At 50.3% G+C, this 275,258-nt stretch overlaps 18 protein-coding genes across 32 annotated transcripts; 8 read left to right on the top strand and 10 right to left on the bottom strand.

Annotated features, from left to right (window-relative positions):
* Nucleotides 1-4,590: 4,590 nt before the first annotated feature.
* On the bottom strand, nt 4,591-12,428 carry MMP9 (matrix metallopeptidase 9). Its single transcript, XM_081256853.1, has 13 exons — nt 12,262-12,428; nt 11,523-11,755; nt 11,011-11,159; nt 10,585-10,713; nt 10,322-10,495; nt 9,944-10,117; nt 8,991-9,167; nt 8,714-8,869; nt 7,413-7,698; nt 7,153-7,292; nt 6,652-6,802; nt 6,457-6,560; nt 4,591-5,131 (listed from the first exon to the last, which is right to left on the bottom strand). The coding sequence occupies exons 1-13, from the start codon at nt 12,397-12,399 to the stop codon at nt 5,013-5,015; spliced, it is 2,130 nt and encodes a 709-aa protein (XP_081112979.1). The 5' UTR covers nt 12,400-12,428; the 3' UTR covers nt 4,591-5,012.
* A 24,796-nt stretch (nt 12,429-37,224) lies between these two features.
* ZNF335 (zinc finger protein 335) lies at nt 37,225-56,457 on the top strand. Of its 3 annotated transcripts, none has more exons than XR_014017582.1 (28): nt 37,225-38,065; nt 38,737-38,987; nt 40,319-40,559; nt 41,264-41,341; nt 41,590-41,895; nt 41,983-42,114; nt 42,990-43,136; nt 44,428-44,680; nt 44,774-44,951; nt 45,606-45,718; nt 46,020-46,038; nt 46,175-46,291; nt 46,366-46,442; nt 46,525-46,685; nt 47,381-47,613; nt 48,510-48,603; nt 48,728-48,822; nt 51,298-51,557; nt 52,496-52,607; nt 52,710-53,084; nt 53,870-54,012; nt 54,093-54,256; nt 54,395-54,498; nt 54,592-54,669; nt 54,880-54,963; nt 55,019-55,112; nt 55,196-55,277; nt 55,370-55,422. XR_014017582.1 is itself a non-coding variant. In XM_081256060.1 (28 exons), exons 2-28 carry the CDS (start codon nt 38,787-38,789, stop codon nt 55,495-55,497), a joined length of 4,041 nt encoding a protein of 1,346 aa, XP_081112186.1. In that variant the 5' UTR covers nt 37,229-38,065; nt 38,737-38,786; the 3' UTR covers nt 55,498-56,457. The 3 variants fall into 3 exon arrangements, 2 of the variants coding, with proteins under 2 accessions (XP_081112186.1, XP_081112187.1); XM_081256060.1 differs by having other exon boundaries at nt 37,229-38,065; nt 55,047-55,112; nt 55,370-56,457; XM_081256061.1 differs by having other exon boundaries at nt 37,230-38,065; nt 41,986-42,114; nt 55,047-55,112; nt 55,370-56,457.
* An 81-nt stretch (nt 56,458-56,538) lies between these two features.
* PCIF1 (phosphorylated CTD interacting factor 1) lies at nt 56,539-68,476 on the bottom strand. 2 transcript variants are annotated; one of them, XM_081256062.1, is made up of 17 exons: nt 67,751-68,476; nt 65,736-66,004; nt 64,337-64,479; nt 64,122-64,246; nt 62,718-62,855; nt 62,410-62,540; nt 62,141-62,295; nt 61,315-61,462; nt 61,137-61,220; nt 60,780-60,879; nt 59,534-59,696; nt 58,650-58,822; nt 58,420-58,506; nt 58,150-58,334; nt 57,430-57,523; nt 57,162-57,337; nt 56,539-57,083 (listed from the first exon to the last, which is right to left on the bottom strand). In XM_081256062.1, the coding sequence occupies exons 3-17, from the start codon at nt 64,458-64,460 to the stop codon at nt 56,852-56,854; spliced, it is 2,115 nt and encodes a 704-aa protein (XP_081112188.1). In that variant the 5' UTR covers nt 64,461-64,479; nt 65,736-66,004; nt 67,751-68,476; the 3' UTR covers nt 56,539-56,851. The 2 variants fall into 2 exon arrangements, with proteins under 2 accessions (XP_081112188.1, XP_081112189.1); XM_081256063.1 differs by lacking the exon at nt 67,751-68,476 and having other exon boundaries at nt 65,837-65,997.
* Nucleotides 68,477-83,543: 15,067 nt separating this feature from the next.
* On the top strand, nt 83,544-93,029 carry PLTP (phospholipid transfer protein). Its single transcript, XM_081256947.1, has 15 exons — nt 83,544-83,673; nt 83,761-83,860; nt 84,535-84,663; nt 85,239-85,394; nt 86,403-86,466; nt 86,567-86,630; nt 87,527-87,618; nt 88,979-89,155; nt 89,237-89,296; nt 90,607-90,771; nt 90,868-90,935; nt 92,080-92,122; nt 92,230-92,293; nt 92,379-92,455; nt 92,889-93,029. The coding sequence occupies exons 1-15, from the start codon at nt 83,574-83,576 to the stop codon at nt 93,018-93,020; spliced, it is 1,491 nt and encodes a 496-aa protein (XP_081113073.1). The 5' UTR covers nt 83,544-83,573; the 3' UTR covers nt 93,021-93,029.
* A 107-nt stretch (nt 93,030-93,136) lies between these two features.
* Nucleotides 93,137-100,027, bottom strand: CTSA (cathepsin A). Its single transcript, XM_081256948.1, has 15 exons — nt 99,929-100,027; nt 99,521-99,708; nt 98,866-98,977; nt 98,552-98,602; nt 98,375-98,461; nt 97,990-98,145; nt 97,556-97,647; nt 97,101-97,185; nt 96,441-96,532; nt 96,281-96,359; nt 96,054-96,193; nt 94,920-94,995; nt 94,129-94,218; nt 93,850-93,954; nt 93,137-93,591 (listed from the first exon to the last, which is right to left on the bottom strand). Exons 1-15 carry the CDS (start codon nt 99,980-99,982, stop codon nt 93,508-93,510), a joined length of 1,491 nt encoding a protein of 496 aa, XP_081113074.1. The 5' UTR covers nt 99,983-100,027; the 3' UTR covers nt 93,137-93,507.
* Nucleotides 100,028-100,042: 15 nt separating this feature from the next.
* Nucleotides 100,043-102,158, top strand: NEURL2 (neuralized E3 ubiquitin protein ligase 2). 2 transcript variants are annotated; one of them, XM_081256950.1, is made up of 2 exons: nt 100,043-101,095; nt 101,917-102,158. In XM_081256950.1, the coding sequence occupies exons 1-2, from the start codon at nt 100,367-100,369 to the stop codon at nt 101,944-101,946; spliced, it is 759 nt and encodes a 252-aa protein (XP_081113076.1). In that variant the 5' UTR covers nt 100,043-100,366; the 3' UTR covers nt 101,947-102,158. The 2 variants fall into 2 exon arrangements, with proteins under 2 accessions (XP_081113076.1, XP_081113075.1); XM_081256949.1 differs by having other exon boundaries at nt 100,044-101,108.
* A 121-nt stretch (nt 102,159-102,279) lies between these two features.
* Nucleotides 102,280-104,192, top strand: SPATA25 (spermatogenesis associated 25). Its single transcript, XM_081256951.1, has 2 exons — nt 102,280-103,159; nt 103,550-104,192. Exons 1-2 carry the CDS (start codon nt 103,105-103,107, stop codon nt 104,065-104,067), a joined length of 573 nt encoding a protein of 190 aa, XP_081113077.1. The 5' UTR covers nt 102,280-103,104; the 3' UTR covers nt 104,068-104,192.
* A 573-nt stretch (nt 104,193-104,765) lies between these two features.
* ZSWIM1 (zinc finger SWIM-type containing 1) lies at nt 104,766-125,420 on the bottom strand. Of its 5 annotated transcripts, none has more exons than XM_081257503.1 (2): nt 125,333-125,420; nt 104,766-106,873 (listed from the first exon to the last, which is right to left on the bottom strand). In XM_081257503.1, the coding sequence occupies exon 2, from the start codon at nt 106,723-106,725 to the stop codon at nt 105,355-105,357; it is 1,371 nt and encodes a 456-aa protein (XP_081113629.1). In that variant the 5' UTR covers nt 106,726-106,873; nt 125,333-125,420; the 3' UTR covers nt 104,766-105,354. The 5 variants fall into 5 exon arrangements, with proteins under 5 accessions (XP_081113629.1, XP_081113630.1, XP_081113631.1 ...); XM_081257504.1 differs by lacking the exon at nt 125,333-125,420 and adding an exon at nt 107,850-107,927; XM_081257505.1 differs by lacking the exon at nt 125,333-125,420 and adding an exon at nt 107,693-107,740.
* ZSWIM3 (zinc finger SWIM-type containing 3) lies at nt 109,085-125,677 on the bottom strand. 2 transcript variants are annotated; one of them, XM_081257499.1, is made up of 2 exons: nt 125,333-125,677; nt 109,085-111,479 (listed from the first exon to the last, which is right to left on the bottom strand). In XM_081257499.1, exons 1-2 carry the CDS (start codon nt 125,485-125,487, stop codon nt 109,556-109,558), a joined length of 2,079 nt encoding a protein of 692 aa, XP_081113625.1. In that variant the 5' UTR covers nt 125,488-125,677; the 3' UTR covers nt 109,085-109,555. The 2 variants fall into 2 exon arrangements, with proteins under 2 accessions (XP_081113625.1, XP_081113626.1); XM_081257500.1 differs by lacking the exon at nt 125,333-125,677 and adding an exon at nt 117,596-117,649.
* A 211-nt stretch (nt 125,678-125,888) lies between these two features.
* Nucleotides 125,889-139,400, top strand: ACOT8 (acyl-CoA thioesterase 8). 2 transcript variants are annotated; one of them, XR_014017546.1, is made up of 7 exons: nt 125,889-126,106; nt 127,381-127,517; nt 133,341-133,566; nt 136,475-136,632; nt 137,157-137,351; nt 137,488-138,783; nt 139,163-139,204. XR_014017546.1 is itself a non-coding variant. In XM_081255599.1 (6 exons), the coding sequence occupies exons 1-6, from the start codon at nt 125,988-125,990 to the stop codon at nt 139,279-139,281; spliced, it is 954 nt and encodes a 317-aa protein (XP_081111725.1). In that variant the 5' UTR covers nt 125,889-125,987; the 3' UTR covers nt 139,282-139,400. The 2 variants fall into 2 exon arrangements, 1 of the variants encoding a protein (XP_081111725.1); XM_081255599.1 differs by lacking the exon at nt 137,488-138,783 and having other exon boundaries at nt 139,163-139,400.
* Nucleotides 139,401-139,492: 92 nt separating this feature from the next.
* SNX21 (sorting nexin family member 21) lies at nt 139,493-144,686 on the bottom strand. Of its 2 annotated transcripts, XM_081255597.1 has the most exons (3): nt 144,131-144,686; nt 143,519-143,697; nt 139,493-140,484 (listed from the first exon to the last, which is right to left on the bottom strand). In XM_081255597.1, exons 1-3 carry the CDS (start codon nt 144,390-144,392, stop codon nt 139,810-139,812), a joined length of 1,116 nt encoding a protein of 371 aa, XP_081111723.1. In that variant the 5' UTR covers nt 144,393-144,686; the 3' UTR covers nt 139,493-139,809. The 2 variants fall into 2 exon arrangements, with proteins under 2 accessions (XP_081111723.1, XP_081111724.1); XM_081255598.1 differs by lacking the exon at nt 144,131-144,686 and having other exon boundaries at nt 143,526-143,641.
* A 4,145-nt stretch (nt 144,687-148,831) lies between these two features.
* Nucleotides 148,832-151,333, top strand: TNNC2 (troponin C2, fast skeletal type; the record flags this gene model as incomplete). The annotated part of the gene is made up of 6 exons (XM_081255119.1): nt 148,832-148,837; nt 150,191-150,242; nt 150,383-150,526; nt 150,616-150,730; nt 150,893-151,029; nt 151,302-151,333. The coding sequence occupies 6 exons, from the start codon at nt 148,832-148,834 to the stop codon at nt 151,331-151,333; spliced, it is 486 nt and encodes a 161-aa protein (XP_081111245.1).
* A 4,777-nt stretch (nt 151,334-156,110) lies between these two features.
* Nucleotides 156,111-159,301, bottom strand: UBE2C (ubiquitin conjugating enzyme E2 C). Of its 2 annotated transcripts, XM_081256545.1 has the most exons (6): nt 159,101-159,299; nt 158,510-158,537; nt 157,647-157,733; nt 156,985-157,189; nt 156,818-156,877; nt 156,111-156,369 (listed from the first exon to the last, which is right to left on the bottom strand). In XM_081256545.1, the coding sequence occupies exons 1-6, from the start codon at nt 159,199-159,201 to the stop codon at nt 156,311-156,313; spliced, it is 540 nt and encodes a 179-aa protein (XP_081112671.1). In that variant the 5' UTR covers nt 159,202-159,299; the 3' UTR covers nt 156,111-156,310. The 2 variants fall into 2 exon arrangements, with proteins under 2 accessions (XP_081112671.1, XP_081112670.1); XM_081256544.1 differs by having other exon boundaries at nt 156,818-157,189; nt 159,101-159,301.
* Nucleotides 159,302-160,198: 897 nt separating this feature from the next.
* DNTTIP1 (deoxynucleotidyltransferase terminal interacting protein 1) lies at nt 160,199-185,346 on the bottom strand. Its single transcript, XM_081257183.1, has 13 exons — nt 185,184-185,346; nt 184,544-184,614; nt 183,795-183,891; nt 177,505-177,603; nt 170,914-170,982; nt 170,595-170,651; nt 170,287-170,345; nt 169,188-169,233; nt 167,125-167,183; nt 166,962-167,022; nt 162,579-162,650; nt 160,643-160,698; nt 160,199-160,557 (listed from the first exon to the last, which is right to left on the bottom strand). Exons 1-13 carry the CDS (start codon nt 185,277-185,279, stop codon nt 160,419-160,421), a joined length of 981 nt encoding a protein of 326 aa, XP_081113309.1. The 5' UTR covers nt 185,280-185,346; the 3' UTR covers nt 160,199-160,418.
* An 8-nt stretch (nt 185,347-185,354) lies between these two features.
* Nucleotides 185,355-197,944, top strand: WFDC3 (WAP four-disulfide core domain 3). 2 transcript variants are annotated; one of them, XM_081257185.1, is made up of 5 exons: nt 185,355-185,462; nt 187,323-187,411; nt 196,214-196,345; nt 196,905-197,090; nt 197,709-197,944. In XM_081257185.1, exons 2-5 carry the CDS (start codon nt 187,333-187,335, stop codon nt 197,723-197,725), a joined length of 414 nt encoding a protein of 137 aa, XP_081113311.1. In that variant the 5' UTR covers nt 185,355-185,462; nt 187,323-187,332; the 3' UTR covers nt 197,726-197,944. The 2 variants fall into 2 exon arrangements, with proteins under 2 accessions (XP_081113311.1, XP_081113310.1); XM_081257184.1 differs by having other exon boundaries at nt 185,372-185,458.
* An 11,800-nt stretch (nt 197,945-209,744) lies between these two features.
* On the top strand, nt 209,745-223,630 carry LOC308628287 (eppin-like; the record flags this gene model as incomplete). The annotated part of the gene is made up of 4 exons (XM_081255120.1): nt 209,745-209,760; nt 217,614-217,817; nt 221,995-222,163; nt 223,549-223,630. The coding sequence occupies 4 exons, from the start codon at nt 209,745-209,747 to the stop codon at nt 223,628-223,630; spliced, it is 471 nt and encodes a 156-aa protein (XP_081111246.1).
* Nucleotides 223,631-241,107: 17,477 nt separating this feature from the next.
* WFDC2 (WAP four-disulfide core domain 2) lies at nt 241,108-247,470 on the bottom strand. Of its 2 annotated transcripts, none has more exons than XM_081256451.1 (4): nt 247,157-247,470; nt 246,393-246,622; nt 243,627-243,779; nt 241,108-241,261 (listed from the first exon to the last, which is right to left on the bottom strand). In XM_081256451.1, the coding sequence occupies exons 1-3, from the start codon at nt 247,234-247,236 to the stop codon at nt 243,628-243,630; spliced, it is 462 nt and encodes a 153-aa protein (XP_081112577.1). In that variant the 5' UTR covers nt 247,237-247,470; the 3' UTR covers nt 241,108-241,261; nt 243,627. The 2 variants fall into 2 exon arrangements, with proteins under 2 accessions (XP_081112577.1, XP_081112578.1); XM_081256452.1 differs by having other exon boundaries at nt 246,393-246,596; nt 247,161-247,465.
* A 14,501-nt stretch (nt 247,471-261,971) lies between these two features.
* LOC308628288 (pancreatic trypsin inhibitor-like) lies at nt 261,972-269,616 on the bottom strand (the record flags this gene model as incomplete). Its single annotated transcript, XM_081255121.1, has 3 exons — nt 261,972-262,082; nt 262,662-262,846; nt 269,493-269,616. 3 exons carry the CDS (start codon nt 269,614-269,616, stop codon nt 261,972-261,974), a joined length of 420 nt encoding a protein of 139 aa, XP_081111247.1.
* Between the last annotated feature and the right edge of the window lie 5,642 nt (nt 269,617-275,258).

Consider the following 275,258-nt stretch of genomic DNA (forward strand, 5'->3'; position numbering starts at 1 on the left):
GATTACAAGTGAGCAAACGCATAGACAAGATAATTTGAGACTGTGGTATATGTTAAGAAGAAAAAGTGGGGCCAAGGGGTAATGACTAGGGGGAAGGTCTAAGAAGACCTCTCCGAAGATGTGATATTTGACCTGAGCCCTCACTGATGAGAAGGAGCCAGCTAAGCAAAGATCTGGGGGAAGAGCTCTCTAGCAGAGAAAATAGCAAGTGCAAAGGCCCTGGGGTAAAAAGAAGCCTGGACTGTTCAGGGAGCAGCAAGAAGGCCAGTGTGTCTGGAGCAGAGTGAACGGGGAGTAGAGTGATGGAGATGAGGGAGGAGAGGAGGGCAGATCGTGTGGTCTCTTGAAGGCTTCAGGGAGGAGTCTGGATTCTTTTCTGATCTACAAGGGAAGTCATGGGAAGTTTTTGAGCAGGGGAACGATGGCTGCTGGGTGAAGACTCAACTAAGGGCAGGAGTGGAAGCTGGGAGTCAATTAGGAGGCTCCTGCAACCCCCAGGTAAGTGGTGATGATAGCCGGGCTAGGGTGGTGGCAGTTGTCCAATTCCAGATACATTTTGGAAGTAGAGCCTACAGGACCTGCTGCTGGATTGGACATTGCATGTAAAGGAAAGAGGAGTCAAGGAGGACTCCTAGACTCTCATGCACTGCTGGCGGGAGTATAGATGGGCAACACCACTTGGGAAAATTGTTCCGTCAGCTAAAGCTGAACTTATACATACCTGTCTACTCAGCAATTCCACTCCAAGATATATGCTCCAAAGAAATGGCTGCCCACGTTCACCAGAAGACATTTACAAGAATGTTCATAGCAGCATTATTTGTAATAGGCTCTAATCAGAAACTACCCAAGTAACCATAAACAGTAAAATGGGCAAATAAGTAATGGTATGTGAATACAGTGAAAACAGTAGTGGGAATGAACAGTCTATAATTCACAAACAATATGGATATATCTCACAAATATAACACGGAATAAAAGCCAGACGCAGGGACTTCCCTGGTGGCACAGTGGTTAAGAATCCACCTGCCAATGCAGGGGACACGGGTGTGAGCCCTGTGAGCGGGAAGATCCCAAATGACGCGGAGCAGCTAAACCCGTGTGCCACAACTACTGAACCTGTGCTCTAGAGTCCACGAACCACAACTACTGAGCCCATGTGCCACTACTGCAGCCCGCGGGCCTAGAGCCCGTGCTCCGCAACAAGAGAAGCCACAGCAATGAGAAGCCCGCGCACCACAACAAGCGAGCCCCGCCCACCGCAACTAGAGAAAGCCCGCGCGCAGCAACAGACCCAACACAGCCAAAAATAAATTTAAAAAAAAATTATTTTTTAAAAAAAGCCAGACACAAAAGAGTATATACTGTAAAATACTCTTTAAATAAAGTAAAAAATAGTCAAAATCTATCTTTAAGCTGTTAGAAGTAATGGTGGTAACTCTCGGGGTGAAGGGGTAGTGATTAAAAAGGCACATGAGGGGGCTTTTAGGGTGCTAAGAATGTTTTGTTTCTTGATCTGGTTGCTGGTTAGACAGTCGTGTTCAGTTTGTTGAAATGTACACTTATGACGGGTCAAGCTGTCTGAATGTTTGTTACATTAGAGCAATGGTTCTTGGGGCAGTTTTGCCCACCAGGGAACGTTTGGCAATATTCAGAGACGTTTTTGTCACAACTGGAGGAGGGTGGCACTGCATCTAGTTGGTAGAGGCCACCCGTGCCATCTAGTCCTACACCAAGACTGCCAGCCATGAGCCACAGATTGGCCATCGCCTCCCTGCACCCTGTCCCCATGTTAGGGCCCGTGATAGAGGGAGGGAGACTGACCCTGAATGGGTCTAGCCTCTGTCCATGGATCCCACTACCTCCTGGAGGAAGACATCAAACATCCTACAATGTATGGACAGTCCCCCACAACAAAGAACAATTTGATCCAAATTGTCAGTAGTGCCGAGGTTGAGATACCCTGTGCCAGAATAAGGAGTTTAACAGATTTTTTAGATTTTAAGACTGATTTTAAGACTGATCAGGTTTTAAGCTCGATTGAGGGCAGATGACGTCTTTTATTAAGGTGGTGACAACCGATGGAGGAGTACGCTTGGAAGGTGGAGCCTGAGAGCTCAGGTGGACCCCGAGAGCTCAGATGGACCTGGTATATTGAGATATCTCTTCGGCACCTAAGGATCATGCGGAGGTGGCAGTCGAACATCTGATTCTGGAGCTCAGGGGAGAGGATAAGGAGGGGATATAAATTTCGGAGTCTTTAGCAGAGAGATGCTGTGTAAAGCTGCGGGGCTAGACGAGATCACAGGGAATGCGTGTACACAGCGAAGACGTCCAAGGATAGAGCACAAGGGCACACCATCATTTATTTATTTATTTATTTATTTATTTATTTATTTATTTATTTATACATCTTTATTGGAGTGTAATTGCTTGACAATGGTGTGTTAGTTTCTGCTTTATAACAAAGTGAATCAGTTATACATATACATACATCCCCATATCTCTTCCCTCTTGCGTCTCCCTCCCTCCCACCCTCCCTATCCCACCCCTCCAGGCGTCCACAAAGCACCGAGCTGATCTCCCTGTGCTATGCGGCTGCTTCCCACTAGCTATCTACCTTACGTTTGGTAGTGTATATATGTCCATGCCTCTCTCGTGCTTTGTCCCAGCTTACCCTTCCCCCTCCCCATATCCTCAAGTCTATTCTCTAGTAGGTCTGTGTCTTTATTCCTGTCTTCACACCATCATTTAAAGGTTGGAAAGAGAGAGATCCAGCTAGCGAGAGGGGAGGAGAACCAGGAGGAAGGGGTGACCCAGAGACCAAGTGAAGAAACATTTCAGGAAGAGGGGCATTATCCACTGGGTCAAAAAAGCCGAGAGATGGTATGGAATGAGCCCAGAGAAGTACCCACTGTATCGGGCTACGGGAAGATCACAGGTGGCTTTGAAGAGAGTCATTTCAGTGGAGGAGTGGAGTGGGTGCCAGGTTGCAAATGACTGAGAAGAGAATGGGAGACAGTGAGTAGAAACCGTACTTTGGGGAAGTTTTCCTGTGGATGGGGGTGGGCAATAGAGAAATGGAACAGAACTGAGAGACAGGGGTCTAGAGGGATTTTAAACAAGCCATATTAAGGAACATTTGTATGCCAGTGGGAGTGGGTCATTCCTGAGTGAGGGGTGAGTTAAGAGAGAGGGGCCCCACCCACAGGAAGCTTAGGAGGAAGTTCCCTGAACCTCTCCTTACACTCCCGCCGGGGCCCTGGGTGTGGAAGATGATCAAAGCTGACCAAGCCCATCACGTCCACTCACCTGCCCTGACCCTTCAGTCAAGTCCCTCTGCCATCCTGGAGGGTCAAATCCATCCTCCTCAGCCTGCCACTTCGACCTTCTCTCATCTAGCCCACACCACCATTCCTATCTCAACCATTCCAGAATCCTCTCTGCTCAAGCCACATACTAGAGTTCTGAGCCATTTCTAGTTCCCCCAAATGCCCCCTTGCTTTTTCTCTCCTCCCAGCATTTACCCCAAGAGCTCACATTCCAATCCCAAGGTCACCACTCACCAGCTAGGAGACTGCAGGTCAGCTGTGTAATTCTGCGCTACAGTTACCTCATTTATAAAGCGGGGAGGGAGTGTTAGCAATAGTAATAGTACCTCTAAGGTAAGAGTAGTACCTGTCTCATAGGGTTGTTTTAAGGATTGGCTGTGTTAACGCACATCAAGCACGTGCAACAGTGCCCGGCACATAGTCAGTGCTGTGCTAGGGCTAGTTCCTATCATCATGTATATAATCCATATTTTATTTATCCACTGCCTTGCTTCTGCGCACTTAGGTTGTTGCCAATTTCTCATTCTATGAACAATGCTGCAATTCACATCCTTCTAGGTGTTGTTTTGTGCACACATGGGTGAAGGTTAGAGAGTAGGAACATTTTTAGGTTTAATGGTTCTTGGTAAATTATCCTCGAAGAAGATAGTCTTCCTTGCACAAGAAGAAACTCTTGCTCACCCTTCCAGATTCAGTTCAAGTTCACATGTCATCTTGGCTGGGAAATGTTTCCTGACTTCAACCACAACACGAAGAATCACACACACAAACACACACATGTGCGCGCGTGTGCCATTATTCTAGAAAAAGGGTCACACGCTGCACACTCTCCAAGTGTGACCCCACCCCTACCAGCCACAGAATCATCACCCTTGTAACTAAGCTGGACTCTCTGGGGTTGGAGCCCAGAGCCTGCATTTTAAGCAAGTTGTGAGGGCTCTCTCACGGACCCGAAAATTTGAGGACCACTGAGAGGTCGTTGAGGATAGAAACATAGTCTAACTCATTTCTCTATCCCCAGTGCCCGGCACAGGGCCTGGCTCCATGTAAGGGCTCAATAAATGTTTGATGAATGAATAATAGGTTGGCCATTTCCTCAGCTATAAAATAGGAGTAATTACATTATACCTTCCTAATAGGAAGGATTGAACGTTAATATTTATGAAGTGCTTAGAACATTGCCTGGCGCATAGTAAGCCCTCTGTTGGTTACACACATACATGCGTGCATGCATACAATACATACATTAATCTGCTCCTAAAGATGAAAGAATCCAAGTTTATTAAAAACATTCCAGGGCTTCCCTGGTGGCGCAGTGGTTGAGAGTCGGCCTGCCGATGCAGGGGACACAGGTTCCTGCCCCGGTCTGGGAAGATCCCACATGCCGCGGAGCGGCTGGGCCCGTGAGCCATGGCCACTGAGCCTGCACGTCCGGAGCCTGTGCTCCGCAACGGGAGATGCCACAGCAGTGAGAGGCCCATGTACCGCAAAAAACAACAACAACAACAACAACAAAACATTCCAACGGAAAAAGGTGGGAAGAGAGGGCCCAGCCCACCTCCCCTTCTCCTTGTCCTTCAGAACAGACCCACCAGTTTGGATCCGGCAGACTGGCTCATTCCCTATCGCGATGGTCCCTGTGGGGACTCCCACTGCAGTACTGAAGCAGGCTGGGGAGCCCTAGTCCTCGGGGCACTGCAGGAGGTCAAAGGTCACGTAGCCCACATAGTCCACCTGATTCACCTCATTCCGGGAACTCACGCGCCAGTAGAAGTGATCCTGGCAGAAGTAAGCTTTCTCTGCAAGGGAAAGGCAGGACCAAGAGGGGTGATTCCAACCTTCCCACATACACATACAGAAACAGGAGTGAGATCTTTACAGACATCCCTCCTGCTTTCGTGATCTTTCCAAGGTTTTCATAGGACACCTGTGTCCCCCCCTGCCCCCCACAGAGATGCTGGAGGGCACAGACCTCCTTGTCCAAAGCACTGACACAGAGCCTGGCACACAGTCGATACTCAGAACAATTCATTCAACAAATCCCATTCATTCATCCAACAATATTTATCGTGCCAAGCACTGTTAGAGGCACTGGGGATACAGCAGAGGAAAAATGCAGGCATGACCTCAGTTCTTTTGGTGCTTACACCCTACTGGGGTAACACGGACGATTAACAAGCAAATGCATAAATAAATGAGATTGGTTTTGACAATGGAGAAAGCGATGGAGGAAATATTAAAAGCGAGCGAGCAAGTGAACAGATAATGAGGGTCAGAGAAGGCCTCTCCAAAGAGGTGGCCTTAGTGCTGAGGCCTAAAGGATGAGAGGGAGGCAGCCCAGTGACAATCTGGGAAGAAAACCTTCCAGACAGAGGGGACAACTGGCACAAAAGCCGTAAGCTGGGAATGACCTTGATGTGTTCAGAGAACAGCCAGAGGCTGGTGTGAGTGGAGCAAAGGGAATGACAGGAGGAGTGGGAGGGGATGAGGAGGGGGGAGGGGGTCAGCTCAGGTCATGTTAGTTTCTTTCACCTTGGAATGGGTCTAGAGTCACCCACAAAACCATTACCCTCCACTCCTAGCCCCTCCCTACTCTCACAGAATATATTAAAGGTATTGGACAACCAGTATGGCTTGGACTAGGGTGTTTGCAGAGGAGCTTGTGAATATTTTGGCGGCTGAGTCAACAGAACTTGTCAGCTGATTGGAGGTGAGCAGTGAGAAAGAGAAAGCCAGTGTAACTCCAGCTACCACTCCCATTTTACAGATGGGGAAACTGAGGCTCTGTGAGTAGCAGTGACTTGCCCAAAGACACACAGCTAGGAACTGTCTTATTTATCACTATCCCCAGTGGCAGTATCCCTACTTGTAGGGGAAAGGGCTTTCAGCTGGGGAGACAGGAAATCTGGGTCCTAGTTCTGGTTGTGCTCCTGTGTCCCTGAATGATCTGGTAAGATCCCTGCCTCTATAGGGAACTCACCTGTGCTGGGGCATTTGCCTCAATCTCTACGGGCTTTTTCTTTCTCTCTCAGAATTTGACCAATCACTAAGGCAGGGGACCCTACCGTGGGAGGTGTCTCAGGGAGGGAGGGACCCTCCCCCGACCCTCGTCCTCATCCCTCACCTTGGTACTGAAAGATGTCGTGCGTACTCAAGGGCACCCCGGGGAACATCTGGTCCACTGGGGTGGCGCTCCGGGGATCCACCTTCTGTGTCTTCACGTCGAACCTGCAGGACGGCAGCAAGGAGACAGTTGCTGAGCCGGCGGGCAGTCGGATGGCGCCTGGGCTCCCCCTGCCGGCGGTCCCGGGACTCTCACCTCCAGAAGCTCTGCCGGCTGAAGAGCAGCACCTTACCCCCGGCGCGCGGGAGGGCCCCGGTGACTTGGGTCACTTCCGGGCCCAGGCCCAGCTTGTCCAGACGCCTTGGGCCTAGCACCGACGAGCCTGTGTACACCCACACTTGGCGCCCTGCAGGAGAGAAGGGTCACATCGGTCTGGGGGCGGGGCACATATTCTCCTTGAATATCAAGAGGGAGAACGCAGCGAGGCCTTTCCGCGCCCGGCGTGCCCGCAGTCTGTGTGCCCAAGAAGCAGAGTCTCTCGATACAGTTGTGCCAGGGTGCGGTGAGGAGGGCTGAAATTCAGCCCCTGCTAGATTTGCTAAATTGCATCCGCCAGAAGGGGGCGTCTTTTTCTAATGCACACAAGACGTTTTATGTATTGTCCTCGGTCTCTTGGTCCTTCTAGGTTGGTGTGTGTGTGTGGTTTTTTTTTTTGGGGGGGGGGCGGATAGGGAAGGAAGAAAGGAGGGAACTAACCAGAGAAGAAGAAAATCTTCTTCGTGAGCGGATCCTCAAAAGCGGAGTCCAGCTTGCGGGGCAGCGCAGGCCACGTGTTCTTGATAAGAAAGGGACCCTGCAACGGGCGTCCCCCTCTCTGAGAGAGTCGCCAGTACCTCCTGGATGAGAAAAGGGAACGGCTGGCACCGAACCTTGAACTCAAGGTCAGTGGGCGGGGAGACACAGGCAGGTCCCGCCTCCAAGCCCCTTCCCGAAACCTCACAGCCCCTGCCCCTCACCCATCCTTGAAGAGATGCAGGCGATTCCCGATCTCCGCGATGGCGTCGAAGATGTTCACGTTGCAGACATCGTCCGCTGGATCCAGGGACCTTGTAGGGATCGCAGAAGGGCCAGCAGTGGGAGGACCTGTGGGGCCAGCTGAAGGGGGGCCTGTGGAGCCAGCAGTGGGGCGTTCTGAGGGGGGGGCAGTGGGAGGCCCCGTGGCGCAGACCGTGGGAGGGGCGGTGGGCTGCGGTTCAGCTGTGGCAGTGGTTGGAGGCCGTGGTTCAGGTGCGGGGCGAGGACCTAAAAAGAGACACCGTATAAGACAGACCCTGTTCCTACGGAGCGCTGTGCCCATGGACTGTCTGCTCCCCCAAAGCCTACCAGCGAGGCCCCTGGCGCTCACTCCCCCCACTCTAGATGGTGGAGCCTGCCTTTCCCCAGCCCTGGGCAGGCCGCTTCCTTTCACATACTCACCCCCATCCCCAGGCTGCTGGGAGAGAAGTGTTTTTTGAGCTCTCAACCTGAGTGCCAAACTTAATGCTAGGAGCTTTATAAACTCACATTAGGGACTTCCCTGGTGGCGCAGTGGTAAGAATTCGCCTGCCAGTGCAGGGGACACGGGTTCGAGCCCTGGCCGGCGAAGATCCCACATGCCGCGGAGCAACTAAGCCCGTGTGACACAACTACTGAGCCCGCGTGCTACAACTACTGAAGCCCGCGCACCTAGAGCCGGTGCTCTATCACAAGAGAAGCCACCGCAGTGAGAAGCCCGTGCTCGGCAACAAAGACCCAATGCAGTCAAAAATAAATAAATTTATATTTTAAAAAATTCACGTTAGCTTGTTTGATCTTCAGGGAAAAAAAGAAAACCTATGAAATAGATTCTTTAATATCCCCATTTTTTAATGACGAAATATACTGGTGATAATAATAAAAAGGTCAAACACTTATATGGTGCTTACTATATGCCAAGTATTATTCTAGCTCACTTAAGCCTCCTAACAACCCCATGAGGCAGGTGTTAGCCCCACTTTACAGATGAGGAAGTTGAGGGATGAAGTAACATATCCAAAGTCATCTAGCCAGGAAGTGGCTGGACTGGCTTTTGAACCTATGTCTGTCTCACTCTAGAGTCTGGGCTCTTTATCACCATCTCCAAGCACTGACCTGGCAACAATTGTACCCATTGGCCAGGGTCTCCAGAAGATAGATGTTAGGGCCCTAACTTTCCCCTCCTCCGCATTCTCGGGGTACTCGCAGCTGGCAGAGCCCAGCCTTTCCCTCTCCTCCCTCCATCCCTGCCCCACACCCTCACCATACAGATGCTGGATGCCCTGCACGTCGTCCTTATGCAGGGGGTGCTCCTCAGTAAAGCTGTACATGGGGTACATGAGCGCCTCTGGCACAGACGAGTGATCTAAGCCCAGCGCGTGGCCAAACTCGTGCGCCGCCACAAGGAACAGGCTGTATCCTGGATGAAAGAGGGAGCCTGAGACGTGAGCCCTGAGCCGAGCTCCCAGCCCCGGCCATCCCTCCCGGACACCGCTGCCCTGGCTGAGGTCCCAGCCTGGGAATCTCAGAACCATGCCCACCTTGATCCGGGCAGAAGCCCCACTTCTTGTCTCTGTCGAAGTTGGAGGTGGTGGCGCACCAGAGCTGCCCATCACGGCGGCCCTCTCTGGTGCAGGCCGAGTACTCCTTGCCCAGGAAGATGAAGGGGAAGACGCACAGCTCCCCCGCCGAGTTGCCCTCGGTCACCGTCGCGTCAGCTGGAGAGACCCAGGGCCTCCGGTGAGCCAAGTGGGTGGGTCCAATAAAGACCCAGGGGCGGGCCAATCATGAGGCGAGAGACACTTGGAGGCCTATTTTAAAAGCTTGGTCGGGGGGGGGGGGCGGGGCGGGGGGAAGGGGCTTCCCTGGTGGCACAGTGGTTAAAAATCCGCCTGCCAATTCAGGGAACCGGGTTCGAGCCCTGGTCTGGGAAGATCCCACATGCCGCGGAGCAACTAAGCCCGTGCGCCACAACTACGGAACCTGCGCTCTAGAGCCGCGAGCCACAACTACTGAGCCGCGTACTGCAACTACTGAAGCCCCCCGCACCTAGAGCCCATGCTCCGCAACAAGAGAAGCCACCGCAATGAGAAGCCCGCGCACCACAAGGAAGAGTAGCCCCCGCTCGCTGCAAATAGAGAAAAGCCCGCGCACAGCAAGAAAGACCCAACGTAGCCAAAAATAAAATAAATTTTTTAAAAAAGCGTAGGGGGCGTGGTGCCGCACACAGCCGAGACCAGGCTAGACTGGTGGGCGGGGCCGAGGATCAGAGGCCCAGGGAGAGGCTGCAAGCAGGGCTAAAAGGCGAGGCCTCCGCGAATGCGGCGGCAGCAATAGGAAGGCAGGGGGAGGAGCCGTGGTGATGGCGGCCAGAGTCACGGCTGTCCTGAGGACCGACGAGGAGTAGGACAAACTGATGGGTGGAAGAGCCACGCTCGGGGACCAGCGCGGAATCAGGGGGCGAGGCTGAATCAGGTAGGTGGGGCAGAGGTACCTCGGGTCGGGCAGAAGCCATAGAGCTTGTCCTGGTCATAGCTGGCGGTGGTGGCGCACCAGCGGTAGCCGTCCGAGCGACCGTCGGTGGTACAGGCGGAGTAGGAGCGGCCCTCGAAGGTGAACGGGAAAACGCAGGGCTTGCCGTCCGCATTGCCGTCCCGGGTGTAGAGTCCTGGGAGGCCCACGCGATTACCCGAAGGCGCCACGAGTTTATTGACCCACAAGCCACCTGTGTCCTCCACCCCTCCTCGCCTCGTTTCACAACGGGGGAACGGACCCAGAGAACAGGACAGTGATTTGCAGGCCACACAGCACTAGCGGCAAGGCTGGGATAAAAACCCAGCGTTCTGGACCCTCGAGGAGGGTGGGTACTCACTCTCGCTGGGGCAGAAGCCGAACTGGCGGTCGGTGTCGTAGTCGGCCGTGGTGCTGCACCAGAGCATGTCGTCGGAGCGGCCGTCCGTGGTGCAGGCGGAGTACGAGCGGCCCTCGAAGGTGAAAGGGAAGTGGCAGGTGGCGCCGTTTGCGTTTCCGAAGTAGGTCGGAACCACTGCAGGAAAGGGAGGACGGGGTCAGGGCGGCTGGTGATGCGCGTGAGAGGAGAAGGGAATGGGGACCGGGGCGGTTCGGGAATCTCACCGACGCCTTTGCCCAGAGACCACAACTCTTCATCGTCGAAGTGGGCGTCTCCCTGAATGCCTGGGCCGGGAGGAAAGGCGTGTGCCAGGAGCCCGTTCTTTCCATCGAAGGGATACCCATCTCCGTGCTCTGAAGAAGCAGGTGGAGAAGAGAGTTAGCCGCGTACGGTTGCGCAGGTTGTGCACTGCCCAAGGGCGCTGGACTGAGTGCGGGCTGAAATCCAGCCTAGGAGCTGCTGTCCAAGATTTGCGTCCCCGCGCTATGAGGTGTCGGTCAGCAGGGGGCGCCATAAGGGCGAGCGGCAGCCAGGGCTGCGGGGACAGGCAAGAGAAATCCGGGTCCAGGGCCCCCTCTTACTCTCTCCGAGGTCCTCCCTCCTCTATCCCCTCTCCGATTCTCCTGACTTTCCCCTTCTCGCGTTCTCACCCCTAACACCAAACTGGATGACTATGTCGGCTTCACGGCCGTACACGCGAGTGAAGGTGAGCGGCGTCACCGCGCTCCAGAGCGCGAAGGCGCGGGCAAAGGCGTCGTCGATCACGTCGCGCGGCAAGTCTTCCGAGTAGTTTTGGATCCTGCAGGGGAAAGGCAGGAGGCTAGAGGTCGGAACTGAGAGGCGGGATCCGGAGCAGCAGCGACACCCCGTGTCTCAGCAACTTCAGATACACAGCGCTGAGTGCGCTCCACGCTTTCAGCTATAAAGCGCTTTCAGACGCATTTTTCTCTCTGGACACTCACAACGGCCCTGACAGGAGGACTCAGACTGCGAGGTCGTTTCCCATGGGGGAGCGAAGGCTCAGAGGTGGAGCCGCTTGCCCTGGGCTCACTAAATCCCTGGTTTAGTGAAACCCAGGGATGGGCCTAAGACGGGACGTGTTCACCACCGGGCGGCCTCTCCCCACTACGCCCCCCTCGCCCCCGGGGGCCCAGCCTCGCACCAGTAGGTGATGTTGTGATGGTGCCACTGGAGGTCGCCCTCAAAGGTCTGGAATCTGCCCAGGTCTGGGACGCCACAGCGCGGGGCACGCATGGCATTCAGGGTGGTGCTGTCCAGCTCGCCCGTCTCCGGCAGGGCCAGGCGCCGCTGGAGACGCAGCAGAGGCTGACGCAGGGACTGATCATCCTCGCTCATCTCTGCCACGTGAGTGTAGCCATAGCGGTACAGATATTCCTATGGAAGGAGGGGCAGAGACATCCCAGAGCCCTGACTTCCTTTCTCTGACCTGCTGGGTGAGGACTCCATCCCTCCAGGCTCTCAGGGACTAGCAACAAGGCGTTGTATCCAGGACTGGGTACCCTGCACCCCAGTGCCTGTGCCCACCCAAGAATCTCCCCTCCCTGTAGCCATCCTCAGCTCCTTTCCACCCCCGGATGCCCCTGGCCCATGCCTACCTCAGGGCCTCCTAGGGCTTACCCCTGTTCATCCCCAGCCCATCCCCGCTCCAGAACCCTCCAGTGCCCCTTCACCACTTCCCATTGCCCATCTAAGAAACCCTCATTAGCCCATTCCTGGCAATCACTGTCCAGAGCATCCCAGTGCCCGAGCCTGGACACCTCTGTTCTCCAGAGGTGCCCATCACCCCCCAACATGCCCCTAAATATCTCCTCTGAGAGCCCATGTCCTTCCTGGGACTCCTAGCGAACCCTTCCCAACTCTAGGCTGGAGTGTGTGCCTACCTCTGCCAGCTGCCTGTCGGTGAGACTGCGTCGTAGTTCTCCCGGGAAGACCACAAATGTGGGCTGGCGTGGTCTGGGGGCAGCAGAGCAGCAGCCCAGCACCAGGAGCGCCAGGAGCAAGGACTGCCAGGGGTTCATGGTGAGGGTAGCAGTGTCTGGCTGCAGCTGCCCTTGTGGGGGCTTTAAAGAGAAGCTGTCAAATGAATCAGTGACCCCGCCCCGCTCCCGACAGGCCAGGGAGAGAGCTGACTCAGGGAATGGGGTGTGTGTGTGTGGGGGGGGAGGGGGTTTGGGCAGTCCCAGTATGAGAAGGCAAAGAAAGGGCTTACACCACCTCCCCCTTTCCCTCCTGCCCACAGTCCCCATTGCCGAGTCAGGCAGGACCCCAGACCCACAGGAAACCACAGGCCCATGGGGGAAGGATTGGGTTTTGCAAACTGCAGAGCTTGTGAGAACCGTGTGAGAGCGAGGGAGGGAGGCACAGCTGGAGCACTCCCTGAGCCCTCCAGCTGAAGGCCCCAAGTGGTCAGCCTAAGAGAAAAGGATGGAACATTCCCTGAGGCTTCTTTCTGAACCTAATGATCTCCCTTCCTGGTCAGACCCCCTCCTGGGCCCCTCCCTACACTCCCAGGCTCTGTCCTCTTCTTCCTGGAAGCCTTCCTTGATTCAGCTTCCGCCTCTGCTCCACCTGAGAGCAGAAGTCATGGGCTCTGCTTGGCAGGAGTCGGGGAATTCCACGGGGACAACCCCCTGTCTTCAACAGGCTGGATAGTTCAGGATAGTAAAAGGGGGAGTTTGTGGCATCTGGAAGCCAGCAGACATGGCTTCATTCCTTCAGTGCCTTGGGCAAATGTCTTCACCACAGTGAGTTTGTTTCCTCAGCTGTAAAAAAAAGCCCTCCTGAGCTTTACCCCTTTCCCATGGCCGGCTGGGTCCAGCCATCCAGGGCCAGCAGCCCCCTAAGTTGTGTGCTATGTCCCAGGCCCTGGGATATTTACTGTAGCTAAAGGCAATGAGGTTGGGGTGGGAGAGGAGGGTCTGGAGAGGTGGGGGTGTGGTGGACCAGGGCGCATCCTGTGGCAGGGGTCCTATAATTATGTGCAAATATCTGGACAGCCGGCTGCTATCTACGCTCTCTGTCCACTGGGTGTGCGTTGACTTAGATTTCCCCACTTGGGGAAACTGTGTGAAATCGTCTTCCGGTTTGTGTGGAAGAAAAGAAAAACCTGTCTCCCCCCACTCCCCACTGGTGTCAATTGAATAAATGTACATGAACTCCAAAAAATAAATAAATAAACAATAAAAATAAATTTAAAAGGGCCCTTTGTCCCTAAAGTGATGTGAGGATAAAATGAGATCAAACACATAAAATACTTAGGACAGTGTATGTTGCAAGTATTCAAGAGATGGTTGTGATAGCTTTTAATTATCTGAGCCAAGACCATGATTCTGACCTGGAATCAGGAGATGGGGTCTTGGACTCTAATCTGCTGTGTGAACTAGAGTAAATGCCTTCCCCTCTCTGGGCTTTGGACTCTTCAGCTGCAAAATAGCAGGAGGGGGGTGGGGATGATCTCCAGGAGCCCTTTCACTTCTCCAGAACTGCTCAACCCAGCGCAAGCTCCAGCCCCAATTATCACCCCTTATGCCCATAAGCATCTTCCTTCCCTCCCTTCTTCCCAACCAGCCAGTGTGAGGCAGGATCTATATTTGCCTTCTTCAAAGCATTATTTGGGCAGGACTACAGCAACAATTTGACAAGCTGTATTTAAATGGCTTACTATGTGCCAGGCATTTTATATGCTTATCTAATAAATCAGTCTATGAGATGGAGACAGTTAACCTCCTTTATGGGAATATTGAAGCCCTAGAGTTCAGGAATAAACGAACATCTGTTTTGGAGTCACATAGTTCTGGTTTTCAGTCCCAGCTCTGCCATCTCCTGGCTGTGTGACCCTGGGCAAGTCAGTTCACCTCTGAACCATAATAATAATGCATTCTTTGAGATTTACTGTGTTGAGTACTGTGTTAAGTTCCCTATAAGCATCTCATTTCATCCCCACCACTCTGTGAGGTAGGTTTAAGTGCCCCTCCCATTTTTAGAAGAGGAAACGGAGATTCAGAGTGGTTAAGGAGCTTGGTTATGATCACACAGTGAGTTAATACAACAGAATCAGGACTCAAGCCTAGGGCTATCTGGTTCTGAAGCTTTTCACCTTTAGTACCGTTTACAGGAAATGAGATGACCAGGAGGTGGAGGCGGGGGAGACTTAAAACTGGGACCCTTCTCCACCAACTTCAGATCAGAGAGGAGGCTCAGGTCTTTGGGGAATCAGAGGTTAGGACAGGGGACTTGGGAACTATATTCCAGACTTGAGAGTGTGGGATCATAGAGCAATATGATTTTAGAGATGGAAGCAAAGAGACCCTCCAATCGAGGGGATCTTCATCTGGTAGCAGACATGGGCTCTAGGAGAATCCATGAACCACCCCCAAATTGCCATCAATTGTACAAAATGCCATATCTATGCACATATGTCATATTTCTCAAATTTAACGGTATTGATGTTTGGGGCCAGATAGTTCTCTTTTTTTGCTATCTTATTATTGTGGGATGTTGGGTAGAATCCCCAGCCTCTACCCCACGCCTGTGGCACCTCCCCCTGCCAGTTATGACAACCAGAAATGTTGCCAAACATTACCAAATGTCCCCTGGGTGGGTGGAAGGGTCACTATCACCCCCAGCTGAGAACCACTGATATATGTTGATTTTTCTATGTAAAGGGTCCAAAACTTTTATCATATACTCAAGCCATTGATAATGATCCTCAAACCCTTAAAGACCATTTACTCAAGAAATATTTGTTGAGTTTTTATGGGCCAGGCATTGTGCTAAGAATTGGGAATATAGTAGTGGCCAAAATAGGCTTTGTCCCCAAGCTCATGGAGCTGAAAGTCCAGCAGGGGAGAAATTGAATGAGTAATTAGTAATGGAGAGACAAACATCACAAGAAGGAGGTGAACTTATCTACTCCAATTACCGCCACCATGCAGATGAGGAAACTGAGGCCCAGATTGGAGAATTTACCTCTCTTAGGTCACAGAGCAAGCCAGAGACAGAGTGAGGGGGGCAGAAAGGAGTGGTAGCTAAGAGCCTGTGCTCTGGAAATCAGCTGAGAAGTTCAAGTCTCCACCTTGGCACCGACTTACTGTGTGATCTGAGTCATTGACATAACCTGTCCATGCCCCAGTTTTCCCATCTGTAAAATGGGGCGATAATAGTGCTTACCTCATGGGGCTGTGAGAATCAAATGAGTTCACAGATATAGAATGCCTGGCGCATGGTAATAAGTGCTTGCTGGAGTTGGAGTCCAAACCCTAATTGTGATTGCCTCTGGGCCAGCTGGCTGTTTTTACCAACTGGGGAGCAGGGAGAGGGCACCCCGCCAGCAACCCCAGAGCTTGATTCCTGGAGTCAATCCAACTCTCCTTTCCTCACCACCTCCCAACTTCCTCCTTTACCTCTGGCCTCCCCAACCCCCCGTGAAGGGGAACTTGGGGGAGCTCGGCTTTCAACACAGCAATGGCAGGAAGTGGTTCTGTCACCACCTCCCTTCCCCACTTCCCCCAGCCCCTCCTTCCAACACCACAGTAGAGTTTAGCCAAGGCACTGGGAGAGCAGGGTATACCCCCAGGTGCGCACCCCCTCACCCTGTCCAGAGTCAGAACTTGGACTCTAAGCCCCTCATCCAGGCGGAGGCCCCATCAGGATGGGGAGGGGGCTGATCCTGGAGCCCTGAGTCACCAGCTGGATGACACAGCTCTGCAGGCTGTTATTAGTAACTCCAGGCCCCCAGACAGAGGTCAGCCTCACGGGATGAGGATTCTCTCCCCCTCTCTAGACTGGGGGAACTCCAGCCTGTTTCTCCCAAACTTGCTCAAGAGGGGAGGTGCAGCCAGGCCTGAGAGGCCCTGGCAGGATGTGAGGAAGACACTGGTGTCTGGGACAAAGCAGGATGGCAGCGTGTGCGTTGCAAGACACTGCCCGAGGGGAGAGTATCACCAAGCTCCCTCCCCCCCACCCACAAGCACACCTACCATCCTAGCCCCAGGGTGTTGGCAATTCCCATGCTGACTCGCAGAGGCCCTAAAATAATAATACCATCATGCCTGCCACTATCCGTGTTGAGCTCCTTCTATAGGAAGTCATAGAATTATAGACTTTGGAATCAGACCTCCTGGGTTCAAGTTCCAGCTCCTACTGCTTCTGGCTGTGTGACCTTAAGCAAGTTACTTTGCCTCTCTCTGCCTCCATTTCCTCATCTGTAAAATGGGAATGAGAACAGTCCTTACTTCATAGTGCTGTGGAGGGATTCAATGAGATTAGACACTGCAAGTTTTTAACACATAGTAGGTACAGGGGTGGGGATGGCGCAGAATGTTAGCCATTGTGACTCTCTTACTCTAGTGCTTTCACCCGTACAAAGTAGAACTCGTGATCTCATTTAACTTTACAAACTAGGATTCATGAGCCCATTTTACAGGTGAGGAATCTGTGAGGCTCAGGGAGTTGCCCACAGTTAGCAAGGAGGAGGCCTGGGAGTGTGCATGTGCCCCCAGCCACCTCAGTCAGTGATCATTCTAATAGTCAATGCCGGGGTCGGGGGGTGGTGGGGGGCACTTGACAGCTTATCCAGTCTGTCATGTACCTCATCACCTCTGGTTTGTACCTAATGGCGGATGTTCTTAACATCCTATTTGAATCTGAGCTTTCAGAATCCCTTGGTGTTCATGGGAGGCAGAGATTGGAAGCCATTTTCAAGGTGCCGGACCCGAGGCCCAGAGAAGCGCTGCAAGTTGCTCACTGTCACACAGCTGATGAGTGACAGAGCTCCTGCCTAGGCCTTCTGACACCACATCTCGTGCTAAGATCAGGTCACTGGACCTGGCAAGAAGGAAGTCGATGGGGGAAGCAGCCTTGGGGGTGGAGGATGCCCAGGAGTCAGGCTAGAGGGGGTTAAAGCCTAGGAACCAACAGAGAGAACAGGTGTAGGGTATTTGACGGGGCTCCATAGGAAAAACAAAAATGGAGGGGGGTGAATAAAAGAGGGAAAAGGAACGATCAAGGTAGCTAGAAGAGTCAGAGGAACAGTCAGGCGGAGTTTCCTTTAAGGAAAAAGGCGATGATGCTGTGGAGCGAGAGGTGTGCGAATTGAGAGGGTAAGAGGATGTACCTGGGACCAGTTCCTCTGGCATCGGATTGCCCACTGACAGGTAAGGCTATGCTTGGGGTGCCAGCAAAGCAGGTGTAGCCCCCAAATACACATTTAAAAGTTTGTATGTTTGTATTTTTTTAATTAAGGCTTTATTTTTTTTAGAGCAGTATGAAGTTCACAGGAAAACTGAAAGGGAAGCACAGAGACTTCCCATCTACCCCTACCCCGACCTGTGCATAGCCTCCTCCATTATCAACATCCCCACCCGAGTGGTACCTTTGTTACAGTCGATGAAACCTCACTGACCCATCACCATCACGCAAAGTCCATAGTTTCCGACTCACTCGTGGTGGTACCTACTCCATGGGTTTGGTCAAGTGTGTAATGCCATGCATCCATCATTATGCTATCGTACAGAGTAGTTTCACTCCCCTAAAAATCCTCTGTGCTCCACTTATTCATCCCTTCCTGCCACAAAGATTGTTTTTGATATTTGAAAAAAATATATCCTTAAAGTAGCCAGCATGGGAAAAGTCAGATCTTTGGTGAACTTCCTTATATAGTCATTTTTGGGTTTAGCGTTGTTTTACTTTGGGTGACATAGGGGGAGGGGAGCCATATTCTCAGTGCTTGCAGCCTCTAAAGGTCTAAATCTGGTGCTGTTCACAATGAGGCGGGGACGGGGGGAGGCCCTAGCCCTCAGGAAATCCCAGGTTAAACATTCAGTGGTCACTTGGAGTGGTCACTCCAGATACATGGAGAAAGAACCCTGGGGAACAGAGCAGGAGAGAAGAATCCACACAGCACACAGGGCAACTGGCAGCTTCTTTGCCCCTTTTACACACCCGAGCTGCACCCCTGCTCTTGGCCGGGCACACTTTCTCATGAATCTTCTAGTTCTGCAGTTCTCCAAGTGTGGTCCCAGGACCACCAGCAGCAAGCACCTGGGAACTGGTTAGAAATGCAGACCCTCACCTGCCCACCCACACGCCCCCCGGCCCACAACTATCGAATCAGCACCTCTGGGTGGGGTCCAGCAACCTCTGTTTTAACAAGTCTGCCAAGTGATTCCACGGCTTCGAGTTTGAGACCTCTGCTTTAGAGAGAGAGTTTTTGACCCCATTTACAGATGAGGAAACTGAAGCTCAGAGAGGTGAAGCCACTTGCCCAAGGTCACACAGCTAGTACCAAAATTAGGTGGGAATCTAGGCCTTTTGACTGTAAAGCTGATAATATAATCCTAACCCCAGTATTATAATAAGGATTGATGTTCAAATATTTAACAACTAGGCCCCCCCTCTCCGCCAGTCAAAAGTGATTCTATCCAAAGAACTCCAGGAAGCCCCTTGGGGAGTGGGGGTGGTGGTGTATGAGACCATTATTAACCCTTTCATTCCTGGATCTGCGGTCCTAGGGGTCTGGAGGAAGGGCCTAGGGCTCTGGGGGCACTTAAAAGTTTCGAAGCAGCATCTGTTACCAATGGGTAGGGAACTATTTCAATATTTTGACTACTGATGCCTACCAGCTGAACCTCAGCCCTGACTCCAGTCCCCTTCCTAGGAGGGGCTCCTTCTTGTACCACCAGTGGAGGTCCTGGAGCTAAATTTAGCCCCAAAAGAACACAGGTAAAACAAATGTCTTATAAGAATACCGTTCAGCAGCGCTTCTCAAATTTGGCTGCACACTGGAGTCTCTTGGGATTTTCTTTTGACTAGCGATGCTTGGGTTCCACCCCCAGAGATTCTAACTTAATTGGTCTGGGCTATGGCCTGAGCATTGGGTTTTTTTTTTTTTAAAGCCCCCATGATTCTTATATGCAGCTGGGGATGAGAGCAATGCTCTACAGAGCCCCTGAAACCTGTGAGAGACTCCAGATCAAGAGCTCCTAGTTTGCACCAGTATTTCCCAAGGCTGGGGACTTAAAAAAAAAAATATATATATATATATATATATACAGGTTCTCAAGAGACTCTGATTCAGTCATCAGTGGGGCCCGGAATTGGATGTTAGCAAGCTCCCCTGGTTTCTAAATCGGTGACCCCCGCAGGCTATGGTAACTGAGAGAGGCTCAGAGATTCCACCCGCCTCTTCCCCAACCCACCCCCATCATAGCTGAAGCAATTGAGAACATTTTGCCAGGAAGTATCCAGAACCAATTTCCGCAGTTCTTCCTTCCCCTGTGCTGCGGAGACATTGCTTCAAAGAACACACTCTGAAACACAGCCCAAGACACCCTCCCAGGAGAGCCGTTTTCTGGATGCTCCACTGCAGAGCCCCAGGCCTGCGGATTGCCTTCCCTTCCCATTAATCCTGGGACACCCTCATTTAGATGTAATCTGCATACATTTGCATATTGAGCTCCAGCGCCCCCCTCCTTCTCCCACCCCACACCCCCGTGGCATGTTAAAGGAAAATAAAATTAATGTATTCAAAAAGCCCGCTGAGATGTGTTCAAACCTCACGCAGCGCTGGGACTTTGAGACACTTGAAGCCAGGGCGATGGGATAAAGGGAAGGTGGCACAGGCTTGGTGTGGATGCAGCAGGATGGCCAGCGGAGAGGACGCAAGTTAGAAGCCTCCTGAGGTCTGGAATCACAGCCTAGCACCTGATGACAGGCAATGCGGAATTCCTCCAGGGGGAAAAGACAGGGAGCACCAGTAGACAGGGTGAAGGAGCTCCCCCTTTCAGAGGGGTGGGTGAGATTCCTTCCCAGCCTAGAAGGGGCCTGGCTTGGGGACCACCGCAAAGGCCCTTCTATATCCAACCACAGGCTCCATGAAGAGCCTGCCATGTGACAGCTGGTGCCGTGGAAGGGGCTGGAATCTGATAGTCCTGGATTTGAACTGGGGTAAATGACTTTCCCTCCCTGACCCTCAGTTTCCTCATCTTTAGAATGGGAGTAATAAGCTCATTCCATGGTGATGGGAGTCATGTCCTTATTTGGTTACCCGGTGATGGACTATCTTTCCTAGGCCCCTTCTGAGGCTGGTAAGGAATCTGTTAGTGTGTGCAAGTGGCATTGCCAGCCCAGCAGCCCTGAGAATTCTCGAAGGCTGTCCCTGCCCACAGCTGACCAGCTCCCCCTACCTCCAGCTCACTTTCCTAGTCTGATCTCACATTACTGCTGGGAGGCTCCAGAAACCTTTTCTATACCTTCCTTTTTGCTTAAGTTAGCCTGAACCAGTTTTGGTTGCTTGCAGCCAAGGGTCCCCATTGACACAAGGACCATTCTCTTCCTTCTCTTCAATCTCCTGAGTGTCTTTGACTGTAAGCCCCACTAGCCTCATTTCCAAAAGCCTCTTCCAGTGCAACGTGGCCCCAATCCACTTCTCTCCAGCCTTGCTCCTCCCTTCTGGCTCCCCCCTCCTGCTTCTATTCACAGCACTCTCTCCTCTCCAAGCCTCCCAATTTCCAAACCATCTGCATGTAATCCTATAGCGCTGCCCTCCCGCTCTCATGTCATCCAGAGAGTTGACAATCTAGATAATCGTCTTAGATCCATCCCCTCTGTATCAGTCTGCTAGGGCTGCCATAACAAAGTACCACAGACTAGGGGGGCTTCAACAACAGAAATTTATTTTCTCATAGTCCTGGAGGCTGGCAGTTCAAGATCAGGAGTCGACAGGGTTGGTTTCTTCTGAGGCCTCTCTCCTTGGCTTGTAGATGGCCATCTTCTCCCTGTGTCTTCACATGGTCTTCCCTCTGTGCCTCTGTAAGTCCTCATTTCTTCTTCTTATAAGGATACCAGTTATACTGGATTGGTATCCTCCCTAATGACCTTGTTTAATGTAATCACCTCTTTTTTTTTTTTTTTTTTTTTGCGGTACACGGGCCTCTCACTGTTGTGGCCTCTCCCGTTGTGGAGCACAGCCTCCGGACACGCAGGCTCAGCGGCCATGGCTCACGGGCCCAGCTGCTCCGCAGCATGTGGGATCTTCCCGGGCCGGAGCACGAACCCGTGTCCCCTGCATCGGCAGGCGGACTCTCAACCACTGCGCCACCAGGGAAGCTCCTAATCACCTCTTTAAAGATCCTCTCTCCAAACACAGTCACACTCTGAGGTGCGGTGGGTTAGAACTTCAGCATATGAATGGGGAGGGCACAGTTCAGCCCACGACAGTCTCCATCTTCTGTACCCTCACTGCCACTGCTCCAGTTGCAGCCCTGCCACTTCTCACCTGGTAGTACAATAGCTCAGCCCCTCTTGTACCCAAGCACTGACACTCCAGATTCATCTCATTGATCAGCTGTCCCTGACCATGCTCAGAAATCTTCCATAGCTTCCTAACGTCTCCAGAATAAAGACTGAACTCCTTAGCCTGGCATCCAAAGCCCTTCGGAACCAGGCTCCAACCTGCTCTTACAATCATCATTGCAATTAAGGCCAGGACAAATGGCAATGTTGTCTAGCGCTTTGTTATTCAAAGTATAATTCATGGACCTACAGCAGCAGCATCACCTGGGAGCTTGTCAGAAATGCAGAATCTCAGGCCAGGCCCCAAACCTACTGAATCAGAATCTATATCACCTGCACAGACCCCAGGCCATCTGTATTCACACTGAGCTTGATAGCTTACAGACACCAAAGGCATCCAGACAGGGACTCATAGGAGTGGGACCTATGGTCACCTTGTTGGGTCAGAAACTTGACTTTGTCCCAACAAAACCCTCCAACTCACAGGAGTCTGGGATGCACAGCAGATGACAATTCCGAACACACAAATGAACTTGACTCTGCAAGGCTATTAACAATGCCTAACTCACAAGTATAAACAAAGGAAAAGGTTGCCGGAGATTGCTCCCTGATGGGAAAGGCAAGTTTCTCATCCCTCATTTCCATTTGGCAAACGTTTATTGAGACCCTGCTGAGTGCCAGGCTGGGCGTTGGTTGGGCAGATGGAATGAAGGGGGACTTGAGCTTTGTTCTGTAGGGGCTCACAAACCAGGAGGGAGACAGACCACAAAGACCTGCATTCAATAACCAGTGTACATGCCAAGGGCGTCCACCCACACACCCTATTCCCCTATTCCTCCAAACTCATGCTCTGGCCTCTGGGCCTTTGCACTCTCCATTCTTCCCACCCGCCCCTGCTCCATCTCAAACCCTTCCCACATCTCCCCTCTCTGCCCTCCCCCCCACCCACCCCCGTGCTGGCTAAATCTTATTCATCCTTTAGATTTCAGCTGAGATGTCATTTCTTCCAGAAAAATACTGCTGACCGCCGCCCCCAGGCTGGGAAGGGGGGCTCTTCCATACTCCCATGATTCCCCTCAACCCACCACTTCCCTTATTGTGGCATTTTTCATAATTCAGAATGAATTTCCTGTTTATTCATCTATCTCTTCCCACAGGCTGAGATCATTATGAGGGCAGGACCCTTACCTGTTGTGTTCACTGTATTCGCAGATATTTTTTAAACATAGAAAAAATAATAGTAATAGTGGTCAGCTTTTTTTTGAGCTCAGGGACTGTCCTAAATACTTCTATGGATTAATTTATTTAATCTACGACTACACAGTTCAGTGGGTGCTGTTATTTTTCCCCTTTTATAGATGAAGAAATAGAGACACAGAGAAGTTAAGTAACTTGCCTAAGGTATCACAGCTATTAAGTGGAAGAGTAGGGATTCAAAGCCCGGCAGTCTGGCTCCAGAGTGTGCATATTGGAAAAGAGGGTGATTAACTCTATGGGAGAGAGGTCAGAGGTCAGGGAAGGCTTCAGCAGGAACAACACCCCAGCTGGGTTTTGAGGAGTGAATAGGAGTTTGCCATGTGGAAAAGGAGCAGGGCTTTGCAGCTTCAACAACCTCCAATCTGGGCTCCACCTGTCAGTGCAGCAGCATTTTCCTGAAGGTCAAGTGGAAGGCAGTTAACTCTCTGGATACTGTCCAAGGAGGCTTAGACAGAGTGAGTGCCTTAGGCAGCATCCAGTTTCAGCCTGAGTCACCCACGGGTGGGCGAGGCAAGTTATACAAACACTGGGGCTCCAGTCCTTCAGTCCGTGGGTGGGTGAGAAGTACACTCTCCAACCCTCTTGCCCCCAGATTTGAGGCTCACTTCCCAAACCACATCCCCATTCCTTGCAGGGATTGGAGCATCAGCTCAGAGGGAAGTTCCCGGCAAGCACACCTTCGGGCAGGTGCAGGCCCAGAGCAGACCTGGAGAGCCAGGGTGTTTCCCCAAAACCCCATTCAGGCTGTCCTGGGTCTGATCTTACAAACTCTGGGAGCCTCCTCTGTCCCAGGAGTCCCACAACTTTTAAAGCCCCTGAACCCTTTTAAGGAACTGGATCTCAAGGGAATCACAGCATATAAGATAGTTTAAGAGGAAGTGCTGTGTGGCTCCCCATCTCTACTGACCCCGACCCTGAGAGGAGCCCTGAGCCCTGATCTTAGCCCAGCCACCTGTTTTTACTGCTGAAAAAACTGAGGCCTGGAGGAGGGAAGAGATTTGCCAAGAATACAGAGCAAGTCAGGGCCAGCACCTGGATAGGAAGTCCCATCTCCTGAGCTGAACCAGCCTCTTCTCAATAAACAGCACCATCTCTCCTGTCCTTCCTGTCCTGGCCTCTTGAATGCAATCTGGAAGATTCTACCCCCCACCTTTATTCATCCCATTCATTCATTCAGCAAACCGTTACTAGGCACCCAGCTGGGCCCCTGACCTCAGGGGGTAGCAAACGGATGTGTAAGACACATTCACAGACATTTACAATCCCTTCTGACAAAGCCACATCAGAGATCGTTCATCCCTTATTCTCAGGGCCTAGCACATAGTAGGTGCTCAATAAATACATGTGGATCACTTAGGAAGGAGTGACATGGGGATGATGCGCTGGCAAGGTGGAAGGGCCACCTTAGACCTCAGAGCCCCTCCCTCTCCCTTCTCCCATCGCTCAGCACCGTCGTGGGGATAGACAAGAGAACTCAGACCCAGGCTCTGCTTGAGCTTTGTGCTCTGGTTGGTCTACATCCTGGGCTGTCTGAACTGATAGCCATGGGGCCCAAGTCGCTGTCTTAATTAAAATGAAATAAAATTTGAAAATCCATTCCCTGGTTTCATTAGCCACATTTCTAGTGCACAAAAGCCACACGTGGCTGGTGGCAACCATGCTGAACAGCACATGTTACAGAGCATCAGCGTTATCACAAAAGTTCTTCGGGCTGTGTTGCTGGTCTAGAGCAGGGACTCTAGGACGAGTACATTTTCCAAGGTACTTGGAAACTGATGTAAGGTTGTCAACTCTTCGTTCTGCCAGAAAATTTTAAAAGCAGTAGCAATAATTTTTTAAAAAAGAACATGGACACTAAGAGTGACATGAGGGCTTCCCTGATGGTGCAGTGGTTAAGAATCCGCCTGCCAATGCAGGGGACACGGGTTCGAGCCCTGGTCTGGGAAGATCCCACATGCCACAGAGCAACTAAGCCTGTGCGCCACAACTACTGAGCCTGTGCTCTAGAGCCTGTGAGCCACAACTACTGAGACCACGTGCTGCAACTACTGAAGCCTGCGTGCCTAGGGCCTGTGCTCTGCAACAAGAGAAGCCACAGCAATGAGAAGCCCGTGTACTGCAACAAAGAGTAGCCCCTGCTCTCCACAACTAGAGAAAGCCTGCGTGCAGCAACAAAGACCCAACCCAGCCAAAAATAAGTAAAATAAATAAATTAAAAAAAAAAAAAAAAAAAAGAGTGACATGAAATTCTTGATCAGGTTCTCAGTTTTAAAAACCCACATTAAGGGATATTTGTGGACAACTGGAAAATTTTGAATATAGATTGCATATTGGATAATTGTATGTGGTTATATAGGAGACTACCCTAGTTCTTTGGAGATTAGGGGTGGAGTTTTAGGGGTGAAATATGAGGATGTCTGCAACTAACTTCCTTGTGGTTCAGAAAAAGAGGTATTATGTATATGTGTGTGTGTGTGTATATATATATATAGAGAGAGAGAGAGAGAGAGACAAAGGGAAAGCAAGTGCATCGATGTGTTAACAACTGAATGTCTAAATCTAGCTGAAGCTTAGAGGATTGTTCATTGTACTATTCCTGTAACTTTTCTGAAAGTTTGAGAATTTTTCAAAATAAAAGTTGAGAGAAAAAGAAGTCAAGATAATGGTTACCCCGCTGCCAGGCAGAGTATGATGGGTGTTGGAGGGCTGTGCTGATGCTCTAGTTCTTGATACGGGATGTTGGTTACATGATGGTATAGTGGGTTGAATTGTTCCTCACCCCCCTCCGCCCCCCACAAAAGATATATCTACCTGGAATCTGTAAATGTAACCTTATTTGGAAAAAGGGTCTTTGCAGATTAATTAAGTGAGGGATTTTGAGATGAGATCATTCTGGATTAGAGCAGGCCCTAAATCCAATGACTACTGTTCTTGTAAGAAAAAGGCAGAGGGGGGGTTTCCCTGGTGGCGCAGTGGTTGGGAGTCTGCCTGCTAATGCGGGGGACGCGGGTTCGAGCCCTGCTCTGGGAGGATCCCACATGCCGCGGAGCAACTGAGCCCGTGAGCCACAGCTACTGAGCCTGCGCGTCTGGAGCCTGTGCTCCGCAGCAAGAGAGGCCGCGATAGGGAGAGGCCAGCGCAACGCGATGAAGAGTGGCCCCCGCTTGCCACAACTAGAGAAAGCCCTCGCACAGAAACGAAGACCCAACACAGCCAAAATATATAATTTAATTAATTTAAAAAAAAAAAAAAAAAGGCAGAGGGAAATTTGGGACCCAGAGACACAGGGAAGAAGCCCGCGTGAAGATGGAGGCAGAGAGATTGGACTGATGCTACCACAAGCCAAGGAACTCCTGGAACCACCATAGGCTGGAAGAGGCAAGGAAGGATTCTCCCTTAGAGCCTTCAGAGCTAAGTGCATCCCTGCCAACACCTTGATTTCAGACTGAGAAACTCCAAAACTAAGAGAGTAAATTTCTGTTGTTTTAAGCCACTAGGTTTGTGGTTATTTGTTACAGCAGCCCTAGGGCACGAACACCGGTGTGTTCACTTAAAGAAAATTCATCAAGCTGTACATTTAAGATCTGTGCGTGTTTCTCTACATAGAGACATGTACTTAAAAATAAAGAAATCAGAATGACTCTCTACTGCCGGCATTCATTTACTTTAAAATTTTTAAAGAGGAAGTTTCATAAAGACATAATCTCAAAATAAAAGATGGGCCCATCAAACGACATTTAACTTTATGACACTTTTTTCCTTCATTTTACTAAGCATCCGAAAACATATCTCATGGTAGGTAAGCACCAGCTGCAGATGGGCTGTACCAGAATCACCTGGGGAGCTTTAAAAGATACAGAATCCCAGACAGAGAGGTCACCAGGACAGATAGAGAGTCCAGAAATAGAGCTGAAGACATGTGGGAATGTACTATCTGCTAAAGGTGGCATTTCACGTTAGTGGAGGAAGACAGATTATTCAATATGGTGTTGGTCCAACTGGCTAGCCACTCGGAAGAAAATAAAGCTGTATCTCTACATCCAATCACCAAAATAAATTCCAGATGGATGAAAAATTTAATTAAGAAAAAAGAAACACCCTAAAAGGACTACAAGAGAATGTGAGACATTTTTTTTTCATAAGCTTCAGGTAGGAATTGCCTTCAACAAACATTCACTGAATATTAATTCTCTAACTTTGTGCTTGGTGCTAGAGATGGGGACCAGTGGAGACCCTTGTTCTCTGGGAACTCACACTAATGAGGGTTGTCTAGAACAGTGGTTCCCAGGTTCTAAGATTTCACTAACCATTCATAATAATTTTAAAATTATTTGCTTTTTAATAATCTTTGAGTGGGGAAAGCATTTCTATGCAAGATACAAAATTGCAAAGCTATTATGAGAAAGATTAATAAATTTTGGGAATTCCCTGGAGGTCCAGTGGTTAGGACTCCATGCTTCCACTACAGGGGGCACGGGTTCAACCCCTGGTTGGGGAACTAAGATCCCACAAGCAGTGCGGTGCGGCCAAGAAAAGAAAAAAGAAAAAAAGATTAATAAATTTTAATACAGAAAAATAAATGGCCAAACCCAAAATGGCCCTAAGGGGAGGGGAGGATGGAGCTAGATTGCTTAATGAATATGCGGTTTTCTTTTGAGGTGATAAAAAAATGTTTTGAAACTTGATAGAGGTGGTGGTTGCACAATATTATGAATGTATGAAACACTATTGAATTGTAAACTTTAAAATGATTCATTTTGTTATGTGAATTTTACTTCAAAAAAGATAAATAAATAAGAATACAATTTTTTTAAAGTTAACTAAAAAAAACACACCCAAATGCTCCAATGGGAAAAAAAAATTGCAACACAAAGGGGAGACAGAATTCATATACAAAGAGTGCTTACAAATCAATAAGGGCATGGAGCAACAGACAACCTCATATATCATTGCTAAGAATGTAAATAGGTGCGAACTTTTGAGAATGTAATTTGGAAATATTTAAATGGACATACCTTTTGACCCAGAAATTTCACTGCTAAGATTTTTTTTCTTACAAGTATACTTACATACACATTAATTGTACTATTCTTGCAACTCAAGCAAATATAGGTTCAAAGATGTTTATTGCCACACTGTTTATGATAGCAAACAATGAACCTAAGTGCCCACTAGTAGGGATTATATATGATCATATATGGCATATATGATCATATATCATATATGTGATCATATATGGTACATCGATAAAGTGGAATCCTACCCAGTCATTAAAAAGAATGAGAAATAGGGCTTCCCTGGTGGCGCAGTGGTTAAGAATCTACCTGCCAATGCAGGGGACATGGGTTTGAGCCCTGGTCCCGGAAGATCCCACATGCCACAGAGCAACTAAGCCCGCGAGCCACAACTACTGAGCCCGCGAGCCACAACTACTGAAGCCCACACGCCTAGAGTCCGTGCTCCGCAACAAGAGAAGCCACCACAACGAGAAGACCACGCACCACAACGAAGAGTAGCCCCCACTCACCACAACTAGAGGAAGCCTGAGCACAGCAATGAAGACCCAATGTAGCCAAAAATAAATAAAATAAATAAATTTTTTTAAAAAAGAGTGAGGGCTTCCCTGGTGGCGCAGTGGTTGAGAATCCGCCTGCCGATGCAGGGGACACGGGTTCGTGCTCCGGCCCGGGAAGATCCCACATGCTGTGGAGCAGCTGGGCCCGTGAGCCATGGCCGCTGAGCCTGCGCGTCCGGAGCCTGTGCTCCGCAACGGGAGAGGCCACAACAGTGAGAGGCCCGCGTACCGCAAAAAAAAAAAAAAAAAAGAATGAGAAATATCTCTACGTGCTTATGGAAAACTATCCAAGACAAGAACTGCTGTGTGTTTGGGGGTGGGGTTGGGGGGTAATGTCTGCAACAGTGAGTATTATATATCCAGTGTGTGCAGATTCTTAAAACATTTCTGGATTGTACACAAGGATCCGAGAACAGTGGTTACCTCTAGGAAGTCACAGTGAGATTGGCGGACAGGGAGAGAGGTTTTTGCCTGAACTTCATACCTTTTGTACTTCTCAAAATTTTTTTACCATGAACATAGACTAGTTTTTGGATATATTACTTTTTTTCAAGCAGGTTTTTTTAAATTAATTTTATTTATTTTTGGTTGCATTGGGTGTTTGCTGCTGTGTGCAGGCTTTCTCTAGTTACAGCAAGCGGGGGCTACTCTTCGTTGTGGTGCGCGGGCTTCTCATTGCGGTGGCTTCTCTTGTTGTGGAACACGGGCTCTAGGCGTGCAGGCTTCAGTAGCTGCGGCACGTGGGCTCAGTAGTTGCAGCGTGCTGGCCCTAGGGCACGCGGGCTTCAGTTGTTGTGGCACACGTGCTCAGTAGTTATGGCTCGCGGGCTCTAGGCACGCGGGCTCAGTAGTTGTGGCGCAAGGGGTCAGGAGTTGTGGCTCACAGGCTCTAGGCACACAGGCTCAGTAGTTGTGGCGCACGGGCTTAGTTGCCCCACGGCATGTGGGATCTTCCCAGACCAGGGATCGAACCTGTGTCCCCTGCACTGGCAGGTGGATTCCTAACCACTGCATCACCAGGGAAGTCCCTGGATATGTTACTTTTTAAGGTTAATTTTAAAATTATGAAATAGTTGAGGCATAGGCAAAGTATAGATAGTAATGAAACAAACTCAGGTTCCCAGCACCCAGATTAAGTAATTTAACATGACAGATACAATTTGAAGACTCCTGCACACTTTTCTATGATCCCACACCCCTCCTCCCTAGAGGTAACATCGTTCTAAATTTGGTGATATCAGACATACATGTTTTTATTCCCATGTATATAAAAAATCTTTTATAACTTCCATATTTATCAATAAACAATATATTATTTTGCATGCTTTTCCTTTATACAAATAGTGTTAATTTATGTAGTATGGCTCTTAGACCCAGGCAAATCTGGCCTTGGTCCTCAAGTTTTAGAGGGGTCTCCTTCTGGACCTTCTCTGTCTGTGCCCCACTCCATGAGGCAAGGCGTCCAAAGGAATGTGCACACCTGGGGCCTGTGAGCCTCTTCGAGACCACATTCAGGGTACCCAGGACCCCAGGACTTCAAGCCCAAATGGCACCGAGCCTGCCTCCAGCTTCTGTGCAGGACTCTTTCCAGGGTCCAGCCTCCTGTGGTGGGCCGTCTACCTAAGTGTGCACCCCTAGGCCAGAGGGCTGGCCAAGAACCGACTGCTGGGGAGGGGTGGAGCGGGGGAGTAAATGGGGCTGAACCTGGGCTAGTGTCCCCTCACACGAAAGCTGGGGTGGGATGCAGATGGGGGCTTGGCCTTGGTTGGTATTCTTGCCTTGGACCCTCCCCACATTAAATTCTGTGCTTTTGGATGCACAGAAACATTACATTTTTTTAGCATTATCTATATTAATAGCTATAGCTCCTTTATTGATTTTCACTCCCACACAATATCACTTTTCTTTTTTTGTTTGTTTTTTACAATATTTCTTTAAAGTTTTAAAAGTTTCGGATCCCTGGCGCCTGACGCAGAAGATTCTGATGGAGGGGAGGGGCTCCATGGGCTAAAGCATCTGCCCCTTTTGGAAGCTCTGCGTGTTGCAGCTAGGCGGCCCGGTTTGGGAACCACGGGGAGGTAAGCCCCTCCTGTTATGTCCATGGCTTTACACAGGCTAACACTGTCACTTGCTGCTGCCCCTCCTTGCGGTCCCCAAGGTCAGCCTGGGCTGGCCGCTGCACAGGCCACCAGCCCAGCTGCCTGGTTCCGGTCTGGGAGACGTGATGGAGGCAGCGGGCGCCCCCTGCTGGAGACAAACGCAAGCTGAACGGATGGGTTCCGCCATCCCTCCACCCAACTACGCCCCACCCCACCCCCGGCCGCGCCCCCAACGCCTCCAACCTCTAGCGCTCATTTAAGGCCAACTCCGCTGGGATGCAACTGCCATCTCTTCTGCTTTCAAAAACGTTCACACATAAAATAGACATTCTAATAGCTCCCTTTCATGGAGCCTTTATTAGGGATAAAGGAGTGCCTTTGAGAATCTATGGGGCTCAAGTCCTGATCAATCTTCTGATCGCTGTGTGACCTCTGGCAAGTCACTGGACCTCTGAATAACTCTGAGGTTCCTCAAGAATAAAACAGGACAGTAATGTCACCTACCTCATAGGACTGCTTTGAGGATTAAAGTGGTGCCTGGCATGCAGCAAGGACTCATTACTATTAGATGCCAGACCCAGGGCTAATGATTTCTCACCGAGACAGAGAGATTACTTGTGCCAGCTGCTGCTCTGTTCTTTCTGTTGATTATATCATTTAACCATCACAACTTCATGCGGTGAGTGCACTTATATTCACCCCCACCTTACAGAGGAGGAAACTGAGGCACAGAGAGATCAAGCAACTTGCCCAAAGGCTCACAGCTTGTTGGTGGTGGAGTATTATTTGAACCCAGGCAATTGTACTCCAGAGCCCATATCTTATTGCTACATCCTCATGGCAATCTGGGGAGGCATGTACTATGCCCATTATACAGCTGGGGACACTGAGGCTTAGAGGGGTGAAGTGACTTGCCTCAGATCACACAACTAATTAGTACTGGAGCCCTGGCCTGGACTTGCCCCAGTTATATCTCTCTGCATTGTCTTGTGTAGTTCCATGACAACCCAGCAGGCATGGTGACCCTGTGTGACAAACGATGATGCTGAACTAAGACGGCTTGCTCAAGGTCACAGAGTCAGTTAGTAGGGAGCTTTTTCTGTTGGGGGTGGGACCAAGGACATTCTATTCAGGGGCCCAGCACCTCTGCGGCGCCCTGCTGCAGTCCCTGGACATCTCTTGTCTTTATAATCACAGCTCCTCTTCCCAGGCACCCAAGTTTAGCACTACTTGCTTCCAGGCCAGCCTCAGCACAGCTGTCAAAGTTGTGCTTTTAAGCTGTCAGCCTGAGCCTGGCCTCAGCATTGGCTCCTGGGGCTTCCTGTAGGGCTGCGGGCTCAGATTCCATCCCCCTGCCCTCTGGGAGGCAGCTGGTACCATGGAAGGAACAGGAGTTTGGTGCCAGGTAGTCCAGGCTTCTAATCCAGTCGTGCCCCTTCATTTCTGCATGACCTTGGGTGAGTTTCATCACCTCCCTGCACTCCTATTTCATCACCTCTGAGATGGGGGTAATGATCAGTGCTTTGCAGGCTCCTGTGAGGATGAAATGCAATAAAGTGTGTACAGCATCTGGTACACAGTAGGTGCCCAATAAATGTTAGATTCCTTTGCTCCAGATCTATGTCCCCTGCTATTTATGTCCCTTCCTCACAGGCCCAGAAGTCCCAACCTTCCCTTTGAAGATGGTCCCTCAACCTGTATAAGATGTCTCTGAGCCAGGCTTGGGCTGGTGTAGAAGCCACATCCTTTGTGTTTCCTGGGGCGGAGGGGACCGGCATACAGGCACTGGCTCACAGGCAGAATAACATTACCATATGTAACTCAGCCATTGTTCAGTGGCCCATCAGAGACTGATTGAGCACCTACTATGTGCCAGGAACTGTTCTTGGTAATGGGGCAACAGTGGTAAACAAGACAAGATCCCTGTTTGATGTGTATCATTGAGAACTTACCTATTCAATGTTCAGCCCTGGGACTAAGTACCATCCATGATGCTACTAGGCCCACTTCCTGAGTACTCACACTGTTTCCCATTCATGGTTTCATTTATTCCTCACAGATTCCATCTGAAGTATTAATATCATATCTAATTTATAGGTGAGGAAACAGACGTGGAGAGTTAAGTAACACAAAGAGGGGCTGGGGGCTGACTGCAGACAGTCTGATCCCAGAGCCTGAGCTTCACTGCACTGCCATAGAGTCTCCCTCTTACCCCCAAAGTTTCTGTTGTTCCCATTTTACAGATGAGGGAACTGAGACTCAGAGGGAATGAAGGCTGTCCAAGGTCACACAACATATAAATGTAGGTGCTGGGATATTTGGAGCCAAGGTTTGGCCTGACTCTAGACCCCACGTCACCCCTACCAAGAGCTGACTCATTCTACAACCATTTTCTTCCCAGCAGAGAAACAAATCAGACCCAGGTCTGGCCTTGAGAGGCTCAATCTATTGAGGAAGCCAGTGGGTAACTGGCAGCCTCGCACTGTGGTATATGTTATGACAGTGACACATATAGTATAGTAGGGGAACTCACACTAGGGAGATAGTAACTACTGGGAAGGAGTCCTGGAAGGCTTCTTGGAGGAGGTGATGCTTAAGGTAGACATGAAAAGGTGAAGAATCATACGGAGTTGTGGAGAGGGGGGTTGCCTGACAACACATACATGACATGGCCTCTTCCTAGGTATGGGCTATTGAGGCCAATTTTTCTGTTTAATCCCAAATCCATTCTCTGCCCTTCTCCTCCACTTCCTATGGCAAACCATGTTTCCTGGGCTCCCTTGCCAACTAACTTCTGGCTCCAGCCAGCCAGTGGGAAGCTTTGGTGAGAGATCAGAGAGTAAGAAGAAGGGAAAAGCTGAGGTATTTCTCCCCACCTCTCTCAGTCTTGGGGAGGGCAGGGGGAGGGAGCTGTGGTTTCAGTAGCTACAGTGTCTCCTCCGTGGTTGCCGATCCTGCTAGAAAGACCCATTGTGGTTCCCACCGCTCTCTGGGTGGCCCAGTTCCTGGTCTAGGTAGTACCATCTCCCCTCTTTGTAGTGCTAGCCCTCCGGGAGGACATGCCTTTCCTGAGTTGCTAATCTCAGGTTTGCTTGCCTCAATTTCCCTTAGTCACTCTTTCAGCTCTTCCAACAACTTTGTTTCTGATTCTCTAAATTAGATTTCCTCTTTAGAATCATCTGGCCTTCCTCTTGTTTTCCTGGCCAGACCACTGATATTGTGTCTCTGTTTCCTTGTCTACAAAATGGAGGTTCAGGACTTCCCTGGTGGTCCAGGGGCTAAGATTCCATGCTCCCAATGCAGGGGGCCTGGGTTTGATCCCTGGTCTGGGAACTAGATCCCACACGCCGCAACTAAGAGCCCACATGCTGCAACTAAGACCTGGCACAGCCGAAAAACTAAATAAATAAATTTTTTTTTTAAAAAAGGAGATTCATCCAGTCATTCAACAAATAGGTATTTGTGACTGCAAAACTGTGCTAAGTGTTGGGAATATCACAGAAAATAAAACAGATTAAAGACATGAAAGGGCTTCCCTGGTGGCGCAGTGGTTGAGAGCCCGCCTGCCGATGCAGGGGACACGGGTTCGTGCCCCGGTCCGAGAGGATCCCACATGCCGTGGAGCGGCTGGGCCCGTGAGCCATGGCCGCTGAGCCTGCGCATCCGGAGCCTGTGCTCCGCAACGGGAGAGGCCACAGCAGTGAGAGGCCCGTGTACCGCAAAAAAAAAAAAAAAAAAAAAAAAGACATGAAAATCCAGGTGTTGCCTACCCCTCATGTCTCTGTAATGATCGGATGAGATGTTTGCATAAATGTCACCTGCTGCCTGGGTCTCAGGAATTGCCAGCATTAGGCAAACACTATTTGGACTAGAGCCTGTTTTCTGAATCTAAGTGTTCTTGTCCTAGGGCCTTTACCCACTTCCCCTTTCTCCCTCCAATCCTGACAGAGACAGATTTAGGACGAATAAAACAGACTTAATTTACACCATGAGAAGTCAACTTAAGGCACTCATTATCCCGAGTGGTGGTACAGTGTTAAGCTATAAATAGGTCTTTTAAGATCAGGTTTAGCTAAACCCATAGATGGCAGTGACACAGAAAGAGAAGGTAGAGATATGCCCCAGGGCACCCACCTGAGGACTGCCTGCTCTGAGCTCTGCTGCCCTCCTGGGGCACCTAGCACAGTGGAAGGAGCACTGGACTGGGCCGGGAGTCAGGAAACGAGGGTTTCAATCCCAGCTCTACTGACCATCAAGCGCATGACCTTGTCATGCGAAATGTCCTAGTCATTTCACTGCTCCTGAGCCTCCGTTTCCTCATCTGTAACCTGGGACTATTGAGAGTACCTAGGATCTCTGGTTGTTGTGAGTACAGTTTAAAAATGCATATGAAGCACCTGGTACTTGGTAAGTGCTCAGTAAACATTTGCTAGTATGATTATTATTTGCTGCAGGAGATCTGGCCTAGAATCCCAGCCCTTTCCATTAGAACCAGGAAACTTGCTGTGTGCTTTTGAGCAAGTAATTTTCTCTCTGGGCTTCAGTTTCTTCATCTGTAAAACGGGAAAAAACAGTAACCAAACTACCTGGCTCAGGAAAAGAGAGTTAAAGGATAAACTAAGAACCAGGTAGGGAATCCCGTGGCGCTCCAGTGGTTAGGACTCCACGCTTCCACTGCAGGGGGCATGGGTTCAATCCCTGGTCGGGGATCTAAGATCTTGCAAGCTATGTGGTGAGGCCAAAACCCCCAAAAACCAAAAAAACCCACAAAAAACCACAAATATATATATATATGAACCAGGTAGTATTATTATTATAACTACACGAGAAATAGTACAGAAATAGTACAGCAATCAAAAAGTGTGTAGGTTATGGGAATTCCCTGGTGGTCCAGTAGATATGACTCAGCACTTTCACTCCTGGGCCCCAGGTTGGATCCCCTGACTGGGGAACTGAGATCCCAAAAGCTGCTCGGTGCTGAAAAAAAAAAAAAGTGCAGAGGTTAGAGCCAGATTGCCTGATTTTCAATCCCAGCTCCACCCTTACTTAGATTTGTTTACTATCCTATGCCTGTTTTCTCATATTTAAAATGGAAATAATGGTGGCAACTACCTCATAGAGTAGTTATGAGGATAAAATAACGTAGGTAAAGTGCTTAGTACAGTCAGAGGCACAGAGTATCTTTTTTTTTTAATTTTTAATTTTACTTACTTTTTATACAGCAGGTTCTTATTAGTTATCCATTTTATACATATTAGTGTATACATGTCAATCCCAATCTCCCAATTCATCCCACCACCACCCTCCCCGCCACTTTTCCCCCTTGGTGTCCATATGTTTGTTCTCTACATCTGTGTCTCTATTTCTGGCACAGAATAGCTTAAGTATTATGATTACTAGGCATACGTCACATGGTACCTAAATTGCTTGAGGCTTTAGAATCAGAGAGACCTGCCTCCATATGCCATATTCTTCAGGCTGTGTGACCTTGGACAAGTCACTTCCCCTCTGAGTTTCAGCTTCCTCCTCTCTACATTGGAAGACTCTAACAACCCCTGATTCCTTAAGCAACCCCTTTGCTTTCCCTGATGCAGCAAAGCACATGTGCAGTGCCTGGCATGTGGTACATGTGGTAGGTGCTCATGGAAAATGCCTTCCCTCTTCTTTTCCTCTTGGCTCCTCTCCTCAGCATTTTTCTCAATGGTCTACTTGAACGTCCTTCTGACCCAGAGCCCCTTCACTGCTTCTAGAAATTTCCCCATCAAAGCTGAGGCCAGAACTACACACGGCATGTTCTGGTGGGAAGAACCCTTGATTGGCAGTCAGAAAACCAGGTTGGCTTCCTTCTCTTTGTAATGGAAGAATTCTGATATATTGTTTCAAGGAGTCATGACCTTGGGCCATGAGCTTTCCCTCTCTGGTCTTGAGCTCCATGATGAGACTATTACCTTCTGTATCATGATATTTTGCAATCTTGTGATTTGGTGGCAAAGGCCAAGGTTCGGATTAAGCCTTAGTTGGGCTGGGGATGGGATTGGGTGGTGTGCAGCTACTCCTGAGTACCCTGACATCCTTGAGGGAGGTGTCTTGTTTGGAGGCAGGATACATCCTACTCCCATGGAATGGGGGTTGGAGGTGGCTCTGTAGGGCTGAGGAATCAAGTTCATGCTGGAAAACTGCCTGGTGGGTACAAAACCAACCTGCTGCCATGCCCTTGTTTACCCAGCTTTCCAGGGCTGCTCAGCGGCCTGGTCCTGCTGAATGGGGGTGAGGGGGAACGAGGGGGCATAGCCAATCCAGAGACCTCATGCTCTATTCCCCCTAAAAACCTGCTCCTAGGAAAGGAGCAGGGAAACCCCCTCATACTCAGGTACAACAAATCATAACAGCTCAAAGCACCCTATCTTTTAAAATAGGTTTTCTTTGCAGGATTTTTTTTAAGATTCTCCCCGCCCTCCCCACCCCACCCCACCCCGCCCCCCGCAAATTTGTATTTTTCAATCGACGAAAACAACTTATGCAACACAGAGACTTCAGGACAAACCGGGGCGCCAGGTTCCTGCGCAAAATGCTAAAAAGGCTTAATTAAGCAGAGGGTGTTGCCAAAAGTGGCATTTCGGGCATCAGAAGGACGATCATACCTTTCTGAAAGGCTGCAGACCTTTAAATACATCTACACTGAGCAGAGGAAGGCTTTGGAGAATGCCTTGACTTCCCAGCTCAATTATGTAACAAATACGTGTACAGAGCTCAGTAAGGGCCCTGCACTGACTCTTCTCCATTTCCCCAACTCCAGCCATCGGGGTTTGCATTCCAAGTTCCTTTACTTGATGTGACCTTGGACCAGCCACTTCCCATCTCGGGGGCTCAGTTTCCCCATCGGTAAAACAAGGATTATATGCTCCCCTCTTCCCAGGACACGTCAAACCTAATCGGGAAGGATTTGATTGGGTTCGATGAGAGCGTAAAATAATCTGTTGAAAGCCAAGCGAAAAGACCGATAACATTTACTCCCCTCCCACCAAGCCAAAACATCCCAGTTTCACGCTTTTCTGAGCTGTTCCGGGGAGGGCGTGGTCAGGCCACTGGGAGCCGCGCCCCCGGACGTGGGGCCATCTTTAGCCGCGCCCAGCCCTGCGGCCTAGGGAAGGGACCCAGCAGTGACGTCACGTAGCCACCCCTATGTATTCCTCCGCCGGAGAGAAAGTAGCTCCCAACCCGTAGAGGACTCCGTCACCCATACTAGGAGACATGTAAAATCCTATATCCTCTGAGAACTCTATTCTGGTTTTGAGACCTCGGGGCCACCTTCCGGCACCCTGGAAGCCTGTCTTTCTCCGGGCCGGCGTAGGAAGTAGTCCCGGCCTACGGAGGCCGATGGGTCCCTCCGCAGCGGGGGAAAGAGGATGGCGACTTCGTCGATGCCGGTGTCGGAGAGGAACGCGGCTACGAAAGCGTCAGGTGAGCGTCGGGTGGAGTCAGGTCGCCCCACTGCACCCTGCCGTGAAGTGGGGCCACACTGCGGGGATACCCGGTGGAGAGGTCCCGGGCCGGCGGGGCTGTCCGAATAGGGCCCCGGGGTCCCAGGCCCTTTAGTCGCTCTCGCACTTGCCTGAGCGGAAACCCGGAGCCGCCACAAGATGGCGTCGGGCCTGGAGCGCAGGCAGCGCCGGGGACAGCCCCGAGTCTCCAGGCCCCGGGACCGTCGCTGTCAGCCCCCTCCGCACGGGAACCAGGGGAGGGGGGAAGCGAGCCGCTGACCCAGGGGGCTTGCGGGCTGTACCACCGACTCTGCACCCGGGGGGGCTCGGGGGACCGAAGGGCTGAGCCACTGAGCCCGGACAAGGCCCGTAGAGTGAACCACTTTGCGGGAATCATGGAGGGGAGGAGCAAAGGGTCAAGATTACCCGCCACTGACCACCCTCCGGGGATGGGGGAAGGACCCGAGACTGGGAGGCAAGGCTTCCTGGTCCTGTTTTCCCGAAGCTCCTCTCGCAATACACTAGAAAGCCCCGCCCCGTCGGCGACTCAGTGTTTGCATCTGCGAAATGGGCATATGGGTGCAGCTGGGTGCGCCGCGGGGACCCGGGATGAAGCCCACCTGTTCCAGCCCCCGTCACCTCTTCTCGCAGAGTAAAGGCCCCGGACCCTGGGCCCCCCTGTCAGGCCGCCCCCCGAGCCGATGGAGGAGAACGAGGTGGAGAGCAGTAGCGACGCGGCCCCTGGTCCTGGCCGGCCCGAGGAGCCCTCTGAGAGCGGCTTGGGTGTGGGCACCTCGGAAGCCGTGTCGGCGGACAGCAGCGACGCCGCGGCCGCCCCGGGGCCAGCCGAGGCCGACGACTCTGGCGTGGGGCAGAGTTCGGACCGCGGCACCAGCTCTCTGGTATGGACATTGCTGGCCGGCGTGGGTGGTGGCAGGGGCCGCAGGCAGCAGTGCCTGGCGGCCAAGGGGAAGAAGCCAGCAAGGCTTGCTTATAGCTAATATTTGTTTATGGTTTAGTGTGAGCCGGGCACCATGCCAGGCCCTTAGCGTGGATTTTCTCATTTAAGTCTCATACCTTGTAAGGCACATACCACTCTTTTCCAGATCTTACAGGGGAGCAAACTGAGACACAGCGCCAGGATTCAAATCTAGGCTGTGGGCTGACCCACTGCACTACCCACTGTCCTCACTCTTTGGGATGCAGGTGACCAGGTTCAAGTCTTGGCTGTACCACTGATTCACTGGGACACCTCTTTGAACCTCGGTCGTCCATCTTTAAAACGGAGCAGAAATACCTACTCCTGAGGGTGCTCTGTTGTGAGCAACCACCAGACATTTTCTTGGAAACGCTTTGTAAAATAGTCTCCTGGCTCTGTGATCTTAGATAAGTTACCCAAACTTTTAGCTCTCAGTTTTCTCATCTATAGAGTGGGAATAATAAGTATACTTGCCTCAATAGGTTTTTCTCTTTTTTTTTTTTGAGAACTAAATGAATTAATATATGCAAAGCAATTAACACAGGGCTCAGCACATGGTAAGCAGCCAATAAGTATCAGCCATTACCGTTGTCATTGTTTGCAAGATAGTGATCATTTTCAGGACATCACATTATAGAGGTGCACAACAGTAGCCCCCACTTTGGGGTCCAGGGGTTTTATTAATTCAGCAGAGATGGACTTAGCATGTGCCCAGCTTGTGCTGGACCCAGGGGATACAGCAGAAGACGAGAGATGTGGTCCTGGCCCTTATGGAGTCTGACCTGGGAGACGTAGCATTGCAGAGTGAACCATAATGTGATGGCGGGACACAGGCGACTATAGCAGTGAGGATGGAGAGGTCCTAACTTGGCTTTGGGGGTCCGGGTCAGCTTCCCAGGAGAGGTACCAGCTGAACGGCAGTGAGGAGGCTGAGTAGGAGTTAGCCACGGTGTGATGCTAGGAAGCGTTTCAGGCAGAGGGAACAGCTTATTTGAAAGCCTGACGAGAGTAGCCTCACCTGGCTGTTGTGTGAGGTGTGGGAAACGTGGGGCCTTGTACCTGGCCAGAGCCAGGGACCCTGGCGCTTGTTCTTGGGGAAGCTCTGTGACTAGAGGGTTTCTCTCACTGGTCCTCAATAGGGGTGAGGGCGTGGGTGGCTCCACCTACCACGTCCTTGGGCCAGGGTAGGGGGCAACCTGCCCTGCCCCATCCCTGGCTCCTAAACTCCCCCTTTGCCTGTTTCCCATCCCCCAGGAGGAGGTATCCGAGAGCAGCTCCAGCACAGACCCCCTGCCCCATGGCTACCTCCCTGATTCATCTTCTGTTTCCCACGGGCCAGTGGCAGGGGTGACAGGTGGCCCCCCAGCCCTGGTGCACTCCAGCGCACTCCCAGACCCCAACATGCTGGTGTCCGACTGCACGGCTTCTTCCTCAGACCTGGGCTCGGCCATTGACAAGATCATCGAGTCCACCATCGGGCCCGACCTCATCCAGAGTGAGTCAGGCCACAGGGGGCAGGAGTTGCCCCATAATGGTTTCCCTGCAGAAGCAGCTGTGCAGACTCAGGCAGATAACCTTACCCCTCTGAGTCTGTAACATGGAAACAGTAACCCTGTCTCATAGTGGTAAACGATGTGGGGATTTAATGAGATAGTACAGTATAGTTCCTGGCATGTGATAAGCACTCAATAAATATAGGAACAGTGATACCTAACTTTGTACCGGAGTCTCTTCTGAATACTTTACCTGCAGTAGTTCATTAATCCTCTTGGTAACCCCAAAGGTAGATGCTGTTATTCTCACAGTCTGGATGAGAAAGCCAAGCCACAGAGGACGTAAACTAACGTACCCGCTGTCATCAGCAAGTGTTGGCGCATGAGCTCAGTGACTCCAGAGCGGGTGCTCATGATTTACCAAACTACTTTCCATTAATAATGATCCGTGTAAGGGTTGTAGCACCTGGAAAAGGCCTGAGATGGCCTGAAAAGCCAGTCCTCCTTTAATGGTTAAAGGTAGGCAGCTGTGGACTGGCTACTGGGCCAGCGTGTCACACACAGCAGACCTCTCAACAGCCCTGCCCTGGACGGGAAGTGGGCAATGGGGCAGCGGACTCACAGTTGCACGGGTGAGTCAGAATGAGTGTGGGCAGTGACAATTGTCATTATCAGCCGTGCATCCCCTCCTCACACCTCTGCCCAGGCTGCATCACCGTGACCAGTGCTGAGGGGAGTGGGTCCGAGACCACACGGTACCTGATCCTGCAGGGACCAGACGATGGTAAGACTCCAGGCGCCAGACCCAGGGAGCCCTGCCGTGGGCGAGGGAGTAGGACAGGGAGGCTCTGCCGTAGACTCACTGTGTGATCTTGGCAGCTTCTCCACTGCCTTGGGCCTCTCAGTTCCTCCACTGTTACTCCGGTGAGGAGTGGGGTTCTAGGATCCCTGGGCCTGCCTGGGAGGGGCAGCTGTAGCTCGTGGCCAGCCTCCCCCTCCACTTCCTCCTCTCTGATTCCCTCACCTTCCCAGGGGCCCCCATGGCATCGCCGATGTCCAGTTCCACCCTGGCCCACAGCCTGGCAGCCATCGAGGCTCTAGCCGATGGCCCCACGTCCACATCCACGTGCCTGGAGCCACCTGAGGAGGTGCAGGGTGGGCCCAGCTCCCCAGCGCAGCCACGCCTGGGTTCTGGCGCCGAGGAGCCAGACCTGCAGAGCCTGGAGGCCATGATGGAGGTGGTGGTGGTGCAGCAGTTCAAGTGCAAGATGTGCCAGTACCGGAGCAGCGCCAAGGCCACACTGTTGCGCCACATGCGGGAGCGGCACTTCTGCCCAGGTGCGTTGATGGTGGCCTGCCTGGCCGCCTGCACAGGCGGGGCTGGGGTGCCAAGAGTCAGACACGGCAAGCTTGTTGTACCGCTAGCAGCTGCTGCCGCCGGAAAAAAGGGACGTCTGCGGAAGTGGGGCGCCTCCGCCAGGACCCAGGAGGAAGAGGGCCCAGAGGAGGAAGACGATGATGACATCATCGATGCCGGCGCCATCGATGACCTGGAAGGTAGGCTACCGTGGCGCTCGGGCCTGTCACCCGCACCCACATCTGCAAATACGAGCTCCCCCTGGCCTGTAGGGAGGGCCAGGGAAGACGAACTGGTGCACACGCAGCCATGAGTCCCTTCAGCATAAGATAGAGGAGTTGGAGCTCTGGGACCAGGAGCTTTGTGTGCAGCTGTATGGGCCATGCGCTGAAAAATAGTACTGTGTCCAAGAGGGTCACATTCACATTTGTCTAGCAGAAATAGAATGCAAGCCACATGGGTTTTTTGTTGGCATATGAAAAGTAAAAAGAAAAAGATGAATTTAAGTTCAGTCATATATTTTATTTACCCATTATGTCTAAAATATTATCATTTCAATATGCAATGATTATAAAAAGTTATTAGTAAGTTTTACGTTCTTTTTTTCATACTAATTTTTGGAAATCTGTTGTGTATTTTATACTTAATTATGTCTCCATTTAGACTAGGCATATTTCAAGTGCTCAGTAGCCATATGTGGCTAGTGATGGAGCTAGTGGCTATCCATTGAGGGAGCTACTGGGTCCCTCAATGGATAGCATAGTCCTACTTTGTAGACTGGAGTGACTAGACAGCTGTTTTCTAACAATGGCCGTAAAGTGTATTGAGGAAGGAGTGCTTTTTCCTGATTCACATAAAGGTGCCATCTGAGCTAGTGGTAGGTATTAGGAAAGGTACAGAGAAAGGACTGCAGGGGCCAGAGAGTGGTGCTCACAGTTAGCCAGGGGGACATCAGGAGGGCTTCCCGGAGGAGGCATCACTGGTGGGTTTGAAGGGAGGAACAGGCAGGGATAGGGAAGTGGGCCTCTTTTCAGGGAAGCTGGCTGATGCCCCCCTTCTCTTGCTGACCCCGCAGAGGACAGCGACTATAACCCTGCTGAGGATGAGCCCCGGGGCCGGCAGCTACGGCCCCAGCGCCCCACTCCCAGTACACCGAGACCCCGCAGGAGACCTGGCCGGCCCCGGAAGCTGCCTCGCCTGGAGACGTCGGATCTCCTGGAAGGTGAGACTTACTTGTGGGAGGGGCTGTGCGGAGGGGCCCAGGGGTGGCCTCGTCCCCTGCTTGCTTCCACGGAGCCCTTGCAGACGTGCTCGCAGAGCAGCACGTCTCAGACCCACCGGGGTGACCTGCAGGCCTCCTTGTAAAGGGGAAAGCTCTCCCATACCAAGCTTGAGAGTTAGGATATAGCAGCTTTCTGAAAAGGCTTTTCGGTGGTAAGCTGTTACAGCACGAAAGTCTGAGTATTTGTAACTGAACTAATAGGATAAGTTTTAAGAATTATTACTAAATGAGAGTAAGTCTGAGGCCTGAGACTATGTTGGAGGAGCACGGACTTGGAGCATTACAAGCCGGGGACACGAAGGACCCGCCGTGGGTGTGAATGCCGGCTCTGCCGCCTACCAGCTGTGTGACCTGCAGCATGTTACTTTGCCTCTTGAGTCTCTCGCCTCTTAGGATTGTTTTTTAAGGCTTAAATGGACAGGGAAAAAATACGCGGTAGCTGTTTTTGTACATGCAGTTGTGGGTGTTGTATTTTTTAGTCTTCTTTTTCAAGTAACTTTTTACTGAGGTATATGTGTGGAATAGCACATGTATGCTAAGTGAATCAGCTTAGTGAATTCACAGCTTAATGAATTTTCATAAGGGGAACACACCTGAATAACCTGGCACCCCATTAAGAAACAAAATGTTACCCGCGTTGCCTGTAGCATATAATTTTGAATTTTTAAAACATTACATTGAAATGCTGTTAGTGTTTTTGAATAGGTAACACATTCGGACGTTCAGACGTCAGAGGCTTTGCGAGTGTGTGCGGTGATGTCTCTAACCTTCCTCCCGTCTGCCCTCCAACTACACAGCCTCCGTTGGGAAAACCAGTGTTTAAGTGTTGCTGTTGCTCCCCAGACCTTAGAACGTTCCCATGAGGTCACTAGAGCAACAATTATATCCATTTGACAGATGGGGAAAATGAGACTCAGAGAGGGGAGTGGCTTTGCCTGAGAACACACAGCAAGTCGATGACAGAGCTTAGCCTACCCTCAGGTCTCCTGGCCGTGAGGTCGCAGCTCTCCCAGTGCTGCTCCAGACTGTCCCATTTAAGTCGTGCTGTGCTAACAGCCCGTCAGCTGCAGGAGGGGGCATATGTCCACGCTGCCCTCTAACCACGGGCTTCCTGCGTCTGTCCTGTGACCTGACGGGCCCATCAGTGGTCTGTGACAGTGTGTGAGGGGGAGGATATTTTGGCGGGCCTCTGGCACAGCTGTCCACATCTGTCCTGGTGTGTCCATGGCAGGTGTGGAAGGAGAGCCTCTGGTCAGCTCCCAGACTGGACAGAGCCCTCTGGAGCCACAAGACCTCGAGGCACCCAGCTCCTCAGGCCCGGGACGCCTGGTGGCCCTGGGCAAGGCCAACCGGCCCCCTATGGAACCCGGTGTGAGCCAGTCAGATGTGGAGAACGCAGCACCGTCCTGCCAGGACGAGCCGGACGCCCCGCCCCGCCGCCGTGGGCGACCCTCCAGGCGCTTCCTCGGCAAGAAATACCGCAAGTACGGGGGGCGAGCAGAGATGAGGGCTGGGGGCAGGGGGAAGTGGCCAGGCCCCTGGCCCAGCCAGACCTCTCCCCAACACCCTCCTGGCAGGTACTATTACAAGTCGCCCAAACCCCTCCTGCGGCCCTTCTTGTGCCGCATCTGCGGTTCCCGCTTCCTGTCCCACGAGGACCTGCGCTTCCACGTCAACTCCCACGAGGCTGGCAACCCCCAGCTCTTCAAGTGCCTGCAGTGCAGCTACCGCTCCCGCCGCTGGTCCTCGCTCAAGGTGCGGCCGAGGGAAGCGGAGGCGCGGAGGGCAGGGGGAGCAGGGACGCTGGATGGGAGACGGCCCCGAGGGGGAGTGGAGGTCACGGGCACGCGCGGTCACCCTCCTGCCCCGTGTCAGGGTGCGCGTCTGGGCCGAGGGCGCACCGTGGTAGGCCTCACGCTGCATGGTGGCATCACATCGTCCTAGACTTGCTTCACTACCACCACACCTGGCAGACAGCAGTGCAACTGCTTTAATCGAATTCAGTGCGTTAGAAAGTCTCCCAGCAGGTGGCGGTAACGTGTCTCAAGAAAGGGGTTCCTTTTTATCGTCTCACGTAGCCCGAGGAGGTCATAGGTGTTGAGAGCCCCATTTTACTGACGCAGGAAACTGCAGCTTGGCTTGGCCAAAGTGAGGCGGAGCTGGCCACGGGTGGAGGTCGGGGGCGGCTCGCGCACAGGTGGCCAGAGCCCCTGTGCCTTCTGCGCACAGTGCTTCCTCCCTCAGACCCGGACCTAGAAGTTGTTCTCTGGACCCCTGCGGTAGGGGTGGGGAGTGGGGGTTGTTCCGGGGTGCAGTGGGGAGTGGGCGACTCTACGGCTGTAGGCACAGGGCGGGTGGGCAGGAAGCGAGGCTGCACCCCAGCCCCCTGTCCTTCTGCTTCTCTCCCAGGAGCACATGTTCAACCACGTGGGCAGTAAGCCGTACAAGTGTGACGAATGCAGCTACACCAGTGTTTACCGGAAGGACGTCATCCGGCACGCGGCCGTGCATAGCCGGGACCGGTCAGTGGGGGTGGGGAAGTGGAGGCCCAGGGTAACCACGGATTCCCCGTTACTGAGCCCCTGCTCAGGGCCAGCCCCCTTTGCAGCACAGTACAGATGGGGGAAAGGCAGGGTGATTCATCCTAGATCGCTTGGCTCAGAACAGGGCAGTGTCAGGGTCTAGAGGTCCCTTATTCGGTCTCTTTGCTGCTTCGAGCTTTGTAAACTGGGGACAATCACTATTGAGGGTCTGGTCAGCGGGGGAGGGTCTGGGGTGGGCTTGGGGACAAGATGGTCTGACTCCTGTGCCTTTCTCCCCCAGGAAGAAGAGGCCAGACCCGGTGAGTCTAGGGCCCCAGGCCGGGAAGGGAGCCTGCTTGAGGGCGGCTGGGGGCTTGCGGGGGGCGGGGAGGAGGCATGGCCTCACCCTCTCTCCTCCCCTTTTGTCTCCGCCCGGCCCCTTCTGTGCCTTCCCAGACCCCGAAGCTGAGCTCCTTCCCCTGCCCTGTGTGTGGCCGTGTCTACCCCATGCAGAAGAGACTCACACAGCACATGAAGACGCACAGCACCGAGAAGCCCCACATGTGTGACAAGGTGGGTGGGGCTGGGGGAAGGGGGCCCGCCTGGGGGCTCCCTCGTCTGACCCGCCTCGCCACCCCTCCCCACAGTGTGGAAAGTCCTTTAAGAAGCGCTACACCTTCAAGATGCACCTGCTCACGCACATCCAGGCCGTCGCCAACCGCAGGTACATCCCCGAGGAGGCCCCTGGGGCTGCGGTGTCCCACCGCGCCCTGTCGCTGAGCTCTCCCCGCTCCGACCACCTCCAGGTTCAAGTGTGAGTTCTGCGAGTTCGTTTGTGAGGACAAGAAGGCGCTGCTGAACCACCAGCTTTCCCACGTCAGTGACAAGCCCTTCAAGTGCAGCTTTTGCCCCTACCGCACCTTCCGAGAGGACTTCCTGCTGTCCCACGTGGCCGTCAAGCACACAGGTCAGGCCAGCCACCCCCCAACACACCGTGGCCCCCTGTCGGAGGCTCGGCTCTGTCCTCTTCCTCCCCCTCGGCAGCCCCAGCCCTTCTACTGCAGGGAATCCCCCCCGGGACTGTCACTCTAACCTCAGCCAGCTCTTCTCTGTGTGGCCCAGGGCCAGTTGCTGGCCCTCTCTGAGCCTTTCTTAGTTGTGAAAGGAGAGAATCAGAAGTACCAACCATGGGGTTGTTACAAACGTGAGTTCCATTTGTTCCCTGAGCCCTGTCTGTTCTGGGCCCTGGGGCTTGAGAGAGGTCTTACATAGGCCCTGCCCTCGACAGAGGAAGCCGCTAAAGCAGCATCGCATCTTGGCCCGCAGAAGATGGGCAACAAAAGTTGGTTCCTTCTCCTCCTCGGTGCCTAGCCCTCTGGCAGACACACTAGGGAAGAAGAGAGAAAGAGAGCTGGGGGGACACTTTGGGAGATGAGTCATAAGAGAAGTATGTGGTCACCTGACCTTGAAAATAGGCACTGGGGAACGCTGTGAGCACAGGGGGAGACCTGGCTCGATTACACCAGGATGCACAGGGCACGGGTTTCCCTGAGCTTGGGGGCACGTCACAGGGAGTGAATCAGTTGGAGACGTTCTGGGGGTCACAGAAGGCTTCCTAGAGCGGGTGGGCAAGCCCAGGCGTCCCTACACATGTGCCTGCAGGCGCCAAGCCCTTTGCCTGTGAGTACTGCCACTTCAGCACGCGACACAAGAAGAACCTCCGCCTGCACGTACGGTGCCGACACGCAAGCAGCTTTGAGGAGTGGGGGCGGCGCCACCCCGAGGAGCCCCCTTCCCGCCGTCGCCCCTTCTTCTCTCTGCAACAGATTGAGGAGCTGAAGCAGCAGCATAGTGCAGCCCCTGGACCTCCGCCCCGCTCCCCAGGACCTCCTGAGGTAAGAAGCTCAGGCAGCAGACAAGGGCGTCAGGGGCGTTGGCTGCAACGCCGGTGTGATGCTCCCTCTCCCAGCCCTGGCGTCCTCACTTGCACACTGAGCACAGTGAAATGACCCCTGCCCCTCTGGATTGTGGTGAAGAGCAGCTGAGGTCACAGATACGTCACCGCTAATCTCAGAGTAGGGGTGGCTTTCCAGTGCTAGTAACAAGAGCGTGGAAATCCCAGTGTCTTGACTATGGTGATAGTTTACTCTTCTCCTCTTCATGTAAAAGAAGTCCAAAGGTCAGCATCCCAGGGCTGACGTGGCAGCTCCTTGATCCGTCGTCAGGAACCAAGCTTTCTCAATACTTGTTCCCAGCCGTCCTAGGCATATGACTCCCATTTTTGTGACTGACTTATGGTCCCATATAGCTGCAGGAGCTCCAGCCTTCCTAGCCACATCCCAGGCAAGAAGCAGGAGGAAGGGATGGGCGAAGAGCAGAAATGATGCCCGCCATCTATCCATCTTACCTTCCTGGTGAACTTTACCAGAAACTCCTGCCACACTTTACCCAGCCGCAAGGGACGCTGAGAAATATAGTCTTGTAGCTGAGTATGTTGCCTGCCCCCTCCCCTCCCGTCCCCAAAAGATGGACCACCACAATGTGCCGGTAGAACACAGAGGCTCTGGAGTCAGATAGTCTTGTGTTCAAGTCCCAGTTCTGCTACTTACTAGCTGTGGGATCCTTAACCTCAGTCAGTTCATGTGTTGCACGGAGCTGGTAAATACCTGGAAGAGTGTGAAGATGAAACAAGCCAATAGCTGTAAAGTGTCTGGCACATAGGAGGTGCTTGGTGAATGCACTTGAATCTGAGCTGCCCCCTGTCACACCTGGCCCTATTCCCACCCCACAGATCCCCCCAGAGGCAGCACCTCTCCAGTCACCTGAGACCCCCCCGCTGCTCTGTTCTGACACCCTGGGTGGTGCCACCATCATCTACCAGCAAGGTGAGTTCTGAGGGACGGTGGGAGCAGGGGCAGGGCTCGTGCCAGTGGGGGCCAGAAGCTGGGGAGGAGGGCGTTGGGTGCCAGTTTTCCAGCCATTTCTAAGGCTCAGGTCCCACCCACCCAGGAGCTGAGGAGTCGACGGCCATGGCCACACAGACAGCCTTGGACCTGCTGCTGAACATGAGCGCTCGGCGGGAGCTGGGCAGCGCGGCCCTGCAGGTGAGCACCTCCCCGGCCCAGCTGTACCCGTGGTGCCAGGTCTGCACTGGACACTGGGAGCGGAGGCTGGTGACGGAGCAGACGTGCCCTGCCCTCAGGGAGCTCCCAGTCACTGGGAGACAGGTCCACTGAAACCCAGTGGGCAGACGCAGAGGAGGGGGACCGCTGTGCCAGGGAGGCCCCGGGAGGGCAGAGGCTCTCCACTCCGCTGTCCGGAGTCACCAGTGGTCTCCGCCATGCTGAGCGGTAAGCACCGCCCGTGCCCATGAGTCTGAACTAGCTTCCCATCTAGCCTAGCACCCTCATTCCATGCCACCTCCCACAGCCCAGAGGCTCCCAAGGCTTTCCTGAGCTCCGACCTCACATGCTCCATGCATCTTAAGCCTAGCACATCTTCCCCCAGGTTCATAGTCTTTACTTCTCCCTCCCGCTCCCCCGCGCCTCTCCAGGCTTCTCTAAGGCGGAGAGAGGTTTCTTAGCACCTCCCGTCTCCCAGCCTCTTGAAAAGGTGGAGACTGTGTTTGAGACGATGAATTCCAACAACTTGGAACAGTGACATGCTGCTGGGGGACAGAGCTCTGTGGAGGGGAGCCTGCTGTTGGACCTGGAATCTTCAGAGGGTTTACTTTGTGGCATTTGGGGGTGTATAGAAGTTTTACATTTTTAGATAGTTCAACGTATCAGGCTTTTATAGTTTTTGCCTGGGGTATCATCCTTAGAAAGGCCTCTTCCCCTCAAGATTATATAAACGTTCGTTTGTATTTTCTTCTTAGGGTTTCATTTTTTACACTTAAATTTTTACTCCACCTGGAATTCACTTTTGGTGTGTGCAGAAAGGTAGGGGACTAAGTTAATTTTTTTCCCAGAAGTTGTCCAGTGCAATAAATCGAATCCTCTCGTTTTCCCCAGTGGTTCAAAACATCCCCTTTATCGTGCACTGGATTCCCCCGGGTACAGGAGTCTGTTTCTAGACAAGTTCTGTTCTATTGCTCTGTCCGCCATTCTCATGCCAGTATCATCCATTTTGGTCGGTTGGCTTTTCTGATGACAAAAACATACGCTTGTGAAACCCAAAATGAGCGTTAAGAATTGTTCTCTTCGGAAGGTGAAAGTCCTCAAGGTGCCTCCCCGCCCCTCCGATTCCGCTGTTAACAGGTTAATAAGCGTTTCTGCCGTTCTGTCCACGTGCTCACTAACACAGAGACCTCTTGATCCTTAAAAAATGGGATCACGCCATCTGCACTCACGGGCAGCCTAGCTTTCCTCCCCTCTGCAGCGTGTGAGGCACAGCCTTGGCCACACACACGCGTCCCCTCCTTCCTGACGTCTCCACGTCATTCCGTCCTAGGGATGTTCTGAAGCTTATTTCGTCAGTCCTTTACGCGTGGGTGGCTTCCTTGTCATTAACTCAAGGCAGTGCTTCAGTGCACATACATTTTCGGGTGCTCGTAAACATGTTTTTTAGTTGGGGGAAAAAAAAGTCTCCTAGAAGTAAATAGAATCAGTGGGTCCCAAGGCGTGCCGCCTCATAAAAAGCTATGTCAGTTACATGACCACTACTAGAGTGTGCTGCCTCACAGCCTCGCCAGCGCTGGGCATCAGTCTTTATAAATCTCTTCCATGTGATGGAAGTATATGTCAGGGTCTTGGTTTATAATTTTGTGATCACAAAAGGGATCGAGTTTCTGTATGTTCATAGACCATTTTATTTCTTCTCTGACGTATGTTTGTGTCCTGTATCTATTTTTCCATTGAATTATTAGTCTCTTTCGTATAACTTTGCAAGGGCTGTTTGTATGTGTGGGAACTCCGCTTTTCATCTCTTGGGTGAATTATTAAAAATACCATCTCCCCCCACCCCGCCAGCTTCTTTGTTTTCTGATCTCATTTTATGGTTTGTTTTTCTGTAGGTTTTAACATATTCTGTCATGATTAGGAAAATCTTCCCACCCCGAGGATTATAGGAATATCCATATTTTCTTTTAATATATCTCGAGTTTTATCTGTTACGTTTCAATCTTTAAAACGTTTGAAGCAGGCTTTGGAGTAGGATGTGAGGTGGAGCTCTGACGATTGCATCTTTTTCTTAAATAGTCTGCCGCTTGTTCCTCAACCTCAGGATTTCTTATCCTTGGCACTTCGGGCCAGATAATTCCTTGCTGAGGGGGCTGTCCTGCTCGTCTGGGATGTTTGGTAGCATCTCTGGCTTCTGCCCCCTAGGTGCCAACCAGTTGTGGCAACCTGTCTCCAGACGTTGCCCAGTGCCCTTGGGGGGCGGTAACGCTCCAGCCTGTTCTTGTTAAGTCTCTTTCCAGTTGCCAGGAACACACAGTTGGGCTCATGTGAATACGTGGTGGTGGCACTGGGTCCCGCCAGACCGTGGGTGAGCTTTGAGGCCCTGAGATAGAAAAGGGCCTTGAACGCCAGCTCCTTTGCCACAGACCCCACTCGTAATGCCCGCTGGTGCCGTTGCAGGTGGCCGTGGTGAAGTCAGAGGATGTGGAAGCAGGGTTCGCATCCTCTGGTGGGCAGCCCTCCCCAGCAGGTGCCCCTCCCCAAGTGGTAGCCCTCCACATGGCAGAGCCAGGGGCCAGCGTGGCCGCCGAGAGCCAGCTAGGCGCCCCGGACCTACAGCAGATCACCCTGGCGCCTGGGCCATTTGGCGGGGCTGGCTACAGCGTCATCACGGCACCCACCATGGAGGAGGGCACATCGGCTCCTGGCACACCTTACAGGTGAGACCTGCCGCCTGTGAGACCGCCCCCCCCCAGCCATTTATAGGTGTGCTGGGGGGAGTCAGATGAGGACCCCGCCCACCCAAGCCTAGTTGGCAGGAGGTAAATCTCCTAATACACGTAAAACAATTGGGCTGTAGGGGTGTCATGTCCCTTCAGAGGTCAAGAGCCACTTAAGATGTGCCAGGCACTTGACATTCGTGAACTCACCTAAACCATTCCCATGAGATGCATGTTTCCCTCTCTTTACAAATGAGGATGGAGGCGAAGTAACTCGCCTAAGGGCAGACAGGCTGTAGATCTGACCCTGGTCTCTGTGGTTCCAAAGCCCACGTCCTCCTTGTACGGGACGGTCCCTGAGGTCGTTTTAGGAACGAGCTCAGGCTCCTTAGCGACATTGGAGGCCCCGCAGCTGCACTTGGCTTTCTCTACACTGAGCACGTTTGGGGCAGAAATGTTTATGTTTCGCATGTTCGCTGAACCCCTGGGCAGTCTGAGGAAGCCCTGAATTCAAGTACCGGATTGTTCAGCTGGGATGGGAGTCAGGATCCCTGGGCCGGCACCTGGGCAGCCCAGTCTCTCAGCATCTGCCCTTTACCCTTGGCCCGTGGGTCCTTGCAGCCCTGCCTCCCCACTCGCCCTCTCCTCCTGCCCCACCTGGTCAGACTTGGCCTTGACCCCTGGAGCCCTTCACCTCGCCACCCCCCAGCATGCCCATCGAGGGGGCAGGGATGACCGCTTCTGAGAAGGACGATCTCTGGACACTTGGTCGCCATTTACGCAAGAGGCAGCGGAGGTTCGGCTGGTAAAGGGAGCAGCCAGGGGTCAGCCTGCGGTGCAGTCACTCCTCAGTTGATGCCTTTCTTGGGGAAGGGGACTCCTGTGGCCCTCCATCCTCTCCTGGAACGCTGCCTCACCCCCCCCTCCTCTGCCCACAGCGAGGAGCCCCCCGGGGAGGCAGCCCAGGCCGTGGTTGTGAGTGACACCTTGAAAGAAGCTGGCACCCACTTCATCATGGCCGCCGACGGGACCCAGCTGCACCACATCGAGGTGAGGCTGGGGGTAGCCACCTCTAGTCTCCCCATTTCTTCCTCCTTCCCTCCCTCCCTCCCTCCCTCCCTCTGAGCCTCACACTCCCCTGCCTGTCCACAGCTGACTGCAGATGGCTCCATCTCCTTCCCGAGTCCAGACGCCCTGGCCTCTGGAGCCAAGTGGCCCTTGCTGCAGTGTGGGGGGCTGCCCAGAGATGGCCCTGAGCCCCCGTCTCCAGCCAGGACCCGCCGAGTGGGGGACCCCCAGGGCTCTGCCTCCCCACCTCCTGCTGCCAGTAAAGCCCTGGGCCTGGTAGTGCCCCCCTCGCCACCATCTGCAGCCACTGCGTCGTCAAAGAAGTTTTCCTGCAAGATCTGTGCCGAGGCCTTCCCCGGCCGAGCTGAGATGGAAAGTCACAAACGGGCCCACGCTGGGCCTAGTGCCTTCAAGTGCCCCGACTGCCCTTTCAGTGCTCGCCAGTGGCCCGAGGTCCGGGTAGGTGCCCCCGTCCCTCTGCTGGCACCCGTCTGTGTAACAAGCCTGGACTGAGCACCCCCCCAGGCCAGGTCCTCCGCTCCCCGCTGGGGCCAGAGATGACTCAGCAAGGCCCCAGCTCTCAGGGGGCTCAGTCTGGCGGGGAGGCACACCAGGTGATGACTAACATCCGACAGTGTCCCCGGTGTGAACTAAGTGCGCACGGCGGAGCACAGATGGGGAACGAGTCACGTGGACTTGGGGTGCTGGGGGGACGTCCCAGAGGTGACGGCTGAGCTGGGCCTGCAGGAGCAGAAGGGCGGTGGCGTGAGGCAGCTGGGGAGACTCGAGTCGTCCAGGACACTGAGGGCACAGGGTCCCAGGGAGGTGCGGGGGTCGGTGTGGAGCAGGCCAGGTTCCGGGGACTCCGTCTGTTCACCCGAAAATCAGCGGTTCTCAGATCCGAGCGCGTGCTGAATCCTCACAGCGGCTCAGTGAGGGGAGCGGGGCCCAGAACCCAGAGTGTCAGGGCTGGGGGCGACCTTCAGAGGCCCCTCTTTGAGCCTGTACGTTTCACAGGGTTGAACTGAGTTGTCAACAGATGCGGGGCTTTCCGAGCGGCCTCACGATGGAGCCTGTGGCTCTTCCCTTCAACACCTAGCAGTGCCAGACCTTGGTCTGGCTTGTACTTCTCACCCAGCTCCTCCCAGATCCACCGCGCCTGAGGTCGGGGTCCCTGGCTCCCCTGTCCGTGGAGAGCCATCTGTCCTGACCCACCTGGTGCCCCGACTCCGCCCCATCTGCAGGCCCACATGGCGCAGCACTCAAGCCTGCGGCCCCACCAGTGCAACCAGTGCAGCTTCGCTTCCAAGAACAAGAAGGATCTGCGGCGCCACATGCTGACCCACACCAACGAGAAGCCCTTCGAGTGCCACCTCTGCGGGCAGCGGTGAGACCGGGTGCAGGCGGGCAGGGGCTGCCGGGCACGTGTGGTGGGGCCGCCCCTGAGCTGCCTTCCTTCGCCCTCAGCTTCAACCGGAACGGGCACCTCAAGTTCCACATCCAGCGGCTGCACAGTCCCGATGGGAGGAAGGCGGTGACCCCGACCGCACAGGCCCCGGCCCAGACCCCCAAGACCCCCACCCAGACCATCATCCTGAACAGTGACGAGGAGACGCTGGCCACGCTGCACAGTGAGTGGCGCCTGGGGCCCCGGGGTGGACAAAGGACTTGAGCCGCTGCCCCAGAGGGCACCCTTGGGCCAGGGCGGGGCCGGAGTGTCTCAGGTTCCCCTGGAGCCCCTGAGCGAGCGTCCACCCCTCTCTGCCCAGCTGCACTCCAGTCCAATCACGGGGTCCTGGGCCCAGAGCGGCTACAGCAGGCACTGGGCCAGGAACACATCATTGTGGCCCAGGAACAGACAGTGACCAATCAGGTGAGAGCCTGGGCTGGGGGCTCTGCTGGCAGGTCATGGGCAGGGGTGAGGGCACACAGAAATCTGAAGCTAGAGCTGGCCTGGCCCTGACAGGAGGAAGCCACCTACATCCAAGAGATCACTACAGCAGGTGGCCAGATGGTCCAGCACCTGGTGACATCTGACAACCAGGTGAGCTGCTGCCGCCACCTCAGCCCCGAGTGCCCGCCCTCCTCCCCCCAACCCCCATTCCCAGGAGGGGGTTGGGGGAACAGTACTTCCCAAACTCCTCCTCCAGCTGCCATTGCTCACGGGGTGTCCCTGAACCCCCTGCTCTGCCTTCCTCGCTGAGCTCCCAAGGAGCGGGGCCCCAGCACCTGCCTCTTTTCCCCCCTTCCCCAGGTACAGTACATCATCTCCCAGGACGGAGTCCAGCACCTGCTCCCCCAGGAATACGTCGTGGTCCCAGAGGGCCATCACATCCAGGTAGGCCAGGCCTGGGACGCGGGCGAGGAGAGAGAATCCTCTGCCCTCCTTTGAGAATCGCTGGATTGGCTTCCTCTCTCCAGGTACAGGAGGGCCAGATCACACACATCCAGTATGAACAAGGGGCGCCGTTCCTTCAGGAGTCCCAGGTAGGGCCCTTGGGGACCAGGTGGAGCCAGGGCCGTGGGCAGGGGTCCTGGTAAGGCTACATCTCATTGCCTGTTTCCTCCAGATCCAGTATGTGCCAGTGTCCCCAGGCCAGCAGCTTGTCACACAGGCCCAGCTCGAGGCTGCAGCCCACTCGGCTGTCACAGGTCTGGGGCTGGACCCTGCGGGTCTTGGGGGCCTGGGGCCCAGGCCGAGGTCCTGGGCCTCAGGCTCACCATCCTCTCCCCTCCCCTGGCAGCGGTGGCCGATGCTGCCATGGCCCAAGCCCAAGGCCTATTCGGCACGGAGGAGGCAGTGCCTGAACACATCCAGCAGCTGCAGCATCAGGGCATCGAGTACGACGTCATCACCCTGACCGATGACTGAGCCCCAGGGGCCCAACGAAGACCATGGATATTGATTGGGGCCAGCCCTGCTCGGGGTGGGGGGCCCACTGGGACTCCCTTGCTGCTCCACCTAGGATCTCCAGATGCCGAGCAGCCAGCATCCTGTAACTCCCGGGGAGCCAGACCTGTGCCGCTGGGGCTAGGGGACAGCCGTGGGCCCCAGCCAGGACACGCTGGGGGCCCCAGCCTGCAGGCAGGCTTTGGGAGATAAATTTATTTTTGGTTGGATGGACCCACTGGTCCCTCAGTCTCAATAAAGGGACCAGAGTCCAGCCTTGGCCAGCTCACTTTGTCCATGTGCTGCTACAGCCAGAACCAGGCAAGGATTTAGGAAGGAGGAGGAGCCCACCACAGCCCACAAGGGTGGCAACAGGTGGAAGCTGCCCGGTCCCGCAGTGCATCTTGGCCTGCCTCTGTAAGTACAGCGGCCCAGTAGGGCAGACCCTCGGGGCAAAGGCCTGGTACTGGGAGAGATGGCTAAGCTGGTGAAAGCCCCACAGCATCTTCAGACCCTGCTTCCTCCCCAGCCTCGGGGGAGCACTGGCTCCTTGCCTAGAGGTCCTCAGAACATAGCCAGGTGCCTGCACAGAGGCCACACGCCCAGACCACACGCCTCTGACCTGCTCTTCCTCCTGACCCTTGACTGGAAAACGTACCTGGCTGCCCACTCACTGTGCTGGCTCCAGGGCCAGCAGGCATCTAGGTTTCTGCCTGGACACAGCTACCTGCCCTCTGCTCCCCAGAGGGGTCAGTGAAGCTGCTATCAGCTGTGGGAGTTTGGGGCTTGCAGATTATTGATGCAGGGAGGGCTCTGGACCCTTGAGACCTCCTGGGCGTAGGCACAGGCCACCAGGGACCCAGTTGTGGGGACAACAGGATGAGAAGTTAGTAAGATACCGGAGCCCTGGGTTGGGTGTGCAGGCCCAGGGCTTATGAGGTGGTGAGCCTGGACCTAGCGGGCTGTGGTCCCACAAGTTGCTCCAGGTTCCTCAGCCTTCTCTGCCCTCAAGACCCTCACACATTCTTGAGGGGGGAGGTGGTTCTGTATTTCCTTTTACAAATGAAACAAGGTGGCAACACGATGGGGGCGGGGGAAGGAAGGGAAGGCACGGGGCCTATTTACAGGGGACTTGGAGTGAGTTTGAGGTGGGAGGCTGGGGGGATGCGGGCAGGGAGGGGAAGCCCTGGCGGAGCTGTCATCTTCCTATGTCATTGGCAGTCTGGGTCCTGCCGCCACCCCAGAAGGAGGGTCCTGGGAGCCACTCAGCCCCAAGAGGCCTGAGCGCCAGCAGTCCAGACCAGCACCCTGGGGCTCCTCCTCCCCGCAGGATGTGTTAAGTGGAGTGAGGCTCCCGGCTGGGGCCCTGCTCGCGGCCTGAGTCCCGGTCCTTGGCCTCCGAGGAGGACGACGAGGAGCCCACAGAGCCGTGGCTGCGGCCCGACTGCCGGTAGGCGGCGCTCAACTCCTGCAGCCGCTCGGGTGTCGGCCCCCACTTGGCAAATCCAGGGTCGTTCTGTAGGAAGAGCACGGCCGTGCTGTGGACGGCCTTGTAGTGCATTTCCTCCCTGCGGGCAGAGGCAGCGGCTCAGGGAGGGGCCCGGCCCGGCAGCCCAGCCCCCCTGCCCCGCCCGCCCAGCACCCACTTCTTGCAGACGTGCTGGGCGCCGCTGCGGTACTCGTGCTCGAAGGCCGGCAGGACCAGCTGGTGGCGCTTGAAGCGGTTCTGCTCCATGCGGGTGAGCGCCGGTGTCGGGGGTTCCCGCCACTCGGGGATGAACACGACGAAGGACAGAGGCTCTGGCGAGCTCTCGAGCAGTTTCTGTGGGAGGGGCCCACGGTGGCCATCAGGGCCTGGCCCTCCAGCGGCCGGCCATCTTGCTCGCCGCCCCCCACCCATGGCGACACACCCACCTCGAAGTGAGAGACCATGGCGTCCATGAGCTCCTCGCAGAAGGGAGGGTTGGCCTCGAAGGAACCACTCAGCGGGGAGAAGTCCAGGCAGGGCCTGGGGACAGAGGTGAGCATTTCAGGTCCCACCAGGACCCAGTCCCTCCACCAAGAACAGGCGCTGCCCCCGTGTGTAGGCAGCCACGTTGGAGAGATGGCTCTGGGCAGGCCAGAGACCCCGAGTCACCCTTAATTTGTTCTGGGACAAGGTGTGGCCATCTCTGTTGAATGGATGAGGACACAGAGGCTCAGGCTTGGTGGCCCAAGTCCACTGAACTGGTTAGTGGAGGAGCTGGAGCCCCAGTCCAGTTCTGACCCCAGTGCCACCACAGCACGAGCCACACCCAGGAATCCCCTGCTGCTGAGCTTCCCCTCTCGCCCGCACCCCAGGCCGCCGCCACGCCTCTCACTCCTCTCAGTGCCCGGAACCAGGCGCTGCTGCTCCACACCTGGGCTAATTCTCTTGAGAGCCACAGGCTGGGTGAGGGCGTGGCACAGGCTCCCACACACTGAGCCACATGTCCAAGGTCACACAGCTGGTGAGGGGGTGGGGGCAGGGATTCCACCCAAGACTGCCCAGCTCCAAAGCCCTCAAGCCTCGGGAAGCAGCGGACCCAGGCGGGCTCTGTGCTCTGGAGGATGGCTGCCTGGGCAATAGGGAACCCACCGGGCCCGGACCCTCACCCGCGGGAGCCGAAGTAGCCGTCCGTGTCGGGGAAGGCGGAGCAGTACTGGCGAAAGTAGCAGTTGAGGGGTGAGGCAAAGCACTCGAAGCTGACGCCGAAAAGTCGGTGGAGGGCCTCGAAGACGTGCACGGGCAGCGACCCCTGCAGGCCTGTCCCCTCGTAGAGGCCCACGCCGAACATCATCTGCAGAGCAGCCGTGCTCAGCCTCTGGGGCGCAGCCTCCCCCCGCTCCAGAGAAGCCCCCACTCCAGCTGCCCCAGGCCCGTACCTGGTACCGGCGGAGAAGACACCAGACTCGGGGCAGGAACCTCTCAAAGGCAGAATCGTCGATGCAGCTGTAGCGGTAAAGGAGCCACTGTAGGACAGAAAGCAGGGGGCTTCAGCAGCAGCCCTTCCCTCCCTCGTCACTGCCTCCTGCAGAGGACTCCAGGTCCAGAAAGATCAGCCCTCACATCCCCCTCCTGGGGGCACCTGCCTCCCCCATCCCCCAGCTCTTACCAGCTTGCTGAAGTAGTTGCGGCTGACCTTGACCATCTCGCCCTTATACCGGATGCAGACCACGTTATTCTCCACGTGCATTTCCACGCTGGGCATGGGAGGCGCAGACACGGCCAGCCGTACTGGGTAGCAGTACACCAGGCGGGGCTCCACCTCAGGGGCCTCCACCTCCTCTGTGGGCAGGAGAAGAGTTAGGGGCCGCCAACTCTCACCCTGGACAGCCTCAGTGCCTACCGAGGGCCAGGCGCTTCACACGCGCATCCCAGCAACCAAGGGCGGTAAGTCTCACCCTGTGGAGGAGCAAACTGCAGCTCAGACAGTTCGGTAACTAAGGAAACAGCTAGGCGACTGGCAGGCGCAAGAACCGGTGGCCCACGTCAACACGCTCCGTACTGACTCGGGCCCCCGGGCCACCGTGCCTTGGGGCCTGGTAGGCGAGCTGTGGGTTTGCTGCCAGGCAGAAGTATGAGACCTGCACTGCCTTCATCATCATCCTAGTCACAATACCTTATTTAGGGATCTTTTGGGGCCCAGCACTTTAGTTCCCACGGAATCCTCACATGCTCCTGTGGCCAGGTGACACACCTCAGTGAGGCTTGCAGAGAACGGATGTGAAAGCGGGTCCACCTAACTACTTACCCCTGGCCTGTCTCACTCTCCCTCCTCCGGCTCTCCCGTTCTCATCCCTTCTCGTTTCCTAGAGGAGTGCTAAAACCCCCGAGCCGAAGGTCACAGCAGGTCTCGCCCCAAGCACTGCCGGGAGAAACAGGCTTCCCCAAACCAGTCGGCGGCCTTGAGGCTCAGCCTCACTTGTCCCTTCAGTCAGGGCCCGGGATACTGAGTTGATGGCGTCACAGCTGGCTCCTTGCCACCTGGCGCCTTACCTGGGATGTTGTTTTCCTTGAGAATGGCAAGGTGCTTCTCTCGGATCCGTTTGACGTACTCCAGAGAGATGTGGTAGATCTTACTGCAGATGCCCTCCACGGAGTCCTTGGCTGCGGCCGAGACGTGGGGGCCACACTGCCTCCGTAGATGCTCCAGGCGATCCTGGGGGAGACACTCCTGATCAGGGCTCTGGTGGGCTGGCTGGGGAGGGCTGTTGGATTCCAGCAGTCCTCGTCCTGAAACAGGACAGGCTCTGCTACTTACTAGCTCTGTCACTTGGCAAATCCCTCAGCATCTGTGAATCTTATTCCTCAGCTGCTAAGGGAACACAAAATACTTACCTAACAGGGCAGTTTGAATATTAAATGCGATCATTCCCATTAAGGGCTTGCCAAGCCCCTGGCATACAGTAAGTGTCCAATAAATGCCAGCACTCATTGTTGGGATTACACTGGGCCAGATCCCTTGATACTTGCTGGGGAAACAGACAAACCAGGCACAATCCCTGCTTATAAGGCATTTGCAGTCTATGGGGAGAAAGACTATTGTAAAACGGGCTCTTTGGTCACTGCAGATTTGCAATTTGAGCTTTTAGCAATTTGTAAGGTTAACTGGTAGGCATTTGCAATTATGCTGAATTGCACGTGTCAAAGTGATGGGTGAAAATGAGTCACTCTGGCTAGTGAGTACACCTACCTTTGTCACTCTCTACGTGTCAAGTACACAGTTACTATCGTGAAGTGCGAAACCTTGTCTCTTGTGAAAAATGGTCCTGAAAAGAAAGCCCATTGCTAGTGCTGGTGGAGAGTTAAAGAAGTGATGGGTTTGGGCCAGAAAACAGAATTGTTTTGGACACATTAAAGTGGGCGATTGAATCTGGTGGTAGCTCTTAACTGAAATAGGGCCACACACACCCAAGAAAAGGCAGTTTGTCGATCTGTTTCCAAAAATCTAAAGGGAGGTGTTGAACATTCACTAAGTTGAAAAGGCAGCTACTTATGGTGTGTGGCCGAGCACAGGATTCTATTAAGAACGCGGACGGAAATGTTCTTTGGGAGAAAGCCAGGAGCCTAGAGGAACATCTTCACAGACGTGAGTTTGGGGACTGATGACTTGTCAAAGGTGCGCTGTACTGCACAGAAGGCTGCCGTGGGGCCCGCCCAGCCTCAGCAGGCAGAGTGGGCTTCTCGGAGACAGTGGCCACAGAGCCTTCCCACCACTGGCCTTCCGGCTGGGGCCACTCACCATATAGTCCTCCTTGGAGGCGGAGTGGTCCTTCCGCAGCCAGCTGAAGGTATCCTCCACGTTCCACTTGACCACCTTCCTGCTGTCGGGAGATGCACTCCTGCCAGTTGAGGGTACATAAAGGGGCCGGCTGTTAAGCGTCTGCTCCACCCTCCCTCCTCCTCCCATCCTATTTCCACTGGCATTTGGGCATCAACACCCAGGCTGACATCGTGACCCTTGTTCTGCCTTTGGGAGCTGGCCCCACTCCTGCCACCAAGAGCAAGGACAGGGCCCTAAGAGTGGGCCAAATGGCCTGTGCCCTCCCCCACTCTGGTCAGAGCCCCCTTGTGCCAGGGTCACGAGACAGAGCCAAACCTGGACTCGATGAGCCGCCTGGCAGCCTCCGCGTATTTGAAGAGCAGACGCTTGGCTTCCTCCCGGAACTTGATTCGGGATAACCTGGGTTAGAGAGTAGGCAGACTTAGAGCCCTTCTCTACCGGCCTGGGCACACAAACCAAGTTGCCCGGGTCGGCCCCAGCTGCAGGGCTGTACCTGATGGGAATGTCATTCATGATTTCGCGAAACATGGAAGGTGACACGACCGGTTCGCAGTTGCTCGGCAACAGGGGATCAGAGCCTTTGTCCACGACCTTGCGCTCCAACATCCAGCGGTTGAAGGATTCCCGGGGGGGCTCGATGCCTGTGGGACGGGAGAGCTGATGAAGGTCTGGATTCAGTCAGTGGGCTCCACGCCAGCCAGCACAGGAGGCATGGCGTGGGCACTGGAGGTGCAACAGTAAACAAGACGGCCCCTGTTACGTCAGGAGCTTAGTCCTAGGCAACATTTCCCAGAGTACCCTGAGACTTGCTAGTTTTATAAAGGGTGTTACAAAGGGTAACAAAGAGGGGAGGGATGGATTCTATATTTCAGCCAAGTTAAGCAGGCTTATCTACTAATTAATAAAAGCTAGTTTACTACGCAGTTACTCCTCGTAGTAACCCTGTGAGGTACAAGTGCTCGGGTTTTTATGCCCTTTTACAGATACATAAAAAGGCTTCGAACAGTGCCTGGCAGACAGTGAGCACTGGAAGTGTTGTTAATGATTGCTTTTGTTGTTTTGGCGTTACTGATCCCAGCCACCCTTTATGTAGGCACTGTTACTGTCGCTATCTTACAGATGAGGAAACTCAAGGGCAGAGAAGTTAATCGATAAACCCGAGGTCACAGAGCCAGTGGTCAGTGGAGCCGGGACCCCTCCACGGCACACGCTCAACCACTGGGCTCCACTGTGCCATTCCCCGAGCCCCACGGGCCAAGCCTCAGCTCTTGCTAATGGTGGATGGAAGCAAAGGAGGCTGGGGCCCAGGAGGCAGTTACCCTCTCGCTGCTGGCACAGTTCCCGGTAGTGCTGGCGAAGCTTCAGGATGAGCTGGGAACGGAGCAGCTCCACCTCGGGATGTGGAGGCAGCACCTCTGACGGCCCCCGGTGCTTGATGACAGCGTTGGTCTGAATGTCGAGATCCCAGTACACCCTTGGGGCACAGACAGGAGCAATGAGGAAAGGGATGCCCTGCCTGCCACCCCACAGTCCCAGGCAGGCCGACCATCAGTGGTCGGCGCTCCCAAGCCAATCAGCAGGGACTCACTCGGTGGGTCGGAGGAGAGCTGCCTGCTGTTTATCTTCAGGGGATGTCCCCCAAATCTTCAGGGTTGGGGTTCCTGGGACGCTGGGGGAGCTGGGCACTGACGGGCCCGTGGGTGTCACGGGGATTTCAATCTGGAGCAAGAGTCAAAGGCATCAGGTCAGGAGAGCGGGCCCACGCTCCGACGCCGTGTGCACCTGGTGAGCTGCGCCCCGGGCCCCCTCCTGACCAGTCTGCCGATGCCCAGCGCTCACAGGGGACCTGACTGGGCTGCCACGGCCCAGCCAGCTCCTGAGTCCACACACACTCACCTTGGGCTTCTTCACGCCGTTGCCGCTGGGCTGTTCTTCCGAGAGCTGCCGCTTTCGGGGCTTGTTCTCAGGCGGGGGGGTTTCCACCAAGCTTGAGTCTTGGGGCAGGGGGGTCGCATTCAGCCCCAAAGGGTCCGACTGGTGGAGGGAGACCAGCAGAGATGCAACCAGGGCCAGCGGCTTAAGAGTCCTGCCGCCTCCCGCCCCCGCTCCCACCCCTTGGAGCAGAGTCGAGGGGCTGGGACGCGGGCGGGCCGCGCCCCGGGGGAGGGCCGCTCGGCTCCACTCCTGCCTGCTCCTGGCGACCGCGCGCCCCGGGGGAGGGCCTCCCCTTCCTAATTCCCTCCCCTTCGGAACAGCCAGGCTGAGCCCGACCTCGCCACTGAAAAGGTGATTAAAGGACCAGTTTAACATGACGTCTGGCATGGGATCAGTGCCCAGTACATGTTAGCTGCTTTTCCTTAAGAACCAGAATGGGGGACTCCCCTGGCAGTCCGGTGGTTAGGACTCCGAGCTTTCACTGCTGAGGGCGCAGGTTCAACCCCTGGTGGGGGAACTAAAGATCCCGCAAGCTGCTCAGAGTGGCCAGAAAAAAGAAAAAAGAACTAGAATGAAAATTAGGAATAAAGGGAAAACTCAAGAGACTCTGGGAAGTCTTTTGGAGACACTGAGGGCATGCGTGTGACGGTGGGCAGCAGGGCCTGGCCCTGAAGTCCCTCAGGCGCGAGTCCTGCCCTGCCTCTTACTGGCTTGAGGTCTTGGGCCAGTCGCTTCCCCTCTCTGAGCCTGTGTCTTCATCTGCAACATGGGGGTGGATCGTGCTAAGAAAGTCTGCCCCAACTGACGGCGATCCAAAAGCCCACATTCCCGCCAGACAGCCCACGCCCCCACCTCCCTGTCACGTGGACGTTCCAGTTCCCAGACAGCGCTCACCGCTTCCTACTTCACTCAGCCTACCTTCTCACCTTAAACGCTGGTTCACAGAGAAGCCTTCCCTGTCCCCTTCCCTTCCCCACACCCGCTAAGAATCCCGGCTGTACTCTGACACAGTTCTTCAAGCAGGTGCTACACTGTCACCCTCCTGGCCCCTCCAGGAGACTGTGTGTCCCCTGAGCGTGAGGGGGCAGGGCCAGGTCTACCTTGTTAACCACCACATCACACGCACAGTGCCCAACACGCAGTACGAGTTCAGCATCGTACACTGTAATCATCTTTCTAGGTGTCAAGACAGTCTCTCCTACTGGAGTATAGGTTCCACGAGGGCAGGATTGTGTCTGTCTTGCTTGGCATTGTGTCCCCAGGTCCTGACACAGGGCTAGGTAACATAATAGCTGCTCAGGGTACTTTTGGGGAAGGCCCAGATGCCAGAAGCTGCCGAGACCCCTGCCGGAGGCTGGCACTCACAATCACATCGTGCTGGCCCAGCACGGGCATCTCCCACAGGGACTGGTTGGTGAATCGGTTGAAGTAGTAGGGGCGGTTCTCCCTTCTGCTCCAGCACTTCTCCCAGCCGGCGTGCACCAGCTCCTCTGCAAGCAAGCACGGAGCCCAGCCAGGGTCAAGACTGCTCCCGGGCACCCTTCCTACCCCACCGCCCAACCACTGCCCCTCGCCAGTACCTGGGAGGTCCTGCACCAGGCGGACGGGCTTTGGAGAACAGGGCTGGCTCTGATTGGAGGTGCCTGGGGAGTGACTCAACAAGGATGCTTCCTCCCGGGGGCTGCCGTGATTCTCATTGGCCATCTCAGCACCCACACCGGACCTGCCACACAGAGGACCGAAGGGTGTCAGGGCCAGCAGGGCATGGAGGTCAGTCCACCCCCCGGCACTGCACCCCAATTACAATCCACAAGGGCCCCAGTGACCACCTGCACGTGTGGAGAAACCAATCCAGTCCCTTCCTGGACAGCCAGCCTTGTGCCACAAGAGCCCTCAGCTCTAAGTTGCAGTTCCCTCAACTGTAAAATGGGTGCACTCCCGTTGCTCTTTTGGCCTGGAATACTCTTTCCCCGCTTCTCTGCCTGGCTTGCCACTAGGTCCACATCCTCCAGGAACCCTTCCTTGACTCTCCCTTCCCCAGGCTAGGTGATCAGGGTCCTAGGATTGTAGGATTGTAGCACTCAAATAGTCTGGTCCATTAACTTGGCTTGTCTCCCCATTAGACTGTCAGAACTCCCAGGCCTCAGTACTGGGTACAGTTCAGCTCTCTCCAGTGCTCACCACGGTACCTGGACCCAGCAGGAGCTGTATTCATTCTGCCAATGTTTACAAAGCACCAACAGTGGCAGACAAGACAGAACAGAGTCTGCCCTTGAGAAGCTGTTCCCGTAAGAAGAAATAGCAACTGCTCCTCTTTCCTTTTCCTATCCAGTAAAATCTAACTGGAACACAGCCCAGGAAGGGGCATGGCATCTAATTAGATGTCTTGTTCTACACTACAGAGCAGGAAGAACCATGAGGACTGAGAAGGAATACCGAGTTCAGTCCTTCATAATCCCCAGGTGAAAATACACTTGAAACACCAGCAAGAAGGTCAGCTCCTTCTGATCTGTTTTCCTAACTACCCCACCCAAAGCACGCCCAGCACAAGCCTCAACGGCCAAAGTGGTTCCCCACCTGGCTGTCAGACTCCTAGGGGGCCAACTGAGATCAGCCTGGTGCTCCTAAAGTTGTTTTCAATGTCGCAACACCCAAAAGAAATCAAACGTTTACCCACAAAAAGACCACAAAGGCACATTTAAACACTGGTTATCTTTGCTGCTGAAATTTTATCAACTGACTGTGGTCACATTGATTATCTCACGACAATCAGAAGCTCTGACGGTTGTTGGCGACATCGTAGTGATCACTGGCTTGTTGATTTTATTGTACACCCAGTCACAGACATCTTTGTTAATTTGGAAAGGGGAAAATGAACGGTTACTTCGTCTGTACAGTTTGGCAGATAAAAATGCAGGGAACAAGAGAACACACATACAACAAAAGGGGGCCAGGATAAAAGGGTCTGGAACCACTGACCAAGGGGAGCCGCCTTGGTCCTCTGGGGAAGAGGAATTCCTGGTGCCTCGGGGCGGACCCACAGGTCTCAAGGCTGAACAAGGTCCCTCTCTTTCTCTCACCCTCTGGGGTCTGCAACGCTAGCATGAGAGGGCTTTCTTCTCCGGCCAGATGGACCCCCTGGTCCCACAGAGGCAGTGGGGAGGCCTGCAGGAAAGCGTGCAGTGCAGGCGTGTGGGCTGGTCAGCAGTGGAGTGGACGGGAGCCCAGGGGATTCCTTGCATCAGCAACTGCAGAGCAAAGAGAAGAAAAGAGAGTCACAGACCTGTGAAATGCTGCAGAACAGGGACAACAACAAGAGGGGCAATGACACAGAGCACGTCGGGAGCCCCCAGGACAGGGCGGGACACTCTGGGAGATCTGGGGATTCAGGGGATGAAAACGGTACTTCTCAAGCTTCCCAACCAACAGGTTCACACTCACGGACTTGCAGCCTGCACCGTCCCACGGGACCCTGAGTTGAAAAGGGCCCTGAGACTCGTTTAATGCTCTGCTGTCACGGTCTTCACATCTTTAATAAACTTTTAACAAGGGGCCTGTGTTTTCATTTCTACATTTGATGTCACAAATTACGTAGCTGGTCTGGCCAACCACAGTACCCCTAAGACGAAAGTGAACAACATACGTATCACAGATTGGGAGTGGGCACGGTCCCAAGCCACCCACAGTGAGGAAAAAACACATTTCTTTGAATCAGGTCTTTAATTTTTAAAATAATAATAATCCATGCCAATGCATTATATAACACAGCGTGTTCACCTTCACTGAAATATTTTCCCCAAGAAATACTGTGTGATACTGATGCACCAGGTAGATGAACTATGCCGGGGGGGACAAGCAGCACAGCTTAGTGAGGCCAAATGGGGACTCTGCAGTGCTTCCAAAACCAGCTGTGCATCAGACCCACCAGGGAACTTGTTTAAAAAACCCTCAGATTCCTGTCCCTCACTCCACATCGTAGAGATGGGGAGGGGAGATACACAAGAATCTGTATTTTTAAAACACAGCCCAAGAGTGGGATTGGGAGACTGGGTGACTAATCTTCTCACTTTACACCACTTCAAATCTTTACCAACTTTTTTATGATTAAAAAGTTTTTTCATTTCCCAGGTATCTGGATGCAGCAGGTCGGTGGCCAAAACACCAACCCTGGGTTTGGACAGACCCTGGTTCCAGAAGCTTCTGCCACTTTCCAACTTAGAACCAGAATTACTACCTCTACGGTCTCGATGCGTAGAGCTTAGCACACTGTACTAAGTGCATGTTACCTCTGCAAGTAAGAGATAACTGCTATTACTAAGGAAAAGTTTTTATCCTGTGGTTTCCCGGCCCCCACGCATACCGCACCTCGACAAGGGGCCAACGGCTTAAGGATAATCAAGCGTTATCTCCAGAACCAGCCAGAGGAACCCACCAGAAGGAAGAGAGTCCGACTCCAGGATTGGAGGAAGATGGGGGCGGGATCATTTCAGTAACGCACCAATCAGAATACTCCGGCCCAGTAGGGAGCAGTCGAAGGGCTTCCAAAGTGCGCAGGCGCGGGGGGCGCGCGATGGAGGGGAGGGCCCAAACCCCGCCGCGCGCGCACCTTCCCCCTACCCGCCAGCGGGGGCGGGCTGTTTGGCGCGCGCGCGCCAGCCCATCTCCCGGGCTCCGCCCCCCGCCCCGCCGCGCGCTCCCGCCCCCGGGCTGAGGCGACTCAGAGTCGGAGACCGACACAAAGGCGGTGGCGGCGGCGGCGGCGGCAGCGGCGGAGGGACTCTAAAGACTGGTCCGCCCGCGCTCCCCGGACCCAACTCCCTCATCCAGGTCACCGGCCCGGCCGCCCACCAGTGGGCCTAAGATGGCGGCGGCGGCAGAGACGGGGCAAGCGGTAGCCTCGAGCGGAAAGCGCCGGAGGGGCCACCACCGCCTGGCTTCGGACCCCGGACCCTGGCGCGGCTCGCGGCGGGACTATGGCTTCCTGGGGCTCTTACCTGCCCGCAGCGGACTCGAGGGGACGCGGCTACACGTTCTGCTCGACCGCCCGTTTTGCCGCCTCCGCCTCGCCCTCCCCAACGCCGCTGCCGCCATCTTGTGTCCCGGGCCGGGACTCCGCGCTGCGCATGCGCTGGTACCGCCTCTGAGGGACCTCGCCGCTGCCGCGCCGCCATCTTGAGTGTGGCAGGACAGGCCGACTCTTTGGACCTCGCTTGCTGTGGGCCCCCTCCCCTCCCCTCCCCGCCGTCCTTCCCTGCCGTTCCATGCGGGTCTAAGGAGCGGGAGGCAGCTTTGCGGGCCCTGGGGTGTGGACTGAGGCAGGAATGAACCCACAAGCACGCTTCCTGCCTCAGTTTCCCCCGCAAGCACACCCGCTGGGACCACAGGACCTCGGTGGGCGGTGCGCTGGCAGTCGGGCTGAGTGTGCGCACCAGGGGGCGCGGAGCGGGTTTGGAACCTGCGGGGGCTGGGCTCAGACGCCCACCTGGGGGCGGAGCCCTGGTGACGTAATCTCTGGACGTACTGAGGACCTGGGTCTTGGCTGCGGCGCGGCTCCGCCACTTCCGGGCAGTCGCTTGTCGTCTTTGGACTATTGTCCAGAATGTTTTCCAGCCATTTCCTATATGCAGGCTGCATGCACATCGAACTTTCTCCCCTAATGAGGCTGCATAAGTTCCAAGAGCCCCTGAGTAGAAGAAACTCAAAATAGCCCTGAGAGACATATAATAAAGATGGCTTTTGGCAAAGTTGGGAAATTATAAACTAAATGCATCAGAGGGCTTTCCAACACTGATATCAGTGGTTGCTAGTTGCAGTGCAAAACCTCACTGAGGCCTCAGGCCGGCCACAAAAGTTAACCCAGCAGGAGAATGGCAGTCGCCAGGTCCTTCATGCCTGGCTGCCCGCAGGATTCTTTGGTAGGGGCGAGCAGGCGACTCACTAGCTCCACCTCCCTCTGGCCTCCCCAGTAAGCCGACCTCCCAGTGATAGCTTAGGAAGACAGGCTTGCCACCTGCTGTTCGACTTGCGCTTCCCACGTGGAGCCTGAGGCTGCAGATACCCCAGCTGGGCCGCCGCTCCTGTCCGTGGTGCCTGGTCCCAGCAGCTTGGTGGGGTTGGGGGGGTGCCAGCAAACCCGAGGCAGTAGTGTGAACAGTAATTAAGAACTAGGGTTCCCATCAGTCTGACTGGGTTCAAACTCCTCCTCCACCCTAGGTGTAGATGTGTGGCCTTGAAGGAGTTGCTTAACCTCTTTAAGGTTTAGTTTCCTCTAATGGAGGATAAGGCTGCCTACCTCATCAGGGTTTGGTGAGAATTAACTGGGATGGTGCCTGTGGAAGTACTCAGCACAGCAACTGACACTAACAGACGTTAGCTCTTACCGCCTCACGGGGTTTGAGGCTTGCTCCACGTAGATCTGAGACCTCTGGAAAGAAACCAGCTCCTTGTAGGCATAGCAGGTGCCACGACCCTGCGCTCACAGTGCGTACAGTTCACCTGAGAGGCTTGACAGGCAATCAGATGCAGGGTCCCCACCTCAGACAGGGGAACCACATGTCCTGCTTTGCCTGGGACAGTCTTGATTTATGTCTGTTGTCCTGGCATAATTATTAAAATGGCTTCCTTTCTCAAAAGGGCCCTGGTTTGGACAATAAATTATATGGTCACCCTAGACTTACAGAATGCCCAGCTTTACAAGCTCACCAGCTAGTTCTTATTAACACTGGAGTGTAAAAATCATATAGTGATGGTTACATGTTCGTGCCTTCATGTTCTCAACGTATTTTTTCATTCCTTGTTCAGATTCTCTTAATTATCAAAGCATCAAACTTCCGGAGTGCCTATCCTGTTTTACCATGTAGTCCTCTGCAAGAACCCTGAGAGTAGAAAAGATTAAATCAAATCTACACATGAGGAAACTGAAGCTGGGGGAGGGGGCAGGGGTGAAGTGATTGTCCAGGTTCACAGCCGTGAAGTAAGAGAACTGGGATTTTAAGCTCAGGGTTCTTAACACCAAAACCTAAGGCTGATTCCTTAAAACCACACTGCTTCTCTCTCTCGTGGAGAAGGGAATCTGGACTCGGGGCAAGCGACTTGTCTGAGCTCACATAGTGGTCCTGGACATTTCCACTTCAACATCTTGTAGGTTCCTCTACCTCAGAGTGTTAAACACTGCTCTTCACTTTCTTTGCCTCCCCAAACTTGTTCTTCCCATTATATCCTCATCCCTTCTGTCTATCATCTCTACTACGTAGAGCAAGCCCCATTATTTTAAGAATCTTTTTCTTGTGAAGAACAGTACACATAGGGACTTCCCTGGTGGTCCAGTCGTTAAGACTGTGCATCTCTCACTGCAGGGGGCCCGGGGTTCAATCCCTGGTCAGGGAACTAGATCCCTCATGCCACAACTAAGACCTGGTACAGCCAAATAAATAAAAAATATTTTTAAAAAAATAGTATACATGCAGGAAGGCACACAAAACAGAAAGGTAGATGATCTGTCACAGAGTGAAAGTGGTAAATATCACTCAGGTCAAGATATTGCGAAGCACAGGGTAATCACTGTTCCCACTACTTTTGCGATAATCACTTCCATGCTTTTATAGTTTTACCACCTAAGCACGCATCCCTAAAGACTATCCCTTCATTTCACCTGTTCCTCAAACTTTATATGAATGGAATTATGTGCGTTTGCCTTCTTTTGCTCAACATTGCACGTGTAAGACCCATCTAAGTTGTTGTATGTAGCTATCGTTAATTTTCATTGCTGTATCCTGTCTTCCAATGTATACTTCTCTACTCCACTGTTGGGGGATATTGGAAGCCCCCACCCTGTACCTCTCTTCTGAATTACTACTGGTTTGGAGATCAGTCCCCAAACTGGTCTTCTGATCCTCCAGCCTTGCTTCTCTCGTGGTCCATAATCCACCATGCAGTCACGGGGATCTCTTTAAGTCTGGTCATACTGCAAATCTGACCAAGTCACCCTGGCCTTAAAACCCTTGAATGTCTCCCCACTGACTGCACAACAAAGTCCCAAACCCTTACCTTGGCTTCCAAGACTATAGTTATGAGAGCTACTATGGCAGGGCGTTTGCTAGGGGCTGCACCAAGCACTTTACATACATTCATGTTATTCACAGTCCAGACCTTCAAACCATCTCTCCTTCATCTGGTCCCAGTGATCCTTATAATTTCCCTAAATGTGCCGAGTTCTCACCTGACCCTGGGCCTTTGCACATGCTGTTTGCTCTCACTTTTCCTCCCCCTTTGCCTAATTCAGCCTTCATCTTAACTGAGATGTTGCCTCCACCAGGCAGCCTTCCCTGAACTCGCCTGAACCCAGGCTAGGCTAGGCTGGTCTCCTCTTCTGTATTCCCCCAATGGCCTGTGCTCAGTGTTTGTCCATTTTCTCCATCCACGAGGCTGTGGACTGCTTAAGGGCAGGGACAGGGCTTGTCACCCCTGCAGTCTCCAGACCCAGTGCTGTGCCCAAGCCTCTGTAAATATTTGTTGACCACAGACAGACCACACTGGGTTGAAGTCTTAGTGACTTTTCCAGGTATCCCCATCTCTATTCCAGGCTCTGGTTTCTGTGGTGGGAACACCAAGGCAGCACCCTTTGGGACACCAAGAAAAACATGAGTTGCACAATGTGGCAGAGCCCCTGCCAGCAGCCTGGGGTCCTGTACTCCCAAGATGGGTTTGAGCAGGTCAACCAAATATCCTGGGGCTTTCAAGCACTCCATCAACTTTTCTGTAGAAGCCTCACTAGACAGCAGATCTGGGTTGGGAGAGATGGTAAGCAGAGCTCCTCCAGAGCCAGTCCTGGACGTGAAACTGAGCAGGACCCTGTGGGGCTCCTGAGCATAGAAGCTTTTTAAACAGTTGCTAATTAGGAAAGAGAGGGGATACAGAGGCAAGGGAGGAGCAGTCAAGAAACACTAGTGATCAGGCTTCCCTGGTGGCACAGTGGTTAAGAATCTGCCTGCCAATGCAGGGGACACAGGTTCGAGCCCTGGTCCGGGAAGATCCCACATGCCGCGGAGCAACTAAGCCCGTGAGCCACAACTACTGAAGCCCACGTGCCTAGAGCCCATGCTCCACAACAAGAGAAGCCACCGCAATGAGAAGCCCGTGCACCACAACGAAGAGTAGCCCCCGTTTGCCGCGACTAGAAAAAGCCCGCACGCAGCAACAAAGACCCAATGCAGCCCAAAATAACTAAACTAAATAAATAAATTTATAAAGACATAAAAGATTTGACATGTTTTAAAAAAAACATTTTTTTAATTAAAATAGGAAAAAGAAAGAAACAATAGTGCAGCCTTGGGGCAGGGTCCTTGTTCCACCTCAAGGGATACACATAATATTTTTGAGGTCTTTACAGAACTAAAACCCCCAACAAACGGAAGATGTTAGCATTCTTCATTCCAGTTTAAAGGAACCAGAGAAGTTCATTAGGAGGAGACCACCTGAGGCCGGATTAAAGGAGTGCAGGCCCTGCAAGCACCCTAACCCTTATCAGCAACCTTGCCCTTGAACTACTGCTATAAAAAACTCCTCACCAAATCCTCCCAGGTTGGGACACACAATTTTGAGGGGCATGAGCCCGCTGTTTCCCCCTTTGCCTGGCAAAGCAATAAAGCTATTCTTTTCTACTTCACCCAAAACTCTGTCTCCAAGATTCAACTGGTGCATAGAGGCCGAGGTGCTGGCATCAGCGGGAGCCTGTTATCAGGGCCTCTGAGGACCCTGGCCTCAAATCAGGACAAAGCCATCTCCATGTTAAAGCGGAAACATAAACATACAGGCTCGGGGTGCCACATACCTTCACCTCCCTGTTCTTTCCCACTACGGCAAGAAGCTGCTGAGAGAGAACCATACATTTTAAGCCCTGAGGTCCTGGCAGTTGGGGAAGGGAGGCTCCAACATGACCCTTTTCCAGGTTGCTTTCCTCCCCACCAAGGCCAAGCCTGAGCTGCCCCGAGACCCTGTTCTGCAGTTGAAGTATCACTAAGGCAGTTTCCAAGGCGAGTGGGCCTGGCCCTAGGAAAGCTTTGGAAGCAGGCTGCCACCCAAGCTGTGGTTTCCACAGGGAGTGGCTCTCTGGCCATTCTGGGACCAGATGAGAGAAGCCAGTTAAGCCAAGAATAGATGAGGGCAGTGGGACGCCTCCTCTGGTCTCCATGGCCCAGAGAGTGTCTGATGTGGCGTGAGGCGCCCTTGCATTTCTTCACTGCCCGATATGTGTTGAGGCCTGCCCCAGAACCTTGAGACAGGCTCTTCATCTTCAGGGAGCCCACGGAGGAGTGGGGAGGCAGCCACATAAATACACCGTCTGCTACAGGGAGATAAGGACTCTACTGGGACGACCAGGGGAGTAGGTGTGCAAAGGAGAAGGCTTCAGAAGAGATAACAGTGAGGTGAATTTTGCTGGAAGAATGGGATTTTACAGGTGGGCAAGGAAGGGGGAAGGGTATGGCCAAGGCCTGGAGGTGTGAAAACGCGTGTTATGTTTGCAGAACTAGTCGGTCTGAGCGCTGCCTGCGAATGGGCCTTGGAACCCAAATCCAGTCCCTGTTCTGGGTTAGGGCCCAGCATCCCCAGGTGGTGTTTCAGTCATCTCAGGATGGGGTGGGGGGGCACCTGTGGTGGTCTCCTCCACTCTCCCACCCACTCCCTCCGATGCCCATTTTTCTACTTTGGGCAGCCTGGCCAAGAGCCAGGATGTTTACACCCATACGAGCTGAGTCTACAGAATTAAATCCCAGACTTCTCCAAAAACAAGCCAGGGTGTCAGCTGACAACTTCCTGAAAGTCTGAGATCAGAGGAAACAGTGACCTAGAGAGGGGAGGAGGAGGACACCAACGGATCCTGGGCCCCAGCTGAGGGGTTTCTAGAACACTTGGCTTCTAACCCAGAGATCTCAACCCTTTATTTGGGTATAATTTAAATATCATGAGATTTATTTGTTTCAAATAGCAATTCGGTGGTTTCTGGTAAATTTACACAGTTGTGCAACCATCACAACTCAGAACATCTCCTGCCAAAAGATCTCTTGTTCCTGTTTGCAGTCAACCCCTCTTTCCACGCCCCAGTCCCAGGTAACCACTAATCTGCTTTCTGCCTCCATAGATTTGACTTTTTCTGGACCTTTCATGTAAATGGAATCATACAGGGACTTCCCTGGTGGTCCAGTGGTCAGGACTCCGCGCTTCCGCTGCAGGCGACCCGGGTTCCCTGGTCAGGGAACTAAGATCCCGCATCCTGCATAGCTGTGCGGCATGGCAAAAAAAAAAAAAAAAAAAAAATCATACAAACTGCAGCCTTTATGTCTTGGTTCTTTCAATTTGCAGAATATTTCTGAGATTCATCCAGGTTTTAGCATCTATCAGTAGCTCATTCTTTTTTATTTCTGAACAGTATTCCCTTGTACAGATAGACCACATTTTGTTTATCTGTTCACCAGATGATGGACATTTGGATTGTTTCCACTTTTTGGCTATTACGAATTGTGCTTCTGTGAACATTCATGTACAGGTGTTGTGTGAACATATGTTTTCCTTTCTGTTGAGTGAACGCCTAGAAGTGGAATTGTTGTATATATAGTACATTTATGTTTAAATTTCTAAGAAACTGCCAAATGTTTTCCAAAGCAGCTGCACCATTTTATATCCCTAGCAGCAAAGTATGAGGGTTCTGATTTTTCCATGTCCTCGGCAATACTTATTATTGTCAGTCTTTTATATTATATCATGCTGAGGAACTATTTTTTTAATTTTATTATTACTATTATTTTTTCTTTTGACCATGCCACATGGCTTGCGGGATCTTAGTTCCCCGACCAGGGATCGAACCCGTGTCCCTTGCAGTGGAAGCGAGGAGTTCTAACCACTGACCGCCAGGGAAGTCCCTGCTGAGGAACTTTTTTATTTTTTATTATTTTTTTTTTTTTGCGGTACGCGGGCCTCTCACTGTTGTGGCCTCTCCCGTTGCGGAGCACAGGCTGTGGACACGCAGGCTTAGCGGCCATGGTTCACGGGCCCAGCCACTACATGGCATGTGGGATCTTCCCGGACCGGGGCACGAACCCGTGTCCCCTGCATCAGCAGGCGGACTCTCAACCACTGCGCCACCACGGAAGCCCTGAGGGACTTCTTGAAAACACCCACGGGGACCTCCCTGCTGGCGCTGTGGTTAAGAATCCACCTGCCAATGTAGGGGACACGGGTTCGAGCCCTGCTCCGGGAAGATCCCACATGCTGTGGAGCAACGAAGCCCGTGCGCCACAACTACTGAACCCGTGTGCCACAACTACTGAAGCCCGCACGCCTAGAGCCCATGCTCCGCAACAAGAGAAGCCACCACAATGAGAAGCCCGCGCACCGCAACGAAGGGTAGCCCCCGCTCACCGCAACTAGAGAAAGCCCGCGCAGCAACAAAGACCCAACGCAGCCATAAATAAATAAATTAATTTAAAAGAAAATCCACCTCTTTAATAAAAAACAAAAACAAAAAAACACCCATGGAGGTTGGGAGGGAGACGCAAAAGGGAGGGGATATGGGAACATATGTATATGTATAACTGATTAAATTTGTTATAAAGCCAAAAAGAACAAAACAAACAAACAAAAAAACCACCCATGGATGCCCTGGCTCCATCCCAGACCAGCTAAATCAGAATCTTGTGGGTTGCGGCCCAGGCATATGTATTCAAAACATAACAAAACAAAGCAGAAACCTCCCTACTTGAAAAGCTACTAATGTGCAAATGGGTTGAGAACCAGTGATCTCGTTTTCGGCCTGAAGTTCTGTCTGACTTCACCGAGAGGGAGCTCAAGCTGGCCAGCAGCCCCTCCCACACCAAGAAATAGAGGGGCTTGGGGATGAGAAACAAGAAACCTCTCAAGAAGGCATGTGCAGTCCCAGAGCAGATGGGTTGTTGGAATGTGAGGTGAAGGGGCCTGGGAGTGGGTTGGGTCCAGGGGTCCAGATTTCTGCGCAGCCAGATGAGATCCTAATGGGTCACCTCCCACGACTTTAGGGATTGTTCAGGCCTCTCAAGAGATTAGGAAAATATGACATTTCTGGCTGCAGACCAGCTCCAGATAACCCCGGGGAAATGCAAGGAGGTTGGTGGTGCCAGCAGGAAGCACAGGGAGCTTAGAGGCTCAGGGGGGAATTAGGCCAGGGCTACACAGTGGGTGATAAAATCTCCTCCCTTTGGAGGGTCTGCAGATGCTAATAACCGCCCACTTTCCAGGTACCAGACCCTGGGCACTAGGGATACAGCTATGAATAAGTGTCAGGCTCCTACCCCCATGGAGCTGACAGTCTCCTGGAAGAAACAGACAATAAAGAATGAAACAGGGGCTTCCCTGGTGGCGCAGTGGTTGAGAGTCCGCCTGCCAATGCAGGGGACGCGGGTTCGTGCCCCGGTCCGGGAAGATCCCACGTGCCGCGGAGCGGCTGGGCCCGTGAGCCATGGCCGCTGAGCCTGCGCGTCCGGAGCCTGTGCTCCGCAACGGGAGAGGCCACAACAGTGAGAGGCCCGCATACCGCAAAAAAAAAAAAAAAAAAAAGAATGAAACAGAAGGACAGGTAATGGTGGGGAGGGGGCCTCTCAGTGGGGGTGGCATTTGAGTAGAGATCTGAGTCAGCGAAGGAAGCTAGTCATGCAAAGGTCTGTGTACAGAGATGTTTCTGGTAGAGGGAAGAGTTTGTGGAAAGCTTGAGACTGCGTGGGTTTGGTGTGTTCCAAACAGTGGTAGAAGGTGGAGTTGGAGAGGAAGGTAGGCAAGAGCTAGATCACCTAGGGTTTTTGGGGGGTCATGGCCAGAGTCCGAGTTTTATTTTGCATGCACTGGGGAGCGAATGGAGGAGGGGTTTGAGCAGGATAGTAACATGCTACGGATTTCTACTTTTTTTTAAAATCAATCAATTAATTAATTAATTATTTGGGGGCTGCGTTGGGTCTTCGTTGCTGCGCACAGCTTTCTCTAGTTGCAGAGAGCAGGGGCTACTCTTCACTGCAGTGCATGAGCTTCTCACTGCGGTGGCTTCTCTTGTTGCAGAGCACCGGCTCTAGGCAGGCGGGCTTCAGTAGTTGTGGCTCGGGGGCTCAGTACTTGTGGCTCATGGGCTCTAGAGCGCAGACTCAGTAGTTGTGGCGCACGGGCTTAGTTGCTCCGCGGCATGTGGAAGCTTCCTGGACCAGTGCTCGAACCCGTGTCCCCTGCATTGGCAGGCGGATTCTTAACCACGAAGCCACCAGGGAAGCCCCGACTTCTACTTTTTAAAGATCACTTTGGTTGGTGCAGGGAAACTAGACCTATAGGAGAAACAGTGAGGTGGGGGGAGATGAGGCGAGTTGTCCAGAGAAAAGAGGAAAACAGCTTGGACTGGTGTTGGTGCAAATGGAGAGATGTGTGTAGACGTGGGACACCTTTTGAAGTTAGAGACACCAGCATTTGCTGACATGGGGTAGGAGGGGAAACAAAGGAGGCAAGGATGACGCCTGGGGTTTTTTTTGTTTTTTGTTTTGGCTGCGCCCTGACCAGGGATAGAACCCAGGCTCCTGGCAGTGGAAGTGTGGAATCCTAACCACTGGACCGCCAGGGAATTCCCAATGCCTACATTTCTGACTTGAGCATCTTGATGAAGGATGGTGTCATGCCCTGAGATGGAGAACACCGGGAGAGGAGCAGAATTAGGACGAGAGGTGGGGAGGCTAAAATAGAGATCTAGCTCGGTGGAAGAGGAGGGAGGCTGGGGGGTGGGGGGACTGCAATGTCCTCATGATTCAAAGCTGGGGAGTTGGCCATCCTTGTTACATCAAAGCCTGTTTATGTTGGGCCCCTGAGACTGTAGTATTAGAGCATCTCGGAAAAATTCAAGGCGCTGTAATGTTCAGGATGCTTCTTGCAACCTTTAGGAAGTCCCTGCAAAAACAGAGACAAGCTTAGGCCAAAGAGGTGGCCCATCCTTATTATCAAAAGGAAAAGTCACCACATCTTTTTGTCCCCTCCCTTCAGGTACTTTGAAATTTTATTACTGGCTTATGAACTCCAAACATCTAGATAGCACTGCTGTGGATCCTCCACCCTGTCCTCAGATCGCTGAGAGTGGGGGAAGTCCATGCCGAGTGACTAATGCGAGCAAGGGCAGGAGGCTTAGAGGACCATGGAGAGAGAGGCCCCCATGAATCAGAGTCAGTTCACAGGCTGCAAGAAGCATAGAAACTGGAAAGGAAGGTGCAGCACGAAGAAAACAAAGAAGAAATCAGAGAGAATGAGTGAGCTGCCCGAGGTCAACATCAGAGCCGAGCTGCAAAGGTACCGGGGACGGGGTGCAAAGGACCCAGGAGCTGGGGAAGCAGCACCCCACAAGAAGCGTTAGAATTCTTGAGTTTCAAACCTGGAAGGGCCTTCGAGGCCCAAATGGCCGGCTCCTTCCCCCGAAAAAGGAGGAAATGGGAAAGAAAAGGAGAAACCAAAAGACCAGGTCTCCAAGTTTTAACAGTCGCAGAAAGGCAGTCAACAGCTCCACCCTGGCTGAATCCAGAAAGCCCTGGTCCATTATTTCTCTCTGTCCATTTGGTAAATGTCTGGTTTCCATGGGGGCAGTTCTGTCCAGCTGCGTTCTGGAAACAGGTGGCTTGCAGAGACGTAATCAGGGTCTCCTGATCTGACATCTGGTCCCCCCCAATGCACCCCTCCCCTCATTCCAATTGGGCCCCCATCACGTGTTCCCAGGCACACCCACGCTGAGCAGCGCGCGCACACAGGCTGGGGGCTCGTGGGCTCAGGCAGGGTGAGAGGGAGGGGGATCGTTTCCTGAGGGGATAGCTTGGGTGGGCCTTGGGGGTGGGGAAACGGTCAGAAGGGGAGATGGGCTGACGCAGCTTCTCCAAGCCATGCAAGTGTCCAAAGAAAACACAGCTGGAGACAGGGAGAGGGAGCGGGGAGCCGGGCTACCCGAGTGTTGACTTCTTGGGTAGAAATCCAACTTGGTAACCTGTGGTCAGTAGAGCCTGTGTTTATTTACTGGGACCAGTTACTTCCTCCTGCTGTACCTCAGTATCTCAATCTGCAAAACAGGGACAATACTAGCTACCTCGAGGGATGGCTGTGAGGATTAAATGGGATTATTCAAAAAGAAAGATGATAGACTGAAGTGGTGAAGAGCGTGGGCTCTGGAGCCAGACTGACTTGAGCTAATTACTTTACCTCTCCAGACTTCAGTTTCCACATCTGTAAAGTGGGGATGATGATGAGATACCTATTTTGCAGGATGTTTTGAGGTTCCAGTGAGTTCCTATTTGCAAAGCACTTTTTGTTTGTTAAACAACTGCTTGATACTAATAACCAGAGACATTTACTGAGCCCTTTGGTGTGCCAAGGACTAGATTCAGCACTTTATACCTTATGACATTAAAATCTCACTGCCACCCAGGGAGGGAGGCAGGTATTAGATCATCCCATTACAGATGTGGAAACTGAGGCTCATAAAGAGACTTACTTTTCAATTTATTCTAGAACAGGGATAGGCAAACTATACCCTTCCTTATAGTATTGTTTATGGCTTCTTTCATGCTACAGTAGTGAAGTGGAGCTGTGACAGAAATTAAAGGGCCTGCAAAGCCTAAAATGTGTACTATCTCGCCCTTTACGGGAAAGGCTTGCTGACCTCTGCTTTAGAAAATGGCAGAAGCAGGATTTGAACCAGGTCTGCCTGGATCCAAAGTACTTAACAGCTTTGCTATTCTGGTTTTTTGCACTATCACTGTGCTGGGTGCAAAATAAAGGCTAGAAAATCATTTCTTTCCTGTCACTTTGAGGGCTGAGAAGCCTTCTCTTATCTTCTCATATCCAGGAGTGAAAGTGGAAAGGGATTTGGGGATTCTGATCGCTCCATCTTTCAGGCCAAGCGGTGAGGACTCAGGGAAGGCTGCCAAAACTCCGCGTGGGGCTGCACGTCTGACAGCGTCACTCTGAAGTGTGAGGTCGGGGGCACAAATTGTGGGAGAGAGGGGAAATCCGTGTGACAGAGAGGGGCAGGCTGAGTAGGCAAGTCCCTGAAATCAAGGTCAGGGACTGTACCTTCTCGTCTGCCAGCCCAGGTCAAGGCTATGTTTAGAGTCAGTCTGACTGAAACTCACAGAGGCAGGAGCTGCTAAAGAATCCTGGGGTGGTGTAGGTATCGCCTGCTCCCCGGGGATACTCAAGGGCTCCAAAACCAGTTCAGTTACTCAGCAAATATATACTCAGTACCTGATCTGTACCAGGCACTGTTTTAGCACTGAAATAAGTGGTGAACAAGATCCCAGCTCTGGGCTTCCCTGGTGGCGCAGTGGTTGAGAGTCCGCCTGCCGATACAGGGGACAGGGGTTCGCGCCCCGGTCTGAGAAGATCTCACATGCCGCGGAGCGGCTGGGCCCCTGAGCCATGGCCGCTGAGCCTGCGCATCTGGAGCCTGTGCTCCGCAACGGGAGAGGCCAAAACAGTGAGAGGCCCGCGTACCGCAAAAAAAAAAAAAAAAAAAAAGATCCCAGCTCTCACTGAGACAGACAATAAACCAATATTAAATAGGAATAAGATCTATAAAGAAAATAAACCAGGCTGATGTGATTGAGAGTTAACTCCTAGGTAGGCAGGGAAGGCCTCTCTGAAGAAGGGCCATTTAAGCTGAGACCAAAATGACAAGGAGCCACGCCATGAGAAGATCAGAGGGAAAAGCATTCTAGGCAGAGGGAACAGCAACTACAAAGGACCTGAGCAAAGAATTTCACTTGCATGTTCAAGGAACCAAAAAGTCAGTGTGGCTGGAGCAGAAGGAAAAAGCTGAGAGTGGTGGGAAAGGAGACGGGGAAAGGTCCTTTCATGTGTCTAGAAATCAGGGCATGGAGGCAGTTTATTTCAAGTGTGGTGGAAAGCCACTGAATGATGGCTAATAATGCTAATAATTGTAGTGACTTTTTGAGCCCTTAATAAATGCCAGGTGCTTACTAAGCCCTTTACATGCATTAACTCATTTAATCCTCACAAGCAACCCTAAGAAGGAGCTACTTTGATTGTCCTCATTTTATAGATGAGGAAACAAAGGCCCAGGAAGGTTAAACCACTGGCCCAGTGTCACACTGCTACATTTAAAGTTCACTGGGGCTGCTTTGGGGACAGTGAATTACAGGGGCCAAGACCCTGTAAGATATAACAATGATACAAAGACAGCTTGCATTCCAGTTAAGAAAACGAGAGGAAAGAAAAACTAACATTCACCAGGTTTTCTGCTTCAGCCACACTCCGGGAAGAGTGAGGGTTACTAGAGTTCAAAGGCGTATAGGCACTTCCTCTTCTGGATATCCTTAGCACTTTCTCTGTTCCCCTCCTACACCCTTTCTGCCTTGTTTGCTTGTGATCTGTGCCCCTAATCACAATAGCTAGCTAGCATTTATTGGTTAATGGTGTTAATGGTGTGCCGTTATCGTGCCCGGCACATGCACTATGCCTGTTTAATTTATTCTTGCAATAATCGAATTGTATCCATTTTAGGATGTGGAAATTGAGGCTTACAGCTGCTAAAGTAAGGGGTCCAAGGTCATACATCTAAGAATTGACAGCCTAGGATTTGAACCCTTCGAACACAGTCAAAGCACTTAACTACCGGGCTGTAAACACTCACTTCCGACCTCCCACCCTGCCATGAACAGTCTCTGGGCTCCCCAGTAGTAGCCAAGGATTGTCTTTACCTCTAGTTTCCTGCTAAAGAGGGTTCATAATAATGCCAACCTCACAGGTTGTTAAGAAGATTAAACAGGGCTTCCCTGGTGGCGCAGTGGTTAAGAATCCACCTGCCAGTGCAGGGGACACAGGTTCGAGCCCTGGCCCGCGAAGATCCCACGCGCTGCAGAGCAACTAAGCCCATGTGCCACAACTACTGAGCCCGCGTGCCACAACTACTGAAGCCCGTGCACCTAGAGCCCGTGCTCTGCAACAAGAGAAGCCATGACAATGAGGAGTCTGCGCACCACAACGAAGAGTAGCCCCCGCTCGCCGCAACTAGATAAAGCCCGCACGCAGCAACAAAGGACCCAACACAGCCAAAAACAAATACAAACAAACAAAAAATAAATAAAAGAAGATTAAACAAGTTAATCTAGATCTCAGGTGACCAACCATCCTGGTTTCCCTGGGACCGAAGGGGCTCCCTGGAAGGGAGATTTTCTGTTTCAAAATCTGGGAAAGTTCTGGGCAAATTAGGAGGAATTGGTCATCATTCCTGGATTCATGCTTTGTGCTAAATACATGTTCAACAGACATTAATCATCGTTTCTCCTTTCCACTTTCATGCATTTGATAACAAAAAGGTAGCAAGCACCCACTCTGTGCCCGTCCAAGGAGCTGGGAACACCGATAGGCAGTACACGTGCAGAGAACCTAGACCCAAAGTCTCACCAAAAATCCACAGTCCCTGGGGAAATGCCAAACCTCTCTCCAGGTGATTCCAGTAGCTTGTGTGCTGTCTTCCTGGGCTGGCAGTATTTGGATGAACCCCAGTGGGAGAGGTCCCTGGGCCCTTAAGTTCCGCAGGCAGTAACACAGAGACAGTGGGTGTGGGGTGGCCGTGGGGCTTCCCATAGTGAAACCTGGCAAAGAGAGGTACTGAGATGATTCTGGGTGGAAGGGAAGGAAAAAAACGTGCCTTGGGACTCTGTGGCTTGCCCTGGGCCTAAGAGGTAGTTCCTATTGTCACACACATTTTGCTGGATGAGGAAACTGAGGCTCAGGAACCCAAGTGAAGTGACTTGTTCAGGATCATGCAGGAGGAGGTAGGTAACAGGAATTTTAACCAAGGTCCCAGCAAAGCAGGGATTACTGGGGTTGGGCGGGCCGACTTCTGCACTTCCCTCCCTCCTGCCGGGCTTGGGTCCCCCACTTGTCTTGACAACGGCCAGGCTTGTCACGGGGCTCCGTACAGCCCTCTCCACCCTCCCGGCTGCCAGCGTCCCGCCCCATTCCCTCCCAACCCCCGAGGGAGGAGGGGAGAGTGGGAGAGAGGAGGAGGGTCGGGGAGGCCCGTCTTTATAAAGGCGGCTGGAACAGCGCTGCCCGCCAGACCCCGCCGCCTGGATCCCCTGCTTTGCCCGCCGCCCCCACGTGACCGCGCCGACCACCAGCTCCACCTTTGAGTGAGTTGGGGTGCGTCCCCATCCACCCCCAGACCCTCGCCCGGCCGCGTGGTCTACTGAACCCGGGGTGGGGAAGAGAGCCCCCGAAGGAGGGCGCTGAAACGGGGGGCACCAGGCAGAAGCCCGACGACAGGTATTTAGGACCTGGAGGAGCCGGGAGACCCGGGAACCGGAGGTCGGGCCGGCAGCTTTCTCCCTTGGCTCCTCCGGCTCGGGGCCTAGGAGACCGCAAGCCACCCCCGAGGAATGCGCGTGCAGCCGTTCCCATGGTAACGTGCAAGCCGCGCCCGCCCGCCGCAGAGGAAGAGGGAGGTTGTTGTGGGGTTGGGGCGGGATTGGTCCCCAGGAGGTCCAAACTCGTCATGCGGTGGTTGCAAAAGCGAGCCGAGGAGGTCCCCTTCCTCTCCCCCGTGCCCCAAATCCTCTGGGAGCCAGAGAGCACGTCGCATGAGCCTCAGTTTCCGCGTCTGTCAAATGGAGGCAATGTTATTGGTTCCAAGTTCCCCGAAGAGCTATCTCAAGCTTAACGATCCCGGCCAGCCCCCTCTTTTGGTTGGCCATCCGAGGAGTGGGTTTTAGAGGCCCGGATGACTCCCGCGATCCCACCCCACCCCCAGGCCCGCTCGCCATGGCCCTCTTCGGGGCCCTGTTTCTAGCGCTGCTGGCAGGCGCTCAGGCCGAGCTCCCCGGCTGCAAGATCCGCATCACCTCCAAGGCGCTTGAGCTAGGTAAGACGTGGGGGCGGGCCGGGGCGGCTGTGGGTGGAGTCGCACCGGCAGCGGGTGCAGGAGCTAAGGGTCTCACTGCTGCTTCAGTGAAGCAGGAGGGTTTGCGCTTTCTGGAGCAAGAACTGGAGACCATCACCATTCCGGACCTGCGGGGCCGAGAGGGCCACTTCTACTACAATATCTCTGAGTAAGTGGGGGCCGAGGGGGCGGGGTCTTGGTAGGGGGCGGGGCTTAGGAAATACAAACGGGGTCTCGAAGACAGGATGGCTGAGTGTAATGTGGGCGTGGCCAACTCGAGGAGGCTGGACCTAAGACACTGAATGAGGCCCGAAAAGATAAAGGCCTAGACTGCCTACAGAGGCGGGACCAAGGAGGTGGGCGTGGCCTAAAAATGTAGTGGGGACCGAGAAAAGTGAAGCCTAGCCTGTGGAACTGAGGCTGGCCAAAGAGCTCCAGAGAGGCGGAGTCAAGAAAATTGCCAGTGGATGAGAGTGGGATGTAGGGCACCCGGGTGGAGCTAATGGGAGAGGTCAGAGGAACCAGAGATAAAGGCCTGTGGTTTAGGATAGTGGGGACAGGGTCTAGCAATCCCAGGGTGGGGAAGGGAAGGAAGACTTATAAGAGAGGGGGTGAAGCTCACTTTTAACACCTGGGTCATGAGAAGTTAGTCTCTGACCCACCCAAGTCCAAGTTTTCGCCACCCAAGCACAGGTTGGGTACGTGAGGGGCAATGGAAGAATTCATTCTACACACGCCAGCTTCCCCGGGCCTGGACTGGAAGAGGAGGGAATGAATTTGCTGTGGTTGGGTGGGGTCCCCTTTTCTTGGTCCTGAATCTGACCCTGAGGTCTCCTCCCACAGGGTGAAGGTCATGGAGCTGCAGCTGACATCCTCTGAGCTCCATTTCCAGCCAGAGCAGGAGCTGATGCTACAGATCAACAATGGCTCCTTGGGGCTGCGCTTCCGGAGACAGCTCCTCTACTGGTTCTTGTGAGGACCTGGCACCCTCAGGGGAGTGGAGGGCGGATCAGGAGGACTGGGGGTGCTGTGGAGCTGTGGGCAATCCTTTAGCCTTTTTTTTTTTTTTTTTTTTTCTGGCTGCGTTGGGTCTTCGTTGCTGCGCTCGGGCTTTCTCTAATTGCGGCGAGCGGGGGTGACTCTGTTGCGGTGCGCGGGCTTCTCATTGCGGTGGCTTCTCTTGTTGCGGAGCACGGGCTCTAGAGCGCAGGCTCAATAGTTGTGGCGCACGGGCTTAGCTGCTCCGCGGCATGTGGGACCTTCCCAGACTAGGGATCAAACCCGTGTCCCCTGCATTGGCAGGCGGATTCTTGACCACTGCGCCACCAGGGAAGTGCCCCTTAGCCTTTCTGAGCCTCAGTTTCTTCATCTGTACAATAGGGACAATCTTACCCAATTCATAGAATGTCTGGTATAGTGTGCAGAAGTAAATAAAGCCTTATTAAGGGCAGTCATGATGTAGGGGGGCGAGGAGGAGGGCAGTGAAGACTTGGTTAAGCCCTAAGCCGGAGTGAACATTAACCCCCCCACCCCCGCACCCACCGCAGCTACGATGGGGGATATATCAACGCCTCCGCCGAGGGTGTGTCCATCCACACCGCTCTGCAGCTCTCCCGGGATCGCACTGGCCGGATCAAAGTGTCCAACGTCTCCTGCCAGGCCTCTGTCTCCAGAATGCATGCAGCCTTTGGGGGAACCTTCAAGTAAGCCCCGTCCCCAACCCCAGTGCACGCCATTTGAGACCCACAGCCCATCTGCCTACTGCAACACACAATGTGCAGGCTTGGGAGTCAGACTAACTGGGTCCAAATCTCAGCGCCACCACTTCCTGGCTGTGTGACCTTGGGCAAGTCGCTGAAGCTCTGTAAGATGGGGATGGTAATAGGACGTATTTTATGAGATGTGAGGACTGTTTATCTTAATCTATATAAAAATATTTAGAACAGTACCCGACATATAGTATGGGCTAGCCACTTAGATAAGAACCATTGAGAGGACCAGCGTACACAGTGGTGAACTTGGTTGGGTGTGTACTTGCTTCTCAGTAATTGGTAGCTCTTACTACTAATAACAAAAATAATAACATAGTTCCAGGTTTGGGGCTGAGAAGGGGAATTTGTGCTGGTTCTGGAAGAGGGTGGGGGAGAGAAAATGGTGGATTTATTACCTGGTGTTGGTCAATTTGGTCAATTTTTTATTTATTCAACAAAGTGTATGCCAGGCCCTGAGGATTTAAAAAGGAGCACAGAGCCTGACTGGAAGGACAAAACATTTGTCACTGGGGCCTTGAGAGAGGGACCAAGAAAGTACTCTGGAGAAGGGGGGTTCAGAGGAGGGTAATCCGGGAGGACTGCCTGGAAGAGGAAGCATCTGCACCCAGACAGGGAAATACAGGACAGGAACATTGAGGGTGTAAGGGAGGACATGAGTAAGCATATGGAGCTGAGGATGCTCAGAGGAGATTTGAGGAACTATGGGTAGATTCATTTGGCTGGTGGGGGACAGGGTGGGAGAGGAGGTCTTGAGAATCAGCCTGGAGAAGGGGATTTGAGCCTAAGTCATGGAAAACCTCCACTAAAGAGGTGATAATTTAAGTCAAAGTAGGGGTATTCCCCCCACCCCCCACCATCTCTGGATGCTGTGATTTCTCCCAGACCTGGGTTGGGGGTGGGGCAGGGTCTGGATTCACTTGGCCTCTCCTCTCCTCACAGGAAGGTGTATGAATTCCTCTCCATGTTCATCACCTCAGGGATGCGCTTCCTCCTCAACCAGCAGGTGTGGGCAGTGGCGAGTGGGGGGCAGGCGGTGTTGGGGGACAGCGGGGGTGGGCGTGCCCTCTCTTTCGAACACCTTGACTCTGGCCCCCACCTCCCAGATCTGCCCCGTGCTCTACCACGCAGGGACCGTGCTTCTCAACTCCCTGCTGGACACTGTGCCTGGTGAGTTGGGACGGGTGGGACCGAGAGCTCTGGGCCCGGCCTTGGAGCTGGAGTGGGGCTGGGGAGGAGGCTGGGTGCAGAGCTATCAGGTAGCACCTGAGTAGGCCCCTTCCAAGCCCTGTGATGGAACAGCCCTGGGTTCAAATGTGGCCTCTGCCTTCCTGCGTGACCCAAGGTAAGTACTCACTTCTCTCATTTGGTTTCCTTGCCTGGCTGAGGACCACTCCCCTGGTTTGCTGAGGGTTGACTGAGGCCGTGGCTGTCAAGATCCTTAATATGTGCTTGCTGTTGGGGCCTCATTTGTGTTCATCACCGGGCACTTAATAGGAGCTCAATTAACGTGAATTCTCTTTTCCTAAGCTATGAATGAGATCATCATGCCACATACAAGGGGCACAGGACAGGAAGGAGAAGGCAGGGGAAACCAATGAGAGAAGGGAATCCCTTGCTATCTTGTTTAGTGACTTTATGAAACCTATGTACTGATAGTAGTAGTAGTAGTAATAACAACAACAACAACAATAATAATAATAGGGGGTTCCCTGGCGGTCCAGTGGTTAGGACTCGGTGCTTTCACTGCTGTGGCCCCGGGTTTAATCCCTGGTCGGGGAACTAAGATCCCGAAAGCCGCCCAGTGTGGCCCGCCCCCCCCCAAAAAAAAACCCCAAAACAAAACAACCACAAAATCCCCACAATAATAGCAGCTAACATTGTTGAGCACTTCCTGCACACCAGGCACTAAATGCTTTCCACGTAAAGCTAATTTGATCCTCATAACAACCCTATGAGGGAAGTATTATAATCACCATTCTATGAACGAGCAGCTGAGGCCCAGAGAGCTTAAGCACCCTGCCCAGCATCACACAGCTTTGCGTGACCCAAGCCCCTCCCCGCAGTGCGCAGCGCTGTGGACGAGCTCGTTGGCATTGACTACTCCCTCCTGAAGGATCCCGTGGCCTCCGCTAGCAGTCTGGACATGGAATTCCGGGTGAGCTATCCGGCTGGTGTGTGTAACCAGACCCCCTCCTTCTCCCCTACGTTGCTGGTTTTAGTTCCCTAAAGCACAGCTCTGATGCGGCCCCTCCATTGCTGGGGATGCGGTGGCTTCCCACTGGCTACAGAATCAGGTTCAACTCCTGGGTCTGGCACTCAGCCTTGTTCATCTTGTCTGGCCCCAACTTTCTAACTTCATCCTGTTCCTCTGCAGCTACTAGTTCCAAAAAATGCCCTTCGCTTCCTACCTCAGGGCCTTTGATCATGTCCTGTCTTCCCCCATCTTCCCTGAAGGGATTGAACATTCAGCTCTAACGCACACAATCTCATTTCAACCTCTCACAACCCTGTAAATCAGGTAGTGACGTTATACTCATTTTAGGCATGTGGAGACTTGCTCAGGGAGGCGATGGCACCTGTCCAAGGCCACTCGACTAGTATGTGGCCATTACCATTGCCCCTCCCAGTGGAGTGTAGTAGAGTTTCAGAGCACAGACTCTGGAGCTAGAATGCCTGAAGGTCAGCTCCCAGCTCTGCCACTTACTAGCTGTGTGATTCTTAAGCCAGGGGCTTAACCTTTCTATGCCTGTTTCCTAATACGTACATGGAAAGAATACAGTAAGAAAAGATCATCTCGGGACTTCCCTGGCGGTCCAGTGGTTAAGACTCCATGCTTCCACTGCAGGGGGCACAGGTTCGATCCCTGGTCAGGGAATTAAGATCCCACATGCCGCGTGGCAAGCCCAAACAATTAAGAAAAAAAAAGAAAAGATAATCTCATGGGATGTTATGTGGATTAAAGGAGCTGGTCTAGGTAAGGGGCACAGAAGAATCACTGTGTATGTGTAGGCAGCAGCTGCCACCATTACTACCATCTAGTCTCCAGGCCCACTCAAGTGCTACCTCCTTGAACCCTTTGCTGAGCCTCCCTTCTCCAGTCTGATGGGATCGCTCCCTTGAAGCACTCCTGCTACCCTCCTTTCCATGCTTTTTAAGAAAAGTACCTGTTGAGGGCTTCCCTGGTGGCGCAGTGGTTGAGAGTCCGCCTGCCGATGCAGGAGACACGGGTTCGTGCCCCGGTCTGGGAAGATCCCACATGCCGCGGAGCGGCTGGGCCCGTGAGCCATGGCCGCTGAGCCTGCGCGTCCGGAGCCTGTGCTCCGCAACGGGAGAGGCTACAACAGTGAGAGGCCCTCGTACCGCAAAAAAAAAAAAAAAAAAAGAAAAGAAAAGTACCTGTTGAGTCCCCCAAGGACAGCAACCGGGTCCAACCCCCCACCATCCCCACAGGGCCTGGAGACATCTGGGTGCTGGGCTAGTCTGCCTTGGCCCTGACCCTGATCCTCCAACCCCAGGGGGCCTTCTTTCCCCTGGCCGACGGCAACTGGAGCCTGCGCAATCGGGCGGTGGAGCCCCAGCTGCCCGAGGAAGAGCGGATGGTATACGTGGCCTTCTCTGAGTTCTTCTTCGACTCTGCCATGGAGAGCTACTTCCAGGCAGGGGCCCTGAAGCTGTCGCTGGTGGGGGACAAGGTATGCCAGGCTCTGTTTGTGGGATGGGCAAGAGGGGGCCTGTGATGGAGCTTCTGCTTTATCCCCAATTCCCCGGTCCAGGTGCCCCATGATCTGGACATGCTGCTGAGGGCCACCTACTTTGGGAACATCGTCCTGCTGGTGAGTGTCAGCGGGAGGTAGGAACCTGGCCAGGGGGCTGGGCACGCCATCCACACACCCGTGATGGGACCGGTGAGGCAAGTAGAGCCCCCAGTGGCCGCTGTGGAGTAGACAAGAAGGCCTGGCCTCCTGCCTGTGGCCACATCCGCTCACTTGGCCAAGCCTGTTTCCAGGTCTGTGAAGGGGGCTTGCTGCCCCCGCTCCGTCTCCTTCACGAAGCCATGATGAGGGTGGGCTGAGAACCCAAGCTCGGCCAGTGTAGGGGCTTTCACAGCGACTGATGTATTATCCTTTTTGCTTATCTTCCCTTGTTTAATGGGGAGATAAAATTTTTAAAGAAGCAGTTCAGTGATCATTAAAGGACCCGTCCTTGGTTCTACCTTGTAAATGATGGAGCTGAGATTTGAACCCAGGTAGGAATCTGTGTGATTCCAAGTCACCCTGCCTCTCTCCTCTATACTATGCAACCTCCCAGAGTTGTCATGAGGATGAAATGAATTAATACATTTGGAGCAATTACAACAACAGAGGAAGTGCTCAGTCAACACCAGCTGCTATGAATGCTATCCTTGTCCTCATCACGACCGTGGCCAAGTGTTGTTAAGAGCATGGACTCTATTGCCAGACTGCCTGCGTCTGAGTCCCAGTTCTGCAACTAAATAACACAACTTGGACAAGTTGCTTAACCTCTCTGTGCCTCAATTTTCCCATCTCAAAAATGGGTGTAATTTAATACCTGCTTCACACAGTTATTATGAGGTTTAAATGAGCCAATACATGTGAAGTGTTTGGAGAAAAGTAAGCACTTGGTCACTACACTGCCTGTAGAAGAAATAGCTCAGGAGTTTCAAGAAAAGAGATATGGCAGGGAGCTTGAGTTTTTTTTTTTTTTTTTTTTGGCCACGCTGTGCGGCTTGCGGGATCCTAGTTCCCCAACCAGGGATTGAACCTGGGGCCACGGCAGTGAAAGCGCCGAGTCCTAACCACTGGACTACCAGGGAATTCCCTGGGATATTTAACGCAAAGAGACTGTCCCGGAGGAGTCTGGATTGGCGATGGGTCCTGAATACTGAGAACTCAGGAAAGCAGAAAGAGAAGGAAGGAGGCATTCCTAGAATGAGACATTCCCTTGTCTGAGCAAAGGCAGAGGCTGGACACAGTTCTGGAGGGTTCCAGAAGCCAGGCCAGTCTTCCCATTTGTGTCTCTGGGCTCCCAGACGGTACAGCCACCCCCTCCTCCCCGGGGACTCAACAGGGAGGAGGACTTGACTCGTCTGGAACTTGACCTGTCTTCCCTGCTCCGTCCCCAGAGCCCGGCAGTGATCGACTCTCCGCTGAAGCTGGAGCTGCGGGTCACGGCGCCACCACGCTGCACCATCAAGCCCTCGGGCACCACCATCTCTGTCACTGCCAGTGTCATCATCGCCCTGGTCCCACCCGACCAGCCCGAGGTCAAGCTGTCCAGCATGACCATGGTACGGACACCAGGGTCGGGGCTGCGAGGGATCGGGGAGGAGGACTGTGGACACCCTTTGGGGCCGTAACATCACCCTCCCTACCTTCCTACACAGGATGCCCGTCTCAGCGCCAAGATGGCACTCCGGGGGAAGGTGCTGCGCACACAGCTGGACCTGCGCAGGTGGGCGAGCCTGTAACCTCTCTGAGCCTCAGTGTCTTCAGGATAATCACACCTGCCCAAAAATACTGGGGAGCTAAAATCCAGTCATACCTATAAGCCACTGGAGAGCTGGGGTCTTGTTAACGCATAAAAAGTGTTTCATTTTAGTGTAGTTTCTCTGCATTCTCACCACCCAGAGGCAGCCAGAGCAGGTATTATGAGAGATGACCAAGCTGGCCCAGCAAGGTTAAATGACACATCTACAGTCACACGGCAAAGTGCACGAAAACATAGATTTTGCACATCTTAGCTTTGTGATCTTAAAACAAGTCACTATCTTTCTGGGCTTCATTTTCTTCATGCGTTAAATATAGAAAATAGTAGCACCTACTTTCCAAGGACGTGCCGTCCAATGTGGCAGACACCAGCCACATGTGGCTATTTACATTTAATTACAATTAACTAGTTCCTCAGTTGCCCATTTCTACAACCACATGTAGCTAATGGTTACTGTGTGGACAGTGCAGATACAGAACATTTTACAGAAAGTTCTATTGGACAGCGTTGTTCTGGGGAGTTAAATGAGATAACGCAGGGTAGAGGTTAAGAGTCTAGATTCTGGAGGCAGGTTCTGCAGTTTGCCAGCTATGTGACCTTATGCAAATTACTTAATCTCTCTGGGCCTCATTTGCCTCCTCTATAAAGTGCAAATTGTAATAGTGCCTGTTTCTTAGGGTTGTTATGAGGTGGCATTTTAAAATAGTTTAATAATATTTAACTTTTTAACATGCATAGTATCTGGCAGGGAGTAAGCACTGAAAGTTTTGCTAAATAAACGTAAACAACACATGTAAAGCCATCAGCAGAAGTCTAGCTTATAGGAGGTACTCCACAAATAAAAAGTAGCAGACTTGAAGTTAAACAAACAAACAAACAAAAAAACTGGAAAAAAAAAGTAGCAGACTTGGAGAAAAGGCGACTCAGAGGGAGAAATGACTCACCCAAGGATATACACCGGGAAATTGGTAGAACCCCCTGGAAAGGTTTGTAGGTGTAACATCTAAGACTGAAACTCAGGGGCTTTGGGTGGGTAGGCCTGAGGGGCCTGGAGAAGGTGGAGCTTCCAAGGGCTCGTGCCCACTGGACCCTTCTTTTTTTCCCACAGGTTCCGAATCTACTCAAACCAGTCTGCATTAGAGTCGCTGGCAGTGAGCTGGGCATGGGGGGCGGGGGGGCCAGGGCTGGGGTTGAGGTGGGCAGCGAAGGTGAGCCCACCCCCTACGGCTGCCCTGACTTCCTCCCTCCTCCCTCCCAGCTGATCCCACTGCAGGCCCCTCTGAAGACCATGCTGCAGATCGGGGTGATGCCCATGCTCAATGGTAGGGTTGGGGGAAGTGAGGAGGGAGGGGGAAAGGACAGGGGAGCCAGGTGGGCCCAGACTGAGCTGGCTGTTCCCACCCACAGAGCGGACCTGGCGTGGGGTACAGATCCCACTCCCTGAGGGTATTGACTTTGTGCGCGAGGTGGTGACAAACCACGCGGTGAGTAGGGGTGCGATGGGGAAGGAAGGCAGAGCCTTCCCCTCCCTCTACAGCTCTCGTGTGCCCTCCGTGACCTGATCCTAGCTTCTCCCTTATCAACTGCCTCTTCTCATTTTAATCTTACATCAGATTCCTCCAGCCCTTTGCACTGGCCGTGTCCTCACCTTGGAACACTCTTCCCTGATTCTACCCTCAGTGCCTACTAATGTTTCGGGTCTTAGCTAAGAGCTCATCTCCTCCAGGAAGCCCTCCTTGACCTCCACAGGCTGTGCTCCTGCAGCCTCCGTCTCAGCACCCTTCACAGGGAGTTACAAGAACCGCTCTGCTGCTCCACCTCTCCCACTAGATTGAGGCCAGGGACTCTTGTCTCCATCTCTAAACCCTGCTCTGGGTAATGGAATGAAGAGACTCCCCTCTCTACCTCCCTGCACAGGGTTTCCTCACCATCGGGGCTGACCTCCACTTTGCCAAAGGGCTGCGAGAGGTGATTGAGAAGAACCGGCCTGCCAACACCAGGGACCCCCGAGCACCCAGTGCCCCGCCACCCTCCATGGCAGCTGTCTGAGTCCTCAACCCCGACCCTGGCAGCTGCATTCAGGACTCCACCGTCTCTCATCCCCTCCCTCACCCCGTCACAGCCTCTAGTGTCCTCTAACCCCCAGTGCCACAGAGAAGATGGGGTTTTAAGCTGTACCCAATTTAATTCCATAATCACAGTCAATCCATCAATTACAATCCGTCCACCCTCCCCATGGGCTGTCCTGAGCTCTGTTGTGTTCCTGGGATGCGATCAGTGCATTGAGGGCATTCTTTAAGCAGGGAGGGGGCCAGGCCTCACCCCAGTGAGTTATAAAGTGCAAACTCCCCCCAGACTGTATATGTGAGGCGCTGGGGCCAGGTCTGGGATGCACAGCGCTGTGGAGGGGGGTGGGGGCAGTTCTGGAGGCAGGGATCTGCCCCACAGGGGCATTTTGCATAAAGGAGGATCTCCCTTCTGGCAGGAGAGGCTGGGAAGGGCTGGGTCAGGCAGTGGGGGGCTGCTCCCGTGGTCATCAGTATGGCTGCTTATTCAGGAAGCGGGAGAACATGGTGAGGGCAGCCTGGGGCTTGTCAGTGGGGACCATGTGTCCGGCACCCTGAAGGGCAAAGCTTTGTGAGATTCCTTCCCTGTACAACCCCTGCCCTTGGGTGCTTCTTTCATCCTACTGGACCCCTCTAGCCAGTGACCTTCCTGCTCCCCCCAATCCATCTGTTTTTCCCATCTTCCCCCCGAAAACTTGCCCTTCCTCGGGCCAGATGGTAAACCAGCATAAAAGGAGGTCAGGAGGAAAGGACAGGTGGGTCCCGCCCCATCCCCTCCAGCCCCCCTAGTCCTCACCAGGCCCAGGCCCTACCTTGATGGTCAGGAAGGCGATGTGGGAGAACTCCTTCACGAAGCCAGCGATCTGCTCTCCACCGTCCCCGTAGTCCACCAACCAGGGCCGGCGCTGTACCTCCACCTGCCCCACCAGGAAAGACTTAGCAGCCCGTAGCTGCCCCGTCATCTCTGCTCACGGCCACCAGCAAGACCTCAGGGGCCGGGAACTCCTCCAGGTTTGCCACCTCTGTCTGCCAGAGCCACGCTGCACTACCCCTGTACCGGCCCAACCCCAGGGCTGGGACCCCGGCCTCACCTTCTGGTTGAGGGAATCCACGAACCACTCATCTCCCATGAAGTTGCAGGCCATGTCCACATCTCCGTTGTACAGCAGGATCCGGTATTTCTGAAGCAGGGCAGGGGAAAAATGGGGGGGTTTGGAATAAGCCCAAACCCCAGCCCTTCCCCGGTTCAAGCCCTACCCCTCAGGGAATTCAAGAGGCCCAGCTAAATAGCATAAGCCAGGAAACGCTTGTGTTTTCTGACCACTTCCTACCTGCCCAGTGCTCTGTTAAATGCTTTCCCTATGAAGGTGGTAGATACCATCAATAACCCCATTTTATGGATGGGGAAATCAAGTCTCAAGATATATGAGAAACTTGCCCAGAGTCACCTGGCTAGCAGGCTAGTAAAGGGACTTGTACTCAAGCAGTCTGACCCCAGAGCCCACGCTCGAACCACTGTGCTGTACAGAACCTGGTCCTACCCCGGCTCTGCCAGTATCTCCTAGGTGACCTTGGACAAGGCCCTCTCCCACCTCAGACCCCAGTCTGCCTCTCTGTAACACGATCTGACTAGCTCTTCTCACCCTAACGGATCCTTGGCTGATGCAGACCTCTCTGCCCCCTCCAGCAGAGCAGCATAAGGTGGGGACAGCCAGGTTCAAATCCTGACCCTGCTGACCACAGGACCTAGGGCAAGTGACTTCACTTCTTGGAGTTTCAGCTTCCCCTGTCCCGAGTGGCGCCCTGAAGGAGCCCCCGCCTCGCCACACTCCTCCAGGGTCCTGAGGCTGCTGGTGGACCCAGCTGTGCTGCCCCCACTCACCTGTGCGGCCAGCAGCTTCAGGTACTGGGAATACATGGTTTGGTAGAGACGGCGGTACTGGATATTCACCAGGAAGCTGCAGGAGCACGTGGGCAAGAAGACCAGGTCCAGGTTGGGGGAGAAAAAGGGACAATAGATCAGACACCCTTCCCTGCCCCCTCCTATTCCCAAGCTCCAGCCTAAGAGGCAGATAGCTGGGATTCAGTCCCTCCTTGGGCATGTAACCTCCCTAGGACTTATCTAGATGGTGGGGAGGGGCTGGAATTCAGAGGTCCCCAACTCTCCTCCATTTAGAAATGTACAGGGACACTTTGTTACAATGGCTGGGGTGCAACTGGCATTAGTGCATAAGGGCTCGTGCTGACCAATCAGAATGGAACTGAGTGGCCCCTGCTGTGCCAGGCATCACCCTCTTACTTGTAGGGGTCATAGGAGATGTGGGCAGCTAGGGTGGTACTGGAGTCAGGGAGGGGCTGGGGATGGGAGTGTCTTTTTACTAAATACCATTTAAGTAATTGATATTTTAACAACCAACGTGGCTACTTAAGAATGAAGTGGCTGGGACTTCCCTGGTGGTCCAGTGGTAAAGAATCCGCCTTCCAATGCAGGGGACGTGGGTTGGATCCCTGGTCGGGGAACTAAGATCCCACATGCCTCGGGGCAACTAAGCCAGTGCCACAACTACTGAGCTCGCACGCCTCAACGAGAGAGCCTGCATGCCGCAAACTACAGAGCCCATGTGCCGCAACTAGAGAGAAGCCCGTGCGCTGCAACTAGAGAGAAGCCCATGCACCGCAACGAAGACCCGACACAGCCAAGGATAAAAAAATAAAAAATAAAAAAAAAAAAAGAATGAAGTGGCTGGGGGAATTCCCTGGAGGTCCAGTGGTTAGGCCTCCTGAGTTTTCACTGCCAAGGGCTCGGGTTCAATCCCTGGTTGGGAACTCAAAAAAAAAAAAGAATGAGGTGGCTGAATATCAATGAACTTCGGGGTCAGAGACCTTGAACATCCTATTGTACAATTCACTGTCACACCCCGAACGCCCTGTGTCCCCATTGAGAAACCCTAGCCAAAGGATCCCTGGGAACAACAGCCCGCCACCCCCCAGGCCACAAGCGGTCATAGAAACCCACTTGCACACGTCCCAGCGGGGCAGCTGCTTGGGGATGTGGAGGGCCTTCCGCACGAGAGGGTTGTTGAGGTAGGTGGAGGCGGCTGTGGTGTTGGTGCAGGGGGGGTCCAGGCGCACCTTTCCTGCAGAACGCAGCAGTACCTAGGGGGGCACAGAGGGTCAGGATCTTCGCTTCCCTGCCCTGTCCCTCCCCACCCTGCTGGGAGGTAAGCGTGGGCCCTTGCACACCTGATGCCACATCCGCTTGAGTGGCAGGCGAGTGAAGGTGTTGCCCAGATCCTGGACCACGACAGTGTCCTTCTCGTACCTGCAAGTGAGGTCGGGGGATGAGTGCCTGAGCCTCCAGATGGGACTGGGGTTGGCCCAAGAGGCACACGGCAGGGCCCACCTTAGATGGCTGGGCACCCCCCCAGCACATGGAGCGTAGAGGTTGTAGACGTTGAGGCCGGAGCTGCCCACAATGTGGGACACTTCCTGAAGCTGCAATGACACCCCAAAAGCCACCATGCTTTACAGAATCCTGGCCTCCCCATGACCTCCCCAACAGCGCCCCAAGATTTATTGCTCTCCTGCTTCGCTTGGTCACTACCCTTTCCCCCCTTTCTTCACAGGCAGGGAAACTCAGGCTCAGTGGAAGGAATCTGCTAGTCCCGGGTCCAAACCCTAATGCCTCTACTTCCCAGCACTGTGACTTCAGGCAAGTGACTTCGACGTGCTTGGCCTCAGTTTCCTTATCTGGAAAATGTGCCTAATACCATCTCCCTTGAAGGAGACTCTTGAAGATGGAACAATCCACACTGCCACAGTTGAGCACAGTCCTGGCACATTGCAGGAGATGGATGAGAGGCCCTTTCCCCTCACAGGGAAGTCACAGGAAGTGGTGTGGGAACACATCCATACTCATGTGTCCCAGAGGACGTCGAATTGCTGAAGGGTGCAGGATAGGAAACAACAGGGGGATGGGGGGGAGGAGTCCCCAAAGGGGATGTGGTCCCCTTCTCAGGATGGGGGCTGTCAGGGGTGACGGAGAGCAGGGGCAGAACCTCACGTTGGTCACGCATTCTGGGTCTTTGTTGTCGTAGAAGTTACACTTGTTTTGAGAGCAGCAGTGGGTCTGGAGGGAAGACCAGAGCCTGTAGGAGATGAGTGAGATTTGCTGAGGCCCATGGTGGACAGAGAAGGCAAACACCTCATCTTCTCAACCTCCCATCACGGCCTGGACCCAAGGGACCTAATCCCAGGGAACAATGACATTTATCACAGGGCATGGTATGTAGCTCCCAAACCTGGCTGCCCTGGGCCATGCTGCAGCCCTCCTTCGTCCCTTTACCCTCTGATGTCTATGCTTTGGCCTTTCAGCGCCAAAACCTTTCTAGCGAACCCAGCCCCCACCTTCTGCTCATCCATCAGGATAGGACCCGGGATATCATGTGCCTGGAGGACAGACTTGAGGTCCCATGACCTGCCGCGCCCCAGAGATTGCCCAACGGTCCCCTCCCATACCTGTTTCCCAGAAGGCCATGGTAGTAGGCAAAATAGACCAGGGAGTTGTCATTCTGCTCATAGCAGGAGAGTCCATTGCCCACAGCCAGCCCCTGTGAAACACCCAGGGCGTTAGCTCATCTGGACGGTGAGGAAGAAGAGCCTCCCTTGACTCGCACCCAGACCTTCAGCAGTCTGGAAACTGAAACCCAGGCTGCCTTGTGGGAGTGGTGGGGGGTGTGGGGGAAGGCCACTCAACGTAAAGAATGGAGCCGGCAGCTTGAGGAGTAGGCTCCCTGTTGTGGAAGGCACACAGGCCAGGGAGAGGCCAGGAATGGCAGGAATGTTATGAAGAAAGACTGGGTTGGAATGGAGGCGCTGACCTCTTTGACCTTTGCTAACCACAAGGCTATGACCCCAAGATGCCTCCCTTCCCTCCTGCAGCCTCCCTGCACCTGAAGGTTCATGCTGGGGTCCTGCATGACCAACACTGCCAGGGTGGGGATGTAGATGCCGGCATAGCTCTCTCCCGTCAGGAAAAGCTCGTTGTCCTTGTATTCCGGGAAGAGGCGGAAGAAATCTTTAAGGGCTTCAAAATTGCTCTGGGCCACCTGGGGGTGGCAGGATGGAGAGAATCAGGAAGTGTTGGTGTTTGAGCTAGAAAGAATCTCAGAGATAATGACACCAACGCACCCTGTTTGTACAACAGGATGTGACTTGTCCAAACCACACCACCTAGCACGCAACAGAGCCACGGATGGACTCCAAGGCCATGCTTTTCCTCTCCCCGCATCACGCCACCCAGCAAGGCTGGGGCACGTGGGCAGGCAGCGGACTCACCTCGGTGTCGTTGGTTGCATAAGACTTGTCATCGGAGTAGGAAAAGCCCACCCCAGCTGGGGACTCGAGGTATAACACATTGGCAATCTACAGGGGAAGTGAAAACGGGCTAAGGAAGGCTCCCCACCCCATCCCAGTGCCCAGACACCCCCACAGGACCCACAGCGGTGGTGGTACCAGGTTCCAGGAATAGGGGTTGTACTCCAGAGTGGCACCATCTGGCTGGATCTGCGGAGGAAAGAGATGGCTAAGTCCCGAGAACCAGCTGGGGGTAGGGAAAGGGCCACTGTGCTGAGTACTGTACAATCGGGCAAAATGCCTGAAAGGTAGTAATAGTCAAGTCAGTGGTACAGATGAAGAAACTGAGGCTCAGGAAAGGCTCATTTTCAGAAGATCACAAAGTCCTTTTCTCCTTCTTCCCCGCTTCTTTCCTTTGGGAACTGTCCCCTCCCTGCCCCTTCCCAGGGGTTACTGAGCTGCTTTCCACTCACCAGGAAGGGGCCGTGCTCGGTGAGGAGGCCGTCTAGGGAGCTACAGCCCGGCCCTCCATTGAGCCACAGCACCACAGGGCTGCTCTTGGGATCCTTCTGGGACTCCACAAACCTGGGAGGGAGTCAGGCTAGGATGGGTGCAGGTGGGGGGAGGGCTCCTTCCAGCCCTCCCTGCTCCCAGGCTCCTTCAGGGGTCTTAAGAACACCCCCCCCACACGACCAGGCTTCCCTGGTGGCGCAGTGGTTGAGAATCCGCCTGCCAATGCAGGGGACAAGGGTTCGATCCCTGGTCCGGGAAGATCCCACATGCCGCGGAGCAAGTAAGCCCGTGCCACAACCACAGAGCCTGAGACCTAGAGCCCGCGAGCCACAACTACTGAGTCCACGAGCCACAACTACTGAAGCCCGCGCGCCTAGAGCCTGTGCTCCACAACGAGGGAAGCCACTGCAATGAGAAGCCCACACACAGCAACGAAGAGTAGCCCCCGCTCGCCGCAACTAGAGAAAGACCGCGCGCAGCAATGAAGACCCAACACAGCCAAAATAAGTAAATAAATAAAATTAATTTATATTAAAAAGACCCCCCCCCATCATCTACCCCGGTGGGCATCGCAGTGTCCCTCCCAACCCCACCCTGGGAGGCAGGGCTGCAGACCAGTAGTGGAGGTGCTTGGAGCAGGAGCCTCTGAGGTAGCCAGAGTACTGGCGGAAGGACGGCTGCTTGGCCAGCCCTGGCAGATACTGGATCTCGTCCTGGTCGGGGGCTGCCTCGCTTCGGGGCGCCCAGGAGAGCAGCAGCAGCAGGAGGAGGAGGAATGGCGGCGACAGCGCGGCTCGGACCATCTGCGGCAGGAAGTGGGTGCCGGCTGTTTGTTTACTCGCTCGCTCGCTGCTCAGCCGCCCCTGGGGAAGAGCTGGCGGCTCATCAGCCAGGGAAGCCCCGGCCCAGTCCCAGCTCCCACCAGCTGAGCTTCCTCCGCCGCGCCGCGCCCCGCCCCGCCCCGGGGTCTCCCGGATCCCTTCCAGCCTCCGGGATCCCTTCCAGCCTCCGGATTCCCCTCACCTCTGCTGCCTCGCGTCCTTGCTCTCCCGGAGGTGTCCCGCGACGGGAAGTCATGTGTACTCCGAGTCACGTGCGCTCCAGCGTCACGTGACAGCCTTCCTCCTGCCCATCCCGCCCCCACGTCCCTGAGCACCCGGAAGACGGAGGGGGCGGTGGCGGCGGCGGTCAAACCAGGTGAAGGTCCGTGTGGGCCTCGTAGGTCGTATCCCGGGCGCCGGCGGTCAGATGACCCAGGTGTGGATGGCCAGGATCCCCCAGCCTCCCGGGGACTCCGTTCTAAGCGGGATGGCTGAGCAAGCGGCGCTAGGACCCCTGGGCAGAGCCTCGGGGAAGGGAGTCAGGGGGGAAGTACCTTACATGGTGCCCCCCGCAGTCACCATCTGAGCCCGCTGCCCAAAATAGCCCCCGGCGCCCGCTGGCCTGCTTCATGGCTGGGAGATGGCTGCTGCCTCCGACCCCGTGGAATTGGGTGCGCCCTGGGGACCCGCGCGCCCCGAGCCCCCTCCCACCCGCTTCCACCCGGTACACGGTGCCAACATCCGCGTGGACCCCTCCGGGACGCGGGCCACACGCGTGGAGAGCTTCGCCCACGGTGTGTGCTTCAGTCGCGAGCCGCTGGCCCCCGGCCAGGTGTTCCTGGTGGAGATCGAGGAGAAAGAGCTGGGCTGGTGCGGGCACCTGCGCCTCGGCCTGACTGCGCTGGACCCCGCCAGTCTGGCCGCCGTGCCCGAGTTTTCGCTGCCCGACCTGGTCAGCCTCGGCCACACCTGGGTCTTCGCCATCACGCGCCATCACAACCGCGTGCCCCGGGAGGGCCGCCCGGAGGTGGAGGCGCTGGCCCCCAGCTGCCCCCCAGCCCTCCTGGTGGAACCGCATCTGTGCATTGAGCAGTTTCGCATTCCCCGCGACCGCCTGGTGGGCCGCAGCCGTCCCGGGCTATACAGCCACCTCTTGGACCAGCTCTATGAGCTGAACATGCTGCCTCCGACCGCGCGCCGGAGCCGCCTGGGCGTTCTCTTCTGCCCGCGCCCCGACGGCACTGCTGACATGCATATCGTCATCAACGGCGAGGACATGGGCCCCAGCGCTCGGGGGCTGCCAGCCGCCCAGCCCCTCTACGCGGTGGTGGACGTCTTCGCCTCCACCAAGAGCGTGCGCCTGGTCCAGGTCGAGTATGGCTGTAGGTATCCCACACCCGGGGCAGCGACCCCTCCTGGCCCAGTGTCGGGACAGGAACCTGCTAGGACTCCTGAAACAGGTAGCAAGGCCTTGGTTTGTCCAGCATTATTTTAGAAGCTGGGGAATCTGGCTTCAGATTCTGCCTCTACTTGTGATCTTGGACAAGTCACTTTCCCTGGCTCTGGGCCTCAATTTACCCATCTTGGCTGTGATTGATTAGGATGCCCTCTAACTCCCTTTCTGGCTTTGCCAATATTTTTTGCATTACCCTAGGGCATGAATTCTACACCGATTTTAGATTTTGGTCCTCTTTGAGAATTATGTGCTCTTTTATTAGACAAATGCTCATCGATTTGGGCATACCAGTTTAAAGGCATCACTTCTAAACCCCGTGCGAGAGCTTCTTAATCCTGAGGTCTGGTTCATGATAGCCCTGTTAAGCCTTTTATTTATCCATCTGACGACATTTCACGAATACAGTGAACGAGAACCCTCTCTGTGTCGGGCCTGTGCTGGAAGCTGGGGGTTGCACAGCTAAATCAGATGCCACCCCTGCCCCCAGAAGCTGCTAAGCGAGGGGGAAGGGAGCAGGATGGGTGCTATAATGGAAATAGGGCTGCAGAACTGGGAAAGTGTTGCAAAACAGGTGCTTATCTCAATCCTGTGAATAGCCCCATGCCAGGCTGGGCCTGGAGAGTGAAGGGACTTGCCCAAGTTAACGACAAAGAGGGGACCAAGACCTAGATCTAGGTCTCAGCCTCGGCCCAACCCTCCCGTTCCCTTTGCCTTTGACAACCTTCTTTCCACAGTGCCGTCCCTGCAGACTCTGTGCCGCCTAGTGATCCAGAGAAGTGTGGTGCACCGGTTGGCCATTGATGGGCTCCACCTGCCCAAAGGACTTAAGGATTTCTGCAAGTATGAGTGAAGGCCTGCAGCCGCCCTGGAGCAGGGCCACGTGAATGCATCCTGGCCCCAGAGGTGTGGCTGCCCTGAAGCTGGCCATACTGATACCAGCCAGGATGGAAATAAACACAGTCCTTGCTGATGCCGATCCTTGGACGGTCTCCTTGCCCCTGAAGCCTGTGAGGGGCACTTCTTTTAGAATCACTGGGGGTCAGCAGGGTAGATGAGAGAATGAGAGAGCATTTTGACATCACCTAGACCAGTGGTTCCTAGCCTGGCTACTCATTATCTGGGATACTTAGATTGCTGGTGCCCCAGACCCCATCTCTGGAGATTCTCATTTGGTTTGTCAAAGGATGAGGGCTAGACATTGTTTTTGTCAAAGCTCCCCTAGAGATTCTGAGGTACAGCCAGGATTGAGAAGCATTTCCCTAGAACAGAGGTCTCAAGTTGGGCACATGTTATAACCACTTGAGGAACTCTGAAAAAATACTGCTAAATGGGATTATGATTTAATTGACCCTGGGATAAGTCTGGGCATCAGGATTTCTAAAAGCTTCCAAGAGCATGTAATGTGCAGCTCGGGATGAGAACCAGTGCCCTAGACCAAGTACTTCATTTCACAGATGGGAACCTGAAGCCCAGAGGTGGGAATGTATTTGTCCAAGGTCAGACAGCAAATGAATGCAGAGTATTCCTTTTCTCACCCTACAGGGCACAAAGCACCAGACTCCTTTAATTGTATCGCTGATCATTTGCTTCCATACAGATGATCTTATTTGACCCTCATAACTTCTGGCGAGGTAGTGGGCAGTCATTACCCCCATCTTACAGCTGAGGATGTCAAGGAACAAAACTGTCCAGGTGACTTGCCCAAGGTAAAGGCAAGAACCTAGAATGCCCAGTTCCTGGTCCAGTGCTCTTTTAACCCCATCCATTGTCATGTACACGTTCTAGAATGAACAGGTCAATGCCAGTGAGCTGGGTTCCAGGTGTAAAAGGGAGGGACTATGAGGTGACATTCTAGAAGGGCGGAGAGGGTAGGACAGAAGGCAGACGACTCTTCCCTCACAAACAGGGGCTTTAGAGCAGCCATGTCCTATTTCATGTCTCCACAAACTCATCCAGGTCTTCCGCCTTCCGGCCAAGGTGAGAGGGGGCTCCTGGAACTGGAGGGTGTACTACAACTTACCCTGAGAACCTGCTTCCTGGCTCTGGGGAGGTGGAGGTTCTGCTGGGCATTTTTGGGCTGGACCTGGAGTCAATTCTCTTGGAAGAAAGCTATTCCAGAAGTCCTTGCCAATCGCTACCCACTTGCTCATTCATTCATTCCGCAAACACTTCTCCATCACCTGTCTGCATTAGGGACTGACTGGGGCTGTGGCTCTAAGTAAAACCTAACTCCCAACCACAGGGCAGCCCCCTTGGGCGGGTCTTAATTGCCCCTGATCCCGGTGTTCTGCTCCTGTGCCCTGCCCCTCAGGGCCTCCTCCTCAAAGAGACCAAGAATAACATTCCATCCCATTCCTGTCTCTGCAGGTGGGGCTGCTTCTCTGGGCTCATCCCTTGGCCTCTATAGTCCTGTAGAGCCAGTGGTGGTGGCCTCTGGTGGACAAGACCCACTGAGCCAGAAAGCTGAGGTGACACCCGTTGCCCGGGGCCCGGCCCTGGCAGTGCCAGAAGCCAGGGGTTGCCCTGGGAGGGCTAGCTGGGAGCCACTGCGGCAGAAGTACAGCCGGTACTGCCACAAATTCCCCCACGTGAGGCAGCCGGAGAGCCGGGGCTGGGAGGATGGCTGCTCCAGAAGCAGAGCTCCCTACCTGGGTGGCCCCAGAAGGCCTGGGCCCCTGCTGCTGTGTGGGCTGTCCTCTGAGACAGGAGGGAAGGAGGCCGGCTCCCAGCCCATCTGCATCCTTACCTTGGCCATGATGATCGCTGGCATCCCCACCGTGCCTGTCCCAGGCCTACGGGAAGAGGACCTGATCCGGGCAGCTCAAGCTTTCATGATGGCCCATCCGGAGCCAGCAGGGACTGTGGAGGGGGCACGGTGGCCCTAGTGAGATCCCGGAGGGGCCAGCCTCCTGGCTCCTGCTTGTAGCGGGATGAAATGGCACCAGACACGTGGGGTGGCTTCTCCGTATGGTTTTTGGGCAGGCAGGGTTGGTGGTGTCTATGGCAGGGATGCGGATAGGGTGGTGCTTTGAGCCATTCTGACAAACACCAGCCCATCAGGGCCCAAACCCCAGGAAGTTTCCAGAAACCTAAGCCAGGCCATAGGTCTTGTCAGATTGGTTACAATGAAAATTACCAAGGTAGGAGGCCCTGCTTGGAGAGTGGAGGCTTCTTTTTGTACTGTTTTGGTACTCGATCAAAAGTTCTTGTACAAAGCCCTAGGCAATGTGACTTTTCCTCTTGCCTTTTGTTCCTCACCCTGCTGAGGACAGGTGATAGGACCACAGGCAAGGAAGGAAAATTAACTCTTACTTGAGCACCCACTGGGCATCAGGCCCATTACATGCCCACTTACCTTTAATCTTACCAGTGTTCTGGGCATCTCCATTTTTACAGATGAACAAATTGAGGCTTAGAGAGGTGACATGATGACTTAAGTCACATAGCTAGTAAAAGGCAGCACCAGGCCTCAAAAATCAGACAGGGAAGATACCAGGATTTGCATGCAATGTCAGACTCCAAAGTCTGTTCTTTCCATAGTATTTCCTAAACTGCTTTCTACAAGACAAAAAACTAGACATGCTAAAACAGACAACATTCAACTTTTAATGACCTCAGGATGGGGCAGGGTGAGGGGCGGTGAGGCTGAGAGCCTGGCTGAGCCGCTGCCTCTGGGGGCCTTTTCCTCTGTGGGTGAGGTGTCATCTCATGACTGGGGAAGCTGTTACCAAGTCCCGACCCTTGATCTCCACTCAGTGCCTTATCGCTTATCTTAGAGCAGGGGTTACCTGTTTTTATAAAGCCCTTGACCTAAGAACGGTTTTTACCTTTTGAAAAGGTTGTTAAAAAGGAAAAACAACAAAAAAACAAACAAAAAAAAACCCCCCACGCAACAAAAACAAAGAACCAGGAATATACAATAGAGGCTCTACGTGGCCAGCAAGTCTAGAATATTTACTAGCGGGCCCTTTATGGGAAAGGTCGGCCGCCTCCTGTCTTTGGGAACTAGACACATCGTAGGTAGCAGGCTGCAGTGGAAGAGAAAACCTTTGTCCTTCTTCCCTGGAAGGAGGGCCCGTGGAAGTACGACTGTGTGAATGTGTGTGTGGGTGTGTGTAAGGGGGGTGTGAGCAGATACTATACGGATGAGCACCTCTGGGCGTCGAGGGTAATCAGAGTTGGACCTGCTCATAAGGGCCGATCCAGCTGTCGGCCAGCTCGCGCAGGGTGCTGTACCGCCGTTCAAACTCCTCCTGACTGCAGTGCTGCAGGAGCTGACCCACCTCCTCCGTGAGGAGCGCCACGGCCAAGTGCTTATCCAGGGTCTCACTCCACTTGCTGCCCACGATGTCACCGAGGCTGGCAGCACAGCCTGCCGTCCACTCAGCTGGCAGCATGTCTGGCTGGAGCACCTGGCGGCGGGCACTGAGCATGGTGAGGATGTGGCGGCAGGGCAGACGGAAGGCCTGGTTAAAGTAGCAGCTGCAGCTGGCCGGGGTCTGGGGCTGCACCCTATGGGTGTCCTCCAGGATCTGTATGTTCACCTTTTCGGAACCAGAGCCGATGAGGTGCATGGATTTCTGGACCACGGCAAGCTCACCCAGGCAGAGCTGGGCGGCCGGCCCCGTGCAGATGGCATTAAGGGAGTATTGGATGCGGGCTTCTACCAACTGTTCCACTTTGGGGCTTTCGGGGCTGCCATCCGAAGGGGGATGATTGTTCAGGGGACTCAGGCCCAGGCTGAAACTCGCCTTGTCTCCTGAGTTCTGCTGCAGGTATCGGAACAGGGCGGTCATGCCTTTTTCCACAGATGGGGTGGTGCCGAAGAACTGGCTGAGGACGTGGGCGGTGACCTCCAGGCCCTGGAAGTAGTGGCTGCTCTCGGCTCGGCTTCTCCAGCGGTGGGCCAGCCAGATGCGGTCGTTGAGCAGCCAGTGTGAGTGGAGCTCTGGCAGCTGGGCCGGCGGGATGCAGGTGCTCAGGAGTGTATACAATTTCCTCAGGTTTCCAGCTGTGGCCGAGCACATCGTGCTCTGCAGGGAGGTCAGGAGGACCTTCTCCACGGGCTGTTCGAGGGACAGTTGATAGAACTTGCCCTGGAAGAACTTACAGATGTGGAAGGCTGAGAGCAGGACCTCAGCTGTGGGGAACTCCATAGCGAGGGTGGGCAGCAGGAGGAAGTGGGGATCCACCAGGATGGTACAGACTCTCTCCCATGCCGAGTTAAACTTCTTGAATACCTGGAGCATCTGGGCCAAGCCTTCAGCATCCTCCTTGGCAGGAATGGCGAAGTAGACTGCCCGGGCAAGATGACCCTCCAGCTGCACCCGAGGTCCATCCACCAGGAAGGTATATAACACCTTGCCCCTTGGGTTATAGGTCCGGTGGATAAATAAGATTTCAGGAAAATGGGCAAAGACCCCCTGCATAAAGCAGCTTTGATAGCTGAGGGTGTCTAACTGGGCAGTCTTGCTAAGCTGATAGAGCAGCAGAGGTGGGCTTGGGTCCTCAACCAGGAGCTCATTCAGCATTGTCAGGGCCATGGGGGAGATGGGAGATGTCTAGATGCCAAGGTCAAAATATCTGCTCTGCGAGGCTGCTGTATGGAAGGCTCTCACTCTCTCTCAAGCTCCAACTAAGTTGAGGCTTGAGGCCGGACTGTAGTTCCCAGATCTTGCTCCACAGATGGGCCTATGGAGAGGAACAGAGGTTTAAAGGAGACGGTAGGGGCGTGGCTCTTCAATTACGCATCCAGGCAACATTTTATTGCTGATACTATGTATCAGCACTGTTCTGGGGGATATGCAATAAACATGTAAACAAACAAGGATATATCAGATAATGAAGTTTACAAAGACCACAAAACAGGGTAATAGTAAGCTGGAGGAGGGAAGGATACTTTAGCCAAAGTAACCAGTGAAGTTCTCTCTGGGGGGTGGTGGGAGGATGACTTGGAGTTGAGAGCTAATTGATAAGAAGCCAGCTTGGAAAGATTTGGTTCCATGAGTTTTAAATGAGTGTGAAGGCCAGAGCTGCCTTTCCCCCCCCACCACCCCTTAAAGAGCATTTTAAGTATTCGTATTGCACTTTATATTTACAAATTACTTCTTGGCCCCCATTCTTTCATTGGTCCTGGTATATACAAGAGAACTGCAATTGCCCCAACCTTGCTGGGTGATCTTGGGCAAGTCAGTGACCTCTCTGAACCTCAATCCCTTCAACCATAAAACGGGGTTAACAAATGTTCATAGTCTCTTCTCCCTCTACGTAAATCCCTCTATTAACTGCAATACTATGTTCACATGTTTCCTCTATTTAGCCCCCAAACCGGGTTACTGTCTCCATTTTACAGATGAGAAACTGAGGCTGAAAGAGGTTAAGTGACGTGCCCACCATTACTCTATAAGTAGCTGGAAGCTGAGTCTTTGGCTCGGGATTCTGGCTGCTTTCCACGGTACCTGAGGTTCACAAACCAGAGACGGAGAGAGGATGTGGCCTCTGACCTCTCACCTCTAACCCGGGTGGGAGGATGTGGATGTCTGACGTTCCCATTCGGAGTCTGGCCGGAGCCAGAAGAGAAGTCAACCTCCCACCCCTCTGGGAGCTGTGTCATGGTGACTGCGGTCACCAGCTGCCTCACACCTCCACCCCTTCAGAAATTACTCACCCACAACTTGGCTCCGTCGCCATTTCTCCCTATTTGACCCTGCCTCTGACTCTGACTGACCTCTGGGCTCACCAAACGCGGCGCCAGCTTCGCCGTGACTCTGGCCAATGGCCTGAGGAATTCACTTCCGGTCTTTGGCGCGCCGACCAACCGTAGCCCGACGACTCGTGGGCGGGTGCCGTTACCAGAGTTACGAGGGGCCCGGCTGGCGGCAACCAATGAAAGCCTGAAGACACTAGCATCCTGGCGAGTCTGAGCACTGAGGCTGAAACTTTGGAGCCTCACGTGTGGGAAGAGCACAGGAAGGGTGCGTTACTATGGAAACTCCCTCCGAAGCCAAAAAAGGAAAAAATAAATAGCAGTGTTTCACGGATTTTTTTCTTTTCTGGTCAAATTACAAAACCCCAGGAGGGTAGGAAGGGGTGACTATGTAATGAATGGTACAGTGTCTTCTGCCTTATGGGGAAACTGAGGGCCAGGTCTCAAATTCTGCCTCTCCAACAGGGGTCAAGGGGCCCAACTCTTGGAATTAAAGAGACCCAGATCTTGAGAGAGCTGAACTCCGGTGTTGCCCAGCCCAACCCCCCTCCAGTATTTTGCAGGCGAGCTCCAGCACAGCGCTGTGACTGTTAAGGTCATCTTTTGACCTCGGTTCCCCTGAAGATGGCTCTTGGAAAGCTGGGTGGCTACCAGGCTTTAGGTGATTAAGACTGCAAACTACCACCAACAAAAGTCTGTGTTGGTGCTTAAAACTGCATTGAATCTAGAGGGTAAATTGGAATTAGAAAAGGCCAACACACTAATTTTTACAGATGAGGAAACTGGGGTCAAAGAAATTAGGGACTTGCCCACAGTCTCCCAGCAAGTTGAGGGCAGTCAAGTCTCAGACCCAGATTTCTTCCCTCCCAATCTATTTGGCTTCTTCCTGCTAGAATATGAGGCAGCCTGAAATCCAAGTTGAAGGCTTGGTTGCAGGAAGAGGGTGAAGTAAGGGGCCGACTGCTACTCATTGAATCTGAGGCGTCCGGCTCCATTTGGTTCCACAACCCCCATCCAATTCCTACTCATTGAATCTGAGGCGTCCGGCTCCATTTGGTTCCACAACCCCCATCCAATTCCTACTCATTGAATCTGAGGCGTCCGGCTCCATTTGGTTCCACAACCCCCATCCGATTCCTTCCCTGTTCAGGCAGAACGCATTTCCCCTGCTTCTCTGATTTTATTTAAAAAACAAAAACAAAACAAAAACTTTAATATGAATAAAAATAGGTACAAATAACAAATTCTTTGTAAAGAGCAGCAACAGCCAAGGATCACCCTCCTTCCTTTTGTCCCTGAAACCAGGCTCTTCTATCAGGTCCGTTTTATCTCACCCTAACCTGGGGCAGGATTTCATCTCTATGTAGTGAATAAGATCTAAATTCAGGGGTTGAGGGAAAACGAGGGACGACCCTTCAGCATGGAGATAACTTTGGCCTTGAACAATGAATGAGGCTCCCGAGGAAAATCAAAGGTAGGGCAGAAAAGGGGTAGAATCAAAGGACTGTCACACAGTGGGGTTCGTCTTCTTCCTGTTGGAACAATTTTCCTTACCCTACCTAGGAAGACATTGGTTAAAACGCTGACACCTAGCATGTCCTGCCTGCTTTGAGCTCTCAGACTTCCAGGGAGGGTGGTCTGCGGCCCATTGCGCCAGGGCAGGTGCTTCAATCGAGAATTGTGGCTCCAGGAGGAGCGAGTCCCTCCCCTTCCTCCTGCTTTCCCCAGAGGAAAGGGAGGCGGCCCACGTCCTTGAAGTCCCCCGGCTGCTGACTGGGCTCAGGAGGCTGGCAGGAGGCCGCCCAGATGTCCACAATCTTGTGCAAGGTGGAACAGCGCTCCTCCAGCTCTGGTCCCTCACTCTGCATCAGCAGGTTCGCGAGCTCCCTGCTTAGGTCCTGAATCATGTCGTTCCGTCCTTTCTCCCCTGGCTGGCCTGCGTTCGGCATCAGGACAGGGTCCCGGAGCTCCCCGCTGGGCCCGAGGAGGTGCTGGTACCTCTTCTGCCACCGGCGGCACACCATGGCTTCGCCCACGGGCCTCTGGCTGGTGTGCAGCAGGGCCAAAATGTGCCGGCATGGCAGGTGGTACCGCTGTTGAAAGGAGCAGCTGCAGCTGCAGCCGTCCTTGCTCGCCTGGTGGGAGTCCTCTAGCAGCTGCACGTCCACGGAGCAGCCAGCCACGTCCACCAGGTGCGTGGAGTTCTGCACCACCGCCCACTCATTGTGGCATAGCTTGTAGGCCAGATCGGAGCCACTCTGGAGTAAGGAGTCTAGCATGCCGCCCTGGGAGGGCTGCCCCTGGGGCTGCTGCTGCGGCGCCTGCACCTGCTGCGGCTCTGGCTGTGCCTCTTGCATGGGCAGCCTGCTGAAGCTCCCTCCGCAGATTCCAGAAGGCTTCTTGGACTTTGGTGCCTTGCTTGCTGACCGGGCTCTCTTTAACCTGGGGGGAGCAGTGGGCAAGTTCTTCAAGCCTTTGGTGTTAAAGAAGTCTATGTAATCCACAAAGCGGAGGACGCAGTCCAGCAGGGACTGCTGTTCCCGGAAGAGGCTCGACACCTTGCTGGTGACGACGTCCAGGCTGTCCATGTACGTGTTACAGGCGTGCAGGCCCTTCCTGACGTGCATGTACCACAGCAGTTCACAGGAGAACCAGTGGGCCTGAAGGAAGCTGAAGAGCTGCTCATTGAGCAGGGCTTGGGACATCTGGCAGAGATTTTGCAGGCTGGCCTCAGAAGTGACAAACACGGCCTCCCGCAGGGCTTCTCTCATGAGCCTTTTAAAGGATGGATCTGCTGAACTACGATGCAACTTCTTCTCCAAGAGTCGGGTCGTGTGATAGATGGAGAGGAGGATGCGGGCAGCAGGGAAGATCTCCTGCAGGATGGCTCGATGAGGGAAGGACGGGTCCACGAAGACCACCTTGACCTTGGGCCAATCTGAGTTGAACTCTGTAAAGATGCTCAGCATCTTGGCCACGGAGGTGGCTGTCTCGGCCTTGAGCACCGCAAAGTGTACCACTCGCCCCTCTCGTTCCTTGCTCTCCACCAAGAAAGCGTAGAGGATGTGGCCCTGGGCATTCTCCACCCGGTGCAGCAAGAGATTCTCAGGGAAGCGGATGAAGAGGTCGCTCATCTTGCTGCTCTGGAAGCTGAGCCTGTCCAGGTCTTGGCTGCTGCCCACACTGAAGGAGGCCATGGAACCCACATCCACCTTAAGAAAGTTCTTCATCACTTTGGCTATCTTGGCCAGGTCAGAAGGAGTGATGCCCTCCTGCTCTGGCTTTGAGGGTGTTTGGACCTTATCTAAGCGAAATGATGGCTCAAACAGGGACTTCTCAGCTGTGCCAAGGTCTTTGTTGATCGTGGGCTGTGCAGGCTGGAGTTTCTTCTGAGATTTGCCAGTGGCATCTCCTCTAGGACCCGTGGTTTTGGAGTCAACGTGTATATGCTGTGTGTTGAGTTCACTGATAAATAGTCTATCCAGTTTCTCATTGTACCGCAGGAGCAAGTATGCTGGGCACATAGCCGCTGCTGCTGTTCTCTTCCTGTTTGACTGGGTCCGAATACAGACAAATTTCACCTGCACATATCTAGGGAAGGCAGAGGTGAAAATGAACAAGGTGCTGACCACCCCCTTTCTCTTACAAGTCAATACCCTGCAGGGACTTATAGCGGCTGATACATTTCCGGGAGACCACAGTGCAATACAGGATGTAGGAAAGGTTTACGTTTTCTCTCCAGTCCCAAAGTATTCAGGTCTTTCTTCAAGACCCCATCCAACTAAAACACCCTTCATGTTCATCTACAGAAGTTCTAAGCCCCAACTCCTTTTATTTACTCTCATTTTCCCATCTGTAGTTGTCAACAATTCGATCTGAGGCAAAGATACAAGGGAAAATAGATAGCAGGGCAGCAGCAGAGCTGGTTACTCCCTGTTTCAAGTGGCCCCTTCATTCCTGCCTTTAGGGAGCCATTGCCTCCTCTGCCTTCTCCTCTAGGCAGCAAAAACAAGAGAGGCCTCAGGGGTTAGGGTGTATCTGGGATCTGGGTTCACCGTTGACTTAAAGAAAAATGTCCACATCCTAAGAGAGTGAGAACCCCTGGGTTAGATGATCTTTAGGATCCTGCTAGCTTTGCCATTCTAGGCTGAAAGTGCTGATTCAAAGGAGAACAGTAATTAAATTGAATATCTGCTCTTTTCCCCTTCCTATCCTCATTCAACGCATGCTTCAAGGCACAAATCAGGCCCCACCTTCTCCAGGAAACCTTTATGGAGGCCCTCAAGCCACAGTAATTGCTCCTTACTTCAGATTCATAGCATTTATTGAAAGGAAAAGGCTTAGCAGATTTTCTGGGTAGCGGTAGTGGTTAAACAGTGGATATGCTGGAAGCTGACTCTCTGGATTTGAATCCAGGCTCTACCACTCAGAAGCTGTTTGACCTTGGGCAAGTTACTTCACCTCTCTGTGTGCAGAGTAACTGCACAACTCCTCATCATAAAATGAAACTAATTAGGGTTGTTATGAGAATTAAATAAGCCACAGACATAAGATTTAGCCCAGAGCCTCGTTCAGCCTTTCATTTATTCTAAATAAAAGTCATCTACTGTTACTAACAGCTCCTAAGCCTTGTGACCTTTTCTTGGGCATTTATGCAGTGTCTTTCCAATTGGATGGGGTTGTTTTCAAGTGGCTGGAGCAAGTCAGTCCTCAGTGTATTCCAAGCACCTAACACCACTGCTGTTCCTTCAGCAGATGCTTGTCAAAGATGTGATGGATGAATGACTCAGGGACCACAGGTGGGCGGGACGGGTCACACCCTTGCCTCCTCAGAGAGTGTCCTAACCCGAAGATTGGGGAAGGGGGGGAAAAAATCTCAGCCCCTGGCATGACATGACACAGCCTGGGCATCTCACCAACCCCCTTCCAAACACTCTGGCCCAGCTGGTCCTGTTTGCTCATCCTGTGGGGCAAGCTTAGAAAAATAGGATGTCACGCCTGAAATAACAGGGCGGAGGGGCCTGAGGCTGAAAATGCCTGCACTTGTGGTGTGCAAAGTGCCAGGGCGGCAACACCGTCCCCAGCTCAGGGCGCAGCCCAGTAGTACGGCAAGGCCAGCGAGGGGTGACCGCGGTGCAGCCTCTGCCTAACTCTTCCGCCTGTCTTCCACTGCCCCAACTGTCTTGTTTTATTGTACCCTAGAAAGACAAACTGTCTACTACTTCCCATGTTCACTACACTGTGTCTCACCTCTGTGCCTTTGCTCGGGTTGTCTTTCTGTCTGGAATGGCCTACCTATCTGTCTTCATCTCAGAGCTAACTCATCCTTCAGGACTACGTGCAACTACCATCTTTCCTAGGATGCCTCCCCCAAGCCCTCAGATTGGGCCCTACCCTTCTGCTGGCTCAACATCTTAGCATAGATCTTAGCTCATCACTTTATATTGACTTTACGTGTTCATAGTATATGCTTGTTAACCTATCTTTTTTTCCAAAAAAAAGATACTGGTGAGTGCCAACCATAAAGCTCTTTCCACCCTTCCTGGTTCTATTAATGATTGCACCTCCCAGGGTGGAGACATGGGCATTCTTTTTAATTCCTCCTTCTCCATGTCTATATCCAGTGTGGTAAGTCTTTTAAATTCTTTCTTCCCACTATTACATATATTAAGGATTATTATATGCCAGGCTACATGTAAGCCCCTTACACGCATCCTTTTACACTAAGAAAAGGGTTCTATCATCCACATTTTACAGATGAGGCAACAGGCTTAAAGAGCTTCTCAAGGATGAGAATCTGGGATTTAATCCTCCAGCTAAAACTGGACGACCTGGGATTTGAACTAAGCCTGCTTGGCTACAGTCTATGTAGTTAACCATTATGCTGCCTGTCTTCTTTCAAAATACTTCTCCCTCTCTGAATTCTCATTTTTACCCTCCTCAACTTGACCCTCAACGCTTTGATTGTTCAGGTTCAATAACTTCCTTAAAGATCTCTAAACATACTGTCCTTGTTTGGTGCATGACGTGCACCATGCACGTCAAACTTAAAGGTACTAGGTTAAAGCCTCTGTTATTTTTTCCTGCTTCCCTTAATCTTTTTTAATTTTAATTTTTAAATTTTTTGGCTGCGCCATGCAGCTTGCAGGATCTTAGTTCCCTGACCAGGGATTGAACCCGGGCCTTCAGCACTGAAAGTGCCAAGTCCTAACTACCGGACCGCCAGGGAATTCCCCTGCTTCCCTTAATCTCTGGTATTGAGTATAATTTACACACAGTGAAATACACAAATCTTTTGTAAGAATTCTTTGAGCACTGTAGTAATTTTAATCTGCATTTATTTCTATCTCCCAGGTGAAAGCATAGACTCTCTTCAAGACAGGGATGGGGTTTTACACTTTTCTGAATCTCCCTTAGTGCTTACATCCAAGTGTGCTCAGCCAGGATCTGGAAGAAGGGAGTCAGCCAGTCTTGCTTCCTTTCAATGTACTCTGTACATGTTTATTTCCTCTACCTGGACTGTGCCCCCCGTGTACTCCCAGTGCCTGGCACTGCACCTGGCACAGACTAGGTGTTCTGAACACACATCCTGAATGAACATTAAATGAGTGATTGCATGACGCAGAAAATTCTCCTTTTAACATGAGTAGCACATTAGGAAGATCACTGGGAGAGTTCTGTCAGGTGACTTGGCTTCTATCCCAGCACTATTACTAACTATAACTTTGGGCAAGTCCTTTGTTTAATTTCAAACATTTACTAAGTCCCACTATGTACCAAACACTGTACTAGTGGCTGAGAAGGCTACAGAGACAAATTAGATAGTCTCTACTCTCAAAGTCTAGTGAGCAGAGAGATTATTACACAGGTGGCCAGTAAAGCCAAAACTAAGTGAATGGTTAAATAGAGGTACAAGCAATATACCTATAATTGAATAAAGAGTGATTTATCCTGACTCTAGGGATTGGAACAGATCTAAAGCTTTTGATTAATTTCACATAAGATTTGGTTCCCTGTTGCATGTAAATTGCACCTTGAGCGATGAACAGAATTCTTACAGGTGGAGTCAAGCCATTTTAGACAACATAACCTGAGTTAGGAACAAGACTCTGGAGCCAGAAGATGTGAGTTTAAATTTCAGCTTTACCACTTAGCTATGTGAACTTGGACAAGTCACTTCACTTCGTCTCAGTCTCCAATTCTTTTTTTTTTTTTCTTTTTTTTTTTTGTGGTACGCGGGCCTCTCACTGGTGTGGCCTCTCCCGTTGTGAAGCACAGGCTCCAGACGCGCAGGCTCAGTGGCCATGGCTCACGGGCCCAGCCGCTCCACGGCATGTGGGATCTTCCCGGACAGGGGCACGAACCTGGTCCCCTGCATTGGCAGGCGGACTCTTAACCACTGCGCCACCAGGGAAGCCCTCAGCCTCCAATTCTTATCTATAAATATAGAAATAACAAGAGTACTGATCTATGAATAATCAGTACCTGATCCAAGAATAATCAGTACCACTAAAAGTGAATTCATTTAAAAGGCTGTGGCAGACAGAGAAAGATAACTACTGTATGATATCACTTATATGTGGAATCTAAAAAATACAACAAACTAGTGAATATAACAAAAAAGAAGTAGACTCACAGACGTAGGGAACAGACTAGTGGTTAACAGTGGGGAGAGGGAAGCAGGGAGGGAAAATATAGGGGGTAGGGGATTAACTGGTACAAACTATTATGTATAAATAAGCTACAAGGATATATTATACAACATGGGGAATATAGCCAATATTTTATAATAAGTATAAAAGGAGTAAAACCTTTGAAAATTGTAAATCACTATATTGTACACCTGTAACTTATATAATATTGTACATCAACTATTCTTCAATTAAAAAAAAAATAGGCTGTAGCAGGATCGGTTGGTGGCCAACCCAACATCCTTTAGCCCCCTCCTTCCTTCCTTCCTAACTGAAGGCCGATTACGTTCGGGTTGCCATTCCTCTCCCACATAGCTAAGTGCTTCGGGGCTACTCTAAGCTAATTAAGGTAATCTCATTAGGAATGGCCATGGATACTGGCCCGATTCTGCACAAAGAAACATGATAGGAAATCTGCAAGAAACCAAGGCAGGCTTTTTTTTCTGGATGTGACTCCTACATTTGTGCCATGTGGCGAGCCATCCTGAGGGCAAAGCTGAGACCTGAGGATGGCAGAGTGGAAGAAGGGAAAAGCCTGGGCCGCTGAAACAATCACCTTCTCTGGGCTAAGAAATAAAGCATTTTGAGTCAGGGTTTTCGGTTAATGACAGCCAAAAAACCTTCGCCAGAAACTACATTTCACAGGAAATTAGTGGGAAAAAAAGATCTGAGCAATCTTTAAAAAAATGAGATGAAAATTATGAAAATATTATATTTAATGAAATTTAAGTTATAATGGCAGCTATCTGCCAATTCTTAGAATAATCAAAGAACCACTTAAAGCATCAACTTTTTTCTTGGTGTATCTCCCCCAAACACTCTGCAATATGTAAGGGTCAATTTTACCAAAATATTCCTGGGCTTTATCATGTTTCCCAGGGGCCTCATTTAATTTTTTGCTATGCAAATCCTTTGCTTTTCACATCTGTACATATCATTGTCCTGCTGATTTCCCTTCTCCATTTGTCAACTGGCATAAGGCTGCAGGTGATGTAAGGATTTCTCTATCATTACTTTCAGGGACTTCACCAAGTCCTACAGCTCTTGGAAGATGTGCAATTTCAGTTTGCAATCAGTTTTATTTGCATTGTATAATTCTTATGTTTACCACATCTATTCATTTGCCAGAAACTCACTACCATAGATGTTGATGGAACCGGTAGGATAAGCAGGAAGGAATGACTAAGTAGTGACTAATTTTAAAAGTGGCTAGTTTGTTAGCAAGACTTGTGCTTTCCTACAGAGCCTTGTGATTAGTGATACATGGAAAAATGAAAACTCAGATAACAAGGGCTTAGTTCAAAGAGTGTGATGAGAATTAAACAAAACAATGTCCGTAAAGCTCTCAGCAGAGTGTCTGGAACATGTTCCAAAAAAGTATTCAAGAAAGGTAGCTATTAAACTGAACAGCAATGAGAGAGACATTGGAATACTTCACGGTTTGAAGACTATCAATCCCCCAAAGACATAACGAAAAGAAAAACACAATAGCCATATGTAAAAATATGGGAAGGGAAACTGGGCATAAAATCACAGAATCTCCCAGTCGACTGGGACTTTGGGTCATTTAGTAGTACCTCCCACAACACATTTTTCTGACTCTTAAAAATACAGGGGCTTGAACTTCCCTGGTGGCGCAGCGGTTAAGAATCCGCCTGCCAGGGACTTCCCTGGTAACGCAGTGATTAAGAATCCGCCTGCCAATGCAGGGGACAGGGGTTCAATCGCTGGTCTAATCGCTGGTCCGGGAAGATCCCACATGCCGCGGAGCAACTAAGCCCGTGCGCCACAACTGCTGAGGCTGCACTCTAGAGCCCGCAAGCCACAACTACTGAAGCCCATGCGCCTAGAGCCCGTGCTCCGCAACAAGAGAAGCCAACGCAATGAGAAGCCCGCACACCGCAACCAAGAGTAGCCCCTGCTCTCCGCAACTAGAGAAAGCCCGCAGGCAGCAACGAAGACCCAATGCAGCCAAATTAATTAACTAATTAATTAATTAAAATTTTAAAAAAATACCGGGGCTTCCCTGGTGATCCAGTGGGTAAGACTGCACGCCCTATGCAGGGGGCCCGGGTTCCATCCCTGGTCGGGGAACTAGATCCTGCATGCCGCAAATAAGAAGCCCTCATGCTGCAACGAAGATCCTGCATGCCGCAACTAAGACGCAAGGCAGCCTAAATAAATAAATAAATATTTAATAAATAAATAAATATTTAATAAATAAATAAATAAATATTTATTTATTTATTTAAGAAAAAAATACCTACTACTTTCCATCATGTACTACAGTTATGACTTTGGCAAATATTTACTTAGCACTATGCTTCAGCAACTACATGTATTTTATTTAATCTTCACCACATCCTTCTCATTTTACAGAGGATGAAACTGTCACGGAGATTAAAAGTCTTGCCCAAGGTCAGGGTTAAAGCCTGTCTTTCTTTTTTTTGTTCTTTTATATATATATATATATATATATATATTATTATTATTTAATTTTTGGCTGTGTTGGGTCTTTGTTGCCGTGCACGGGCTTTCTCTAGTTGCCATGAGCAGGGGCTACCCTCCGTTGCGGTGCGCGGGCTTCTCGTTGCGGTGGCTTCTCTTGTTGCAGAGCACGGGTTCTAGACGCGCTGGCTTCAGTAGTTGTGGCTCGCAGGCTCTAGAGCGCAGGCTCAGTAGTTGTAGCGCACGGGCTTAGTTGCCCCGCGGCATGTGGGATCTTCCTGGACCAGGGCTCGAACTCATGTTCCCTGCATTGACAGGCAGATTCTTAACCACTGTGCCACCAGGGAAGCCTGTCTTTCTGACTTCAGAGTTCTCACTTTTTAAACTGATACGCCAGCTTCTCCTGAACTTCAAGGAACTGCGAACCCTCTTTACATCTCCCATAGCCACTCCTGTAACCTCTGCATTAGTATTTTCAAATGGTTTATTTTATTTTTTTGGCCCCACTGCATGGCATGTGGGACCTTAGATCTCCGACCAGGGAAGTGCGGAGTCTTAACCACTGGACTTCCAAGGAAGTCCCCTCAAATGGTTTTCTTTAACTCAGCTCACTTTATTTAATAAGGATCTTTATGTTTAGATATTAACATAAATACTTAATATTAAAATCATCTCACCTGACCACCAGTAGTTGCGGGAAACACTGTGCTCTGCTAAATTACCCCCTGAAGACTTTTCCCCCACCTCCCCTACGGTCCCACAAGAGAAGAGCTCATTCCACACATCCGTACATCACTCAAAAAGCCCAAGTCAGTGTGCTCTGCACAGAGCCGGTATCCAACACATGATCCAAGAAGATCCTTTACAACATCCCACCAAGCAGTCACCCCTCTGTGCTAAAGGCCTGAGCTGCAGACATTATCATCCTCAAGGGCAGAGCCCACACTTTACTCATCTTTTTACCCCAGCTCAACGCCTGGGGGTAAACCTGTTTACCTCTTACTAGAAGTTTGTTGAATGAATCAATACTGGAATGCTGTTACAACCCAGTGGTTAAGGACGGGGCTTAAGAGCCCTGGCAATAAACAGGCTCGGTCTGACCTTCAGTTCTAACACCTTGAAGCTTTCTTATAGTTTCTTGAAATCTTACCCCACTCCCTGCTTCTACTTGCCCACTCCTTTCTGCCCATTCTCATTTTTCTTGGCTGTAACTGTATGAAAAATTCGGACTTCCCTGGCTCCCAGCAGGTGATTTTGGGCGGGAGGGTGCTTTTTTTGTTACAGGTTCTCTTATTACTTTCCTCTTCCAAGTCTTGACTACCTCAGGCCCTGCCCCTGGCCTTGCCTTTACTGTATCCAGCCTCTCTCCTCCCTTTTGCTCAAGAATGTGGAATCGGGCTTCCCTGGTGGCGCAGTGGTTAAGAATCCGCCTGCCAATGCCGGGGATACTGGTTCGAGCCCTGGTCCGGAAGATCCCACGTGCCGCGGAGCAACTAAGCCCGTGTGCCACAACTACTGAGCCTGCCCTCTACAGCCCGCGAGCCACAACTACTGAAGCCCGCACACCTAGAGCCCATGCTCCACAACAAGAGAAGCCACTGCAATGAGAAGCCCACGCGCTGCAACGAAGAGTAGCCCTCGCTCACTGCAACTAGAGAAAGCCTGCGTGCAGCAACGAATGATCCAACACAGCCAAAAATAATAAATAAAATAAATTTATTTAAAAAAAAAAAGAATGTGGAACCAGGAGGTAACAGCCTTCAAAGAGTTACATAATGAAACTCTGAGCCTTAACATAAAGCAGAAAGGCAGAACTTTCAGTCCTCTTAACATTCTACTTCTCCTGGCTGTTTCCCCATCTGCACAAAAATATTATTGTAATGGCAATACTATTTATGGAATATTTTCTATGTACTAGGCCCTGCGGTACACATTTTACATGTATTAACTCATTTAATGGAAATAAAACCTACTTCTGACAAGGAGATTCAGAGGACCAAGTCAGATAATGAGGTGAATGTGCTTTGTAAACTATGGCTGTTTTCTCCTCATCAAGAGTCTACACTGGTATTAAATGTCAGCCAACACCCCGACTCTACCCACCAGACTACAGGTCCCTGTCATTCGCCACCTGGCACTCTAGACTTTTTCTTTGGCACTCTTACTACTATTTTATTTTAGTTATTTTTATTTTTTGGTTGCATTGCACAGCTTTCAGGATCTTAGTTCCCTGACCAGAAATTAAACCCGGGCCTTTGGCAGTGAAAGCACGGAGTTCTAACCACTGGACTGCCAGGAATTCCCTTTTACTACTATTTTAAAGAAATCATTATTTCTGTGATTAGAGTTTAATATTTGTCTCCCTGACTGGAGGGGAAGCTCCATGAGGGCAGGGACTCAATTTATCTTTTCAACACTGTGTCTCAGACACTAGCATGGAGGAAGTTTTCAGCTAACGATTGGTAAAAATCAATGAATTAAAGGGCTCATACAATGGAATAAGTGATGTGGAGTAATCTCCAAAATACACTGACAAGTGAGAAAAGCAAAGGTGCAGAATGATGTATATAAATAGTATGCAGCCACCTCTGTTAAAAAAAAAAAGGATGGGGCTTCCCTGGTGGCGCAGTGGTTGAAAGTCCGCCTGCCAATGCAGGGGACACGGGTTCGTGCCCCAGTCCGGGAAGATCCCACATGCCGCGGAGCGGCTAGGCCCGTGAGCCATGGCTGCTGAGCCTGCGCGTCTGGAGCCTGTGCTCCACAATGGGAGAGGCCACAACAGTGAGGGGTCCGCGTACCGCAAAAAAAAAAAAAAAAAAAAAAGGATGCATATGTACACACAAGATATGTTTGTTCAGCTCATGCAGCTCAATATTAAAAAAGCAAACAACCCAATCAAAAAATGAGCAGAAGACCTAAATAGACATTTCTCCAAAGAAGACATACAGATGGCCAAGAAGCACATGAAAAGCTGCTCAGCATCACTAATTATTAGAGAAATTCAAGTCAAAACTACAATGAGGTATCACCTCACACCAGTTAGAATGGGCATCATCAGATAATCTACAAACAACAAATGCTGGAGAGGGTGTGGAGAAAAGGGAACCCTCTTGCAGTGTTGGTGGGAATGTAAATTGATACAGCCACTATGGAGAACAGTATGGAGGTTCCTTAAAAAACTAAAAATAGAATTACCATATGACCCAGCAATCCCACTACTGGGCATACTACCCTGAGAAAACCATAATTCAAAAAGACACAGGCACCCCAATGTTCATTGCAGCACTATTTACAATAGCCAGGTCATGGAAGCAACCTAAATGCCCATCGATAGACGAATGGATAAAGAAGATGTGGTACATATGTACAATGGAATATTACTCAGCCATAAAAAGGAACGAAATTGGGTCATTTGTAGAGACGTGGAGGGATCTAGAGACTGTCATACAGAGTGAAGTAAGCCAGAAAAAGAAAAACAAATATCGTATATTAACGCATATATGTGGAACCTAGAAAAATGGTACAGATGAACTGGTTTGCAAGGCAGAAATTGAGACACAGATTGGTTGTAGAGAACAAATGTATGGACACCAAGGGGGAAAAGTGGCAGGGGGGGTGGTGGTGGGATGAATTGGGAGATTGGGATTGACATATATACACTAATATGTATAAAATGGATAACTAATAAGAACCTGCTGTATAAAATAATAAAATTAAGTTAAAAAAAAAAGATATGTTTGTTCAGGCTCACGGCTATCTCAGGAAGATAAGAGTGGTTGTCTCTAGATAACACAGTGGAAGGGACACTGACTTTTAGACCCTTTGATGTAATTTGAAATTTTTAAAAAATTAAATGACTATATTGACCACTCAAAAACAAATCCATTTTTTAAATTGTTCAGCCTGCAAAAACAAAAATAAAACCAATCCGAACCTCTAATCTGTTAGCTGAGTCCCTTCCATTCTCTTTTGCACTGCTCCAGCATAAATCTTCCTTCCAGCCAAGCAGGTCTCCTCACTGCCTTCCAAGTACAGCACGTTAATATCTGCACTAGCTCACACACCATTTCTCCATCCAGGATGTTAACCTTCCTGTGATAGGCAGAATGGTCCCCCAAAGACGTCCACCTCCTAATCTCTAAAACCTGTGAATATGTTAGGTTACATGGCAAAGGGGATTAAGATTGCAGATGGAATCAAGGTTGCTAATTAGCTGATTTTTTAAAGGTAAATTATCCTAGATTATCTGCACAGAGTCCTAAAAAAATGGAAGAGGGAGGCAGAAGGGGAGCCAGAGAGGGAGATGGGACGAAGCAGGGTCAGAGTGATGTGATGTGAGGACTCCACCAACCACTGTTGGCTTTGAAGATGGAGGCAGGGGACCATGAGTCAAGGAGTGTGGGCAGCTTCTAGAAGCTGGAAAAGACTCGGCAACAGATTCTCCTCTAGGGATTACAGAAAGAAATGCAGCTCTGCTGACACCTTGGTTTTAGCCCAGTCAGATCTGTGCCTGACTTCTAACCTACAGAACAGTAAGATACTAAATTTCTGTTGTTAAAACCACTGTGTTTGTGATAATTTGTTAGAGCAGCAAATACACCTCCTGACACCTCCCCATCTATGGAGCCCAGCTCAAGCCTCCCTTTCTCACTTGCTTCCCTTGATGCCCACTGTGATTTTTCTGAGTCCCTGCAGCACCAGTTTAGCTGAATTACACATTTAACACTTGATGATTCATTCATTCAACAATTACTTAAGGCCTGCTATGGGACAAGTCCTGTGTTAGACCCTGGAGACGATCCACCGGAAGGGTGTTTACATGTGATTATGAGGTGTCTGGACTAGATTCTATGCAAGCAGCATGGTGTTAATCAGTGAGAATGCAAAAAATAGTAAACCAGAGTCCCTCCCTGGAAGAGCTCAGCAAACCAGGGAAACCTCTGTAAACTGTGTTCCTTAACGATGTGCAAATAACTGTAACAGGCAGTGTCAGAACACAGAGCAGGAGCATCTAACCTAATCCTCAGGGAGTTAGGAAAGGCTTCCTGGAAATTATGCTAATAACTGAAGGAAAAGTAACAATTAGCTAAGACAGAGTTTTCCACAAGTAGCCCAAAATGACCTCAGATTATACAAGAATATTTAATAGTTATTTAGAAATATATACTATCTTTTTGCCACTATACTGTTACTTCTTATATATTATTGCTTGGATTGGTTCTAAAGTTCCTTTGAATATTAGAAGAATTTCAAGAAAACTGTTAAGTAAATTGTAGTTCAGGATATACAGTACAGAGAGGATAGTATAAAAAACAACTAATGTTTGAGGAAAAGGGAGCTAAGATAAGTGGATGGGCAAGGTTATTCTAATCAGCAGACGTGGTAAGTGCAAGGACCAGGAAGCTGTGGGCTTGGGACAGGAGCTGAATGTGGAGTAAGACCCAGTGTAGATGGAGCACATGGTGCAAGATGGGGAGGTCAGAAGGGTCAGATGGTCTGGCCAGCCAGCTTAGTAACCGTCCTGGACTTAATCATGAGGGCAACGGGAGGCTACTGCACTTTATCTGGACTGTAAGCAGTTTGAAAACAGGGCATTTTTTGGTATTCTTTGGCTGCTTAGAAGGATGCTACCGGCAGAGAACAAAGTCCAAACACCTCACAATGGTACTTACAGACCTTTTACATAAACTGCAACTGACACAGTCTCCTGTCAAGCATGGCATCCCACACTGTTTCTCCAACATGCCACCTTCTTTGACAGATCTGTACCCTCGCTCCACAGCTCCTTCTGGTCAAACCCCTCTGTGATACTTGATATTAACTATTGAACTTCTACACTAGCCCTGTGCCTTCATTCACAACGCAGCAGAAACCACTACTTCCAGTGCGAAGCCTTTCCCTTTCTTCCCAGGCATCTGTCACTTCTGCACATCTCTTTTAAAGCATTTATCACATACTAGTTGGTTTACCTAAGTCCAACTCTATGCCACCTCAAGCTCTTTGAGGGCAGGTTTAGTTACTTATTCATCTTTATGTTAGCTGTACCCAGCACAGCACTGGACTTCAGAGTACGGGAAAAAAACACAGCCTGCCTGTTTAGAGAGTGAGCTTTGGCCAAACGCCTCAACCCAGAGGTTTCAAACTCAGATATACTTTGACTCGCTGAGCTGGCCTATAGAGTGTGTGATTACATTTGAATTGCTTTTTTAAAAAAAAGTCGACACATTCGCATAAAGCCTGGATTGCTGACTCCACTTGTCCCAAGTCTGGGAACACTGGATCTTCATTTTCACATGGCAGCCATCCGCTGGAGTTAATTGGCCTGCTCGCCATTTTGCCCAGTTCACACTTCTGTTCTCCCTAGCACAAACACCTGGTGTTGGTTATTTCATCATTCCTTTCTGTATAGTTAAATTAAAAGTTAAATTTTCTTACACTGGGCTGTTTCACCTGAGTCCTTAAGGCAATTGAGTTTTCAACCCTTAGCGTAGCCTCCAAGCTTCTTTTCTCATCTGCCACATGGAAAAAATAACATTTGCCTATAATTTTCAATACAGCCCTGTGGGGTAAAGCGTACAGAATAGAGAACGCTGCCTGGGACATGGGAAGTGTTTGAAAAACGGTTGTAAATCTCAGGAGCTCAAGAACCATTTACAGAACGAACAAACGAATGAATGAATGAACAAACCTACCCAATAAATGACCAGTGTTACTGCTTTGTAAAGAGAAGACTGATGAAGAAAATTCTCGCCAAGGCGTTTTTATCTATTTGTGAAGGCCATACTTTGTGTCTGGGATACGGTAGGTGCTCCAAAAAAATGGGACAAACTGCAGCTATTATGAATTCCATAAAAGCTGTGAATGAAGGCGTGAGTGAGCGAAGGTGAAGTGGGTGGTCAAAAAGCGATGCCTGGGCTTCCCTGGTGGCGCAGTGGTTGAGAGTCCGCCTGCCGATGCAGGGGATTACGGGTTCGTGCCCCGGTCCGGGAAGATCCCACATGCCGCGGAGCGGCTGGGCCCGTGAGCCATGGCCGCTGAGCCTGCGCGTCCGGAGCCTGTGCTCCGCAACGGGAGAGGCCACAACAGTGAGGCCCGCGTACCGAAAAAAAAAAAAAAAGCGTTGCCTATGGAGCCTTTGCGCTTTTCACCAGACACACAGCAGGTGCTCAATAAGTGCCTGTGGAATCCTCAAAGAACAGGGGCCCAGCTGCACTCCCTCCTCCTCCAGGCCGCCCTCCTGGGGACCATCCAGCCTCCTCCCCACCCTCCTGCCCCGCCCCCGCCCCCGCCCCCGCCCCCCCTTACAGGATGTCCTCGCGGATGGAGGTGCCATGGTTGAGGTTGTGGAAGCGGACGGAGACGCAGTCCCTGAGAATGAAGGAGCAACTGTTCTCCTTTTTGTAGGCGCTGAAGCACTCCTTGAAGTCCTCGTAGGTCTTGAAGCAGCTGCCTAGCTCCATGGCCGCCCCCTCTGCCCACACCAGGGGCTGCACCAAGATAAACACCAGGGGTCAGAGGTCACCTCTGAGGGTCTACCGGCTGGCGTGGGCCCAGGATGCCTTAAGGGTGGGCCCCTATTGGGTGGCCTGTTAACAGAGCTCAGGAGAACCCCTCGGCCTGAGAGAGTTACCGTGAGTTGGGGGGCGTCTTTGCTCTCTGACAGAGGGGAAATGACACTCAGCCCTTATTATCGTCCCGGGGCTCCGCCCCCTCACTGTTATACCCAATCACGCACGGGCTTCCCGGACTGGCACCCATTTTCTCCAATCGCTAGAGAGCAGGTGGGCACACTCACCCGAAGACTGACAGGAGCACCGACCAATCATAGCCTGCATCCCACTTTCTCAGGGCTTGCGGGGGACTTCCGGTTACTTAGCTTTTGCTGGAGGCTGCGCGTTCTGTCCAGGTCTCCGCGTGTGCCCCCGAGCGCAGGGTCCCAGGCCGGCAGCAAGTGGGCTACATGTCGTCACCGCAAGCCCTAGAGGACGAACAGGGCGGCGGCGATCCACCCAGGGACCTCCGCAGCGTCCTGGTCACCAGCGTGCTCAACCTCGAGCTGCTGGATGAGGATCTCTTCAGGTAGCCGGCCGCATCGGGCCCGCACCCACGCATTGGGGTCAGAGGCTCCTGATCTTGCCTGCTGCCACCCCATTGCCCCTGCTCGTACCCCCCTGGACGAGGATGGGCTCTGCGCGAGATGCCTGTGCCGCGATTGGGAGGGAACTTGTGCCTGACAAGGCTGCCCCGGCTTCCTCCTCGGCGCGGGGTTCTGTGCAGTCCCACCTCTGGGAGGTCCTGGCAATCTAGGCAAAAAGTGGTGACCCAAGGTATCCTTCTCAGCAGCCTCCCCTGAGGAATCATGTCCCAGGGAGAGCCAGTCCAGAAAGGGCGGTGATTTGTCCAAGGGCACAAACTTATCCGCAGCTCCTGCATATTCACTATAATTTCCTCTTAAATTCCTCATCCCTCCCACCACTAGGTGGGGTCTAGTAGCTCTTTATTCATTCTGAGGCCTGAGCCAGTTTCCTTCCTGATGCCGCTTAAATTCTTGACTGTAACTGGGGATTTAATAGTTTGGGCTTCCAAGGCTCCTCCTGGCTTATTGGAAGCTATCTTAGGTATTAACTAAGCCCCACTTAAACCAATTACAAATAACTCCCTGGAGGGCTATTTGCAATGCATTATATGAAAAATGCTGGGCTGGGCAGTGGGAAGCTGGAGACCTAAATTCTTAATCCTCCACTGGGCTCATGCAATGGGCAAGACTTTTCACCTCTGGGGCCTCAGTTTCCTCATCTGTGCACTGAAGGGGTTAGATTTGAAGTCTGAGGGCCCTTCAAGCTCTAAATCTAGTTCTTTTAAGAACTGGGCTGTCAAGTTGAGGGTTGTAAGTGGCAGACCTTAATGCAGTCCCCCCCGCAGCTTGTGGGGTTCATCTTGGTCTACTCAAGGGCTTGAGAGGCTTATGCCTTACCCTGGTATGGGCAATGGAAGAAACACTGGACTTGGGCTCAAACGACCCGGATACTGCTCGGGATGGCAATGGTTGAGCTGTGTGTGTGTGACCTTGCTCAAGTCAGTTTCCCTCTCTGATCCCTGTTCTCATAGTATAAAATATGGGGATTGGTTCATTATCCTTAACTGAAGTCCACAGAAGTTTGGGGCATCCTTAAGGCCTTGAAGTTGTAGGTAGAGTGGTGTTAGGATATTTGCCTGGGGAAAGGCTTTCACCAGATTTCTCAAAGGATCCCAAACCCCAATCAGGTTAAGAGATCCTGCACTAGAGGCTCATTGAAAATTGTGGGATGTGGCCCAGCACCCAAGTCTTTCCTGTTTTTTCCCTCTCCCCACAGAGGAAGGCATTACTGGGTACCCTCAAACCAGCGGCTGTTTGGGGGTCAGATCGTGGGCCAGGCTTTGGTGGCTGCAGCCAAGTCTGTGAGTGAAGATGTCCACGTGCATTCCCTGCACTGTTACTTTGTTCGGAAAGGTAAACCAACCCCTCCCTTAACCCACCCCAGCACTGGTGGCCCAGCAGCCACTTCTTTCTGGCCTTGGGGAGCAGACTGAGGAGAAAGAGGGAGAGAGGTAGAGGGGTGAGGGGAGGGGAGGGGGGGTGAGGGAGAGGGTTAATTGATCGCCCTTAGGGAAGCCTAGAGAGGAAGAAGGCCTGGGGCCAGGAAGAGCCTTAGACCCCATACCTCCTGAGATACTGGGTACTTGTTTCCTGGCCCACAGTGGCACAAGATTTTGGTGCTTAACTGTTCCCAGTGGGTCTTTTGTTCTTTATTCTTCATACACCTTCTGGTGCCAGTCCTGTGCTGGATCCGCAGAGGGGTGCTGAAACCTCTGCTGGGAGTTTGAGGCAGGCAGCTTAACTTGGAGAAGAGAACAGCCTGGGAAACGAGACCTTGGGTCTAGTCGGAGCTTTGCCATTGATTCACCAGGCGACCTTGAGTGAGATATAACCACCCTCCCCCACCCCTCCTTCATCCCACCTGAAAAATGCAGAAGGGGCGGGGCCAAGCAAGATCTCTGTAGCTGCTTACAGCTCTGGGATCAAATGAAGGAGGAGAGAGTAATCTTTTAAAACCCATGCTCCCTTTTGAGAAACATAAAAATCTCACTCCTAGGCAGATGCTCCCAATTTTAAGAGTCTCTGTCTTCTGCATGGTCCCATCAGCTGAGAAGAATTTATGAAACTTTATGATATGTGATCTGTATTAAAAAAGACAATGGGTTTCCGCCTTCATTTTACAAGTATAAAATAGTTAATAGTAAATACACCTTTTCATACTACGTTCCCATGCCCCTCACTCCCCATCCTTTTACTTCCTTTACTTCCGTGACAGTCATTGCTCTAAAGCATTTGAATACTTACCTTGGGGCGAGCCCCGTTCTCAACTTTGATGCTAGCTGGGGGCAGATGTGCCCTTTGTTCCCTCAATTTGGTTGTAAACTCCAAAAGTGCTGGCCTTTTGATATTGTAATCCTTCTAGCCCAGTGAGACAGTTTTGTTTCGTTTTGGGGGGTGGGGGCATTACCTGATCTCTCTGAATCAGTTTCATCATCTGGTTTCTGAAAAGAATTCTTAGTCTTTGCAGGTAAAGTATCTAGTGCAGGGCCTGGCATGATGTGGGTTTTCCATAAATGGTAATTATCATTACTTTTTGATGATGAACTTATGGGAATAATTAAAATTTGCATGTTACAGTGCACAGCTGTGTACATTATCTTGTTTAATCCTCTTAAGTAAACAGCATTCCTGCCACTATTCTATGTATAAGGAACCTTGGACCCAAAGAGGTTATGTAAGAAGCTCCCATAATGCTCAGGTAGGCAAAGCCAGGATTTGAACCTGAGTTGCTTTGTGTGGCTCCAAGCTCTACACTTTGTTCTCCTTCTGTGATTTTCTCTTTCCTTCTTGGGAAATAATTCCAAACCATGGGACAGCCCATCTCAGGTTCTGGGGGAAACATCCACTTCCTTGGAAATTCTCCATCCAGGGGCAGCATGAAATGAACCGTGCCAACACTGATAATCACCAATTATTTGTGTCCCTATCTGCTTCTTGAAAGGCTACAAGACAGGTTAAAATAATTGGCAGCTATTCTAGAACTATTAAAATAAAAGTCAGAATTCCCTGGTGGTCCAGTGGTTAGGACTCCACGCTTTCACTGCTGAGGGCCTGGGTTCGATCCCTGGTCATGGAACTAAGATCCCGCAAGCTGTGTGGTGTGGCCAAAAGTAAATCAGTTAATTAATTTTTAGAATAAAATAAAAGTCAAGGCAGATTAGGAGTATGGGATTAACAGATACAAACTACATAAAATAGATAAGCAACAAGGATTTACTGTGTAGCACAGAGAATTATATTCAGTATCTTGTAATAACCTATAATGGAATATAGTCTGCAAAAAAATTAAGTATGGGAAAAAATAAAACATTTGGGGTAAAAAAAATTTTTTTAAGAAGGATATTGGGGCTTCCCTGGTGGCGCAGTGGTTGAGAGTCCGCCTGCCGATGCAGGGGACACGGGTTCGTGCCCCGGTCTGGGAAGATCCCACATGCCGCAGAGCGGCTAGGCCCGTGAGCCATGGCTGCTGAGCCTGCGCATCCAGAGCCTGTGCTCTGCAAGGGGAGAGGCCACAACAGTGAGAGGCCCGCCTACCGCAAAAAAAATAAAATAAATAAGAAGGATATTAAGTTTTTTATTTTTTGGTCGGGCCACACGGCTTGTGGGATCTTAGTTCCCAGACCAGGGATTGAACTCGTGCCCTCAGCAGTGAAGGCGCGGAGTCCTAACCACTGGACCACCAAGGAATTCCCTGGGACAAAATTTTCAAAAGTAATAATAAATAAAAGGCAAGGGCCAGGAGGCTAGTAGTAACGGGATTTGGGGGAAATAATTGTGTCAAAATACTAGGCTAAGGCATATCATTGCAGTTTTATACAAAAGTTAGTTCCGAGCTTCCTGGCAGCAAGGCAAAAAGGGAAGCTGTCTTATTAGTTTGTGATGTGACCCTCTACCAGGTGCATGAAGATTCATAAACAGTTATGGTGCTCCAATGATATATAGATATATTTTTTAATTTTTTTATTGGAGTATAGTTGCTTTACAATGTTGCTAATGATATTTTTAATTAAAAGATACTGGGAGGTGGAGGTGTTGGTCCTTGGCCATTTATCATATCAATCCTCTTTCTAAAAGCCCAGTATAGAATGTTAGTCAGTTTGGGTTTTTTGTTTGTTTGTTTTTTGATTAAAAAAAGTATTTCTCGGGCTTCCCTGGTGGTGCAGTGGTTGAGAGTCCGCCTGCCGATGCAGGGGACACGGGTTCGTGCTCCAGTCTGGGAAGATCCCACATGCCGCGGAGCGGCTGGGCCCGTGAGCCATGGCCGCTGAGCCTGCGCGTCCAGAGCCTGTGTTCCGCAACAGGAGAGGCCACAACAGTGAGAGACCCACGTACCGCAAAAAAAAAAAAAAAAAAAGTATTTCTCAGGGCTTCCCTGGTGGTGCAGGGGTTGAGAATCCGCCTGCCAATGCAGGAGACATGGGTTCGAGCCCTGGTCCGGGAAGATCCCACATGCTGCGGAGCAACTAAGCCCGTGTGCCACAACTACTGAGCCTGCACTCTAGAGCCCCGAGCCACAACTACTGAAGCCTGCGCGCCTAGAGCCCGTGCTCCACAACAAGAGAAGCCACAGCAGTGAGAAGCCTGCGCACCACAATGAAGAGTAGCCTCCGCTCACCACAACTAGAGAAAAGCCCGTGCGCAGCAACGAAGACCCAACGCAGCCAAAAATAAAATTAAAAAAAAAAGTATTTCTCTAGATAGGTAGAAGAATGTAATACAGGTGTTATCTGACTTGGTATAGGTTTAAAGCATGGAGAATCTTGAGCAGGAGTCAAAAAACATTATTCTGTAAAGGCAGAGTAAATATTTTAGGTTTTGTGGGCAAAAGCAATAGCAGATAGTATGTAAACAAATGGGCTTGGCCATATTCCAAAAAATGTTATTTACAGCATCAGTTTCCCTATCTATACAGTGGTGATAAGACCCACTTTGCATAGTTAACGTGAGACCAACGTGAGAAAAGATACCTTAGCAACAATTAAAAAATTCATAAACAGAACCTCCATTAAGTAGAGTTGGGAGACCAGAGGGGGGAGCGCTCATGCCCTGTAACAATAGCAGAGCCCGACAGGAAAAAGACTCCTTTCTGGCAGGGACTCAGCCAATGAAAAACCATGGGCTCTTTGTTTACTAGGGCCCTCCCAATTGCAGTATACTATAGCCCTCCCTTTTCCCCTCTATAAAAGCATTCTCCTCTTGCTGGACGGGGACTTGCATGTGGCTCACCGTGGTTGCAGACCCCGAATTGCATTTCTCTGCTGATCCTGAAGAAACTCATCTTTGCTGGAGAAGTTTCTGGCTGTCTGTTTCAGGTCCACATAACTAATGCACTCACTCCATAACTGTTATCTTGCTTCCTTCAATATACTGCAGAGCCTACCAGCTCTATTCCAAAACAAATTTTAAAGAACAGGTCTGGAACTCATTCACACTGAAAGGTAAATCACTAGTAACTGAAAATACTGAATTTCAGCTGCAGCCCAAGGATTGGATGACGGCTTTTTTTTTTTTTTTTTTTAATAGTTCGTTGATAGGGAAGGGAGGCCTCCTTCCCAGCCCCTGAAATCAGACTGCTTGTGTAGCTGTCTCGTTTCTGGACTCTTGGGAAGCCCTTCTCAAAGGCCTTTGGCCTTGAGGAGCCCCCATTCTAATTAAAAATGCCCCTTTGGCATTGCTGGCTAACAGACCTGAGCAAACCCACTGGGCTTCAGGGCTTCATAGGCGTGTTTATTGCTGTTGAATGAGCCCCCAGTGCCTGGCGGGCTCCCCATTTGGATGGGGTGGAGGAAGCAATGCTTCTCTAGACCTGCTTCTTTCATCTCAAAGTTGAAAATCATCCCCAAGACATCTTACCACCTAGATGTCAGGGTTCTCCAAGGTTGGTCTGACTCAGACTAAAGGACTTCAGGGACACCAGGAAGACTCTCTCTAAAAACCCTCCCCGACCTGTTCATTGAAGGGTTAATAGTCCTCACGCTGGGGCCAGTGTCTCATCCTGCCTTGTGAGCACAGATAGCGAAGGAGAAGGGTCAGGTGACTTCCATTTGCATTAAGGATGAAGGGACTGACAGCGGGCTTTTCCTGGGAGAATGAATTATCAGACAGTGGCCAAACCATATATAAAAATAGAACTCTGAGCCACAACTGGTAGCAACTAGCACAGGAAGCCAACCTACTATCTACAAGTCAGGCTTGGAGAAAGTCAGACCACCATTTCTAGCAGCCAGTCCAGGAAGCCAAACCATAGTCCCTGTGATGATCATCCCCTAATGGCCAGGACTTGATGAATAACTGAGAGCTTCCCTAAGTTTTGCCCCTGCTTCCAACTTAGGACTAACTGGGGAAAGCCAAACATGCATCCCTCACCAATTACACAGGCTGCCTGCTTCTAGTTAGCCTGCCTATCGCCATGCCAGCAGCCTCCAAGCAGGGCATACCTGAAACCTTTTTTTTCACTATAAAGCTTTCCCGCTCCTCTGTGTGTCTCTGAGTCTCTGCCAGGCGGAAGTGATTGTGGCTGACTCCCTTGATGCACTAAACTCTGAATAAATAACCTTTGCTTGTTCTCAAAAAAAAAAAAAAAAAAAAGGAAGAAAAGAAAAACAAAACAGGCAGCAGGCCAGATTTGCTGACCCCTGATCTAGAAGAATGGTACCGGGTTCATGACAAGATCCCAGTCACAGAGGGAACAAGACAAAAGCTGAGAGTATTTTATTGAACAAACACAGAGCACTTACTACGTGCCAGATATTATTCTGAATACTTTACGACTCTGAACTAATTTAATCCTCATTAAAATCCTGAGAGGTATGAACACTATGACGATCCCCATTTCACAGACGCGTTAACTGCTCAAAGAGGTTAAGTGACTTTCCCAAGGTCACAGAGCTGGTGAGTGTCAGAGCCGGGCTTTGAATGCAGGGAATCTGGCAGTGTCCCTTTTGTCCCGTGCTATTGACAGAGAGGATCTCCACCTGCACCGGGAGCATCCCAATGACAGGGTCTAGGGTTCTCTCCCCAGTACCTGGGCTTCATCAGGCCTCAGTCAGTAGCTACCAAGCAGAGAAGGAATGGAGAACAAGCAACAGAGGGGCCTGTCCAGCCATGGTGATGGTGAGAGGGCCTACGGGGTTCAGTTGGGCTCACCATGTGCTGTGTGCCCTTTGCCTGCCGCAGGGGACCCGAAGGTGCCGGTTCTGTACCAGGTGGAACGGACGCGAACAGGGGTGAGCTTCTCCGTGCGCTCTGTGAAGGCTGTGCAACACGGCAGGCCCATCTTCATCTGCCAGGCCTCCTTCCAGAAGACCCAGCCCAGCCCTGTGCAGCACCAGTTCTCCATGCCTACCGTGCCCCCGCCGGAAGAGCTGCTTGGCCACGAGGCCCTCATTAACCAGTATTTAAGGTGAGAGACCTCAAGGTCCCAGGACAGTGTTCAAACTGCAGTCGCCACCTGTTAGCAGGCCACGGAGTCCTTTAGTTGATCTCGGCCAGCATTTTAAAAAGCTGGACTAGGGAATTCCCTGGCAGTCCAGTGGTTAGGGCTCTGTGCTTCTACTGCAGGGGGCACGGGTTCGATCCCTGGTTGGGGAACTAAGATCCCACGAGCCATGAGGCAGGGCCGGGGTGGGGGCGGGGCGCGGGGAAGCTGGACTAGAAAAGAAGATACTAGAGTGTATTGCCTGTAGTAAGGGTAGGCATCCTTTTGTGAAACATTAGTTCAGTTGTGTGTGAGAGCATGTGTGCCCATGGGTGGGTGTTGTTGGATCATGGTGTGAAATGCAGGGCTTCCTGTTCAGCCAGTTCAGGTACTGTTACAGCTTTCCTACTGTTTAAACACTGAAATACTTCTATAACTGTTGGTAAATACCTCCCCAGTCCCTGAGTGGTCCCCCTTCACTTCCAGGGTCACCCATGACCCAGCAGCCTAGGAGTTAATGCCTGCCAGGGGTGAGGGTCCCTGCTGCAGAGCTGTGGCCCTGCTGCCTTTGCCTTAGTGCATGTTAAGTATTTTGAATGTCACCTGGTAAAATAGGTTTCTTACCTGAATCACAGCTAATAAAGTTGGAAAAATGCTGGCGCAGTGGAAAGAGCTCTGGGTCCTGACACAGGACAAGTCACGTGGATTTGTTACGGCAAGTCCACGTGCCCAACTTGCACAGTGAGGCCAAACCAACCGAAACATCGGAGTTTGGAGCAGAGAAAGGTTTATTCCAAGGCCATGCAAGGAGATGGGTGGCTCACGCTCTAAAAAACCCCAAGCTCCCTGAAGGGCTCTAGAGCGCAGGCTCAATAGTTGTGGCACATGGGCCTAGGTGCTCCGCAGCATGTGGGATCTTCCCAGATCAGGGATCAAACCCACGTCCCCTGCATTGGCAGATGGATTCTTAACCACTGCGCCACCAGGGAAGTCCCTCCTGAAGGGTTTTGGCAAAGCATTTTTAAAAGCCAGGTAAAGGAGGAGGGTCGCAGGATTATGTGATCAGCTCATGCACAATTCTCTGATTGGCTGATGGTGAGGTAAGAAGGCAGCATCACAGGGGTTAACACTGTTAGTCCTCAGGCTCCAGGAGGCCTGGGGCCACGTCCTCATGGTCATCAAGTAGTTAACATCTTTCATTTGGCTGGGGGGGTGTGGTTAGCATCTGTAAAACAGCTCAGGAAATGTGCATCACGTACTGTTATCTAGGTACTTCAGAGAATAAAGCAGAGGATATGGGGGAAGGGCCTGTCCCAGGAAGGCCCCATAGGGTCCTGCTCGGTTACAGTTCCCCTCTTCAATCTTGAGGAGAACAGGTTTTGAACAATAGAAGGAATAAAGGTTCAGATAAGGAGGTTAATCGTAAACTTGACAGAGGTATCCACAGGGTCCTGCTCGGTTATAGACTGGGGCCAGGGCTCCACCTCTATTAGAGCCCACCTGCTGTGTAGCTTTGCTCAACCCCCCAGCCTCTCAGAGCCCTGCTTCTTCATCTAAAACATGGGAATGGCTGTTTTTGCCCTGCAGACTTCACAGCTGTATCGTAAGGAGAGCCCCGCTGCCTTGTGCAGCAGTCAGGGCTGTCAGCCCGGTGATGGAACAGATGTGCATCTGCACCTAGGAAAAGCCTGGGTTCACATCTAGACTGTCCCTGCCAGCCGTGTGAGTTCGGCAAGTTGCTTTTCCACTCTGAGCCTGTGGCCTCCATTGTAAAATGGTGCCAATCAGAATTTCTACCTTATAAGGCTGCTGTGAGGATTACACGGGACAACAAGGCCCGCCGTGAGTGCTCAGTAAATTGTAGTTACATCACTCTTGACAGAGAGGAATAAGCATGGAGCCTGGTATGCGGTCAGAGCTCCACAATGTTTGAGAAATGAAAGGAGGACATTGTTCTTAAAGGTCCCTGAATCTAGAGTTGTGTGTCCCATAAGGAAGCCGCTAACCACAGGTGGCTGTGTTAAGTTAATTAACGTTAAATAGAATTAATTCAGTTCTGGTCCTCGGTCACACTGGCCACATTTCAAGCCCTCAACAGCTACATGTAGCTCGTGGCTACCACAGCGGACAGTGCAGCTACAGACCATACCATCATCACAGAAGGTTCTGTTAGACAGGGCTCGAAAGGATAGGGATGGAAACGGAAATCCCGGGGAAGAGCCTAGGGGCACAAGGGGTGGTCCTTACTGTGGCAAAGGGGCTTCCCTGGAAATGGGCTCCGCTCCCTGGAACACAGCGTCCCCGGTTGCTCAGGGTGAGGTAAGTCAGTCCAAGTAGGGCAGCCTGTCTCCTGAGTGTTAGAATAGAGAAGTGGTCAAGAGTGTGAACCAAGGAGCCAGACTGGCTGGGTCCGAACCCCGTGCCCCTCCACTTCCTGAGCAGGCTACCTGCACCCTCTGTGCTTGCTTCACGTATCAGATGGCAGTGAGAACAGCATGGATCTCACAGAGGTGTTGACGGGTGAGTTCATGTGTGTGAAATGCCTGGAACGGGGCCTGTCACAGGGTACACCGCATGACTAGATGATGTGTTGGCTTCATATGCCTTATCTTGTCTCCTCCACAGTATTTACTATGAGGTAGGTGACTGTCATTATCCACATTTTGCAGGTGGGAAAAAGGCTGAGCGATGACTAACTTGCACCAGGCCACAGGGCTCATAAGTGGCAAAGAAGGGATGCAAATCTATCCTATCTTGCCTGCCAGAGGGGAGGGGAGCTTTGGGGATAAGTCAGGAGTCCCTGTGGAGGAATGAGAGGGGTCAGAAGAGGCGGCTCAGAGGACAGGCTCCCCATCTTCCTGGGTCTCCCCGTCCCTCTCCCCTTTACTTTCAGGGACCCTAACCTTCAAGAGAAGTACCGAGTGGGGCTGAACCGAATTGCTGCCCGGGAGGTGCCCATTGAGATCAAGCTGGTAAACCTACCCACTCTGAGCCAGCCGCAGAGCATGGAGCCCAAACAGATGTTCTGGGTGCGAGCCCGGGGCTACATTGGTAAGAGGACCCCATGGCCTGAAAGGAAACGCTCTCGGGGGGCCTAGACCTGTACCTCATTTGCCCTTTGTGGCCTTGGGCATGTCACTTCCCCACTCTGGGCCTGTTTACTTATCTGCATGATGGGGAGGTTGGCTCAGCCCTTTGCATGGGGAGAACGGGCAGGTGACTGTAATCGTAATGTTGCCCCTTTCTGGGGAAGGCAAGGCACCTTGCCGAGATTCTTCCCCAGGTCCCCTGCTAAGCATCAGGTGCCTTTGTGCAAATTGGAAGAAGACCCTTCGGGGGTCCACGGTGGAGGACTTGGGGACGGAAGACTGGATTTCAATCCTCACTTGCACCTGACCCCTCCCATCCCTGTCTCCCTTATCGCCCATCACACACACACACCTTGGGCCAGGTGCCCTTGGGCAGTGAACAGTCTGTACACCTATGCACGGCAGCCCCTTTCTCCCTACCTCCCTTCAGGTCCTGAGCTGTAAAGCCCAGGAGCCCAGGGCTGATGGGGCCGGAATCTGTTGCAGGGGAGGGCGACATGAAGATGCACTGCTGCGTGGCAGCCTATATCTCGGACTATGCCTTCCTGGGCACGGCACTGCTGCCCCACCAGGGGCAGCACAAGGTGCACTTCATGGTCTCCTTGGATCACTCCATGTGGTTCCACGCCCCTTTCCGAGCTGACCACTGGATGCTCTATGAGTGTGAGAGCCCCTGGGCCGGTGAGTGTGGGACCATGGGGGATGAGGGTGCTGACCCTGGGAGGGCAGGGAGCCTGCTTTCTTGGGTGATGCCGTCCCCCACCCACTTTCTGTGGAGCACCACACAGATCACTCACTTCCTCTTCTGCTTCCCTAGGCTGTGGTATCCTTGTCTTCAAAATGACAGGGTGAGGCCTGAGGATGGGACACCTGCTCAGCTCTTCATTTCTGTAACATGCTGGGAATATGATTCAGTTTATCTCAGAGACTCAGTTCTAGTCCCAGAACCACTTCAGATTCCCTGTGTGATCTTGGGCAAGTCCCATCTCCTCTCTGAGCCTGTTTCCCCATCTAAACAAATAGGGTTGCATTAAAACAGAGGTATCCGAAGCTGGTGGCGCATCAGACCACCACCTGGGGGAGCTTTTTCAGAACACTCTCAGATTCCATCCCTAAGATTCTGACTCTGCAGATCTTGGATGAGATCCAGGAAACTATTTTTAAGAAGCTCCCGGGACTTCCCTGGCGGTCCAGTGGTTAAGACTCCGTGCTTTCACTGCAGGGGGCACAGGTTTGATCCCTGCTTGGGGAACTAAGATCCCGCATGCTGCACGGCGCAGCCAAAAAATTAAAAAAAAAAAAGCAGCTCTCTAAGTGATTCTGACAACTAACCTGGTTGAGGGTCAGGGCACTCAGCATTCTCTAAGGGCCCCACTGCTTGGATACTCCTTATAGTGTTGAGAGAAACCCAGACTCGTTCATCAGTGCCTGGTCTCAGAGCCCTGGGTTCCTTTCCAAGGAAGTGCATTTCAAACAAAGAAAAGCCTTGCTTGGTGAAACAAGGACAAAACTTGAGGGACTTCTTATACTCAGGGAAGGGGGGCTCTCAAGCACCAACAGCATCACAATAAAGGAGCCACCACTTGAAGTTAGGACTCTTGGGTTCATGTTTGGCCTGAGCCTTCAGGCCAAGTCCCTGAGCCTCTCTGGACTTGACTGGCATCATCTGGAACATGGGACAAGGCCTAAGTGAGCTGTTCTGCATATAAGAGAAACCAGCAGTTCCCTTCCTAAATAATCAGACTAAGGCCCTGGACTAGCAAGGGAGAATCTCCACATGGGGAGGGGGATGGCCAGGTCTCATGGCTCCACGTCCTGTCCTCCGAGCCCCTTTGTCCCTGTGGGGATGGAGGTGGGGTTTTTTTTGTTGTTGGTTGGTTGGTTTGAATGAATTACCAGCCTGGAGGGCCTGGTTTGATTTATTATAAAGGGAACTGATGGGGGCTTCCCTGGTGGCACAGTGATTGAGAGTCCGCCTGCCGATGCGGGGGACACCGGTTCGTGCCCCGGTCCGGAAAGATCCCACATGCCGCGGAGAGGCTGGGCCCGTGAGCCATGGCCGCTGAGCCTGCGCGTCCGGAGCCTGTGCTCCGCAACGGGAGAGACCACAACAGTGAGAGGCCCGCGTATCGGGGTAGGGGGAAAGGGAACTGACGGGTTTCCTCACACAGGTGGCCAGAAGTGGGGCAGATCTGGTTAGCTGAGCTACTGAACCACACTGTTCTCAGAACGTCTCCCCTTGGGATTTTTTTGAGGAAGCCAGCAGATATGTGAAAGTGCTTTTAAACCATCAAGTGGGATTCCCATGGGAGGAGTTACCCCCGATGACCAACCATAATAGGCCCCTAAAAGGGTGCTTGGCGATTGGGAGTGCCCACAACACTGAGTGTACCCTGGCATGGGGTGACCCAACCTGAGCTGTACGTTTTTCAAGGAGGGCATTTGGCTGGGTGGAAGGAAACGGAAGGCCGTTCTCTCCCTTATCTTCGCAGGTGGCTCCCGGGGCCTAGTTCATGGGCGGCTGTGGCGTCGGGACGGCGTCCTGGCTATGTCCTGTGCCCAGGAGGGCGTGATCCGAGTGAAGCCCCGGGACTCAAAGAGCAAGCTGTAGCTAGAGGTACCAGCTTGGTCTGGGACTTCAAGGATCTCCCTTCTCCCCTGACTCCTGAGGCAGGAGTTATCCAGGGCTGGGCCTTTGGTGCTGAACATGGAATAAAGAGACTTCTACCAGTGGAGCTGCTGGCCTTTAATCCCCCTGGGCCGGAACTGCAGCCCTCCCTCCAGCCATCAACCCCAGGACTCCTGGGCCAGAGTCCCTGGCCCTTAGCCAGGCTGGCTTGGAGGCCCAAGGAAAAGGGACCATTGACCCTGACCTGGGGCACAGCCCCCAGATAGTCATAAGCTTGAGAGGCTGCACCAGGCTTTCTCCCTGCACCATCCTAGCCAAAGCTTGTCCTGAGCCCAGCTCCACAGAAGAAGCACATTTCTTCACTCTGCTACAAATCCTTTGTGGAACTTCTAGGGGTTCCCAGCACCCCTGGTCACCTCCCAAATGCTGTCTGTGTCCTCATCCGCCCCTACCCCACTTCCCATACTGGGGCAGTGCCTCTCCCCACAGTGGCCTTAAGTCTAGGTGTGGTTAGTCCAGCACCTCCTTGATGAGTAGTTCTTTGAGACTGGGGGGTGGCGTGGGCGTCAGGCCTGCCTCTTGCAGGGCCTGGAGCCGGGCCTCTGATTGGTGTTTGTCCAGGCCCAGGTGCCAGGAGAGCCGCACGTGGGCCTCCAGAAAGGGTGCCAGAAAAGGGTGAGGGCTCTTGTCCCCCAGCAGCTGTAGGGCCTTCTCACAGCATGCCCGGGCCTCCCCAGGGTCCTCCAGCTCCTGGTGGCACACAGCCAGCCCCGCCAGGGTCAGCAGAGGGCGATCTGGGCCTGAGGGGACACCCAGCTGGGCCTGCAGCTGCCAGGCGTTGGCCCAGAGCGCCAGGGCCTCGCGGTAGAGGCCAGTGCAGGTGAGGCTCTGCGCCCGCCGCAGCTCCGGCAGCACAAAGAAGTCTTGCAGGTCCGGGGCCTGGCGCAGCTCAGGGACTGCCTGGAGGTGGCCCAAAAACTGCTCGAAGGCCCGGCTGCGGCGGGCGATGGTCTCTGCGGTAAAGTTCCGGCGCAGGCGCTTGCGGGGGAAGGAGATGGCAGCCATGGGGCCCCGGAACTGCCGCTGCAGGTTTCGGTGCAACCGCTCAAAGTCCGAGTATCGGCGGGAGATCTGGGCTGGCTGGCGACCCGGTGGCCCCGGGCCCATCACGGCGAGGGTGTAGAGCTGCGGGGGAGGGTGGGGGTCAGGGCAGGTGCAGGGTGTCCCCGGGACCCTTCCCTCTCACTTCCAGCTCTCTTCCCCCACCTCTTCCCTTCACCCCCGAGGCTGCTAGGGAGCCCAGTCTCATCTTACCTGAGGCTCATCTGAAATGACCCAGGCCCAAGGCAGCATGGGGAGAAAAAGACAGAGATGAGCTTCAGCGCCTGGTCCAGCCGCCCCCTCTGCCCCTCCTAGGGAGTACTCCCTTCCCCTAGGGCAGTGAGCTCTTCTAACAGCCCCTCTGGAAAACCAGCCGAGGGCCGAAACCCAGGCCCATCTCTTGGGCCTCTAGAGCTAACTAACCTTTAGGATCAGCTTGGGGCTTTATTCCACTCTGGATACATAGCCCTACATCCCTGGCCAGGTTATTCCAATCCAGACCCAGAACACAGTTTTTCAGACAGCCCCAGTAGCGACCAGTGTGAAAAGTGCACTGGGACCCAAGTTCTAACCTCAGGTCAGGTGCTCCCTCACTATGGGATGTCAGGCAGGGCAGTCCCCTTCTTGGGTCCGCTTCCGACTCTAGTGAATGGAGCGCTGGCCCAGCTCACTGTTAAGTGTGGGACGTGTGCAAACGTTGGTACCTGGGTGGTTTAGGGGGTATGTACTGGAGTAAATAACACTGAATCAGAGGCAGGAGGCGATGCCCCCACTAATTCTCTGTGAACCTTTCTGACTGCACGTTGAGAAGCTCTCAGTTTGGTTTTAAAAAGCCCTTTTCATCTCCATTTTTAGAAACGAGCCAGAAAGAGACTCTCAGGTCAGGGCCTTCTTCAGACAGCAGCATCCAGGCAGGGCTTAATGACACTTTCACTGCTTTTATTTTTATGGTTATCTTCTCTTTATGGCAAGTGAGCCTTTCCATATACAGTTGTGCTATAAAGTCTTTTAAACTTAATTTTTAAAAAATAGGTTTATTTGAAGAGAAACGTGAAGCACAGAATGGTACATGTAGCATTTAGATAGGACAAGAACTGTGAGGGTGCTGGAGGTTTGGGAAACACTGAACAAGATGACCACAAAGCTTCCCCCCAGGTCCGAGAACCCAAATATGGATTAATCTGTAATCATGCTGAGCTAACAGGTCTAAAGGGGGGATTAGCAAGCGTTCGATGTTGAAAGCATACTAACACCAAACCGAGATTTTCCTCTCGAATTTGTTCTGTGAAACTGCCAATATCCTAGCCACCCCTGGTCAGTTAGGTTTGCCTGCTCTATCCTTCCCTTGAAGATTCACAGTGTACATTAATATTCAGGATTAAAAAGTTTAACAATAAAGAAGCTTATTTTACTCTCGTTCAACTCTGCATTCCCAAAACATATTGCATATTGACTGTAAAAACTTTTTTTTTTTTTTAAAGAACAGTTATTGATATTCCAGGGAACCAATTTTCTGCTGAACACATTTCAGGAAGCACTGGTCTATAGTGACCCCTTATGCTCATCTAGCTTTTATTTTCATTTGTAATTTCTGGACAAAAACCCATTTTAGATCCATTATCTGATCCTTATACTGTCCCACTGAGATAGGTAATAAGGGTCACTCCATTAACGGAGCACCTACCCTGCACCACGTGCTGTGCCTGGCTCTTCACATCTACTATTTTATCATCACAACAGCACTGCCAGGAAGCCATCCTTACCTCCGTCTGACAGCTCAGGAAGCAGGCCCCAAGGGGGGCAAAGGGCTCAAAGACCTCCCTTAAGTCACACAGCTGGTAAATGGCCCAGCTGGGACTCAAACCCAGGCCAACCTAATTCCAAAGCCTGTGCTCTTAACCCCCAGGAGATGTTAAAGCAGGATGTAGGGTCCCCATCGAACAAAGAGAAGATTCGTTTCCCCAGACCTGGGCCAGGCCAAACTTGGCTCTATCCTGTCATTCTCTTCCCAGAGTTGCCCGCATACTTCCCTGTCTCCCAGCTGCTACTAGATAACTGATCCTTGGCGCCCCTTTCCTGTGCATGACCCCCAGCCAGGACTTTTGCCACTTAAGATCTGACCATCGGAGTCAATCCCTGCTCAAATGGGAGCAGTCGCCCCATGGGCGTGGCCCTTTTTTCACTAAGAGCTGCAGAGAGGGGTGGAGAAGCCCAGATGTGGGACAGGGCTCCAGGCCCCCCTCCTGCTGAGTCAGAAATGGAGGAGGGTGGTGAAGAGGAGGGAAGTGAGAGGCAGGGAGCTGCTGCTGCCATGACCAGCCAGGTCAGGCTGGGTTTCAGGACCGGGACCACCGAATTCGCCATGTGTTTCTCCTTTCCACAGCCAGGAAATCAGGGCCACCCCACCCGGCACTGATCTTCACCCCAACCCTACCCATCCCATAAATCCAGTCCTTAGGACAAACTTATTCTGTACAGGTGTGGGTGCTGGAGAACTGACTTTCCTGGGTGGTAAAGAGGCTACAACAGGCCCTAGAGGCCAGACATTTTCAACCCAAAGCTAAGTAATAATAATAGAACTACCATTTTATCGAGCACTTCATGATGCCAGGTGCAACGCTCAGGGCTTTCTATGCACTGTCTCATTCGATTTCTGCGACAATCCTGGGCATTATCCCCTTGTTCAGATGAGGAAACAGGGTCGTCAAAGTTTCACAATTCACCCAAAGTCAAACGACTGGTAGTAACTGGGATCCAAAACCCATTTTTCTAACCACTAACCAATGCAACTTGGACCTCAAGTCTGACTCGGATAATATTCTTCCTTGTGTATCTTGCATCTTGCATCGATTTGCAAAACCCAGGGAGCAGGGGACACGCACACTAGTTCTTAGTCTCAGAACCAGGACTGGATAGGTCCATAGTCCCTCAAAAAAAGTTTTAAGTCATTTGCCTGAGGATTTGCTCAAGTTACATCCCCTTTCTGGCTTCAGTTTCCCCATCTGTAAAATGGGGCAGCCATTTATAACTAGATCCCCCAGGAAGCTGGCGTTTTCCCTACTTTCTCTTAGCCAGACTTCTAGACTCACAGCCCAGGGATTCCTGGACCCTCACTCACCACGTACTTGGAGGGCGGGTCCTTGACCACGTTGGCGCTGGTCACCTCAAAGAGCAGCCGCTGGGGTACCAGGGTGTTCCGGGACTTCTTCCAGAAATCTTGCAACTGCCGTGTCAGGAGCTGACTGCCCCGCTGCCCATCAGGTGGGGGACTCCGTTCTGCCTGAGCACAGGATGGGCCTGGGGCCAGGTTCCACATAAATTACATGCCCTGACCTCATTCATCCTCCCAACAAATGACAAAGGATTTATCCCCATTTGACATAAATGGAAACGGAGGGCCAGAGAGGGGGCCTGGTGCCAAACACCTGCCCGGCAGACAGTGGATGTTTAAATAAATATCTCCACCCCCAAAAGATTGCTAGCACATTACTACCATTTGTATCCCAGACCCTGTACACATCATGCCCTAAACCACCCGGGATGGGAGGGATTTCCCCTATTTGACACTTGGCTGAGAGAGGTGTTGCGACTCTCTCAAGGTCACACAGCCAAGAGGTGGCTGGGGCACTTAAAGAAGGGTCTGCGTTTTGGCTGGATCAGCTCGGGAACGCGGCTGGGGTGGAGGCCTAATCGAGCCCCAGGGTTCCCGCCTCCATCCTCCCGCACTCGCCTGCGTCTTCTCCCGCCGCCCGGTCCCCATCGGGCAGCGGGTCGGGGTCAGCCTCCTCGTCGTCCTCGTCGTCCTGGTCCTCGTCGTCCTCGGCACTGGTGAAGCTCAGGGTGCCGCTGAGGCGGGACGACAGGCCCTCGGCGTCGTCGTCCTCCAGTTCCGAGCTCTCCGGGAACTGCTCGGCCTCGGGGCCGGCCGCTGCCTCCCCGGGGCCGTCGCCGGTCAGGGCGTGCCGCAGCCGGTGCAGGAGCCGCGAGGCCATGGCACCCCGGGGGGAGCTCGCGAAGCTGGGTCCCGGGCTGGGGAGAGAGGCGGACCCCAGCCCCGCGCGAGGAGGGGGCGGGGCGGGGCCGGGATTGGGGGAGGGAGGGGCGCGGCGGAGGCCCCGCCCTTGCCTGTGGAGGGTCCCGCGACTCTCCCGGCTCCTCTTTCACCCCCTGGCGCGGGTCTGCCTCCTGCGCCCCGAGGTGCACTCTGGGGCGCCCCGCTCCCCCGGGTTCTCGTGCAGCCCCCGGTGCCTGGACGAGGGCAACCGGGCTCCGCCGCGTTCCGCCGGGCCCAGGCCGCTCCGGCCCCTTCCTGCCGCCGCCCCGCCTCCGGCCCCGCCTGCTCCCTGAGGCGCCCGGGAGTCCCGGGCCCTTCGCTCCATGAGGGATTTGGGAATCCTGGGTAGGCCTGGGCAAGCCCCCGGCCCCCTAAGGGATCGTCCCCAATCCGGAGGGGCCTACACCCTCCTTGAATCCTCCCAACCCTCCGGAGACCCAGGCTGGCCCCAATCTATCCCCTAATTTTTACCCAGCACTCTAACTTTCCAAAGTCATTACGCGGCAGTAGGAAACCGAGGCCAAGAGAAGCCGAGTGATCTGGGATGAAATCTGACCTCCGACCTCGAGTAGCCTAGGTTTTCTCATATGTAAAACAGGAACAATTAATACGAATTTAAGTACGAATTTTGCACAGAGGAGGGACTAAGAGGATAATAAGTTACACAACGATCATTGTTTCTACAGTGTTCACAAGCTTTTACAATCTCATTTGAACCTGCCTCACACGTAGGACATAGGCAAACGGGGAAAACTGAGACCCAGAGAGGCTGAGTTACTTTCCCCAAGTCATACAGCTTGCCAGAGGTTTCTGAGTGTAAGGCCCTGCAGCCCAGGTCTCCTGAGTTCCACATCCCGTTCTTTTCGCACGCTGCAGGCCTGGTAATCTCAGCAAATCCCCTAGTGAGCTGTGTTTTTATTTTTTATCCAGAGGGCAGCAGTAGGTCAAGAATTTATTGTCCCTTCCCGTCAAAAGGCCTAGCTATCAGTCCCTAGCAGGGCAGATATTGCTAGTTATACAATCAAACAAGTAAAATCCCTGATGGTAGCTCCTCCCCTTTTTAAAGGACACAGGAGAGAGGGGTGTGAGAATAGCTTTGAATGGAACACATACTGCCTGCCCTCCCTCTGTGCAGAAGGGGCAGGGCTCTCATTTCTTTTTTTTTTTTTTTTTTGCGGTATGTGGGCCTCTCACTGTTGTGGCCTCTCCCGCTGCAGAGCATAGGCTCCGGACGCGCAGGCTCAGCGGCCATGGCTCACGGGCCCAGCCGCTCCGCGGCATGTGGGATCCTCCCGGACCGGGGCACGAACCCGCGTCCCCTGCATCGGCAGGCGGACTCCCAACCACTGGGCCACCAGGGAAGCCCAGGGCTCTCATTTCTTGAAGTTCCACTGTATCCTCCAACCTGTTCTAGGCACTTTACAAGGGGTCACATCTCACCCTCACAACATCCTGGGGAGGAGGCTGTTAGTGGACAAGAATGGTCCATTTTCAAGATGAAGAAACTGAGGCAAATAGACTTTCCCCAAATCCACAGCTAGGAAATAGGAGGGCTGTGATTTAAGGCCAAGTCTGTGTAATCTTAAAGTTTTAATGACTCTTCATTCAGCTTCCCAGCAGGGTGTTGGCGCAACAAAGACACACCTCATTTGTTCATTCATTCAGCACTCACCCATTCACCAAACATTGGGTGAGTCTTAACCTGTACTTTGTCAAATGCCTCACAAGTCTGGGTACAAAGCAGGTGTTCACAAAACCACGGGTTGTCAGAGCCATGAGGGTCTGGAGGAGGGTTGCTCCGAAATCTGGTCTAGCACCTCCATTTTACAGACGGGTAGTCTGAAGCTCCGTGAAGGAAAGTTACCCTGGGCCACACACACAGGGCCAGAACTAGGAGATCTTTTGAGGTCTTGTATTCTCCACTACTCTTAGTCTCTGTATGGATCTCTCCCCACAGCCTCCCTGAGAGGTGGTCATCAAACTCCTGTTCGCATACATTCAGTAACAGGAGGCTCATTACCTTCTGAGGCTGCCCAGTCCCATTATTAATCAACCGCCACTGTTAGAAAGGTCCTCCTTATATTGAACCAGATGTCATTCTGTTCACTTATTCTTCCAAAGATCATATTATTTTTTGAACACTGGCTAAGTGCCAAGTGCTGGGTGCTGGGGAATGCACTGGCAGGCAGGTAACAGTCTCTGGTCCGTGGAACTTAGAACAGGTCGTGATCCCACGGCATGTTCAGTGCTATGACTGAGGAAAATACTGGAGACCACCTTGGACTCCTTTGGCCTGGGTACAGGGGAGGAAGGATCCTGGAGGAAGTATTGTTAAAGCCAAGAAAGAGGATAGGGAAGTAGGCAGGTGAACAAGGGGAAGATGGGAGTTTCTGGCAGAAAAAAACCAGCATGTGCAAGGGCCCGGGAACTTTAAAGGGTGGCGTTTGGAGCTTTATTTTAGTCTGAACAGAGAAGAGCGGCATGCAAGGTGGGAGAGGAAAGGGGATGAGAATGGAAGGGTGAGTGGGACCTTGCTTGGTCACACTGAGTTTGGACCTTATCTATTTCCCTGAATAAATGAAAGAACAAATTAATGAACAAAGGATTGCTGCAAGTTCCACATTCTCTGTTCCAAAGGGATTAAGTGGTTCCAATGTTTGTGTCCAAATTGGCATCCCCTGGGGAGCATGGCCCCTTGGGCCTGTGCCTGGCTGGGGGAGGCCTTATTTAGCCTGGCCTGGCTCCACTGAGATTTCCTTGGGAATATCTATGTATAGGGCAAGAGGGCAGCCCAGCTGCCACTGTCCATCTGACTTCCTTGGTGTCCAGCCCCCCTTTCACTAGCCCCAGACCCTGTGTTTAGTCATCTCCGGGCTCTTTTCGTTGACTTAGCTACCGTCCATAAATGTTGTCTGTCCCCCGCAACACCCCGTGTGGACCCTGTACGTTCTCGGGGTGGGCTCGCCTCGGACTTGACTTGATCTGGCCACTCCTTCACTCTCCAGATGGCCAGCTGAGCTCCTCCAGACTTCTTCCTCAAGCTCTAGCAAGGGGCCAGCTGCCCCTGCACCTACTTAGAGAAACTTCCCCCGGTCCCCCTTCCCCCCCAAAAAAGTGAATCCCCCAAACCCTTTCCCTGGAGAAGGTAAGCTTGAGAGAAGAATCTTCTTTCACTGTTTCTTTCTCCTCCAAGTGCACACCCTGTTTCCTGGACCCCTCTATACGTTTCTCCTTCTAGACGGGTCCCCTGAGGACAGTCTGCCCCAACTTCCCCTCAGTCAGTATGAATAAGAATCCCCAACATGACTATAGACCTTTATGATTTACAAAGCTCCCGGTGAAAAGGGAATAATCATAGTTGCTACCTCACAGGATGAGTACTGGATGAGATCATGTGGTTAAAATGCTTAGCACAGTGTGTGGCAAGTCACAGAGGTTCAATAACTGTGGCTGTCACTTTCCCCTCCTCCTATCCCCCGCCCCTTACCCTGATTCAAAGACAAAACATTCCACTTGCCAAGCACTGACCCTATGTAGCTGCACAAGCTTGGTGACATATACCTGTGCTCCCGTTTACCATGGTTTCTCTGTGAGGGAGGTTATGACTCTCCCCATCTCACAGATAAGGAAACTGAAGCTCAGAGTGGCATCGCCACCTGCCCAAGTGTGCACAGCTTGTAGAGACAGGAATTGGATCCTGGACTTTGGACGTCAAGGCTTGTGCTCTGGCATTCCACCATGCTGCCTCACTTTTCTCTATCCTAATCATCCTCACCCATCTTGGAGCAAGTGTGCTTCTTGAGGGGGCGCTCACTAAGGCGGTGGAGCGGGGCGGGTTCTCCTCACAAGAATCTAGGACGTCAAGGCCTGCCACCTGCTCGGAGGCTTAAATTTCTCTGCAAGGGCCCTTGGCTAAATTAGGTAATGGGCTAGGACTCTGACAGGGGGGTGCTCACTGACCCCAGGATCTGATTGGCCAGGGCATCCGGTCCTGGGGAGCAGGGAAGTGGGAGGAGAGGATTCCCCTACAAATCCTAGGGGCTACAGAGGGCCAGGGCATCTTTGGCTGGTGGAGTGCAGAGGAGGTGACCTGCAGCAGAGGAGTCCTGGTGACACGCAACCATGGTAAGGATAAGGGACTTCATCCTTTTACTTGCAGGAGCACTTCTGGGCATCTTTCAGGCCAGATCTGGGTGCTCTGTGGGGCAGTAACTTGGATGTTTGAAGATGGAATATGAAAGCTCCTGGAACCCTGGTGTCTGGGAGGAAGGTTGGGAAGAAGGCCTCGGACTTGTCTTGGAAGGGGAGAGTTGGGACGTTCCAGGGGTTGAGCCTCCAGGCTTGCTGGTTCCCTGAGACCTTCTGAGGCTTCTAGCCATGTCGGTCAGAGAACTGTGAGTGGGTCTTAGCTTGTCACCCTGATGGTGGAGAGGGAGTCACCCAGCAAGCCAGTGAGCAGTGGGGGTGGGCTGGAAGCCTTGCCAAACCCTCTTCCTGCCAGTGTGAGAAGGAAACCTCCTCTGGAAGATGGGAAGCCTGCAGGGCCTCAGACCAGTTCAGGGGCAGGAGCCCAAGAGCTCCAAGGGGATGAGGAGGGGCCGAAGATGACAGAGCAGAGTTAGAGAGATGTCAGCCTCCCAGAGAGGGGTTATGATTTGAGGCTGTCCTTTTCCTCTGAGATCGCCCTCCCCACTTCACTTCAAGGAGTAACTAGACCCTGGACGACAGCTGCTGTTGCCCAGTTCCTGACTAAAAATAACCTGCCCTTTTGGCACAGGCAAGGAGGAGGGGAGGGGGAGGGGAGGAGGAGGGCGACAAGGAGGACAGCCAGCAGCCAGCCAGCTGAAGAGCTCCTTGGACGCCTCAGCCCTTCTTCGCTGCCAGCCTCAGTCCCAAGTCCCCTCGCTAGCTGGCTGGGCTTGGACGTGTTGGAAGCTCCTTCGAGCCATCTTACCATCACCTGCACAAGGCCCACATCATACTCCGCCCAGCAGGAGTGGCATTTACTCCAATGACTGAATCGTCGCAAGGAAGCTTACAATCTCTGTCTCTGCAAGTTCTTGGAGGGAGGGATGATGTGTCTGACTTCTTGGGGGTCCCAGTGCCCGGTCTATGGCCTGACACTTGGTCGGTGCTCAGTAACTTTGCCTTGCATTATCGTTTATTTGCCAACAAATATTTATTGAGCACCTGTTAAAGTACCAGGCATTGCGAGGAGGCAGGGAAAACTGGAAAATGATGTTGGACTCGTTCTGGCACTTTACAAAGCCTTCTCACACCCCTGATTTCAGCTCATCCCTGAAAAACTGCTAAGAAGAGATGAGGGGATGGGGGTACATTTAGTGACTTGCCCAAGATTACTGGGGGGTTCCTGAATTGACCTCTGATTGACAAGCAAGAAGGGTATAATCCTTAGTTCTTTCTTTCTTCTTTTTGGCTGAGCTGCGCAGCTTGTGGGATCTTAGTTCCCCAACCAGGGATTGAACCCAGGTCTTCGGCAGTGAAAGCACAGAGTCCTAACCGCTGGACCGCGAGGGAATTCCCCTCGCTAGTTCTTCAAAAGCGGGGTTGGGTGCTGTGGGAGCACGCGGTGGTGGGGGGGGGGCAAGTTTGGAGCTCTTTCTCCGGAGGACTAAGGGGCACTTACAGAAACGGGGGTGCAGAAGAATGGGGTTAAGTCAGGTATGCGCTCCAGAGCTTCCCCTTCTGCTCTTTGATGGTCTGTGTTTCCTGCAGACGGACCAGCAGGCTGAGGCCCGGTCCTACCTCAGCGAGGAGATGATCGCTGGTGAGTGGGGGTGGGCGGGCAGTCCGTTGGGTGGCTGTGTGCTGGGCAATGATTGGTGTCTAGGCAGGCAGGGAGGGTGGACGTGAGGCTGACGGTCCAGCCAGGCTCACCTTAGCCCTCGGCTCTCCTTGCCCTGGCAGAGTTCAAAGCCGCCTTCGACATGTTTGACGCCGATGGTGGCGGGGACATCAGCGTCAAGGAGTTGGGCACGGTGATGAGGATGCTGGGCCAGACACCCACCAAAGAGGAGCTGGACGCCATCATCGAGGAGGTGGATGAGGACGGTGAGCGGGTGGCCCTCCGAGGGGTGGGATGGTGGTGGAGAGGAGCTGGCAGCCAGGGCTCAGGCTCCCTCACCACCTGCTTCCCTCAGGCAGCGGCACCATCGACTTCGAGGAGTTCTTGGTCATGATGGTGCGCCAGATGAAAGAGGACGCCAAGGGGAAGAGTGAGGAGGAGCTGGCTGAGTGTTTCCGCATCTTTGACAGGTGCATTGGGGGCCTGGGAGCCGAGCGAGGCGCAGAGCCGGCGGAGTCTGGCCAGCAGGGCACGAAGGTTCTCGGGGTGGGGATGTAGGAGGGGGCGTCCGGCGTGGCCCGGGCGGGTCGCCCCTGCCCGTCCTGAACTCCGCCCTGGCCCTGCGCCTGAAGGAACGCAGACGGCTACATCGATGCTGAGGAACTGGCTGAGATTTTCCGGGCCTCCGGGGAGCACGTGACGGACGAGGAGCTCGAATCCCTGATGAAGGACGGGGACAAGAACAACGACGGCCGCATTGACTTCGACGGTGAGGGTCTGGGGAGCGCGAGGAGCGGAAGAGCGAACCAGGCTGGAGAGCCCGGAGCGTGGCGCCCACGCGGGAGTCCCTAGTCTTGAAGGCGGGGCGGGGCGGGGCCAAGCTCCTCCCCACTCCCTGCGGGCGGGTAGGGGGGACCTCCGGGAGGTTTTGTGCAATTTATCTACAAAAGACAAGGCACGCCCTCTGCGAGGCCGGAGCCTGGCCAGACCTCGCTCGCCCCTAGGGGACCCCTGACCGCCTCTCCATCTCCTTCCCCGCAGAGTTCCTGAAGATGATGGAGGGCGTGCAGTAAGAAGTCGGCCCTCCGCTCCGCGGAGACCGCGCGTCCTTAGGGCGTGGGGACGTCATCGCCGCCCGGTCCCACTCCCGGCCCCGGGGAGGGAGGCGCGGCCCCTTCTGGGAATGTGTCTAGAAGGAATAAAAGGAAACATTGCAAAGCGCGTGGCCTGAGTGAGGGGAGGACCGGGATGGATCGGGTGTCGGGGGCCGCCTGGCTGGGCCGCTGTCCAGGGCGCCACCCCGGTTGGAGCCACCCGAGCGTCCTCGGGTCCGAACGCAGCGGGACGCGGAAGGCCGCTGGGTCGCGGGAGCCCGAGGTGGCACTCGATGCCCTCGAAAGTTTAGCGACGGTCTATCTGCAGCTGGCGCTAGGTGTGGCAACTTGGCCGAGGGGCTGGGTGGCTCCTGGCGCTTCCAGGGTCCCCATTGCTTCTAGAATCAAATCCTAATTCCTTCCCCTCCTTCCCACAGTTACCCCTTCCCTCGAGGGGTTCCAGTCTCACTGGGCAATCGATCCTTCTTGCTGTGGAAGTGGGGTGCACATTTAAGCCCTCCAACCTTTGCTCATGCTGTTCTCTCTCCTTGGAATGCCCTTCTTCCTCTTCAAGTCTTGGCAAATCCTTCAACACAGCTCAAATGCCATCTCCAAGATACAAAGACGCAGCTCAGATACCATCTTGTCCTCCCTTGATCCCTGCCCTGACTAGCTGCACTCTGGCGCCCACACCGCTTTTGTAAACAACTCAATTACAGCCGGCGTTGGGTCAAGGCTAATTAAGGGCAGTGGTAGTTTGGCTTTCCTCACGCTCAGTTGGAATCCTCACGGCCGGTGACAAACCACTCTCTGCTTCCTTTCCTAATCTGTAAAACGGACAGTGATAGTACTTACCTCACAGGGCTGTGAGAATAAATTAATGTGTGCAAAGTGCTTAGAACAGAGCCTGGCACGGAGTCAGCATATAATACATGCTATTAGTAATATCATTATCATCTTGAAACACTGAACTCTTTTAGTCATTGTTGCAGCCCTCCCTCTCCAACTCCCTGTTCTCTTCTCCCCTTTCTGGCTTATTCACGTTTCCTGGATTGTATTTCCAGCCAGGAGCATTGCTCGCGTGTAGTAATCATCGCTATGAGTGCCTACTGTGTGCTGTGCAGGTGTTGTCTCATTTATCCTCACAACCCCAGGGGCAGATGCCCTTATTTCCATTTTACGGTTGAGGAAACTCAGGCAGAGTGGGGTGAATTACCCAGACAAGTAGATAACAACCTAGATGATATGGCTGTGTGGTGGAAACAGGAGCAAGACCATCTACCTGTTGACAATTCTACCAGGGCGTCCTGAGTGCTTCAAACTGGCCCTGCCTTAAACTAGTAAATCTCCCTCCTCCATCTCGTTCTCCTGTGTTGCCCACCTCAGGGTTGAGACCCAGGTCACAAATTCTGAAGCTCATTTTTCACCTCTAATTTACTTACTATGCCCTGCTACTTTGTCTCCGTACCACTTCATCCCTCCTCTCCAAGCCCACTCAGCATCATAACTCAGGCCATTATCACTGCCATTCACTCTCTAGACAGATGGCAGCCAGAAGGATCTTTCCAAAACCAAATCTGACCACAGTCACTGCCCTGCTCAAGGCTTCATTAACTGCTGGTTACCTCCCTCGCAGCCCAATCTCCTTCCCCAGAGAGAGCCCTCCTTGACCCTCCTCATCTTCATTAGGCGCCCCACCTCTGAGCTTTCACAGCAACATGTGAGCCTAGCACCCAGCTCCCCCCCACCCAACCCCATGCCGCGCAGCTTGCGGGATCTCAGTTCCCGGACCAGGAATTGAACCCGGGCCTTGGGCAGTGAAAGCCGAGAATCCTAACCACTAGATTGCCAGGGAATTCCCACACCCAGCTTTTAATGAGTGCTTACTATGTGCCAGACACCGTTCTACGGTTCTTCATCTATCCTGTGAGGTAGCTACTAATATTTCCGTTTTACAGAGAGGTTAAATATAAGTGCCCAAGTGTATACGAGTAACATAGGGGTGGATCAGGAATTCTAACACAGCTCTTCTACCTTAACCACCACTTATTCTACACCACTGACATGCCTATCTACTCCCTAAACGTCACCCTCCCTGAGGACAGGACTGTGTCCTCTCCCTGCCTCATCCCCAGCCCCCAACATAGGGCCTTTACCTTGTGGGCACTCAACTCAACCACTGTACTGAATGAATGCGAATAATGATCATCACACCTGCTAATACTGACTGCACTGGTGTTAGAAACCTAAGTCAAATTGACTTACACCAAAAAGGGATTTGTTGGTTCATGACACCGGGATGCCAACACATGAACCGGAGGCCAGAGTTTCAATGTCATCTCTCAGCTATTTGTCTCTGCTTGGCTTTCTTTTATCTTCAGCCGTCTCCACCAGCAGCCCAGACTGACTCCCTCCTCTTTTAGCAATCCTAGTAGTAAAATAATTTTACTTTCTCGCAGGGATTAATTCCAGGAAACACCCTGATTGGTTCCGAATGACAGTGTAGAGAGTTGGGTCTCTGTGACTGACACAGGTAGGTCATGTGACCATCTGGGGGAGTCAGACACCATGGTCCGGGAAACCACATAGAGAGGCTTCCTAAGGAAGGCAAAGATACATCCACTTTGGCCAGCATTTATTAAGAACTAAGTGTCAGGTTCTGAGCTCTGCTCATCTCAGACATCCTCCAGCCTGGTGTTTGTCTTCTTTTTTTTTTTGGCCTCGTGGCAAGGCATGGGGGATCTTAGTTCCCCGACCAGGAATCGAACACCCACCCCTTGCAGTGGAAGTGAGGAGTCTTAACCACTGGACTGCCAGGGAAGTCCCAGCCTCGTGATTTTCAATTTGAGAGAGCATCAGAGAATCACCTGGAGAGCTTACTGGGGCCAAGAATTTACATTTCTAACCAGTTCCAGGTTAAAAGTGGAAGGACCACACCTCAAGAACACTGCTCTATACCTTTAACCAGAGCACAGCAATGACACCACCTGGGAGCTGATTAGAAATGCAGAGCCTCAGGCCCCACCCAGACCAACTGAATCAAAATTTGTATTTGAATAAGATCCCAGGCAGATTTATTTTTTTAATTTATGTTTGGCTGCCTTGGGTCCTCCTTGCTGCGTGCGGGCTTTCTCTAGTTGCAGCGAGCGGGGGCTACTCTTTGTTGCGGTGCGAGTACTTCTCATTGTGGTGGCTCCTCCTGATGCGGAGCACAGGCTCTAGGCACATGGGCTTCAGTAGTTGTGGCACGCGGGCTCAATAGTTGTGGCTCTCAAGCTCTAGAGCGCAGGCTCAGTAGTCGTGGTGCACGGGCTCAGTTGCTCTGCGACAGGTGGGGTCTTCCCGGACCAGGGCTCGAAACCCTGTCCCCTGCATTGGTAGGCGGATTCTTAACCATCCGGGAAGTCCCCGCCCAGGCAGATTCACATGCACAGTAGGTTGAGCAACACTGGTCCAAGCCCCAAGGAGGGAACCAATAGCACAGTGTGAGATGAAGGAACCGATTGAGGACATCCACGTTCTAGTCCCAGACCTGGCAACTCCAATCCAATTCCACATGTGGCTGCTTGCTGGGGGCACAGGGGTCCGGGCTAGCTGGAGCAGGAGGAAAGTGTGGGTGAGAACCTTCCCGATGACCTCCTTGCTGTCTCCTCCCCCTCCCCCCAGGCCTGCACAACCAGCTGCAGGTAGAGCTGACCAGGTTGGGCGAGTAGCCAATCCTCAGGCCTTGTTGGAGCGCACCTGGGTGTGTCACCTAGATCTTCCTGCAGGCCCTGGGCTGGGCCCAGCACCTCAGCCTACCTGGACCCAGCTGGTTGGCACAGGGGTTTCCTCCCAGGGGCCGCAAGGCCTGTGGCAGGCCAGTGGAAAGATGGCCCAAGGGGCCGGGGGCTGGCTGGGTCAGTGGTGCAGCAGAGAGAGGAACTGCTGGTGGAGATGAAGCAGGAGGTGAACGTGTCCCTGTGGAGCATGGAGCCATCTATGGGAGACCTGGGGCAAGGGGTGAGTTTTGACCTCAGTCCAGAAGGCTTCCCCTGGCTGTCTCCGCAGTCCCCGGGCCTGCTGTAGGGTCACCTGAATGTCCTCTTGCTCCTTTTTCAGGGTCAAACATCTACAGTCAGAAAGTAGGTGGCTGATACCCCCCTCCAACACACACACACATACATACACACATATACACATACACACACACACACACTCTCTCTCACTCTCTCGCTCTCTCTCCAGCTCTAGCTGTTTCAGCCTAATGTCTGGTTCAGCCTCATCTGCAACACACCTGGGACAACTCCTATATTTGCTAACATTCTTGGTGCATGTCACCACACCACAGAAATTGGCATTTCGTTATTGTTTTTTATTTTTTTAATTAATTTTCATCTATCTATCTATCTATCTATCCGTCTAACTATCTATATTTTTGGCTGCACTGCACGGCTTATGGGATCTCAGTTCCCCGACCAGGGATTGAACCTGGGCCATGGAAGCGAAAGCGCTGAATCCTACCCACTAGACCGCCAGGGAACGCCCAGAAATCGGCATTTTGTGACACCCATTCTATAGATGAGGAAACAGATGCAGAGCCATAAAACAACTAAAGTCGCAACGGAGCAAATCCTGTCACCCCACTGCGCAGCCCTACAGCCTACCCGCTGCTCCTACTCCCTGGGTGGAGGGGCAGGGCAGGAACCCAGATCCTACACCTGACCTCTGCCGATCCTGCGCACTTCCAACCCTAGGGGAACTACAAGACAGCTACTTGTTAAAAAACCCCCAAATGTATTTATTTAATATACTCATCACAAGGGCTTAACCAGACACTTAATTTAAAAAACAGAAACAAAACAAAAATGACACCACAGATAAGATACAGGGTCCTGTACAGAAATCGAGGAAAGGACAGACCATCTAAGGGAAAAAATATAAAAAGACAACAGAAGGAGAGCTGCACATCCTGGGTCAGGGCTCTTGGCTGGAGACCTGCTTTGAGTACGTTTCTTGCAGGTACTTCTTAAAGGCTGGAAGAGAACAGGCAGGTCTCAGTGAGTGATGAGCACAGGGGTTAAGGTGGATAAGAGGGCAGCAAGGATATAAATGTGGGAGGAGTTTGGGGAGGGGCTTCCCAGCACAACAGATTGACCCTCTGCTGCCCACCCAGCCAGGACTCCTGGACGGGCTCTGTTTCCAGGGAGGCTGGGGAGGGGACTAGGGGCCGAGCAAGTCATTTGCACAAAGCTTTGCCTTCTACTTAAAAAGCCTCCCCAACCTACATTAATGTGGAAAGGGTTGGTTCTTCCTGATTCTATAGCAAACAGGCAAACCAGAAACACCAAGGCAGAGGTGGAACTGGGTTACCTGCCCCCCAACGACATACTCCCAAGTCACTGGAATCCTTCTGTTGTTTGAGGGAGGCTTTGAAGGTTGGGGAGGGATGGCCTGGTGCCCTGAGAAGGACAAAGGACTCACCTGTGGGGTTTTTCCAGAGCTCAGCGGCATGTGTATTCAAAGGGCTATCGATGTTGGGTTCTGCAGGTGGAGAGAAAGAGGACGGTCAGGTGCGGGTAGAAGAGGCCGCCGGGGGGAGTTCTGACAGGTTCCCAGGTTGCAGGGGAGGGGCCGGTCTCGGCAGTCACCTCCGAGCAAGCTCTGGATGGAGAGCAGGATGGTCCTGACGTCGTACAGGGCGGACCACTTGTCTTTCAGGATGTCCAGGCAGATGTTACCCTGGGTGTCCACGTTGGGGTGGTAGCAGGGTGTGAGGAACTTGACCGTGGGTGCGTTGTAAGGGTAGCCACTGGGGAACTCCAGGGACAGTTTATACCTCAGGTCTTCATATACCTGGAGAAAGAGATTCAGGGAGTAACCCTTCCACCCTGAGCCTCAGTTCCCAGCCCAAGCCCCACATAAGGGACTTGCCAGGACCCCCGAGCTTGTCTGGGACTTGACAGAAGAGAAGGCATTAAACTGGTCTGGTACTTTCTCTCATATCTGGTCATTGGGGTCATCAGTGATCCTTTGGTCTAAGGCCCACTGGCCTTAAGTCCTCAATTGTCCTTCATTCTTTTCCTTGCTGTCTGGCCCCCCTGTCAGCATCTAAGATGGAGAGCCCTGCCTTAAACACAGCCTCTTACTATAGAGAGGGAGATCAGGGCCACAGGCTCAGGGCACGAGAGCAGGCACAGGGGAGTGTCCCGTCAGCCAAAAGACTTGAAGCAGACCCGGCACTTGGATTTCACCTCCCACCTCTCCCCAGACTCAGCTAAGTCACACTCACCTACCCCAACCCTATACTTACGGTGCCAGCTGCTCCATGGATGGTCCCCACCCATTTGAAAAGGTTGTCTGATTCAGGGAAGGCAGAAATTCCTTTATCACCAGACATCTGGGGAGGAAACACAACACGTGCTGGGCTGAAGCGTACGCTCCTGGGGGGCCAGTGGGTGAACCCTTTCTCCTTAATCTCATCACATTTTGATCCAAAATAAAGCAACCAGGCCAAATTGATAGGCTTTCCTGAGGAAATGGCTATATCCTCAGGGCTCAGCATGCCTCTCCGGGGAGTACTGGGATGATGCAGGTTCATCGCCAAGCTAAGAAGGGAGGGGTTGTGCAGGGAAGCAGGAGGCAGCTCTGTAACCAAAATGCTGGCTGCTGGGAATTCAACTCAACATGCTACTGAGTGCTGGTTACATACGAAGCCCAGAGACTATTCACGGACTGGGAACATAAACAATATGGTCATTGAAGGATTTGACTTGAATATCCAGGGTTAACGAGAGATCGTTAAGAGATCGTCCAGGAAGGAAGCATTCTGAGGTACGACAGGATTAGAAATATTAAGAAGGATGGAGAGCTGGGTGTGGATAAACCTTAGGGCAGGGAAGAAGGACCAGGCAGGGCAGGGGGAGGGCCCTGTATGAGAGCTGTATTTCAGGGATAACTTTATTGTGGGAGGATGGGACTGGGAGTAGAGACTCTCCGGAGAAAAGGTGTGTAGGTGAGGTGGATTAGCTTCTTCCCAGAAGAGAACAAGCTGGACTCATCTTTTTACCCCCATGTCTATCACAGAGCTTGATGTAGGAGAGGAGGCTACTGATAAGTGACTGGGAGGTGGGAGGGCGGACCAACTGGTTGGGGCTCTGGGCATCAGTCACTCACCATGAGCGTCATCAGCTCCTGCTGTAGCCTGCAAAAAGAGCACTCGGGGTCACCTGGGAGTCTGGATGGGTCAGGGCTCCAGGTGGTGCATCTCCTCCCACCCCAATCTTTCTGGAGCAGCTCTCACGGAGGCCTCCCTCTACCCTGAAGTCGGACTCAGCTGGGGGCACGGTCACCCCCAGTTCCACAAGAGGGTCGTAGTGAGTCCTCCTCACCCTCCCTAATTCCAGGCTCCCACAGGACGGCTCTGGCTTATTCTTAACCTCGTCTGCTTCTCTGGCGTCTCTCTCCGTGCCGGATCTCAATTTCTCCCCTCCTTCCTTCCCCCTCCCCCGCCGTCCTCCAGCCAAGACACCGAAGGTCCCCGGAGCATCTTCATCTTGGTTCACCGACGGAGGGCCTGACAACGGCCATACCCCTTCCGTCCTCCTTCGGGAGGGTCTCTAAGAGCAGTCGAGCTCCTGGCGTGTCCCTCTACCTCCCATATCTCACCCGTTCCAGGAGGAGGTGGGGGTCCCGGAAGTCTTCGCTCTCGGCACCGAAGGCCCAGGCTGTGCCAGGCCTGGCGATTGTTACCTCCGCACCACTCACCTCTTGCCCACGGGGCCCCGGGCGGCGCCCCCGCTGGGCTCGGCTCCTTTACGGGCGGCAGCAACGCTGGCGGCAGCTGGGTCGCGGTTCTGGGAAGCCATCCGGGTGGCGCTGAGAAGGGAGACAGGAACTCAGACTACACTGAGACCGCGGCAGCAACTGCGGGTTCCCGGGCCCTTCCGCCTGCGTTTGAATTCTAACCCTCCGGCAGCGCTGGCCTATCAGCGGCTCGCTTGGGTTTGATCCAGCCAATGGGGCGCGCCAGAGCACTCTGTCACCAGGCAACTGCTAGAACCACCCACCAGCGTACCACTATTGGGCGGCGGGATGCTGCTTCTGATGGGCGATTGGCAGAAGAGGCTGTCATTAATTAGCGAAGCTGTAGCGGATTGGCCGCCTTTGGAAAACTCCGACCATTAAAGGGCTTAGAAAAAGTCCACGTGGGATGAATCCTTTTAGGTCAAACGCCTGGCTACTGTCGGGAACACCCGGCACGACCGGCCAGGATCCCTTACTCCCAGGGGAAGGGAGGGTCTCCAGTCTTGGGGCCTTGGTACTCTTCCCTCAAACCGGAAACCCCAGCTCCTCCACCTGTTATTATGTCCTGGGGACTTTGGTTGGGGCTTTAAGAGCCTGAACATTCAGGCGAGGGGAAAAACTAGAGGCTGATAGCCAGGGCCAGGGACTCCTCATTGGAAAACAGGTTCATCGGCTGCCTCTCCAATGGTTTGCTGTGTTCCCTTGAGCACATAATTTAGTGTTTTAACCTGTAAAATGGGGGTAATAAAAGCCACCCTTGTATTTTTTTTCTGCTTTGTCATCAACCTCCCATGGTGCCAGCCATCACCACATCCTGCTACTTCCATACCTTAGTTGGGCGACGAAATAGAAATAAAGGGATAGGGAAGACTGGCAAGGTACGTGGTGTCCCCAGCTTTGTCTCACAAAGCAGATACACATGGGGCACTGGGCTTCCTGGGGATAATGTGGGGTGGGGGAAGGGTGCCTGGTCCTTTTTTCCTACACCCACTTCCTCTAGAGCCCTTGATATTTTGTCAGCATGCACAGGCAGACCTCACAGCAGGCTCACCATCCGTGTTTATTACAAACTGTTTAATTGCTTCTTATCCCAATAACTTTACAAATATAGAACCACATGCCAGTCTGGGGGTGTTCTGCAGTGAGTCACTACAAACTAGCCCAGGCATGGCTTTAATGCCTCTGAGGTCCATCTAAGAGTAGTCCCAGCAGTGGCCTCAGCCATGTGGGTAAGAGGGCCTTGGAGGAGGGCTGCCAACTGTAGCCAGGGGACCTGGCTTCAGGTCTGCAGAGGTGCTTCGACAGCACGATGCTCATTCTCTGTCCGGAGTGTCTCCATGTACTTCCGCATCTTCTCAACCATCCAGGAGGGCAGGACAAAGGATTTCAGCTCCTCTAACTTCAGGTCCAGGCATCCTCTGGAAGAGACATTGAGGAGGAGAGTCGGAGCAAGGGAGGATGTAGGTCCAGGCTCATCCCAGGGGAGGGGAGGGCAGGTTTTACCTGTAGTCATCGCTGGCAGCGAGGTCCCGGATGTCCTCCTCAATGAGGAGGTAGGCCTGGGGCAGGAGCAAAGGAGAGTCGTCACTGCCTCTGATTCATTTCAGTCCAACTCGATTAATACTTTATTAAACATCTCCTTAATGTAAGGGCTGGAAGGTGGGGGCGTGCAGTCATAGTTTATAATTTAGCAAGGGAGAGTAAGTAGGGAGAGGCTGTCTGGGGAATAGTTTCTTGAGACAATCTTCCACTCAAGCAGAAAATTTATGGGTGGGAGAGTGGGGAATGATGATTAATTTACTTATAGCCGTCGTCCCTTTTACAAAGGGACCCTGAGGTGGCTTAAAATGAAAGGGCCAGAAGTAGAAAAATATACATGGAAATAGGAAATTAGGAGGAAGCCACATGTGAACTCTGGAACTAAGATAATTTGGTTTTGAACTTCGTGGCAAAAGGGAAAACATGATAAACCGCACTGCTGTCCATTAACTGGGCTGTGTTGTCCGGGGGCCTGCAGAACTGCTGTAGCACAATGCCATGGTCTGCAGCAAGAGAGCCCTCTTGTGAGCCTACCATGTGGCGGATGCTCTCCATCACATGAGACAGTCTTCTGTGGGAGACATTTCTTTCCAGTCTTAGGGTCAGGAATAACTGTGTGTCCCTTGAGACATTTGACTGTCTTCATCTTAGGGGCACTGTGAACTATGTGACACATCAGTTGTCCTTGAGTGGGGCCTGCAGCTGAAAACCTATAGACTTGCACTGGTCTCCTGGGCTGGCAATTAAAAAAATCCCTTTTTAAAAACTAGTCTTTCTTGTGGCTTAATTTTAGATCCTGCCTTGCCTTTTTATCCTATTTCTTATTTATGTATGTGTGAATGCTAAGTTTCCTGAAATCTTTTTTGAAAGAGTGTAGCATATAGTAGAAAATAAAATAAAAGATAGCTTTCATTGCCAGAAAGGAGATGGCATACTTGTTTGTGAGGCCGTTGAATTCTTTTTTAAAAAATAAATTTAATTATTTATTTATTCTTGGTTGCGTTGGATCTTCATTGCTTCTCACTGGCTCTCTCTAGTTGTGGAGAGCAGGGGCTACTCTTCATTGTGGTACGTGGGCTTCTCGTTGCAGTGGCTTCTCTTGTTGCGGAGCACAGGCTCTAGGTGCGCGGGCTCAGTAGTTGTGGCTCGCGGGCTTAGCTGCTCCGCGGCATGTGGGATCTTCCCAGACCAGAGCTGGAAGTTGTGTCCCCTGCATTGGCAGGTGGATTCTTAACCACTAGCCACCAGGGAAGTGCCGAGGCCATTGAATTCTAATAGGAGCAGTCCCAGCGGTGGGACTAAGTGAGTCTTCAGGGGGGGGACGGGGCATGTGATGGACAAATCCCTCCATGATAGTTTTAGAACACAGGCAACAATGATTTTCCTAAGGTTGTTGCTTGATTTGAGCTAAGAACTCTTTAAGTAGAAGTGATTCTGGAAAGAGCTGCCACGTGTGGCAAGCAAGTTTCACGGCATGTGCTAATTCCTTCTGACAAGGGGTGCGGCCTGGAGCACAGTGTTGAGAAGGGATTCCATAGCTGATTCTGGTGGAAGAGTTGTGAGGGAGGAGTGAAATCTGTCAATGGGCAGCACATGATGGGAAAGCGGTGTTCAGGACGCCTTGTACCTGCCATTCTTACATACGGCTAATTTGATCTACATATGAGGTGCTGTGGAAGGGAATGGGGAGGTGTGTGGGAGACCTGGGGTCAGGCGAGGGAAGCCAGGGATTACAGTCTGGTCTTCAGCATGAAGGAATGGGCCCTCTCTACTCTTACAAGTCTCCTTTCTCACATTTGTTGGGCATGGAGTCTCTCAGATTTGGGGGTAAGCTGCCACCAATAGCCCTGGTCCCTGGGCAGGGTGGGTCTCTGGCAGTGGCACGTGTGGCAATACTTACCATCTTCCCTCCTGTTGCCCGCATGTGATGCTGCTCGGCCAGCCAGTGCTTGTCCTGGGGGTCAGCCGCATACTGTGAGGGATGAAGTCACAGGGGAAGATGTTAGCCTGGTGTGATGGGCTTTTCTCATTTGGTCCAGAGCATACTCTTGGCCCTTGAGCAGTTCTTAGCAACAAGACCTCGTCCTAGCCTGGTGGATGTAGAGGGTTCACCAACCTCTTCAGAGCAAGCAGGGCTGAGCCCAGGAGGAGGCCAGGGTAGGGGACCAAATTCCCCGAGGTTTAGTACACTTCTCATTCCTGCCCCTTTCTTTTTTTTTCAAAATTTCAACTTTTTTTTTTTGACTGCGCCACGCAGCATGGAGGACCTTAGTTCCCTGACTGGGGATTGAACCCGCACCCTCTGATTGGAAATGCGGAGTCTTAACCACTAGACCGCCATGGAAATCTGAAAAAATTTTTAAATTTTAAAATTTTGGCCATGCCACGCGGCTTGCGGGATCTCAGTTCCCCGACCAGGGATTGAACCCAGGCCATTGCAGTGAAAGCGCTGAGTCCTAACCACCAGACCAGCAAGGAACTCCCCCCTTTCCTTTCTCAAAACACAGCACTTCTGGCAACTGGTCAGACCGTGACTATTATTTTAGAGCTGTACTCCTCTTTGAAGAAATGATCTGAGGTGGCTTACAACAACTATTATGGTGATCAAATTTTCTAAAACAAAAATCAGGACACTTCATGCCTGGAGGAGGTAGAACAGCATCATGGTTAAGAACTTAGCTGTGGGGTTCAGAGCTCAGCCCACAGGGAATGCGTGTTGTAGGGAAGGTCGCAGGTGAGCATGTGAAGGTGGCCAATCTGGCCTGGTGGGCTTTTAGGGGGCGGCAGTTTAAAAAAAAAAAAAGAAAGAAAGGAATTTGGTTTAGAAATTCTGGTTTCTGCTAATTATCAGGTGGTGTAAATGTAGGTGATGATTTCCTTGAGACTCAGTTTCTTTTTTTTTAAGTTTTTTAAAAATTAATTAATTAATTAATTTTTGTCTGTGTTGTGTCTTTGTTGCTGCACGCGGGCTTTCTCTAGTTGTGGCGAGCGGGGGCTTACTCTTCGTTGCGATGCGTGGGCTTCTCATTGCCGTGGCTTCTCATTGTGGAGCACAGGCTCTAGGCGTGTGGGCTTCAGTAGTTGTGGCACGTGGGCTCAGTAGTTGTGGCGCATGGGCTTAGTTGCTCCGGGGCATGAGGGATCTTCCCAGGCCAGGGCTCAAACCCGTGTCTCCCCCATTGGCAGATGGATTCTTAATCATTGCGCCACCAGGGAAGTCCCAAGACTCAGTTTCTTCATTTGTAAAACAGAGAGTATTAACGCTTATCTTATAGGGTTGTTGTTAAGAATAAAGGAGATAGTGCATAAAAGGTGGTAAATATAGTATGTGACACATAAGTGCCCAATAAAGGTAGGTTTTATAAAATAGGCAGATCATTTGAAATGGAGACCAAGCTGGGAAATCTGTATGGTTACTACAGATTTAATTATTTAAATCTGTAGTTTAATTAGTTCACTAATCAAAAATTTGAAAGTGTGTACTTCCTGACCCAGCAATCCCATTTCCAGGGATTTATCCTTCACAGTCATCCACACATGTACGCAGGGATGTCTGGTGCAGCACTGTTTACAACAGCAAAACTGTCAGAAAACACTTCAACATCTATAAGTAAGGGAGCAATGAAATGAATGATAGAAAATCTATTCTTTGAATTCTAGACAGCTGTTAGAAGTAAAATGAGGGAGACTTAATAATGTGGACAGATCGCTAAGATATTATTCCCTAGATCTGTAGTGGCCAGCACACTTTTTCTGTAAATACTGGGTTGGCCAGGGACTTCCCTGGTGGTCCAGCAGTTAAGAATCTGCCTTCTAATGCAGGGGTCGTGGGTTCGATCCCTGGTCGGGGAACTAAGATCCCATACGCTGTGGGGCAACTAAGCCCACGTGCCACAACTACAGAGCCCATGCACTCTGGACCCCGCATGCCACAACTAGAGAGAAGCCCGCGTGCCGCAACTAAGACCCAACTCAGCCAAAAATAAATAAATAAATATTAAAAAAAAAATTGGGTTGGCCAAAAAGTTCATTTAGGTTTTTCTGTAAGATGTTACAGAAAAACCCAAACGAACTTTTTGGCCAACCCAATATTTTAGGCTTTGGTGGCCACATACATCTTTGTCACATAATCTTCATTTTCTTTTTTCTTTTTTTTTTTTAATCACCCTTTAAAAATGTCACCACTCTGCACTGGACAAAAACAGGCTACAGGTTGGATTTGGCCCACAGACTATAGCTTGCCCTGCGTTAGAATGTAAGCTCTATGAGGGCAAGGCGTTGTCTGTGTCTGTTTGGTCCACTACTGTATCTCTGGCGGTTTGAGAATGCTCAGCACTCGATATTTTTTCAGTGAATGAATGAACTTTGGGGTGAAAAGAAAAATCAGAATATATATAGTATGAGCCCAATAACACAACCAAAATATCACTAAAGGACAAGGACACACACACACTCACACACATATAGACAGGAGACTGAAGGATGCTACCATGTTGCTGGGGGTGACCCCTAGGGGAGGAGAGTCAGATTCAAGGGTTAAGAGGAGCTTTGTGTTTTGCTTCCTATTAGCTTCAGTGTATTGTTTGAATCTTTTTACAACAAGAATGGGTTTACATATTATTTCTATTAACAAAAGTTAAAAAGGAAAAGAAAATTTGAATAACGCCTTTAGAAGGACAGAAAAATGGGCAAAGATATATAGGCAGTTTACAAAAGAAGCACAAATAGACTGTAAATGGATGAAAAGATGATTATCATTAATAAAGAATTAAAAGTAAAACAACAAAAATATTTTCCCTCCACTTATTAGCCTGGAAAGATTACAATGAGAGATAGCATCCACTGGCAATGACAGTGTGGGTTGGGAGTTTATTAAAAATGATGGGTCTAAGAATTGGGAATGTATGCTGGTAATGATGCCCACTTATTGAGCCCTTGCTAGGCCAGGCACTGTCTGGGAGCTTTACTGTGCTTTCTCTCTCTCTCTTTTTTTTTTTTTTTTTTTTTTTTACAGAGGAAGTCAGTTGTGTTTTTCTTGAAGTACAGTTGACTTACAGTATTATATTAGTTTCGAGTGTACAACATGATTCAATATTTTTATAGCTTATACTCTAGCTTACCAAAAATGGCTACATTTTACTGCATTCCCTCTTAATTCTACCAACCCTAAACGGCTGGTTTGCATCATTCTGATTTTATAGATGACAAAACGGTCTCAGAAATGTGGAGCCACTTGCCCAAGGTCACACAGCTAGTAAGTAATGGAACCAGGACTGAAATGATACTCGTAACCATTGTGCAACCGGAATTGGAAGTAGGTCCAAGAGCATATCCATTTGGCAGATGATGCAAGCAAGGGTCTTGGAAGATGCAGATCTTACAGAACAGTCAGGCAGAGAAAAGGGTAGAGGAGGAAGGCCATCAAAGGGAACAGCAGGAGTGAAGACACTAAGAGAGGAAAATGAAGTAGCAGCAAGCACAGCCATCTGTCCAAGTGTTGGGAATCCCACAACGTAAGACTGAAAAAATAGAGGAAGTAGGTATGTCCTCTGAAGAACGTGAACTTGCACAGAATGTAGTAGACAGAGCCCATGATTCTGGGACCCCAAGGAGCTGCGTAGTTCTGACAAGGGGCACTAAGCCTTGCACACAGGCGCAAAAAAAAAACATAACTTGAAAACATGCGCATTACTTTTTTTCTAATATATTTGGATGCTTTTGTGACTGATAAAATACAAATTCATTTAAGAGGGTGAATTCATACCCCCCCACCCCCAAGATTTTCTCGAACAGTGGACACCAAAGCATAGCTCAGGAGAGGAGTCCTGTCTTTGAAAAAGGTTAGAACTGCTACCTTGCTCCAATTTCTTTATCTTATAGACAGCTGAATACAGCAGTGGTTAAGATCTCAAGCTTTGCAGAAGACAGAATCCTAACTCGCCACTTACTAGCTGAGCAATTTTGGGCAAGTCACTTAGCCTTCCTCAATCTTTCTTTTTGTTTTATTTTAATTTGTAAAATAAGGATAACAATACCTATCTTAAAGGACAGTTCCAAGAGATAATGTAAGTGTAGCACCTAAAACCGTGTTTGGTACACAATAAACATACGAGGAAAGTCACTATTACCACTGAGGCACAGAGGTGCTGAGTAAATTACCAAAGGTAAAGGTTAAGGGCAGAGGGGCACAAGAACCCAGATGTCCTGACTCCCTGATCAGTGTTTACTCCCAGTGCCACCTACTCCACGGCACTGGTCTGCCTGACTCCCAGCACTCACCTACCTTAAAGAGATGTGGGTGCTTGATGTAGATTCTCCCTCTGGTGCCCCCCATCCCGAGGGCCCTGCAAAGTAACAGAGGAGTGGTAAGGATCCCAGCAGTTGTGGTCCTAGTGGTGGGCCCCCGAGCTCCCCTCTCCCTCAGCACCAAAACTCTTTAGACTTACTTGTTGGCTCGAGATCCCAACACAAAGGTGGTAGATTCATTCAGCCGAGCTGGGTCCCACTGTGCAAAAAAGAGAGAGGCTGGTGAGGCTGAGGTTTATCTGGTGGACGGGACAGAAACTCTCCTCCCTGGCCCTCCCCTACCACCACCCTTGTCCACTGTTCATCAAACAGCTGCTTCAAGAAACCAAGTACTTTTAATATGCTAGGTCCTCCGCTCCATACGGGGGGGCGGGGGTGGCGTGGAGGGGTGGAGGGTGAAGGAACGCATTGGAGATAGTCTCTGTTCTCCAGGGGCCACAGACGGAGGTACAGATGATGATACCATCATGAGCTGGGCAGTGACACAGATGAGTGCAAGGCATGATGGGAGCCAAAGCGGGGGTAACAGGACAGCTTCCTTGAAGGGGTAATTCCCAAGTTGGTTCTGACAGGGAGAGCACAAGCTGGACAGAGTAGAGGGGAGGGAGGAGGGGCAGCGTGAACAAAGGCAGGTGAGAGCTGGGTTGGCTTGTTGGAGAAACCACAGCACTTGTGTTGCTAAAAGGCAGAGAGCAAATCGGGGAGCGGCAATTGATGAGGCTGGAGAGGAAAGCGGAGAGGGGCTGGGGACCCTTGTACACTATGTGGACGGCTTTTCATTCTGCTCATTCTGTCGGTGATGGGGAGTCACTGAAGGCCTCTAGACAGGGAGAGCCGGATTTGTGCTCAAGATAGCTCGCTCTTCTGCAATGTGGTTAACGGGCGTGAAGTGGCGAGGCTACAGGCTGGGCGGGCAGTTTAGAGGCAGTTGTAATTAGAGCAGTTCTGAAAGATGAAGGCTGGAGCTAGGATGGCAACAGGATGAAAAAGAGGGAACAGGAAGTGTGAGAAACGGATTTAGGAGGTAGAATCATCCGGGACTTGACTGGATGTCTGGAGGAAGAGGAAACGAAGAGGCAAAGATGACTCAAGTAGAAAAGGTCGAAGCAGGTCTGGGGGAAAGGTTGATTTCAATTTTGGATATGCTGAGTTTGAAATTCTATGGAGATTCCAGGCCGAGAGCTCTAGCAGACAGTAAATACAAGCTTCAAACTAGAGAGAGAGGTGTGGGACAAAGAGGTAAGGCAACTTCAGCACATACTAGTCCCCGAAACCATACGAGTGGATGCTTTAGATCACCCAGAGAGAATCTTTAGGTGGACAAGTGGGCAATGGAGAGAATTCTGGGGAATGCCCACTTGCATGGGTCACTGCTGAGGAAGGACTCACCAGAGAGAGAGAAGGGGGGTCTGGAGTGGAAAAGAAAGGTCTAGGAGACTCTAAGGGAGCAGAGTTGAAGAAGCAAGGTGTGGTCACTGGTGGAAGCAGAGGGCCAGTACAATAAGGGGTGGGCCGTTTCTACTGGACACAGCTGCAACCCGGACAGTGGAGCCTTCACCTACCTTACTGGGCTTCCATGTATGATTTTAGTAGAAGAAAGGATTCTACTCTTTAAAAAGCTTGCAAACAACTGTTCTGGAGCCAACAGAGTTAAGAGCACAGACTGGTGTCCACGGACCTTGGCTGGGTTTGACACTTGGCTCTGCCACTTACGCAGTACGTGACTTTGGGCAACTCTGTGGTCCTTAGTGTCTTCAGGTGTATCAAGTGTATAAGATAACCAGATAAAATAATATAATTTCTGCCTAGGAGGTAGGAAAGAGAGCTCCTGAACCATAGAAGGGTAACAGAATCTATCTCATAAGGTTGTTATAAAGATTAAATGAGGGAATCCATACAAAAGATTTAGGGCAGTGCCTATGACATGTTAAGTACTGTATAAATATTAGTGACAACTAGCTTTTACAGGGAGAAGGCTTCAGCAAAGACCAAGCCCTCTCTCTGTTTTGCCCCTAATTTCAGTCCTTACTTGGGATGCTTCTGGAAGGCCAGAATTGGGAGGTGGGGTGGGAGGTGAAAATGGCTCTGGAATGGCATGCACATGTCCTTCACCACCCCCAGCCCCTTTCCCTCAAGGTGGAGCCCAGAGCCTGGACTGGGTCTCCTTGGGACAGCAGTCACTGCCATGCTCACATAATCATACCTTAGGGCCTTCCCGACGAATTGGTTCACAGGATTTTGGTTTCCATCTGATTGGAGGGAATGAAGAAAGGTGAATTCTCCAAGATCAGGCCTAGGACTGGAAGACGGTTTGCTGCTGCTGGTGGGAGCTCTGCATACACTCTCACTCTAGCCCTGGGTGGACTGCTTCCTGGTGCTCATTAGAGGAGGTGCAAAGGGAAAAAAGTACAGGGACTAGGAGCCATTCGAGGACTCACTCTGCCATCACCTAGCCGTGGGGGCAAGTCAAGGAACCTCTCTGGGCTGTAGTTTTCTCATCTGTCAGGAGGAGATAACAGCAGCAACTCCCTACCTCGTGTTAGTGAGGAATGAACTTGCTTCGGGCAGGGGACAAATCTAAGGTATGAGGATTACGCTAGCCCGTCTCCTAAGTCGGTGCTTTCAAACTATCTCCATCTCTCTTAGCCAGACCAGTGTGGCTTCCCTGCCTCCCCACCACGCTGTGTGGGCTTGCGGGATCTCAGTTCCCCGACTAGGGACTGAACCCAGGCCATGGCAGTGAAAGCCCAGAATCCTAACCACTAGGCCTCCAGGGAATTCCCAGACCAGTGTGGCTTTATCTGTTTTACATATTAGGCTCCCACATAAAGCTCTGTTTGAAAAAAAGATTCTGTTGCTTCAAAAGTCTTTGAAAATGACCATCCTGGAGGCAATGTAGTACAGTTTTGCCCTTTATTAGCTGTCTGACTTTGGGCAAGTAATTCTGTTTCCTTATCTGCAAAATTAATTATACCTTCCTTAGGGCGTGGCTGTAAGGATTAAAAGAGCAAGTATATATAAGGTATTTAGACCAGTTATGGCATATTACAAGCATTCAATACACACTACCAATAAAAAACCTCTGGTGTTTAATGAAGCTGTGCTGAACTGTTCTGGGGTAAAAACAGGATACGACATCCTCCTCACTGCCTTCTTTCCCCACCCCTCAGACTAGAGAGCGCTCCTCCACGGGGACCTGGCACAAATGGATCTGATTTTGCCAGGCAGAGAACTCTGGCCTCTTTTCCTCCCAGCCCACTCCCTCCCAGCTCCTCCCTTTGGCTCTGTCGGCCCCTACTCACGCCATGCCTGCGGCTGCGCGGTCATTTGACAGGACGTGTCCTGGAGGTCGTCCCTTCCTCTGCCATAAAGAACAGGTGTCAGTGGCCTGACCCTGTGGAAGCCCCCGCCCCACTGGCAGGTCCAGGGCCACCTGCAGGAGATGGTTTCCCAACGAGACCAAATGACGCCTGAGGGTGAACAGGGAGGGTGACTGTTCCCAGGGCGCCTGAGTCTCATGCTAGAAAGGCCCAAAGGTGTGCTGAGGAAGCCCACTCCCTGCTGGAGCTGCAGGCCCTTTCCCCAGCCAGAAAACCAGGAGACGGTTTACCTTTTTGGGAACGGGACTTCCTCTGTGGGCACACTCCTCTTCTGCCTGCCGGCCACGCTGCAGGAGAAGGGAAAGGAGTCAGTGGGAGGCCAGTGGCCGGGAACTGCGGGTCCCCTGGGGCTGCAGAAGACAGAGCCCCTGGACCACACCCTCCAGCCCCTCCCTGAGCCGGGACTCGGCAGCCCTCCCAGCATGATGCTATGTAGACCTGGTCCCACAAATGGGTGGTCCGTGGAGCCTCCCCTAGGCCACAGAGTTCACCTGTCTCCCATTCTGACCGGTCTCCCCCTCCAAGACCTGAGGACTCAGTGACTCTAACCTTTATCCCTGGAAGTTCATGGGTCAATCTGGGTATTGCTCTTTCTCCATCTGAAAACAGTAGTTTAGCCTGAAGGGACAAGACCAAGTGTTAACAGTCACTATTTTGGTGGGTAAGCCTCTCTGCCCCCATTTTTATAGACACAACTTCAAACTGGGTTAAAACTCTTTCATGGTCAGTACAAAGGGACACTAAGATATGCATACAAATAGATACCTTTTTAAAAAAACTTGAATAATTCATGACCATTGTTGAAAAATTAGAAAAATGTAAATAAGCAAAATTAAAAAAAAATCAAATCTGAAACCTCAGTACCCACAGAATACTATTAACATTTCAATGTAAATTCTTCCTCACTTTTTTCCATGTAAACATATGCTATATATCTTTTCTAACTAAACGCACTGATATTAAACAAATTCCTCAGTAAGCTGCCGTTTTTCGCTTAATAAGTATTGAGTGCCTAGTACGTAAGTGCTGGAGACACAGCAGTAAATAGCACAAGCAAGGGCCTTGCTCTGTGGAGCTCATATTCTGTGGGTGATCTGGATGATAAGCAAATAAACAAACATATAAACAAGGTGATTTCGAATCATGAAGTTTTCTCTGAGAAGGAAAAACCCTAGCTAGGCATTTGTGATGGAGAATCACCAGAGGGGAGGGCTACTTTGAGTAGGTGGTCAGGGAAGGCCTTGCTGAGAAGGGAGCCTCTGAGCTGAGATGTGAAGGAGGAGCCATGGACAGAAAAGGCTGAGCAGAAGCGTGTTTCCGCCGCAGGAAGAGTGCAAAAGCCCTAAAGTGGGAACAGACATGGCTCATTTGAAGAAGAGGATGGCCTCTAAGTAATGGGAGAAGGAGAGAGTGGTGAGCGAGGGGCGTGGGGAGGCTGGCAGGGCCTTGCAGGCCTGTGCAGAGTCAGGATCACGTGACCTCTCGGAGCAGCATTTGACAGCCCTGAGAGCTCTCTCCTTCCGGAAACAGTCTTCTACTGGCTCCTGTGGCCACACGCCCTGGTTTTCCTCCTACTTCTCTGGCCACCTTTTTTTTTTTTTTTAATTATGAATTAATTTATGTTAGTTATTTTCATTTTTGGCTGTGTTGGGTCTCCGTTGCTTCATGCAGGCTTTCTCTAGTTGCGGTGAGCGGGGAGCTACTCTTCCTTGCGGTGTGCGGGCTTCTCATTGCAGCTTCTCTTGTTGCCAAGCACGGGCTCTAGGCATATGGGCTTCAGTAGTTGTGGCACGCAAGCTCAGTAGTTGCGGTGCACGGGCTTAGTTGCTCTGTGGCATGTGGGATCTTCCCGGACCAGGGATTGAACCCATGTCCCTTGCATTGGCAGGCGGATTCTTAACCACTGCGCCACCAGGGAAGGGAAGCCCTCTGGCCACTCCTTCTTAGCCTTCTTTGCTGGCTCCTCCTCTTCAATCTAGTTCTTTTCATTAGATATTCTGTCTGCTCTCATTTATGCTCATGGCTTCAGTTAACATCTATCAACTTATGTCTCCCTAATTTTCTATCTTCAGTGGTAGCCTCTCCTTTGAGTTCCAGATTTATGTAACAGTCTGCCCCATGTCTATGTGTAGACGTCTCAAATTTGCGAAGTCGAAAACTGAGCTCATGATCTTCTCCTCCAAGCTTTGTCCCTTTTCAGTGAAGAGTGCACAAATCTCAGTGTGTAATTTTGCACACATCTGTGTGGTAATTTAATTCAGACGTGTATTGCCTAACTAGGCTGTAGGTTCTATGAGAGCAGGAACCCTGCCTGTTCATTTGCCATGTTCATTCATTCAATCATTCAATAAACAATGTACACATATGAAGAGTCATATTCTAGGTCTGGGAATACAGTGGTGAACGAGATCAGGCCTCAACTGCTGTAAAGCTCAAGATTTTAGCAGAGGTTGAGGATGGGAGGGAGGTAGAAAATAAACATGTCTACTATTAATAATTTCAGATTGAAATAAATGGCAGAATAAACAAGTAAGGTGATAGAGATTAAATGGAGGTGGGAAGGGAGTAAGATGGCAGCGGGGTGGGGGGCACTACTTTAGATGGTGTGGCCAAGGAAGGCCTCTCTGATGAGGTGATATTTAAGCTAAATCTAAAGAAAAGAAGGAACCAGCTTCGTAAAGAGTTAAGGGTATGGGGGCTTCCCTGGTGGCGCAGTGGTTGGGCGTCTGCCTGCCAGTGCAGGGGACGCAGGTTCGTGCCCCGGTCCGGGGGGATCCCCACGTGCCGCGGAGCGGCTGGGCCCGTGAACCGTGGCCGCTGGACCTGGGCGTCCGGAGCCTGTGCTCCGCGGTGGAAGGGGTCACAACAGTGAGAGGCCCGCGTACCGCAAAAAAAAAAAAAAAAAAAAAAGAGTTAAGGGTATGCCAGGCAGTGAGAACAGCATGCCTTGCCATGAGAACAGCAAGTGCAAAGGCCCCGAGCTAAGTGTGCTGGAGAAGCAGAAAGGATTCCTATACAGCTAGAATGTAGTCAGTGAGGGGGAGGTGGGATGAGATAAGTTAAAGAAGTAGGCAGGAGAGGTCTAGGTAGGGCTCTGTGGGTCATGGTAAGGCATTAGGGTTTATTCTGCCAGCAATGGGAAATCACTGGAGGGTTTTAAAGAGGAGAGTGACACAATCTGATTCATCTTTAAAAAGATGGGTCTGGCTGCTGTGAGGATGGAGTGGAGGAAGGCAAGAGGGAAAGTAGCTCAGGGCTGAGATATACATTTGGAAATCATCACCAGTTAAATTGGCTTCAAAGCCACAGGACTAGATGAAATCACCTGGAACAAGAGGCAGCCACAGAAGAGATGGGATTTGTGAACAAAGCAAAACAAAGAGCGCTGTTCACCACTCGGCACTACAAGAGTTAAGTCGTAACCCACTGCAAGTAGACAGAAAGAGAGAAATTCAGGATGAAAAACAGGATGAGGCACTCTGTGCTTTGGATAAACAGGCCCTTAGACAGTTAGATGCGTATCTCAGGGAGAATCTCACTGACCCCAGATTCTTGCATCTTCCCATACATAGAAAAGCAGCAAAATCATTAACTTATGATGTCTGTTCTTTGTCATCGGCAGTAATCTTTCACCAAGACGTATGCTTGACTGCAGCCCCGCCCCCCCAAATCATATATAAACTACCTCTTCGGAGCAGTTCCCTCAGAGCCACTGAGAGGCTGTCTCTAGGTACAGTCCTCAGTAAGTCCCTGAATAAAACTTAACTTGCAACTCTTATGCTGTGTGTTTGCCGTGTTTTTCTTTAAGTCGACAGGTCTGAGGACTGAACTTGGGAATGCGTCGAGTTAGTAGCAGAGAAGAGCTGGCTGAGGAAAGTGAGGAGGAGTGACCGATGAGGCTGGAGCAAAGTCAAGGCACTGGAGCCAAGAGAGGAGTGTTCCAAGAGACATGAAATGATCCACTGTGACGAATGCCACCAAGAAGTTGAGTAAGCTGAGCAACATGGAGGTTACTGGTGACCCTGATATAAGAGGGGTTTCCGTGAATTGGTGGGGACTGAAGCCAAAACAGAGTGAATGAAAGAATGAATGGAATAAACAAAAGAAAAACAAAATCAAAGGAAAAGAACCAAACCAAACCCCCCCAAAACAAGGAATTCCCCGGTGGTCCAGTGGTTAGGACCCCACACTCTCACTGCCAAGGGCCCTGGTTCAGTCAGCTGTGCCGCGCGGCTTAGGCGGGGGGGGGGGGGGGATGACAAAAAAAACAACAACTGAAAGGACTAATGGAATGAATGGGAGGTGACAAAGTAGAGTCAGGGATAGCAACCTTTTCTAAAGTGGCTACAAAAGGGAACAGAGAAATAGTGTGGCCTCTGAAGGGGACTGTGGGTTCAAGCGTGGTCCGTTTCGTTCTCCATTGTAGTCCCAGTGTCCCAGTGAATGAACACACATGTGTATAAACATACGTAGGGGAAAAAATGGTAAACACATCAAAATGTTAATAGAAGTTATTGTTGGCAGTAAGATTATGAGAAATTTTAATTTTCTTCTTTGTAATTTATATTTTCTAATTTTAATATAACACCAGCAGCAAGTAACATTTATTGAGTCTTTGCTACTGATCTAAATGCTTTAAGAGTATTGCCACATTTAATTCTCACAACAATCCTATGAGGTAGAGCCTCTATCTCCACTTTGCAGATGAGAAATCTGACGTTTAGTGAGGTGAGGCAACTTGCCTAAGGTCACACAGCCAGTCAGTGCTGAAGCCAGGACTCAAATCTGCACAGTCAGAATCAAGAGAAAACTTGCATCCTTAGCTACTATGCCACATTTTGCTTAGTGAATGTGTACTACTTGCATAAATAAAACGAAGAAAAAACAACAACTACCTTGCAAAACAAAATCAATCAAAAACCCCAAGGCCACGTGCCATAGATAAGATCAGCCATTTCTCCCTAAGAAACAGCTGTAAAGAGGTAGTGAAGGAGATTAGGAAATACCACTGAGATGGGCAAGATGGGGTTTCAAAAGTGAAAACAAGCCAATCAAGTCTTAATCCCACCAAAACCAAAACATAGTCTAGTCTGATTCCATCAGGTCCAGTCTGAAGAATCTTTTACTGTAACAAGAAGCTCTGCATGCAGTTTAGACACAGAACTTCGACGTATCCTGGCCCCCTGAAAGTGAGGCTCTGTTGTGAGGCAGCAATATATCCACACTGTGAATGTCACTGCCACGTATTTAGTATCTAGTATGCTTTGTACGTAGCCATTCGGTGTTGGTGGTTTATGTGTATCCTCGCATTTAATCCTCACAGCAAAACAGTGGTCTTAGTCCAAAATCTAGAAATGAGGAAACTGAGGGTCAGAAAGGTTAAAAGACTTCTTCAAAATTTCTTTCTTTTTTTTTTTGGCCATGCCTCGTGGCTTTTGGGACCTCAGTTCCCCGACCAGGGACTGAACCCAGGCCCTTGGCAGTGAAAGCGTGGAGTCCTAACCCCTGGACTGTCAGGGAATTCCCCCAAATTTCTTGATTCGTCTGGTTTTAAGTTAGACTTTGGGCTTTCTACCTTCCTGTGCTCTGATTCCATGTGTTCTGACCACACAGTTACATCAGTACTGGAAGCGGGGAACTCTGGAAGGTGGATGTGGGGACTCAGAAGCCTGGAAAGGTATGAACATTCAGCGAGTGGAGGTTATGCCCAATTCACTTTAACTCCATCTTCACCTTTCGCTGGGACTCCTGAACGGTCTCATAAATTTCCCTTTCAATCTCCATGGCAGATTCCCAAGCTAATCTCCTCATGGCAGCCAGAGTGATCTTGAAAATACAAATTTCATTAGGTAGCTCTTCTGCTTAAAATTCCACACCTATAACTTGGTTTGCAGTGCTGTGCCGTCCTCTCCAATCTCTGAAAACCAACAACACTGGCTTCTTTCTTTCTCCACGCCGCCCTGCCCCTGGGCTCGGCACCCTCTAGTGTACTCTCTCATCACCTCCTATGCTTATAGCATTTATAACAGTTTCTGATTATAGACCTATTGTATGATTACTGGAGTAATGTCAAGGGCTCTGGGGCAATGACTGTGTTCATATTGCACAGCCCTGCTGGGGCCTGGCAAATAGTAGGCCCTCAACACATATTAGGTGAAGAGATAAATTCAAGAAAGCATTTCAGGATGCAAATGAGAGTGAAGGTTTTATCAATTTAATATTGATTCAGCTCAAACTTATAAGATGAGTGTTAGCAAACTGCCATGTTTTATTATCAGCACATGTCACAACTGATGATAACATATTACAGTCCCAGAGTGAGTTAATGAAATGGCCTCTTATGAATTTGATTAGCTTAAATTTAATAGTCTATGAGAACCAGATCAGCTTTCACTGCCCTCACAGGATGGAGTTCTGCTTTTTCAAAGCTGAGGTCTAGGCCCTGGTCTTGCTCATTTCTGAGGCTGTGCCTGAGTAGCTAGTCAGCCAACCTCCCGGAAGATGTTACTCTCTCATCTCACGATAATTACCCTCATGGGACTGGACTCAAGCCGGCCCTTGTGGCTACGGTTATGAAGAAATTTCCATCTCTGACAGCTAATGGTTCCACAGTCAAGCACAGAATCTGGGGGATGCTGACAATTCCTATTAATAACAGCAGCTGACACATGCAAACTGGTTCACTTCTATCTTGAGAACACAGCCATTTCTAGACCTGATGTCATGACTCCTGACCACCTTGAGAGGCAGGGAGGCAGAAAGGGTGACAGTTCTCATGATACCAAAAGGGGCTGCGATTACTTGAAGGATCAAACACCAAGCACTTGCAGAGGCGAGCCAGACCTTAGCTATTCTATCTCTCGCTTGTTCCAAGCCACAGTTTCTTCATCTGTAAACTAGGGATGGAAACATGCCTTCTGTACAGGTTTCTTCTGAGATGTAAATGAACTAACGCAGGTGAAAGCATCTACCACAGTAGCTGGCATCTAGTAGCTACCTCCCTTCCCTTCGGTCAGCAAAGCTCTAAGCCCTATCTAGATGTAAGTAGCTCCAAATACCACTGATGATGGGACCACATTTCTTTGCTGAGCCCTGAGGGCTAAACCCTGTGCCTTCATCTCTTTTCCTCTTTGATCTCACCTGCTCCAGGCAGCTCCGACAGGCCTCCTGGATCAGCTGCTCTGCATCCACTTCTTCCCCGACATTGTCTCGGACGTTCAGTGCGGCCTTCTGGAAGAACTAGGGAGAGGTACAATAGAAGACAAGGTCAGAAGTCCTGCCAATCTGCATCAATTTGAAGGGAACGGAATATAAAACAGAAGCTTTCCTCCTACCCTCAGAAAGAAAGGAAAGGTGATTATGAACGTGGCGTTGAGATTAGCCAGACTTAGATTCATATCCCAGGCTCTGCTTCCCCACTCCATACGCTCTTAAGGAGGAGAACCATCATGGAGGTGCTGTAAAACTCCTCTGGCAAAGCAATAAAGCCATTCTTTTTTTTTTTTTTTGGCTGTGCCACATGGCTTGCGGGATCTTAGTTCCCTGATCAGGGACTAAACCTATGCCTTGGGCAGTGAAAGTGCAGAGTTCTAACCACTGGACCGCCAGGGAATTCCCTAGGAGAATATATTTTTGACACGAAAAGGTATTCATGATATTTTGTCAAGTGAAGGAAGCAAGTTATAAAATAGTCTGGGATAGTGTGAGCCTATTTATGTAAAACAGCAAAAAAGCAAACTGTAGAACTGTAAGAATATATAGAGTAAAAGAACTGTAAGAATATATTAGAGTAAAAGCGGTGATATGATTTTTTTTTTTTTTTTTTTGCTTATCTATCTTCTCAATTTCTATAATGTACATGTCTTACTTCCACAGAAGAAAAAACAACCACACCACTGCCTGAGATGAACAGGTCAGGGAGGCCAGAAAAGACCCAGAGAGTGGAAAAGCCTAATTGAATTCTGACTTCGCCCAGTCTGAAAGAAACATCTGTAGACTGGGAGGGGTGAGACTTGGCCAGGGCCCCAGGATATCAGCAGTCCCAGCTGGCTGGGGAAAGGAAAGGCAGAAGGCTCCTCCATTGGGTAAGAGGGACAGCTTGAGCCTGAAAACACCAAGGGACAAGGTGACATGAGGTCCCAAACCAAGACACCTGGAGCACGTTTGTAACAACAGTCCATGTCTCCAGAAGAAAGTGTTGGTTCTCTCTGGTGAACAGAAAAATTCTGGAATCTATAATGCATGCTCCTCCTGTGGGAGACAACTATGGGGAAGTACTATCATTTTATGGTCAGAATTTTATATATATGCCTTTGTTGTTAACATCAAACCAAGGAGAAGACTGTGAAAGCACTGGATTAGAGACCTCAAGAGTTTAGGAGGAAAATTCTACAGGCAAAATTAAGTGAAATGATCAGATGAGTTTGACTTCAAAACAAAAAACTGGAGATTAATACTGGTGGTTCAATACCGACTACTGACTATGTGAAAGCTAGTTAAAATAATCTGGATACTTTAGAACCAGCCTGTGAGGTGGGCAGGGCAACAAATATGTAGGGGTGAGTGTAAGCTACCTCCAGACATGAGAATGAAATTCAGTCATGAACAAGGAATTCTCAAACACGACTGGTAGAAATGTAAAATGGCACAAACTTTCTGGAGAGAGGGACTTCCTTGGCGGTCCAGTGGTTATGACTCGTGCCTTCACTGCAGGGGGCACGGGTTTGATCCCTGGTTGGGGAACTAAGATCCCACTGTGTGGCGTGTGGCCAAAAAAAACAAAACCAAAAACAAACAAAAGCAACACAACAAGAACAACAACAAAATTTTCTTGAGGGAAAAATGTTTCCCATTTTACCCACCAATTCCATCTTTAGAAGTTTATCCCCCAGAAATACTCTCATAGGTTAACAAAGATATACATTCCAAGTGCTCAATGTAGCATTGTTTGTAATAGACAAAAACTATTAGTAATCTGAATGTTCTAGGGACTAGCTCATTAAATTGTGGTACATCCATCCAATAGATTACTGTGCAGATATTATAAAAGAATCAGGGTGAGCTATTATGTACTGACCTAGAAACATGACCAAAATATATTGTTAAATGAAAAAACTGAATTGCAGAACAGTGTGTGTAAAATGATCCTACGTATTCTTTTTTTTTTTTGGCTGCACTGTGCGGCTTGTAGGATCTTAGCTCCCCAACCAGGGACTGAACCTGGGCCACAACAGTGAAAGTGCCGAGTCCTAACCACTGGACTGCCAGGAAATTCCCTGATCCTATGTATTTTTTAAACATGAGTGAGTGCGCATGCACACACACGCACACACACAAATAAATATAGGAGACTATGTCATTGTTAACAGTTTGGTATTCTGGGAGGTAAGTTTTAGCGACTTTGGTTTTTACTTTTATTCAATCAATGAATACTAATACATACCACCTAGTCCACAATTTTGCTATATTTGCTATCATGTATCATCCATTTACCCATTCTATTTATCCACCCATAAATCCATTTCCTAAGCTATATTATTAGAATATTCTTTTTAAAGGGGCATGCATTTAGTAATAACAGGAATAAATGAATAAAATTCACAATGTCTTGGATAAAATCAGCCATTCCTAGAAGCTATTTTTCTAAACATTTTTAAGAAAATGGGTAGCTGAGATTTGGAACATCATTAAACATAGTGATCAGATGAGGTCAATCAAGAGCCTGGATTTACCTGAAGCTGTGATGTAATCAAGTCATTTGTACCTTGTCTAAAAACAAGTGTGGGGCTTCCCTGGTGGCGCAGTGGTTGGGAGTCTGCCTGCCAGTGCAGAGGACACATGTTCGATCCCTGGTCCAGAAGGATCCCACATGCCGCGGAGTGGCTAGGCCTGTGCGCCACAACTGCTGGGCCCGTGTACCACAACTACTGGAGCCCGTGCACCGCAACAGAAGAGGCCACCGCAGTGAGAAGACTGCACACCACACAGAGGAGTGGCCCCCCGCTCGCCGCAACTGGAGAAAGCCTGCACACAGCAATGAAGACCCAACGCAGCCAAAAATAAAATAAAATAAAAAAATAAAAACAAGTGTGGCAAGGACTTATCTTTGCAGACTATGTGAAGCCGCAAATTGTGTTTATCCAGCATTTGTTCAGGAGAGAAAGTTCCTGAATCATGGCATCCACTACCGGGACAAGCAACAAGGAAAGTGCTTTGGAGGTAGACAATCCTGGATTGAATGCTGGTCTAGCCTTTTCCTAGGGGCTTAACCTCTTTATTTTTGCACATGTAGAGGTGCAGAAGTATGAGAATACTTGGTGCATTCTGGGATGTGCAGAAGTCAGGGGCAGGAATAACTAGGTATATAGGGGAGTATGGCTGATCACAGGGGACCATATGTGCCATGTTAAGGAATTTGGAGTTCACTCAGAAAAAAAAGGAAAGTCGTGGCGGGATTTTAAATAGGGGAGTGACACCATTGGGTTTACATTTGAGAGATCACTGGCAGCTGTATGGAGGGTGGACTGAAAGAGGGAAAGAACAGAGGCAGTTAGGGATTACAGTGGGAGCTTGAATGAGAAGTAATGAAGGCCGGAACCAAGGCAGAGGCGAGGAATAAGGGTATGCTGGTCAGATTGTGGGGTGGAAGATGCAGGACCCTGCTACTGGATATGGAAGATGGAGCAGAGGGCGGAGCCACTGGACTCTGGTTTCTAAGTGAAAGATGGTCCCATTCAAACCTGTCCAAAACTGAGCTCCTGATTTCCCCTGCTTGTCCCCATCTTCCTCATATCAAGTTAATGGCAATCCTATCTTTACAGTTGCCCCTGGCAAATGACTCCGGAGTTGTTTACTTCTTTTTCTTTTACCCGGCACATCTGAATCATTAGTAAATCCTGTTGCTACCTTGAAAACACATACGGAATCTGATTCTTTCCCAGCACCTTTACTGCTAACACCCAAGCCACTATCATCTCAAGCCTCCTAACTGGTCCTCCTGAAATCTATTCACTTTACAACTGTCAGACCGACTTTTTAAAGGTGTTCAGATCATGAACTCGGCTCAAAACTCTCCAAAAGCCTCTATTTTACTTGTAATAAAACCCAAAGTCCTGTCGACTGGAAAATAAACGCACAACCTGAAAGTTGAGAGTTATGTTTTATTCAGCGGACAAAACTGAGGACTTAAGCCTGGGACACAGCATCTCAGACAGCTCTGAGGGATTGCTCCAAAGAGGCAAGTGGGGGGAGCCAGGATATATAGGAGTTTTTGCAACAAAGACCACGGAGTCGGAACATCAAAAGATTACTTTTAAATAAAGAAAACCAGACACCTCAAATTAAGGAATTTAGCACTTTCCTATGCATGGGAAGATGCAAGAGTCCAGGCTCACTGAAATCATCCCTCTGATGTGCACCTCAGCTATCTGGGGCCAGGAGCCTGTGCTTTCTCGTCCTGAGTCTCCTCAAGGTGCATGGTCAGGGGTGGCTGCAGCAGTTGACCGCTAGATGGAGGGCATCCTGTTTCTATCCTGAGTTCCCTCATGGCTCAACATCAGGGTGGCTGTAATGTGATGGCTTGATGGCTGCAACATCCTTTATTTCCTGATGTGGCAAGCAATAAATTTCATTCACAGTCCCCACCACAGCTTTAAAGTTCTGCCTGAGCTGAGTCTGTTACCTGTCTGGTCACCTCTCCTTCTCCTCTCCTTCTGGCTCTGCTGGCTCCAGCCACTCTGTTGCTGTGAATGTGCCAAGCATGCTTCTGCCTCCGGTCCTTTGCCCTTGTTCCCTCTGCCTGGGTTGCTTTCCCTCCAGGTATCTGCACGATTTGTTCTTTCCTCACTTTATTTGGGTCTCTGCTCAAACGTCCTCTTATCAGAGGGCTCTCCTAGCCACAAGCTATGAAATAGCATCCCTGTTCCCTATAGGTCACTCTCTTCCCATTCTCTCTGGCATTCCCTGACAAAGTACACATTTATTTGAAGAAGGTAAGGACACTGTCCATTTTGTTCACTGCTACATCCCTAAGTGCCTAGCATAGTGCTTGCATTATGGTAGGTGCTCAGTAAATACTTTTTTTTTTTTTTTTTGGTGGTACGCAGGCCTCTCACTGTTGTGGCCTCTCCCGTTGCGGAGCACAGGCTCCGGATGCCCAGGCTCAGCAGCCATGGCTCACGGGCCCAGCCACTCCGCGGCATGTGGGATCTTCCCGGACCGGGGCACGAACCCATGTCCCCTGCATCGGCAGGCGGACTCTCAACCACTGCGCCACCAGGGAAGCCCCAGTAAATACTTTTTGAATGAATGAATAAACATAAGAGGAGAAGGTTTAGGAAGAAAAACAACAGAGTTCAGTCCTGGGCTTCCCTGGTGGCACGGTGGTTGAGAGTCCGCCTGTCGATGCAGGGGACACGGGTTCGTGCCCCGGTCCGGGAGGATCCCACATGCCACGGAGCGGCTGGGCCCGTGAGCCATGGCCGCTGAGCCTGCGCGTCCGGAACCTATGCTCCGCAACGGGAGAGGCCACAACAGTGAGAGGCCCACGTACCGCAAAAAAAAAAAAAAGAGTTCAGTCCTGAATATGCTGGGATTGAAGCATCCATGGGACATCCAGGTAGAGCCATGTATAAGTTTATTAATAGATCTTGAAAAGAATTTTAAATAGTAATAATGGTGATATTATTAAACAAGTAATAAAAACACCTGCATTCCAAGCACAGTGCTGAGCACATCACACTTAAGTCACTTCATCCTCACAATAGCTTGGCCAAATGTAATGGAGCAGGACCCTAGGGGGCCTTCCAGGGGGCAGACCCCTCCCTCATATCCTCTGCTTTAGCTCCTCCCTCAAGTACCTAGATAACAGTATCTGAGGCATATTTCCTGAATTGTCTTATAGATGCTAAATCCACCACCAAAGGGAAGAAATGAACTACATGATTAATATGAGCACATAGCCCCCAGAGCCTAAGGATTAATAATGTTAACCCCTGTGACACCACCCTGTTACCTCACCATCAACCAATCAGAGAATTGTGCACGAGCTGATCACATACCCTGGGATGCCCCTCCCTCACTCTGCCTTTAAAAATGCTTTGCTGAAACCCATCGGGGACTTTGGGTGTTTTGAGCACTAGCTGTCCTGGACTCCTTGCTTGGTGCCCTGCAATAAACGCTGCACTTTCCTTCACCACAACCCAGGACAGTAGATTGGCTTCACTGCACGTGGGCAAGCAGTAAGACCCGAGTTTGGTTTGGTAACAAGAAGAGGAATTCAAATTACCCCCAAAGAGGAAACACATTCTTGGGGGGTTCAGAACTGGAAAACTTTCGATTATCTGTGTGTACTAGAAAGAGAGACTGATGCAGGAAAGGACTGCCCATGAGTCTTTATTCCTGTTAATTTTTTATCTTTGTGTCCTTCTCACCTTCATGTACTTGTTGAAGACAGTCTGGATCTCCTCATTGATGCTAGGCTGCAGGACAGCTCGGAGGAGATCCATGGAGATGGCAGGATCTGTGAAACTGCATTCAGGAAGGAGACACAGTCAGGAGGCATGTCCCAAACATATCCTTACCCACTCTGCGCAGCCAATTATTGAGATAGGACCCTTTAATGACAATAACATATGGCTTTTACAGAAAACTAGCTACGTGCCCAGGTGCTCCGCAAACCACAAAGATGCAGGACTTTATTTCATACTCATAACTATGGAACGGCATTATTTTTAAAGTGTTTTAGAAGTATAATACTTAACACAGAAAAAGTCTATACACTTTAACAAACAGTTTTAGTGAACATCCTTTTAATCACTACTCAGGTCAAGAAACATACATGACCAGCATCCCAAAGACCCATCTTGTGCTGTCTCCACTCCCTGAGATGGATACTATTAGCCCCACATTGTTTTAACTTCCATGCTATTCTGCCTCTTTGGAGCCTTCAAACACAGAGCCTGTGAATGTGAGGGACCTTGGGCATTGTTGAATCAACATGCCCCCTCTTTTGAGTTCAGAAGGGAAATGACTTGCTCAAGGTCACACAGAGTTAACAGAATCTGAATCTCCTCTTTCTATTGGCCGATGATATCTTTCTCAGCTCTGTGCCGTGGGGACCCAAAAGCTGCCTCCCAAGCCAGTGCCTGGGAGGGGAAGTCCCACCCAAGGCCAGCCTTACCTTGTTGTCATCTGTGAGCGGCGGCCCCTCCGCTGTACCTGCCGGTGCTTTATCATTATGTTCCAAGGGTTCTGTGGAGACCAAGGGAGCAGATGTCACCGAGGTCCGTGACGCTGGGGTGAGGTGGAGGGTGGTTTAATACCTAGACATCCCTGCTTCTCAGGTGCTTTCACCGTCTCTCCCCGCTTGGGGTAGGGGGGAGGGCAATGGTTGGAAGGCCCTGCCAGGGAAGAGGAACCGAGGAAAAGCTTCCTGCCTCCAAGTCCCAACCCCACTTTTTCAGGAACGGGTGGAGGAAAGGAATCAGTGTCCACCGAGGGCCTACTCTGTTCCAGATGATGCGCTGGGCGCTTTACCCGCATTTATATCCTTTCCCACAACAACTTTACGAGGCAGGGACTTATCATCTCCATTTTCGAGAAGAGAAAACTGGCGCTCAGGGGCTTGACAGGGCCGGCCCACGTCACCTAGCTAGGAGGGCGGCACCAGTATACGAAGCCGGGTCGTCGGACTTCGATAACGCCAACCCCTCGGCAGCACCAGCCGCCGCGTTCTCTCGCCCGCGGGCCAGGGTCCCAGGAGAGAGCCCTGTCGGGCCCGAGCCCAGGCCTGGCCGGGGCTTCCCCGGGGGCGCCCTCACCGTGAGAACCATCTGCCCCGAGTCTCCCAGCTCGGGGTCGCCCCTCTCTGCCCTGCCGGGTCCCCGCGGCTGCTCGGCGTCGCCAGTGGCTCCCATGTCGCCCCCGGCCTCCACAAGCTCAACCCGACTCTGACACCGGCCGGGAAGTCTCTATGTGACGTCATAGGAGCGCGCTGCCCGCAGGCTACGGAAGCGCGACGCAGCGAGCGGCAGGGTTACCAGGGGAACCGAATCGCCGCGTCTCGCGGGGTCCCAGACGCTTAGAGGCCCTGTGTGTAGGTTAGCCAGGCTCCCTCTCGGGAGCGGCCGCTCCTCGGGTGTAAACGGCGGGTGTTCAGTCAAGGATCTTTCTCTGGCTGGGCCAAGGCCCGTGGAGAAGTGCGGTGCAGGAGGAGGGGAGCAGGTTTCCTCGGGCTGGTGTTGGGGAGCGGAGGGGAGCGTTTGGTACCGAGGCGTCTGCAGTTGTCTCTGGAAAACTAGATTTTAATATGCCTGGCACTCAGCCCCCGGAATTGGATGGGCCCAATGCGAGGACTCCGAAACCCGACAAGGGGGGGTCTGGCCCATGCCATCCCACTCACCCAGTGGCCTCTCCAGGCCTTGACCCCAGGGATTGCCTCTTGGCGTCTGAGGGCATCTGAAGGCATCTGAATGAAGATTCTGGGCTTCTCTCCCCAGATGCGTGATACTGGGATGGGCTGGGGATGCAGGGATTAACAGCTGTGGAGTTCCCCAGAGCCCCTTTAGCTCTGCATTAGAGATAAGACGTCCCTGAATAGAATAGGATCTACTTATGGGTGGTAGATAAAGTTACTTTTATCAGGTCATAATACGGGGTAGTAGAAGGTGCATGAGTTTTGCAGTTAGAATGATCTGAGTTCAAATCCATTATGATATGGTGGTTAACACTGACTATGGGATTGGACTGCTTACCTTTGTTCTCCTACTTATTAGCTGTGAACGACATTTCTTTCTGTGCCTCATTTTCCCCATCTGTAGAATGGGGATAATAGTACCTAACTCATAGGGTTGCAATGAGAATTAAGTGAGTTAATTCATGTAAAGTACTTAGAATCTTGGCAGTAGTAAACCCTCAAACAATGTTATCTGTCATTACTATTATTAAATTCCAGCAGCCACCACTTACTAGCTTAATGACCTTGGCTAATTTCCCCTCTGAACTAGTTTTCTTACTTCTGCAAGATTATTGTGAGGCATAAAATAAATAATGTGTATAAAACACATGTTAGGTCATCAATAAATGTTAATTATCTCCACGCTCCAATATCAGCCTTAATAAGGCAACTTTCTGGCACCAAGCTCTTTGTCCCTATTAAGGAGGTTTTTACCCTTTAACCTTATTAGGCTAAGCAATGCCAGTGGACACTGTTAGGTATCATGGTTGACCAAAGGAATAGATAAAGAAAAATAAAAAGAAATATAGGAAGAAGAGATAAAGAAAGGGAGTATATATGACCTAGGTTACTACTTGAGTCATAGCAACTGTTCTTTTGGGTTTTGTCGACTAACCTTCATATAGTCCAAGAATGCCCTGTATGGGCTAGAGAGACCAAGATGTAGGTTTTTGGTGCATTTATATTAGTTCTGAACAAATCTAAACACTGCTTTTCTGTAGTTTTTGGATAGTTTCTAAGCAGTCTGTTCCATTCTCTGTTTTCTAGGTTGCTAGGATGGACAGGAGCCACAGTGCATTTTATTAGCTTTGGTTCTTTTCTTTAGTTGTGCCTCTAGTCCTTTCCTCTCTCATTACAGCTGTAGCTGTGTCCTTCCAAAACCCTCTGGGGCTCTCTTTGATCCTTTATCCAATGGCCATCCCTCCATTTTCTCAGCTGCCCATTAGATTCCTCATCATTGTCCAGGGATGTTGTGTATATTGCAGAGTTTGATCATTCCCATCACGTGTGTCTTTTGGTAGTGCCAGGAATTTTCCCACACACCAGCAACCAGTCACTTTTCTTCTTGTCGGGAGAAGACCTCGTTGGGGATTATTGCGAAAGGGAAAACTTTGTGGCTGGCCTTAGACCAATCCCCTAGTCTTGCCCTTCCCTCCGTTGATGTACTGATACAAGGCAAGGTGTACACGTCTGGCCTGAACTGAGTTCTCATCTCTACCCTCAGCATCATCATCATGTCGAGCTGCCTCTTCCTCCTGAAGGCACTTCTTGCTCTTGGGTCCGTGGCATCCTGGGTGACTGCAGGAGAGCATGGTGAGCTATCATTTGGGATCCCTGGCTAACAGCAATAGAAAACGACTAGAGGAGAAGTCATCCCCTGCCTCCTCCCAGAGTGAGGGTCCTCATTTGGGGAGATGGTCTTCTCTGTAGAACAGAACTGGATAGATTCTGCATAGAACTGCATAGATTCTTGGGACAGCCAGGATAGGTCTTCCTGGCTTTCTCTGTTCTCTCTGGACAAGGAGATAGCACTTCCAGTCTGGCTTACTAGAGGTTCTTGCTTTTCCCGAGGACTCTCACCCTAGGGTGAGAATAGGATCGCCCCAAGCTTTCTGTCTCTCTCTCTGCAGAGTGGCTGGTCCATGTGTGGTGCTGGGTGCATGTTAGCGGCTGTGTGGGAGAAGGGGAAAGTGGTTGCAGAAATATTTTGTTTTAAATTTATTTATTTAATTTATTTATTTTTGGCTGTGTTGGATCTTCGTTGCCGTGCGTGGGCTTTCTCTAGTTGCGGCGAGCAGGGTCTACCCTTCGTTGCGGTGTGTGGGCTTTTCATTGCAGTGGCTTCTCTTGTTGCAGAGCACGGGCTCTAGGCTCGCGGGCTCAGTAGTTGTGGCTTGCGGACTCTAGAGCGCAGGCTCAGTAGTTGTGGCGCATGGGCTTAGTTGCTCCACGGCATGTGGGATCTTCCTGGACCAGGGCTTGAACCCGTGTCCCCTGCATTGGCAGGCGGATTCTTAACCACTGTGCAACCAGGGAAGCCCCAGAAATATTTTTGACAGGAATTTTGGAGAGACTAAAAGTCCCCAAAGTACATTTGGTTTCCATTCCCTGTTTCTTGCCAGTTACCCCAATCTCAAGTGATAACTTTTGCAGTGAAAGAAGGAAAATACCCTCGCAATAAGAACCCATGCAAAGAGCCATACCAGGGGATGAATCCTGTCTGGCTAGGCAGAAGCACTGCAGCGCAGGCTGTGGTCGGCTCTGTTGAGGAGGCATCCCTAAGGGTATGTTGGCTTGAGAGGCGAGATCCAAGTCTCCTTTCCGATCTTGCCTCTGGGCTAGATAGACCCAGAGAGCTTCCTATCTCCTAGGTTGGCTCTTGAAATTTAGCTCACCTCTTTTTTCCCCTTTTGGGGGTCTCTTCTCCTTTAATCACTCGTGTCCCCAGTTCTTTGCCTTCTGTCAGGAGAGAACAGGCCATTGATTATCTGCATCTTTTACTTTGAACTCAGGGTTCCTGTTAAGGCTGGCCTCCTTCCAGCCAAACCTCCCCAGGTAGCAGGCCCCTTCCCTGTACCCAGTGGCGTTGTCTGCGCCTGGTTTCAGCAGCTCCCTTGAGCAGCCTGCCCGTAAGGGAGAATAGAGTGTTGTACTCTTTGCCAGGACTCTGGAGGGCCAGCTCTGGAACCAGAGCCTGGGAATCTGTCTCACGTGGGTCACTCACTGTCAACTTGTCAGGCCTGGTACAATCTCCGCAGTGTTTGAAGGTGATGGCTGAATTGCAGGGGCTGAGGGTGAGGCTGGCAGTCAGGCAAGGCAGCTTGGTGAGCTGCCCTGGGCCCTGGCCAGCCCAGATGGGGCTTCCTCTTTCCTTGGAGCTTAGCAGGTTAGAGTAATTGATCTCTCTGCACCTCCCCCAGAGCCCACTGGCTGAGTGGGGTTCCTCGTCTGGTGGGAAGTAATATTTCTGCTGGGATATTAGCTAACTACTTTTCTACAGTTCCAGTCCTGGAGGAGGGCTGGCCCACTCACCCAGCGGGCCTCGTTGCTACAGCCCACTGCACAGGGAATTCCCCTTCCTGGGCTATGCATAATCTCTGCTTTCATTAAACTCTGATTTGCCAGAAGCTTACCATAGCCTGTCCTGTCTGTTTGGTAACTTGGAGGAATGTCAGGGTGTCTGAGGGCACAGGGCAGACCCTGGGACCTGCTCCCCTGAGGCAGTTCGGGTCTGAGCATGGGTCTGAACCGGGCTCCTCTGCTTGCTGGCTCTGTGGCCTTGGACAAGTCCTTTCATCTCTTTGAACCTCATTTTTTATCATCCTTAAAATGGAGATAAGGGTATTTATCTCACAGAGTGATAATGCAGTGTCCATTTGGGCTGCTATAACAGAATACCATAGACTGGGTGGCTTATAGACAACAGAAATTTATTTCTTACAATTCTGGAGGCTGGGAAGTCCAAGATCAAGGTCTAGCAGGTTCAGTGTCTGGGAGGGCCTGCTTCCTGGTTTGTAGACTGCCATCTTTTTGCTGTGACCTCACGTGGCAGAAGGGCAGTAAGGGCCACTAGTATTCATGAGGGCTCCAGTCTCCTGACTTAATCACCTCCCAAAGACCCCACTTCCAAATACCCTCACTTTGGAGATTAGGTTTCAACATATGAATTTTCGGAGAATACAAATATTCAGTCTACAGCATGCAGTTGAGAAGACATGCACATAAGAAACTTGTACAAAACCTGCCAAATAATGCCTGACAGCTCATATAGTTATGCCCAGCACCTCGCTGTTCAGGTTTCCTCCCAACTATCTGAGGTCTGGCCTGTCTATTCACTTGCTCACTTATAAATGGATTCAATACATATTGAGTGTCCACCCTACCTGCCATTTGGGCATCATGGGGTAAGCATGGTAGACACGGCCCTGGCTCTCATGGAGCTCACCCTCTGATGCGAGACATAGTAAATAATCATAATCGAGCAATAATAACCACCAGTCGTGATGAGTGTGCAATGAAGGGAAAGAAAAGAGAGGGAAAGAGGAGGTGTCATTTTAAGTTGGAGAACGAGAAGGAGCTGACCATTGGGTGGAGTGCTATGAAGAGGGAACTGCAGGGGCAAAAGCAGTAGAGTAGGGCAGGGCTTACTATTTTAAGGAGGTGAAAGGTCAGTGTGGCTGGAGAAAAGAGATGGAGAAGGAAGGTTGTTCCAGTTGAGGCAGAGTCCAAGCCTTGGGGGAGCCTCCGAGACCTCTGTCTAAGGCGTTATTGTAAGTGCAATGGGAGGCTGTTAAAGGGAGCTGTAAAAGCAGGAGAGGCCTGATCCAGTTTTCATTTTAAAAAGGCTACTCTGGGCTTCCTTGGTGGCGCAGTGGTTGAGAGTCCGCTTGCCGATGCAGGGGACACGGGTTCGTGCCCCGGTCCGGGAAGATCCCACATGCCGCGGAGCGGCTGGGCCCGTGAGCCATGGCCGCTGAGCCTGCGCGTCCGGAGCCTGTGCTCCGCAATGGGAGAGGCCACAACAGTGAGAGGCCCGCGTACCGCAAAAAAAAAAAAAAAAGGCTACTCTGCTGGTGTCTGAAGAATGGATGGGGCGAGTGTAGAAGATGGCAGGCCAGTTGAGAGGCCAATATGCCAGGCTGGGTTGGGGGTGATCATGGCTCAGACCAGGGTGGTGACAGTGCAGACCTGGAAGAGTGGCAGACTTGAAGTACTTCTGAGGGTGAGGCTGACAGGCCCTGGGAAAGAAGTTAGCAGATGTGGGTGCTGAGGAAAAGGAAGTGTCAAAAAGGGTGGTGAGGGCCTCCCTGGTGGCGCAGTGGTTGAGAGTCCGCCTGCCGATGCAGGGGATACGGGTTCGTGCCCCAGTCCAGGAGGATCCCATATGCCGCGGAGCGGCTGGGCCCGTGAGCCGTGGCCGCTGAGCCTGCGCATCCGGAGCGTGTGCTCCGCAGCGGGAGAGGCCACAACAGTGAGAGGCCCGCATACCACAAAAAAAAAAAAAAAAAAAAAAAAAAAAGGGTGGTGAGTGTCTGGCTGGAGCTGTTGGGTGATGGTGGTGGTCTTTACTGAGAAGGGGACAACTTTGGGAGGAGGAGGAGGAGGTTTTGGAGTGAAGATTCAGATTATGGCCTAAGAGTTGTCCCCTCTGGCTCCCTCATGGCCCCCCTCCCACTGCATGAAAGTTGAACCCTCCTGATCCCCCGTGACCCTCTGTTTTGCTTATTCCGACATGTGCATTATTATTATTTTTAAAAAACATTTATTTATTTATTTATTTACTTATTTACTTATTTACTTATTTTTTGGTTGTGTTGGGTCTTAGCTGTGGCAGGCGGGCTCCTTAGTTGCGGCTTGCCGGACCCTTAGTTGTGGCATGCAAACTCTTAGTTGCGGCATGCATGTGGGATCTAGTTCCCAGACCAGGGATCGAACCGGGGCCCCCTGCACTGGGAGTGTGGAGCCTTTTTAAATACATTTATTTATTATTTATTTATTTATTTTTGGCTACATTGGGTCTTTGTTGCTGCGCGCAGGTTTTCTCTAGTTGCACTGAGTGGGGGCTACTCTTCCTTGCGGTATGCGGGCTTCTCATTGCAGTGGCTTCTCTTGTGGCAGAGCACAGGCTCTAGGTGCGCGGGCTTCATTAGTTGTGGCCAGGGCTCCTGGACCAGGGCTCAAACTCGTGTCCCCTTCATTGGCAGGCAGATTCTTAACCACTGAACTACCAGGGAAGACCTGGAGCACAGAGTCATAACCACTGCGCCACCAGGGAAGTCCCACGACATGTACATTGTATCCTTCGTATGCATTGATGGCATGGGCTCCCTGTGTGTTTGGGTCCTCTTTTTCTGAAACCTCACTGCTGGTTGTACAGCTAAGAGTTGACACAGCAGTCCCAAGACTGATATTCTCAGAAAGGCCTGCTCACAAGATTGGCCTTGGTGGGCTTCTGGGAATTTGGATTTTGAGATGGTTCCTGCCACCGTAACTAATAAGAGTGGTATGAGCTAGGCAGAGAACACCCATGTGACCAGCCCCCAGGAAGAACCCTAAGTCTCCAGTGAGCTTCCCTGGTAGATCCCACTTCACATGTATTGTCACAATTCCATACTGGAGGAATGAAGTCATCCTGTGTGACTCCCCTGGGAGAGGACTCTTGGAAGCTTGTGCCTGGCTTCCTCCATACTTCAACTTGTGCACCTCTTCCCTTTGATGATTTTGCTTTGTATTTTTTTTTTTTTTTTCTTTTTGCGGTATGCGGGCCTCTCACTGTTGTGGCCTCTCCCGTTGCGGAGCACAGGCTCCGGACGCGCAGGCCCAGCGGCCATGGCTCACGGGCCCAGCCGCTCCGCGGCATATGGGATCCTCCCGGACCGGGGCACGAACCCGTATCCCCTGCATCGGCAGGCGGACTCTCAACCACTGCGCCACCAGGGAGGCCCTGCTTTGTATTTTTGTGCTGTCATAAATTATGGCCATGGGTACAACTGTATGCCGAGTCCTGTGAGTCCTAGTGAATCACCAAAACTAGGAGTGGTCTTGAGGGGTTCCAGACACACTAGTTTATTTATAAGTTTTCCTAACCCCTAAAACTGTCTACCACTGGGTCTTTTGGCAGAACTGAGCTGAGCCCCAATGCTTGGTGATTTGGTTTTGGGTGATCGTTGCGGAGTGCAGGGGATCACCATGATGTGGGTTAAAGGGCACTGGACCTAGTATCAGAGCTGGGGGTTTGGGACCCAATTCTGTGACCATTGACCTCAGGCCAATCCTTCCCCCTTCTGGGTGTCTGTCTATTTACAAGAGAAGAGGAGGGCTTCCCTGGTGGCGCAGTGGTTGAGAGTCCGCCTGCTGATGCAGGGGACACAGGTTCGTGCCCTGGTCCGGGAAGATCCCACGTGCCACGGAGTGGCTGAGTCTGTGAGCCATGGCTGCTGAGCCTGCGCATCCGGAGCCTGTGCTCCACAATGGGAGAAGCCACAAGAGTGGGAGGCCCGCGTACCGCACAAAAAAAAAAAAAAGAGAGAGAGAGAAGAGGAGTAGGTTTGAAGGCTCAGAGGGCCCTTCTTGGCTTAAGAAGTTTTGAAATTTCACTTTTCTGCCAGCAGCTGGTGTTCTTCCCTAGTGGAAGCTGGGGCAACGGTAAAGACTAAGTGTGAGTATTTCCTAGGCTTCAGCTTTTTATTTTACTTTTCTGGTGATAGCTTGGGATCTTGGGATAGGGGCATATCTGGAGTCTAGGGATCACCATCCCCGTTCTGGCTATCATTCCTATTTCTCATCCTGATTCCTGCTAAGATACCTGTGAGGTGACAGGAAACCATGTGTTATGAGGAACTGAGCTTACCTAGCCTGGCAAAGCTAAGACAGTGAAAGGCAGAGGATGGCTAAAGAGATGGCATGAGCCATGTTTTTGCCAGGTCTCTGGGGATAGGAAAAGGACCAATGGATAGAAACAGATTTCAGCTGAGTATAAAGAAGGACTTCCTTATACGTAAGGCTGTCTAGCTTAAGTATAAGGATGGCGTAGTCTGGCTTGGAGGTTTTGAAGCCCCCTTAATTCCCACTGTTCAAGCTGAGAGTAGGGGATTGTTTGGCAGGGATTCAAGCATCAGATAGGGTATTAGACTGGGTGGCTCTGCTGGGCACTGGTCTGAGGGGATGTGCTGTGACCCTCAGGGCTTCAGCGTATCTTCCAAGGGTCCCTTCATTGCTTCTAATATTTGACAAAACCCCAGGGACCTCAAGGAAGCCTGGCCTGGGAGAGGGTAGGGCTTTGGTCTCTATGCCTGGTCCTGAGGATGAGGGCAGAGGTAGCAGGGTGCTCCTGGCACTGGTTACTTCAGAGTCGGGCCCGGAAAAATGGTGAAATCTGGGAAGTGTGGTATTCTAGGCCTCCACTCTAGGGCACACGGTATGACTTGGTGAGTTTATTTTGCTGTGTTTTTCCCTACCAGGGAGATTTTTTTTTTTTTGCGGTACACGGGCTCCTCACCATTGTTGCCTCTCCCGTTGCGGAGCACAGGCTCCGGACATGCAGGCTCAGCGGCCATGGCTCACGGGCCCAGCTGCTCCGCGGCATGTGGGATCTTCCCGGACCGGGGCATGAATCCGTGTCCCCTGCATCGGCAGGCGGACTCTCAACCACTGCGCCACCAGGGAAGCCCCAGGGAGATTTTTTTTAATGCCCAGCCTTCTCAACCGTGGGGTAAAAGGCTTTGTTCCTTGTTAAATGGATTTTAGTGTTTGTCAAACAGGTGGGGAGGTGTGGGGAGATACATCTGGTGGTTACAGTGACCATATTTTCTGAATAAAAAATATCAAGACCCATAGTTGTGACACAAGCGGACAGTGGCAAAAAATACTTGAAATAGGGGCTATTCTGAAAAATCCTAGGATGCCAGGTTATTATATCTTGATTGTTTAGCTGCATGTATTCTCTTGGAGTCCAACACTTGCTTTTTCCATTATGTCAGAGTTCCCTGAGCCAGCTGTGTCCAATCATATGTACATGTCCATTCTCAGAGGCACTGGGCCAGTCCTGTCTTGGTTTTCTACAAAGCTTGAATTGCCTGTCATTTTCCCCTCCATTTAAAAAACTTGAAATAAACACTGAGAGGAATGAGTCATGGTGAGTGGGTTTGGTTTGGATGTGACTTCTTGGGTGTGCCTGTCCCCATGGACCTGGCCTGTTGCCCACATGTCTTAAGGATGGTGTAGTAGAAAGAGTGCTTCATTGCAAACCAAGAAGCTGAGTTTTGTCCTGCTTTGCCGCTGACTCACTCTGCAGTCCTGGGCCAACCCCTTCTCTTCTCTGAGTTTCATTATCTTCTTAGGGGCTGAGAAAGGGCACATCAAGAATGTGTTTGGCTACATGAAGCAGAAAATGAAACCAACAGGGATTCTTCTTTCTCACGTAACAAGAAGTCCTGAAGTCATTTCCAGGGCTGGTGTGGTGGCTCCACGATGAAGCAATTTCTCTCTCTCTCCTTTGCAATTCTTGACTTTGTCTTCATACTGGTTGCCTCCTGGTTGCAAGAAGGCTGCTTTGATTCCTTGTCTGTCTTTGGACTGGAAGAAGAAAGAAATGAGAGGGCAGTTTGACAGTTGTATTCCCTGAACCAACAATGCACAAGTTTTCCCAGGTTATATCTTAGTTTGTGGTCACCCCTAGTTACAAGGGAATATGGGGGAAGCAAATCATTTTAGCTGACTGGGCTCACTGCCTCTCAGAACAAGCCTGGGATTCTATTCACAAGTGCTTCAGTTATTTATTGCCACCTAACAAACCATCCCCAAACTTAGCGACTTAACACAGTGCATTCTTTTTTTTTTTCCCCCAAAGCCCCAATCCTGAAGTCATCAACATTAACACAGTGTATTCTTTCTCACAGTTGTGTGGCTTTGTAGGTTGGCTGGGCTTAGCGGGGCAGTTCTTATACCCAGTGGCACAGCTGAGGTCCTTCATGCAGCTGGGAGCTCCCTGGCAAGTTCCATTGTGGCTGGAATGTCCAGGATGGCCTCTCCTCCTCCAGGTTCTCTCTCTGGAGGCGTCTCATTATCCTGCAGCCTAGCCCAAGCTGCTTTACAGCATGGTGGCTGGTTTCCAGGAGGGAGTGTTCAAGCCCCAGTATGCAAGTGTTGCTCAAGCCTCTGCTTGCATCATGCTTGGCTGGTGTCCTGTTGGTCAAAGCAAGTCACCCAGTCAAGCCCAGAGACAGTATGGGAGGGGGCTGCCCAAGAGCATGTATTCCAGCAGCCAGCAGTGTTGTTGTCGACCACAGAAAGCAAGGAGGGAGGATGAATATGGGGGTGGCAGCTAGTGCGTTTGCCACAACGTGTTAGACTTCAACAGTGCTTTTCAGTCTGTGAGTCTGGATATCTGTTTAGTATTTTGTGGTCAGCATTAAAAAAGAAAAAAGAAATAGAATATAAAGTATCGCATTGCATATACATGTATGCACGTAAATATGTACATTTTACATATAAATAGGTATAAAATACACACGGGACTCAATGGAAAATGTATTTTGTACTCAGAGTCCCAATAAAAATAACTGGAAACACTGGGCTTGAACACCTCTGGGCTCCAATGCTTTGATTTTATGGCAGAGTTTGGCGGTGAATGTCCTGCCGACCCCCTTCCGTGTGAAGAGCTGTGTGATGGGGACGCATCCTGTCCTCAGGGACATAAGTGCTGCAGCACCGGTTGTGGCCATGCCTGCCGTGGAGACATTAAGGGAGGTATGTCGGCTCTTTGGGGAAGACTTGAGTGCTCCTGGGGTCCCAGGGTTGGCTTGGGAGGGAGCCCTCTGTGGCCTTCTTCTCTTTCTCTTCATGGGAGGAGTCAGAGTTCTCATCTTTCCAGTCCTCCTAGCCCTTCAACCCAAAGCAACACTCCTCCAAGGACCAAGGGGCCCATGTTGGCATTGAAAGAACTAGAGGAAGGCAGTGGGTGTTAGTAGGAAGCCCAAGCAAAGGGGGAGAGGGTGGTGCTCTGGGAGCCTTGCTCCTTCTGCATCCCACCCAGCCCCAGCCCCAAACCCACAGAGGTATCAAGTCCCAAGGTACCTCTAGGGAACTCCCTGTGGGACACCATTTGGAAATCATTAGTCCAGATGCTCTCTTGGGGCCCTGCAAGGGCTCGGATCCTTGAACTTCAAGGTTTTCCAGCCAGATCTTTGGTTAAGATCTAGTTAGAATCAGGGATGGATTCATCTGGAGCCTCTAAGTCCCAGATGGGAACTTGGAGTCATTGGAGCCAACCCTCCTGTCTCTATACCTATGCCCGTTTATCCCACAGGGCGGGGTGGTGACTGTCCAAAAATTTTGGCGGGCCTGTGCGTTGTCAGCTGCATGGTGGATGAGAACTGCCCAGCTGGGGAAAAGTGCTGCAAGTCAGGCTGTGGCCGTTTCTGTGTCCCGCCAATCCTGCCACCCCAGCTGGCCCTGAACCCCAATCGGACCATCAGGCCTAATTTTGAATTAGGTGAGTACAGCCCATTGTTATCAATAACAATGGCCTTAACAGCTATGTACAGAGTACTGGCTTAGGTGCTGGGTGGGGACTCCACAAGGGCAAAGACAGTTTTTGCCCTGGAGAGTCTAGTTGGAGAGAAAGATTCTATGTCACAGATCAGAGCCCTTGTATAGGCAATATGCGTGTATAGGTGATGAGAGTAAGTGTGGCTCCTTGGGAAGGTCCTTCTCCTAGAAGTAGGGTTTGATCTGGGCCCTAAAGCCTAGGCAGGATGTGACCAAGGGAGGAGAGCCCAGAGAACATGCTGCATGGGTGGTCTGGTGACGGTCAGCAAAGGCACGGAGCGGGTAATGTATGTGACGTGTTTGGGGAGCTGGGATGGGGGTGGTGAGAGACTGCGTAAGGGAACAGACAGGCTGTTTTTTGAACAGGAAATGTAAGGTTGGTCAATGAATGAAAAGAGTCTTCCATGCCAGTTTAGACTGGATTGTCTGGTAAGCAGGGAGCCATTTAAGGCCTTTGAGAGCAATCTTTGCCAAACTTCTCCAGGGTGGAAGGGAAAAAAACATGTTGAGGAGCTGGAGCCAGGAGGGCACAGTTGTGACCTGATGTTTCTTCTACTTGCAGAGAGCCCGGTGCCCTAGCTGTCCTGATGTGTCCTGAGTTTCTTTGGTGACTCCAGGGGGCTTGTCCTGGTAACCAGGAGAGGATGATGTCCTGGGGCTTGTGACACCCCCAGGGACTTTCATTGCCCTCTCTGCTCTGTTTCTGTTCTTGCTGCTGTCCTGAGCGTAGGAAACCCAGCCCTGGGCTTCGGCAGTGGGTGTGTGGTGCTTCTTTTCCCCAATAAAGGCTGATGCTGACCCTCTTGTCTGTGCTCTTTGAGGGCTAAGATGAGGAAAGAGACCAAGGGGGTCTGAACGTGGCTGTGGGATTATGGGACTGACTTATTTAGGAAGCATAGGGGATCCCTTCTTTCTGAGAACACTGCAAATGGATGCTGGTTGGGCGTGGCCAGGCGGGGAGAAGGATGGAAGCCGAACCCGGGGTGACTTGCCATAGGCTTGTCCAGGAGTGGGACAGTCAGGCCTCTTTCTGGACTTGCTGACCTTTCTTCTGTTGGAGAATATGAGTTGGGAATGGAACTGGGGTGAATGGCTAGCGCTTTGAGTCACTTGGATGGTCCCACCTTGGCTCACCTTCCTTGGGGACCAGCCCTTGGCTCCAAGACAGGTGTTTTGTCCCCTCCACGTAACTTGGCTGTAGGGAGGGATGTCTTTAGGTTCTTGGGACCAAGATAATTTAAAAAATATATATTTTCAGCTCCATGAAAATAACTAACCAGTTACCTCTTGTTGGACATTAACATTTTTTTTTTTTTTTTGGTACGCGGGCCTCTCACTGTTGTGGCCTCTCCCATTGCGGAGCACAGGCTCCGGACGCGCAGGCTCAGCGGCCATGGCTCACGGGCCCAGCCGCTCCGCGGCATGTGGGATCTTCCCGGACCAGGGCACGAACTTGTGTCCCCTGCATCAGCAGGCGGACTCTCAACCACTGCGCCACCAGGGAAGCCCCAACATTTTTGCACATATAAAAATCATGCCCTACTTTTGTAGATAAATCTGGGTAAATTCTTAGTGGTAGAATTCTAGTTTCTTAAATAGAGCCTGGCAAAAAACAAGCTCTCAGTAAATATTTGTTGAATGAATGAAAGAATGAATGTAATTCCCAAGTCTATCCCATTAGGAGTTTGTTGGGCTGCAATTAATAGAGAACCTAACTAATAGTGGCTCAGCCAATAAAGACATTTAATTTTCTCACATCAGAGTCTGGAGAGAGGCAGTGAGGCTGGTTCAGTAGCTGGACCGAAACACTGATGGCCAGAGTCATTTCTTCCGTCTCCACCATCCCCAGTGTGTTGGCTTTTGTTCTTGTGCCGGTCACCTCATGGGTGTGGGATGGTTGCTGCAGCTCTAGATGTCACAACAGGAAGATGTGTGTAGAGGGCAGTGGTGAAAAGACCTTTACAGCAAACCATGCTCTCTTTTTCTTGACGGAGAGTGGCTTCCCCAGAAGCCACGGCCTTCCCAGGCTTCCCTTGTCATCTCATTGGCTGGAGCTGCAAGGAAGGCCTGGAAAGCATATGTCTGCAAACGCTAATGGGAAAGTGACCTAAGATCTTAAATTAATCCTGCTTCATCCCTGAGGCTGAGGCAGGTGACCACGTGGCTATAAAAATCGAGGTTCTAGAATGGATAAACAACAAGGTCCTACTGTATAGCACAGGGAACTATATTCAATATCCTATGATAAATCATAATGGAAAAGAATATGAAAAAAGAATGTATATATATATATATATAAGTGAATCACTTTGCTGTACAGCAGAAATTAACACAACCTTGTAAATCAACTATACTTCCAAAAAAAAAAAAAAATTGATGGGACTTCCCTGGTGGCACAGTCGTTTAGAATCCGCCTGTCAATGCAGGGGATGAGGGTTCGATCCCTGGTCCGGGAAGATCCCACATGCTGCGGATTTACTAAGCCCATGTGCCACAGCTACTGAGCCTGTGCTCTAGAGCCTGCGAGCCACAACTACTGGGCCCATGTGCCCAAATTACTGAAGCCCGCACGCTCTAGGGCCCGCATGCTGCAACTACTGAGCCTGTGTGCTGCAGCTACTGAAGCCCGAGCGCCTAGTGCCCGTGCTCCGCAACAAGAGAAGCCACTGCAATGAGAGGCCTGTGCACTGCAACGAAGAGTAGCCCCCGCTCGCCACAACTAGAGAAAGCCCACCTGCAGCAACGAAGACCCAATGCAGCCAAAAAAAGTAAAATAAAATACACAACTTAAAAAAAAAGTGCTGAGAATTAAAAAAAAAAAATCGAGCTTCTATTAGCAAGAAGGAAGGAGGAAATGCTTTTGGGATAGGTAGGTAATGAACTGTGTGTACCATACTGGGTCAAAGGACGTATGCATTTAAAATTCGGACAGAAATTTCTAAGTAGGCAGGGCTTTTGTAACAAGAAAAAAAAAAGGTATCACTGCTCACGTTGAATATTGCAGAAATGCTTTTATAATTCCCAACTTTAATGGAAAAAGGTGAAGTATAAATTTTTAAAAAAGTTCTCACCACTGCTGGGTTTTTGTGCCCCCTTTTCCTCCTCTGTTTTCATACTGGCTTGTGGTATTCTGGTTTCCGCTGGTTTAGAACATTCATCTCTTGGAGTAGGGGAGACATACGACAGCGTTGCCTGATCTGAAAAAGAATGGCTTGCGTGAGACTCGGGGTGGTCATCCTAGGGACACCCATGCCTCCCGGCTCACATTGCAGGGAGCTGGGAAGGACTGGGATCTGTGATGGGCTGAGGAACATTTTAGCCAATCCCTCTTCCACTGTTTTGCTTATCATTATTTATTTGATAAGCAATGTTTATTTGTTAAATATTGTTTATTAAAACAATCAAAATAGTATTATACATGCATCTAGTTGGAAATATCAATATGGAAGAGTTTTCAATGAAAGATAATCTGGGGATCTTAAAATACTGTAGGATAATTTTCTGCAGGGTGGGGAGCAGGACTGGAGAGGGAGGTGTGAGCTCCAGGTGCAGCTCAGGCTGAGCACTGGGAGAGGGGTCCCTTCCAGATCTTTCCTTCTCATCTGGGGCAGCCCATCCTGTCCGCATGGGAGTTGCTGACCTGCCTACAGGTAGCAAGTTCCTGAGAGAGAGAGGAAGATAGAAAGGGGAGGGAGGGAGGGAGAGAGAGAGAGAGAGAGAGAGAGGAGGAAAGGGCTGAAGGGCTGAATTTGAACTTGGAGCTGGAGGTCAAGGGCTGAGAGGAGGCCAAATTCCAGTCTCACACCCTACAACACCCCACCTCTCCCCCCTGCGCGCCTCCAAGACCTTTCTGGGCAGCTTTTCCTACTGTTGTACCTTAAACCAAAGAAGCCATCAGAACCTTTCCTTCCTGCGAGTGTAAGGCCTCTGTGGACCCTGGTCCTACTCCCTAAACTTGCACCCTGAAATTAGCTTCTGACCTGGTAGAAAAGCCACACACCTCCCCTTCCCTAATTCTCAGCTTCCTGCTGGTTCACCTTGGGAACTTCCTGGGTGAAATTTGAAACCAGCCCCTTACCCTGGAGGGCACACAGAGAGGGCAGGGAGAGAGAGAAGAAAGAGGCAGACCACTCCGGATTGGTAGGTGGCAGTTTTAACCAGCAAGGGAACTTACGTGTTTGTTTTGGGGCGGGCTCAAGACCAGCCAATCTCTGCACCCACCTCCAGAAGCTTAAAAGTTTACAGGGAAGCCTTAGCCTGGTTCAGCTGTGTACACCGTGCAGATGGTCTTCTCAACAGCATCCCTCTCTTAAGGCTGCATCCTTGGAACACCTCCCACTGTGGGAACTGTGGGCAGAAGGTACATTCCAAGCACGGGGGAGGGGGTGAGGAGCCTCCGATTGCCCGGGTCCCATGCACGGGGCAACCAGCGGTCACGTCCTCGCGATGACCTCCTCTAATAAATCCTCACCCTGGGCAGGATTTTCTGAGGTCCTGACACTTGCCAGTCCTCAAGTATGGGTTGACCAAGACCTGTGAGTCTTGGTCTTTGACCAGAGACAGTGAGTCTTGCAAGTCTTCCCTTCTCCATCCCCTTCCTGACCATCTGGCGGTAGAAGTCCCTAGCTCCACAGGTGCGCTGAGCCCTGACAGCACCACGAACCCCTGCATCCTCTCCCTGTCGTCCTCCTGGATCTCACTGCTGTCTGGTGGGGCTCAGTGTAATTGGGGAGTGGTGCACGTGGGATGAGAGGGGCAGGAGGCTCAACCCATGCCCCAGGCAAGGGGCCCTCTTGTCACAGAGATCAGTGCAGAGAAGGTCAGCCTCATTTAGATTCACAAGCATCAGTGAAGAATGAAGAAACCCCCCATAGGAGTTCACAGGGAACTTTTTGAGCACCATGTCCCAGGCGCCAAGCTAAGAACTTTCCATGCACAATCTCATTTCATCCTCATAATGGCCTTGAGAAGTCCCATGTTCTTCAGATGAAGAAACTGAGTCAGAAGTTTATTTTTTTATTTTTTATTTAAAAAATTCTTATTTTATTGAAGTATAGTTGATTTACAATGTTGTGTTAATTTCTACTGTATAGCAAAGTGATTCAGGTATACATATACACACATTCTTTTTCATATTCTTTTCCATTATGGTTTATCACAGGATATGGAATATAGTTCCCTGTGCTATACAGTAGGACCTTGTTGTTTATCCATTCTCTATATAATCGTTTACACCTGCTAACCCCAAACTCCCAATCCAACCCTCCCTCACCTTCCTCCCCCTTGGCAACCACAAGCCTGTTCTCTATGTCTGTGAGTCTATTTCTGTTTCGTAGATAGGTTCGTTTGTGTCGTATTTTCGATTCCACATATAAGTGATATCATATGGTATTTGTCTTTCTCTTTCTAGAGAGTCAGAAAGTTTAAGTAACTTGCCCGAAGTCCCAGAGTAAGTCAGAGGGCTAGTTTGAACCTTGGTCTGTTTGACCTCAAAATTCTCCTAAATTATTTTTTTTATATTTACTTATTTATTTATTTTGGCTGCATGGGGTCTTAGTTGCGGCATGTGGTATCTTTGTTGCGGCATGCATGCGGGATCTAGTTCCCAGACCAGGGATCGAACCGCGGGCCCCCTGCTTTGGGAGCACGGAGTCTTACCCACTGGACCACCAGACAAGTCCCTCTTCTAATTTTAATATTCTACTTTCTCTAACTATAAAGTAGTGGTAGGCTAGTGGTTTGGGATCCACTGCGATAGTTTGAGAAGTAAGAAAAAGAGGGACCAGCAAGGATAACTCTGCATCATACTCTCCCTTTCATACTTCCTCGTTTATACCCTGTCATCACGTCCTTATATACTGACTGTCAGACCATCAGGTAACAGCTCTTAAATTGTTTTCTTCTAGTGACAACCTGGACCCCAGCTCCAGTCTGGACCAGGACACCAGCGCACTCGGGACAGGGAAATTGTTACCAAGTCCAAGCTCGCCCTGCGAGCTGCACGACAGGCCAGTGAATTGGAGACGAGGTGTTGAGGGAAGGAATACAAAGCCTACTGGCAGACCAAGGAGATGGCAGACTAGTGTCTCCGATAAATCATTTTATCAGGGTTTGGATGCCAGTTTCTTTTATAGCACAGAGAGGGGGAGGAGATGAGGAAGTAAAGTAAAAAGGCCATAAATTGTGCAAGTATCCCTGGAATGGCCAGCCTTGGTGAGGGGATGTGTTAATTTCTTCTTTCTTGCAGCCATCCACAGGTGGGCAGGGTTCCCTGAGGCAGGCCATTATGTCTGATTATAGTAACAAAACGCAAAGCAAAGTTTAAAGTCAAAGAAACAGACCGAACATGGAGTCCGATTTAGCTCTTCCTCTTAAAAAATGAAATGGAGTTTGTGAGGGTGTCTCATCCAGACACTGAAGATGAGGTGTAGGGTACTCAGTGAGGGGTCAAGACCTATTTGGAGTGGTAGTGGGGCTCAGATGCTCCTCCTCTGGGACCCCAGGCTTAGCTGCGCTTTGGGGGCTGGGAGTTTTGAGTGGAATTCCTTGTTGGTGCTTTTATGCTCAGAGCCACCAGAGGGCAGCAGAGGTCGTCATAGATCATTTCCAGGCAGGAGAAACGTTATTCTGAGTTCGTCCCAGCTTTTTCAATCCACTTTGAGAAAAAGTTACATAGCTGGGTCTATACTCCAGATCCCTACTGAATTACGTGTAATAAAGCAAGACCTAACATTATGGCGTTCCTTTTCATATGATGTGGAATGCTTCTGCACTTTTGGTAACATTTATCTTGACATTATCCATTATGTTGTATCAATGTTTCTTGTACCAAAGTCACAGGGCAAATTCCTTGTGGAGCTCAAGATCAGGAGTTTCCCTCTCATGATAAGCTGTTATGAGAATGGGAAATAATTTATTGGACATCTCTTATGTTGCTATCGAGAGATGATGTTTTCGTTTTGGCTACCAGGAAGCCAAGAGCTTGTTTTTTTTTTTTGTTGTTTGTTTGTTTTTAATTGGAGTAGGGCTGCTTTACAATGTTGTATTAGTTTCTACTGTATAGCAAAGTGAATCAGCTATACGTATACATATATCCCCTGTGTTTTGGATTTCCTTCCCATGTAGGTCACCACAGAGCATTGAGTAGAGTTCCCTGTGCTAGGCAGTAGGTTCTCATTAGTTATTTTATTTTATTTTTTTTGCGGTACGCGGGCCTCTCACTGTTGTGGCCTCTCCCGTTGCAGAGCACAGGCTCCGGATGTGCAGGCTCGGCGGCCATGGCTCACGGGCCCAGCTGCTCCGCGGCATGTGGGATCTTCCCGGACCGGGGCATGAACTCGTGTCCACTGCATCAGCAGGCGGACTCTCAACCACTGCGCCACCAGGGAAGCCCTTAGTAGTTATTTTAAAAGTGCTCCTCAGAGGATTCTAGTAGGTGATCTGGTTTGGGGATCTCTGAATTAGAAGTTTGTGAAAATGAAACCGAGCAGGACCCTGTGGGGCTTCTGGGCACAGAAGCCTTTCTGTGTCCCCCCATTTCTTGGTAATAGGCTTCAGCCTCCATGACCTTCCCTGAGTCCCAAAGGGCAGGTTCAAACAGTTGCTAATCAGGGAAGGGAGGGGATGCAGAGATGAGGGAAGAGCAGCCCAGAAACAACAGTGCAGCCTTGGGGCAGGTTCCCAGTTCTGCCTCAAGGGACACACATAACAATACCTTTGAGCTCTTCTGCAGAACTAAAACCCCCAACAAATGGAAGATAAACTACTTGATGAGGCATTCTTCATTCCAGAGAGAAGGTCATAGTTTGATAACCTCGAGAACCAGAAAAGCTCATCAGGAGGCCGCCTGAGACCAGATTAAACAGGCCCTTCACACACCCTGATCCTTATCAGCAACTCACTCCTCACCAAATTCCCCTCCCCACCTTTGCCTGGCAAAACAATAAAGCTATTCTTTTCTACTTCACCCAAAACTCTGTTTCCAAGATTCCCTTTGGCATCAGTTTGAAGAGGCCAAGTTTTCAGCATCAAAAGCCTCTCTCAGCTACAAGGATCTGTGAGCCCAATTCAATAAACTTTTCTTTTTTTTTTTTTTTTGGCCGTGCAGTGCGGCAAGCCAGATTTTAGTTCCCTGACCAGGGATCAAACCCCTGCCCCGCTGCAGTGGAAGCATGGAGTCTTAACCACTGGACTGCCAGGGAAGTCCCATCCTAATTCAGTAATCTGAAATGTTCACCCAGCCTTTACCATTCTCTTGTTTTTCTTCTTCAGCTTTCCCATATGTTCAGAGCTGTTTATATGCTTGGGGTCATGAGTCTTTTTTGTTATTCCTTTTCTCCTCCCCCTCCCCCTTCCTTCATCTCTTCCTTTTCCAGTTTATTATCTTTTGAAAAAACTGAATAATCATTGTTGAGATATCCAAACAATACAGAAAAGTTCAAAGAGGAAGATCTCCTGGCCCACAGATAACCACGGGCACTTCCCCTGATTGCTACCCATTGTTGGGGGTTGGATGCTCATTGATTGGGGGCAGAGGAAATAATTTAATGATGACCGTTTTCATGCCACCTACATGGAAATCCACTGGGGTCAGTGACAAAATACAGAAACAAGCTCAGTTTTGGAAGGTCATGCCAAGGAGACAGCAATACTGATTGCCTTTGTACAGACTGACTCATTACATGGGTAGGTTGGTACCTCGGAGAGGTCACTTGTTTATGTTGGAGGAATCTGGGATGGGAGAGATGAGTGAATTTAGATCAGGGCCGACATACAGGAATTTTTCAGTTAAAATTTTATATATCTAATCAGCATGAAAGACAAAGCTGGGCAAGGAAATTAGTAAGAATGCTGAATTCAAAAACCTTCAAGCAATATAGTCCAATTTATTTACTCAGAATAATTTGGGCATAATTCTTCATGAAGAATATTTCTTTTTCCTTGTTTCTTCCTTCTGTCGTATTAAGATGATTTTCCTTAACTTCTGTCACTGTTAACAAATAAACAAATTTAGTGATTCATACAGCCATTGGAAGAATCCATAGGTCCTTTACACGTTAGCAGAACTTCATAGCTGTTTTTAATACTAATAATCTCTCCTGATCCATACATCTATCTGTAAAAGATTAGTGAGCAAATATAGTGCTAGACCCTGAGGAGAGACAAGTTAATAAAGTGATGTTTCTGCTCTGGAACATGTCTATAGTTTAGCCATTCACTATAGATATTGAACTGTGGTATTTGTCTTCGCCTACTCTCCACACTCCCATAACTTCTCTTTTAACTGTGCAACCATATGGTGTTGGACAGGATCTCCAAGACCTGAGCCCATCATGGTAGTAGTGACATGCTGGGGGAAGAACTCAGAGGGTCTGGATCTGTGTCATTTTTCTAAGTGAGCTTAGCAAGTCATTAACTTCCCTGGGCCTCAATTTTGACAATTTCAAAAGAGTTTCGTTGGACTAAATGACTTGAGACATTGAAATTTGTGCCTATGACTGACTGTCCCCAACCCAAGTATAATGTCTTGTCACCTTGCTCCATTTCTCCTGACCTCTCACTTGATTTTTCTGGAAAAACCATGGTTCCAGGACTTCCCTGGCGGCACTGTGTGCTCCCAATGCAGGGGGCCAGGGTTTGATCCCTGATCAGGGAACTAGATCCCACACGCATGACGCAACTAAGAGTACGTATGCCACAACTAAGGGGCTGGCGAGCTGCAACTAAGGAGCCTGCCTGCTGCAACTAAGACACAGCGCAACCAAATAAATAAATAAATAAATAAATAAATAAATAAATAAAATTAAAAAAAGATGTGTGAGTGGTCCAAAAATGGTGTATGCTGTTAGTAAGGAGACTGCTGAGTATACACCAAGCTTTAACGTGCAGGCTGGTAAATGCCAAAACACAGTTACCCAGCAAGAAGTGCCTTCAAACTTCCTTCCTGATTCAAAAATCTGAGGTCTTGGGACTTCCCTGGTGGTCCAGTGGGTAAGAGTCGGCACTCCCAATGCAGGGGGCCGGGGTTTGATCCCTGGTCAGGGACTTAGATCCCACATGCATGCTGCAACTAAGAGTTCACATGCCACAACTAAGGAGCCAGTGAGCCGCAACTAAGGAGCCCTCCAGCTGCAACTGAGACCCAGCAGAACCAAATAAATAAATAAATTTTAAAAAAACCCCACAAACCATCGTTCCTAGTATTTGGTGTCGTTGGAATTGAAGGAGCGGGTGGCTGAGAGATCTACCTTTCAGGAAGACAAAATTTTTCACAGAAATATTTTTGTTTAAAGTTGTTTCTGTTGCCTCCGCAGCCAGTGAACATGAAGGGCTCGCACATGTATGTCAAGGTGTTGTAGTGGTATCTGGTCAAAGTTAACTTACAGGTGCCAGCCATTGGAGGGTAGTTGCAGACATCTGTGCAGGAGAATGCCAGAGTCAGGTTATCTTTTCTATGGCCAAGTTGGCATTCTTCTCACAGACTCAGCCTACTAATGCTCATCAACCCACAGGAATCTGCCTGATCCTTGAACACTGGGAGATTTCCTTGAGCATAAATTTTGCTGTGTATGTGATATGGGGCAATGATTCTATCTAGTTGGAGCCTGGGTCTGTGACTCAGATACACAGCTGGAGGACTACCTTCTCCAGGTAGCTCTACTACCTTAGAGATGAAAGCAGGAAAGACATGAGGCTTTCTCCATTTATCACAGTACTCCTTCTGGATTTTAAATCTATCTCACTTCCTGATTCTCCACATGCTTTCCCATGTCACCAGAGGTGAACATCTCACCTGCTCCCCCAGGGGCACAGGTCAGAGCCCTGACTTTCACCTCCATAGTGTCTCTGCAAACATACAAGCTAAAAAGGCCTTTGACCCTCTCCATCTACTCCAGAAGGGTAGGCTTAAAATGCCCAGTCTGGCAGAAGATGTTCCTCTCCTCCACCAGAGTCTGTGTCCTCCTCCATCCAGCCTCCCTTTTGGTCTACCCATTCATACTCACCTTGTCTCACTGAGACCATGGAGATCAGTGGTTAGAGCAGGAGCAATGATGACCATATTGGAGACAAAGAAGAAGTTAATATCAGTCTTCTGGAAGTTCAACTACAGCCCTTAACCACAATGAGGAATTTTCTCTGTTTACCCTGAATATTTCATGCATGTCCATCAGAATGTGAATCGAGCAAATTAATTTAAATAAGTAGAATGTGAGTGCCCTAAGTCTGTGAATGATGGCTCCTGCTTCCCTGTATCTGTGGAATATAACACAGTGGTCCTGTACGTATGTGTTAAATAGATTGAAACACACCTAATACACACACACACACACACACACACACACACACACACACACTCTCACTCACACACATGTATCCCACCAATAAAGGAATTTCCTGGACACTCCAGATATCGACCCAATTTTCATAATCTCCACTCCTCTTACACTGAAATCTCTTGGAAAAAACTTAAGTCGATTGTATTTTCTGTCTTCCTCCTTCTCCCGTCCTCAAGCAGAACTCAGTGTAACTCCCAAAATCAGATACTCTAGAGCCATACGGTTTGAGGTAGAAGGAGGACTTGATTCCTGCTTATCAGCAGCAACAGCCTCTGGGCTGCCTAGACCCCCTTCTCCTTCACAGTGTCCTCCTGGATGTCCCCTCCTATTTTGCCTTACTTCCAAGATATCCACTTTCACACAATTGTCTTCTGAGAGCTGGAGGAAAGATGAAACCTGCAAGTGTATGGAGGGCCATGGAAAAGATGAGGCACCGAGAAAAGAATCCATTCAGACTTCATGGTGTTGCCGATAGTAGATTAGGAGAGTCCTGGACTGGGCTGATATTATATATTGGGGGCAGAGCTCCTTCTCTTGAGAGGAGTTGAACCCATCTCTCTGATTCCATCTCCTCGGGGCCCATGCCTGGGCAGGGTTTTGGTGCATCCAGAATTAGCCTAGTGAGCAGGACAGTCAGTGCTTGGGTACCCAGCCATGTAGCTTGCAAGGTCATGGTTTGTCAAAGCTCTGTGGTGAACCTCAGCCTCCCAATTTCACCTCCACATCAAGGGATCATGACGACTCATGGCTCAGGACGTCAGCATCACATCAATATCTCAATAATGAACAGTTGTAAATGAATTATTATCCGTGCTTTAATATATAAATGTAAACATTGGAAAACCAGTTAATGTAGCCTTGAACTTAAACTGGAAGGAAAATAGCAAAATAAATATAAAATAAGATATTGATGAGGATAGTAATTGAAATGAATGAATTAGAAAAAAAGAAACACTAAAACTGCCAAAAAAAATGAAAAGTTTGTACTTTAAAAGCACCATTAAAATGACAAAACTTTGACAATCATGGTTAAGAAAAACAGAGAAGAAATAAACTTCTTCAATAAAAAGAATGTGAAAAGGATAGAACTCAAACATGGAGGAGACGAAAAATTTACTAGGAAATGTTTTGTGTGTGTTTTTATGGTTAAAAGTATAAAAACCTCCATAAAATGAAATTACTCAAACGGACTCAGTACATAGCAAAATGCCTAACTTCATTTGTAAACACGCATGCAGTTAAATGCCGATTTTACTGGTGAGATGAATGATTATACTGGTAAGTTTGATCAAACATTTGTTAATCATTTTCTGTATCTTTTAAACCCCTTACTAGAAAAATATTTAAAAATTACAGAAAAATAAAAAGGTATCTATCCCTCTCAATTTCTTTTTTAAATAAATGTCTATTTTTATTTATTTTATTTAAAAATTTTTAATATTTGAAATCTATAGATGGTTTATTTTATTTTATTTTTTGGCCACGCCAGGCAGCATGCGGGATCTTAGTTCCCAGATCAGGGATTGAACCCGTGCCCCCTGCATTAGGAGTGTGGAGTCTTAACCACTGGACCACCAGGGAAGCTGTTCCCTATCAACTTCTTTATTGACTTGGAGAAAGTAAAGAAAGTCACTTCTCTCAATCCCTCCCTTTAATCTCCAACTTTCCCCCATATGCTTAGAAACCTATTTCTAGGTTTCAGTGTTTTTCGCTCCTCCAAATGCTAGAATTACCATTTTGAGGGTAAATTATGTTTTAGTCGTCTACTACCCATGCCTCCCAAGGTGGGAACAAATCAGTCAGTATATTTTTTACAGGAAATGGAATGCCAATTAATTCATTAAGTGGGTTTCATTAAGAGAGCTTCTATCTTAGTTTAAAAAAACCAAAGACATAATTGAAATCATACTATGCAGATGCATCTGGGACTTTTTTTTTTGTCTGTGTTGGGTCTTCATTGCGGTGCACGGGCTTCTCATTGCGGTGGCTTCTCCTGTTGTGGAGCCCGGGCTCTAAGCCTGTGGGCTTCAGTAGTTGTGGCTCGTGGGTTCTAGAGTACAGGCTTACTAATAGTGGCGCATGTGATTAGTTGCCCTGCGGCACGTGGGATCTTCCCCGGCCAGGGCGTGAACCCGTGTCCCCTGCATTGGCAGGCAGATTCTTAACCACTGCACTGCCAGGGAAGTCCCTGAAGGTTCTTTTTTAGTGGAAGACAATTTTGTCTTACCTTTCCTGTCCTTAATATCCACTTTGTTGCCACACAGCACAGTGGGGGTGTTTTACACACTCCTACGAGATCTCCATGCCAGTTAAGCACATTCTTGTAAGTAACTCTTGATGTTACATCCAACCTTATAATGCACACTGGGCTTAGATATAATAGCCATCTCTCAGTCCACCAAATTTCTTCTGCCCAACTGACCGTACATTGAACTTAATGGATGCTCTGCTGGTATGGAACACAAGGGGATGGACCTCAACACCCAAGGTAGCTACATACTTCTCAAATTCACCAGTCAAATGATGTTTCATGAAAATAGTTTTTCCAGTAACACCATCACCAACCAGTATAAGTTTGAACTGAACTTGGGGTTCTCCTTGGGCAGTCATTGTGATATTTCTTCCAGAAGCATCTCTGTGCCCCATCTTAACATAATATTTTTAAGGTTCATCCATGTTGTAACATGTATCAGTACTTCATTCCTTTTTATTGCTAAATAATATTTCATTGTATGAATACAGCACATTTTGTTTACCCATTCATCAACTGATGGACATCTGGTTTATTTCCATTTTTTGGAAATTATGAATAAAACTTTTTTTTTTTTTTTTTTGGCTGACTGCAGGGCTTGCGGGATCTTAGTTCCCCAACCAGGCATCAAACCCGTGCCCCCTGCAGTGGAAGCGTGGAATCGTAACCACTGGACCTCTAGGGAATTCCCTCCACTTTCTTGATAGTGATTTGATGAAGACCAATGTATCTATTTTTTCTTTTGTCACTTGTACTTTTAGTGTCATTCTAACAAACCATTGCCTAACCCAACGTGACAAATATTTGCCTCTGTGTGTTTTCTTCTTCTAAGAGTTTTATAGTTTTGGCTCTTACATTCAGGCCTTTGATCCATTTTGTGTTAGTTATTGTATATGATGTGAGGTAGAGGTCCAATTTTACTCTTTTGCATGTGTATATCCTATCGTCCCAGCACCACGTGTTGAAAAAACTACTGAGTTCCCCATTGAATTATCTTGGCCCCTTTGTTGGAAATCAATTGATCAAAAATGTAAGAATTTATTTCTGGGTCCTCAATTTTATTCAGTTGACCATATCAGGAGAAAATAGGGTTAATGTATCACAATAGGGTAAGTGAAGCAAACACCGAATTGCATAATACCACTGTATTAAGCAGTAAAGTTTAATAGAAGATAAAAAGCTTGAAATGTAGAAACATGAGGTGAGGCCTAGTCGGGCCTACCCCCCCTCAGCTTTGCTGAAGTACAGTTGATAAATAAAAATTATATTTAAGGTGTGCAACATGATGTTTTGATATACGTATACACTGTGAGGTGATAGAAAATTAACATATCCATCACCTCATATAATTACCATTTGTGTGTGTGTGTGTTGTGAGAATATTTAAGATCTACCTAGTAGAAGCTAAACTCTTGATGTCTATTCCTCACTGTTGGGCCAGGAGTCTGGAGGTGCCTTGCTCCATGGTTCCAACAGTGTCAACATCTTTGTTTAACTTACTAACTAGCCCAGCTCCCAATAAGGAGAAGGAAAACTGAATGGGAGAGGGTCTAGGCTATAACGAATGGAATAAATATCCCCCAGGCTGCTGGAAACCTTGGTGTTTTGCATGGAGTATCTCCGTTATCATGTGCAGTGAAAGTCCTTCATTGCATGTCTCTGGGGGAAGAAAGTGAGATGTTCCATTTCAGTGGAAAGCATACAGCACAAAATTTTAGATGAAAGAGGTGTGAGGCAGAAAACAATGAGGGTCATGAAATTTCCTTTATTTTTTTTTTCCATTGCGTTTTCTGTTCTGTCTAGTAGAAAACTAACAATTGAAAGTTCTTGAGAAATGCTTGAGACACTCATGTACCCAGTAGCATTCCATTAGAGGGAAGGACTTTGTATCGGACCAGGCAATTTCATTGCAGTTATATTTCACTTCCGGCTAAGCCTCTTTTTTCTGTGGTGTCACAGCTTCCTTAACCCACATTTATGGGCTCAATTGGAATTCTCTTTCACCTGGTAAATCAGGAAAAGAAGGATTATATTTTTATCTAAAGTGAATGAGCCTGACTATCAGGGGGGATATGGTTAATGCTTCACCGAAGGGACTCTGAAGCCCTAGAGCATGTATTGTACATCATCTGAGGTGGTAAAGGTTCATGGAAGTTAGAAAGCATGAAAGCCTGAAAGATGGAAAAATTAAAAACTACCCAGGAAGTCCCACCATGAGCTCATATTTCTTCTGTCTAGAATGTTACTTTGGGTTACCCGAAGTGTAAAGAGCCCAGTTAAACAGAGGTTCTGGCCAAAGGTGGGGCAATATGGAATGTACAATATTTGAAGGAGGAATGTTTTTAAAACAAGTTACAGTCTTATAAGATACAGCACAAATATGCTACCTATTTTTCCTTGCTTGTATTATAGAATTAAATGAACTTCCCTCTTTTCCATTTTACTTACTGTTTTATTTAAGATATGTTGGTTGATGTTGAAACTTGCCATTTGATACACTGGTTGCAGAATTTGGTGGCAGGATTCAGGTAGTGCTAAAAGAGAAGGGACTTTACCTGTAAAACCCTAGCTCTGAAGGTAGTTGAGGTAGTGAACGGGACTTCCAATGGTCTCTTTTGGGGTTGTGTTAAATGCTTTTGGCTATTTTAATCATAAGCCTTAAAAAGTTTATGAATGGAAAACAGTGCATATGAGTTAAAGAGTCAAGGGGTAGAATGAAGTGAATATTTTTGGTTTTGTCCACTATCCTCCATCTGGTAATAGCACCCCAATTTTTCTTTGCAGAACTTTCCCTCCACATATTGGACTCTCAATCATGGTGTCCTTTCTTTCCTACAAGTGTGGGCAGGAAGAACTCATGAATGGGAGAGTGGGGAGCTGTGAGTATTTGGGTAAGAGTCAGAGAATCTAGGCTTTTAATGTTCAAGGATTTTGGTTCATATTGGGCAAAATTTTTTTTTTTAATTCTTTGGCCTTGCCACGCAGCACGTGGAATCTTAGTTCCCTGATCAGGGATCGAACCCATGCCCGCTGCATTGGAAGCATGGAGTCTTAACCACTGGACCGCCAGGGAAGTCCTGGGCAAATCTTAATTCTGTTATCTTATTGGTGCCAGGATATTTTCTTTTTGCTAGGGGGATAAATTATTATTTTGTACTTGGACATTATGAGAGAGAAAAGATTAAAACATTTTAGCTTGTAATGCATAGACTATATCAATTCTGTTATATATATTATGACTCCACATCTCCATGTGATTAATAATATATATTCTATGTGGCAACAAATATAAGCAACCTTGATATGGATCTAGGTGGAACATTATTTTTGAAAAGTGTTAAACTTATGTTTTAAAATTTCTGATAACCTTTAAATGTTTTTGCATACTTGAGTTCTAGAGTGTCATTATGATCCAGTCCTGTGTTGATAACGTAATCAATATACAATTAGTTTCTCTGCTATGCTAGGTCATATATTGTTAGAGGAAGCCAAATGAGGCATAATTCCTTTTTTTTTAAGGCTTTCGTAATTAAACTGTATAAAAGACTTGGAATCTGATTTAATAGTCAGTGGGTAGAGGCTAAGTATCTTGTGTGGGCTGGAGTACATTCTCCACAGCATGGAGAAAGATCAGGGCCGAAGGCTGGAGTAAAAGGTATCTGAAGGTTCTGGTTCCATGGTTCCAGCAAGGTCAACATCTTTGCTTCTCCTGATCACCAACTCCATTGTCATTATTAGGACAAGCTAAATAGTGGCAGGGCTGGGTGGGAGAGGCCCTAGGCTATGATGAAGGAATAAATATATTCCAGAGTGCTGAATGCATTGTATTTTTCCCCTATGTGTTCAGAAGAAGAGCTACCTGATGGCACCATTATTTAAATATTGGGTTCCCAAAGTTCCTGTATGGTCATGTGCAAGCATGGGAGTGAATGTTCAGAACTGCAGGTCCTCAGGGAGAGAAGATGAAATGTTCCATTTCAGTGTGTGAGGTCTAAGACACTGGGTGAAAACGTTATGGGGTGGAAAACAGTGAGGGTCATTAACTCCCTGCTTTGTCTGGATAAAACTTTTAAAAGAAGGATGCTTGAGAAAAGCTTGGAGTACCTAGTAAACCCATTAGAAGTCTATTTAAATAAGGAAGGAGTCTACATTAAACCAGTTATGACATGGCCCAAAGGCACAAGTAAATTTTATGAGAAAGCAAATTACACTCTCAGCCCATGAAATATACTCTTCTTGTTGTGTTGTGTTGTGTTGTCAAGGTATTTGAAATCCACACTTACGGTTTCTTCAGGAATTCTCAAAGACCAGATGACTAATGGTGATAAAAGGGTCTGATTTGCACAGTCCTTCAGTGTATGTGTGTTAGGACTGATTGAAAACAACTGCTTCAACATTTATAGCTCCATTACCCTGAAGGACAGCGAGGAATGAAAATTTTCCAAGTGGCAAGAGCTTGAGGAAATATCTGTCCTTGTCCACTTTACCTGGAAGCAAAGACAACCTAATTCATGGATTTATGGGAAGTTGTAATGGTCTGCTTGTATTATGAGGATAGTGGAATCAGTAAGATTAAAAATTGGTGAGAACAGGGACTTCCCTGGTGGTGCAGTGGTTAAGAATCTGCCTGCCAATGCAGGAGACACGGGTTCAAGCCCTAGTCCAGGAAGATCCCACATGTTCCGGAGTGACTAAGCCCGTGTACCACAACTACTGAGCCTGTGCTCTAGACCCTGCAAGCCACAACTACTGAGTCCACGTGCCACAGCTACTGAAGCCCGTGTGATCTAGGTCCTGTGCTCCGTAACAGGAGAAGCCACCACAGTGAGAAGCACCGCAACGAAGAGTAGCCACCGCTTGCCTGCAATGAGAGAAAGCCTGCGTGCAGCAACAAAGACCCAATGCAGCCAAAAAATAAATTAATTAGTTAATTAAAAAAAATTTGGCCAGAGAGGAAAAAAATGTATATTTATCTACAAGAGATACGTATCTTGTTCATCTTGCAGTTATTTTACTTCTTGGATATTTATATTCATATCTTTCACCAAATTTGGGAAGTTTTCAGTCATATTTTGTCAAATATTCTTTCCTCCTTTTCTGTCTCACTTCTCCTTCTGGGACTCCCACAATGAGTATGTTGATATATTTTGATGATGTCCTACAGGTGTTTTTTCTTTCTGTTCTTGAGACTTGATAATTTCCATTGTCTTATGTTCAGGTTCACTGCTTTTTTCTTTTGCCTGCTTAAATCTGCCTTTGAATCCCTCTAATGAATTTTTCATTTCAGTTATTGTACTTTTCAGCTCCATAATTTCTTTTCTGTTTGTTTTTAGTTAAAAAAAATCTTTATTGATATTTCCATTTTATTCATACATTTTCTTTACTTTCTTCATGTTAGTTCTTTGAGCATCTTTAAGACAGTTGTTTTAAAATCTTTATCTAGTAGATCTTCTATCAGATCCTCTTCAGGGACAGTTTTGGTTGATTTATTTTTTAAAATTTGAATGGTCCATACTTTCATATTTCTTTGTATGCCTTGTGCTTTTTTGTTTTTGGTGAAAATTGGGCATTTGAATCTAATAATGTGGTAACTCTGGAAATCAGATTCTCCCCCTTCTCCAGGGAGTGGTTTTATTTTGTTACTGTTTTTGTACTTTTTCTTTTTCTTTTTTTTTTTTTGATTGCCTTAGGTTGTCCCTGTGATCAGCCTGAAATGTAAACTTAAGATATTCTCACATCTTTTCTGAGCCCTTTCCTGGACATGCATGCTCACTTTCTAATTTTTCCTATATATGTAGTTATTTTTTAAATGTCCTAATCTTTTTTTTTTTTTTTTTTTTGCAGTACGCGGGCCTCTCACTGTTGTGGCCTCTCCTTTGAACTTAAGACAGTAATACTCCATGTCTATATAATAATAATGATAATAATAATGATAAGTAGGGATTTAAAGAGAGGGATCTGGAGTCATACTTGGTGGGTCCAAATTCTGGTTCTACCACTTAGTAGTCAAGTTACTTAAATTCCATGTGCTTCAGTTTCCTCATCTGCAAAATGGGGATATTAATAGAATATACCTCATTGAACAATTATGGGGATTAAATGAGATAATCCATTTAAAGCGTTCAGAAGAGTGCTCGGCTTATGGTAGACACTTAACTACTATATATATAACTATAATGTTAGTTAATATTACTGCGCATCCGTGACAATGATTATAGCTTTACACACTTTGTCTTATTTCTTCCTCACCACTCTGTAAGGCTAAAGTGATTTTACAACTGAAGAAAACAAAGTTCAGAGAGGGTAACTGGTAAATCAAGAGTTAGAATTTAAAAACCCAATGGTCTGACTGCTAGGGTGCACAATATTTATCACTGCACAATAGCACCCCCCAGAGGAACTCCCAAACACTGTCTCCTCAAGCAGCCCAAAATGACCCCACTGGCTTAGACCCGTGGCTTTCAATGGACGATTTTGCCTTCCAGGGGGACACTTACAGCGTCTGGAGACCTTTTTGGTTGTTACAAGTGGGGAGTGTTACTGGCATCTAGGGGGTAGAGGCCAGGGATTCTGCTAAATGTCCTACAATTCACAGGACAGCCTCCACCACCCATCAAATAATTATCCGGCCCAAATGCCTCTAGTGCCTAGGTTGAGAAATCCTGCCTTAGGGGATGGGACTAGGTAGAGAGTGAGGGGTGGTCAGAAGGGAGGATGGTGCAGGCAGTGCTGGGAAATAAATGAAAGTCCCTGAGGAAAAGGACTCCTGGGGCTGAGCAAAGTGAAAGCAAAGTTCCCTGACTCCCCGGAATTGCCTTGGGTCTGGAGAAGGGTGGGCACTATGACTTGTAAGACTCATGGTTATAAGTCTCTTCCCTAGAGAGATGCCCCAGAATCCAAGATAACTGTGAATTCAAAGAAAGGGATGAATGTTCGAAGGACAAAATATGTCCAAGGCATGAGAAGTGTTGCTTCTTCAGCTGCGGAAGAAAATGCTTCAACCTCCAACAAGGTAAGGTTGAGAGTCTCAGAGTAACCAACCCCTCTACCCATACCTCAACTTCTGCCCCTCTGTGCTGGCATTGTCCCTGGTTCACTAAGGGCTGGTCTCTGAGCAAGACTGCTGGACTTGGGAGACTTGAAATTCAGATTGATCACTGCCCCTAATATGATGTATGACAGTAGGGAGTATCTTCATCTTGTTTGGGCCTCAGTTTCCTTGAACAAAAGATAGGTGTAGGGGTGGGATTGAACCAGATAGCCTCTTGGCTCCTTTTCACTCTTCTTCTTATTTTTTTTCTTTTTCTTTTTTTTTTTTTCACTCCTATGATTTTCTTAGTCCCCAAGGGGCCATTGCTGGCCCACCATATATCAACATTGTTGCTGCAAGTGATAATTAAGATATTTGTATTTCTGACAAATGCAAATAATAGCTTTTTGCTCCAGATTGACTGCCTCTCTGCCTATACAAATCGAACTTAGCACTAGGAAAGCTTCCCTGACCACTCCAGACTAGAGGGTTCGTCCTTTGCTGATGTAATCTTAACTCCATGCCCAACTCCCTGGGCTTCAAAAAGACTATCAAAGATTCTTTTTTTTTAAAAAAAAAATTGTAGTTATTTACAATGTTTCAGGTGTACGACAAATATATATATATATATATATATATAATCTTTTTCAGTTTCTTTTCTATTATAGGTCATTACAAGATACTGAATATAGTTATATATGTGCTATGCGGTAAGTCCTTGTTGTTTATCTATTTTATATATAGTAAGGTGTATCTGTGAATCCCAAACTCCTCATTTATCCCTCCCCCTCCTTTCCCTTTTGGTGACCGTAAGTTTGTATTCTATGTCTGTGAATCTATTAAGACTATCAAAGATTTTTTATGCATCAGTTAAATATTTGTCGATTGTCTCGGAGACCCATAATAGGATTTGACGAGTGTGGTCAGGGAGGTTGAGGAAATCTTCCTTGAGAAAGCAGACCTGGAGTTGAGTTCAGAAGGATGTAGCAAATTTAGGGAAAAAATGGGTGGAGGGCTTTCCAGGCACAGGGAATGTACATGTACAAAGACTCGATGGTAGGGCCTAGGTACTCCAGAGAGCAAGAGCAAGTATGAGCATGGTGCAAGGAAAAATGGTTCTTGGTAGGTAGGGTGTGATGGGTGAGGGTCTCGCCTTGATCTTAAGATCAATGGACATTCATTGAGTCAGGTGGGGACATGGTGTGGCTTTTACTATGCCTACAGAGCAGGAATGGAGTGGCTTAAAGGATTTCAGGATGAAAGAAAATGGTAGCTTGGACTAGATAGGTAGCTGAGGGGATGGAGAAGGGTAGGATATGTTTGAGAGGCATTTAGGAGGTGAAGTAAACAGGACTTGACAATGGAGCAGAGTGGACAGGCAGGAGGATAGTAAATTGTTCACTTGCCCATCATTGAGGACTTCTGAAACCAGACTTCCTGAGTTCAAATCTTAGCTCCAGTTTGTACCAGCCTATTTATCTTGGGCAAATTAACAACTTTCCCTTGCGGTGCCTCATATAACAAAAAGACTAATGTTAAAGGTTATTTGAAAGGTCAAATATGTTGATGCACGTGAAGTGCTCAGAGCAACGCCTGGCATGTAATAGCCACATGATACATATTAGCTCACATTATTCATCGTCCATGACTGGGAGCTCCTACATAACAGAGGCCGTGCCTTTTCTGTGTCTCTTTAAGCATCTAGCACATAGTAGGTGCTCAATGAATAACTTATTCAGTTCAGTCAGGATGTATTTTGTTTTATCCTCAACATTTGCAAAATCCTATACTGTGTCCGACCACTTGCTGGGAATGGGGTTCCAAGATGAAATCAGACACAATCCCTGCTCACTAGAAGCTCACAACATCACAGATGAGACCAAAGATGTAAACAAATGACAAACATGCACACAAGACTCAGAAGCACGGTAGAAAAATGCAGGATCGATTTAGGCACTTGTGAGGGTGTGGTGTGTAGAATGGAGTCCGAGACACCACAGTGGAGTTGATGTCTGGGAAAGGTTTTGAAGGGAGAATAAGAGTGTCATTAATGAACAACAGAGGGGTGGCAGAGGGAATGTGGAGAGAATGGTGTGGAGGTGTGGGGTGGCATGGTGGGCTGAAGATTGTGGGAGCTTCTAGCTCAAAAGGGGACTGTAGGGGAGGAAGCCAGAGCCCCAAATAGGAGCCCGATCATGAAGGGTCTGTGGGTCATGGAAGGCTTGCTCATGAAATCAAGATCTTAGCTCTGTAATAACATGATCAGCTTTGTCTCAGATCTACCAGGTCCTTCTCTCTGGTGGGCGGTATGAAGGATTGATTGGAGCAGCCAAGGATTGAGGCAGGAAGATCAGTTTGAAGCTAACTCAACAGCTCAGGCATGAGCCACTGAGACTTAAGTTAAAGAGACGGGCAGACAGGTGAGCTATGGGAAGGTAAAAATCAGTGGGACTTAACTATTTAGCTGTGGGGATTGACCCTTGGGGAACTTATATAGTTTAGTTAGCACCTGTATTAGTTTGCTAGGGCTGCTGTAACAAAGCACCACAAACTGGGTGGCTTTAACAACAGAAATATATTGTTTCACAGTTCTGCAGGCTAGAAGTCCAAGGTCAAGTGTTGGTAAGGTTGGTTCTTTGTCAGGTGGTGAGGGAGAATCTGTTCATGCCTCTCCCCTAACTTCTGGTACTTTACTGGCCATCTTGGGCGTTCCCTGCCTTGGAGATCTCTCTCTCTCTGTTTTTTTTTTTTTAAGTTATTTTATTTTTAACTTGCGTTGGGTCTTCGTTACTGTGCACAGGCTTTCTCTAGGTGCAGCGAGCTGGGGCACTCTTCTTTGCTGTGCGTGGGCTTCTCATTTCCGTGGCTTCTCTTGTTGCAGAGCACGGACTCTAGGCTCGCGGGCTTCAGTAGTTGTGGTGCACGGGCTTAGCTGCTCTGCGGCATGTGGGATCTTCCTGGACCAGGGCTCGAATCCGTGTCCCCTGCATTGGCAGGCAGATTCTTAATCACTTCACCACCAGGGAAGCCCTGGAGATCTCTTATCTTCATGTTCACATGGTGTCCTCCCTGGGTTTGGGTGTCTGTGTCTGAATTTACCCTTTTTATTTGTTGGTTATATTTAAAATTTTTTACTGGAGTATAGTTGATTTACAATGTTGTGTTAATTTCTTGTGTACAGTAAAGTGAAAGAGTTTTACATATATATATATATATATATATATATATATATATATATATATATATATATCCACTATTTTTTAGCTTCTTTTTCCATATAGGTCATTACAGAATAGTGAGTAGAGTTCCCTGTGCTATACAGTAGGTCCTTATTAGTTATCTATTTGACTTTACCCTTTTTAAAGGACACCAGTCATATTGGATTAGGGGCCCACCCCATTCCAGTATGACCTCATCTTAACTAATTACATCTGCCACAATTCTATTTCCAAATAGGGTCCCATTCTGAGGCACTGAGGGTTAGAACTTCAACATATGAACTTGACGGGGAGGGGGACTCAACCCATAACAGGACAGAAGCTAACTGCAGGAAAAAAAGGGGCTTGACCATCTGAAAAACTACTCCCTGCCTTCCCTGCATGGACTTGCCCTTGACTCTGATCCCATATTCTCTTTCCTTGGCATGGTTTGGAGGGCAGAGTAAGTGGCTTATAATTTGGCATTTTCAAGGCACTCCGTATCTTTTATCCATTCAGGATGTATTTATTGAGCAGCTACTCTCTGCCAGGCACTGTGCTAGGAGCTGCACATTCAGATACAATCAAGGAACTCACAACTTAGAGGGCCACAAGGGTGGTCTTACTTGCACCTCAGGACAGCCCTGTGCAATAAGCAGGGTGGGATTTTGCATTCCCATTTTACAGAAGGGGAAGTCAAGGACAAGACAGGTAACGTGGGAGGTTGATGTGCACACACCGAATTAGGAACAGAGCCATGAAACCGGAGGCTCCTCACTCTCAGGGGAGACACTGAGTCCAGTGACCAGAAGGGAAGGGGGAGACTGATGTTCCCTGGGGATGCAGACACTCAAACAGCTCCACTTTGGGGTTGCCCTGCAAATGTGCAAATACATCAGTGGAGCTGGGCTCCTGAGATGTGAAAAGGTGAAAGGAACCTGTTCAGTTTCATCTGGATGATAAAGGTTGCTTTTTTTTTTTTTTTTTTTTTGGCATGGGCACTCTAAATTCTCAACTCTGGGGTCTCCCTGCAGACATATGCGGTATGCCCAAAGAACCTGGCCCCTGCCTGGCTTTTTTCCATCGTTGGTGGTATGATAAGACAAATAATACCTGCTCCAGCTTCATCTATGGCGGCTGCAAAGGAAACAATAACAACTTCCAATCCCAAGCCATATGCCAGAGCACCTGCCCCCCAAAAAGGTGAGTCCCAGGGGCTCCAGTCTCCCATCCTCTCCAGGGCCACGCTGGGGGGTCTGGGTGTTGCTTGGTCCATTCTTGGATGGTTACATCCTTGACAGACGAGGTACTGACAGGACCAGCTCCGATCAGGAGGTAAGAATGCACCTTGCAGAGGGTTGGACAGCGGCTTTCCAGGAACCGAGGTTGGGAAGGGACGTGGTTGTGAATAAAAGCTGGCATGTATGAGAGGTGGGGGAGGATGCAGATGTGGTGAAATCCCAGAGGCCAGCTTCAGAGAGGTCACAGGACATCCAGCCTAATGCCAGACAGGTTCACCAAGCACCCCTTCCAGGCCATCAGTTTCCTCTCACAATACTCTTTGCCAGCAGCTCACTCCCATCCACATCCCATTTTTCCTTTAAGGAGATTTGGAGCTTCCCAGAGCAAACCCACTTCCTCTTAATCTCCTGTGAAAAGATGTACAAACATAACTTCAAGATTAGTTCTGAAGATGAGCTGAGTCCAAGACGCTCAGCTGGTCCTGTCCTTCATTCTCAACAGGCTCTAATTTCTGAATGCGTAAGGATACCTTGGAGCCACCACCAGGATTTGGCTCAGGACCCAAGGCTCTCCCTGTGTGCCTGATAAACGCTCCAGGCTGGCTTCCACCCCTCCACTCCCAGTGTTCCAGGGCCTTAGCTCTTCCCCAGACTGAACCCTGGGATCTCTCTCCCCTTTCTCCATCTCAACTTCTTTTTAGACATAATATCCTTCTGTTTTGATCCCATCTCTATGCTTCCTTCCTTTATGTCCAACTTCTAGAACCCCTTGTTTATACCTGTGCAGCTCCCATTTTCCCCAATAAAACACTCTGTTTAGTCCTGTGCCTCTGAGACTGAATAATTCACATCTGTTGGCACATCACACTTCGCAGAGAGTAACGGGTCATTGAGGTTTCTGGTGACACCATTAAAGGGAGTGAAGACAATCAGAACCTGGAGAGTTGAGAGTTCCATGGATGTTGTTATCCTCCTCTGTTTCTTCAAAACAGCGTAAGACCCTTTTAAGACAAGGGCCCATGGGTGTTGCTTTAGTCTGGATCCCCTAGAAAACAATCCTAGGAGAAGGGCATGGGTGGAAGTATAATAGTTGATTTGGGAGATTTCTTAAGAAACACAAGTTGAGGAGTGGGATAAGTGATACTAGAGGAGAGGAGTTGATTATGAGTTGGTTACCACAGTGGGAAACTGCAGCTTAATCCCACTGGGCACCTTCTAAAGAACCATGTAAAACACGTCTCCAAATTTTCTTCATCCATCTCCACTGATGGGGAAGCTGAGGTGTTTAGCCATTGATTCCCATCCCCTACTGGTTATGTGGGGTTGTTAAATCCCTTGCTCTTCCAGACTGTTCTGCACTCAAGCTGAGCAAGCTTCCCAGGGAGCCAGAGAAAACTCAGAGCAGAGAAGTAGAGACTCCGACACTTGAAGTGGGAAGCTATCAGTGTACGCTGGATATTATTCAGCCATAAAAAGGAATGAAGCACTAATACATGCTACACTGTGGATGAACCTAAAACACATTCTGCTAAGTGAAAGAAGCCACACATGAAAGGTCATATACTATAAGATGAGACCAACGCAGACAAATAAATTAAATAAATAAATAAATAAATAAATGAATAAATTTATTAAAAAACAGAAAGAAAATAAAGGTAAAATGATGACTTTCCCATATAAATGGGAGAACAAAGAATTTGATGCTACCAGACCTGATCCTTAAGGCTGAAAGGAGGTGATACTACATGGGAATTTGGATTTGCAGAAAAGAATGAAGAATATCAGAATTGATAAGTATGCAGGTAAATATAAAAGTGCGGGGGGCTATCCCTGGTGGCGCAGTGGTTGAGAATCCGCCTGCCAATGCAGGGGACACGGGTTCGAGCCCTGGTCCGGGAAGATCCCACATGCCACGGAGCAACTAAGCCCGTGCGCCACAACTACAGAGCCTGTGCTCTAGAGCCCGTACTCCAGAGCCCGTGCTCCACAACGAGAGAAGCCACCACAATGAGAAGCCTGCGCACTGCAACGAAGAGTAGACCCCACTCGCCGCAACTAGAGAAAGCCCGCGCGCAATAATGAAGACCCAACATAGCCAAAAGTAAATTTTAAAAAAGTGTGTATGTGCTCTTCTCTTAATTTCTTTATAAAGGATAAGATTGTTTAAGGCGATAGTTATAACACTGTATTGTTAGGCTTAAAACATACATAAATGTAAGATATATTGCAAAAGCACAAAAGATGGGAGCAGGAAATGGAGCTATACTGGTACAAAATTGCTATATTTTACTGGAATTAGGTCAATAGATACACATCCAATTCTATCTTCCACCCTAAGCCCAGGATCTCTAAGATCTCTCTGCCACCCCAAACACAACTCTATGAGTTCCTTTCTTCCTCTACCAGACTCCATTTCCAGAAAGAATAAAGCCCAGAAGTGAACAGGCATTGAGTTCATGGAGAATTGATGGTTTCTCTGGGGTTTGAAAAGTGTTGGAGGGGAGTGTCCTTTCTGAGGGGCAGAGATCCTTGGCAGGGTAGTGGTAGAATGATACAGTATAATGGTTTAACAAAGGCTTGGGTCAGAGAAACATAAGTTAAATCCCAGTCTGGCCATTTATGAACTAAATAAACTTGGGCAGGTCTCATAACTTCCCTGGGTCATGGTTTCCTCATCTGTGAAAAAGGCAAAACAATAAAATCTGAGCCATAGAGTTTTTGTGAAGATCACACAAGATGATTTATGTAATGTGCATAGCATACTGCCTGGTATGTAAGAGACATTTCATAAACAGAAAAGATTAGTATTAGTACAAACGGTGCAAAATGCAGGCCTTGCTTCATGATGTCAACTACTCAGATGCAAACCTTATAGGGTTACAGCTCCCAGGAAAAGCGTCAACCTGGAGCTGTGGCAATTTCTTATGTCTCATGGAGAATTTCAGGCTCCTGAGTTCTAGAGATATTTTCTCCACTTCTCTGAAGACCCTATTTATATTCAAGCTCTTTGGCAAAAAATACTAAAAATTATCCTCTGATAAAAATTCTACTTGTCTTTCTGAAGACATAAATTGACTCTGCTCTTAAAAGTGATCAAGCTTGTTTTCCCCCTCTGGTCATTTATTTTGAACATAAATAAGGTGAAAATAGAAATAAACTCTCCTGGTATATGTGTGTTTTTGGTAAACGTATTTGTTATACATACTAGCGAGTCTTCTCTCTAAGTCCCCGTTTCTGTTTTGTTTATTATGTTGGGATGATAACAATATCTATCCCAAGGACTTTTCGTAAGAATGTAATGAGTCAAGGCAGAAAATTCCCTGACATGTAGCTGGTACTCAAGTGATGTTAGTCTCCTTCCACCTTCTAGACAAGATAAACATAATGTGGAGGTTATAATCTGAATGGGGCGACTTTACTTTTTCAAAATTCCACCCTTATTTACTTCCCCTATCCCTACACTACCCAAAATCATCAGGTCTCAGTCAAAAGTAATTTAATTAATTATTTACACACACACATACACACAGTTGGCATAGAGTTCGTAAGACTCCTTTTTTTATATTAGAGACAGATACTACCAAATATTTATTCACAATAGTTGTAGAGATCAATGAAATGATAGGAAGTTAATATAAGCATTTACGGGCTTCCCTGGTGGCGCAGTGGTTGAAGGTCCGCCTGCCGATGCAGGGGACGCGGGTTCGTGCCCCGGTCCGGGAAGATCCCACATGCCGCAGAGTGGCTGGGCCCGTGAGCCATGGCCGCTGAGCCTGCGCGTCCGGAGCCTGTGCCCCGCAGCGGGAGAGGCCACAACAGTGAGAGGCCCGCATACCGCAAAAAAAAAAAATAAAAAAATAAAAAAAAAAAAATATATATATATATATATAAGCATTTACTATGTCATCAGAAGTAATCAATTAATTTTTAAATTTTTTTAAATTGAAGTTGATTAGTAAGACTCCTTTGATGAGTCTAAGTACTAGAACACTAGCAAGAGCTTCCTGCTAGCTTCTCTAATGTGCTTTTAATAAATCTTACACTAGCCCTCCATCTTCTGGAATTACGGTAAGCATGATGCCCAAATCACCTGAGGAAGGGCTAAGTTACTGAGTCACAGCCAGAGATCTCCCAGGGCAACCTGGTACAGAGTGCCTGCTTGGGAAAGGCCAGTGCCTTGCACAAGGCTTGTTCAGCCAAGTAAGTGCAGGCACACCTCATTAAGCACCGCTCTCACTTTGTGGAGTTCATATCATGCTGCCAATGTTGGAATATTTTTATAATTAAAAAGTGTTTATATTCATAACTCTTGTTTTTTGTGGGGGGGCAGAAAAACAACATGGGTTTATTTTAAGGCAAGTACAACAATTAAGACCACGTAAGACAAACACAGGTCAAGTTAAATTTTTAGTGTTTTTTTTTTTCTTTTAGGAATGCTGGGGGAGGAATCTACTATACAACACCATCACACTTTGTAAATAAAAAGTATCAGAGGGCTTCCCTTCCCTGGTGGCGCAGTGGTTGAGAATCTGCCTGCTAATGCAGGGGACATGGGTTCGAGCCCTGGGCTGGGAGGATCCCACATGCCGCGGAGCAACTAGGCCCGTGAGCCACAACTACTGAGCCTGCGCGTCTGGAACCTGGGCTCCACAACAAGAGAGGCCGCGATAGTGAGAGGCCCGCGCACTGCGATGAAGAGTGGCCCCCGCTTGCCACAACTAGAGAAAGCCCTCGCACTGAAACGAAGACCCAACACAGCAAAAATAAATTAAAAAAATAAAAATAAAAAAGTATCAGATACTTGACTTCTTTATCCGCCAACAACAAAAAATAAATTATTTTCTTGTTTTGTAAAAGACCTACAACCGGGAAAAGAATTATATCTCATAATTGTACAGGGGGGAAACCCCACATGAGTTTCTTGAATTTTCACTTTGGCAGTTAGAAATGGTCGGGCAAGATGAGAAATGATCCAGTGAACTCAACTTTAAATATTATATTAATGGCTCTGAAAAACAACAACAAAAAAATAGCCTGATTACAAATCCACACATTTGTACAGCACGGTTAGAGAAATTTAAAATTACACACAGCACATACATAATCTATAGAGACCCCCATAGGTCTATGGGGGTCTCTACAAAGAGTCATTACTGGGTCGCTACGGGATTTGGTCCATAAGCTATAATTTTTGAAACCCCGAGTGGAGCAGTGAGCACAGCCATCCTGGAAGGGGAGGGGGATTTTAAAATCGTTATTCATTTCGTTGGGCCGCGTCCCTGTACTGGGGCCTCTTGGGATCTCAGAAATGGGGCGGCGAATTAAAGTCACCTGCAGCTTCGCGGAGGGCTGAGGCTGGCGCGCGCGCTCTCTCTACTCCCGGGTCTGCGGAAAAAGCGGTGGGCAAGTTTGGGTTCTTTTTGCGTCTCTGCAGCCTGAACTGTTTGAGAGGGTCGCGTCTGCTAGGCGAAGCCGGTGCGGGCCAGGGCAGAGGAGGGCCGGGGCAGAGGAGGGCCGGGGCGGCTGACTATTTCGTGCAGTCATAGGAATATGGAGCTGCGTGGCGGTAGAGAGAAGGCGTACATCTGCAGGGCAGCGGACAGCTCGCGTTGCTGCTCACCCGGAGTTCCCCGAGCGTCGGGTTCTCAATCCCCAGCCGGTGCGAGTTGAACTTCTCCCTGATGTTAGGGAAAGTCTGCTGCTGGGCTGCGAAAGTGTGGCCGGAGAGGTGGTTCAGGTTCCCGCTGTGGTTCAGATTCCAGGACGCCGCCTGGGCCGCGGCGCCGGCTGGGGCTGGGGAGCCGGCGGGGGCGGCGGCGCCTGCGGGTGGTGGTGGCCGTGATGCTGGTGGTGATGGCCGGCGGCGGCGAGTGCGCCCTCCTGGCCGGCGGCGAGGTTGAGGGCGCTCAGGGGCGATGTGGGGCCGCTCGGGTGGTCCGAGAGGGCCTCGTCCAGCGCGGCGGGGGGGGCGGGGGGGACACCCATGTGAGCCGGCCGCTCGGCCCCGGTGTACAGGTTCCTGGCGCGCACGCTGCAGTGGTAGCCCCCGGCGCCTGCAGCCTCCAGGCTCTGCGCTCACTGCCGGCCGTAGGCAGCGGGAGGCGTAGGGCAGAGCCAGCGGGGGCACCACCAGGCCCGCGCACCCGGCCTATATTCATAACTCTTATGAAGGTTTTCCTAACCTTGGCACTATTGACATTTGAGGGCAGATAATTCTTTCTGGTGAGGACGTCCTGTGCATTGCAGAAGGTTTAACAACATCCCTGGCCTCTACCAGTAGGTGTCCCCCCACTCCTAAGTTGTGTCACTCAAAAATGTCTCTAGACGCTGTCCCTAGGGGGCCAGAATTGCTCCCACCCAGATGAAAACTGCTTTTCTGATTTTTTTTGGCCGGGCCGTGCTGCTTGTGTTCCTGACCAGGGATCGAACCCGGGCCCGTGAAAGCACAGAGTCCTAACCACTGCACCACCAGGGAATTCCCGAAAACTGCTTTTCTGAATTACGTATTAAGAGGCCAGTTCTCACTCTAGAAGAGGGAGCACTGTAGTAAAGCTCTCAGCCAAGGGCACCCATAGGCAATCCTGCCTTTCTTCTGCCTGAATGGCAAATGTCAGTCTGTACTTCCGGGGAGCCTCCTTCTCTTATTTTTTTCTGATGAACTGATTTGACCTCCTAAGAGAGCTAAGGAAAGAATACCAGGAATAATGCTGGTAGACCCACCAAAGTGCAAAAGGAGATGGACCCACAGAGATGTGGAAATGCAGGCTTTGGAGGAGCCTTCAAGGAAATAAAGTGAAAATCTGCAGGTGATGAGAGGGTTGACCAACCATTGTGTGAACTATAGTTGGGAGAAGCAGTGGCCAAGGAATGAGGATCGTGGCTGCAGGGAATTTAAAAAGAAGGAAGAGTTACCACTAATGTGCGAAGATGGGTAACACATTTGTGTAGAGACCAAATGTGGTGCTGATCCAGTTAACACTCCTGTTTCCAAAAAGGCATCATGCCACACACACACACACACACACACACACCTGCAAGTGGCATATACCTGTTGCACATTTCCAATGTATGAAGCATTTGTTTATTCATTGAACACTTGCACCAGTTCTGGGAAATATGCTAAACCAGCATAATTAATCTCAATTTATAGATGAGAAAACTGAGGCTCAGAGAGGTTAAATGACTTGCCCACATCAGGAACACCTGGACTCAAAAGTACAACCTCAGACTTTGAATCTGAGGCTCACTAAAAGCCCACCAAAGCATACTGGCTTTGTCTTCCAAAAGATCAGATCTCTGGAGGATCCGTGAAAGCAGGTCGGTGGGGAATATGCTGGGCCCTGGTGATTGCGGTGATTCCCTAGACAGAATGATTCTCTAAACCAAAAAAAGTTGGGTCCTCCTTCTACACAGCAATGTGTGTGTTGTTCCCACAATTCTTTAGGAGCCCCCAGATGCCGGGGAGGCAGCATCTAAGACTATGCCTGGCATGCTGTGGGAACTCAGTATGTGTTTGTTGAATGAATGAGTGATACAAGTTTATTGGAGCTGAACAGACAAGGGTCCCTGTCCTGGTTCTGAAATTCACTCTCCATGTGATAATGGTCAAGATAGCTTAAACTCTCCTCACTTACAAAATGGGGGTTCTAAGCCTTGCAGGGATCCTGTGTGGATTCAAGGGAGGTAATGAATGAAGAGTATTTTAAATGGTGCTTGGAAAGGTAGAGGCATTCAACAAATGGTGGCTGCTGTTTTTTTTATTGTTTAAGGGGCTCACACCGTGAAGTGTAGTAAAGTGGCCTTTGATAAATTCAGATCAGATAAGGCCAAAGGAGAAAGACAGAGCTGTGCTTTGGATGGACACTCTGTTCCAAGGGTGGATCAGCCTCATGAACAGCAGAAGTTAGGGATGAAAGAGCTGGATGTGGGGTCAGGCTCCTCCTCCTTGGTCCCATTTCTCCCTAAAATGCCGGCCCCAGGCTGGGCCACTTGCTGGGTGGCACCATGCAGCTCTGGGTCTCTCTCTCACTTCTCCTGCTCTTCACCTTCTGCCAAGAGCTTCGATCAGAATTAAGACAAGGTTGGTATGGAACATGGGAGCTCCAAGAATAGCCTGGGAATAGGGCCAGGGGCCCAGCAGCACAAAGAAAGTCTTGGCCTAACACCTTCTAGCATGACATTAGGAAAGGCATTTCACCTCTCGGACCTTAGTTTCTTCATGTAAAGTTGGAAGTCCTAATATCTACTTTGAAGAGTAATTGCAAGGATAAAGCTAGTCACATAACAGGAACATAAAAGGAGAGTTCAAGAAACTTGTAATCCTGCCTCAGAGGATCTCATGGCATTTTTTTCCCCATTAACAAATATTTACTGAGAACTCAGAGTCAGGCCTGTGTTAGGTATGTAGACTGCAGAAAAGCGTATGATGAGATCCCTGTTCTCAGAGTCTTCTTGGCGAAGGAAGGGAAAGAGTGGTTGAGAGCAGCTCCTGTTATTGATGCTTTTCTATTTATCAGGCTTTTCATTGGTTACCTCTCACCCTTCAGTAAGCCTAAAATGGGCATATGACATGCCCATTTACAGTGAAGGAAACTGAGTGCCAAAGATACAGGTGATTTGTCCAGGCTCACACGGCTGGAAAAAGATGGAGTCAAGTTTCAACCCTGCTCTCAGATTGAAGTCAGTCCTCCTCTCACTATCGGATATCGACTCCAGAATGACAGTGAGACAGGGGATGGAAGCCTGAGAGACCTTACTCATCAAATCCTAGACAATCAGATCTGGAATTGTGCTCAGAGATGGTGGAGTTCAGCTCCCTAATTTTACATATGAAAAGATGGGAATTTGGAGAAGTTAAGTTGATACAACATCACACAGCAGTAAGTGGCAGGGCTAAGATTTGTATCCACTTGAATTGGAGTCTCAAGTCTCGGGGTTTTCACCACATCAGGTTACTCCCAGGAGTGAAAATCTCAACTTCTGTGCAGATGGAGAAGGCCCTGGCTGGGTGGGCCAGGTGGGCTGGATGGGAAGAAATACACAGCTCACCTAACATTATGGGCAGCCTCGCATTTGTGGTCACGGCCATCCCAGCCCCCTAGCATATGGGACTAACAAGCGGAAGGTGATGGGGCCTCTCTCAAACCACTTTGTCTCTTTAGGCAAAGCTGTCTCCGCAAATGTATGCAAACTTCCTATGGAGAATGGCCTTTGTCGAGGCTCGATCCTGTGCTGATTTTACAACTGGAGAACTTATGAATGTGAGCTTTTTTCTTATGGAGGTTGTAATGGCAACGGCAACAACTTTTTGAGGAAAGAAGCATGTGAGAAAGCCTGTAAGAACACCTGACTTTCTAGTAAGAACACAGCCCTCCCTGGAGTCAGAGTTGCTCTAGGGCAATAGAAGTTATTTTTGTGAACAAGAGATGCATTCCTCCACTTCAAATTTATTCTCCCTGCATTGTTCTTATTTTTTATTTTTTTTATTTTTGTGGTACGTGGGCCTCTCACTGTTGTGGCCTCTCTCGTTGTGGAGCACAGGCTCCGGACGCACAGGCTTAGCGGCCATGGCTCACGGGCCCAGCCGCTCCGCGGTATGTGGGATCTTCCCAGACTGGGGCACGAACCTGCGTCCCCTGCATCGGCAGGCGGACTCTCAACCACTGCGCCACCAGGGAAGCCCCCTGCCTTGTTCTTTAAATCACCCATCTCTGTGCCCGAAATTCTACAAATATCACCAACATGTTTAAAATCTCAAGACTTTATTTATAAAATACGTACATACATACAAATATACTGGGGGAACTAAGAGTTGAGTCATTCACACTTAGTATGAACTACTGCTTAGTGAACTGGAGGATAAAGGTTTTGGAGGAGGGAGGGTGAATTTGAAAACTTGGGGCATGGTATTGGAAGGGCCCACATTGAACAAGGAAGTAGACCTTTGGGGGTAAAAATTCAATTAAAATTTAACTATAGGGATAAGGTTCAATTATCATCTCAAAATAACATTCCTCTGCATATGCCTTTATTTACTTTCTCCCTCCCTCTCTCTCTATGTATGTGTGTGTGTGTGTGTGTGTGTGTGTGTAAATTGTATAGTACTTTCTATCAGGATTTTTATGTAGCATTTTATTATAAACATTTAAACATTTTCCCAGATCAGTGAATATTCTTCAGTGTCATTGGTAATGGCTATATAATATTCTAAACTATTTACAAAGCACTGTAATTTACTTAGCCAATCATCTGTTGTTGAATGTGTGCTTCCAATTTTTCATCATTGTAAAATAACACAAGGTTAAACATAAGCATGGTTTTTAAACACCTTTGAAAAATAACATCCTGAGTGACATCAGAAAGGTGGCTGAATAAGATGTCCCTCTGCCTAATTATTTGGCATCCATCCGTGGGCAAAAATGCCTTTGTGGCAGCTTTGAGATCCAGCTAGGAGATTGTGAAATCCAGTGCAGTCCAAGACCCAGGAGAACCATTTGAGAAGGCAGGCCCACACCCAGGTGGTTGACTCACCTATCATGGTCCCAACTATAGACCCAGAAACAGCTCCATACCCCTGAAGACTTGGCTACAGCCCCATTTAGCTTGGTCCTCTCCCCAGCACCATGTGCCAAGGGACCCATATGCATGACCATATGTCATGCTCCCCCAGGCATCAGGTTAACAGGCATAGAGAAGTCAGTGAGTGCTGAAATGGCTTGTGAACAGCCTCCAGCCCCTCTCTGCCGCTGCCTAGGAGCCCCTGGACGTAAGCCCACCAAACTAGCTCAGACTGTAGCTTCTGAAAGTGCCCTGAAACGGAGTCTAGCTCATCCCACCCACAGGCCCCAGACAGTCCCTCTAGCACAGGGACCCAGCAGAAGGCACTCCTATCTGTGCCCCTGGAGATCCTGAAAGGCCTTAGACTGAGTTTCTGCCCCTTCCAGCCACAGATTTTGAGCAGTCTTGCCGGCACAGGGACCTGGCAGGGAGACACATCTGTACCTTGGGAGATACAGAAAGGGCCCTAGACTTGGCTCCAGCCCTTCCAGCCACGGTCAGGGAGCAGTGCAGCCCAGCTAGGGACCTGGCAGGAGACACACTCATCCGTGCCTGTGGAACCAGGGCTACAAACCTCAATCTTGGCTGTTGAAACTGAAATAGCCCCGGGGCTTCGTTCCAGTCCCTCTCAGCCACGGTCCAGGGCCAGTCTCGCCCACCCAGGGACTCATCCTGTGACCAGGCAGCAGCCCTCCCAGGGACCTGGTGGGAGCCACACCTATCTCGCACCTGGTAATAGGCTCACTGACTGAGGACCTGACCTTGGACCCTGAAGCAGACCCCTGTCCCAGCACCTCCCTACTGAACAAGGTAGTAGAGGCAGTCCCACCCACCCAGGGACCAGATGGAATCCATGCCCACCTGAGCCCCTGATAACAAGCATGTCAATCACAGACCCCATGGCAGACCCAGCAACAGCCTCAAAACCGGTTCCAATCCAGCACAACTGTGATTCTGGTGGTAGTCCTAGTAGCCTGGGGAAGTTGTAGAAAGTTCTTACATGCCAAAACCAGTCTTTCAAGACTGGAAGAGGAGTTTGCTCCTTCAAACGCACAGACACCAACACAGGGCCGCACGAATCACGAAGAATCAGAGAAACGTGGCACGACCAAAAGAACTAATAAAGCTCCAGTAACCGGCTCCAAAGAAACGGAGATCTACAATCTGCCTGCCAAAGATTTCAAAACAATCATCTTAAAGAAACTCATAGAAACACAAGAGAATATAGGTAGAAAAGTAACCAAAATCAGGGTCTTTTACAAGGATGCAATCTAGGTGTTGTCGACCGGCTGAAGCTGCATTGTCATCTGAGGTTCAACTGGGGAAGGATCCACTTCCAAGCTCACTCACGTGGTTGTTGGCAGGGTTTAGTTCCTCGAAGGCTATTGGCCAGGGACCACCTTCAGTTCCTTGACAAGTGGGCCTCTCCAGGGGGCAGCTCACCACATGACAATGGGCTTCATCAGAGCAAGCAGTGGCAAGAACCAGGACGAGTGCTGGCAAGATAGAAGTCACAGTCTTTTGTACCTTAATCTTGGAAGTGACACCCCATCACTTTTCATTACATCACTGCTCGTTAGAGACAAGTCACTAGGTCCAGTCCACACTCAAGGAAGGGACTACACAAGGACATGAATCCTAGGAAGTAGGGATCACTGGGCCACCTTAGCAGTCTGACTGCCACAGGGAGGAGCTTGGCCGGAGTCACACAGCAGTGACTGCTTAAAGGCTCGGTTCTTGGGTCTCCTTCCTCTCCCTCCTTCTTCCCTGATATTTGCTCACAGGTGAAAGCTGAAAGCTCATAGTGCCTGGTCCCTATGAGTACAAATACCCAAGAGGTCTTACATCACCAAATCTGGATTCTGGGAAATGTTGTGTTATAAAAGTTGCTTAGACGAAAAGATAAACAGAAACTACCAGAAAGAAGAAACTACCAGAAGGCCAATCGGTGCCAGATAAGCTGCAGAAGCACTGGAAATACCACTCTTGACATAGTGTTGAGAGCTCATTCAATTTCTTAATCCATATATGCTGGAGGAAAATCTTCCAAATGAGCAAGCTCCTCAAGCCTTTAAAAAACTTTCTGGGAATAATGAAAGTGAACAACTTAGGAGCATACATTAATACAGATTTATAACCTGCTTTTACCAGTTAACAATATTGGGTGAAGATTTTCCTATATCATTAAATATTCTGCAACGTAATTCTAAAAGGGATAGAGCTTTCTGGGTATCGCTGGATCATAATTTATTTAAGCAAGTCTTCTCTGATTAAATGTTGAGATTTATGGTATCTCAATATAATAAGTAATGTTGCAAGTAAATCACTGTGAGCATTTCTGTCTGTTTAGTTAGGATAGATTATAAGCAGTGGAACCTCTGGGTCAAAGAGGACATGCATTTTAAAAGCTTTCAATACATAATACCTTCTATTAAAATTCTCATAATTGCCACTTATGAAACACTTAATGATATGCCAGGAACCAAGTTAAGTGCTTTACATACATGATCTCATTTAATATTTCCAACAGCCTAAAGAGGAAGATTCTATTAATATCTGTATCTTACAAATGAGGAAGTTGAAAGTCAAGATGATAAATTACTGGCCCCAAATAACAAACTGGCAAGGAGTGAAGCTGGTGTTTGAATCAAAGTGTGACTCTAGGACCCATATTCTCTTTTTTTTTTGGCGGTACGCGGGCCTCTCACTGTTGTGGTCTCTCCCGTTGCGGAACATAGGCTCCGGATGCGCAGGCTCAGCGGCCATGGCTCACAGGCCCAGCCGCTCCGCGGCATGTGGGATCTTCCCGGACCGGGGCACGAACCCGTGTCCCCTGCATCGGCAGGCGGACTCTCAACCACTGCGCCACCAGGGAAGCCCTAGGACCCATATTCTTAATCAGTTTGCAATCATTAAAGTTCAGCTCTACTGAGCAGCCCAGTCTTAGCTTACCTCTCCATCCTATAAAATCCCCTGACATCTCCATGTGGACCACACAGATATATTCTGGGCCTGCCTGCTTCTACCTTGTCATGGTCATATTTTGTGGGCCCTTGAAAGTTGGGATCTTGCCTTACACATTTCTACATCGAGCCAAGGAAAGTGATGTGTACAAAGTAAATACTCCACAAGTACCTGTTGATTAGTTTCGTGGAAATTACACCATGGAGGAAGGGAGGGACCCAGGATTTACTGGGTTGGCCAAAAAGTTTGTTCGGGTTTTCTGTACTTGGAGATAATGACCCAAACAAACTTTTTGGCCAACCAATATTTTTCAGTTTTTTTTTTGTTTTCTGTTTTTAATTTTATCTATCTATCTATCTATCTATCTATCATCTATCTATCCAGATATTTATTCTTGGCTGTGCTGGGTCTTCATTGCTGTGCACGGGCTTTCTCTAGTTGCGGTGAGCGGGGGCTACTCTTCGTTGTGGAGCAGGTGCTCTAGGCGAGCGGGCTTCAGTAGTTGTGGCACTCGGGCTCAGTAGTTGTGCCTTGTGGGCTGTAGAGCGCAGGCTCAGTAATTGTGGCGCACAGGTTTAGTTGCTTCGAGGCATGTGGGATCTTCCCGAACCAGGCCTCGAACCCGTGTCCCCTGCATTGGCAGGCAGATTCTTAACCACTGTGCCACCAGGGAAGTCCTGCGCTACAGTTTCTTGGCTGCTCCTCCCTTGTCTCTGTATCCCCTGCCTTCCCTGATTAGCAACTGTTTGAATCTGCCCTTTGGGTCTCAGAGAAGGTCATGGAGGCTGGAGTCTGTCCCCTACAAACAAGGAACGGGGGACACAGAGAGGCTTCCATGCCCAAGAGCCCCTACAGGGTCCTGCTCCGTTTCATTACGTGTTCACTCCCTATGGCATTTCAGGGAAGGCCATGGCGGCCACATGGCACCCACATTTTCATTTAGCCCTGTGCCTCATAAATTAGGTAGCCGGTCCTGTCTGTAGATTAGATCATAGCACAGTGTCAATGTTAATTTACCGAATTTGATTATTGTACTGTGGTTATTTAAGAGAATGCCTTTATTTCAGGAACTTCACTGAAGTACTTAGGATGTCTGCAACACACTTTCACATGCTTTAGAAAAACATAATATGTGGTGTGTGTGTGTGTGGAGAGAGAGAGAGAAAGAAAGATGAAAGTAAATGTGGTAAAATGTAAGCATTTGATGAATATGGGTAAAGAGTATGCAGGAAATCTTGGCACTATTCTTGCAACTTTTCTTTAAGTCTGAAGTCATGTCAAAATTAAAAGTTGAAAGAATAAATCAAGCATAAAAAAGGAAAAAGTCAAGGAGAAATCACTGCAACCACATCAGAGCTACCAGGAGAGTGGGATATGGTGTCCCATAGACAAATGGAAAAGAGATAACAGGGAAACCTTACAAGTGTACCACAGCTGAACTAGATGAGACCAATGGAGAACTGTCCTTGTGATAAGCATGAACATGCCTAATTTGTACATTAACATGTTGAGAGGTTAATGCTATTTCAAACCATAGTCTCTGGCCCTACAACAGAGATCATGAGTGAGCCAATCTAGAAAATTCTATGCTCCAAATCACTCAGCCCGCCCAGGCATCTGCCCCAGAGTCTGTGTATATTGCTACCTGGAGGTTGGTTAAAGGGGGTCCTGTGGGCACCATCCAGGCCACTTGGAGCTCTGCCTGTGGAGTGAGGTACCAACCTCCCATCAGCAAGGGGTTGTTGTTTTCAGACTGATCGCAAAGGTCGGCTGCCTTCCATTGTCTATTCCCCTGGTAGTGCCAAGAGTCTAACCATAATCCTAAACCTAACCCTAGCCCATAATAAACCACAGGCTTTGGATTGTTCATCTGGTGGAAAATCCCCAGAGGGCTGTCCAAGATGTGAGGGCTACAAATAATGGGGTTTCAGTAGCTCTAGAGGGTCCCATCTTTTTATGTAATGAACTCACCCCAATAAACCCGGTTTGGCTGGGCCCTGGGCCCAGGCCCAGGGGTTGATACCCCAGCCGTGGGGGGTATGCAGAGACTTCTGGGTCTAGGACCTCTATGCTCTGCAGGCAGGGCCTACTGATGCTATGCTGTTCTGTGCCTCAGGGGGGCGCTGCAGCTCCCACCAGGTACCATCTTTAAGGGCTAAACAAACCAGACCCTCACCAACAGATTGCAGCACTGAATGGGGAGCTAAAGAGTTGTCAGCCGTCACTCTGTTTTCCTCACCCTCACCGTTTTGCCATCAACTTGTAGTAGAATGATCAAGTGGGTAAACGTGATCATGGGGCAAGAAAGGGAGTATTTGTTGTGTTTGCAACATGATTATTTCACGAGTTAGGTTTTGGAAGCTGCATCAATGGACAGGACATATGGAACCACACAGCAGTCACAGGAGCCACCATAGCTGGTGCAGCCCTAGCTCCCGGGGCATTAGGGCTGGCAGTTTGGGGGTCTCATACATATTAGTAGATGAAGAGGCAAAAAAAAGTCATTCCTCCTACGTCCTGTTGGGAAGCCTAACTGCCCTCCCTGCTTCACATTGCCCCCAGAGTCTATTCTTAATAAAACAGCCAGAAGGATCTTTTCCAAACATAGGTCAGATGACATCATCGCTCTGCTCAAACCCCTCCTAGGGCTCCTAAATGCCTCAGAATAAAAGGCAGAGTCCTTGTAGTGACCACAGGGACCTCCATGATCTGAGCCCACACTACTTCTCTGACTGCATCTCCCTTCGTGCTCCTGACCCCTCAGCACTCCAGCCATGATCCTCAAGCACTCTGACCTCAGGTCCTTAGCCCTAGAAGCTTCCCATGGATTCCATGTGGCTCATGTCCTTCTTCACTCAGCTCATGACTTGAATGACACCTTAGGAAAGACCTTCCCTGCATGCCCTCTGCAAAGCAACAACCCCCTACCTCTTATCCCATCCCCTGGACCCACTAGTCCTCTTACCCAACTTTATAGTTCGCCATAATCTTTGTACCACATGATATGTTAAACCTGTGTTGGTTCATTCACTTAGTGACTATTTCCCCCACCCTATACACGTGCGCACACACACACACACACACACACACACACACACCTCACCTCCTTGATGTCAAATCCCCACCACCTAGGACAGAACACATAGTAAGTGCTCAAAAAAGGTTTCCTGAATGAGGAATGCCTCTGCTTACGCTGTTCCACGGGCAGGGCTGTCCTCTGCTGGTCTGGCTTTAGAACTTCATTTTTCAAGCTCCGGCTCCCTCATGTGTAACTTCCTATCATGCCTCGAAAAACCAACCTGCACTTTGCTGAAGAACAGATGTTTGTTTCTACAGGGTTTTACCGTACACAGCCCTCTGGACTGGAGATGGGGTTTGGAGGCAACAGCGAAGCAGCGTGTTGCCAGAGATGGGAGAAAGTAAGCGCAGGAAGAGACCCTGCCCTGAGCCCCGGAAAGGCAGCAGTTTACCAAGTTTCTGGCCCTGGGAGCCGTCCTCCTAGCCCAAACTAGCATGGCTGTGGTCTGGCTACAGAACACATAGCCCATCAAGATGCTGTCCACACATAGGCTCCTGGAAAGGAGGAGAGCGTTTTGTGGCATGGTGCTGATGGAAGAAATAATGGCATGTGAACAAAGGCATACCTCTGCCATCCCTGAGTTAGACTAGGCCCTGCCCAGGGCTCTCTTTCAGAAGGCAGAGCTGGGGAAAGCAAGGAGAAAGTGGAAGGGGTGGTACCCACACATTTAGTCCCTAACGACTCTACCCAGCCTACCACTTTGTTTTTGCTTAGAAGGGTTGGGGAGACTGGAGCCTGGACAGGGATAGTGATTGGAAAAGGGAAAGCTAGGAGAAAAGCGATATTGCCACCCACCTACCTCCAAAGGCAGCCTTATGCAGTGAGCACCCCCATTCTCATACAGGAGACTCGTTCCCACCTACCCCCAGGGGGATGGATGGCCAGCCAGGTTCTTTGCTGGCTCATGGCCTGGGGCAGAGACCCACAGGAGGATGAGAAAGATAAGGCTGGCCAAACACCAAGCCACCCAGCTTTCTGTCTCCACACAAACCCACTCAAGCTGCCTTGACCTCTCACATTCCACGGTGGGTGGAGGAGCAGGGAAGGACCTGTCCTGGGGGCCAGAGTCTCTGCCATTACTTCGTTGCTTTACCTCCTTCTCACCCCAAAAGGCTAGGCATCCCCTCCCCACCCCACCTCAGGGATTAATGTGAAAAATCACTGCAGTAGAACCAGCATGGGACTCTGGTGTCATCAGATGACTCAGGTTCAAATCTAAGCCTGTAAAAGGTTGAAAGCAACCTAAATAGTCACCAGTGTAAGTGTGGTTAAATAAACTTCGTACATCCAAACAATGGAATACTATACAGCCAGAGAAATGAATGAAGAAAGCTTTTATGCTGTGAGGGATCTTCAAGATATATGAAGTGAAAAAAGCCAAGTACAGCACAATGTGTATAGTGTACTACAATTCTGTAAAAAGGTGGGATAGATGAGAATTTTATATCTACATGTCCCTGGAGAGATGGAGACAGACGATAGAGAGAAGAGGAATAGAGAGGAAGAGGGGAGGTGAGAAGGAGAGGGAGAGAAAAAGTAGGCATAGAAAGAAGGGAGAGAAGGGGGGGAATAAAGAGAGGGGATACAGAGAGAAGAAAGGATAGAGGGAGTGAGCTGGAGCTCTCTATCTTGGGAAGAAGACACAAGAAACTGATGGCATTCGTTTCCTCTGTAGAAAACAACCGAGTGGCTGCAGGTGCAGGAAGAGGGTCAAGGGTGAGAGATGTTTCACTGCGTATTCTTTTTTTACCTTTTGAATATTGATCCATGTGAATATTATTTATACAAAATAACGGTTTGATTTTTAAAAAGCAGCTACAGCGAAGGACCCTGGCTTTGCCACCTTCTTTCTGTGTGGCCCCAAGCAAGTAACTTGGTGGAGTCCCAGTCTGTAACACAGGACTGTCATCACCTAATTTGAGGGTTGTTTTGGGGATCCAGAAGATCTCACAAGTGAATCTCCCAGCCCTATGTCTGGCACACAGTACATGCTGCTGCTGTTGTCAGAACCCCCGGCAACGAATCCCAGTGACTTTGGAAGGATTCCAGCATCTCTCTGAGCCCCAGTTCTCTCCTCCAAAACCCTGGGAGAATAACCAACAACCGCATAAGGCTGGTGGGTGGATTCACCCAGGAAAGTGCCAGCGCACACAGATGAGCCCTGAGTTTATGTTCATTGTGTCAGAGCTGATCTCAGACTTTGTGCCTGGATGATTTGGTTGCACCCTGCACCCCCATGCCCGCACCTCCACCCAGAGTCGTGGGAGGAATGAGCCAGAATAATAAGAACAGAGGCCACAGCCCCATCGGTGCTGGAAGTGGTCACTTTATTGGTTGGAAAAGAAGCAGCTGTGGCCGCTCAGGAGGGAGCACAGAGGCCAGGAAGGGAGGAGGGCAGCTGGGCTGGAGCCAGACAGGGCCAGGCAGACACTTCCACTCCCCCACTCCTCAGGCTGGTGGCTGGAGGTGGAGGAAGAAAATCACAATAATACCATCAACAACAGTATCCATGATACTGGACAAGAATGCCTGCAGCTTAAATTCTGGGCCAAAGCTCCCCCTACCCCATCACATCCCCCCTTAACTCCCTACCCCCGCCCCCAGGAAAGCCTCACCATCTTGAGGCCCTGGGGCTCTGCCTGCACTTTTCGGAAGGTCCTAGTCTCATCTCTTCTGCTTCTGACCATCCCCGGACACACCTGGGTGTACCATGGTTCCCACTGACCATTGTGACCTTCCTGAGGGGCCACTGTCATTTATGTCCCTAAGAGTCCTTCCACCACTAGGAAGTTCCCCCATGCCCCTATTCCTTTGGCTAAGCTGGGTTAGCTGATCAAAAAGATCTTATTATCTTATTTATCCCATTTTATAAGCAAAATATTTGCAGTTCAGGGAGGTGAAAAAGGCCAGTTAAGTGTCAGAGCTGAAATCTGAGCCCAGGTCTTCCTGACTGCAAAGCCAGCCCATGCAGCTGACACTGATGGAGACAAGAGGCGGAGAGCTCTGGTCCCTGGGGAGGCCGTGGTTCTCTCTCAGGCACTGAATTAACAACCTTGGGGCCTTGGGCATGTCCTCCCCTCTCTCTGGGTCTCAGTCTTCACATCTGGGCAATAGGTTCCATCACCGACCTGCCAGTCCCTTGGCTGAGAGCTTATCAAAAGTGTTGCACGATCAACAATGAGGTTTCAACCAAAGGGCCCTTCCAGGTTCTTGCTTGTCCGGTTCCCTCTGTCTGAAACAACCTCCCCACTGCTGTACTTCACCAGACTACCGACCTTTCATTCATCCTTCAGGATTGGCTCAGGGCCCCTTCTGGGACGCCTGCTCCCTCCTTTCCCCACCCCCACCTGGGTGAGGCTTTCCTCTTCTATGTCCCCGTCACACCCAGCCCTTCCCTCCATTGCAACAGCGACGACAGGCACTGGGGGCGTCTGTCCATCTGTCTGCCTCAGCCACTGGGCTGCAAGCTCGGTGAGGAAGGGTGGTGGTCACCTTCCGTCCCAGAACCTGGCACAGAGCTGGCGGCACAGCGGCACAGTGCTGGATCCTGCAATGGCCTGACGATGCACGTTCTTTGGTTTTGCTTCTCTTCAGTTTCTTACACTTGCTTTATGACTTAATATTGTTTTATTTTTAATTATATGTGGGGAAAGAGAGGCTGCACAATCTTTTCCTTCCAGCGTCAGAGCCCCCCCAGGTGGCTGAATGTAGCCCTGCCTGCCACAGAGTAAGTGCTCAATACACTTGAAAGGGGCATTTGAGAAATGGAACTGAAATGAACTGATCTCTATCAGCTCCGTCCTGAAAAGCCAAGCTTTTTGGCCAGAGTAAAGATCAATTCTTCTGCCTCGCACTGGCCTATGCAAAGAGCTTCCTACTTCCCCAACCCATGCAGCCACCACCCGCCCTCCCAGGACACACTGACTTATTTACGTGGGTGTTAAGGGGAAAAGGAGTAAGTCTTCTCACAGCCCAATTCATCAGCAAATATTGTCCCATCTACCTTCACATAGGTCCCACTTACATCACCTGGTCCATCATCTCCCACCTGGCCTCTTTCAGGAGCCTCCTCGCTGGTCTCCCTGCTTCTGCCACTGTCCCCTAGGGCCTCCACACAGCACCCTCAGCAATCTTTGCGAATCTAAGTCAGAGCGTGTCCATTCCCAAGGGCCCGACATCTCTGGGTCAAGACCATGGGTCAAGACCAAAGTCCTTACATGGTCTATCAGGTCCCCCTGCTTACCACCTACCTCTCGGACCCTCTCCTCTATTGCTCTCTCCTTGAACAGCAGGCTGCAGCCTTCTGGCTTTTGCTGAAACTCACCAGGGAGGCTACTGCGTTACACCTGCTGCCCCCGGGCCTGTAACATTCTCCCTGATATGCTCGCGGGCCCCTCCATCATTTCCATCAAGTCTGTTCATATGCTGCCTTCTGGGAGGTCCCAGGAAAAAATTGCAGTACTGCTCCCTGCCACCCCCCATCCCCACTCCTTATCCCCACTCCGTTTTCTTTTTCTCCAGGCCACTTATTTCCCGCTGACATTTCACAGAGTATACTTGCATATTTATTTTGTTTATCATTCACTAAGCATATAAAACCATCAGAAAGAAATTTGTGTCCGATTTGTTCACACATGGAGCATCCCCAGCACCTAGAGCAGTGCTTGGCACGTGATGGACGCTCAGTGAATCTGTTGAGTGGATGAAAGTAAATCAAAGGACAGAGAAGGGAACAGCAGTGTGTTAGCTCAGGTTCTCCTTTTCAGCCTCCTGCAGGTGTCGTCACATCTGGGCATCAATGCACCCCTCCCCCCAGGCCACCTACCTCAGAAGACAGGTGTGACACAGGACACCTTCCCGCAACCATTGTGGCAGCATTTCAACAGACCAGGACACTGGCTGTCCACCTGGCACTGGTCCAGGCAGAGGCCGAGCTGGGGGAAGGCGATGTCCACCTGAGGGCAGGAACCCTTCTTTTCTGGGTGGAAAAAGGGGTGGGGGTGGGCAGAGGGGAAGCAGGGAGCTGAACACGTCTCCACAGCACGACCACCCACCTGGATTCACAAACAAGAGAGCTGTCTGCCTAAGTGGATCTTGGGGGCTGGAGTGGATCTCAGGGGACCTTAGGAGATCACCTGCAACCTCCCTTCCTCTGCTCTCTCCCTGAGTGGTTTGGGATCATAGGGCCCTAGTTTGAGTCCCAGATCTGCCTTTTCCTAACTTTGTGACCTGGGGCCAGAAATCTCCCAGAGCCCCATGTCTTCAGGTGTCACATGAGATCTGTGCTGCCCATGTCATGGGGCTGCTGTGGAAGCAGTGGAGGCAACAGACATATATTCCTTCTCCCTGCACAAAGTCCTTGTAATAAGAATAATAATGAGTAAGGACGGCAGTTAACACTTAGCTGCTTCCATGTGCCAGGCGTTATCCTAAGCATCTGACGTATATTAACTCATCTAATTCTCACGATAATCCTAAAACAGGGTGCGAGGAACTGTTACTATTTCCTCATGTTGCAGATGAGGAAACTGAGGTACCAAGAAGCTAAGTAATTTGCCTAAGGTCATACAGGGTAGAGACAGGATTTGAACCCAGGAATCTGGCTTCAGGTCTGTGCGCCATGCACTCTGCTGCTTTGTAAGCTGTAAAGTGCAGTGCACGTGTGAGGGGTTATACACCCACAGTCTCTTCACTCACTCCCATCTATTCACTCCCAGTTACCACCATCTAGCACCAAGGCCCCCATACAACCTCGCTCATCCACACCCAGACAAGCATTCTTCCACTAACACACACACAAAGAGATAACGCCACAGAGATGTGCTGATTACAAAGCCCTTAGTGTAAATTCATTTTCTCCTTTGAACCTCCACATCAACTCTCTCTTCTGTAGGGGATATTTCTACCCCAATCCTACTACAGAGGAGGAAAATTAGATGTGAAGGTATCACCCAACAGCACACCTGCTGATCCTAAATGTCAGACGGGCACACAGCTGGGTGATGAGCTGCAGAGGACAGGAGGGGCCGTCTTCCTCGCACAAAGTCACCCTTTCCCTTGAGAAGGGCGGGAGCTCTCAATACCGAGCTGCCCCCGGACAGAAAGGCATCGGGAGCGGGGTTCTCACAAAACAAGCCACTGTGTGTGCAGGGTCTACTCTCTCCTGAGACATTTCACATGTATGATTTCATTTAGCCTCATGTCGACCCTACAACATCTGGGATTCTCATCCCATTTTGCCAGCGAGAAAGCAGAGGCTCGGAGAGGTGAAGCGACTTGCTCAGGACCCACAGCCAGCTGATGGCACGACTAGGATTCTGGCTCAGGAGGCCCTCTGGTCCTGCCCCTCTTCCTGCCTCAGTCTGTCCATCTGAGACCAGGGAACAGCAGAGACTCCCCCTAACAGCAGAGACTCCTCTTTTCCCCCACCTCCTCTCTCATGTGTCTGTCTTTCTCTCCCAGTGTCCTCCTCTCCTGGGCCTCCTCCCTCTGGTCCAGGTTAGAGGCCCCCAGACCCAGAAGCCCCCGAGGGGCCTGTCCTCCCTCCACCACCCACCTCCCTGCTCACGAGTGACTGAGTCTTTAGTTTCAAACCTTCCCGGCCCCTGTGGGCATCTTCAGAGAAATCACAAGGTGGGAGCATCACAGAGGTTTTTTTTCTGGATAAAGACAAGTGATCCCAGCACCTTGGGATCCAAGTCCTATCCCTGCTTCTAGCCCTCAGTCTTTCCCTCTGAAAAATGAGAAGCTTGGATTCCACAGCTTCCTGCTCTGATAGGAGCCCCCATGGCCTGCTGGACAGTCTTGAGCTCCAGCAAGTGCTTTTTATGACAGGCCAGCTTCACACACTTTCTCTCTCTCACTCAATCCTTAGAGTGGAAGAGAGTGTTTTAAAGATGAAGAAGTGGGAGAGGTGCTCTGGGAGGGGTCCTGACATTCTTCAAACCACTCAGGCAGAAAGGAACCCCCTGCGTTATGACTCCTGCCCAGCCAGAGATGGCAATGTGACCTTGGACAAGAACCTTGCTCTCTTTCGTAGCTCACATCCACATCTTTAAGATGGGCTGGGTGCTCTCCTAAACCTGGAAAGTCTCCATCTGGACAGAGAAATTCGGGGAGTCCTGCCAGCAGGCGTCCTAAGTCCTTCCTCCTGGGTTGGGGAGGCCCCAGGGTAGGGACGCTAATGGGGAGGAACGCCCCAGACCTTGTGGCCCAGCCCATTGGGCAGCCCTAGGCTGCCCCGCGGCTAAACCCAGCCAGGAGGAAAATCCGAACCAGGTCCCCTGATCTCAGAGAACAATGTTCCGGAACAACGTCCCCGCGGTGCGTCCCGGAAGTCCGTCATGCCCCAGAGCAATGAATCCGGCTAGCAGTGGGGGACCTCCCTTCCCCCTGGCTGCACTTCAGCGACGCCTAGGTCTCGCCAGAGCCGTGGGAAGGAGAGCACGGGCTGATCTGGTTCCATCCGCCTCGACCTGGTCGGGGACCCCTGGGTCGGTCGCGCCCCAGATCCCGGAACAGAACTGGGCACTCCCTCCCCCTCCCAACCCCCGCTGCCCCGCCCCGCCCCGCGTGGGTCCCCCGGCGTTACCATTGGGCATCTGGCAGACGGTGGCGCAGCCGGCCCGGCAGCACTTGAGATTGTCCGCGCATTCCCCATCCGAGAGGCACTCCTGCGTGCAGTTCAGGTCCACCTCTAGCGCGGGGCACACGCCTGATTTCTCTGCTCCTGTGCCTGGGAGGCCTGATTTCTCTGCTCCTGTGCCTGGGAGGCCTGATTTCTCTGCTCCTGTGCCTGGGAGGCGGACGCGCAGTGGGGGACTCAGTCCCGCTCTCAGAGGATGCCCGCCTCCTGTCTGACGGCCCCAAATCTCAATCTCCCGGGAATTCTGAGTCTCAGTCCCTGCTCCCCACATCCCACTACAGCCTTGAGAGAGCCCCACCTCCAGGGCCGGGGTCCCCGATACCTGGGACGACAGGAGTGACCAAACTCTTGGCTTCTGAGCCCTCAATTCTTAGGGGATCCCCGCACAACTAAGCGTCTAGGAGGTTCCCATGTCCAGGCACAGGGTCCCCGCCTCTCCACTGTCAGCAAAGAGTGTCCCCATCTCCCCCCGCGCATATGTCAGCCTTCAGTGTCTCCCCACCTCCAGCACATTGGACCCCACATCTAAAGCTCCAAGGGTCACCACTTTTAGGCACCAGGGATCCCCGCATTTTAGTCTTCATGGGACTCCCCACTTCCACCCCGGGAATCCTCACTTCTCCGTCCCCAGAGAGGCTAAGCTTCTGCCGGGCTCCTTCCCGGCGCTCCTGGTTCGGCCCCTTTGGGCGCCAGGCCTCTCCCCGCCCCACTCACCTGTGACCGGGGGGAGACCCAGCAGCAGGCCAAGGAGGAGGGCGGCGACGAGCAGACCGAGGCGGCAGGTAGGCATGGTGCTCGCCGGGGCGGGAGTGAGGCGCCGCCCGGAAGGGGGGATTTAACCGCTTTCCTGGGGGGCGTGGGGTAGGGGCGGGGCCGAAGCCGTCCGGGTAGAGGGCTCAGCGGACAAGGCAGGCGGGCCGGCTGCAACCTTTCGCCGTTTCACAATCCCCCAGGATCAGGTGTCACTCTGGCCCCAGTGGGAACCAGGAACCTAAGCTGCTTCCAGGCCGGTGCAGCTCGACTAGCTGCAGCTGGACCCTTGTCCACTCCTGCTTCCCCACCTCCCTCCTGGGGCCTGTGGGCGGGGCAGCAGGAGGCCAAGGGCTAGACTCAGGGATTCCCATTCCGAGACTCAGGGCTCTCCCGGTAATGCCCGCTGTCGGTAAAGGAGGGGGAAAGGGCAGGACCCACAGGGAGGAGCCTGCGGATGAAGTGGTTGGGTTTGGGGTCAGCAGGTCAGAGTGCAGATTGCTCTTTAGAGATTCATGGTGGAGGTGTTGTGTGGGGATACAGAGCACATAGTAGGAGCTGCAGGAAAAATGATTCATGAATGAACCGACTGGACACAAGAAACTGAGGCCAAAGAAGGTGAAAGACCTATTAACATCTAGAGCCATTTCATGTGTGTTCCTCGCTCCCTCTCTTTTCCACACCAACACTCTCTCAGGGCTCACTGCGTGCAGCGCTGTGTCCAGTGTCTCACGGAGTCATGGATCTTCCCAGACACCTGTGAACAGACAGATATTGTTGTCCTCAGCTGTGCCTGACAGATGGACTGGATGTGCAGAGGGGGTACCCTCCCACCCAAGGTCCCATGAGAATCTTAGAGACAAGGTTTGATCCCAAGTCTCCATCCCTCCAAGCCCTTATTTCTTCCATTCCATCCTAAATGTACGTTCTTTGTGACACAGCTAGGGCACACAGTTGGTGTAGAGAAAGTAATTAAAGGAGCCTTCGGCCCTGGCCTTGGGGTGACAGGGTCTGGGTTTGACTCCCACCCACTTCCACCACCTCCCAGCTGAGGGACCTTGAATGAATCACTTCCCTGTTCTGAGCTGCCACACTGTCCTCTCCAAAGACGTGTGAGTGGTCCAAAGATGGTGTCTCCTGTTAGTAAGGAGACTGCTGAGTATACACCAAGCTTTAACGTGCAGGCTGGTAAATGCCAAAACACAGTTACCCAGCAAGAAGAACCTTCAAACATCCTTCCTGATGCAAAATCTGAGGTCCTTAAGCCCCAGGAGGTCTTTGCTGCTGGAGGGTACAAGGGGGCGGGAGCAGTGACCATTGGGATGACAGGTGAGTCGGACTTGTTGACAGATGTACATCCAGCCACTGTCCCCACAGATGGGTCCCGGGGGAAAGAGGTGAGAATGCCTCCCCAATTCCCACGTTCAGCCTGGGGACTGGAGACAGGTGCTGGCTGGGAGGGGCCAGGGCTGTTTACTCTGAGCACAGGGAACAGTCCACAGCCATGACGCAGGAGCCAGGTAGGGGCACAGCCCAGGGCGGCTCCTGGAACGCAGTCTAGGGCAGCAGGGGACACTTTGATGAGCAAATGGTCTTAGCCTGTGGACCCAGCTGCCTACTGGACCTTCAGCCTCAGGCACTGCTCTCCACAGCCTTCTTCTGGCACCTAGCCAGCTCCCCAGGCCAGGAAACTGCTTGGCCTCACCCTTCCCCAGCACTCTTGGGCTCTCCTGGGGATTGACTCTCTCTGACAGAAATGGGGATTAGTCTGAGGCCAAGAGGATGGGGCGGGGCACACGGATGGAGGATAAAGTTTCATAGGCCAATGATGTTTAGCTTTTGGGATGCTAGCCCGTGTGCTAGGTATATTCATATAGTTTGCTTCTACATAAAATGTAAAAAGGGCAGAGGCTTTAAAGCCAAATACATTCAGATCCAAATCAGGGGTTGGCTATTTCCTGGCTCTGTGACTTATAACAGCACCTCACTTTTTGGAGTTACATCTTCTTCTTCCTTAAAAGGGGTATCATGAGGGAATTCCCTGGCGGTCCAGTTGTTAGGACTCCGCGCTTTCACTGCTGAGGGCCCAGGTTCAATCCCTGGTCAGGGATCTAGGATCCTACAAGCTGCGCAGCGAGGCCAGAAAAAGGGGCGGGAGGAGTATCATGAGAAGTGTTTTGTAGGGTTCGTTTAAGGTTTAAAGGGAAAAGCATAAACCAGAGGTTGCAAACCTGGCTAGAATATTGTATTGTTAGCCCACAGAGTACATTTTAAAAGTTTGAATTAGTTGCTAAATTTAAGAGTGGGGGATTTCACATGCAAGTAAAATTCTAGCCTCTTTCAGAGAAAGGAAACGATCTGGGAACACAGTCTTGCAACATTCCATGGCAACCGTCTACTAGAACCGTGGGCCTCAAACCTGAGCAAGCATCAGAATCACTTAGACGACTTGTTCAAACACAGTTTTGAGAGCTCTACCTCCAGTTTTGATTCAGTAGGAGGGGGGAGGAACGTGAGAATCAGCAACTAACAGGTTTCTGGGGCCACTGATGGTGCTGCTCAAGGGACCACACTTTGAAAACCATGAATAAGCTAAGTAGAGCTGCTCTCTTGTTATAAAGAGGAGCGATCTCTCCAGTTTCCATAATCCCCACCATCCCCACCATTGTCCCCCCTGTCCGCACTCCACGCCAAATACTTTCATCCACATCACTCGCCTGGCCTGGAAGGAATTTAAAATTGTGACCTCTTGGGTGGGCTCACAGTAGGTGTTCAGTAAAAGGTAACTTGTTTTTATTGAACAATCTTATAACACACTTAATAATTAGGTATTATTCTCATTTTACAGATGAGGAAACTGAAGTGCAGCTAAGAGAAAGTGACTTGCTGAAGGAAACAGCAGTAAATCAGAAGGAAGACGCTTGCAAAGCCTTTTAGTTGTGTGGCTGCAGTTATTTCAGTGTTACACACACACACATACACACACATACACATACACACAGAACTCTATCTGAGGTTAGCATAGATGATGCATCAAAAAATTTGAACGTGACTTCATGAGTGTAAAATCATATTTATCAAGGAAGAAAGGAAAGAAGAAAAGGTTGAAACAGGAAGTGATATGAGTCAGCTGCAGACATGCCTGCTCTTAGATGACTGTAAACAAGTGAACATTGAAGATTTGAGAAATTCCCAGGAATGAACAGGGTGTCTTTAACCATACAATGGGGCTTTGTCCTCTTGGGCTGTTGGACCCATTCAAACTTCCTTCACTCCAAGGAAACCTCTCTCTCTGAGTGTATTGGCTCTTTTGTTTTGTCAGCTAGCATTCTTTTGTCCTTTTTCTGATAACAGTAGCCTGATTTTGATTTGGGAAATGACTCTTCCTCCACCCATGACAGGTGGGGTTGGAGGGGACTGCCAGTCAGAGTTCTTGCCCTACCCCCAGACCAGGAGTGGCCAATCAGATGCTCTCCCTGGAATTTTAATCCTGACCAATGAATGACAAAAGTTCTGAAAATGTATAGCACTCATTCAAAAGTGGCCTGAGAAGACCTTGGCTTTGTCTTGTTTACCATCCTTTCCAGGCATGGTTCTTTTAGCATTACCTTCAGTTTCGTGAGCTAAACTAAATCAGCGCTATAGGTTGCCAACAGAAGATTCCAGTGGGATGTAACTTAAGGGTACGGTTAGGAAGGGAGAATGCTTTCCTACACACCTTTTCTGGAAATGGTGGTTCATTTCCAGTCTCAGTATGAAGAGATTCTTCTCCTTTTGTGGAAATATTTTTCCAGTGTGATTTATATTCAGGATTCAAGATCCCTTCCTATCCTTTTAGTATGTGAGGTTATATGAGTGAATATATTTTCTAAACTGAAAAGCACTAGACAAATGGAAGGACCCTTTATTTTATTTTATTTTATTTTTGGCTGTGTCAGGCCTTAGTTGCGGCATGTGGGCTCCTTGTTGAGGCACACGGGCTTCTCTCTAGTTGTGGCGTGTGGGCACAGTTGTTGCGGCATGCGGGTCCCAGAGCGCATGGGCTCTGTAGTTGTGGCGCATGGGCTTTCTAGTTGTGGCCCACGTGCTCAGTAGTTGTGGCACATGGGCTTAGTTACCCCACGGCATGTGGGACCTTAGTTCCCCAACCAGGTATTGAACCCACGTCCCCTGCGTTGGAATGTGGATTCTTAGCCATTGGACCACCAGGGAAGTCCCAGAAGGACCCTTTATGATCACTTGCTGCAACAGACACTCTTCTTTCTGCATCCCTCACCCAAGCAAGAATTTTAAGGGGAACTTAATTAACACATCACATTTTTTTTTTTTTTTTTTTTTTTTTTTTGCGGTACGCGGTCCTCTCACTGTTGTGGCCTCTCCCGTTGCGGAGCACAGGCTCCGGATGCGCAGGCTCAGCGGCCATGGCTCACGGGCCCAGCCGCTCCGCGGTATGTGGGATCTTCCCGGACCGGGGCACGAACCCGTGTCCCCTGCATCAGCAGGTGGACTCTCAACCACTGTGCCACCAGGGAAGCCCAACACATCACTTTAATGAAGATTTATAGCTTCCCTTGCTGCTACCAATGAAAGAAGATGCCTTCAACAACTAGTATTAGGTTTATATAACTAAAGCATTTGTATAGCATATTGATCTAATTTTAAGTCTGGTTCAAAATTGGCATATGTGCTCCTCTCATTAAATAAGATAAGCCTCAAAGCTCTTGCATATCTTTGTTTTTTCTTTTTTTTTTTTTTTTGGCTGTATGCGGGCCTCTCACTGTTGTGGCCTCTCCCGTTGTGGAGCACAGGCTCCGGACGTGCAGGCTCAGTGACCATTGCCCACGGGCCCAGCTGCTCTGCGGCATGTGGGATCTTCCCGGACCAGGGCACGAACCCGCGTCCCCTGCATTGGCAGGCAAACTCTCAACCACTGCGCCACCAGGGAAGCCCTCTCTTTGTTTTTTCATTCTCAACTTTAGCCCATCTTTCCCCCGTGGTTTTTCAGAATCATTTCCATTCTATGGAAATCTCCAGAGCCACACTTGGCTTCTACCTTAGCCAATGACCTATCTCCTTCAGTCCCTTCCATGGAAATTTCTTCCAAATTCCATCCTTGTCAGTGAGTATATTTCTGAGGGAACCCTGTGAAGAGGAGAATCCCTTCTTTTCCAAGGTGGACTCTTCCACCAGGGGTTTCTTTCCATTCCATACTCCCTGTCTTCTCATTCCCCTTCATCTTCATGTGTTCCCTCCCCAAGGGATGGAAGTCTCCATTATCTCTAAGGAAGAAATAAAAATAAACCAGAAACAAACAAACAAACAAACAAAAAAGGAAGGGAGAATGGGTGACCACTACATGCCCACACTGTTGTCACAAATTCCTTCTCTGCCTCCGATAGCCAGACTCAGTTTCTGTTGCTTGCAACCAGCAAGATCTGATGCCTTTATCAGGGTCACCATCAGATTCCCCATTTCCACATCCAATGGCCTTTCCTCAGCCCTCATCCTCCTCTAACTCACAGGTAAGGTCCTCATGGCATAAATGCAAATCAAATTCTTTATACAAAAATTTTTTTTCTGCATCATCTAACTTTAAAAACTATGAACAGCAGAGCTTTCCTATTTGAGTACTTTGAGTCCCACCTCTTGAATCACCAGGGCCTTAGAGGACACAACTTTTAAACCTCTTTTAGAGGACAGTCTTTGAAGTCAGAGAGTCTTGGGTTCAAATCCCACTCCTGCCAGTATTGGTTATGTGACCTTGGTGAAGAGGTTAATCCCAGATCTATCATTTCCCAGCTCTGTGACCTTGGCAAAGTCATTTAACCCTTCCAAGCTTCAGTTTCTTCATTTATAACATGAAATAGTACTTCTAGCCTCATAAGGTGAACATGAACTAAGATAATTTTTTTTTTTTTTTTTGCAGTACGTGGGCCTCTCACTGTTGAGGCCTCTCCTGTTGCGGAGCACAGGCTCCGGACGTGCAGGCTCAGCGGCCATGGCTCACGGGCCCAGCCGCTCCGCGGCACTTGGGATCTTCCTGGACTGGGGCCCGAATCCGTGTCCCCTGCATCGGCAGGTGGACTCTCAACCACTGTACCACCAGGGAAGCCCTAAGATAATTTTTTTAAAAAGCAACCAAGATAGTGCCAACACATGATCAATAGCTGTTTTCAAAATGCCCCGTAGATGCTCTGAGCTCTGTCTACCTGAACCTGCTTCATCCCAGTGGCTCCAAGGATGTCATCTACCTTCATCCTCTGACAGCTCAGGTTCTGGACCAAAGACACTTTGTGCCTCTGCACTCCCAGCAGTTCAGGGTGCCTGAAAGTATTTTCTCTTTGCCTGGGAAAGTCAGGCATTATGGTTTCTCTGCCTGGTCTCCACAGGGAGAGAAACTGTAACAGACTCTCCCAGGTATCTACCCAACGGCCTTTCCTCTTTCTTCCTTCCTGAGAAAGAAAGCTCGATGTTGTGTGTGGCAACAAATTCTCTCCTAAAACGAGCCGTTAAATATATACCCGAGAAATCTGTCAGTATAAGGCTATCTATGTGCTCTTAGGATGGAGATCAATAATAAATATTTAGCACTTTAAGAGTAAACAAAGTAAGAATCAAACATGAAATTCTAGGAAACTGACTCCAATGAAATCTGATCATGAGTAAATAAAGAGCATATGCCAAAACACAGAGTTAAAAGAAACATATAATCCATGATGTGAAGTAGTTGAAAGAAAGAAATAAAAGAGAAATGAAGGAAAGAAAGAACCTCCCTCTTTCTCCCTTCAGCATCCCTTCCCAGGGTTTATCTAATCTCATCCTCCATATAGTCATGAGAGGTGGGCAGGGTAGATTTCATCATGCCCACTTTATAGAGGAGAAAACAGAGGCTGAATTGGCATCCCGAGTCCAGGGAGCACAACACAGGACAGGCAGGGGCAGAGTGCACGCACAGCCAGTACTCCAAGAATTAATGTGGAATGCTTCACAAAATCATCTTAGATCGGAGCATCCTTGTAAACCCGATTTTTACAGTGGTGGTTATTCATCTGCATTATTACACAGTACCAGGCACCAGCCTCCCTTGTAAATGGACCCACCTCCAGGGTCGACCCACCTCCCGGGTCCCATGGGGAGGCAAGAGCAGAGCTGTATTCTTCCTATTATTGTTATTCTGCACACTCCCTGATTACGTCATCGACTCCTCTAATACCATTTTCTATCAGGTGAATAATCTCAGATATCCGTCTCCAACATGGACCTCTCTCCATTCTTAGTGTGTTACATTCTCTCCTGTTGGCCAGTGGCCTTTTAAAAATTAAATCAGATCATGATATTCCCCTGCTCCAAGTCCTCTAGAGGATTCCCACTGCACCTGGAATCACAATCTAGATGCCCTACGATGGCCTGTGAGCAAATCCCTGCCTACTTCCCTCATACTTTCTCCTACTGTACAGCCCTTTCTGTTCTCCACCTCATCGAGCTTGTTCCTACCCTGGTGCCTTTGCACTCACTCTTCTTTCTGCATCCCCTGGCCACTCACATGGCTCCTTCCCTCCTTCCATTCACAACCACCTGCCTTAAGTAGCCCTGCTTTGCTTTGCCCTGGACTCTGCATGATTTTCTGCCTAGCAGTGATTTTTATGTGAAACATATCTTGTTCATTATCATTGAGTGTGTATCCACCATCTACAATGTCAGTTCCCACAGAGCGGGGAGCTGTGTGTTCACTGCTGTGACCCAAAGCCTAGGACAGTGCCTGGAACACACGGCAGGCACTCAAACAGGACATGGTTATTCAGTCCTTCCTGGGTGCAGGCACTATTCTAAAGTCTTTACATGGAGTCACCCCCTTGGTCCTTACTACTGAGCAAAGAGGTAGGTGCTGTTATTACGACTCGCATTGTGCAGAGAACTCAGACGATGACAGAAGTGAGGTGACTTGGCCACATGGCTAGGAAGTTGGCAGAGCCAGAGTTTGAAGCCATGGAGTCTGGACTGAGCTTTCGATCACCACATATTCTATCCCTAATCAGCGTTTCCTTAACGTGTGCCTGGATAAGTCAATGTCTACTCAACATCTTCCCATAAATGTTCTACAGGCACCATGGACTCAACATTGACCAAACTGAACTCTTCGCCCTTCCCGCAAGGACTTGCTTCGCCTCCCTTCTCCCAGGAAGCTGCCTGCTGTCCGTGCTGCTTCCCTTTCCTCGCCCCCAGGAGCAATCTCGTAACAAAGCCTGTTGGTTGTTCCTCCTCACTGCCTCCTCTGCAGCCTCTGCTCTCTGCTGAGTCCAGGCCACTCCTGTCTCCCCTCTGGACACTTGTCACTGAAACAGGAGGAAAGGGGGCAGTGTACAACCTTTAAAAGAATGACATAGTCATAGGACATGACGAAAACTGGTTAGACACAACTAGGTCCAAGATGGCAAAAGATTCGACTCCCAGTAGACCTTGAGCCTCGTTATACGCTCATTGTAATGCATTAGCATATGCCAAATGACACACCCACCAGCTCCATGACAGTTCCAAGGCCGACCATCAAAGGTCAAAAAGTGGGTGGTGGCCCAATTCCTGGAAATCTCTGCCCCTTCCCCCAGATAGTTGGAATAATCCTCCCACTTTGGAATTACCCAGTCCATAAAAACTAACCACACCATATTTCGGGGCCTTTTGCCTCCTGAGATGACCCACACTCTGTCTGTAGAGTGTGCTTCTCCCAAGGCCGTTCTCGCATTTTGAGATAGACCGCATTCTGTCTATGGAATGTGTGTCTCTCTAAATAAATCCACTTCTTATCTATCACTTTGTCTCTCAGTGAATTCTTTCTGTGATGAGACTTAAAGAAACTAGCTTCATTAAGTCCTGAGACCAGGTGTGTGATTTCAATTAAAAGACCATGGGTTCAAGTCCCAATCTGGGTCACACGGTTTCATCATGACCCCACTGCCTCGGCCCCGCCCCTCCTCTCCATCCTCCACCAGATGTCCAGGTCCTTCCTGTGGCCTCGGGTAAAGCCCCAAACTCTTAGCTCGTCTCACAGGGCCCCTCAGGTCTGGTCCTTCAAGTCTACACCCAGTGCCATCTCATCCCATCCTCCCACTCATTCTCACACACCTTCTCCTCCTCCTCATCCATCTCTTGCTTTTCCATGTGCTGAGAACACTTTCCCCACCTTCCTCCCAGGACTCTTGCTCATCCCTCAGGCCTCAGCTGAAAGTTCACTTCCTCAGGGCGTCCCTCCATCCAACTCCCACCACCTGCACACTTGCCCAGCCCCCTGCTAACCCTCCCTTCACACCCTGTGCATCACATTCCTTAGTAATCACTTGTTCAATATCTCACATAATTTCCTGCTAGAAAATAGAGTATAAGAGAGCAGAGGGCTTCCCTGGTGGCGCAGTGGTTGAGAGTCCTCCTGCCGATGCAGGGGACGCGGGTTGGTGCCCCGGTCCGGGAGGATCCCACATGCCGTGGAGTGGCTGGGCCCGTGAGCCATGGCCGCTGAGCCTGTGCATCCGGAGCCTGTGCTCCACAACCGGAGAGGCCACAACAGTGAGAGGCCCATGTACCGCAAAAAAAAAAAAGAATAAAAGAGAGCAGAGACTGTGTCTGTCCTGTGTTCTCTAGGAGCTCAGTAAATATTTTCTAGTAATTATTCATATTAACTGATGATTTATTAACCCACTTTGTGTACACACACACACGCATACACACACAGAGTCTTTTAAAAACCAGCTACTGGGATTTCCCTGGTGGTCCAGTGGTTAACATCCCATGCTTCCAGTGCAGGGGATGTGGATTCGATCCCTGGTCGGGGAACTAAGATCCCACATGCTGTCCTGCATGGCCTAAATAAACCACTAAATAAATAAATTTTTAAAAACCAGGTACCAAAAGAGTGGGGAGGGTTTGTTGGGATTCAGGAAGAGGCCACTGGGGGCAGACGGTGCCTTCCTTAAAGAGTGGTTCCTAAGGTCTGGTTCCTTGGGGCTTTAATCCCAAGGAGAACCAGCAGAAGCCCCCAAGTTCCCCCTACATTTCTGAGAGACCAGAGGGTCATTTAAAGGGCTGGGTGGGGTGGGCATGAGCCTGGATCTGGGTGAGGCCTGTCACTGAAGCAAGAGGGATTTAGATTCAGTGGGAGGAAGAATGGGACAAATTTGGAAGAGGTCTTTGACGTTCCTTGGACAATGGGGGAGATTCCTGAGGGCGGACTTCTAGGGGATGACACTACCAAAAAAAATGTTTTTTGCTCCTTTCTTTAATGTAGCTGACAGCACATTTAAAAAGCAGTCAGGAGCCAAGAAAACTAAAACTCTATATCTATACAATTCGCTTTGGTCTGTGGTATTCAAAGCACTTCAGCATCATAATCAACATAGCTCTTAAAAACACCCAAAGGAATGAATTTCTTAAGGCAGATACCATCACCCTATTTTGCAAAGAAAGAAACTGTGGTTCAGAGAGGTGAAGGGACTTGCCCAAGGTCACACAGCAACATTCAGAGTTACTGAAGCCAATCACTTCTATCTAGAACCAAGTACTTTTCCATTACACTGCAATTAATTAATATTTATTAATTACAATTAAACAAACTTATCTTTTAATAGTATTTCTAGTACCCTTATCAGAGCTGCCATTCATTAAAGGGTTACCCTGCCAGGCACTTACACAAACATTCTACTAATATTATATCCTTAATTCTCACCATAATTCTATGAGAAGTTTTGAGAAAGAGAAAAGCAGCCCCTGAAATCTGGAAGCCGACTTGGCACTCACAGTTGGCCTTATGTTCCCTTGCTGAACATAAGTATTTCACAGAATATCAACATCAGGCAAGGCCATTCTGTGTCAGTGATGGATCAAGACAAAGATAGGATACTCTGTAATCATGTTTGAATACAGAAAAAATAAACTAAATTATACAAGTCACCAAGTGGCCAAGCATCCCCTATCCTGCCTAATATAAGTGACTGCTGCTTCTTGACCCAATACAGCTCTAACCTCTATCTAGTTCTCCCTTCTCAGATTAAGATACCAGTTCATAGAACTGCCCCCCTTCCTGACATCATCCATTCAGAGCAAAGCCATCTTCCTGAAACCCTCCCTAAAATCACCTAACACAAGCCCACATCCTGTAAGTCCTTTCTAACATCCTCTTAATGAGAGCCATATGGCTCCCCAAGGTGGGGGAGTTCTCCCTTGCTGCAGTGAGTAATAAACCCAACTTGTTCAGCTAGGAACGGAAGTGTTTCCAGTGGTCTGTGGTTGGAAACATTAACAAGTATAAGCATTATCCTTATTTTATATTTAAAGAAAGTAAAACTCAGAGATGTTGAGAAATTGTCCCAAGACCATCAGGTAGTAAGTAACAGAATCATTTCTGCCTTCTTATTTAACTACCTATGCTGTTTAGGGTCTCTATGCCTCAGTTTCCTCATCTGTAGTGAGGCAGTTAGGCTCTGCTCTTCAAAGGCCCATCCATCCCACATCTTCCTAGAGGCAGGGGCATGAAAACATTGTCAAAGTGGCTCTACCTGGGACAGCTGGGACCTCCTTTTTTTTTTTTGCGGTACACGGGCCTCTCACTGTTGTGGCCTCTCCCCTTGCAGAGCACAGGCTCTGGACGCGCAGGCTCAGCAGCCATGGCTCACGGGCCTAGCCGCTCCGCGGCATGTGGGATCTTCCCGGACCGGGGCACAAACCCGGGGGCAGGTGGACTCTCAACCACTGCTCCACCAGGGAAGCCCAGCCTTCCCCAATTTTGCTCCCACCACCAATCCCTCCTTCATTCCAACATCCACTCACCTATGTCACTCACCTCTGATGGGTCTGTTTCTTAGGGACAATAAAGGCAGCTGCCTCACTCCCCTCAGGAGCTGGGACTCGCGGAATGGACCAGGAAACTCGAGCTTTAGGACAAGGGCTCTCATGCAAATGAGGTGCTTCCCTCACGTCTCCTGGGTATCTCCTCTTCCTCTGCTCTCTAGCGAGCGGACTCCCAGGTCCATCTCTGTTCAGTGTTGAGTGGACTTTGACGAACACTTTGGGGTCTCGTCATGATGCTCAACAGCAACTTGGAAACCGGTACAGACTCCAGTCTGGGAAATGGATGAAAGTAGAATCTTTGTTCTCATCTCTGCCTCTTTGTCTACCCCAAAGTTCATGTTTCTCCTCTTCTCTCTACCTGATAGAATCCAATTCACCCTTCCAAACTCAGCTCAAACCTTGCCTCTTCTGGGAGGCTGATCTTCACCTCTCAGGTGACAGCCAGGGCCTCCACCTTGGCTTCCACAGCATGTATGTTTCTGAAACTCTATGTCTGCCTTCTAGGCTGGGCAGGGAGCTCTTTGCAGGTCAAGACTCTCCTGGTCCAGAGATACTCTAAGTGGGGTGCACTGGGGGACAGGAGAAAACATCTACAAATTTCTACTTATTTCTCTCTAGCCTACCCTTTATTAAAATTTATATTATTGGGACTTCCCTGATGGTCCAGTGGTTAGGACTCTGCACTTCCAGTTCCGGGGGCATGGGTTCGATCCCGGGTTGGGGAACTAAGATTCCACATGCCGTGTGGTGTGGCCAAAAAAAAAAAAAAAAAAAAAATCTATATAGTTGAATACTTCAAGTGTACATACTAGTGCAGCAAAGTGCATATAATTGTAATATAGAGATGGGATTTGAACACTCAGAATATTTACTGATGTGGGTGTGAGTGATCACATAGATTTTGAAGCTACTCACAGAGATTTGGTCATTACTGTTTCCCTGGTTCCTATCACAAAACAGACACTAAATATCAGTACATGTTAGAGTGATGAATGAATGAAAGAATGAGTAATGTTGCCTGGATTTAGTCTCTTATAATGTCTCATAGTTCTTAGCTGGGTGACACTGGGCAAGATACTTCCCTTTCTTAGGCCCTAAATTCCTCACCTATGAAATAAGCACTTTGGATCAGTTTCTGTCCCACATGCCTTCCAGCATTAATTCTTCTAGGTGAGGTTGGAGTCACTCCTCCAGTGGAGGACAGCATAATTTAGTCAGTAATTATCCTAGCAAGTGTTTAAATTGCACTAATTACATGCCAGGCTCTCTGGTCTAAGGGCTCAGCATGTCCTAATTCATTTATCTTCACAACAACCCCATGCAGGAAGAAGACAGGTGCAGAGAGGTTAAGAAACTTGTTCAAAGCCACATGGTGTGGCAGATGTACACCCACCTGACCACTGACCACTGCCACCCTCAGTGTTGCTGGCTGACTTCCAACTGCCAGTGTCTGCAGCTCTTTGCCTGAGGGATTTCTTGGAGGCACACAAGAAGCCTGTGCACAGAGGAAGCCAGAAGTCCCCAACCAATGAATGACAGGGAGTTGGTATGTCAGTGCCCTTTTACCTCTTAAGGGAGGCAACCACAAGGAAGGTGTTGACCCCATCTGGCCCATCCCCCATGGGAACTCATCACTAGCAGTGCCAGTGGGCTTGCTCACTCAATGTTATTTGGCTGCCTTTCCTGCCCTTTCTTACCCGCCCCCATCTTACCCAAAAAACTACTTTCCCTCTGCTTCTTAGGAACTGCAAATTAAGGCAGATCCAGGCTCTGGATCTTTACAGAATGGCTGGGGAGTTGGACTCTTAACTATCTTCCTCCCTGCAAAGGACAAAAGCTTTGGGGCAGTCTGCTAGGCTGTCATGGTTAGGGTCCTGCCATTTATTCACTGTGATGGGTTCAACTGTGTCCCCCACCAAAAAAGAGATGGTGTAGCCCTAACCCCACCAACTCAGGATGTGAGCTTACTTGGAAATAGGATCTTTAGTGTGGTGATTAAGTTAAGAGTTCATTAGGGTGGGCCCCCATCCAATATGACTGGTGTCCTGATAAAAAGGGCAAAGTAGGTCACAGACAGGGAGAATGCCATGTGAAGCCTGGACTTATGCTGCCACAAGCCAGGCCTTCCAGGAGCTGGGAGAATGGCCTGGACTAGATCATTCTCTAGAGCCTTCAGAAGGAGCATGTCCCTGCTGACACCCTGATCTCAGATTTCCAGCCTCCAGAAGTGGAAGAGAATAAAAATAAATAAATAAACCACTCAGTTCATGGTGCTTTGTTACAGTAACTCCAGGAAACCAACTCACATCTCCATACCTCCATTTCATCTTCAAAGGATTCTCAGAAGATTAAATGAAATAATGCCAGAAATATGCTAAGCACAGGGCCTGGCATATGGCAAGCACTCGCTAAATGGGTAGATGCTTTTCTTTAACTGAAGTAGCAATCCCCACCCTACCACAGGACCTCAGGGAAGGAGGTTCCTTGGGCAAGTGGACAGTTGAGTCTCATGCTCCTTCCTTTCTCCTTCTGAGAGTCCAGGAGAACAACCTGCCCCCAAATTTGACCTGGTCCAAGAAGTGAAGAACGAAAGCTTTCATGTTGAGGTGTCTGTCACCCAGGTTTTTGTGTAGCTTGGGGTGGCTGTTAAGAGGTAGATGGTGCTGTAATGGGTTTGCTTCCTATACCTGGCAGGGCCCAGTCTGAGGACAGGAAAAGGGGAGGTGCCGGCTGCTCTGCAGAATAATGAGAAGGACCACCATGTCCATGGACCCTATTGGTGAAGGTTCTTACTTGCAAACAACAGAATCCACTCCAGTTAGTTTAATTAGGAAAAGAACTTATTAAATATAAGATTTAAGCCACAGACAGAAAAATACTCAACATCACTGTGCGGAAAAGGGGTTTCTTTATTGAAAAATCCTCTGCCACCACTGATGCTCACAACTGGATGCCAGGACTTCCATCGCTGCCCCCTCCAAGGAGAGCAGTGATGGTGGAGGGTGGGATGAAGGTGAGGACAGAGGCAGGGTTCTGCTGAGGAGGGTGGGTCTGAGAAGGAAGCAGAGGAGGAGGCTCAACTCTTTCAGAAGCCAGAGCCCAGCCCTGTGTGGGGCCTCCCAGGACTTCACCATCTCAGGGGAGCCCAGCTGCCCGTCTCTCTGCAAGAAGAAAGGAACTTGTTGATTGTCATCACTGAAGCCCCTGACCTTGATAGTCTACACCCTGACAGAGCCTTGACCATCGCAGAAATGAGCAAGCACAGTACTCCTGACACTAGGATGACCCACAAGAAAAAAAACCAGTTTGCCAAGCCTAGGTGGGGCACTCAGGAACACTGCAGACCCACTGTGCAGGGTGGCTGCCTCAGTGTTCCCATCTGAAAAAGGAGAGGAGATGAGTGGCTTAGATGATCTAGAGGGCGATTCCAGTTGTGACCTTCTGCCAAGCTGGTGCCTGGAGGATGTGCTCAGTCTGTGGTTTCACAGGACACGGCAGCCATTTGTCTTGGGCAGCAGTGAGGGGGAAAAGACACTGTGCAGGTGTGAATGGTGTGTGGCCCCCTGAGCTCCACCTCTTTCCCCAGACCTTCCCCTCCCATCCTGCCCTGCCCCCTTTCTTACCCCGGACCCTGCTGCGGCCACCACAGGTGCTGATGCATTCCTCCTTATCCACGAAGTTGTTCTGCTTCCTTCTGCATCCACCATAAACAAAGGTCTCGCAGAGCCCAGACTTGGCGTTGTAGAAGTATCTGATGAACAGGGCCCTGCAGGGACCCGTGTAGGGAGGCTCCATGCAGAAGGCAGGGCGCTGGGCTGCAAGGACTGAGACAGGCTCTGGGTCAGTTATGAGAATGGTGATCACAGCTCGGGTCTACAGAGGTAGACCAGAGCTGAAACCACCAGTGTCTTGAAATAGAATGATGGGGCTGGGGGTGGGGCATTAGCAGAACTTGAAATGTGAAACCTCCATTTAATGGTCTGCATTCTGAGGCATTATTATTTACTGTTGTTAGGTGTGAGGATGACATGGTGATGATGTAAAAAACCAGACACCCTTCATGAAGTATTTATGGAATGACTGGCATGATGCCTTAGAGTAGCTTTAAAAAACTCTGGGGCATGGGCTTCCCTGGTGGCGCAGTGGTTGAGAGTCCGCCTGCCGATGCAGGGGACATGGGTTCGTGCCCCGGTCCGGGAGGATCCCACATGCCGCGGAGCGGCTAGGCCCGTGAGCCATGGCCGCTGAGCCTGCGCGTCCGGAGCCTGTGCTCCGCCACGGAAGAGGCCACAACAGTGAGAGGCCCGCGTACCGCAAAAAACAAAAAACAAAAAAAACAAAACTCTGGGGGAAAAAAAGGACATACAATATCCTCCATATGTTGATAATTGCTGAAAGTGAACAATGTGTACATCGGGTTTACTATATAATCTTCTGTACTTTTGAGTATGGTTGACATTTTCCACTATTAAAAAAAGTGTGAAAGATTCATGCTGTAATGGAGAAAGGCTTGGAAAAACATACAGTATATTTACTTTGGCTATCTCATGGGGGCGGGAATACTAGAATTTTGAGGAGTGTGATATGGTGATTTATAATAAGAAATATATATTTGGTCTTTGTTCCATCCTGGCACAGAGCTTCTAAAACACTTGGAATTTCCTAAGTGAGGAGAGCAGTAAAGGTGTCTTCAGTTATGTGAAGAGGGTGACTTTTGGAAAGCCCCTAGGTAACCCAAGGATGGGGACTGGTTGCCAGGGGAAACAAGCGCCTGATCAGATGGTTGAACTCTCACCCCGACACTCCAAAGCGCCTACCTCCAGGGAGAAGAGAGTGGGTGGAAGTTTATCAGTCACCAACCGTTAATGATTTAATCAATGATGATTATGTAATGAAGCCTCCCATAAAACACAAAAGCATTGAATTTGGAGAGTTTCCTGGTTGGCAAACAGGAGCAGATTTGGGGAGTGTGTGCTGATGAGAGAGAGCATGGAGGCTCTGTGCCCTTTCCCCTTACCTTGCCTTATGCAGCCTTTCCATAGGGTTGTCCTGAGCTATATCCTTTTATGATAAACTGTTAATCTTGTAAGTAAAACGTTTCCCTGAGTCTGTGTCGCTCTAGCAAATTAATTTAACTCCACGGCGTTTGTGGGAACCTCTGATATGTAGTTGTTGGTCAGAAGCATGAGTGACAAGCTGGACTTGTAATTGGCATCTGAAGATGGAAGGAGACCTGTGGGACACAGTCCTTAACCTGTGGAATCTGACACTATTTCCAGGTTCCTAGCCTTAGAACGGGTATGATGGTAGGAAAGCCAGTCAGTGTTCCCTGAGGATTCGAGAATTGCTTGGTGGTTTGGAAAACCAAACACATAGCAAGAAGAGGAGTCTTAAAACTTTCCTTACACATCTTTATATCCTCTCAAGTTCTTATGAGCATATATTCCTTTTGCAATTACGAAAGAAGAAATATTTAAAATAAAATATACCACAATTTTTATAATGAGTAAACTTATATTGTAGAAGAATATGTATTGACATCAGAAAATGGTGGCAGCCTATTGTGGAGGAAAAGAAGCACTCCATCCGGTGACATATTCGTTTTGTAAAGCTTAAAACTCCTGCCGTGAAGATATGAGTGTCAATCCCTTTTTTAGCAACAGATCCCTTCTTTCAAAGAAAAACTTATAAAAAGAAACCTGGGTGTTGGGTTGGAGCCCCATCCTCAGTCCTCTCACTACCTACCCCCAGCCATTCTCTCACCCCTCCCTACCCCAGTACCCCCAAGTCTCAAGGAACATCTAGTGCAAATCCCTGGACTATATTCTTTAAGGTCTTAGAGGACACACTCTTTGGCTGTGTGACCTTAGGGAAGACAAGTAACCACTCTGAGCCACAGAATCCTAATCATAGAAATGAGCATAATAATCTCAACCTTAGGGACTTGTTGAGAGGATTACAGATGATGTCCGTCAAGTAACTGGCAATCGATCAATACTCAATAAATATTAGTTATTAGAGTAATTGTTAGATGTACTCATTCAATTTTAATTTAATGTTCCAGGGCAGTGTCCAAGCTAAAAATCACCTCTGGACACAATTGCCCATTAAAGCCCTTCAACCCATCCACACCAATGCACAACAGACGAGTCCCCAGGGACCACCCTGGACATCAACACAGTCAGGTTTTCCAACATTGGGACATATGATGCTTCTTTTCTGGAGTCTCAGATTAAGTAAATGGCTTCCTTTTAGAACTGTAGTATATCAAGAACACATTTCTACGTAATGTTTTAAAATGTGATTGGTCAGAAATTGGAAAAATAATTATATATTTTAAACATAAGTTGTCAAAATGTAAAATATCTTGATGAACATTTAAGATAGGAACTCAAATTCTCTGAATTATTCAATGTGTCTATTCAGCCACAGACTTCTCGATCCCTTCAATTATCCAAAAAGAAAACCCTGTGAAACACAGGCTAATCACATAAATGTCCAGAGAGCAGAGGGAAAGCTCTCATTTATGAGAAAACCTTGGCATCGATTAGAAAGTTGCTTTCTTAAACATAAGGAATGTCAATTCTCTATTTAAAAGAAGAGTTTCCTCTTTGAAGCAGAAAATTACATCTGATAGAAGATAATATTTTCACTTGAACTTGCAATCAGGAATGAGGCATATTCAGGTCTCAATGTAAAGGTCTTGGTCTCAGCCGAGCAGGGCCAGGATTAGAGTGAAGCAAACAGGCAGGTGCAGGGTCACATCCTGTTTTTATTTAAAACATTCACATTGAGTGCATGGTGGATTTTTGCATTATTTTTTGATGTTTTATACTATTGCAATCAATTATGATTTATCTGCATTATAAGGTTTTTTAGCCTCCCTTTAAATTCTGGGCTGGAGGTGAGTGCCTCTCACCTCGCCCCATTCCCAGCCCTGCCACGGAGGTGGAGCACGTCCTCTCTGGAAGCTGAGGAGGTAAGGAAAGGGAAGGCTGCGCTTCCAGAGGACACGGGGCTGCACTGTTCCCTCCTCATCTCTGGATGAGCAAGTCAATTAGTTCCTGTACATGAGGACCTCAGAGTAGAAGGATGTATCTGTAATCTTTGGGTTGCAGGATTTGGAAATCTTGATTTGCTTTTTTATGTTTTTCTTTATTGTCTAAGTTTTAGATAATGAACACATACTACTGCATTTATGTATCAGGTAACAGCAAAGGAAAGATAATTAAATGTTTAATTAAGGAACAGAATTATCCTCTACAGAGCAACTCATTCATGTTATTCAAGAGAACTGGGATCGACCCAGGGAGCAACATAGGTACACACTCCAACGTGGCTCACCTGGACCACAGCAGCAGCCTGCCCATGGGCCTCTGTCTCTGCCCTTGGCCCCCTAGAGGCCACTCTCCACACTGCAGCCGCACGGATCCTCTTACAACTTGAGTCCTAACCCATTGCTCCCGTCACCAATCCCTCAGTGACTCCCCATCTCTCTCAGAGTCAAATTCTGATTCATATAAAGTCCTACAAAGCTGGTCAGGACCTGCCCCCATGGCCTCTCTGCCTCATCCCCTTCCTCTCCCCTCTCCTTCACCCACTCAGCTCCAGCCACCCTGGTCCTGGCTGCTGCTCAAACACACCAGGCACGTTTTTCTGCAGTCTCTGCTCAACGCTTCCTTATCACAGAGGGTTTCCCTGACCAGTCTACAGAAACAGCACAGCCTCCTTTACCCCCATCACTCTCTACCTTCAACACACTTGCCATGACCTGGTATCCTATTCCACCTACTCAATTGTCTGTCTTCCTTCTAGAGGGCACTGGTTCTTGTGCTATGTTTTATTCACAACTGCGTCCCCATACCAAGAACAGTGGCTTGTAGGGGCTTGATAAATATTTGTCAAATGAATGAATCTCCCATTTCATGCTCATGCCAAGTGCACCGACCCTGAGTAGAATGAATATAATTAAATTCTTGTTAGTTAAATGTCTATTTGATGAGAGGGCACTGAAACTGAGCAGGACCCTGTGGGGTTCTGGGCACAAAAGCCTTTCTGTGTTGCCCTGCACCTCCATTTCTTATTTGCAGGAAAAAGGCTTCAGCCTCCTAGACCTTCCAGAATACCAAAGGGCAGATTCAAACAGTTGCTAATCAGGGATGTGAGGGAATGCAGAAACAAAGGAGGAGCAGTCAAGAAACAATAGTGTCAGGGCTTCCCTGGTGGCGCAGTGGTTGGGAGTCTGCCTGCCGATGCAGGGGACGCGGGTTTGTGCCCTGGTCCGGGAGGATCCCACATGCCGCAGAGCGGCTGGGCCCGTGAGCCATGGCCACTGAGCCTGGGCGTCCGGAGCCTGTGCTCCGCAGCGGGAGAGGCCACAACGGTCAGAGGCCCGCGTACCGCAAAAAAAAAAAAAAAAAAAAGAAAAAGAAACAATAGTGTCCAGGTTCCTCCAGAAGGAATATACTTATCAATATCTTTGAGTTCTTCTGCAGGCACTAAGTCCCCCGCCCAGGTGGAGGATGGTAACTTCTGGCTGAGCACAATGATTCCTGGAACACTGCCCCGTTACCTCACCACCAACCAATCAGAAGAAAGTCACACACCCTGCAGCTCTCATTCCAAATTTTGCCTATAAAAACTCTCCCCTCCCCGAAAACCATGGGGGAGTTTGGGGTTTTTAAGGCATGAGCCAGCCTAGTCTCCTTGCATGGCCCTGCAATAAACCTTTCTCTGCTTCAAACTCACATGTTTCGGTTTGTTTGGCCTCACTGTGCGTCAGGCACACAAATGTGCATTCAGTATCAGCACGCCTGGATAATTATGAATCTAGCTCTAATATTCTGTATCCTGAGAGGATAATAAAATCATAGTCAGACATGGGGGTAAGGGGAAGGGCCTTGAGTTTTTACTAATATTCTAACAGCCTGGGAGAAGCACAGCCTTGACCCCAAGAGCAAAGTCACAGAAGTGTTGCATTTCTTACAATAATAATGAGAAATAATGTCATTATTGACCCCTAAATATATTTTCTTGAAGGAAGGACGTAGGTAGACAAGTCTTTTCAGACTAAGACATCTTGGTGGAAAAGGGAAATTATTGGGCATGAAATGTGAAAAAACTCTACATTCATGATGGATAATGCCTTGTAAGAACTTGTTTGATAGTTATCTCTTGTACAGGCGGGGAAACTGCAGAAAAGTGACTGACCTCAGGTCCCAGAGCAGGTGAGTAGTAAGGTCAGGTCAGTATATGATCCTGTTACAACCCATTTGATGAAGCACCTGACATCTGCAGGGAACTCTTAAAATATAGATAACTGGTAAGAATTTCTGGGAGCACTGCCCCCCACTTTTACTCCCCTGTACCTGAGCCTCATCCCAGCCACCAAAGCCCAGGGATGTATGAGTCTGGATTTCTTCCCTGACACCAAATATGTGGTGTCTCTACCAACACCCACCAATTCTCCAACGCCAACTGGGCGGCCCCCAAGTCAACTCACTTCAGACACTAAATCCGCGGAGTTAACGCTGACCCCAGCGGTTGAAGGCTCAATGCCATCAGGTAGCCACCACTTCAAATGACAGCTATGTGTCCCTGGGTCACACATACTTCTGACCAACTGGCTATAAATCTGGGGGCTCTGGGACCCCACTTTCAACTTTCAATAACGTACTAGAACGACTCACAGAACTCAGGAAAGTCCTTTACTGACAGTTCTGGGTTATTATTGATAGAAAGGATGAAACTCAGGGACAGTTGAATGAAGGAGATACATAGGGCAAAGGGGGGTTGAGGGGTGCAGAGCCTCCATACCCCCTCAGGACAGTCCCCCCGTCACATCACCTCGAATGTTCACCACCCTGGAAGCTCTCCGATTCCCAAAGTTTAGGGTTTTTTTTAATTGAGGTTTCAATAGGTAAGCAATTTGATTGAATCATTGGCCACTGGTGGCTGAACTCTCCCTCAGTTGCCTCTCCTTTCCCCAGAGTTGCTGGGGGTTGAGGGTTCTAACTCTCTAATCACCAAATGGGATTTTTCTGGAGTCCAGCCCCATCCTGAAGCTATCTGAGGTCACTTTCATTACCATACAAAAGACAGTAAATTCCAAGGGTTTCAGGAGGCCTGGGCTTGGAACCAGGAGAAAGATCAAATATTGACCTTTTTATTACACTGCAGTGAGGTTAGGGACACAGCAGAGACCAGGAATAGAGAGTTTCAGAGATGGGGTCCCTGGTCTTGTAGAGTTAGGCAGGATCATTTGTTTTAAAGCTGAAAGTGTAATGATTTCTTTTTCAGAGTCATGAAGTGTCCCTGGAGTTTAAGCTGCCCAACTTCCCAGGAGAAATCCAGAGCAGACTAGCAGCACCAAGCCCACCCCTGCTCCCCAGCCCCTTCCACGGACTCCCCTCACTCCCCCCCTCCCCCCAGCCTGTAGAGGAGAGGTGGGTCAGGACTTACCTTGGATCTGGTTGCTGGTTTCACCCCGCGGGGTGCCGGCCACCGCGGTGCCGGCCACCGGGGTGCCGTCCACCAGGGTGCCCAGGAGGACGAGAAGAGCGGTGGAGAGGCAGAACCGGCTCATGTTCGTGGCCTTGCAGGAGGGCTTCTGAGGAAAGCTGGGGGCTGACGGAGCTTTTCATATCCCAGCTGAGGGGTGGGACAGGCAATGAGGAGGGGAGTGAGGAAGGGGTGGAGCTGGGCTCAGTCCTGTTTATTGTGTAATCTCCCCACCTAACGTGCTTCTGCCTGGTGGGGCCAAATGCCCAGTAACAGCGCTTCTCAGACTTGACTCTCCCTGTGGGTCTTGTGGAAGTAAATACACATTCTGATCCCCCAGGTCTGGGTGACGTCTGAGAAGCTGCATTCCTAACAGGCTCACCGTTACAGGTGTGTCCCCATCCCCAGTTTCCCCTCCTATGAGATGGTCCACAGGACCACAATTTGATAGCAAGCCTGGAGGAGACTCACCGGGGTGGAGGAGAAGGGTAGCAGGTGCAGAGAAAAGCTGCCTTTCCCACGTACCTTGGGAAGTAGATCAGAGAAGCCAAGGTCAGGAAGAGCTGAATCTCAGAAAGCCCCGCGTTCTCTGCCACGAACCTGCGCCTCTGCCTAATTCTCTGCCTTCACCTTAATTCTTTGCAATGATCACACACTGGTAGCCTATGACAAGTACAAGTCACGGGACTTCTTTTGCAGAAACAAACATGAGGCTCTCCCCATCCCCTGAGGATGAAGTGATCGATTAGATCTCCACCTGCTGGCACCACACCACGCTGTGTGCACAAGTTTGTAGGCTCGGAACGACCATGTTGCCCCCGCCCAGTTACTACCGAGACCCTCGGGTCTGGATGTGAGTGAATTGCCAGGACCCTCAGACCAGTGGCAAGCACCCTTGGGAGAGGAAAACCTCGATTCTTATCTTATGCTGGAGAAAAACTTACCTGGGATGTCGGACCCCATGGCATTATAACTGCATGTTTCACCATGAGGGGGAATGGATTACGTGCTCCCCCTCAAAATATACCACATGGCGTGTTGGTTATTTTGAGCTGAAGACATTCAAGGCCCAAAAGACTCAGGAAGAGACGATCACTATTCCCTTAACTGCCTAAAGGATTTAGATAGAGGGCCTGTATCAGGAAGAGAGCTAATCCCAGACAACTTTTAGTATCAGTAACACTTATCTACCTGCCCAGCATGTCAAACATTTGTTAATCAGATATCTGCTTTTCTCATCTTCCTGGAATTTATCTTCCTCCCCTTGGAGCCCCAATCCTCACTTCCTTCTCCTTCACTCAGGATGACATATAAGCCTCAATTGCCTGACCATCTTTGGTCCCAGGTCTTTGGGGATGCTGTACGTATGAAATTTGTTTTTCTCCTGTTCGTCTGTCTTATGTCTAGTTTGTCTTACCAAACAAGCCAAGGAACCTAGAAGGGAGGCAAGGAAAGGTTTCCTCCCCAACAACAGTAGGAGGACCTGGGTTTGGCAAATTACTTAGTGTTCCTGGGCCTTGGTGCCCTCACCTGTAAAATGTTTATAAAATCAACTCCATTTCTTTGGGATGCTGTGAACGCATCTGAGACTAATGAATAGAGAATGCTCAGCTCTGTGCCCCTGGGTGGTAAATACTCAAAGATTCAGGTCTCCTCTTGTGATCATCAATATGACACCCAACTCCCAGTAGGAATGTCTGGATCTGACCTCAGGCCTGTGTTGAAATAAATATCTAGATTCAAGATGAACCACTCCAGCCTGGGGTGCCATGTCAGCAAACCAAAACCTAACTCTGGGTCCTTGTAAATGCTCTGCAGTTCTCTGGACCCTCGGGGATGGAGACTTCCCACTTCATGAAGTGTGAAATAAAGTCAGTATCACCTAAATTGTCTTCTTTAATCATTTTAAACAAGGGAAGTGCCTGCTTTCCCTCTGGGGTCTGGGGCTTCCCAAACTGAGGTCAGCCGTGCAGGCAGTATACGCCCATGTGACTGACCACAGTAAAAACCGGACTCCCAGGCAGGAGCGAGCTTCCCTGGTTGGCAACTGCTCGGACACATTGGGCTGAGGGAAGCAAGCAGATTCTTTGTGACTGGACAGGGAAGAGACATGTGGAAACTTGTGCCTGTGTCCTTCCAGCTTCACCCTGTGCATTTTTCCCCTTTGTTGATTTGACTCTGTATCAATTTCCTGTAAACCTGAATATTACACCTTAGTGTCCTGTGAGTCTTTTTATGAATTAAACCTGAGTGTGGTCTTGGGGATTCCAAACACAGGTAGTTTCCATTGTTATCTCCAAATAGAAACTATATCCACAGAAGTTAAATAACTTGTCTGAGATCACACAGATAGCAAAAGGCAAAGCTGGAAATTAAATCTCTCCTGTAGACATGCTTTTAACAAATACTGGATGACAAGTGAAGATAATCTAACGTAACTGATGTCTCAAATAGAAAACTCAACAACTGGAACAGAAAATTTATTTCAAGACGTAATACAAGAAAACTTCCTTAAAAAAATCTGTAGATTGAATAAACATTCTATGATCTGGTAAAAAAAAGAAAAAATGATGCAGAATGGTACCAAAATATCCTTGTTCAGTTACTGAAACTCAAAGATAAGCAAAGAGGTTTTAGGCATTCCGGTACAAAGAAGTAACCTCTAAGGGAGAAAAATATTTAGACCATTTCATAGCAACACTCCATGGCAGAATTCAGTGGACATGTCCACAATTATTCTAGGAAAAGAAAGCCAACCTTCTGGCTTTTCCTGAAACTTACCAGAGATGCTCCTATTTTGCACCTGTTGCCCCCTCTAGCTGTAACACTCTCCCCTGATGGCCTCACGTCTCCCTCTGGCATTTGCACAACTCTCTGTTCATAAGCTGCCTTCTTGGTGGTGCCCTCACTCGTGGTCCCAGGTAGAAACTGCAACACCATTCCCTGCCCCCTTCCTCCACCCTAGTACTCCTTATGCCCTATCTGTTTTCTTTTGTCTCCAGGACCCTGTTCTCCCTCTAACATCCACAGAATATACTTACTTATTTATTTTGTTTATTGTCCAGTAGTGCATAAACCCCCTAGAGAGAATTTTTTGTCTGATTTGTTCACTCACAGAGCATCTTAACACCTAGAGCAGTGCATGGCAAGTGATAGAGACTCAGTGAATAGTTGTTGAGCGGATGAAAGTAAATCAATGGGCAGATACATAAACAGCAGTGTGTTAGCTCAGGTTCTCCTTTTCAACCTCCTGCAGGTGTCATCACATCTGGGTATCCGTGTGCTTCCCCGAACCCCCAGCAACCTCAGAAGACAGGTGTGACACAGGACACGTTCCCACAGACATCGTGGCAGCATCTCAATTGGCCAGACACGTGCTGTTTACCTGGCAGTGGTTCAGGCAGAGGCTGAGCTGGGGGCAGGCGATGTCCAGCTTGGAGCAAGAAACCTGCTTTTCTGGGTAGAAAAAGGAGTAAGGGGCGCAGGCAGAGGGGAAGCAGGGAGATGAACGCTTCAGAGGATGACCTCCCACCACCCTTCACCTGGTTTCACAAACAGAAGAGCTGCCTACTTGAGTGGATTTCAGGGGAGCAAGAAGATTGCCTGCAAACCTCTCCCCTCTGCTCTCTCCACCAACAGTTTTGAGATAATTGGACCCCAGTTTCAGTCCCAGCTCTGCCTTTTCCTAACTTTGCAACCTGGGGCCAGAAATGTCCCAGAGCCCCGTGTCTTCAGGTGCCACATGAGATCCATGCTGCCCATGTCATGGGGTTGCTGTGGAAGCAGTGGAGGCAACAGACATACATTCCTTCTCCCTGCACAAAGTCCTTTGTTGCAATAATTACTACAGTTAATGCTTACTTAGCCTCTTCTATGTGCCAGGCATATAACATTTGACGTATATTAACTTATCTAATTCTCACAGTAATCCTAAAAGAAAAGGAGAGGAATTGTTAATATTTCCTTATGTAACATATGAGGAAACCAAGGCATTAAGAGAGTAAGTAATTTGCCTAAAGTCACACAAGGTAGAGACAGGATCTGAACCCAGGAATCCGGCTTCAGCATCTGTGCACCATGCACTCTGCTGCTTTGTAAGTGGTAAAGTGCAGTGCTGGTATGATGGCTTACACACCCACAATCCCTTCACTCACTCCCAAAAATTCACTCCCAGTGACAGCCATGTAGCACCAAGCCACCCCCCCAATCACTCGTCCACACACAGACATGCATTCTTCCACCAACACACACACACACACACACACACACACACACACACACACACCCTGTGCTCCACTTCCAGGGTCAAGGAGAAGGGAGCTGGCTCAATGCCCAGAAGCCCCAGAAGCCAGCCCAGCCAAATGTCAAATGGGCACACAGCTGGGTGATGAGCTGCAGAGGACAGGAGGGGCTGTCTTCCTCGCACAAAGTCACCCTTTCCCTTGAGAAGGGCGGGAGCTCTCAATACCGAGCTGCCCCAGGACAGAAAGGCATCGGGAGTAGGGTTCTCACAAAACAAGCCACAGTGTGTGGAGGGTCTACTCTCTCCTGAGACATTTCACATGTATGATTTCATTTAGCGTCATGTCGACCCTACAACATCTGGGATTCTCATCCCATTTTGCCAGCGAGAAAGCAGAGGCTCAGAGAGGTGAAGCGACTTGCTCAGGACCCACAACCAGCAGATGGCACGACTAGGATTCTAGCTCAGGAGGCCCTCTGGTCCTGCCCCTCTTCCTGTCCCAGTCTGTCCATCTGAGACCAGGGAACAGCAGAGACTCCCCCTAACAGCAGAGATTCCACTCCCCCCCACCCCTCATGTGTCTGTCTTTCTCTCCCAGTGTCCTCCTCTCCTGGGCCTGCTCCCTCTGGTCCAGGTTAGAGGCCCTCAGACCCAGGAGCCCCCGAGGGGCCTGTTCTCCCTCCACCACCCACCTCCCTGCTCATGAGTGACTGAGGTCTCTGATTACAAACATTCCCGGCCCCTGCGGGGATCTTCAGAGAAATCACAAGGAGAGAACATCACAGGGGCTGTATTTGGATAAAGAACAGTAATCATAATACCTTGGGACCCCCAGTCATATGCCAGCTTCTAGTCCTCAGTTTTCCCCTCTGAAAAATGAGGAGCTTGAATTCCATGCTCTCTAAGGCCCCTTCCTGCTCCGATGGGAGCTCCCATGGCCTGCTGGGCAGTCTTGAGCTCTAGCAGGTACTTTTCATGAGACCCAAGCTTCACATACTTTCTCTCACTCAATCCTTAGAGTGGAAGAGAGTGTTTTAAAGATGAAGAAGTGGAAGGGGTGCTCAGGGAGGGGTCCTGATTTCTTCAACCACTCAGGCAAAAGCTGCACCTCCTTGTTTAGACTCCTATGCAGCCAGGGATGGTGGCGTGACTTTGGGCAACAACGTTTCTCTCTCAGATGTTCACTCCACATCTTTAAGATGCTCTTTTAAATCTGTAAAGTCTATTTCCATCTGGACAGAGGAATCCAGGGAGTCTTGCCAGGCCAGGCACCCCAAGTCTTACCCCCAGGGCTGGGGGAGACCCCAGGGGAAGAATGCTGATAAGGATGCACTCCCCAGGCTTTGGGATCCAGCTCTCTCACTAGGATGGCCCTGCAGCTGCAGCTGGCAGGGGAGGTCCCCTGACCTCTGAGAACAATGTCCCCGCAGTGTGTCCTGGAAGTGGGTCCTTTTCTAGGAAGGACCAGCCTGGAGTGGGGATGC

This window comes from Mesoplodon bidens (genome assembly GCF_964165515.1).
Source record: "Mesoplodon bidens genome assembly, chromosome: 15".
Classification (NCBI taxonomy): Eukaryota; Metazoa; Chordata; class Mammalia; order Artiodactyla; family Ziphiidae; genus Mesoplodon; species Mesoplodon bidens.

What these genes read in the sequence shown, in the direction of transcription:
- MMP9 (XM_081256853.1), bottom strand. Translation starts at nt 12,399, where the DNA reads ATGAACCCCTGGCAGTCCTTGCTCCTGGCGCTCCTGGTGCTGGGCTGC. An exon ending in CGGCTTCTGCCCCAGCGAGA is followed by an intron (nt 10,118 to 10,321) that starts GTGAGTACCCAC and finishes TGGGCCTCCCAG; the next exon opens with GACTCTACACCCGGGACGGC. An exon ending in TGGCTTCTGCCCGACCCGAG is followed by an intron (nt 9,168 to 9,943) that starts GTACCTCTGCCC and finishes GGGTCTCTCCAG; the next exon opens with CTGACGCGACGGTGACCGAG.
- ZNF335 (XM_081256060.1), top strand. Translation starts at nt 38,787, where the DNA reads ATGGAGGAGAACGAGGTGGAGAGCAGTAGCGACGCGGCCCCTGGTCCT. An exon ending in CGGGCCCGACCTCATCCAGA is followed by an intron (nt 40,560 to 41,263) that starts GTGAGTCAGGCC and finishes ACCTCTGCCCAG; the next exon opens with GCTGCATCACCGTGACCAGT. An exon ending in GCTCCCCAGGACCTCCTGAG is followed by an intron (nt 47,614 to 48,509) that starts GTAAGAAGCTCA and finishes CCCACCCCACAG; the next exon opens with ATCCCCCCAGAGGCAGCACC.
- PCIF1 (XM_081256062.1), bottom strand. Translation starts at nt 64,460, where the DNA reads ATGGCCAATGAGAATCACGGCAGCCCCCGGGAGGAAGCATCCTTGTTG. An exon ending in ACTGTGCCAGCAGCGAGAGG is followed by an intron (nt 61,463 to 62,140) that starts GTAACTGCCTCC and finishes CCCGTCCCACAG; the next exon opens with GCATCGAGCCCCCCCGGGAA. An exon ending in GTCTTCTCCGCCGGTACCAG is followed by an intron (nt 58,335 to 58,419) that starts GTACGGGCCTGG and finishes GCTGCTCTGCAG; the next exon opens with ATGATGTTCGGCGTGGGCCT.
- PLTP (XM_081256947.1), top strand. Translation starts at nt 83,574, where the DNA reads ATGGCCCTCTTCGGGGCCCTGTTTCTAGCGCTGCTGGCAGGCGCTCAG. An exon ending in CTCCAAGGCGCTTGAGCTAG is followed by an intron (nt 83,674 to 83,760) that starts GTAAGACGTGGG and finishes CTGCTGCTTCAG; the next exon opens with TGAAGCAGGAGGGTTTGCGC. An exon ending in TTCTACTACAATATCTCTGA is followed by an intron (nt 83,861 to 84,534) that starts GTAAGTGGGGGC and finishes CTCCTCCCACAG; the next exon opens with GGTGAAGGTCATGGAGCTGC.
- CTSA (XM_081256948.1), bottom strand. Translation starts at nt 99,982, where the DNA reads ATGACTTCCCGTCGCGGGACACCTCCGGGAGAGCAAGGACGCGAGGCA. An exon ending in ATGCAACCAACGACACCGAG is followed by an intron (nt 98,146 to 98,374) that starts GTGAGTCCGCTG and finishes TGCCACCCCCAG; the next exon opens with GTGGCCCAGAGCAATTTTGA. An exon ending in TGGATTCCCTCAACCAGAAG is followed by an intron (nt 93,955 to 94,128) that starts GTGAGGCCGGGG and finishes CTGGTGGGGCAG; the next exon opens with GTGGAGGTACAGCGCCGGCC.
- NEURL2 (XM_081256949.1), top strand. Translation starts at nt 100,367, where the DNA reads ATGGCTGCTGCCTCCGACCCCGTGGAATTGGGTGCGCCCTGGGGACCC. An exon ending in GGTCCAGGTCGAGTATGGCT is followed by an intron (nt 101,109 to 101,916) that starts GTAGGTATCCCA and finishes TTCTTTCCACAG; the next exon opens with TGCCGTCCCTGCAGACTCTG.
- SPATA25 (XM_081256951.1), top strand. Translation starts at nt 103,105, where the DNA reads ATGTCCTATTTCATGTCTCCACAAACTCATCCAGGTCTTCCGCCTTCC. An exon ending in TCTTCCGCCTTCCGGCCAAG is followed by an intron (nt 103,160 to 103,549) that starts GTGAGAGGGGGC and finishes CTGTCTCTGCAG; the next exon opens with GTGGGGCTGCTTCTCTGGGC.
- ZSWIM1 (XM_081257503.1), bottom strand. Translation starts at nt 106,725, where the DNA reads ATGGCCCTGACAATGCTGAATGAGCTCCTGGTTGAGGACCCAAGCCCA.
- ZSWIM3 (XM_081257499.1), bottom strand. Translation starts at nt 125,487, where the DNA reads ATGGAGCTAGGCAGCTGCTTCAAGACCTACGAGGACTTCAAGGAGTGC. An exon ending in TCCATCCGCGAGGACATCCT is followed by an intron (nt 111,480 to 125,332) that starts GTAAGGGGGGGC and finishes TGCCTTCCCTAG; the next exon opens with ATATGTGCAGGTGAAATTTG.
- ACOT8 (XM_081255599.1), top strand. Translation starts at nt 125,988, where the DNA reads ATGTCGTCACCGCAAGCCCTAGAGGACGAACAGGGCGGCGGCGATCCA. An exon ending in CTGGATGAGGATCTCTTCAG is followed by an intron (nt 126,107 to 127,380) that starts GTAGCCGGCCGC and finishes CTCTCCCCACAG; the next exon opens with AGGAAGGCATTACTGGGTAC. An exon ending in GTGTGAGAGCCCCTGGGCCG is followed by an intron (nt 137,352 to 139,162) that starts GTGAGTGTGGGA and finishes TTATCTTCGCAG; the next exon opens with GTGGCTCCCGGGGCCTAGTT.
- SNX21 (XM_081255597.1), bottom strand. Translation starts at nt 144,392, where the DNA reads ATGGCCTCGCGGCTCCTGCACCGGCTGCGGCACGCCCTGACCGGCGAC. An exon ending in GGCGGCGGGAGAAGACGCAG is followed by an intron (nt 143,698 to 144,130) that starts GCGAGTGCGGGA and finishes ACCTGGCCCCAG; the next exon opens with GCCCATCCTGTGCTCAGGCA. An exon ending in ACCCGCCCTCCAAGTACGTG is followed by an intron (nt 140,485 to 143,518) that starts GTGAGTGAGGGT and finishes CCTCCCCCGCAG; the next exon opens with CTCTACACCCTCGCCGTGAT.
- UBE2C (XM_081256544.1), bottom strand. Translation starts at nt 159,201, where the DNA reads ATGGCTTCCCAGAACCGCGACCCAGCTGCCGCCAGCGTTGCTGCCGCC. An exon ending in CGGGGCCCCGTGGGCAAGAG is followed by an intron (nt 158,538 to 159,100) that starts GTGAGTGGTGCG and finishes CTCTTTTTGCAG; the next exon opens with GCTACAGCAGGAGCTGATGA. An exon ending in AGGAGCTGATGACGCTCATG is followed by an intron (nt 157,734 to 158,509) that starts GTGAGTGACTGA and finishes TTTCCTCCCCAG; the next exon opens with ATGTCTGGTGATAAAGGAAT.
- DNTTIP1 (XM_081257183.1), bottom strand. Translation starts at nt 185,279, where the DNA reads ATGGGAGCCACTGGCGACGCCGAGCAGCCGCGGGGACCCGGCAGGGCA. An exon ending in TCTTCAACAAGTACATGAAG is followed by an intron (nt 177,604 to 183,794) that starts GTGAGAAGGACA and finishes ACCTCTCCCTAG; the next exon opens with TTCTTCCAGAAGGCCGCACT. An exon ending in TTGGGATCTCGAGCCAACAA is followed by an intron (nt 167,023 to 167,124) that starts GTAAGTCTAAAG and finishes GTTACTTTGCAG; the next exon opens with GGCCCTCGGGATGGGGGGCA.
- WFDC3 (XM_081257185.1), top strand. Translation starts at nt 187,333, where the DNA reads ATGTCGAGCTGCCTCTTCCTCCTGAAGGCACTTCTTGCTCTTGGGTCC. An exon ending in GGTGACTGCAGGAGAGCATG is followed by an intron (nt 187,412 to 196,213) that starts GTGAGCTATCAT and finishes ATTTTATGGCAG; the next exon opens with AGTTTGGCGGTGAATGTCCT. An exon ending in CCGTGGAGACATTAAGGGAG is followed by an intron (nt 196,346 to 196,904) that starts GTATGTCGGCTC and finishes TTTATCCCACAG; the next exon opens with GGCGGGGTGGTGACTGTCCA.
- WFDC2 (XM_081256451.1), bottom strand. Translation starts at nt 247,236, where the DNA reads ATGCCTACCTGCCGCCTCGGTCTGCTCGTCGCCGCCCTCCTCCTTGGC. An exon ending in CTCCCCCCGGTCACAGGTGA is followed by an intron (nt 246,623 to 247,156) that starts GTGGGGCGGGGA and finishes AGCGGGACTGAG; the next exon opens with TCCCCCACTGCGCGTCCGCC. An exon ending in CGTCTGCCAGATGCCCAATG is followed by an intron (nt 243,780 to 246,392) that starts GTAACGCCGGGG and finishes TTTTCCACCCAG; the next exon opens with AAAAGAAGGGTTCCTGCCCT.